Genomic DNA, 260,348 nt, shown 5'->3' on the forward strand with positions numbered 1-260,348 from the left:
AGACATAATAAATTCAGAAATGAGGTCACGTCGCTGCCAGCCTTTTTCTTCCTTCCAAGCGCCTGGTTGCTCTCAGCCCTGACCACAATGAAGTCCACGTTCGCTGCTGTTGCCCTCTTCGTCGCTGCTGCCCTCGCGCAGTCGACCCTCACCATCAACACCCCGTAAGTCTCGTCCCCAATGCTCGTCGTCGTGTTCTTATGATCCCCCCAACAAGTGCCAACGTGGTAGAGTGTGAACCGACTCTCATCACCTGGAGCGGTGGAACTCGTGAGTACTCGTCGCGTGTCTTCTCTAACTCTAACTCACTCGCGACAAAACTCAGCCCCTTACTTCCTGGTACGTCGTGGTGTATCCTACTCTTCAGCTGACTCGTCAACTACGCATGTCCCCTCGTACAGAGGTGAGTTTTAACCCATTACGTCACATATAGACGTTCCTCATTCGGTCACCCGAATAGCATTCTACCTGGTGCTACTCCGAACGGTGCCGCCCTCGAGAACCTTGGCCAACAGAACAGCACTTCCGTCACCTGGGTTGCAAACATTGCAGCTGGTTCGTGTTTGGACGGTCATTCTCTGAAATAAACATTGACCTTCTGTGACTAGGCACTTCGATTGGCCTTACCCTCCGCGACAATACTGGTCAGGTCGCCCAGTCCGCACCGTTCACCATTAACAGTGGTTGTGAGTACTCATCGAGTAATTCGTATTGCGACCCGGACTTAACTTGCCTCCAGCTTCTACGTCCTGCTTGAACACCACCTCCCGTGAGTAGAATTGGGTGAATGGTATTGCTTTTTTTTTGACTGTTGAATTCAGTTGCGGCTGGTCCTACCGCTGCTACGAGTGCCGCTAGTGGCAGCAGTCCCACAACTACCTCCCCCAGCTCTTCCAAAGCCTCTAGGTGAGTGGGGACGAGCACTCGATTGTTGATGACGTCATCTTACATATTCCAGCGCGAGCTGGTACATCTGCTGGCACCGCCGCAACGTCAACATCCACCACCAGCACTGGTGCGGCCATGGCCAACGCTGCTAACTTGGGTGTTGCCGGTGTTATTGGCGCCGCAGCGGTCGCCCTCTTGCTTTGAAATGAGTACCGTGGTATTAGTCACCATACAAAAGGATGATACCAGTTGATGGAACTTTGCATCGACATTTTTCGTCAGCATTTTATTTACTTGCACACAAGGCTACATCTATTTTACTTTAGGTGCTTCAGATACACGAGTATGGCTTGGAGGGTTGGTTCTGTAACCTTCTGCCCTGCTTCACTAACTGCGCTACATATCCCACTTTCTTTTTCTTCTTTTTTCGATGTCGTTCGTGCTTGCTGCCAGCTTCGGATATTAGGAGTTACTGTTGTCATCATAGCTCGTAACGCTTCTTACGATCCGAAATGACAGTGTTTTTTTGGTTTGGTGGTTATGCTAAAATGCTTGGTTCGTTCTTGGATTGCGGTAAGTTTTCTGTGGTCTCGGGATCGTAACTAGCCGTCTACCAGACCGGTTTGCTTTAGTAGCTCCGACACACGAGGTTGAACTACAGCCGTCCGACATTAGTAGAGGTTGAAGATGAGTGCAAGCACAATTTCGCCCGGTTTCCGTGTCATTGTCAATCATTGTGACGAGTAGAAAGCTTTCACTCCTCGAAAGGTCTTGTAACATAAAAGTGGTTCTCGTTAAACAAGGTGTAATCTAACTATCGCTGACAGATCCAACAACGGACTCGTCGCTGCCACTGTTCAAGAGAGGTGCGCGGGCGATCGTCCAGTGAACGGTGTCACCTTCCCTACACACGGTGTTCGATGATTGGCAAAGGTGGCCATGACTGTGACGATGGCTTGCCGCTGTGGTGTGCTCAGTGCGATGAGCCGGGTGACCCCACGTGCCTTCAGTTAGTTGATGACGAGTGAGTACGCGAGAGCGAGGGGATCTTCTTTAGCAATCCGCGAAAGACAGCGGACAAGGCGGCGTCGACGGTCTACGATACATCAGACAAAGACACTGCGTTCGTCAGTTGACCCCTGCAAATGACCCAGGAGCTCTCTCAGAGGTTCTGACGACGACGCGTCCGTTTCTGATGACTCTTTCGACGAGAAGCACCCCGATGCCATAAGTCTCTGTTCATCGTGCTTTGATTGTAAAATCCTGACTTCCCTTTCACAACCACTTGGTCTGCTGCAAAGACCCAATCAATCGATCAAGTTTTATCTGTTCAGAAGCAGGACAAGTGTCCTTGCTTCCTGGCATAAACACATAGTCTGACAGGGTTCGACTCGCAATGGTACGCACTCTTCCATCGACCTTAATTGGAGAAGTCTAGGTTAGCAGAAGTGGGCAGGGCGATGTATGCCGCATTCTCAATTGGCAGTACCACACAACGATGAATCAGACGTTGTGCTACGGTGTCCAATGATCTTTGGGTGGCCTTGATGGCGTGGGTCGCCCACGCGAGCTCGTGGAAAATGTTGTGTACCTCCGAAAACGCCAAAACGCATCAGAAAAACAGAAGCGCCCGTATAGCTTTATAAAGATCTACAGCTTGCTGATACTTCCTGTAGCAGCGAGTCGTTCAACATCAGATCGGATCCGCCTCTTCCTCGAAGAGTATTGCCTTCTGGTACGTGGAACAACAGCATAGTATCGGGGGTGCGGATAAAGGGTAGAAGCATGTGGACAGGAAAACCTGGAACATTTATCACCCTCGGTGGAGGTGCCATAACCTCGGTGCGTGATGTTTCTGATACCAGCTTCGCGCCAGGAAACTTAATCTCGAGGACACCAGAGGAGCTTCTTCGGACGAACCACGAAGCTGCTATGAGAGGATATTTGTTCGAAGCGATGCCTGTCAGCGTATACGTCTGCATTTCGGAACAATCGGCATTATAAAAAGTTATAGCGTGAAGGATAAGCGTCACAGGAACCTCAGAATGGGACTGAAGCGTGTTCGCCAGGCAGTGCGTTGCGCAGCATGAGTGGTAATCCTGTACTCATCTGTTACATTTAAGACGTTCGGGCTAGAAGACTGGTGGGCGGCTCCCCGGTTTTGAAATCTCTGTGACTTACTCGAGTAGTATACAGCGTGATTCTCTCTTATCAATCTCGAATCAGCTTACATTTTTTGCGTCTATCGGTAACGTCCCTATCGGCCGATCGTCATGTTGCGTGCGTTGACCGTCGTGTAGGTCAGTTCTGCGCTTTCTGTTCATCGAGACCCGAGATTTCTCTGCTTCATACTTGGTGTCTTTACCTGTGAGTTGTTTCGTGTCATTGAGTTCACCTCGCTGATTCGAGTAGCACTCTGACGTTTCAAGATCTTTTGAACTCTACTTCAATCTCGAGTTTAAAGATAATGTATGGCTTTAGTGTTCCTATTGTATACCGTAGCTAATTGTCCAATTCGCTCTACTAGCCGCACCACTTCCGCTGTGTTTATCATCCCAACATAGTGACGTTCGATGGATTCGACCAACGAGGTTTCGCGCGCGCGAGCAGAGTTACAACGCTGTCATCCTGGACATGAAGAGTGGGTCATCGTCGTTGACGACCTGGCGGGAGCCCTGCGTGACAGGTTCTTAGACGAGGGGAACATTAACGACCTGGATGAGGCAATCGCTCTGCAACGCGCCGTTTTAGAACTCCAATCACCTGCGAGTGATTACGACCGGTCCAACTCACTCCACGAACTTGCTCTCTGTCTCTCGAATAGGTATGACAATCTGGGGGTAGATGCCGACATAGAAGAAGCTGTCACACTCGGACGTGCGGCACTCGAGCTTACCCCACTGGGGCATCAGCACTGTGACACGACTCTCTACAATCTCGCCTGTGCCCTCCGGAAGAGGTTCCAGAAACAAGCTGTGGTGCAGGATTTAGAGGAGGCAATCGAGCTGCACCGTGCGGCACTCCAGCTACGTCCATCCGCACATCCTCGTCGGTCTTTATCCCTCCACGAACTTGCTCTCTGTCTCTCAGAGAGGTATGACAATCTGGGGGTAGGTGCCGACTTAGAAGAAGCTATCACACTCGGACGTGCGGCACTCGAGCTTACCCCACTGGGGCATCAACACCGTGACACGACTCTCTACAATCTCGCCTGTGACCTCTGGAAGAGGTTCCAGAAACAAGCTGTGGTGCAGGATTTAGAGGAGGCAATCGAGCTGCACCGTGCAGCATTGCAGCTACGTCCATCTGGACATCCTCGTCGGTCTTCACCGCTCCACGGACTTGCTCTCTGTCTCTCGAATAGGTATGACAATCTGGGGGTAGATGCCGACATAGAAGAAGCTGTCACACTCGGACGTGCGGCACTTGAGCTCACCCCACTGGGGCATCAGGACCGTGACACGACTCTCTACAATCTCGCCTGTGACCTCTGGAAGAGGTTCCAGAAACAAGCTGTGGTGCAGGATTTAGAGGAGGCAATCGAGCTGCACCGTGCAGCATTGCAGCTACGTCCATCTGGACATCCTCGTCGGTCTTCACCGCTCCACGGACTTGCTCTCTGTCTCTCGAATAGGTATGACAATCTGGGAGTAGATGCCGACATAGAAGAAGCTGTCACACTCGGACGTGCGGCACTTGAGCTCACCCCACTGGGGCATCAGGGCCGTGACACGACTCTCTACAATCTCGCCTGTGCCCTCCGGAAGAGGTTCCAGAAACAAGCTGTGGTGCAGGATTTAGAGGAGGCAATCGAGCTGCACCGTGCGGCACTCCAGCTACGTCCATCCGCACATCCTCGTCGGTCTTTATCCCTCCACGAACTTGCTTTCTGTCTCTCAGAGAGGTATGACAATCTGGGGGTAGGTGCCGACATAGAAGAAGCTGTCACACTCGAACGTGCAGCACTTGAGCTCACCCCACAGGGGCATCAGGACCGTGACACATCTCTCTACAATCTCGCCTGTGACCTCTGGAAGAGGTTCCAGAAACAAGCTGCGGTGCAGGATTTAGAGGAGGCGATCGAGCTGCACCGTGCAGCATTGCAGCTACGTCCATCTGGACATCCTCGTCGGTCTTCACCGCTCCACGAACTTGCTCTCTGTCTCTCGAATAGGTATGACAATCTGGGGGTAGGTGCCGACTTAGAAGAAGCTATCACACTCGGACGTGCGGCACTCGAGCTTACCCCACTGGGGCATCAGGACCGTGACACGACTCTCTACAATCTCGCCCGTGACCTCCGGAAGAGGTTCCAGAAACAAGCTGTGGTGCAGGATTTAGAGGAGGCAATCGAGCTGCACCGTGCGGCACTCCAGCTACGTCCATCCGCACATCCTCGTCGGTCTTCATCCCTCCACGAACTTGCTCTCTGTCTCTCAGAGAGGTATGACAATCTGGGGGTAGGTGCCGACTTAGAAGAAGCTATCACACTCGGACGTGCGGCACTCGAGCTTACCCCACTGGGGCATCAGCGACCGTGACACGACTCTCTACAATCTCGCCCGTGACCTCCGGAAGAGGTTCCAGAAACAAGCTGTGGTGCAGGATTTAGAGGAGGCAATCGAGCTGCACCGTGCGGCACTCCAGCTACGTCCATCCGCACATCCTCGTCGGTCTTCATCCCTCCACGAACTTGCTTTCTGTCTCTCAGAGAGGTATGACAATCTGGGGGTAGGTGCCGACTTAGAAGAAGCTGTCACACTCGGACGTGCGGCACTCGAGCTTACCCCACTGGGGCATCAGCACCGTGACACGACTCTCTACAATCTCGCCCGTGACCTCCGGAAGAGGTTCCAGAAACAAGCTGTGGTGCAGGATTTAGAGGAGGCAATCGAGCTGCATCGTGCAGCATTGCAGCTACATCCGTCTGAACATCCTCGTTGGTTTTCACCGCTCTACGAACTTTCTCTCTATTTCTCAGAGAGGTATAACAATCTGGGGGTAAGTGCTGACTTGGATGGAGCCGTCGCATTCGGGCGTGTGGCACTTGAGCTCTGCCCACCAGGGCATCGGGACCGTGACGTTATTCTGCACAATCTCGCTTGTGGCCTCCAGAGGAGGTCCTGGGAACAGGCTAGGATGGACGATTTGGATGAGGCGATTGGGCTGCACCGCGCAGCATTGCAACTACGCCCCTGCGGACATCCTGATCGGTCTTTATCGCTCCACGCACTTGCCCTCTGTCTCTCATATAGGTATGAACGTCGGGAGGTAGGTGCCGACTTGGAAGAAGCTGTCACACTCGGACGTGCGGCACTCGAGCTCCGCCCACCAGGGCATCCAGGTCGTTGTACAACTCTCTACAATCTTGTTTTTGACCTCAGGGAGCGGTTTCGGGTACAAGCTGCGATGCAGAATTTAGAGGAGGCAATACAGCTTTCCCGTGAAGCATTGGAACAACGCCCCTCCGGACATCCTGATCGGCCTTGGATCCTCAACGAGCTTGCTGCCTGTCTCGCCGAAAGGTTTAACCAGCAGAAGACGCCTGCTGACTTTGAAGAGGTTACGATGCTCAGGCATATGTTGCTCGATCTTCATCCAATAGATCACCGCGACCGTCGCAAGCATCTATATGATCTTGCTGTCCTTCTGTGGGCGAGGTGTCTGAGACACTTTGCATTGCTCAGCTCGGCGGAGGCACGATCTCTTTGTCAAACCATCGCGAGGGCCCATTCAGCAAATCACTCTGTCCCCACTTCGTCACTCTACAGCCTCTCATTACGCCTTCGGCACTCGGTTCACCCGCAACAGGCTGCAACAGTCGACTTAGCCGATGCTGTTTGTCTTGCGACTTCCGTTTTGCAGCTCCGACTACCAAATCGTCTCACAATCGCTCGCTCGCTTACCAGACCCACAACCCTTTTCGTTCACCAACAAACTCAAGCTCTTGCTCTGGTGGAACGGTTGGATGAATTTGCCGTTCTCGGGCGAGTGGTAGACTATCTACACATCCTCGCGAATTTCTTTAAGGAAAGGTTCTGCAGCCAACATATGATTGCCGACTTAAACGAGGCCATCGCGCTGCATCAGCTAGTAATTCGACTCCGTCCAGCCCGACTCCCTACCCGTGCATCATCCCTCCACGACCTCGCATTATGCCTAGTAGATAGGTTCCGCGAAAGTGCTGCAATGGCTGATTTGGACAAGGCCATCGAGCTTGAACAAGAAGCTACGGCGCTATTAATGCCTGGCGATCCGGGCTACGACGTGTCTAGGGACAGTCTTACGACGTACTTGCAGATAAAGATCAGTCCGCTCAGTGGGGTGATCACTTCTGGTTCCCCCTGCGTTAACGAAGTTGACATCCGGCAAGTCGTTAAGAATGTCGCATTTGAGATCCTGGAAACGGCTCCGACTAGACTGATATACACGCGTACTGGCACCTTGTGCGACCGGGACGCCCAGGTGTCACACTTTATGAACAGCGAGCAGTACAATCGTCTGCTGTCGTCCATCGCAACATGTGACCCCGATATCGTTCTCGAGTGCATTCGTCTTGACGTCTCGTCATACTTCCAGCTCGCTACCCTTTCTCATTGCTGGAGTGATAGCGAGCCGTTGTTGCGCGGCATCGAGAGCTCCTCTATTTATGATGTGGCATCAAAGCCAGGTCTTCGAAAGCTTCAAAATTTCTGTCTTGTCGCATTCAGCCGGGATTATCTGTGGGCTTGGAGCGACACGTGCTGTATAGACAAAGAGAGCAGCGCGGAGTTGCAGGAAGCGATAGGATCGATGTTCGCGTGGTATCGAAAGTCCAGTCTAACCGTCGTGTACCTTGCTGACGTTTCGGAGAACGATTCGCTTGTTAGTAGCAAATGGTTCCAGCGTGGATGGACCCTCCAGGAGTTGCTTGCTCCGAGCACCATACTGTTTTACACACAAAACTGGTCGCTCTACAAGAACCTTAACTCTCCGAATCACAAGATGGATGGCACCGTGCTGAAAGAGCTCGAAAGTGCAGCGGGAATAGCACCCCGGTTTTTGACAGACTTCTCTCCAAGCATGGATGATGCACGCTTGAGACTGCAGTGGGCATCGTCACGGCGTACCACCCGCCCTGAAGACATCGCCTATTCGCTTTTCGGGATCTTCAATCTCCATCTACCCGTTCTCTACGGCGAATCTGCAGAGGTGGCCCTTGGCCGTCTTCTCGCAGAAATCATGTCGCAGTCTGGCGAAATCTCTGTTCTGGATTGGGTGGGAGAGGCATCACGTTTTCACAGTTGCTTCCCGGCCGATATCACCTCCTACCAAGCGTTGCCGTTGTTACCCGTCTTCCAGCCCGATGCCGAAGAACATGTGTCGACAATCTGTCCCGCGGAGGGTATGTCAAATAAAGCACTACGAAAGCTTTACGGCTCTCTCGCTAAGTCACCCCTCCCCCGGTTTTCCAGTCGGCGCCTTATACTGCCATGCCTCTCCCACCGTGTTACAGCGGTTGAAGTGAAAAAGTCAAGTTCGCTCGTCGAATACGAAATTCAGGCCTCCGGCCTGAGACCCCTCCAGATTACGCTGTCATACGAGCTAGAAAATGTGGGAAGGATGCCAGGTGTCTTGCAGCTTGTTCGCCCTTGGAATTCAAAGCTACTTGGTCCATCGGCCAGGTTAGACCCCACCGCTGTACAACAGCTGCTGTTAACATTGGAGCGGCCCTTTAGCGCTCTTCTGTTGGTGGAGCTACCTCACAACGAGTATAAACGGATCGCGTCGTCCACCCACTTCATCGCTCAGCCCATAGGCCGCACCAGTATCCTACAAAGCAAGGTTAGGACTTTTACTATAGTGTAGCTAGTCATGCGTCACGATATCGAAAAGATTGGATTTTGTGCTATGCAAACCGTACGCATCTCGCACTAAGACACAGACTTCCCCCACAATGCAGTCCCTGTGGATCCTCGATATGTGTTTACGGACGGAAGTATATTGGGAGAAAACCTCCAAACATTTACCACTCACCGCGAAGGTACTAGAACACTGCTTGAAGGTTAACACCAACACCGTTTCTTCGCTTCGCACTTTGCCTTCGGGGAGAAGAGCAGCAACCGTGACATCTTGTCGAATCACTATTTGCCGAAGGCGATGCCACAGCGACACTTGGTCGTAATCCACAATGGTCTTGATTCCGGTGATCTTGGTGTAACCAGACGGGCGCGAAACAGAACGGAATGCTTCACACCCATTCTGCAACGGAAGTATCGGGGCTCGTTGCATATGAACACTTGGACAACCATGCAACATGCGATACCACGGATCAATGGAATGGAGGAGCCTGCGAAAACCTGTACAGATCCTTCTGTTTCGCGATGGGCCTTTCACATTTTCGAAGGCAGATGCTTAAGGTGTCAAGAACCCTGCGGGTTGTGAAGTATAACTCCCGAGAAGGCAGCACACGTGGCTCCTCTTATTGTCACCAGTAGTACATTAGATATTCCAATCAGGATCGGTGGAAGAGTGCGCACCTTTGGAAATTGAGTATTGTCAGAATGTGTTTATGCGAGGAAGGAAGGATACTACTAAACAGATTAGAATTAGTCTTAATACTGCACAAACACCCAAGCGCGTGTATCGCGTCACAACGATATATATGCCATTCGGTGCATGCACGCTTCTGGTTTCGCCGCGCAGTAAAATTGTCACAATTACACGTTCGTGTGAGCTGACCGCAATCACCTTCGGGCTTCAATATTCAGAGTACGCAGGAAAGGGGGGTGAGTCAATCCCAAGTATTTCCGTTCTGTTCTTTAGTCTGGATACCGGCTTCATAGACAGGCTGGTATCCCGGATATCTGTTCTTGTCTCTGAGGGATCGATGATAGAGGTCTGATACGAGCGGCTCCGTCGCGCAACAGATGGAATTAACGTGAAGGCGTTCTGCGGTGCAAGTCGTAAGCTGAGTGCGGCAAAAAAAGACATCTGCATACGGCTTCTCCGTCATATATTACCGCTCAATATATTGAGCAGGAACATGCTCCATGGTGGGCATACATTGAATTTTACCGTTAACTCAGAATACACAAACCGCACAATTCAGACGAAAATCCGTCAGTATCGTAAGTGGACACCACCTACGACCGGGCTTCAGCTTAGCCTTTGTTGATTGTTCTCGCCCCTAATCGTGTTAAGGTGTCCAACAAATATATCAGCCTTCCTACACATTTCATAGTGTCATATTTACCATGCGCTCGTATTATTATGAAGTTGATGTTGTGGTGTCCAAGTGATGTCCATTGCAATAAGAATTCGCGTAGTAGCAGGTTGAGTCATATCAGATAAAAAAAAGCCGGGGCCAATGATCTATGTCCGTTTTCAATCTCCGCTCAAGCTAAAGGCTGAACGCGAAATTCTGACTTTTCTTCTCTAACCGTTTACCTGACCACCTCACACACCTTGTGTCCTGCGTACCAGTTATTGGGCTCAAGCAACATGGAGGTTATCGAGGAATGGTCTAGAGGGAAAACACGGCCATCTTAATCGCTCTGCTCACGGATTCATACCACGCTGAGATGGAGTTTCATGCCTTGGCGACAGTCGACTGCTTACGACGGCTAACGAGCACCGGTCTGTTACGATACTTGTTTTACCTACCTGTCTCGTTCCCAATATACCGAAAAGTCGGAGTCTCGCTGCAATGATATCTCAGTGCAGAGTGAGTAATGATATCAAGACGGCAATGCCACCGAGAGGTCAGTATTGTCAGCGACGGGGGTTCTCTTCGGCGATTTAGGACGGGCAGGTCTTAGTCCAAGTACCAACGCGTTAACCGAAAGTTAAGAAGGCGTGATGCATCCATGTCCCCAGCGCTCTGATTTCTGAAGGAGGCTGGGGCATCACTAGGCTCCTGACTTCGGATGGGTATACAGTGCGATACGGGTACAAGATATTTGAGATTGGTGAGAAACTGCAAGACATGTCCTCTTCGATAGTGCCGCCCTTTGGCATAAACAGCAACGGTCAACAGTGTACGCTTGATTGCCCGAAACTTCCGATGTGCTGGTTCACTGCACTAACTGGTGAGCGACAAGTGCAGACATTAGGCATGACGGTATTCGTTGGAGCTGCAAAAAGTATGCTGATTCGGCGTTACAAACATTGCCGGTCCTCGGCAGTGCCCAGTCGTATTTGTCTGGTCTCGAAAAATCGTTTAGGTGGATTATCAGCCCCTGCCAATCCTCCCCAATCGTCTCGGGACCGCATCCATATCTTTCATAGGTGAGAGTCGCGTAGGGATACCTAGACCCTCCCCCTAGTTGGCTCAGTTCAGCTGAATCTGCATGGATATGCCACAAAATGATAGTATTTACCTGTGGAAGTGAGTCCCAGTCGAATGTCAACGGCTGAGAAGCAGGGAATAGATTAATCTTCCGCTTCTTCTTTTTCGGAGCTGGATCTACATCGTCGAGAACAGCATCGTCCTCTGTGTCTTCGTGATGCTGCGGTGGTTTATTAGGTTTGGTCTTCTTCGGTTTGGATACTGCCTCGGAGGCCGTCTCTGGCGGAGGGCGTTTTTTAGACCCATGCGTCGACTTGGGCTTCGAGCGTTCATCGTCAGATTGTTCACTTGGCGGCGGGTTGAATACGTCTTTTGCCTGTGCACGCTTCACTTCCTGACGTTTGCTCTTGCCCGTGAATTTGTCGGTTGCCTTCTTCTGCATCCTCGGTGGTTGTTTTGCCCTTGGTGTGTCGCTGTCATCTTCGGCATCAACGTCAATTACCCGTTGCTTTCCTTTAGCCTTCGAAGCAGGCTTTGGGGCAGCATCCGGAGCGGGGGAAGGAGATTGGATCTCAATGATCTCAATGTCCTCTGGAACATCCGGAATTGGACTTGGACGTTTAGCTGGTCGGCCGGGCTTTGGACGAGCCTTAGAAGATCCACCAGCCTTCGAGGATGATGGTTCGGCCACAGAAAGGGAAGGCGGTTTTTTAGACTTGGGTTTTCCCGAGGAAACGAGTCGCTCGCGGGTGACTACAATATCCGAGTCTGGCTCCTCGATCTCTGGGACGGACGGCGATGGCTTTCTGTTCTGAGAGATAGGCGATAGCGCTGGATTTTTAAAATACGATTCGAGCAGCGGGAAGGAGGAACGAGGGCACACCTGCGATTTGGCAGAAGCAAGTTGCGAGCGAATGTCGGCAAGTTCTAGCTCCAGGGCGTTGATTTGAGCGTTGGCAGTCGCCAACTGGGTCTCCGCTGCCTCCCTAGCGTTCGTTTGTTCGTTGGCTTCAGTCTGGGAGTATCCCCATTACCGTGGAAATGAGATCGTGGGCAGGGGGAAATGGAAGTAAAAGATTTACCTTCCATTCTTCAAGAACAACCTTCAGCTTATCGACTCTGCCTTTCTCCTTCTGCAGCCTAGCGTCCATAGCCTGGAATTCCTCCATGCGTACTCCGGTCTCATTGATGCGCTTGTTGGCCGCCATTAACTCAGTCTCCAGCTCGATTTTCTTTTGTTTCAGCGCATCAACTTCAGCATCTTTTCCCTTTTTTAAGCTTTGCCAGTTCGTCAGCTGAGTACGAAGTTCGTTGCTCTCGTCCTGGGCCACCTCTAGGGATTTTTGAAGGGAAGTGACCTGAGCTTGCAGCGCATCGCGCTGTGTCGTTATTCGAGTGAGCTTGGATGAGGATGTCGTCGTGGCAGCGGAAGCATCAGCAAGAGCTTCCCGTAACTCGCGGAGTTCCTCCTTCGGGTGTAATTTATGGGCATCATGACGACGCATAAGTATCATCATTCGACAGGGGATAACAATGCAAATCGTATAACACACCTCTACTTGTTCGCGTTGCTTTCGAGCAGATTGTATCTCTGCCGTCTTCGCGTTTACTTCGCCGAGGAGCACCGTGCATTTCGCTTTCCAACGCTTGTGATGTGGTTTCACATTGGACTCTCGCTGCCTCTGCACTGTCACGCAAGTCCTCTAGCTCGGCGATCCGTGCCTCTAGATCAGCTTCGCGTGCTTGAAACATGGTGATCTTGTAATCCCGTTGTAATCTCTGCAGCTGCTCTTTCCTCGCGTCATCTTGCATTCTGAGCGCAGTGACGCGTTCGTTGCCGAGTGCGCATCCCATGCGATATTGTTGAATTCGATGGCAAGCTTGCATAGTATCACATCCTTCTGCCCATACCTTTCTTTCCTCTAACCACTTCTGACGTTCACTAGCCCACGCCTTCCGGTCGGCTTCCCAGGTGCCGCGTTCCGATGCAAACGATACAGATTCAGCGGCGGCTCTCTCGAGCTGTTCTGTGAATTTCTCTATTTCGTTTTCGAGGGAACGTGTTTTTTGAACGAGCTCGTTTATATGCGTCTGTTGAGCGGCGACCATTGTCTCGTATGGGGTAGCTTTTGAGCCAGTCGCGGTGGATGTGGTGAGGATAGGCGTTGTTGCTCGGGTGACGGGGGTGCTCCGAAGTGTCGCCAATGCGCTCTTTGACGAGACATCCTTTACAGACCCTGTTTCGACTGAGATCTCTTGATCGGTGAGCGTGGAATCATCTCAACACCCTTTGTACACACTCGACTGGCCGTCTACACATTAGCCATGATTATGTCAGCAACACAGGGGTGCAAGTACAAACGGACAAGCTGTACCGTATCATGGTCGACACCATCAACGTATTAGGTTGGTGGCAACAGTCAGAGATCGCAAATGTACTCGCATCCTCCTGGCTAGTGTGGTGACCAAACCGTCTTTGATCGATGGCTTGCCTTGTAGACGTTTCTGGTTACCAGACTGCCTCCTTGCTACTTCGGCAGCATCAACAGTAGAGGGTCGCATCTCCCCGACCAATCGGAAGGAGGGCAACTCATGCCGCATGCCACACAGGTTCACATGGCGTCAACGGTACAGGTACTCCCGTGCTAGGGTGGGCGTCTGTAGTCTCCTATGCTCACACACTAGACGTTCAGCGACCGTTGGGCTGCTGGTGAGCTCCTGCTCAGTTCTTCATTTTCTACTGCTTGCTCAAGCAGCATACAGCTTGATTCCCTCTCCTGTTCTGTCTTTTTGCACTTTTTGCGCACATTGGTAAAGTGCGGATCGGTCTGTCGTCACGCTACATGTATTAAACACCGTGCAGATTGATCCAAGCCTTGTTCTTATCTCCCGCTCCACACTCTGTCTTTACCTGTGGGTTTTTTGCGCTGTATAATTAACCTCACTAATTTAACTATGTAGCATTCTGACGTCCAAGATTACTTGCTTCGTTTCTTGCTCATTTCCAAGGATAAGGCATGGTTTTGCTATTCCTGTTGTATTGCAACTGATTACCGAACCTGGCCTGAAGGCAGAACCATTTCCGCTGTGCACAACCTGCCAGAATAATCGCATTCGATGAATTCACCAGACTACGTTTTCCGCAAGAGAGCGGTGTCGGAATGCTTTCATCCAGGACATATTAACCAGGACATCGACGTTTCTCGGAAGCGAGCAGTGTCGGAACATGTTTATCCTGGGCATATTGGCCAGGATGTTGCCCTCACCAACTTGGCGAGGGCCCTCCATGACATATTCCAGCAACATGGGAGAGTCGATGACGTGGACAACGCGATCGCTTTGCTTCGTGTTACTTTGAAGCTCCGCCCCTCTGGACATCCTGACCGGTCTTCATTGCTCGACTTGCTTGCTGTATGTCTTTCCGATAGATACGGCAGTCAGCGGGTAGTCGCGGACTTGGAAGAAGCTATCACGCTTGGACGTGCGATGCTAGAGCTCCGTCCACCAGGCCATCCCGATCGTGACATACCTCTTTACCATCTCGCTTGTGACCTCTGGGAGAGGTTCCAGAAACAAACTGTGAAACATGACTTGGACGAGGCGACTGAGCTGCACCGGGCAGCATTGGAACTCCGTCCCTCTGGACATCCTGATCGGTCCTCATCACTCCACTTGCTTGCTCACTGCCTTTTGAATAGATACGAGAATCAGGGGGTAATAGCAGACTTGGAAGAAGCTATCACGCTTGGACGTGCAGCACTAGAACTCCGACCATCAGGACATCCTGATCATGGCATATCTCTTTACAGTCTCGCTTGCGACCTCTGGATAAGGTTCCAGAAACAAGCTGTGATACACGACTTGGACGAGGCTATTGAACTGCACCGGACAGCATTGGAACTCCGTCCCTCTGGACAGCCTGATCGGTCTTCATTGCTCCACTCGCTTGCCCTTTGTCTGTCGAGTAGATATGACACTCAGGGTCTAGTCACGGACCTAGAAGAGGCTGTCATGCTCGGACGTGCCGCATTAGAGCTCCACCCACCAGGGCATCCCCATCGTGGCGCATCTCTTCGCGTTCTCGCTTACCTCCTCATGAAAAAGTTTCAGAAACAATCTATGATGCCCGGGTCGGGTGCGGTAAAGCTTCTTCGCCGAGTTGCACTGGTACTCCGTCCGACAAGTTTCGCTGATGCCGCCTCTTCATTCCATGCACTCTCACTTCACCTTTGGGATAAGTTTCGACAGCAGGCTGCAATAGCAGACTTGGATGAAGCTATTTGTCTTGGCACGTACGTTTTGGAGCTCCGGCCGCCGAAACACCGTGATTACGCTGTCTGCCGAAAAACTCGCTTTATTCATCAGCGAGCGCATTCAGAGGCTGGTCCAAGGGACAAACTCGGATGAATCCGTCATGCCTGACCGTGTTGTAGCCAATCTACGTGCCGTTGGCCATTACCTCAAGGGCCGATTTCGAAATCGACATGCAATTGAGGACTTGAACCAAGCGATCATGTTGCACAAATATTTGCTGCAACTCTGCCCAACTGGGCATGCCAGTTATTCCTCGAACCTGCATGACCTTGCACTCCACTCCGACTAGACTGCTGAACACGCAAACAGGCGCCTTGTGTGACCGGGATGCGCAGATATTACATTTCACGAGTGGCCTGCAGTACAACCAGCTCTTGTCATCAGCCATGTCATATGACCCGGTGGAGCGAGTTGGCCGTATCCATACTGTTATCTCGAGATACTTCCGGTTTGTCATGCTCTCTCACCGCTGGAGAGAAGGCGAACCGTCTCTGCGCGATGTCCAAGGCCGCCCATTGTATGACATGACACCAATTGGGGGTGTCAAAAAACTCCAGAAGTTCTGTCTTACTGCTTTCAAGCGAGGTTACCTGTGGGGGTGGAGCGATACATGCTGCATTGATAAAAATAGCAGTGCTGAGTTGCAAGAGGCGATAGGATCGATGTTTGGATGGTATCGGCGTTCTGCTCTAACGATCGTGTATCTTGCAGATGTTCCCGAGACTGGGTCATTTGCTCCAAGCCAATGGTTCGGACGCGGATGGACCCTCCAAGAGCTACTGGCCTCCCACTCCATTCTGTTCTACACTCGAACCTGGTCGCTCTACAAAAATATCGAATCTTCCAATCATAAAGCAGATGGTGTTGTACTAGAAGAACTCGAAAGAGCAACTGGAATAGCATCTCGGTTCGCTGACTTCGCTCCAGGTATGGACGATGCACGCTCGAGACTCCAATGGGCATCGTCGCGTCGTACCACCCGCCCCGAGGACATTGCTTATTCGCTTTTTGGGATTTTCAACCTCTATCTACCTGTTCTTTACGGCGAATCTGCCGAATTTGCTTTGGGTCGCCTCCTAGCCGAAGTCATATCACAATCTGGGGATATCTCGATTCTGGATTGGGTCGGGAAGGCATCGACGTTTCATAGTTGTTTCCCGGCCAACATTACCGCGTACCGAACGTTGCCGTTGCTGTTGCCGTCGCCGTCCGTCCCACCATCCGGCGCAGAAGAGCAGTCATCCAGTATGAGTCAACAGCCTGCGTCGTCGAAGGCACTGCGAAAGCTGTATCGCTCGCTCACTAAGTTGCCCCTGCCACGATTTATGGACCGCCGCCTCACATTGCCATGTCTCTCCCATCGTGTCACAGCGATGCAGCTGAAGAATCTAGATCTGTACTTAGGGAGCTACACATACGGAATCCAGGCGTCTGGTTTGATGCCACTTGATATTACGCTTCCAGAAGAGCTAGAAAATGCGACGGGTACTCTGCAGCTCGTTCGCTCTTGGCATTCGAAGTCGCTTGGTGAATCTACTAAGCAAGACGCCGCTACTACAAAGCAGTTGCTTGTAACACGGAGACGACCATTTAACGCCTTTCTATTGACTCAACTGCCCTACAGCGAGTACAAAAGGATTGCATCTTCTACTCTTATCGTGGCTCAGCCCGTAGACTCGTCCAGCATCCTCCAAAGCAAAGTCAGGATACTTAACATCGTATAGGTTTTCATGGTGTTGTGATATCAGGATGAGTACTACACTACGACTACGCGGACTGGAGGTGCTGATGAATGATCTGTCTCCTTTCTTGTCATTTGTATTTTATCTCATTTTTTATCGTAAAATAATTTAAATTTTTGTTGGTTTTACACGACTACCGCGTGGATATCGATGTAGTTCAAGTGAGCCGTCAACTTCTCCAATACCCTAGCCAGGATGACAGAAAAACAACTGAATGCTTTGATTCCTGCCACATCTACAGAGGGCAAGTTATCGAGAACCTTTTGTCTGATCGGAACGACACATACACGTCTCGTTTGGAGTCAGTTCGAGGTACCCGCCCCCGGCTAATAAACGAGTGCTACTGCAACACACCAACGAGATCTTTCCGAGATCTTCAGACTTGTCATGCGGTGCGGTCACATCTTCAAATATCCCCCTTGACAACGAAGCATTACTTGTAAATGCGTCTTAACGGCTCACAGCCCCTGCCCAAAATTCAGGGCAATGGATACCCGTGCCATGTTAATACACCTCTTATAAGCCAACTCTTCCACACCGTCAGAGTGGGTGAGCAGCAGCTCAGAGATAGTTGATGCCAACCTTTTGTACTCACCGGTTGACAATCTGCTGCTGGAGAGCCTGGTACTTCATTGGCTTAAGCGAGGTGTCGTGTTATGTTATAACCCTGTCCCCTTCGGGACAAGAAAAATACTAAGTCACCTTCAGAGCGGGCGATTTATTCGCTGGACGTGAAGAAGCACCACATACCAAGGGGGGACCGCATTACCGCCCCGACGCCAATCATCTACTACCCCAGACGGAGTCCAGCGTGGGGAACATCTCAAGCTCCTCTTTTGCGGTACGACGAATTACAATGGTTTCTGCATTGAAACGAAGGGAGTAAGCTTGTTCGAGACTGCGTCGTTGTGAGCTCTGTTTTGCGAATATACGCTGTCCCACAAAAACAGTGTCTCAAAGACGCCATCCGCGTGTACACGAAACAACGCACCTTATTGCTCAACCTACGCACCTACGCTGCGACGCATAGCTATTACGCATGGAAGTGAGTCGATTGGTGTGCTTTTCAAGCAATCAATTCGCGGTAAGGGTATCCAATTACTAAGAGTAACATACAAGTACATATCTCAATGGCGGATAACATGAATGACCACTTCCCTGGCATCCTCTCAATCCCCAATAACACCCAAGACCTTGAAGACCTCGGCCTGTCTCTCTCTGAAGGACTTAATCTGCAGTATGCCCAGTCCTAACGCGTTGATCCGGTTAGTGAATACGACGGCTCTGCCTTCGATGCTCCTCCTATCACTCTCATCGTCTCCTTGGGCCTGATCGTAGCCAACGCCTCCCTCCAACATCTTCTTTACGCGCTCAAGTCTCGACTCCGGAAGCTCCTCGCCCCCCTGGAGACACTGCGCCGCAAACAGATCATCCTCTTCTGTCATTTGTCTTGCTGAGTGCCCAATAGATACGAGTTCAGCCATCAACGGCTTTAACTCGTGCGGGCATTCTTGCAGGGTCAACTCTCGCCCCAAGATGCCGACAATGGTGCCGTCAGGAGTAACCGCTGTTGATGCAACGTCGAGGATTGCAAATGCAGTAGAAGCAAAGTATGCACGAGGTGGGTCCCGCTTGAGGAGACGACGGAGGGAGGGCATACGTTCCAAGACATCAGCAAGAGCCGCATAAAGTGTCTCGCGAATAAACTCGATCGCTGGAGACTCTGGACTGAACAGTGTCGGTGAATGAGACCGCGATATGGCGGATTTCTTTGACGGAGACGATGAACCGGGGCCGTCATAAACGGGTGGGGGGACAAAGGAAGTTTTCACCTTGAGGCTCGAGCTCCCTCCGCCAGCGTCGAGCGCAGCCTGTAAATCGGAAGCGTAGCGGTCTTGGAAGGTACGTCTTTGCGAGATCTCTATTGCAACAGCGCGGAGGTCTGCGGCAATTCCTGAGAGAGACGGCTCGGTGGGCTTAATTAGTGGATCGAGGCCACAGATGATACGGGCCAGATCATGCTGAAAACTCGGGTCCAGTCCTTGTATCCTATGTACATTGGATGCCCAGACACGGAAAAAGGATAGGAAAGCGGGCGGACAGTTCGCTTCACTGAACTGACGTGGCGGAGCCGATTTTGACCCTCTGGGGAGAGGGACGGAAGGTGGAATAGTCGTACTCCTCAGAGCAGCGAAGTAGAGGCAAAGTGCTGGGCCTAGAAGTGGCGAGACATCCCTCAATGATTAACAACGGTCATCAAGCTTGCATGGGTGAAACTACCCTACCTGTGATCATAAGATCGGCCTCGGCACTAGCAAGGATCTCGGGTTCTAGGAGGTGCTCGATCTTCGCTTGCGTCAGGGATGATTTGAGATAGCTATGAAAGCTATCTTGGACATCAGTCTCAGATAGTTTCTCTTCTTCTTGGGGTGACATGGCGAGTTTGACGTCCTTGCGACGAGGATAGGTTGTATATGATGTTAGGAATGGGCTGTGCTCGCTGCAATGAAACAACCAACTCCCAAATGTAACTTGGTGCGAAAGCTAACTTTGCTGTGCAGGGTATCATGCATGACGCCAGACCTGTCATACATCTAGCCAGTGTTGTCGCTAGACTTCCTCTATGTCGACGCTGGCAGTCGACTCCGAGTATGCACGCCAACGCATTGTAGAACCCTAAGGACTTAGAGACGGGTTGAACCATACACCGAGTCAGGGTGTCACGTTCGCCGTTGTCAATGTAAGCTCCTTTCCATTGTTTGCTGTGGTCTCGGAACTCGGGAGGCTGCACGACGGAGCTTCTGGTGCACCGGCATGTATCGGTTTGTCTGTTGCTGAGCAAGACGCCAGTCCCAGTCCTTGGGACTTCTCAGTGAGGAGCCCTGCTTTGCAGTAGGATAGATTCCATCATTCGATATGGCGTGTCACTCGATCAATTATCATCAATGTAAGTCAGCTCATATGTACTACGTGAGTCGTGAAGATGTATACGAAAAGCAGAGTTGTAGGTATCGCAAGAAAGGTGGGGAGGGGGGTGTCGCATGCAAGTGCATTCAAAAAAAGATAAGCGTGCTAGGTGTCATCGTGGATGAAGGTTAGAAGCGCTTCGGCAGGGTATCCCAGACGCAACTTCAAAATCGACAAGGCAGCCCCATCAACGTGCTTGTCGATGGGTGTAATAGTCTAGGTCACCATCCCAAGGGAATTCCAGAGAACAAACGCCTGGCAAGTGAAGTGCTCGAAACAGTCTCAGGGACTAGCGGTGTGCGAGGACCACCCAAAACGATCTGTGGTTTACACCCTCAATCGGCCCATATCAAGATCCCCGAACCGAAGCCGGTCAACAAAGTCGCCTACGTCCTCAGTGGTAGTTTCTGCACCGCCACCTCCAGTTCCCGTGGTGCTAGTACCTGCGGTGACCGTGGTTCGCGTCATCTCCGTGTCATCGGATGTAGTCGTCGCCCCTGTACTCTGTATCGTCGGTGCGAGGACAGAACGTGCAGTGAAAGATGGCATCGGCCCTAGTACTGAAACGCGACTAAATCCACCGTTACCGTTATCCGAAGACGAAGGCATAGAATAATAGGCAGAACCGCGCGAGGTCGGAGATGGTAAGTTGTCCGTTGAATGTTGGCTACGTTCCCGCGCAAGGCCGAACGCCGAAACAGCTGGAGAAATAGGCAGACCACTCGTTCTGCTACGCAGTCGAGGAGATAGCGATCCTGAACTGGCCGTTTGAACTCCAGATTGCGCCGATGGGCGAGATGAAACGGAACCAGAATGCCCATAAGAATAGCCTGAGCCTCGCGCAGAACCTGATGCGGAAGAACGGGAAAGGGGACCAGCATAAGAACCCAAGGAGTGGAGCGAGCCTTGTTCAGAGAGCACTGCCTGGTGCTGGTGGACCAGTTGAGGCTGATGGCTTGTATGAGCTGAAAAATTCCAAACGTTCAAAACCGAAAGGACTTACCGTACCGAACGTTGTTCGTCTCTCACCAGTGTCAAACCCAGGGCCACGACCAATGTTTCGCCCGGCTTCAGCTATCGTCCGCCATCCTTCACCAGCAGCCGGTGGTTCAGCGTCAAGCACATCAATCGTAATACTTGCCTCATTTGAAGAACCCGTGATGACTGATAGTGATTCGCGCAGGGTTCGTGGTGGTGTGCCCCTGTTGGTGCGTCCGGAAGCAGCGAACTGGGACGCAGGCGTTGGAACTGGCAGGTCCAACACATCCAAACCTTGTGAGAACGGGAAACTGCCTCTGCTACCTAAAGAGCTGTATGGATCTTCCAGAGCATATGCAGGAGGGGAACCCAGAGGCATTGGAGGAACGTTCTGGCCCGAGGTAGCTCCATCCACCGGTCGCTGGTGTCATTGCACAGGGAAGGAATAGAGACGGGTGTGCCAAGACGAGAGACGGCATCGTGATACACGGTATTGCCTGAAACAGCACTCTTGGTGCTCAGAGTCGAGAGCGGACGATCGTCTCCGATAATTAAGCTAGGGCCACTACGACGGCGAGAGCGCGGTGCCTGAAGGAGAGATTGACTAGACTCGATATCATCGGGACGGCGGCCATTTGAAGAACGGGAACCGTTATGCGAGGAGCTGCCAAACCAGCTCAGACGAAGCTTTTGAAGCGAGCCAAAGCCAAAGCTGCTGTGCCAACCACTAGGACCTGCAACTGGGCTAGGTTCGGAATGACTGTGAGTTGAGGTCTCCGCACTTTCCAGCGAGCGAGGTCCAACGTCACGAAGCAGTACGCGACGGGCAGTGAACACCTCTGATGCCTCCATGTCACTTGCAGGATAGGACAAACTGCGGATAGATTTCTCCTTCTCGATCACTGAAGGCGTCTTACGAGTGGAATGCTTTTCGCTGTCAAACGGGGGTGGCGGAGGGAGTGGTGAAAGATGAGGAAGCAATGGATCGCTATCGTCCCCATGGGGAACACCATACATTCTCGGCGGGCTCTGAGGTTCCTCCTCGTCGTCGTCGATCCTAAGAAGTTCACCAGGGGGAATGATATGTCCAGTCATTTCACTGCTCGCCCTCGCAGCTGGGAAGTACGAGTCGCCATATGCTTGTCCAATTCTTCCACCATCAGGTAGCAAGACGCCATAGTCTGTAACAGCGGAAGAACTGGTGTGGCCCGAGTCGCCTGACGCGGTACTGCCAATCACTGGGGGAGCCGCACCCGGGGGAAGAGATGGAATATTGGAGGCATGGCGTTGTCCCCTACTGGCCCCGGTTTGGCTGCGCTGAAGGAAAGAGTCAACTTCGTCACCGGACCCACGTGGAGAACCGACACCAACTGGCCTGTCCCCGTCGGCGCTTCGGGGCGCCGTAGGATGTACGACTTCCCAATGCGTCCAAATCGGGGTTGCCCGGTAACCATCGCGTCTCCTCTGTCTCCGCCATCGGATTACACAAAGCAAGAGCAACAGTAGCAAAACGAATCCCGCTATAGCACCGAAAATGATACCGATCAGTGCGCCCTTGGAAAGCGTGGACACTGCGGAAGGTTGTGTAGTGGATGATGGCGATGCAGTGGTTGTGGTCGAGGCTGCAGTAGGCGTGGTGGACGAAGGCGTAACGCTAGAAGGAATTAAAGATGACGTAGAGGGGATGGACGTAGATGGAGATAAGGAAGATGATGTTGAAGAGGGTGTCGCTGTAGAAGAAGGGAGGGGTGTCGCTGTTGGGGAGGCTGTCGACGGAGACGATGAAGGAGGGTACAAGCCACCATAAGTCCATGCTCCGTCCGTTCCGAGAGGGATCTGGAAGTTAATCAGTCATCAAGTTCTGACCGGCCACTACCATTAGCCGCAACGAATCGGGTAACACGAAGAATGGAATAGCAAGCACTGCCCCTCTTCGAGCCACCTAACAAACACTTGCTCCGGAGAGCATAGAGCACCAAAGCTGTGGATTAGAGAGGAAGGGACCCACGCTTGGACCGTAGTAGGTGAGTGGCAACTGCAGGATTGTCGTGCTCGTTGTCACGGGTATACCCTCAGGGTTGGTTATCGTGGTTATCGACATCGTCATCCAGGATGGCAGCTGTTGTGTGCCTGCCATCTTTAACGTGCCAAAAAGTGGGTATAGAGAAGAAAAGGTTTATGCAGTGGGCAGATTATAGCACGGAGTAAATGTTGAAGAGATGAGTGTCGTTCAGTGAGTGAGTGTGAGGAGACACTGTGGAACAAGCAGTTATTTTGCGACTTCCATACCACGGAACGCACGAGACACCTACACAGCCGGTCTTTTTTCGTTAGTGAGTCGTGAAAGATGATCGAGGACAAGGAGAAGGGGGTGGCCACAACCGCGCACGTGGGTATTTTACACTCGGTTGACTTATCACGTGAGCTCAAAATCAAGAAAGATGTCTTCTCGATTGCAATAAAGTATTACACACATCGAGGATCTTCAACTCCAAGCCTGCTCCAACGTGTGAAGACAGGAATTTCATCTCCCCCTGCTGGTCTTTGCTAGACTCGCCAAATTCTCCCCCACAACCTTCATACCATCATTCATTATTTGCATGTCCCGGTCCAACTCTGCACGTCGGTCCGCCACAGCTTTCGAGAGGGCGGAATACGAAAACATTCTCCCGCTAAATCATTGTGGTATCTCCAATCAGCGACAACACAACAGTAGGGAGAAAGGTAAATAAAAAGACGCACGTGAAATGATCCTTCGCCTGTGTAGGATATTGCGCTGGAGCAATTATTATAAACCTAGTCTGCCTACAAGCACGCACCATGTCAAGCAGGTCCTGAAATTCCTTGGACAATTCTGCAATCCGTTTGGATAACCACCGCCGGCAGAGCGACGGTCATTTACGTACCTTCACCCCCCCTCACCCATTCTTCTGTGGTGCATTCCCTCCACCGTTTGCATTCTGCATCGAATTCCCTTTCGTTCACAAATTCGCCAAGATCCATAAACAGCGACTCAAGCGTTGTCAGTGAGTCACTCTGTAGAGGGGGGCCCGCTGGGAACGGAGTGGGCGGCATTTGTGGGCTTGAAAGCATTGTGTAGCCCTCCTTAGGAACATCAGGCCTCATCGTACCACCCGCCAGAAAATAGTACCTCATCTGTCCGGGCTCTTTTCTGAGGCCGGTGGTCTTCCTGGTACTGATCTGAAAACGCTCCGCCCTCCCTCCCGGGGCCAAGTCCGGGTACTGGGGGCACGGTCCTCCTTCCTTCAGCCATGGTACCAACATCTATGTTGCCAAGGTCCCCCGCGGCAACTGGCACCGAATATATCCTCTCGTTTACGCCGTTAACGTTGTCATTTACGTTCATGGCCCCCTCTATTTCGCCTGGGCAAAATTGTGCATACCCAGGCACAGGCGCAGCTATCGTTGGTGCAACGGCATTCTTACCAGTAGGGTTGGCATTACCCCCGACGGTAGCCCGTGCAAGCCCCGGTCCGGCCCCTAACAAGCGCATATATCCTGGTACAGTTTCACCTGCGTCTATATTACAACGGTTAGTGCCTGTTAATCATGCGTATCCTTACCAGCGGTGAAGCTGTTGCGGTTCTCCTCGCTGTCGCGCCTCTGTCTAGCGTTTCCTTCTTTAGTGGAGTCTTCTTCTATCTGTCCAGTTGCTGTACCCGTAGCTGAGGCAAAGGGTAAGTTCCTGAGGACCGAGCCGCCCACGAAGTCATTGGTGGGTGCCGCATCAGCTGGGTAAGGAACAAGTGAAATCGGCGCCATTTCTGGTCTACGAATTCCTTCGAAGCTTCGTCGAGGCTTCTGCATGTGTGATGTCGCCTCGCGTTCGGAATGGATGGGTATATGCGGGTTAGGAGATGACTTGGGTGTCCTCTTCCCAAGGAGCCCAACGAGTGAGCGGGCTTTCACACCGCTTCCGGTAGATGTAGAAGTACCAGCAGCACTTCCTGGACTCGCTCCATGACCCAGTCCGGACTCAGGTACACCGCCCCCTACCGATGAATGTGGGCGTGCCAGATTCGCCATGCCTGTAGATCGCGACTAGAGCGGAATCCCTACCACGACATTCGTCTGGTGTAGATTTGTCCATGAAGGATACAGAGGATTGAGGACGCTGCGGGACAAATGTTTGCCTTGCACTCATGAGTGGTTGCGATAGTAGTCCAAGTGAAGCGACGCGTCTGGCCATGTCACGGGAGCACGTGACCGACGCGTCCAACCAGCTCAAGTAACTTCTCAATTGCTTGTAAGCCAGAAAATCAACGTTTCAATGACCAGCTTCTACAATAGTAACAGTTAACGTTGCTCTGTGTCGTACCTTACATGCTCTTCGACAATAGGAAACATGATAGAAGTGGAGCTACCAGTTGATAATTCCCTCTTGTCGCTCATATCGCCAACTCCATGTCTAAGATCCTGCAAATCCTTGTCCGCCTTCGACAGCTCTACAGTGTTATTACGATTGATGCTTGTTTCAAATCGAACCCCAGTACCTTGTTCAATATCGGGTCGGGGTCCATTGCCACCCATCGAGCGCCGTGGGCTGACGAAGGAGCTCCCAGTACTGTATGGATGGCGCCGATGGATGTAGTCGTCACCCGAGACCCATATCGTTGCACAAAGGACACCAATGACGCTCACATAGCTGTTAGCGAGGAGGAGCACGGTGCCGACGTAGAACGAAGAATCGGTCGTGATGCAGATGATTTGCCCTATGTTAAATAAGACTGGAAATACGAAGTTGGCAGCCGAGATATAAAGTATTTGCCGTATCCTTCTTCCGATCCCGATCGTTTGAGGGAGCGAAAATGTAAACGAGTCTACATTATCGTATGCATCGACATAATAATGAAAGAGTTGGTTGCTCACCCAATGTCAATCTCAATGAAGTTGTCCCTGCGCATTGGATGTGCAGTTTGTAGAGGAAAAGCCCTGATGAGTAACTGCTTCAAGGTGAGAAGAAATCTCTTAGTGATGGAAGACCCCATACAGATTATCGAACATTTGCAAAGTCCATTCCGTAGTGACATAAGGGTTGCGAAACCATGTCACCTCTGCTTGCGTAGTGAGGGTCGTGACGTCTGGCGTTGATATGATATATTGGTGGACGTACAGCGACTGCCAATAGACCCGTCGAAAATCAAATGAATTCACGGGAACGAATGTAAATACATACCAGCACGACAAAACGACCGCATTTGACACACACGGGAAATGCAAGCACCCGCATTAGGGTGGATAAAGGGGTCCTTTCTATGGGGTATAATGCAAGGAGGCGTGTTAGTAGTATGGAGTCGTAAAAGATCGGCGGGAACATGGCAAATATAATGGTCGCTGTATACACCGATGCCGGAATAGGATCGAGTGGCCGTAGGATGGCGCTTCCGCTGACGACGAAGTTTAGGACCCCAAGTACTAAAGCAAAGCAGATAGCAATAACGTTTAGGCGGAAAATCAACCGCCTACGCGACTCTGCGGTCGAAAACACGAACAGCACAACCAGCAGTGGAATAAGACATGCACATAAGGATGTAACGACTGTTACGAAGGTGAACGGGGCACGTATGTTCCGGACGAAGTCTGTGATGATCACCTCTTGTGCTGTGGAATTGGTTGGCTGAGACATCGTGTACCGCTGTGGAAGAGTAACAAATTCCGTGGATGGTGGGTACCGAGGAATGTAGGCGAGGCCACCACTTTTGACATCTGACAAACTTTAACAGTTAGTTTTCCCACTTTGCAGGTACTTGAGTGTCCAGCGTCTCGAACATCTTTCCCATGGGACGGTTATCCTTCCCTGAAGGAACGACGTGCAGTGGGAAGATATCCGCGCTTGGGGAGCTTATCTACTGAAGGAAGGGGCATCACGAATCGCGCTATAGCCTACCCCTTATGACATTTTGCTTCGGAATTCTGGAACACTTACCCTGAGAAGAGAGACTTGTGGCGTCGATCGCCTCAATACAGCCACAATGAATCGTTTTCAGTATGTGTGCACCGGAAGAGTTGGAGGTATGTACCACCTTGATTTCTTGTGGCCACCCATCACTGCAGCACTCATGATGTGAATCTGGCAATTTCCCTCACCAATAAGGAAAGGTGTGACTCCGCTGAAATGATAAGTACGCACTAAGTAACCTGCTGGGCCCTTCGAAGAAGCTAAACAAGATCTTCTGTAATGCGATAACAAAAAAATGCGACAGACAATGCTATCATGTCTATCGCTCTCCAACTCGTTTAATCACTGTGCCTTTTATCTCCAGCCTCTCGTTCTTCCTCCAAAAATCACTCAGAATCTCTGCAAGACGCGTAGGATCATCCTGGCAACCGGTATCAGCAGTTTGGCCAAGGCGCATCGCCCAGACCACGGGCCGAAGATCGGCACTAACCTCGTGCACTAAGTGTCCAACTCCACGGTCACTCATGACCTCGAGCCAAAATTTACCCTGCATCTGACCGATCATAAGGGGCGTGTCGAGGCGTTCGGCGCCAGCGAGGACCAGCAGTCTCGCTGTTCGAATGGAAAGAAAGAGCGACGACAAGGAAGCAAACCATGCTGTAGAAAAGATGCATCAAGTTCGAAGAAACTGTTGGACACGGTACGGACATTCCCAATAGGGGGCAGTAGACCGAAGTGGTGTTCGCCATCTGTATTCAAACGACCCGTTTGCGCGTGTGCGTGGGAAAGACTTGAATCTCTGGGCACTAGAATGGAGGGTACTGAGATCCGGGCCGAGGTAGGATTGTTAATAGCGTGCGTGTTGACACTAGGCACAAAAACGAGTCCGATCAGTTATCGCCTAAAGTGCTATCTGTCAACCATCACAGGGTGCTTACTGCCATTCAATAGCTTCTTCAATACTGTCAAAGCCCTCGGGTCTAGTATTCAACAGTGCATGCATATGAGGAAGTGCTTCCATGGCAGTTCCTGTATGACGGCCCGTTAAGGGTTCATGTGGAGATACCCACAGCACAAAGTGGCGTACCCTCTACAACATCCAAAACTGCGACACCGGATATGACATACTTTAACTCCTGGAGCTTCGGAGAGGCATGAACGACGGCGGAGCCACCCATACTATGGCCTACTAACTAAATAGAACGGGTTCTAAATTTAAGTTTATGTGAGGTGCGATAACTTCATGACATACCATAAATACAGGCGAGGTGGACGGGTCAGGGAAAACCTTTTGAATGAAAGCGCATAAGTCATCGACAAGGACATTCATGGACAGGTCTTCATCCGATGCGATCGCAGTGGTCTTGCCTGCGAGAGACGATCAATGTAGGCGATTTCGTGAAAATGAAGATAAACCAAACCGTGTCTTCTTGCATCGAATGCAAGTACTCCAACTTCTCCTTTCATTAACTGTACGAGCTCTCTCGCAAGACACGCGAAGCTTGCGCCAGAGTACCCAGCGCCATGGTGCATCACAAACACGCCGCCACGCTCTGAACGTGGTGGTGTATAGTAAGCCCGGACGTCGATGTCCCGGTCAGGCAATGTCACTTGTAGAGCTTGTGCAAAGTATCCGGCCAGTGATATAGGGGCGTAAGCCGGGTTGGGCATCTTCTTCGCGCGATTCTGAGATAATCCTGATCTGTGACTGGCAATCACGTTCAAGAGGTTCGGATCGGCAAGATATGCTAGAGAATACCTACGACGGTAGGCCCATTACGGAGGGAAGAGATCCGAGAGAATCTTCCAGCTCATCATCATTTTCTCCTTCCTCTGCAGGTGGCTCTTGGAGTGTAGATAACCGTGAACTGATTGTAGATCGATAGAGTTGGGACATGTTGTGTGGGTGATACGTACAGGAACGGATTAGTGCAAGGTCGATGTGGTCATCAAGGAGACATGCCTAATCTGGAACGGGCACATTCATCAACTTCTGGTCCCTTTGAAAAATCTTTTTGCATTCCACCTTCTTTGGCTCGTAACGCCCAGACAGTTACGCGCGATGGGCCAAGTTGTTCCCTCGCCTTGATATTCTTGGCATTCACCGACAGGCAACCCTTGGTTCTTCGCCTCAACGGGCAAGCAGAGCTACTGAGTGAGTCGAAGAGCGCAAGAATCAATATCTTGCCGTCGTCCCATTTCCACAGGCATCATTTACTCCAGCATTTCCAAGTGCCATGTAAGTTAACAACTGGCGATGCAAAGGGGACTTGAGTAGGCCATTACATGTACACTACGTCAAGCTTATCTGTCTGTGCGTGCTGGATTGGGGCAGGCGGTGCAAGAGGTCAGTTGCATCGGATAGGTTAAAGGCTGATTGTTGCCAGGTGTAACAAGAAAACAACCAGGGTCGACCTTCCTCGGCTCCACGGGAAACGACGTCCATATAGCAAATCGAAAGTGTTCGTTGTGGATGCCAAAGTTTCCATTGCGAAACATGTGACAGTCAATCACTGCAGCTGGAAGACGAATGAGGGAGCATTATTCACCCCTGCCAGCCCTACTCTTGTTTCGGTGTCACGACCGGTCAACGTTCGTAAGCCACAGGTGCGTCTGATGTTGAACGTCTTTTGCACGACGAAAAGCTCCCAACGTGTATCAATCCACTTTACTGTAGACAGTCGTTGTGGATGTCCGATTTTCGGTGAGTCGCATCTCACCATCACCAGTTCTTGTCGCGAATAATGTAAAGCTAATGTGAATGACGAATAAATTCGGTGTGAGGAGGTTTGCTTGGCCAACCGAACCGCACGTTCCTTATTCAATATCCCCTTTGTTGCGGGGACCATCATGGTTCGTTCCCGTCTGTCACACGTCGTATCTATACACTCCTGTATCGAAGAGCCTTTGGTTACCGGGCACGATAAGAGTTGTTACCCTGTTGCAATGGAATAGGGGCTATTGCGTGCGAAAATGGCAATGTAACTTAACTTTGCTGTCCCCGACGCCCTTTCAATTGGATCGTAATAGCACCCATGTCTCCGCTACGTTGTTGGTCGTCGTCCTTATCAATTAACCATATCCAAAGAGTCTTTTTCCGCTCGATTGAAACGGCCGCTGCATCCGCATCTTCCACCGAGCCAAGAACCCACTTCAAAATCACTCTCCGTCGTTCTGCCATCGGTCTCGGCGAAAAGAAGAAAGAGACTCTTGTCTCCCTCGGTCTGCATAGACGTATGCAGACTGTCTACCATCCACACACCCCAGAGGCTGGAGGAAAGATATTGAAGGTGAAGGAGCTCGTCGAGGTGGAAAACGTCCCTGCGAGTGCCGTCCGCACTCAGGAGCAGCAGCGGCAGGAGCGGAAAGCACCCAGGGGGTATGCCGTTGCCGGTTCGAGAATGAGAGCATTTCAATGGGAGAGGACGAAATGGCAATGACAGATACCATGCAGTGGTGGGTTTGGTCGTTGTATCGTGCATGCCCCAGCAACGCTGAATCTTGCTCAAGGGAACCATAATCTTCGATCTCGACATTCGCTGTATCGTGCTGGAGCGTCTACTCTGTTCTTCCGCCTTGCTCGGTATTGGTATTGGTAGTGTCCTGTGTACTTTTTCAACTGAACAAGGTGCTACCATTGTAAAGATCTAGACTACCTCTTCCAAACGCCTCCCTTCCTCCCTAACCCTCACAGGCAGACCGGCAAATTTTGACCGCAATGCTTCGTACTTGCGCCTCTGGCTCAGTGACACGCTCGGTCCGACCTTACCAAGTGCCCCCGCAAAGTCTTCTTCCGTCACGACAACACAGTGGCTTTTCTTGATTCCCCTTTGGTTCCTTCTACCTCCTCGAGGGAACCCAACACTCGCCTCAGCGCAACAACACCGGCCTCACGTACAAGAGCTGCAATATCCGCTCCACTGTACCCTTCACACTGCTCCTGTATCAGTGTTTCTGTAGTGGGTTAACACCGTCTCATCCCGCAGCGGCACTCTGCGTACAAGAGTCCGTAAGATTTCGACGCGCTCCTCTGCGCTGGGAAGGTCGACATAGAGGAGCTTGTCCAATCGCCCAGGTCGGACCATCGCAGGATCAATCATATCTGGCCGGTTGGTGGCGGCAATGACATAGACCGACTTGCGAGCGTCGAGACCATCTAGCTCAGTGAGCAGGGTATTCACGACCCGCGCAGACTGAGTCAGACTGGACATTGCAATGCAGATAGAGTCAGCTACATTTCACGCGGTGAAAGTAATCACACACCAAACTATCGTCTCGCCGTGGGACTAAAGCATCCAGTTCGTCGAAGAAGATGACGCAGGGTGATGATGCTCGTGCGCGGGAAAAGACTTGTCTGACTGCCCTTTCACTCTCACCAACATACTGGAGCAAGCAATTTGAGGAAGTTCTCGCATCTACGTAAAGAAAATTAAAAGGAAAACATACTTTGTTTAGGAGCTCTGGACCTTTGACACTGATGAAATTTGCTCTCGATTCATTTGCCACTGCTTTTGCAAGCAATGTCTTTCCGCATCCAGGCGGACCCCATAGCAACACGCCGCACGCTGCTACGATGCCAACAGCACTAAATAATTCGGGTCGTCTAACGGGCTGGACGATGGCCATCTGGAGTTCTTCACGAATACCACGTAAGGCACCGACGTCAGCCCAAGTAACGTCTGGAACTGTTGCGAAGCCCTCCCGCTTTGATGAAGGTTGTACTTCCTGACAGTGCTGCACGAAAGTCCGATGACGTTATACACAAAGGAGCGAGTTGAGAAGGCGTGAGTGGCGACGGGTGAGCACTCAGAAAGTGAGCGATAGAACTCGAAGACAGTTGTGAAATCAGGGACGAAAACGGTGCTGAGTTAGAGCTTGCCTCCGCTGTGGGCGTCTGAGGATCTGAGTCAACGGTCATCGAAGTATCTCCACTTATTGCTTCTTGAATACCAGGTAATACGAGCGACCCGTCTTTCAACTGTTGGAATATCCGCTTGACTGCTATGATCCCTGCTGCTCCTGTCAGCGCTGACAAGTCTGCACCCACGTACCCCGGAGTGGCCTTTGCCAGCGCGGCAAAGTCAAAATCCCCTTCGAGTCGGAGCTTGGCGCATAAAACGCGCAAAATCCTACCATCCATACTGAATCAAGTCCGAAATTGTTCCCAAGATTTAACAACTAACTTCTGCCTGGCTTCCTCGTCTGGAACGCCCATACTGACTTCGTGGTCGAAGCGACCCGCTCGCCTGAGTGCAGCGTCGAGAGAATCTGGGCGATTCGTGGCTCCAATCACGATGACGGGTTTATTGTCATTTTTCTCCCAAGACATGTCTACCGATTAAACTCGTTAGTTAGAGCGAAACCAGCAGTGATTCAACTCGCCATCCATGCATGTCAGGAACTGAGCTACGATTCGACGCTCCATCTCTCTTTGAGCGCTTTCTCGTTTCGGAGTGATGGCATCTATTTCGTCAATAAACAGAAGACAAGGTGCAGCACGCTGTCGTGCCAAACATGAGACCGGTGCTCGGTAGCATATTGCTGAAGCGTACTTTAGCCTCCTCGAAGGTATCCCGTAGCGTTTTCTCCGATTCTCCTGACATCCCGGAGACGATGGACGGCGCGGAGATGTTAATGAAAGGCACACCAAGTTCCTACGCAGTCCCGGTCCATGTAAGTAACATCGCCAATTGATGATAGTACACTTACCCCAGCAATTGCATTCGCCAGTAACGTCTTTCCACACCCAGGAGGACCATGGAGAAGCACGCCACGAGGAGGCTGAACTCCAGTATGCAGGTATATTTCGGGATGGCACAACGGCATTGCGACAAGCTCAAGCATCTTTTCCACACACCCCTCAACACCGCCAAGATCAGATAGTCTAGTAGTCGGCGGCTCGTAGGTTTGCACGGGACCACCGCTGCTGCCGGCTTTGATCCGCTTGTTGCTTTGCTCAGTGGTGCAGCTCGTTCGTAGCCTACGCTTCGAAGATGGTCTGCCATCCGTGGAGGATGAACCCGAGGCCGTAGTATTAGGAGTAATGGTTGTAGCTGGTCCTAGTTCAACGGGGTCCTCGTTCTGATTCTTGTCCTGTGGCTGCGTGTCCGGGAGCTCATCTACGGAGAGCGGCGCGACAACGGTTGCCGGCTGGTTAGGGACGGGGGCCGCATTGAGGTTTAGCTTCGCTTTTCTATGGGTTGACCATAAACTCTGCATTGATCTATTGAGAGCATTTGAACCCTGCCTGAGATCATCAACGGAGCGCGTAATAAATTCGTGGGCGCAACTTACATCCATGGTATAGCATACAATCGAGTTTTCTATGTGTGACAACCGTATAGCACTCTCCTTTTATCAAGCACTGGCACCCAGCAGTGTTTGGGCTCTAAGAGATATGCCTATTGGCTCGTGGTGGGCTGCAACTTAAATCTTGCACAGCCACAGTATTGCAGCCCCAATGCGAAGTACGCCTTCTCGATCGCAGGCGTTTGTATGGGTGGTGCGGGGTGCAGGTACGATGTTCATTGAACACAACCAAGTTTGCTCAAAACTCCATGAGATACACATTTGCAGCCTTCAGGTTATCTCAAGGCTCCGTGAGCGTTATGAATCCACAATTCGATGTTGGAATCAGCTAGTATGATTATGATTCGAAGCGGTATCATTAGCATTACAGATCAATGCCTAATACATCTAATAAGTACTGGTCTGCCCTGACCTCACAGCCCCGCAGGAAGGACTACAGTTCACAACGTCGCGTTACCTTCTTCCTCTTCCGCCCACCGGTCGTGTCTGGATCCCCGGACTCCGGCGTCTCAACACCCAGCATCGCCATTAGCCGGCGCTTCTCTTCCACCTGCACGGGGTCCTCGTACGTCACACGCATGCTTTCGTCTGGTGGTCGCATGACTTCCAGCAAATTAATATTCTCGTAGCATGAGCTGTCGAACTCGAGATCTAGTCCGGGTCGGGGGTGAGAAGGTAAGCTATTGAGAGAATCCTTCCGTACGTTGGCCTGGAAGAGTCATGATAGATATCAGAATTCGAGTTCATCGACCTCTAGCAGCAGGATTGTTACCTTCAATGGCGGCGGCGGTCTTGGTCGCTTCCCTTTGCGAGATTGTGGCACGGAATCTTCGTCAGATGACCGTTTTCCAAGAAGAGTTGTGAGAGTCTTTTCAAGTGCTTTGGCAACATCACCTAGGCCCGGTCCATCTGTGGAGGGTGCCTCATCTGGTGCGGAGCTGGGTAGAAGTTTCATTGGGGATGGTGACTTCGACGAAGGTATTGTTTCTGCGCCCTGCGAGGACAGATCAATAGGCGAATGGTGGAATAATCCGCTGTCAAGTTGTCCAGGAGACGGTTCCGGGACTATGGGAGCAATATCCAGTGGGGGAGAGCTGCTCTGGGGTGGCGGTCGGGGTGGTGGGGAGGATCGCGGCGAAATGGACGCCGCACGCCAGCCATCTCCATTCAACAAACCAATCGGCCTGCCGAACCAAACCTGTCCTTCATCGATATTTGAGTGTTGCATCGTGCCTAGCGAAAGCGAAACCCGTTCGCCTGGTCTCTCTGCAGGAATCTGCCGACCCGAGGACACATCTTCGTTTGGCTGTAAGAATTGGCCTCCGCGGACAAAACCTCCCTTGCTACTGGTAACATCTCCCGTGAGAACGTCAACTTCCCTTCCCTTTCCTTTATCTACTTTGGGCCTCAGGGAGGCCTCAGCGCTTCCGGAGGGTGGGAGGGAAACCAGGTTGTTCTGGAGATTGCTGACGAGGTACCGACCAACGTCTGGAACAGATCCTTGGCGTGCCATAGAATCAAGCCACCCCATTGAAACGACTGGTATTCGCCACTCCAGGGCTTTGTCAAACTTTGCGCCCTTCGCGCTGGGACATAGTAGATGCGTGGAACGGTAGGAGAATGTCTGTGCGATAGTAATTCCTGAGTAATGTAAGCAATGACTCGATACGTCAATGTGATGGTACCAACCAAGCGCCCGGAGCAGTCGACGAATCCAACATAACTCAGACTGGTCAAGACCAGATAAACTCAAGAGGATCTTCTCCACGCCTAACAGGCAGTGAAAGTAACATGAGCTTCTCACCTAACCTGATCGGATGGCAAAAACAAACCGGGGATGGGAGTGGATATCGCCAGTGGTGTGAAAGAAACGTTGTCTTCTGGTGCACAGATCCGTTCGAAGAACACGGAGTGCTCGAGCCAGCATTCTGTGCGGTACTTCGTACGTTCCACCTCATCAGGTTCGTCGCGGTAAAGTTTACTCCCACTACATGTTCTGCGTAAGTAAGAGTTGAGGAAGCAGTCTTTGTCAAACAGTACCTGATAAGCCGAACAATGATGAAACTAACTTCCGCCGTGTCGTCGTCTGTAACCACTCCACCACCGTTCTCAATTGCTGAGCGGACATTCGGACACCGCGCCTCTCCAAGCAAACGAAAGGTGTAGGCCAGAAAAGAGAGTAGCTGCTGTAGTGTTTGTTTCCTGATTGACAGAATGCTTTGACCTGCTGCTACCTGCACTTTCTGGACCCTGGCCAGCAATGGAGGTGGATGGCCTGAATGGTTGTCGGAGCAGGGGTTCCTTCGTTATGGACGCGAACGAGTGCGCACGTTTAAATGTCGAAAGGACGCTTTCTTTAGTCTTGGCCTCGGTATTCAAAGAAGCCCGCGGAGGTGGCAAAGGAGTCGACAACGGTAGCGGCCGAGTTTGTGATTTTGATGGACTACGGACAAGTTTTCCCCCTTCTAGTTCAAAACCTCGGGGTTTAAGGAGACCCTGCCAGAGATGGAGAGTAACCGCAGGTGTGCGCTTGATAGCCGCATCCTCTTCTTCATCAAGGTCATTAGGAAGTTGGTCAATGGCCGTAAAAGTTGGTTGAGACGGCTGGCGTTCTGGAGCGATCTGCACTTGCGGAAGGTTTTCAGTAGGGTTACTATCCGACGAGTTGCGCGGATCCACATGGGCACCAGTGCCAGATTTGTCAGCCGGAATCGTAGACATTCGCTCTGAACCACGAGGTACACGATTCATCCACTCATTTCCGTGTAGCGACCGTCGTTCTGGCCTTGGTCGCTTCACGTGGTACTTCCTTTCATCGAATCTACCTTGAATGTGACTGTTGGACTTCTGCGAGACGGTCACCACAGAAACTTACCACCAAACTCAAGGCAATCCCAGAACCACTCCTCCCACACAAGGTGTATGCTTGCCTCGCCGCGTTGATTGAATCTCTCGGCGTAATGCATCTTGTCCGTCTCCACATCGCCTGAGCAGAGAAGATGCGTGACCTTAACCGGCCGTTCAATATTCTTGACATACACCCCTTGTTCAGCAGTGAACAGGCGGTTGATCTCAGCACAGCGGTCCACATCGCCTATGCCAGATAGCGACATGATGACTCCAGAAAATACGGGGAGACGGTATTTGGATACACTCTGGACAATATGTTAACACAATGCCACTAACGAGTGACAACCGAACCTCTCGAAAATCGACATCATCACCACGTAGCCAAATAGCATGAGATTCGTTTATCCATTCAGGAGTCATGATCGGGATCTTGCGTTCCAAGGCGCACTACACACTTGAACACTATGAAGAGACACAAGTGAAAGTCTGTCGGGCTTACCATGTACTTTGGTCCGCCGTGCGCGCTTGCTATCAGATGCGTAACTTTGTCGGTAAAGTCACTGTTTGACAATGCCCCAAGTTCAAATGCTTTCTTGAACAACGTAGGCTGCAATAACATGACTTCGTATCCTCATCTCCGCAAGCTGACCAGACGCCCGTACACACCTTGTCTACTTGACCGGTTGCACATACGGTGACACCTTTGAAGGGCCGTGGACACAAGTCCACCATGCTCGCATTCGGGGCCATCTCGGAATCGGAGCTGTTGTCTGGCCATGACGTGTCTCGATCGCAAGCATGGTATTCCGATGTTTGGGCCGGTCGTAGTTTGACGTTTGGAACCTGTTAGGTTAACTGGGACGTGAACGGGCCGGCAACAAGGCTGACAGCGTCAAGACCGACCTTGTGTGATTTGTTCCTGCGTCTCATCGCCAACTCATGTGAAGTCTATGGTCCATTTGTTTAACCGCGCCTATGACACGAATCACGTGATTGGATCAGGGCAGGCTTATACGCGCTTGGACTTCGACTGATCTGTCACTCCGCCCTCATGGACAACTGAGGATGGTTCGGTTTAAGGTGCGTGCTGTGCACAGACCTCAACAGGGGACGTCTTAACGGCGTAAACAGAATCGGTGGTTTCTAGTGGAATTCATTACTGTTTCTCCCGAATCGTCACAGCAGCCTTCCTTTGACAGCAAGCAGCTCTACTCTGCGGTGCGACAAAGTGTAGTATCCAACTTCGGAGACACGGGATGGGGTGCGGTTGGCATGTCGCTCACCAGTAAGTCTTTCTCTTTCCTTGACAAGTCTCTTCTCCGATCCGTGTAGTCAAATATTTCTCCCCGACAACAAATATATGCATCGTCCGTGTCGCACGAGACCAACATAAACTGGCTTGGGGCGCGATAACCTTACTCACCTCTGTCAATGGTGTGCGCATCATCCCAAACGTTGTCCATGTCTCAGGTGGGTGCCAGCCCCGGCTGTTACCCTTAACCCACCTTTCTCTGACGACCATGTCTTACTGATGCCTTCTAGGTACCATCAAACATACTCAGCTGGCTGCGATAAAGCATAACAGGGAGATTATCTCTCGTTTTCGGGCTCGAGCGAAGAATCCCGGTAAGAGAATTCGCCGGTTATGGCAAGCTCGGGATATATTTTCTGAACCTTTCCACAGCTGCATACCACGCACAGGATTCCTACGAGCCTTACTTGGTTCAGAGTACACGCGAAATTGAAGTATTGCAGGAGTAAGAGTTTCTCCAAGACTCAAGATTAAGATTCCAGGTGTACAATCCACCTCATGGGCGAAAACACTTCCCACAGCAGCATCGTATGTTTGGTGGAGTTGTTGTTTTGAGAACACTGTTCGTCCTGTGGAGATCTTGAAGCAGCCCGGGGCAGGTTATCTCCTCTCGACAAAGAATCATGTCGGTTTCCGTTGGTGTAGTTGGTCGAAGCAGCTTAGATGGGTGCGAGGCTTCACCGGTGGTCGACCACCTGTCCGTTACGATACAAGGAAACGAAGACTTAGTCCCGACTCATGGCTTCTATAAGTCTATTATCTCCCCTGAAACGGGTCATGCTCTTGGCACTACTAGCTATAGCTTCGACTCCATCCATGTTCTCACTCCAATTTCTGATGCCATTTGGTTCCACTCCTTCCTGTCACGTCGCGCATCCTCGATCCGGCGATGAGCCCAAGCGACGATGCCCTGTATCAATATCTCAACGTCTTCACGCGTATGCCCTGCCTGCAGGCATATACGAACACGCGACGTCTCCCGAGGAACGGTCGGTGGGAAGATAGGCTTTGTGTAAATAGCAACAGATGGCGGTGTATGATGGGAATTCGTATTTGAGTATTCGGACGGCGAGAATGCTAAGAGGAAAGTTGACAGCGAACGTGGCTCCGCAGTTAGGAGAGGTATGATTTGCGATGGAAATTGAAAGGGCTGGGATGATGGTGTCCCGGTTGATCTTTGTGTGAACTTGGCAGATTGTTTCCCGTCGCACTGTAAGGACTTCCCATTCGACCCTTCGGCTTCCCGATGAGAGTTATGCCCAGCTTCGCCACTCCGATGCCCGTGCTGCAACCTCGATGAGCACTCCTGGAGGTGATCTGGAAGTCTGAGAAGTGTAGGGGGTATGCTTTTAAGATGCACACGGATGCGATTCACGAAAAACGCGCAGAGCTCCATCAGGTGTGCAGCGAGCTACCGAGAAAGAACTCAACAGTCATTCCATGAGTTATCGGCGGAATGCCTACCACTTCTGTGGTTCCATCCTCGAGCATATCGAACGAGCATCCAGCTGCTATGACACTAGCGTTTGTAAGTGCAGTGGTATATATGAAGCTGCGCGCGTAGTTGAGAAGGTAATCTCTAACTAGCTCTGTTACCAATAGGACAGCTGGATGCTAATTGGGTTCAGTCTCTTCATGGACTGACCCAATGACTCACCTCCCGACGCAGCCAGAGACTTCCCAAAGGTGTGTAATCTAGCGAAGATCCTTTTTTCTAGACCAAGAGAGGTAACTAGTCCTCGCCCCTTAGGACCATAAATTCCCGTCGCATGAGCTTCATCCACGATCACGAATCCGTTACCTAGCGGCAGCATCTCTTCCACGCAATCCACGATCTCCGACAGGGGCGCAAACGTCCCATCCATACTATACAGACTCTCAACGGCCACGAAGATACTCGATTTGCCCGTCTTCAAATCTTCTCCATGGCTAAGGAGACGTCTAATGATGTGCTTGAGAGCGGGAACAGAGTTGTGTGCAAAAGAAATGAGGGAATCGCGGGATAAACGGGAAGTTCGCATGCCATCATGCACAGAGGCATGAATGAGCTCGTCGTATATGACTACATCACCTAGTTGGGGAACAGCTGAAAATAACCCAACGTTGGCGTCGAATCCGGAATTGAAGAGGATTGCGGCTTCGGCGTCAAAAAAACGGCAGAGGCGCGCCTCTAGAGCAGCGTGTGCAGGAGCAGGAACGAGTAAGCGTGAGCCACCCGATCCAAGGATATCTGGGGTGGAACTGAGAGCGTCAAGGACTGCCCTACGAAGGGTGGGCGATCGAGATAGTGAAAGGTAGTCATTGGAAGTGAAATCGATCACTGATTGTCCGGATGTCACTATCTGAGAAAATTCTGGAAGGCGGCGCCTGATAAGACGTTCGTCTCGGGATTTGAGGGCCGCCGAGAGTTTTTGGTCCAAAGAACGCATTTTATTTTTCGGATACTTAACGAAATGAAGTGGGGATGAGGCAGCTGGGGGGGATATAACTTCGATCTCGTCGACCTAAAAGCACTTACTCTAAGATACGACGTTCACTGTCAACTAGCTGTAAACTTGGACTCGGAGATAAATCGCTACTTACAGCCTGTTTTTTTTTCACAGCTGCCGGAAGTCCGTCTTCAGTAGCAAAAGCCTGGCTCAGTACTGTTCGTGATACGACGAGTCGCTTTTCAAAATCCTCGTGGTTGGCAAACTGTCGATCCAATATCAAATCAAATCAAGATCACACGCAATCACCCGACCTCCTTCTTTACGGTTTGGCATAGTTAAGCTTTCTTCATCTTTATAGAGTGGATCGAGGCTCGGCAACAATCCCTATTGCAGCCAATCATTGGATCCGATCGATGGACTGTTAACCCATTGTGAGCCTGAGTTCTTCAACCTTGACGCGGGTGCCAAGAGTCCGCTGAGACGGCGCACATAGGTACACCTGTGTAAATTTTCCGAGATAACCATACATAGCGTGCCTGAGTCGTGCTGGTAGGGTGATGATAGTAACCCTAGTAAGCTGAAAGCATCAGATAGCATCCCACTTTAGTTCATGTCCATCCTTGTTTTTATTTTCTGGTAGGTGTCTCGCTAAAAAGGCAACTGATCAAATTGATCAAATCAGCCCTTTGAAGTTGAGGCTTTCACAGGCTTTCTCCCGAAGTCCACCCTAGCCCACCCTTCAGTACAGTCATCCTCTGTTTGTCAAGCGGCGCCGATGTCGATGGGCCTCACCAGACAAAAGTTCCGAAGGTAATTCAAAAACAACAACAACTCAGTTCTACATATGTGCAGGTCAAGTGAACCTCTGTGAACCTCCAGGAAAAAAACACCTTGCTGCCAACGCATGAGAACTTACGGCATGAAATGGTCAGCCAAATGTACCACCGGAATCTAATTCAAAGGGGCCGAGTACCACAGGCGCAAAACGCAACGTGGCTTGAAGGTTGTGTCTCGGCGGGGCAATCGGTTAGAGCATGGATGACCGGGCAATCTCAAATTCCTTTTTCCTTAACGGATACAGAACCAAGATCCACTAGTGATCCACCCCAGATATAAGTATGGTTGTCTCGGAGAAAACCCCGGACTACTTGAGATTTCTCCCTCTCTCCCTCTACTTTTCCTTGTCTCCCAATGGGCCCTAATCCATTATACCTTCGTGTAAGTGTGGTCTTTCACTGAGAATGAGAATGCCTGGGCACTGACCCGCCTCCGCGTACTCTAAGTCAATCGACGGAAAGCCGGGTATTTTGATTGATTTCATCATTGTCGGCGGAGGAATCACAGGTTTGGCATGTGCTCTGGGACTGAGGAGAATTGGCCATCGTGCCATCGTGCTTGAGAAAATGGTCGTGGAAGATGTTTCTCGTGTATGTTCAAGGTCATTCTGCTGTACGCTGATTCATCCAACACTTGTTTATGCTCGCAGTTGGGGAATGGAGGTAGCAGGTTACCTCCCAACGCTTCCAAGATTTTGTTTCAGTGGGGTCTCGAGGCTGCCTTACGGGAGTTTGCAGTGTCATCTTCAGGGGTGGAAGTCATGAGATGTGGGTTCTTCGAGCGCTGAAATGGCAAGTTGAATCTGAGCTTTACGCGCAACAGATGAGACAGGTGACTCACTGGGCACTCATCCTTGGGAAGAGGAGATCCTCCGAGAAGCTGGTGGCGAATACCTGTTTTGCCATGTGACTACGCTCCCTTTTCCACTTGAAATACGTTTGCTAAGTGACTTAGCATGTGGACTTGTGGCAACTGTTGCTTCGGGCCGCAAAGGAAGCTGGCGTCGACGTCCGACTCGGCGCGAATGTCACTTCAATAGACGGAGACGATTGTAGCGTCAGATTGTCAGGGGGTGACGTGCTCCGTGCTGATGTTGTCATCTCCGCGGTTGGTATATCAAGTGACCTGCGGACAGTGGTGCCAGCGAATGATCATTGTCTATACGACTCGACCCCGGTGTTCTGCCGATTGTACAGGTGAAGAAAATGATTGTGTTCAAGGGCACATCGAGTAATATTATCGGTCAGCCTAATTGTCCCGTCGCAAGTTATGCTCCAAGACCATCTTCTTGCCCAGATGTATACCCGGCCTTCGGTATGTGCCGTCCTATCAACCAGATATCCATCCTCATGCCCCAGCTTAGCCACCCGCTTTTTTGTGGCTGGGACACCGTGCATCTGGACTCGCAAGTCGGGTGGTAAGTAATTGGAATGTTGTCAAGTACTACTTTCTTCATAGTCCCTTCTGAACAGGGAGGCGTGAACGGGTTTATGGTTCACATTTGGGTGTCTGACTACCCACGGTCGACTTCCAATGAAAGCGAATGGACTACTCAAGTCAACGAGGCAGACTGGAAATTCCTGATAAGTCATTGCGAGCCAAGGTCAGGTGACGTCTCCAGGTGGTGAATCCTTCGTGACAATTGTCTAGGTTGCAGAGACTAGTGCAATGGAGCCACGTTTCGAATGCACGAGCCTGTGAAAATTGTACCTCAGTTAGAAAACTGGGTGCATCCTAGTGGTCGTGTGCCAGTGGTTGGGGAGGCTGCTCATCCGCTGCCGGTATGTTGGTTAACACACGCGAATTGTTCGTCGATATACCAACGACCTTCACAGGCTGGTTCGGTGCAATTAACCGCCTCTCGGTATTGAAGACGCAGCGGTGTTCGCCAAGTTATTCTCGCATCTCACGTCCGAAGACCAAATACCTATGTTCCTACATGCTTTCCAGGATCTGCGGGAGGACCGTTGCAAGCGCGTCTTAGACTCTGAACTAGATAACTTGATTATCCCGTATGATGCCGAATAGTCCCGAACAAGAGGAACGGGACAACATCATGCGCGAGCGTCAAGCGCTAGGCTTAGGCGTTCTTGGTGCTGGTGGGGGGAAATTGCCGGATCAATGGGATCAACTAAAGGAGTTATTCGGGTACAATGCCGAAGACGAAGCCGATGATTGGTGGGTCAAGTGGGGTTTGCTGAGGGAGCGCGCGAAGCAGCGGTCGATCGAACTGGAGGAACGGATACATGTTCACCTTCAAGCAGTCAACATTAGTAACGAAGATGACGATGGCGAGTAAGTCTCCTTGTGCGCACATTAATGCCAGGTGCCGGCACTTTCATAGGTTTCCAATACTACTTCCAAATCGGCTCTCTCATTAATCACATTTTAATCCTCATTCATGGCCATATGATTTAACATATCACTACCACCGAATGTACTATAGCTTGCGAACAAATCTGGCAAACTCTAAGCCCTATCCTTGGTCAACGTGCAAAAAAGTCCACCTGTCGTTTTGTAATCTCGGAATTCTTACTCAAGAGCATCCCGCCATCTGCCTTCGAATGCAAGTTGATGCGTCCATGAAGGAACCTGGGTATAGCACAATCACAGACAACAAAGGAAAAAGATGTTAAATATCCCAGATATTCGAATCTAACGCAAACCGACTGAGTCGAGCTATGTGCGCTATCGGCAACTATAACTAGTGAGGGGCAATGAGATCCGAGCTCTCAAAAACTAGAGGTCAGCATCGGAGAAAGATCTCCCTTCGCTTTTCTTCCTCGCTAAAATACTCCTGAGATCCCTGTACCAAGGGAGGGCACTAAAAATCAACGTACCGGTATTCAAACATCAGTTGCACCCCGACAAAAAGACAGCAACACGCAGTGACTAAAAATCGGAAACCTTACAAAAATTAAGTCGACAGGGAGCAAAAGGCATACAGGTAACATTACCTTCAAGGCTGCCCGTGATCTGTCTTGACAAGTAGAGCACCCCCTCTGTTCCGACCACGAACCCGACAAGGTTAGCGGTCATCATCATAACAATATTGAAAACGGCGCCGATGGCACAGACATGTCGATACCACGAATAATGTCCATACTGTTGCCAGCGCTTGGTGAGGAACATTGCTACCATTGTGTAAAAACGCACCTTCGATTGTGGAAGAAGGTGGGCAGCTAACATCTCTGGCACGATGAACAAGCTGACAAGCCAGCCCCATGCAAGTAAACGGAACGACAGATCATGCCAAAGGGCAACAAATGTGAATATAAGTAATGTGGCCACTGCAACGTGTTTCGTTCCGCCCAGGGGAATATATATGTATCTGGCCACCGATTAACTTTCGGCTCCGGATGAAGATGGAGGTCTTACCGCACCACCCAAAGATTGTAGGAACGATGCCAGCTTCTCCAAAAACCCGTCGTGGAATAGTTGTTGGCCATACAGCGAACCATGTTCTCTGGAGGATCGATGCCACTGGCCAGCGACCACAACCGGAAGAAACGCCAGGGAAGGAGAAGCTAAGGGTCAGGAAAAATAAAATGTGAACCCACGAATGAAGTCCATAAAAAGAGATAGCAAAACCTTTAACCATACGATTATCAAGTTCCAAAATCCGATCATGCTCAGTTCAAGGGGGGTGTCGCCTATCCAAGCCTTTGTATCCTTGATTGCTACCACGTACATCGTATGGAGGATGAACTCCATTGTGATTAGGCAGATAAGAAAGCGTATGAAGTAGCTCATAACGGAGAGGCGTGAAATCTCCTGCGGCCGGCGTAACTGCGATTCGTCAGCTGAGCATTTATTCGTGCCAGAGAATTGACAAGAGAACCTGCCACAGGAAATCGTTATATGTCAAGATGGGACCAGCTATATAAAGCGGAGGAAACAGAATATAGGCCAAGTAATTTGCATATGTGTAAAACTCGAGTGGATGGGGTGTACTGGTCCTTTCTTTCTGAGTTGTCTTTGCGTCGCGCTGTCGAGGTGTATCATTTCTGGCCCATGTAGAATCAATCCTATTGAACCTACATCTTCTGGATTCCGCGACTTGCAAGCCCAATAGTAGTCCATGTTGAACGACACCAGCCTCAACATGGTTATGTTGAAACTGATATGCCAGCGGGGGTAGAGGCCTTCGAAAATGTCCTATCAAGGGTATCCGTCAACAATGGCATTCACTTCTCACTGTCGCCTCACCAATGCTGCCAACGAGGGATGCAAGCTCGAGAAGCGATAGCCCTCATTCCACTCATTTGCAAACAAAACGGAAGCGTTGAAAATCCATGTCATTAATGGACCGATTCGAGAACCTCGTAGGCCCTTTCCTATGTAATAGTTGACTGTGAGGATGATCAAGATTTTGATGGTACTTGTGCCATGGAGGCCAATGAGGTATAAAGCAGCAAAGAAGACGACATAGGGTACAAGATGAATGTTGTCCTTGGGTATTGCCGAAGTTGAGCCAATCGCTGAACGAACGTATATCCACTGCAGGGTAAGATAGACTAAAGCAAGGAGAGAAAGGGCAGGGATGTTATCTCGAAAGGCGCGGTATTGACGGTCGCTGTTATCCTACGAACAATAATGCAAGCGAGAATCAGTAGTGGACGTTGGATGAGGCGCACGATATTGGCTTACAACTTCGCGACCAAACAACCAACCAGGTTTAAGTTGATGACGAAAAAATGGGTAATTCGCATTTGTCGCTATGCATGGTGCGAAGAACGTCAAGGTAGATCCGCCCGCTTGAAATGCGGTCTGACATACGTGAACTTAAACGAATTGGTACCCAAGCCATAAGAGGGACCACGACGACGAATACGATGTAATAGAAGATAAACTCGGGTGTCTTCCAGCGTGGAGGCGACGATGGCCCATCTGGTTGTCTATTCTTTCGCGAGGATGGGATGCCAACTGTGAGGGACGCGATGCCCCGAGTTGTGTCCAGGGGGGCCATGTCTGCTGGTCCAAAGTGGTGGACAGCAACCTTCGGATTGTGAGTGTCAGTAAGAGGCATGTCAATCACAACGTCGTCCGGCATGCCAAAAGACAGCAACTGTCCAATCAGGCGATTCTGACCGAGGTCATAGAATGGTAGATGTGTCAGTGTATGTTGTGTAACGCATCCGTCGGACGTGAGAATGCCATCAAGCTGCCTTCACTCGTGCAGGAAACTCTAACTTCCTACGCACCACAAGTCAGTTCAAAAGCAAGTGTCTCTGAGCACGTTGCTGATACGATGCTCGGTCGTACAGTGGAAGACGTCTCCAGTGGATCCGATTCTGACTACTCTAAGTGAGTGCTGTCAACATTACTGGGCTGGATCAGCAGCTCACGAGGCTCTTCAGCTCAGTGAGCTACTCGGGTAGAAAATCATAAACATATGTCGATGTGACTTTTTCTACAGTGGATCTCCTGGTTTCTATCCTCCAAAGGCAATGAATATTTCTGTGAAGTCGACGAAGATTATATCTTAGATAGGTTCAACTTGACCGGGCTCAACAACGAAGTCAGCAACTATGGCCAAGCCTTAGACTTAATTACTGACAATCTTGGTTCGTATCAGAAGGGCTTTTCAGATGTTTTTCTGAGCTTTTACTTTTCAGACGATGATATACAAGACGAACTGCGTGGCGCTCTGGATGTACAGGCCCGCTTACTATACGGTCTCATCCATGCGCGGTGGATCGTAACCGCACGCGGACTTGCAAAGATGGTGTGGCAATCGCCTAACTTTTCGTACCTTGAACTAACTTTTGATCAGCTTGAAAAGTACAAGAGGGTGGAATTTGGTCGCTGCCCTCGTGTTCTCTGCCAGTCACAACCCCTCTTACCGGTGGGACTGAGCGACATTCCGTATGAGAAATCTGTCAAACTGTACTGCGGCCGCTGTGAAGATGTTTACTCTCCCAAATCATCACGACATGGTTCCATCGATGGCGCGTATTTCGGCACATCCTTCCCGCACCTCTTCTTCATGGTTTATCCTAACCTTATCCCACCAAAAGTTGGCCCGATTGAAATCCCCCCTACTCGTCCTCATGAATCCGAGGTTAATAAGAGGAACAGGCGGACACGGGAAGAGCCAGAAATCCCTGAGAATGTCACTGAGCCAGGGAGTACTGCTGCAGCTGCACTAAAGGCCGATCGGTATCGTCCACGGATCTATGGTTTTCAGGTGCACGAGATTGCTAAGTTGCAGAGATGGCAAGAGGCAGTCAGAGATAGGTAAAGATAATTTCTTCCGCTTGTTCATGTTATGCCTAATTTTTCGATCAGACAAGTGAGCAGGCTGGAAGCGCTGGAGGACCTCTCTTGACTTGTTGTACGACTGTGCGTTCTTTTATGTCGCCAATATTGGTCAGCCAGATAAACCACATATTAGATCGGAGCACTGCTCTGCTGTGAGGGATCGCGATCCATTCATGCGGCTTGGATGAGCAGCTTTCCCTTCTACATACTTCAATGTACATATGCGTACATATATCACTTTCAGTCGTAAGTAGTTGGTAGATACGCGATGGCCGACTCAATTCTTTCGCTTGCTCTTTGTCTTTCTATGTGGTCGCTAACCGAATGCTAAAGCGATTTGTCTTGAGAAAGGTGCACCGCTCGCAGAATGACGCTCATTTTTCGGGGAAGGAAATCTAAATGAAGTCGTCGTAGTCGGGGAGCTGGGTGGCACCATAGGAATTGAAATAACCTTCCGGAGCCACGTGGAGGGAGCGTGGAGTTGTATTGCGATTTGTTTCGGTGCACATTGATTCACCCCAGTGTTGAAATACGCCATGAACAGAATCATCGCAACGTTCACCGAGGACTCCTAGACTAGATTACACACGTCGACATATCGGTGAGATTTTTGTTGCATGTTTCGGTAGCGTACGTCTCAGTCATCAGTGAGAAAGACCCACCGCACTGAACCACGCGACCTTTGTAAGCTTGTATGATGCGGAGAACGGACCGGAGGCCCTGCACACACCGGCTACGGCTACGACTGACAGTCAGTAAAGTAATAGTATAGGTATATCTCTCAGGACTTCCTCTTCTTGGAGCGTTAGAGTGAACGATTGGCTCGTGGACAGATCTGTCTGACCCCGACGGTGTTCGTAACTCGAGGCTTCGGAAATGGAGCCCAATCCCGCAGCCCCAGGGTCTTGTTAGATTGACATGCCTTCGTAAGGCGCTTCATGGAGGGCTTCACAGCATTGCACATGGACTCTTGACTCGAGGGCTTCCCAACATACGCCTCCAGTGCGTCATGTTGTGTCGTACACGTGAGAAACACAAGGTGTCATCCGGGATGTGAAACAGACTCGCCGAGAGGCATGCTCCCAAACCGCGTGTGGTCGATAAAGAAAATGGGATGTAAATAGTATGGTGCAGTTAGAGAGAGAGTACATGATAGGCTTGCTGCAACCAAATGCATGCAAAGGACGACATACAATGGCAGAAGTAAAAACGAGCATGAAGTCACAGCCAAAATTACAGCATAGCTAGAAAGGGTAAATGGATATCGTCGGGAGCTGCAACTCCAATACAGCTGGCTGACGAGAAAGCTTCAAACCATTCTGTTGGGACAATTCCTGTTGCGATGGTCAAACATAGTGTTCTTGCGGGTGAAGTCCTGGTCGCAGGTAGGACATGGCCAACGCCACAGGAGGTGTTGTTCCCTTAGGTGGCGGATTAAGCAATCCCTGTTGAAATCCCGCTCCCGACAGCCTTCCCAGCGGCATCTATGCTGCGATGAGTGTGCCCCGGTCACCCCGTGACTGTCCCTGAGATGATGAGAGAAATTTTTGCCTTGCACCCATGCATTGCAAGATATGCCATTGTCAAGAATCCAGCGGCAAGTGCTGAATTTTTGAAAATGTCCGTTCTCAATCAATGACACATCATCCTACGAAGATTTCTATATAAGATCAGTTTGCACAGACGCGAAGTCTTCCAGCTCACCTCTACACTCCAGCTGCTGTTAAGATGTGCAGAAGGCATGGTAAGACTTGTGTGACGTTGGCAGTCGTTCAGAAACTTTGGAGGGCCTCACTGTCCGGTCTGAAGTGTTCCAGCCTGTAATATATACGTGTTCAAAGCCGCTGAAACCTTGCGGACATATGACCTTGCCAACGAAATGCATTGGCAAGGTGCGCAGGGGTCATGTCATCTGCTCGACCACTGAACAAACACCGGCAGATACTTGGTACCGTTAAGAGAAGCAGTCACCAACAGTACACGGCTCAGTGGACTTGCCCTGCGAGTCCATCGGACATAAGTCTGCCATGGCGGAAGAAGGGACCAAAATCCAACAATCTCCACGCTCATAGGAAGCATGGCATGTCCCTTCTCGGAAATCGAGGCCAGCAGGACGTGGCACATTTGACTGCGCTAGGGCGCTTGTTGGAGAGTTGTTTATCCTTCGGACAAGAGAAAATTGGCCGTTGCCGATCATTAATGGGCGTTTCGTGCTCTCTTGTGGTGACCAGCAATAAAGGAATGAAGGCATCAGTGTCCAAGCTCTTCCACATGCACGGTAGTTTCTGACTGCCGAAACCATGCGTTCCTTCCGATGCACCGCAGCATCAAGGAATCTCCAACGAACGCTCCTCTAACATGCTGGAGGAATAGAACGTGCAAACCAAACATGAGACAGGGGAACAGATGGAAAGGCGTAGGAATACAATAGAACGAGTAACTTGGGTGCCGCAGGGCCAGAATGCAGCCTTGCACGATTCGGGGATCGGATTTGATGGGACCGGAATCAACGGAAAACAAAGGCCCCAAACCTAGCCAGGATATCTCTGACCACGTATAATTATGTTCCTCATGAGTGTGACCCAGAATGCGTGTACCCCCCACACGAGAGAGAGGAGTGTACGATGTCACAAGTTATTGAATGAGGTTCTGTGAAAATTTTAACGGAGCGGTCAAACTAGACGTCAGCCCGCCTAGTATGATATCCCAGCGCGGGGCTAACCCAGGGTGTAATGGACAGCCCTATCGAATAGAAGACAGAAATCGGATAAGTGCATGATGACAATCGTGACCAGAAAGGCCATAGCAGACTGCCAGTATCACGCCAGGATAGCCTTGCCACGGGCCACTCCCCGCCAGAGCGGATAGACCTATGTTTACCGGGCAGAGTTGCGCAATCGTTCCCAAGTGGCTATTGCTGACCGAGAGACAGGCGGCGCTTGTTGGCAGTTGTGCTGTGCTGTTTTATAGCAAAGTTAATGACATGATCATGAGCTATCATATATCACTTACGGACCTCGTTGTAACAACGCCATATGCATTCGAGATCCTTGCACATAAAACGCAGCTTCTGATGTGTATCCTCAGAAGGAATGCATCCTTGCCAACTCCCCAACCTCTCTTGGCATCTTCCAATGTCATCGAATGAAAAAGTCCGCCGTGTGCGTACCTGCACATTGTTGTGACCGTCTTGATCACAAATCGGTTCTGTTTCGATTATGATTCGCGAGACATTGGGGAAAGAGCTCTGGAGTGCACTTGATCTGGTGGACCTAGACGTCCAGATTTGGATGTCGAAGTGTAGATTGACGCTTGATGGCTTGCAAATCTCGTGGTGTGTGACCCTCCGCTATCAACCGACCGCGATGTTTAAGTTTCATGGACGTCTTGTGTCCCTTACATCAAAGACATGTGGTAAATAGGCAAGCAATAACGATAAAGTATGTAGGAAACCGCAACATACCTCAGCTACCAAGTGCGTCCCATCATCCGTCTCCGTGATGGCTGTATCGTGGTCGCAAGTCCTGAATAGTCATTAACATATGATCTTGCGCTGTCATTAAAGAGAAAGGGAATGATGCAACTAAATGCGAATTATAAAGATAGTAGAAGTGCTCTGTCTTCGTCATTAAGCACAGAGGTACATAATTCATCTTGGAGCGTCCTTGGTTGAAATCATTTGACGTGGCGTGCCAATTCTAAACATCAACGAACCCTGGAGCAAGGTTATGAGGTCCTGCTTTGGTCCAATAGCTAAGAAAACATTGGGTGAAACCGTGACTGTGGGAACGTCTACATGATTACCGTACGACGCTCATTTTTAGGTTCGGACGGCAGTCACTCGCAGGTCGCATAGTTTCCGACTGATGGCGGACCAGATATCTCCAGGACAAAATCTTTCACTCGGTGCATTGAAAACCCCTGCCACGCCAAAAGTTCACCAATCACCAGGACACATAAGACACCCCCACGGCCAGAGCACCAAGGCACCTCGCTCCAATCACTGGTATCCAGCAGTGAACATAGGATCGAGCTTCTGACTCTGCAAAAATAAACCTGCGTTTGGTCAAAACTTGGAGGCCATCGATCTGCAAGTTCTCCTCGGCGTACAGACACCTTGCCCCTACGGTCATTTTATTCAGGCTCTACTAAGATTGACTTCGGTCCTCGTGGCACCTGGGTTAACCACGAACACCAGATTGCTTGTGTAAGCGTAAAATTGCGTGCGTTTCCAACGTGTGGCTGGACAAGCACGCTATCACAGGCTCCCACGTTGGTTGGAGCGAAAACTGAGAGTCACGGTTTGGAGGATCAGCACGCAAGACACCCTGGAGATAGGCGTCAGAATAGCGGGCTACTGAGAGATTGAATGTAGTACATACCAGATTATCGCCTGTAACTGCGATGAATGCTCTCATTAGAAGTCCAAAAAATCCCAACCGCATCCAATAACGAGCTGGTCCTTGCACGCTGTTGACTTCAACACCTTCACCAAATCGCAAGGAGTATTCGATCATCAACAAGCGAGTTTGGGATGGCTTCACAACCAACACAAGAATCACCTCTGGCACTGGAAGCTTCGCACTTGCTGGCATCACTTCTGCTTCAAATTCTGCCGTACAGCAACCTTGACGACAATATCGACGGAGGACACATCGTCGTCCGTACTGGCTATTCTGCAATACGCCGAGCAACACTGCGCCAATCAAATAGAGCAATAGCAGTGAAGACATCCAAGACAGACGCGACTGCAGTCAAGGTCGATGCCTTTAAAAACGCTCGTATAGCCATACTCACTGGCACACAGCGAACTTTCCATGAAATACACATCTGGTCCCAGCTTCAGCACGAAAACATTATTCCGTTGCTTGGAATAACAACCAAGTTCGACCGTACGGTATCAATGGTGACAGAGTGGATGGAACGAGGCAATGCACATCAATACGTGCAAGACATCGCCGTGGATCCCCATCCATTGGTATGCCAACGTTAATATCAACCATGCTTGATGATAGCACGTACTGCAGCTCTTGGATATCGCCTGCGGAATGAATTATCTGCATAGTCATGGGATAGCCCATGGCGATTTGAAAGGGGTCGGTACTAGTCGTGCTAGCGTATGTATTGAGTGACGAGTGTGATGCTCTGCAGGAGAACGTGTTGATTTCTGGAGGTGGGCGAGCTCTCATAACCGACTTTGGGTTCTCGTGCCTGCTCAACCTGCCACCTATCCTTGACGTCGACCCACCCCGAGGTGGCACCCTGTGGTGGATGGCTCCAGAGAAACTAGATACTTGCGCCATCACCCAAGAGGCAGACATCTGGGCGTTCGGAATGACAACGCTGGTAAGCACCCTTCCACTCTACGTGGAGCTTTTCACACTCACATTTACCATACATTATTTGGTGCAGGAATTATTTTCGCGAAGGAATCCCTTTCATGAAGTATGCACGGAATTGCGTATTGCATGTTGTATTTCGCGAGGGCCACCAATTCGTCTGAGCAACGAATCAACCTGCTATCGTTTGTGCTTGGAATGGTGGGACATGTGCTTGGAATGTTGGAAACAGGACCTGTCGGCATGCCAAACGATGAACGATATCGTTGCCAAGGTCGAGCAGTTGAATGAGGAAACGTTTGGAGGGAGGAGAGCAATGGGAGGAGACAGTGGTAGGGCAGAGAAGACGGGAGGCGAGAGGGAGGGAGGAGGGCTGTGGGTGAGGCTGTGACGGCTTATGTATTTACGGATTTGAAGGAGGGGTTGACAACCTTTGGAGGTCTTTGCAAATTGAGTAAAAAGAATTATTGTTTTATCATCTGTCTTGTACTCATGTCTGAACACAATATATCATATAGTATACTCCCTTTCCTTCGGCTGCAGCAGGAAAGCTCACTGCTGTGGAGGTCGGGGACGACTCTGACTAATGGGTACTGCTGAATTTCCTTGTGTATTTCTGTGTGCTTCTTTAGTGCATTGGGAGGGCCGGACCCTGAGGCCTGAGGTCCCGGGACTTGGAGGGCTCTTACTCGACCCACCCTGGGGCTGTGTTGGAGGGCTCCCACCCCAATTGGGAAACCGGACCCAGGCTGTGGGGAGGGCTCAAACCCAAATTGAGTAAAAAGAATTATTGTAGAAAGAAAATCTATTATCTTCTGTCTTGTACTCATGTCCGAACACAGTATATTATGTCAGTTTATCTCGGAAAATTGGCAGGTGGCGGTGCGTGGGACCTGCAAATTTTGGATCGGCCTCCCAGCCACAGCGGCTCGCCCTCGGCGGCGGGGACGGCCGTTCGGAGTGTCTGACGCCTCGTGACGGCACCGGCATCGTCGATCGTGGCGTGGGAGGTGCGCTAGGGTGCGCTAGGGAGCGCTCGGGACACGGAAGCAACACGTGGTGGGGGACTTACGTGTCAGGCACGTTATCATCAGGGTCCGCGCACGGAGAGTGGGACGTCCCCGCGCGACGCTGATCGCTTAAGAGACTGGACAGCTGGACCTCCCGTCCATCGTGTATGATAACTGTGTGATTCGGATTCGGAGGGGGTGCAGATGCGGGACCTCCATCGTTAAATTTATATCAATAATCGATCACTTCTGCGATCAGCAGCTAGTATTTGGCCTTCGGGCATTCTCATGAGTTCGGTGCGGGGGAAGTTTTGTGTGCTACTGTGCCGTGCTGACAGCTGTCATTACTCATTGATGGACTTGGCGACGTGTCTCGATAGTTTTCGGCTAAACTTGTTCTTGGCTAGTATACTGAGCTCAGAGCTGTCTAATACATTGTATAGTACAGTGTATTCGTGTTCGTCAAGTTGGTTCAAATCGGACTGCTGGCTCCACCGTGTTTGTCGTACAATACATATGTCACCTTCGGGTGCTGAAGCTGAAGAGACTTGAAGCGCTGAGTGCTGCATACTGAGTGTCCGTGTATTAGTCGTGCGTGCAACACCCCTTGCCCTGCTACCATAATACCGTAATGGCTACGTGTCGCAGCGCCTGGCACACAGGACCTCGATGGCGACCTCAAGCGTCTTTCCCAATCGGTGCGTTTGCATTTTCTACCGGCTCATCTGCCAATCTGGCCAGCCCAGTTGCGAATGTGCGTGCCAATTTCCCCTTGTAAAGTGACTTTACACCACTTTATAATTACTTCCAGTACTTTACTGCTCAAACCGGCTTGTCGCCTCGAGGCATCAACACCACACTGACATAAGCGGTAAGGGCAGGTTTGGGTTACCGCATCTCCCCGCTCTGTGTAGGCTGGCAGGAGCCTTCCCTTCCCTCCAAAGCCCGTTCGAGTCATCCCCCGACATCTCCCACTCTTTGTTGCCACATCAGTGGCCATTTGTGGTGAGTACCTGCCAGCAAGCGTTTCAGCGTTTTACATCCAACAGTTCACAGCGCTATCGAGCTCGATTCCCTGGCCAAGCACGCTCACTCGCTGGAGCGCACCCCCAAGATCTGACTTGATCCATCCCTTGGTGAGCTCTTTCATCAGCCACCAGCGCCTCCACTGATGGTTTCAAAACATAGATTGCCCGTATCGAGTACATCCATTCTCGCACCATGGTCCTGGCACTCTGGCCGGTGGCCAATCTCGTATTTGTCAGCTGGGCGTCGGCCTACGCCTGCATCAACTGGCTTTGTCTCATTCTCCCCCTGTCGACAATCCTCCTAACTAGTCCTCGGAGTCCGCCACACATGAGGGTCTCTGAATTATGGCCTGTGAGTATTTCCTCTCTTCTGCCGTTTTGTTAGCGTGTTATACTGACCATACATAGCTCCTTGCACCTGCAGCATGGCCTTACACGCTCGGCCAGCTGGCTGCTGAAACATTTGACCCATCCGGCGATGACGGAGGTGTTTGATTGCTTACTGTGGGATTCAATGCTAGGTCAGCACTATCGTCCATGGTCTATTTCGTCCGTCGCAGATGACACATCACCCAGTGCATGGATGCATTCACTAATCAACGTGTTTTCATGGCGTCAAGCTGGTACAGGACAATCGCACGAAATGGATATTATCTTTTGTCGTCTTTCCGCTATCTCTCGCATGTTGCTTCACCCTTACTTCGTCTTTGATGGGCCAGACTGTCCCCAACTCAAGAGGGGAAAAGACGTCGTAGGTTCGACCTTCCCGCGCCTCCTTGTGCAGCGCTTTCAAGAATTACTGACAGCATTCGGCTTCAACTGGCACATGGTAAGTTGCTTGCTATGTATGCTATGTCATATCTCAACAGGTGCTAACACAACTCATCAGGCCCCAGGAGAGGCAGACGCGGAGCTCGCAAATCTTCAATCCTACGGACTAATCGAGGCTGTGGTGACACCGTACAACGATGCGCTACTATTTGGCGTGACCTGCATTATACGCAGGTGAGTTGTTCATTCAAATATTGGTGCAACCAACCAACTCTAGAGACAGCGGCACCCCTTACTCTACCAGGTACAAAGACGTTCTAGTTTACTCCTCCAAAGACATAGAAAATGTCGTCAGTCTCGAATTGGGGGACCTCTATCTGATTTTGTTGATGAGCAGTGTGGACGCTGAGGTACGTGCCATCCCTAGCACCAAGGTGCCATCCAGTCTCATTTGATTCGTAGACAGGTAATCGGTGGTGCAGCGTGGACGTTGCCCGTCGGCTGGCAAAAATACGGCTTTGGAAGGAGTCTCTTGCGAGCCGCCGCTGCACTCCAGTTTGCCGAGTTCATGAGCTTCGTTTCCAAGTGGCGTGACAGCGTCTGTGAGGTGCTAAGAACGGATCCTCGACAGTTCCTTGGACGTAGACACTACGAACTTGCCCGCATCATCGTGGAGGAGCGCATTGAGTTCCCTGACCCCGCTGTCCTGGCAATGTATCTTTTACCTCTTACCTCGTGGTCGGACAACGGCCGCCCTCCTATTACCGTTGTGACGTCTCGCCAGCCTGATCTCACGTCCCTGGTGGAATTTTGTTCGCAGTACCTTGACTGGCCACCGGACATCATTCAGTCCAGATTGGTGGACGCTCGTGCTGGTGCCGCTGTATGTGCACTTCTACAGGTAAGTTCTGCGATTATAAACACGTCCACCCCGCATCATCATCCACCATACCCAGCTGCCAGGCAATGTCAACGGCGAGAGACTGCGACGTGATCTTCGAGTCACAGGCTACTTCGACGAGTCGCTGTCCTCACCCACATACAAGCTCTCTGTTCCAATCCAACCCCTTGCAACATCGGGCGAGAAGAGCGATGGTGATCCTTTCTATGACATGGAGATTGCGGCGGTCGTGTTGGAATACTCGAGGCCTGACTTAGCGCTGGGCTCTGTCTGTCCATCTTCCCCATCGCCTTGTGTGGAGTTTGCAGATGAGAATGCAGACGTTAAGGATACATCGTGTCTCGAAGCTGGAATTGATGATCCCATGAACGAGGGCTAGTCAGGCTTACTACACACTTTTTGTAGCATCGTATCAGCTCGTGAGTGGCATGCTACGTGCACTTTTCAATCCATCCCTTACAACGCACGGGTAGAGATGGCTTCAACTTTGCTCGTGACTATAGTCTGGTTGTTATGGTTAACATGTGATATACACAAGAGAGCTCGGAGGAAGACAACATCCTATGGATAGCTGTTCAATTTTTCAGGCAGCAGAGTGTAAAAGGCAAGCGTACACTGTGAGACCATTCGGCTTCCTCCATCGATATTAAGCCTCATGATATCTGTCCTGACTTAGCCAGTATCCTGTATTGTCGAAGACGAAGATGTTCGCGTTCGCGCCACCTGCCATTTGATTAACAGCTTTCGGCTCTCCGTGTTGGCCAAAACCGTGTCCGCATCGTCTTAGCTCCCAATGGAGCATGTATGCACCCTATCATCGAAGATGTCCGCGTTCACATTTGCTTCGCATTCACGTTTGCAACACAGTAAACAACTTTCGACTTTCCGCATCAGCCAAAACTATATCCACGTCATCTTAGCTGGGGTACTCCCTGATGGAACACGGTCCACCCTATCGTCGAAGACGACGTCACCCGCGTTTAGTAAGTAAATTCCAGCTCTCCTTGCTAGCCCAAAACCGTGTCCGCATCGTCTTAGCCAGGGTACTCCTTGATGGAGCACCTACATACCTTATCGTCAATGACGAAGTTTCGTTCGCGTTTGCGTCACCCGCCATTTGATCAGCAATTTTCAGCTCTCTATGCCAACCAAAAATCGTGTTCACATCATCTTAGCCAGGGTATCCCTTGATGGAGCATGTACATACCCTATCGTCAAAGACGATGATGTTTGTGTTTGCGTCACCCGCCATTTGGTGAATAATTTTCAGCTTTCCACATCAGCCAAAACCATGTTTACATCGTCTTAGCTGGGGCACCTCTTAATGGAGCACGTACATTTTGCCAATATTAGAATTGTTTCCGTCCGCCCCAATGACACCCACGGTATTCACCTATGTCACTTTCCCTCTCACCGATGTCACTATGGTACAGTCCACAGTCGCCCTCCTTCGGTCCCACATCTCTGCGGTATTTACCAACTAGTCCACCCTTTTAGCCCCTTGTCTGCTAACTACGACGCAGCAAAGCGGCCGCATCACCGACAAATGTCACCCGCCCTCGATCGAATTCACCAACCAGCCTGTGGTATTTATTCATCCATGTCGCCGCCTTCCTTCTCATTGACATCTCGAACGGTACGTCCGCAATCGCCTTCCTCCGTCCCACACCTCCGCGGTATTCACCAACTAGTCTATCCATTGAGCCCCACGTCCCCTAACTACAACAGCAGCAGAGCGACTACATCACTGACATACTCCCCAATGTCACCCACAACCAGTCCGCGGTATTCACCTATGTCACCTTCCCTCTCACCGATGTCACTGCAGTACAGTCCGCAACCGCTTTCCTTCAGTCTGATATCTACGTGATACTCACTAACTAGTCCGTCCTTTAGTCCTGCCTCTCCTAGATGTAAGTCACGTTTGTCCGTCAGCGAACCAGTCACTAACTTCGCAAGATCCACCCAGCACAACTTTTCATTCGCTTTGCCAACCATCCCTTTCTCGTGCTATCCTCACTGCAGCTTGTAAGTAATTTATCTCGCTTGCATAGTTACATTACTCACGGCTCTGCAACCCCTGCACAAATGTCACTCCTGTCTTCAAAATACTCGCCCACGTCACCAGTGTCACCCCCTCCGCTCAACCAAATATTCTCCACAGCTCCTGCCTATTGCAAGTGTAGCCTCTGTCCCCCCCGCGTACAACTCAACATCTCCACGATGGCCACCTTCTAGCCCTACCCATGTGATACAATGTATCATCGAAAACGAAGATATTCGCGGTTTGCGTCACCCGCCGTTTGGTAAACAAATGTTGGCTCTGGAATGGGTCGTCAACACTGTCGATGGATGAGGTGCCATGGTTGACTTTAAGGGCGAAACCTAATTAAACTTGCATGTATTTTCACTAGTATCACAAATCCTCGTTCATTACACTCGGCGGTATGCATGTACCTCGATCAGATTTATTTATTGTACCCTTCTAGCGAGATTTGTGGCGAGTGGGTCATGGGGTGGCAAAACTGATTTCATGGACGACTACACCAATACTCAAGATAAGTCTGATAAAAAAAGGGCGTTGATGTGCTACATTTTCTATCAGCAATCTAGCTAGCCATGACCTCCCTAGATCGCTTTGCTTTTCACGAGTTCTGTTATTGTCCATCGTCAGAGGTAATCTGTGAGGAACTCGCAATGCGATCGACTTACACTCAAGCTCCGCCACGGCGTTGGCCAATATCTCCTCCTGCATCTTCTCGTCCCTGAGATCGGATGTAATCCTTGCAATGATAGTTTTTGCAAGCTCAACCTGCTCGCTCTCCTTCAGCCATTGCTCATAGCGCACCCAGCTGTCTGGGACGGTCTTGAGCTCGGATGCCAGTGCAACCTTTTGATGCTGGATAAACGCTTCTGCCTCCAACCAGGCAGTTTCCTATATACATCATATCACGTTAGATCTAAAATACTAAAAGACCACGCCCCGACCTTCGAAATGGGAAAGAGCCCCTGCAGTCAGCGACATGACATCCTTTATCTGTTTGACAGAGCAGATGCAGTCTTTTACAGCCTTGAGTATGCTCGGCACGCGAGTTTTCCAAAGCGGTCTTGACACGTTCGATAGCGACACAACGTCCCTCATCTGTTTAACAGAGTTGATGTGGTCTTTTACAGCCTGAGTATGTTTGGCACGCGAGTTTTCCAAGGCAGTCTTGACACGCTCGATAGCGACACGACGTCCCCTGTTTAACAGAGTTGATGCGGTCTTTTACAGCCTGAGTATGTTCGGCATGCGAGTTTTCCAAGGCGGTCTTGACACGTTCGATGTGGCCATTGACCTAGTCACAGTCGGGCCCACTGATAAGCTAGGCACATGATTATGAGTGTATGTAACAGCGTATTAACAGAACCACATACCTTAGCAATGTAAGCAGGGAGGACAAATGTCCCTGCTGCGACCACAGTTTCCTCATTCACAACATAGACTTCTTGAGAGATGGCCATAGCAGGAACACCAGTACCGAGGATTGCAGTGCCAGCCTCGATGATGAGGTTTGGCGAGGACGGGAGGGGATTTACGATTTATGAAGCATGCTCAGAAGGAGGGATATGATGGGTGGACGAACGATGCTTGCGATTAATGATGTTTGTGTTGTGCGTTGCGTACATATGACAAGTCGTAGGCTACATATGTACGCAACGCACAACACAAACATCGTTAATCGCAAGCATCGTTTGTCCACCCATCATATCCTACAAGTCGTATGTACGCAATGCACAACACAAACATCGTTAATCGCAAGCATCGTTCGTCCACCCATCATATCCTGAGCGTGCGCGTGCGCACGCAATGGTTACCATTATGTGTTTGTTCTACCTAACTCACACGTCCGTTCGAGAGTGGTCCTATCCTACACCGCCGTACATAACTGCTTTCGACCCCGCGGAAGCTTCGGGAGTCCTCGATCGCGAGATGTGATCACTGTGACACTGACATAAGCTGAACCTAAACGAGGGGAACGAGGGGCAGGGCGCCCAAACAACGGCACGCGACGGCATGCCGAGCCTACCGGCAGTGGCGCCGAGGTGGCTGAGGCCCGTGACGTCACGGATTCCCGGCCTCTGCGGTCACGTGCGTGCGCCCGCCGCAGTTTGGCAGGTGCCCTTCACCGCCACTGCCAATTTCTCGAACTAAGTTCCCTATCAGGTACTGCTAAGTATGGTAGGCTTTCCAGTAGCGTGAAACCGGGCCACCGGTGGTGTTGGGAGGGCTGCCATCAAGCCCTCCAGGACATCTCTGAAATTAACTGACATGTGCCCACTTACGGTTTGGTGCTTGGAGGGCTTGATGGCACAGTATCCTATATAAGGAAAGGGCATGTAGCGTGAAACCCAATTGGGGCCAAATTTGAAACTGTAAGTCGGCAGTAAGTGGGCACGTGTCAGTTAATTTCAGAGATGTCCTGGAGGGCTTGATGGCAGCCCTCCCAACACCACCGGTGGCCCGGTTTCACGCTACTGGAAAGCCTACCATACTTAGCAGTACCTGATAGGGAACATAATATACTGTGTTCGGACATGAGTACAAGACAGAAGATAATAGATTTTCTTTCTACAATAATTCTTTTTACTCAATTTGGGTTTGAGCCCTCCCCACAGCCTGGGTCCGGTTTCCCAATTGGGGTGGGAGCCCTCCAACACAGCCCCAGGGTGGGTCGAGTAAGAGCCCTCCAAGTCCCGGGACCTCAGGCCTCAGGGTCCGGCCCTCCCAATGCACTAAAGAAGCACACAGAAATACACAAGGAAATTCAGCAGTACCCATTAGTCAGAGTCGTCCCCGACCTCCACAGCAGTGAGCTTTCCTGCTGCAGCCGAAGGAAAGGGAGTATACTATATGATATATTGTGTTCAGACATGAGTACAAGACAGATGATAAAACAATAATTCTTTTTACTCAATTTGCAAAGACCTCCAAAGGTTGTCAACCCCTCCTTCAAATCCGTAAATACATAAGCCGTCACAGCCTCACCCACAGCCCTCCTCCCTCCCTCTCGCCTCCCGTCTTCTCTGCCCTACCACTGTCTCCTCCCATTGCTCTCCTCCCTCCAAACGTTTCCTCATTCAACTGCTCGACCTTGGCAACGATATCGTTCATCGTTTGGCATGCCGACAGGTCCTGTTTCCAACATTCCAAGCACATGTCCCACCATTCCAAGCACAAACGATAGCAGGTTGATTCGTTGCTCAGACGAATTGGTGGCCCTCGCGAAATACAACATGCAATACGCAATTCCGTGCATACTTCATGAAAGGGATTCCTTCGCGAAAATAATTCCTGCACCAAATAATGTATGGTAAATGTGAGTGTGAAAAGCTCCACGTAGAGTGGAAGGGTGCTTACCAGCGTTGTCATTCCGAACGCCCAGATGTCTGCCTCTTGGGTGATGGCGCAAGTATCTAGTTTCTCTGGAGCCATCCACCACAGGGTGCCACCTCGGGGTGGGTCGACGTCAAGGATAGGTGGCAGGTTGAGCAGGCACGAGAACCCAAAGTCGGTTATGAGAGCTCGCCCACCTCCAGAAATCAACACGTTCTCCTGCAGAGCATCACACTCGTCACTCAATACATACGCTAGCACGACTAGTACCGACCCCTTTCAAATCGCCATGGGCTATCCCATGACTATGCAGATAATTCATTCCGCAGGCGATATCCAAGAGCTGCAGTACGTGCTATCATCAAGCATGGTTGATATTAACGTTGGCATACCAATGGATGGGGATCCACGGCGATGTCTTGCACGTATTGATGTGCATTGCCTCGTTCCATCCACTCTGTCACCATTGATACCGTACGGTCGAACTTGGTTGTTATTCCAAGCAACGGAATAATGTTTTCGTGCTGAAGCTGGGACCAGATGTGTATTTCATGGAAAGTTCGCTGTGTGCCAGTGAGTATGGCTATACGAGCGTTTTTAAAGGCATCGACCTTGACTGCAGTCGCGTCTGTCTTGGATGTCTTCACTGCTATTGCTCTATTTGATTGGCGCAGTGTTGCTCGGCGTATTGCAGAATAGCCAGTACGGACGACGATGTGTCCTCCGTCGATATTGTCGTCAAGGTTGCTGTACGGCAGAATTTGAAGCAGAAGTGATGCCAGCAAGTGCGAAGCTTCCAGTGCCAGAGGTGATTCTTGTGTTGGTTGTGAAGCCATCCCAAACTCGCTTGTTGATGATCGAATACTCCTTGCGATTTGGTGAAGGTGTTGAAGTCAACAGCGTGCAAGGACCAGCTCGTTATTGGATGCGGTTGGGATTTTTTGGACTTCTAATGAGAGCATTCATCGCAGTTACAGGCGATAATCTGGTATGTACTACATTCAATCTCTCAGTAGCCCGCTATTCTGACGCCTATCTCCAGGGTGTCTTGCGTGCTGATCCTCCAAACCGTGACTCTCAGTTTTCGCTCCAACCAACGTGGGAGCCTGTGATAGCGTGCTTGTCCAGCCACACGTTGGAAACGCACGCAATTTTACGCTTACACAAGCAATCTGGTGTTCGTGGTTAACCCAGGTGCCACGAGGACCGAAGTCAATCTTAGTAGAGCCTGAATAAAATGACCGTAGGGGCAAGGTGTCTGTACGCCGAGGAGAACTTGCAGATCGATGGCCTCCAAGTTTTGACCAAACGCAGGTTTATTTTTGCAGAGTCAGAAGCTCGATCCTATGTTCACTGCTGGATACCAGTGATTGGAGCGAGGTGCCTTGGTGCTCTGGCCGTGGGGGTGTCTTATGTGTCCTGGTGATTGGTGAACTTTTGGCGTGGCAGGGGTTTTCAATGCACCGAGTGAAAGATTTTGTCCTGGAGATATCTGGTCCGCCATCAGTTGGAGACTATGCAAGGGACCCGGTGGAATTCTCGCCGATACTTGAATGCGACGTACGAGTGACTGCCGTCCGCACCTGTGCAAAAATGAGTGTTGTATGGTAATTATGTAGACGTTTCCACCGTCATGATTTCACTTTGTCAATTGCTACCGCGATTGGCCTTGAGGCCTTGAGGTTCTCCGTTTCACTGTCATGGCTGCTCGTGTTGGCGCAGCACCAACCTGAAGCTTGAAGAGAACATCGAAAATATGGTAGTTTTGTTTGTGCCCATCAAATCCGAGTGTAGGCTTACCCATTCAGCCCACAACATTGGCCTGCGACACCCGGTTGTTAGGCGGCGAGTCTCAGCACTTCGACAAGGCAGCGCAGCATACTGAATAAATTATAGAAGCATTTACACTGAGTCTTTTGTTTGCCATCGGCCTCCCAGGAGAACCACTCAAGCGACCATCAAGTCCTCACTTTACCATCTATCAGCCATAATCAACGTGACTTTCCTCCATAGCTAACCGTGCCACTGGTAGTGCCCTTAGCACATGTGAGTTGGTAGTTTGAGCAGATCAGAGTGTTATTCATGTGGTAATCAGTGCTCTACGGTTTCCCTTCGACCTGCCTCTTTGTACCTGGCACGTTTGATAGCACGCATATCATCAAGCTCATTGCAAGGCTACCTGAGTATGTGAAGTGCATTGGTAAATTCACCTTGAATGCACCTTCCGCCTTCAACTCTTTAGATGGTCTCCGACATCTTTGCATGGGACACGGGAAAGGGTATGCCTTTTTAACATCATTTTGTTCTTTTTTTCGATGGGCTAACATTCACCGAGTCTTGACTTTGAAGTCGGCATATGGGGCGGATTGTGAAGCACTTGGTGCCACAGCTTTTTTAACGATTGCTCTGTTTTGATGTAAAACATTGGTTTTGCTCTATGGCCACCCCAAATGCCACACAAAGTCGGCTAAACACTGCTCAAGCGCCCTGCAAATCGGCAAGTGTTATATATGTTTGTTCCTCTTAATCCAACCCTTCTAATCGTGTTTCTCATGTCAAACGCGAGAATTGAGAAGGAATTGGTCTACCCCTCATCGCCAGAAGCCATAAAGCATCACGCCTCGCTCTTTTTGCAGGATATCGTAGCAAAGGAGGGCCTGAGAAAGCATCAATTTAGTCAATGCACCGTTCGTAGTGATGGCGCTCTCTAGGTTTGGTTGCATGCAGGGGAGCCCCGAAACTTTCAGGAAGGAACGTATGAATGTCAGAATACGCACCATGAGTCGAGCATTCTACGATCTTACTGCTGTCAGGCCAATGAACGACAGCGTGCGACGTGCCTTAAATACTTCGTTAAATGCCTTTCGACAAATGCCGCGACATCCTGCATTAGTCCTCTGATGCTTTCCGACCCCACTTGTCCGTCGCAAGATGAAATCCAACATCTCGGGTTTCCAGAGCGTCAACCAGGTTAGTCAGTTCAGCCGAAAATTTTACGCCGTAACACCTCAATCACTGCGCAGATTGACTCAGTAATTTCCCCCTCGATCTCTGACCTGTGACGCGCCCTTCCTTCGTCGATAAGCCTATGCCGCTCTCCGTGGCAGGCCAAATTGGTTAAATACGCACCGTCTTGCCCCCGTCGATTATTCTCAGGGGTTAAATCCTCCAAGTTGGTCTGACCGAGCGTTCAGCGATGCTAGTAGCATCTAATCATGCGTCATACATACCTGCTTCGGTTGATGCCAACCTGCACTGGCAAGATGACTGCCTGTGAGCATATTTCATTGCTAGATGCAGCGGCATATTCCCTAGGGACATGAATGGGGTGCAATCACACGACGGATTATTATCCTCATTTTAGAACTAACTACTTACTGACACGATCGCCAGTGTTTAATCTTGGCTTAGATATCGCCAGCCTTGAAGCGGATCAAGCAGGAGGGAGCTAAATTCTGTGGACCCGGTCATGGTTCCACTGTGACATCTCATTCTCCATCAATGTTTGGTACACAGAATCTGTGGCATTTTCACCGGCAGAGGTAGTTGATTTGCTTTAACCTAATCCACATAGAGTGGCAGTGTTGGATGGGTGCTTATCGGCACTGTCATTCCAAATGCCCAGACGTCTGCCTCTCGAGTCATGGCATGTGTATTTGGTTTCTCTGGAGTCATCATGGCAGGGTGCCACCACGGGGTGGGTCGATGTCAAGTATAGGCAGCGGGTTGAGCATGCATGAGAATCAAAAGTCGGCTATGATGGCACCCGCAAGGTATGCGGAAGCCTGTGGTACGTTCATCAGCTAGGGACTGATTCAAGGATCAAAATGGTATTTCATACAGACCTGTCCTATTATGCAGACATTGCGCTCTGGTCTCGTGAAATATATTTATCGGAATGGGGTCCCCTGATGGGGCCGTGGGACGCTTTCTGTCTTGGCGATCGGTGGACTTTCGGCGTGCCATGGAAGGATATCCTGTGTCCCTGTGCATCATTGTGCCCACGAAAAGATTTTGTCTCCGAGAGGTCTGGCATGAGTCCCATACTATCGCATGGTAAGGACTAGAGGAATATTTGACATTACGTATTGGGAAGTCTTGTAGTATGACCTGCATGCGTTACGTATCGCGAGGTACACCTTGCTCCAATGCCCACAACGTGTAAGTCTTTCGGGATGATATCTACCATCAGACAGAGATGACATCCACAAAGATTTCACGCCAAGGGATGTACTTGAATAAAACAGATGAAATCAAGTATGGGTATACTGTCACCATTTAAGCTTCAAGTCTGGCATTCTGATAGGCATGTCATATCTTTATCTATGAGGTGGTAGTAAGGTAGAGTTCCGACGGGGTCAAACGCCGGGAGGCATACAGGAGCGATCTAGAGGATAAAAGCATATACCACAGCACATGTTATCACAGAAAAAAAAAAGTTTAAAAGGAAACAGAAAGGAATGCGAAGGGGTACGACCACATAAATAAATGACCCAAAAAGTTTTGTCAGGCTAAAACATCCAACCTGACGTTGAAACAGGAATGAAGTGACACGACTACCACGCTAGCTCCGTGCTGACCCGTAGACAACAGAAAGACGGGATGATCGAGGAGTTCTTTCCCCCCCGTTATTCCGGTCCATCGTCATTGGACTACGTGTCCGCTGCAGGTCCAGCAAATAAAAATAGTAGTAATCCATTCGTCTGGGCTCGTACAGTAGTAAAGTAGTTGGGGGGAGGGGCGAGGCGAGAAAATCACGACGATATGTCACATTATGTACAAAAACAAACATCCACGTGGCTGTTCCGTGATGCACGAGCCTTCAATATATTCCGAAGCAGTCCGGTCCGGTGGCGGCCATCGAAGGTCGTCCTGCATGAGCTTCTTCCAATAAATAATAAACTCCAGCGCACGAAGGCCGTCCCTCTGGCGATCGCATTAGGCCTCGCTCTTTGCGGCAGTAGGTTTTTCCTGTGCAGCTTCCTGCGAGTGATGCAAAACGGCGATAGCCTCCTCGGAATCTCTCTGGGATTTGCGCCTATCATGACCAACTATGATTACGCCCCGAAGGAAGAGAGCGGCCAGGGCTCATCTGCACAGTTTTTCGTTTCTGCAGTGAGTGCTCTGTCTTCGTCGTCGAGCACAGAGGTACATTAATTGGGCAGGGTTCGTCGAGCAGCTATACTCGACCGATGCTGAGTACACTTTGACACCAAACCAAATTGTATGTAATACCCAGTACACAGTGTATTCAGTGCAAATCACAGTACAACTTAGCCGTTCGCCTACACCACAACTTATGGAATGAATGGCAATCTTTCGGAATGTTGCAACGAGGTGGGCAGCATCGATTTTGTCGTGCCTGGGCTGACCTCTCTTCCTGGTTGGCATTCCGATCGTCGGATTCAACATCGTCCCGACACGTCCTGCACACCTGGTAGTAACATTATGGGTGTAGCGACAGGATTGGCTAAAGTGCGTGACGTACAGGCTTAGGCATGTTACCGTTGCCCAAATACATTAGAGGTGAGCAACGAAACATTCCAAACGAAGTCCAGACCAGGGCCTCAACAGAAAGTAAGCAACATTCGCTTTATTTACAATCGTGACGTGTTGCTCACGCCACGTGTCCATGTAGTTTTGTATTGATAAGTATATCAACTGCCTGCCAAAGTAATGCCTCTATCTTGGTCAAGATGAAAATGCTGTTTGCGAGAGGTCACCTATGCCACGGTTGCAGACCATTTTATCGTTCACGGAATAACGAAGAAGTCCCGTGATGTGGTAATTCCCTGCCAGTGGGAAGGATGCTCCGCAGAACTTGCGCGATACAATTTTGTTCGCCATATTCGCGAAAAAACACCTAGGGAATCTGCGGTTCACCCCTCCGAGAAAGAACGCAGACAACGCACTTTCAGCGCCTAATTAATTGGGGTGGAGATGTCCCGTTGATCGAGGTATCAATCTGGGCGTGAATACATCTTCAGCAGGCGACACTTCGAGTCTGTAGTTCTCGCAGAATTTCATCTTGGAGCGCCCTTGGAAAACATTCGAAATCAAGAGGTCACCGAGCCCTGGGGTAAGGTTAGGTCTTGCTTTGATCCAATAGCTGGACCAGTTTATTTCCCGGTGCGAAGTCACTTTACATGCTTTGCAATTGATTTTGCACTTCACATCACACTCGCGGTACAAATTTCCCGCTTTTTGCTAGCTAAGAGTGTAGATAAACATAGGTAGGACGTGAACAGAGTTCCTCAACACCCTCCCAAGTCATCCTGCCTGAATCATGACCTTGTGATGCCTGGCTGGGCCTGATTTCTCGTGCTCAGTTCATGAGTGATGAATGCTGTACAGTGTTTGCAGCAAACATTGCATATTCTGTATAAGCAAAGGTCTATGTTGTCGGGAAGGAGTCGGGGACCTGGCTCCCTGAGTTCCCAGCTACAAAACTATATCCCACCCCTCCATGTCATCCACTACACTGACGGCATGGTTTGTACGGTCCCATGCCTTTGGATGCTGTAGTACTTTGTGTTTTGCACTGCCACGCATGGCGAGCTTCCTCCGAATTCACAAGGATTAGTATGGCATGTAATTATACTACAGGAGAGGGTGGTCGGAGACAGCAGGCACATGGCTCTCAGAATCAAACGGGTACAGTTGACTCCCTCCTAATCCATTCCTTAGACAACCCATACATTTTTCCATTTTCCAAGTTCCCATACTCCCCCCAAATAGCTCTCAGATATCCCGTACTCTCCTCATACCCCATACCCTATGACCTATCCTGAATGGGTATGGGTTATAAGGGAGTTGACTGTAAATACCTCGCACGTAGCCCGGGGCCGAAGGGGGACACGCAGGAAGCCCGTAGTGAGAGACTATGCGAGGAGAGGGGCGACAGTGACGATACCATACCAAATACTAAATGCTACTACTGCATGATTACATTATTCAGACCCCAGAGAAATAGGCAGGCGTGACGGGGGAAGGCGCCGTGCACGTGTGTAACCGCCCGCCTCTCGCACTTGCATCCTACACGTGTTCACGACTTCGCAAATGGCGCGAACACCGTCTACCTTCAGAGCTACACGGAATGCTGTTGGGGGGCATGCTACCTTTTTGCGGCGCCTCTGACACAACTTGTATATTTTACGGGATAACCGTACTTATGTGCACAGATGTAGATCAGTGGGTCCGTGATCAGATGTGGATCAGTAGGTCCATGATCAGGCGAAACAGAATGTCGGCAAAATGAAATTTCGGGCTTGTAACAGGTTCGTAATGGCCCAAATTTCGTTTTTGTTGCGTTGACTGTGAAGCCCAATCCTACTATGCTCACTGCCAGAGACGAACAATTTGCAGGGTTACCAGGGCACCCGGAAGTTCTCGCCGTGTAATACATCGGAACGGGGTATCCTGGTGGGGCCGTGGGATGCTTTCTCTGTCTTGGTGATCGGTGGAGTTTCGGCGTGACATGGAAGAATATCCTGTGTCCCTGCGCAGCGTGCACTGTCTTCAGCATTGCGCCTGCTAAAAGATTTTGTCTCGGAGATCTATGGCATGAGTCGGATACTATCACATGGTAGGGACTAGGGGGACATTTGACATTATGTATTGGGAAGTCCCGTAGTACTACGACCTGCATGCATTACGTATCGCAAGGTACACCTCGCTCCAGTGCCCACAACGTGTAAGGCTTTCGGGATGACATCTATCGTTGGACAGAGAATATGACATTCTCAAAGATTTCACGCTATTGAGGGATGCACTTGAGCAAAAGAAATAAAATCAAGTGTGGGTGTACTGTCACTATTAAAACTTCAAGTCTGGCATTCTAACGTGTACTCAGAAAACAGGCATATCATATCTGTATCTATGAGGTGGTAGTAAGGTAAAGTCTCCACAGGGTCCAACGCTGGAAGGCATACAGGAACGATCTAAAGGATAAAAGCATATACCACAGCATATGTAATCACAGAAAAAAAGGTTAAGAGGAAACAAAGGAATGCGAAGGGATACAACTATATAAATGATCGGAAGAGTCTTGTCGGGTTAAAAGATCCAACCTGACGTTGAAACAGGAGTGACGCGACTACCACGCTGGCTCCGTGCTGACCCGTAGACAACAGAAAGACGGGATGATCGAGGAGTTCTTTTCCCCCCATTGTTCCTGTCCATCGTCATTAGACTACGTGTCCGCTGCAGGTCCAACAAATAAAAATAGTAGTAGTCCGTTCGTCTGGGCTCGTGTAGTAGTAAAGTAGTGGGGGGAAGGGGCGAGGCGAGAAAATCACGACGGCATGTCACATCATGTGCAAAACAAACATCCACGTGGCTGCTCCATGATGCAAGACCCTTCAATATATTCGCAGTCCGGTCCGGCGGCGGCCATCGAAGGTCCTGCATGAGTTTCTTCCAATAAATAATAAAGTCCAGGGTGCACGACTCCAGCGCACGAAGGTCGTCCCTCCAGCGATTGCATTAAGCCTCGCTCTTTGCAGCAGTAGGTTTTTCCCGTGCACCCTCCCGTGCGGTTTCCTGCGAGTGATGCAAAACGGCGATGGTCTCTTCGGAATCTCTCTGGGATTTGCGCCTGTCGTGACCAACTATGCCTACGCCCCGAAGGAAGAGAGCGGCCAGAATTGAGGCTACATAAACCCGCATGAGCACATGAGAACATCAATTGTGAAGCGGTGGACTCACCAAAGAGAGCGAATGCCGCGGACGTCCACTGGGCAGACCTGTACCCCTTTAAGTCTGCAGCAAGTGGTGCATTCGACCCCTCGAAATTCAATGTTACACCCATTTTTGCGCTTTCAGAATTGACGACACGGTCGAACACGATTGTCGTAATTGTTAGACCAAACGCTGTGCCAATCTGTTGTAATACCAGGGTCATTGAGGATGAAGCAATTGTTTAGGGTTATTCCAGCATCATGTTTGACCACATGTTTGAAAGGGAAAAGAGGGTTTTGGTGAGATTTGAAACAGGTATATTAAGAAATGCTGTAACCCACGCACCTGCGTCATGGTCTGGAATAAGGCTCCCACGACACTGTGCTCTCCATGGTTTGCGATTTTGGCAAGGAAGATGGTTCCAGCGGAGTACACAAAGTCAGCACCAAACACGATGAGTACAGTCGATGGGAACCCAAAGGCCCAGTACGTCGCTGATGGGTTAATGAGCGCAAAAAGCATTGCCGCGCCTCCTGTAATCAGCGTGCCGGAGACTGTGGGCCCGGTGCGCATTAAGCATGCGGATGAGTGCGGAAATACAACCACACTTACCAACGAAGATCACGAGGGGCAGTCTGGAAACTACGAGCGCAACGAAGAAGTTGCACAGGATTCCGGTAATAAACATGGGAATGAATCGAACCATTGTGTGGATCGCCGTGAGCTGGAGGTAGTTTTGGTAATACAACTACAAAAGCGAGCGTTAACGAGTGCGTATGGCCTCACGGCTGAAGATGAATAAGCGAGAACGTACCTGAGCCCAAAGTGACCAACTCAAAAAACCGGCCCAGTTGAGGAATGCTATGGCAAGGACTACTGCCACGCGCCCATTGGCGCGTGCCCAAAGAGACAGTTTCATGAGGGGCGGGGGTGTCCATATGGATTTGGGACGATTAGGATCGTCAAGTGCCTTTTCCAGGTGATGTTCCCAAGCAAGGAAGGCTGCAACGAGCAACACTCCAATGATAAGGCTGGCGATGATATCTGACAGAGTAGAAAGTTAGTCCACTGGCAAAGAAAGGGATGTCCAAACATACATGGAGTCCTCCAGCGCTGTGGTGCAATTTCACCTTGCCCAAGGACGAAGACGATCAAAACCAGACCCGCGGTGACTAATGCAGCACCAATCCAGTCGACGCGTCTGTCCGCCTCAAGGTCCACCTTATCTGGAGGCATGGTTAAGGCACCGCCACAGAGGGTGAGTGCAGAGAGTCCGGCGGCCAGGAAGAAAGTCCCCCTCCAATGTTCACTAAAAACACGATGTTAACGTGATTCACATTGCAGGAGGGAAGGCACGCACTCGGCAAGCTGTGTCACGACGCCACCGATAATGATACCGAACGCACCTCCGACGGGAGCGCCGGCAGCGAAGGTGGAGAATGCCAACGTACGCGCCCGAGACGGAGGGAATGAGTGTGCCAAGCAACCAAGCTGTGATGACATCAGACACTGAAACAAGTCGCCGGAAGTAGTTGAGCGGGCTCACTGCGGAGGGTATTGCAGCGGCCGCACCCAGCCCCTGAAACCCACGAAGGACGTCCAGAGTGATCCCACCTAATTGGCAAATGGTTTTAGAACGGACGGAAGGAGTGAGGGGAGCCGCCTACTTTTTGCGAAACCGCAACCCAGCGCGAAGACCAGCTGTGTCAACATGCCAATGATAAAAGCCTTCTTCCTGCCGTGCAAGTCTGCAAGACGCCCGAAGAACAGCAAAAGACAACCCTAGAAGCGCCATAGTTACATTTTCGGGAACACACATAATAACCGGATCGGTTCCACATACAGATGATAAGGCGTACGCCGACAAGAGCCATTGTAACTGATCTTCTGGGATACTTATGTCTCGACCGATCATTGGGAGAGAAATAGATATTGCGGTCGAGTTGGACACCTGGGGATGGTCAGGAGCCGAATGGGACACTAGGAAAGAAACGACGGACATTAACGACCATGGCAGTGGTACATGTTGCAACGAGAGCAATCGCGCGCGCGCGACTGAGCGGCGGAGGAGCGGGCGCGCGAGGACGAACAGGAGGGAGTGCACTTTCGGATGCCTTTGCGTGTAAACTATGAGAGGGAGTGATGGCTGGGGTCGCATGCCTGGTGGACGCCATGGTCGGGGGGGACGAGTTGAGAACCCGTGCCGTTAAGGGAGAGGCAAGGAAAGAGGAGAGGCGGATGGTTAGGAGGCCCTGACATGGCCGGTTTAAATACGTTCGCTATTCGGAGGCGATGATGACAGGCGAGCCGTTGAACTGGATTACCATATGCCTTATTTCATTCCGGACCACTGGCCCACCAGAATCCCATTCGGACAGTTTGGGGGCCAAATTCATATTCCCAACGCTGCTCCTCGTCATCGGAGGGCTCGAGGGGTTACAAATGAAAAAGCAGCCTTGGCGTGGAGAGGTGACTACTACTAATCAGTCTGACGGTTCCAGCCGCGTTAAACTCGCTTTGCGGTGTTCGCCCACTAAGGCGGCGACCCAGATCAAGCATGGCCTCGGTTGCATTGCGGCTTTGCTGTAATAGCCTCTAATCATCAACCGCAGGTCTTGGTCACCATAAACAGACGGTCGAGGACTCTTCCGCCACGATGCATCAGGGAAAAACACTTCATGCAAGGCACACTTTCATAATTGCACACACCTTGCGGGCATCGTGATTTGCTGCATGTATCGAGAATCCACACTTCTTTTCACTTACTTACGGGTCCCTGAGATTCAGTCGTGCCAGGCCAGGTACACGTATTATTGAGTGGGGATGCATGGTGATGGATTGCAAGGAATAAAAAAAGTGTGCAAGTATCAATGTATTAGATTAGTAACGTCAACCGTGCTCTCCCCTCAAACTACTCAAAGAACCCCGTGCTGCATTCACTCCTGTATTTTGGCAAGAATCTCCGCGTCCTTAAACAAGTAGAATTCCTGGACACGCGTTAGTTCCACCGCATCTCACTTATGAACCAACGACATCAAACCATACCTCTTCTCCCACTTTGATAGAGTTTCCTCCCCAGCCAGGAAGCAGCACGCGATCACCAGGCTTGACCGTAGTGGGGACAATCTGACCATCCTTGTTAGGCGCCCCTGGGCCTACCGCGATAACAGTTGCTTCCGGCAAAGGCGTGTTCGTTGCAGACGTCGGAAGGAAGATGCCAGATGCCGTTTTCTGGAATATTAAAACCGTGAATGAGATTATTTCCCAGCATATGCCGTGAAAACCAACGCACAGTCTCGGGCTTGAAACGTTGCACCAAGACGCGGTCCAGCAGAGGAACTAGAGACCTGATGGATTTGAACGTAGCCTGGGCAGCCTGTCATTTATGCGCCCATACGCAACCCCGGTCAGCATTCGCGCAACGCGTCTTACGAAAGCTTACCATGAGTACGTGCAAGCGGTTGAGAACAGCAGGTGGTCTTCGTGAGCAAAGAACAAAGAAGAGAGCAGTTCGCTGGCAACTTCGGCGAGAAACTTTTTTCTGCTGGACCCGCCTTATATTGTTTGGTTTATGCAAACAACTCCCATGTACATGCTCACGTGATGAATGTCAGGCGCGAACCGCGTCCTCCGCACCACGTAGCCTCTAGAATATTCGTACTATCCACAGAGTACTGGGAATTGCCAATGGAATTGTGCCACACCGATCCCCAAAGCATTATGCGCGATGATCGATGGGGTGTATACGGGACCATCCTGGTACTTATCCAGTGAAACAGGCCAACCGAAGTCATTTCCAAAAATAACGGGTTGCACGAAGGGGAAAACATTTGAGCTGTTATATTATAAATCAATTACCGTCGGAAAGAAAGAAGAAAAAAGACATTGTGGCTATGAGACATGTACTAGGTACTGTGGACGTTGCGAAGCAGCAGGCACTAGGTAGACCAGGAGGGGGTGCTGTGTACTCAAGAGATTGTAGTAGTCGTGAATGATAACCCCGCTCACATCGGAGGGGGCTCGTTGTTAAATGGTTAGTCCATGAGAAAACAGACAAAGGGTAATTGCACTATGCAGGTATGGTAAGCAATGATCGTTGGGTTGCGGGGTGCGTGATGGAAGAGGAGGTGTGGTGTCCACGAATAGAGCCAAGTAGCTTGTGTTTCAAGTCGTCAATGGGGGTAAAATCAGAGTGCGTCATGTATCAGGGACGTAATGAAGGCGATAGTGGTTAGTAAGAAATTTCGATCACCCGAGGACCATGTCGCTGTCGCCCTGAGCTGACGCCTCCCATATCATATTGTCCATCCGAGCATGACGCTGAGGAGTGCCGGTATTATTTTCGCGCTCATCCATGTCTCGGCTGCGTCTGTCCGCAAGCCAAGTGACTTCATGCCGGTACACAGGGCGACCGTTCTGTGTCATACCAATAACCGTCGTCGCTCCAGAAACAGTCTCCGCCCTTCTGCGGCGCTGCATCTGCACATACGTATTCGGCGAGGGTGGGCCTGCCGTCGGAGGAAGCGCCGAGACGCGCTGCCGCGTACCCTGAGCAGCGGCGGTTGCCACGACCGGTGGATGCAGAGGTACAGTTGGCGCCAGCGGGTACAAAGCGACGTTTCTCGAGTCTCGAGCAGCCCGTTCGGGTCTGACTCTCTCCCTCTCAGATCGTACGGATGGAATCCCATCGCCCGAAGAACCATCACCTCCTAGTCCTCTGCTGTGGCTGTGTTCCGAAGGAACGGCTTCCTCATTATCTTCGCCCTCTTTCGCACTGCACCAGAACCGATGACCTTCACTCCAGGCTGTGCTTTGGCACTCCTTCCCGCAATACTTTGCTTTGCGACAACGTCTGCATTTGGCAAATTCGCGGGGATAGGTTTCCCATTTTCCACAGAGCACTATACGAGGATCAATCATTGAGGGAGAAGTGAAGAACACCTTGAGGAGCTCACTATTTGCGCATTGACGGATACCACCTCTACTGTCATCTTTTCGGCAAGCATTGCGCATGATAACACCTGCCCAATACTGGACTTCAGGGGGAAGTTTCGGGGGTGGGTTGGGCAAATCGCCCTCCGACGAGCTAGGCCGAAACGTGAAGCGTTCGACGAGAGAAAAAACGTTGGTCATCCGCGACCCAGTAGTGCTGGCCAAATTATTTGCAGCCGCAGAGGCTTTCTCCTTCTCCTTGCCCCTGGCTGTGGCAGATGCAAGTGCGCGAAAAAGCCCATTACCTTCTTTACTTGGCTGGCTATCCGCATTGCGCACGCTACTTGGGCCAGCTATAGACTGTTGGGCCACACGAGCGACGCCGATAGTAACAGTTGCTGGGTGAAACGAAACTCGTTGCTTGTAGAATGCTTGCCGAACATGGGGATATTTACTAAGGTATGCCAAAAGTTGCAGACTGAGCAATACATCTTCGTCCTTGTATGGTCCGGAATCTGTGTCGCGGTGGCTGTGCGTATGGTTGGGACTTCGCCCCACACCGGTGGGAAGAGGCGCAGCAAGGTTGGGTTCTCCGCGGCCGTGTGCGAGGACGCCAGGACGCACACTTCCATTAGGCACTGCATCTGTGCCCACGGTAGACTGTGGTAGAGGCATCACCGCCGCCCGAGGTGTGGCGTCAGCGTTTCGGGGACGTCGCTCGAGTGCAGGTGGATCCACTTCCGGCAAGTTTCGGGTCTCGTCCATGGCCCCAGGAGCACCGGGTGGTGCACCCATAGCGAAGTCATCATTAGGCTCCAGAGAGACGATCCCATCCTCCACGCTAACAACTCCTACGCTGTCACCATCGACGACTGTGCCCTGACCATCGTTGATGATGATATGTGCGTCGACATTGACTTCTGAAGGGGCAGCTGCTGGCTCCTCGGAAATGCTACCTACCGTACGTCGCGGACGCTGAGTTACAGTCCGAGCAGGGGGGCGATGAGTACGAGAGACGGGTATGTGAGTGGTGGGAGTAGCATCATCGGTGTCGTGTGACTGATCCATGTCGACATCTGGATCGCCATCGTCTTCAGTTTCTGTTTCCGGACGAGAGTTGTCGGTGGATTCATCTGGGGATGCGGTTATGGATGTACGGTTCCGGCTCTGCCGGGACCGGAGTGTGGCATTTGCTGCTGTCACTGGGGGTTCTTCCCACACAGCACGGGCAATGATTGTGCCACTACGGCCGCGAACGCGCGCGATGGTGGAATCCGTTTGAGAGCCAGCCACAAGAGTCGTAGAAGTATCGGAGGTATCTGCAGGTGTTCTCCTTGACGACGAACGGCGCGCATACAACGGGCGATCGGCGGGTGGCACAGAGGCCAACAAAGACTCAGATGACACATTGGCTTGAACCTCAACATCTGATGTATGATCCACGCTTATTCCGGTTATCGATGCATCCTACAGCACAATCAGGCGCCCGCAACGAGAAAGGGGGTGAAAGAACAGGTACCTCGTCGATCAACGTATCTACACCACGACCTTGCCTTATAAGATCTTCTGTGACTATTTGTCTTTGCAACGCCCGCGTCAATTCTGCGGCTGCCGGCACTGCTTCCCTGTATCGCTGCTCTGCCAGGGCTTGTCGTCTTGCCATCCGCTGCTCCCTAGTTTCTCTGGGTATACCGGAGGCGCTGGAGCTTGGACCTACTGCAAACCCCCTGTTCGCTAGCCACGCTTCGAGAATACATCCGACGACGTCGAGCGTCCCGGCCTGCACTACGCGGCTCCGAATAGGCTCACTCCCTCTCACGCCGATATTCACCACACACTGGAAGGCAAGAGAGAAACGATATGCGGCATGCTTGTCGAAGTTTGGAGGGTTCAACGTTGGGAGAAGTTTCTGAGGTCGGGCGTTGGGAGGAGAGAGGCCATATATGAAATTGGGGTTCTCGGGAGGAGGCGGACACATGCAGAAGTCATGCAAGATCCGGACGAGGCGCTCCAAACCACCATCCATCGTCATAATTTCGCGTATCCTCGGGGACGTGGATGTCAGGTATGTGAGATGGTGGAGCGAGTTGAACAAAGGGAGGGGCGAGGTTGTGTCAAGAGCTTGAAAGAACGGATATCCGAGTGAACGATGGGACAAAAAAATCGGGGCAAGTTATAAACGAAATACCTCTTCTATCATACAACTGAGATGAAATGCATACGCACGCCCTGTTTTGGGCAGGAAATGCAAAGTTTGACTCTCGCATGGGGGTGGGTACTGGTAGTGATCACGGGTGGCAAGATGGCGGGCGAGTCGTCGATACAACCTTTTGCTCAAGAGCACGGGTCCTCTCTTGCTCGATACAAATGGACTCGAATACGACTTTCAGGATGACAAGATAGTAGAAAGAGGTAAGAAAAAACAGATGGCTTGGCTACTGGCAGAGGGCTTGGGTTGGTTGATAGGACAGGATGACTGAGATGGTATTTGTATATGTTTGGTCACTGTGGCACTCTTGACCATAAGCTGTACCTTGGCTAGCCCAGGCCATACAATGGAGAGAACTGCAACTCCTGACACTACTCTATTTTACCGTCCCCTCAGCGATCGAGCGGGGGAAAAAAAGGTCAGTCGATGGAACCGCCTGGACCAGAGTGAGTGATGCGCGGTGTGCAAATACAAATATTTCTCCCATCTTCGCTTTGACGTGGCAACGGGAGACGTGGAGTCAATGGAGCACCTATCATGATGACACCCATCACTCTGGGTATTACATTCCAATTACCAACGGCGCTGCGAAACTTGTGCTACTTGATGCGGAGGGTTTCGGACACGTAAATGATGTGGCAAGTGCCACCTTGCTTCGAGGGAACTTTACGCCTTGACGATCTTCGAATCCCCAAAATCTTAGTCCGAGCCTAGTTAAGTCACGGTACGACAGCAGAAAACTGAAATCCTTTCCTGCCGATCCAGGAAAGATTTTTTTACCACGGCGTCTTTGAATGTCCGCCATTATCATGTTCACGAAGCATAATGCGGTGATCCTAAACAATGCCCTTGGCATTCTGCGGTGCCACTGACCTTGTTGCCCGTACAGCCCATCGGCATTTCGCCATTACACTGTTACCCTCGGTCTTGGTGTCGCGTTCGTAGGCCCGGAAAAGAATCACATGAAAGTTGTTTAGGGTATCGAAGCCACCAAGCCTACATAATAATACACTTGTCTTTCGCCTTCTTCGTTTTCCGACTCTCACCATCGCCAATCGGATTCGCCTGACTTCTCTGCCGCTCCGCACGTTGTCGTTCTCTTTGTAGGTAAAGCTGCCGTGCGCGTGCATCTTCCTCTGCCTGAAGCCGTCTTGCTAATTCATGACTATAATACCAAGGGCAGCAACGTCAATGTGAACCGGAAATCATCGACATGGTAAGTGTAAGAACGTACTCTGCTGGGTCTCCGACTCCGGCTGCAACTTCGTAGGCTCTGGCTGCAGCTTCCGCAGTCTGGCCAGCAAAGTCACCTCCCGCTGGTGACGACTTGACAAAATCGCAGTCGACGAACGTCGACCATCCACCATCGACGTCTTCCAGACGCTCCCACACTACCGACGATTCGTGGAGAAAGACGTTATCCGTGACGAGCGTGTATAGAGCAGAATCCTCGCCTTCGGGCTTGTGCAGCACCGAGAGGTGTGAGTTTCGAAATAGCGCAACGAGCGAACCTGGCTCGACAGCTGTGGCGAGTTGGAACAGTCCATAGTAAGTCAGCTGAGACTGGGTCGAGTCCAAAAATCCCTGTGCAACAAGAGCTAGACAAACGACGCAAGAAAAATCAGCACGAATATATGTACCGACAGGAACTGACTAACCAGATTCGATCTTCTGTCGGTCTTGTTCGGAATACGCTTCGCTCGGACTGCGCGGTTCGAACTGGAATTGATTGCTTGGCTCTGTGCTTGACTGACTATTTGCGCCTGCTGCTAACGAGCTGGGTCCGGCCGTGTTGCTGGGCAGGGTATCACTGCGACTCGGTCCAGGCTCGTTTGAGTCGTCAAACACGTCCGAATGCAAGAGTTTTCCCTTGGTAATGTGATCGGCATCTGCTATGAGCGTGACTGCGCTGTCATAGTCGCTGACGCGAGAAAGGACCGATGCTGCGGGACTCTCGGGATCCACGACCCAGCCATGAAGGAGTCTGATACCAGCTTTGGAGAATAGCTGGAGCTCGCCACCGCCTTCGCCTGGTCTAAATGAATCGACGGCAGTAAATTGTGGGTTTAGATCAAGACCCTCTGTCGAGAGGTATAGGCATACGAGGGGTTTGTGAGAGAAGGGACGAAGGAAAGCGGAGAGACGTTACTTGTAGTAGTGGGCATGACAGAGAGAGCTGCGGATATGTCGATGTCGGGATCTGTACAACTCAAGAGAAGATATTCTCCAACGAGCTGCGATAGAAATTCGTAGGATACACTGGTGCGTTCATACGGCTGGATCTGTATGTCGCCTCGGAGGATGAGTATATTGCCTATACACGCGTCAGTTGACTCTGGACACGTCGGGTAGTCTCAGATCATACATACATATTGCGATGAACGAGCATGGGCTGAAAACAACAACGGCGTGAGCTCCAGAAATTCGCGTCTTGCTGTCGCGTTGTTACTTACCCGTTGAAGTTTTGCGTTATGATCTTGACTTTGCGCCTCCGTTCACCCGTACCGAAGGTGATTTCCTTGAGGTCCCACACGTCTGCACGCGATGACCGTAGGCTCGATGCCTCGACTCGTTCTGACATGGGGTCGTAATACTTGACAGCGGAACAGGACGACGCCGGGGTATTATATGTACCAGAGTCCACGTGGGGGTGGCGGTACGGCTGATTCTACGAGCGCCCCCGCAGTTTGTACCTGCCCGCCACCCGCAGCGCTGCCAGACCACAATTCCTGCAAACCTTGGCATCATGTGCTTGCGTTAATTGTACCACTGGGACGCGGGTATATTTCACCAAGTAAGTACTGCTAATTTGCGGGATCGTGATTTTAGCACTATCAAAACCACCACCCTTGCTGATTGGAGTATCGAACTCAGTACTCATGGTTCTGAACTTGGCAAGAATTCCAACAAACGGGTTCCCTGATTTGCCAACGATGTGCTAAACGTGTGCCGTTGCGCAGCGCCCTGCGACTCTACAACTGCGTACAAGATAGCATATCCACCCAAGAGTTCTTTTAGATCGGATGTTCGAACCGGGTTTATCGAGTTCGTCCACCGTAATACTCGATTTAACGCCTATTTTGAGGCAGCAGCGGGGCTCGTGTGTAACAAGGCGTCTTCGCGACGTGCCTATCATTGGACACACTTCTGCGTTTGGACTCGATATTTAAATTAAGAGATGAGGGTGATCACACGACGGTCTTCGGTGTTGAGATGGCTCAAGGTTATCACCATATCGAGGTCCGTGGCATGCGGAAACCTCGAACTCTACTTCACCGGAAGTGACGGTGGAAGGTATCAACTGCCTCGATACCGATATTTGGCGCCTTTGTAAAGGGCCTTGTTGTGAAAGAGTCGGAGTTCTGAACTTGCGCCATGATGAGGCTGCCAGCTGAGAAGCAGAAAGGAGGAGGAAGCATGCCTGTGGTACGATTGTGCCCATACAGACATGTTCACATCAAAATGGAATTGAGAAGAACCCTCCGTTGGCGGTGCACGGGAGTGTGATCTTGGAGCCTCTTCTCTTTTTCCAAGAGAACTTAACGGGTTACTAACGCATCCGGTCTGTGATTGGGTGGGAAGTGAGTGTGCTAGTTGGGGGGGGGGGGGGGTCTTGCTGTAGTATGCCCTCCTGGTCGGATTCTGTCAGTGCTATTATGATCCGAAGCGTGCAACGCTGTTGTTCGGTGGTGGAGTGGAGCAGAGTTGTCTTATCACGACCAGGGGATTTCCTTCCGTGCCTTGATCGAGTACAATTCGGCAGTGAAAGTTGCCAATCCAGGGCTCGGATTCCATCGGTGAATCTGTCAGCGCGGAGGGTTTTCCTCACATAGACTTCATTTATGGATCGAGCGTCGAGCTTCCTTTCATTTGATCTGCGGCATTGGAACGCTCGCGTAAGTTCACATATGTATGTATGTATCCGGACCTCCTCCAGGGCTGCCAATTTATAAAAGTCCACCAACCCAACCTCGAACACCTGCTTGCCCCTTCCCCCCCTCCTCAGTCCGACTCAGGCATTACTCCTGAGAGCGCGTATCGATCCCTCAGTGCCGCCTCCGCCTCCTCGCGGCTATCCAGTGATGCTCCGTCGTCCCCTCCTCGAAGCGATCGACCACCAGGACGTTCCTGGAATGCTGCTCTTGCGTCCCGATCCACCCCTTGCTGCGCGTCCTGCATCTCCCCACTCAGGTCTGTACCCGTCGTACTCTGCTGGATTGCAGTTGTAGCAGGATGAGTGCTCGCAGAGTTGTCTGAATCAGCGAACACATCAACGCCGCGCTGTATTCTGGGCGAGAACGTGTTCGATGCACCATAACCTCCCGACGATGTGGCTAAGTGAGTCTTTGTGAATGAAAAGACACCGAAACAACACAGGTTACTCACTGTCCCCTTGCGGAGGGTAGTTTCCTGTGCGTGACGTATTCGCCGAGGCTGCGGTTGAAGATTAGCTATTTCACCCGAGGACCGAAACGCGTCTTGGCGTACGTCGCATTTTGTCGTCGGTGTACTTGTCACTCATGCTTGCTACATGTTGTCGCGTTGGACGCGGAATATATATCTGGTGTGTGCGTTGAATGACGTCGAAGGAGCGCGTGATGTCATGGGGTGGACGCGGATCACGTGCCTGGTCCGTGCGTGGTGACGCCATTGTTTACTGGTGGCTGTGCAGGGCAGAGTGTGGGAATCAGGCTGTCTCCCGCGTCGAGTCCGACGGTGACACGCAACTGGGAAGACCCGTCGACGCCGGTATTCAATTCGCTTGTCGATCAGCCACTGACAGTCCCGCTCCAAAGATCTAAGCGTAAGTAGGACACTTCTACTTTGTGGTGTGTGTGTGCTGCTACTGCTGCTGCTGTGGGTGTGGCATTCGCACTAACACCACCCTGGTGACTGCTGTATGTGGACGTGCGTGTGCTAATCATTTTTCTTTCCCGTTCCTCCTTCCCTATTCCAGTCTCACCGTGACCTCATCCCACCCACCGCCTGCAAGTTTCCGATCAGTTGCACCCAACTGCCTGGCGATCGAGCAATCCTCGCACAGACTTGTCTGAGACAGAGAGTCTGGGACGCCGCCCACACTCCCACGTCTCCATGGCTGCTGCTGCAGTCTCCCTTTCCTGTCCCCCCCGTCGCTCTCTTCCAGGCTCGCACATGCTCACGCGGCTCACAATCATCCGTCGCCCCCTCCGCTTCGCCAAGCGAGTCACCACCTCAAATCCCATCGTCAGCACAGACCTCGTATCCCCGCTCCTGTCGCCGACTCGGAACCCGACCCAGACTCCTCGTCCTCTGACCCAGAGAACGAACTTACCCCTCGCGCTCTCCGTGCCCTCAAGCGACAGCGCCTCGCTCTCGACCTCGACAGCCTCTCCATTTCCCCTCGTGGTCGACCTAGAAAGAGGCGCAAGGAGAACTTTGCTCATGCCAACTCCGTTGCAGCCGCTTCATCTAGGAAGGAAACTCCTCAGGTAGGTTGCCTCTTGGCTCCCTCTCGGACGCCACGCCCCCTTACACGTTGACAGTCCTTTAAGCGCCCATCGTCACCGCCGCCCTCGCCACTGACACCTAAACGTATCTTTGGCACAGACAGGCAAGTCTCATGCCTTCTTGTTTGCAACCTTCGGTAACGGTTATGCTAGAATCCCGTCCTGTGAAAATGCCGCTCACATACCATCCATACCTGAGTGTCCAGTGAACTTTGTCAATGGGACTGCCTCTTCCGTCCCGATATCGTCGAATGATGGAGAACCCTCATCCACCTCTTACTTGGGCCCTGCCCCTTGTGACAGCTTCGCTGATCAGTCGTCGATCTTGATGCTCACGGATGATTCAAATTCCTCGCCCTCTGTAGACAACAAAGCCACCGATGTGTCTGCACCCTCGGTTCCGCCAATATCTACCGATGCTACGATTGCACCCCTCCCCCTGTCGCCGCCGCTCGTGCCCTGTGCTCCATCGTCGCCAGAGTCAGAACCTTTGACACCGTTGACACCTCTTACTCCGTCCCCTTCGCCCTCGCCCTCAGGTCATGACCGACATACGTCATCAGGTCCTCCCTCACCGCTAACTGAACCATTACCTCTTCTTGTATCCATCGAGCCCGTCTCTCTGCCTTCAGATTCCCTTTCTCCCTCGACACCACATCCCCCACCATTGTCTGCGGAAGGCTGTACATCCGCACAACCAGCGGTGTTGTCGCCACATCCCTCTCATCTCTCGCTTGACCCGCCGCTGGACAATCTCATTTCCTTTGACGGCCTTCCACCCAATTTCGATTCTGGAATGTCACTTCATCTCGATGCGCACCACTGCAATCCGCACGAAGATTCTCACCCTCATCCGCATGTGCCGCAGCTCCCGGTCCCTTCTCTAATCCACCACCAACTGAGCCCCACCCACCGCAACTGCAGTACGTCCGCCCACCTTTCACGCAGATACCTGGCCGAGATCGTGAGGTCAATATATGGAAGTTAGCGTGTCAGGAACGGGTGGAATACCTGTACGTGTTGTTCGTTCTTTTGATATAATGGGATATCGCTAATCATGCGATCTGGTGTATATAGGGCTCGGCGTTTTGGTTTCGAAACGATCAAGGCTGTCGTCGCGTCCGAGGCAAGTTCTGTTGTGAATGCGATTTCCCATGTATCGCCCAGCACTACGACAACTTCCTCTCCCGAATTCCCCACGCAAGAAGACTCGGCTCATGCCACACAACCACCCCAAACACGCTTCAGGTTATACACTCCTGCGAGTTACACGTGGAGCTCCCGGTCTGTTTTGGGCGTTGGCTCCGTTCCAGGGAAGCGATCGTCGAACGATAGTCCCCAGGAAGCGGAAGCAGAGATTGAGAGGGAAGCTCTGTGGGCCGAATCAGATGTGGATGTGGACGTCGATATGGATATAGATGCGGATATGGACGACGACGACGACGATTACGAGGATGAAGATGAACTTGGGGAGCTCGAAGGGGATGCGGATGGGGAAAACCGTGTGGACTTGGATATGGAGGGAACAAATGGGAAAAGTGGTGCAGCGATGCAGCAACTGCTAGGGGAGAACCTGAAGGTAATGGATGCAAAGGGCGAGGACACGATGATGGATGTCGATTGCATGGGACAGTCGCAGAGAGGGCCTGTTGACCTGGCGGATAAGGAAAATCATGCATCAGCAAGCGCGGCGCATTCGTCTTCTCTTTTTACAACATCGGACGAGTCGCAAATGACGGTGTCAGCGGGACTCGCGACAATGCCTAGTCCTTCGACCAGTCTGGCGCTCCCTCTTCGCCATCAGTTTCCTCCGCTCTCATCATTACACGTGCCCCTCCTCTCGGAACCGCCTCGTGCGTTTATGGGTCGTGGGACGCCTCCGGATCGACGAAGGCTCATGGAGTGGAGCATATCAGACCGCTACCCGGGGTGTCAGACTCAAGCCATCGGCGTTGGGCTTTTCGTTTCTCCTACACGCAATCCGGGCATTAATACCGTGCCTATGTCCATGGTTTCGATGCATCATCCCGCAGCAGATGACGTTCATCAAGGAGGGGGTGATGATCGATCACAGCCACATCACCATGCCGGCGAATGGACGTCGTTTTTATATGCGATGCTGGAAGGTGATGGTATAAATAATTGTCAAGTGGACACGAATGTTCCCTCCACCGTATGCCGGACCAGTAATAATACCCCAGGGAACATGAGTGTTGGCGCTGTGGCTACCACCACTGGTTCCACGACGGACGTGACAGGATGGTATGAGCTGGGACTGGCCTCCATGCATATGGGTGGTAGTGTTACTCCTGGCGTTCCGGCAGACATGTCGCTTTCGCACCATCCCCATGTTGTACACGTCTCACCGATAGAACACCCAGGCGATGAGGCGAGCTCGAGCACGTTGCGCTTTGCTCTTGGTTAAACCCCGCAGAGTGTCCTGCCCTTTTGGTTTATTTATGGAGATAATTATGGTTGGTGGGGCTCCCTCTTCCTCGTTCCTCTTGCCGATACATATCCCCCCTGCCCTAGTCCATGCTGTGGGAGCACCACCTGGCGCGCCTGCCAACACGATGGCACTATCCAACCTTGCGAAAGCAAAATCTGTACAAGTTTTACAGCGTAGGAAGACCATTTAAACTTCCTTCGTACGCCCTCATCGCCTCTATTCCTCACGCGAACAAACCACCGTCCATTCCATGCCTATGTAGCGTTACGTGTTTCAACATCGCCTGTTGCACGCCTTCCTCCTCCCCACCCCGTCTCAAGGCGGTTTTTGCCTTGATAATACGCAATTTGCCGTTCTGGGTCTGGCTATCTGGAACGCTTGCATACACAGCTTGGCAGTGTGTGGAGGTATCAGTGGCCTCCGTGCATTATGACCATATATGACGCACGCACCTCCACCGACTCCCGTCATTGCATCTGTCAACTAACCCACTCGATCTAAAGGTGATACATATGCGATTTTTTTTGGCTTTACATACATAAATCCCAAGAGGTGTCACTCCAATCTAAATTGTTTTGAAACGGAACAGGAAACTCGGAAAATGAAAATACCCCTTGCAACTTGTCCGCATCTGCATGTCGTCGCTGTCTGCATATAACATTCCATCGTTGTCATTTGACGCTCTCCATACCACTGGACCCTGTTAAAGGCCAACCAAACTGCTGGCGAATTTTTCTCGAACCACCTCTTCCACTCGATATCATACCACGTTGGCCTTGGTTTATGTTGGGTGGTTTGACTACATACATACTTACAGCAATTTTTCATGTCTTTCTCGATCCTCGCCCTCTGCAATGCTTATATCGTTGATTCTTGTCCGATTCACTTTGGTTGTGTTTGGCACGCGGACTGGGTTACCAAATAAAAACAGGCCGGGTTTGTTGAAGACTTTCATTTTTTCTCTTCCATCTTCTTCAATGTCCAAAGATCCGTGCAATTCCAACGTGTCCGCCACGACGTTCGCATTTGCTGCTCTACAAGCTGAATCCATGCCGAGGTTCGACGAGTACAAAGTACTGCTCGCACCGTTATGTGTACAGACGCCGCCTTGATTTCTGGTGGCGGCTTCTGAAGTTTGGGGTGCAACATGAAACATTTTCACCTTATTGTCAAGGGTGGCAAGCTTTTATTCTGGGGCTTGTCCGCTCTTCCATAATAGCTCGAGGTGAACAGCTTTTTGCTAACTAGAATGTGGCCCGTTACATGTAACAACTAAAAGTACGGGGTATACCTGTGTATCCATGTAGACAAATTCAATGCAACTTGGTATCTCTGAGATTTCGAAACAGGACGAATGGCCTAGAGTACAATAGTGGTTCCAACGTCGAAGCATATTGTCAAACTCCGATGTGTATGAAGACGATCCGCTGGTCTAATGGCACGACATTCTTGTCGACTGTTTTTGAAGCTTTGTTCAAAGCTTTGGCCGCTTGCGTGGAGTCTGGTGCTTTGTCTCCGCTAAACATGTGCTTATAAAACTCCCTCACCATGTGTTGGGCCGTAGAATCATCCACAGCCCACATAGTCCCGATCACGCTCCTGAATCCAGCAAATTGCATCCCCGCAGCGAGGTGGATAACCTCGTCGGGTGTGTGCTCATCACCGACGGCAGTGTCACATGCCGAGAGAAATGCAAAGGCCGGGTTTTCCGGTTCTGCGCGGATGATATCGAGCAAGCTGATCGGACGATCCTTTAAGGAAAAAGCTGACGCAAACGGATCTCCTAGATCTTGCTTTCCGTGACACGCGAGATGTACCCACGCGTGTGTTCGCAAACCCTCGATCGCGGTGTCTGCTGTCCCCTCGTCGCCAGAGATCCGCTTGAATGAGAGGGATGATGACGGAATCAACGATTCGACGAGAGCAAGCTCCGCGCTGACAGACTGCAGTTCACTTTCTTGGCTCCCATTAATTGCTGAGTTTGATTGCCCGATGGCGAGGAAAGACGACGGTGGCGCGGACACAAGGTGGGATTTCTGGGACCTTGACCTGTTGAGGGCGGAAAGGCTGGGTGTGTACGAACAAATGTAGATATCAGGCAGATTTGGAAGACCCCTACGATAAGGACCAGCTGCATGGAGGGGTAGAGTAGTGAACTTGGAAGTCGGACAAAACCAGACCCGCGATCCTCGCGGTAGGAATTTCAATAGTTCGTTTACGATAGGCTCAACAACGACATCCCAGAGTTTTCGGAGAACAGGCACGAGTCGCCTTTCCCGCACCTTCCCTTCCCCTACGTAGCCTGTTTCTTTCAACACCCTGTAAATTGTCTCGCCCATCGTGACGAGCTCAGTGACTGACGTGCTTTGGAGGGGAATCAAGAGCGGTGGTCGATCCTTCGTGACGACGATGGCGTCACAGTGCTTCTCGTGTGCGTTCAGGAGGATTGCCGGTCCTCCGACAGCAGCTTCTTGCAATTCGTTGTACGCAAAAGCACGTAGGAAAGACTCAAAACCTTTTTTTTCCCGAACACGGTTTATAATCTCCACCCATTCACGGTGGCGTTGCTTATATAGACGAGTATCTTCTTCCGCAGTCAGACGAGACGCTTGCGCTGTCATCTCAGAAATAGAGCGCGAACTCCATCTCTCGAGCTGCGCAGAAACCCGTTCGAAATCAGAGGCGAGGGCCATGCCGTCCTCGCCGGCTTGGCGCAACGCGTCTAGCGGAGTACGTGTGTGGGCTAGCTGGTGCCAAATGAGTCCTCGACCCTGTTCCGAAAGTTCAACTGCCACTTCTAAAGACCTGCGTTCTATTGCACACGCCATTGCTTTAGATGGCAGCAGGTTGATATACTTGGCGTTTTTGCTCTGCGAAAGGTATTTGTGACGCGAGGAGACGGCCAGGGTGGAATGCGTGAACGTATCCAATGACGAGAGTGACACTCGGTATGCCTGAAGTTCCGAGGAGTGGTGTAGCCTCTCCGCTTGTTTTGCCCATTTTAATGAAACGGGAAGATCGCGACCTAATAATGGGCGCGCTGCAGCACTGGCGAAACAGCTGAAAGCTTCGTCCAGGAGAAGCGGATCTTCGTTGAGGGAGAACATATGCAGTAACAGGGATGCCGAGGAGAGATACACCGTTTTGAGGGCAGGATGCTCCTTAGGAATCAAATGCGAGAGGGCCCTGAGAGCATCTAGACTAGCTTGGAGCTGGTCATTGTCATGCTGGCGCATAGCAAGGCGCCTCTGCACGTCAACAAGGTGCGCAACAGTAAACGGAAAATAAGGATCACTTCGCCCTATCGAGATTGCGTCTCGAAGGTATTGGATGGCCAGTTCTAAGTGACGTACGTCATCCTCAGCCTTTGCCAACCTACATAGCGCCTGAGCAAAACAAACCAATAAGGTGGCTCGTTCAGGATGCGCTGGAGGAATTGTGGCAAAAGCAGATTCGAAATACTGGATGCATTGTTTCAAATCAGCGAGAACGTGGGTTTCCTTGTGTCGAGTACAGAGCATCGTACCCAGGTTAATGAGGACGGGGACTTTATCTTGGTAGGTGGGGACCTCAAGTGCCCTTGTCGTGTACTCGATGGCTGTGTCCAAGTCAGTGTGGTCGCCTCGCGAGGCGAATCGCTTATAGAAAGCCGACCCAAGGTTGACTAGACATGCGAAATAGTGGGTATTTCCAGGTCGCTTGGAAAGCAATTCATCTGCGTCCGCCATGCATACAATAGATTCATCCAAGTTGCCACCATTGCCGTGAAAGGTATATAGCAGAAGCAGGTTGATCCCCAGTTGCATAACCACGGCTGGGTAACTCGAATTTTTTCGAGCGCAACTCCGATGCGCGATGCGGCAGTGTTGAATGGCCGTATAAAGGTCCGCCTCGTCCCCTTTCGAGTTGAAGCGCACTTCAAGTGCGATGGCGAGGTGCAAGTGGACAGAAACGAACAACCCCTCTCCTTCAGGCAAACGACTCTCTATATCACGGAGAGAATCTATTGCAAGATTGAGATCTGCAGGGTTACTCTTACCCTCATGCTGGAACCTTTCAAGGAACGCGAAAGCGCGGTTTCCTTTGAATCGAGCAAATAGGGAATGGGTCGGTGGCAGAGCATTCAGGACATCGTCACACTGGTTGATCACAGCGTGCAAGTCGCTGATGTCTCTATATCGCCCAAAGCGAGCCAGTAATGCATCATTGAGGTGTAGAAGCGCAGGATACGAAGAGCGGGTGGGGAAGCCCAGCAAAGCCGCCTTGGATTGTGCAATAGCAAGATCGAGATCTCCAATATCGCCACCCTCTTTGAAACGTGCAAGGACCGCGTCACCATGTGCAGCAAGGATGAAGGGACGAAATTGGTGTGTCCTGCCGCAGAGTTGTAAGGCCACTTCGAGGCGGTCAACTGAGGTGTTAAGGTCTGCGAGATCACCGGTGATATTGAATCGCATTAGTAGGCTATTACCAAGATGGAGGAGGGTAACGGGCCGTTCAGTCGAGGATGTCGGCTGTAGTTCAAGTGATGTTGATAAGAGTTGTACCGAAAAGTTAAGATCCTCGATATCGCCCGTGTTCTGGTGGCGTAACTGGAGAGCATTGCCGAAGCAATCGAGCAGCCGTATGTGTTCTGATCCCACGCCAGAAGACGCAGAAAGAGCACTACGGTAGCAAGCTAAAGCCTTCTCTACTTGCTCCGCATCTCCCTGCACTTCAAAAGAAGAACACAGAGCAACACCAAGGCTGGTCAACAACGTGACATATCCACTCTGTCCTGCGGCACACGACTGCAGTGCGTCGTTGTAGCATGTGATTGCTTCCTCCAAATCAGACAAGTTTTGGTCCAAGGTAAATCTGAGCCGTAGTGCGTCGCCGATATTTGTGAGAAGGGAGGACCTCCTCATATGGCCAGGAGGACGTAGATTCAAGCAAATCCTGTAGTTCTCCAGAGCTGCCTCTAGGTCCGCTTGATCGCCGAACAGTTCGAACTTACTGCAAAGGGCGTTGGCATAGTTATTGAGGAGACTATCACGGGTAGGATTATCATCGGAGCACTTTGACAGAGCAGAAGAGTAAATTTCAATGGCTCTAGTCAGGTCTGCTGCATCCGACGTTTGGCGGTAACGAAGAGCCAGAGTGCTAGCGAGGTTTGTGGCAGAGAGTATGAAGTACGCGGAATCAGGACCGCAGCGATCCATCAGCATAGAAAGATATCCGATAGCCTTTTCTAAGTCCTCCAAGATCCCTCCCAATGTAAAACGATCCCGGAATGCCAGGCCGAGGTTACCCAGGGCTACCAGATGAATGGGATGATCCTGAGTGTATAGTGACAACAACATTTCGTCGCGTTCGATAAATTCATCGAGGTCGGAGAGGATCCCTGTACTTTTAAACCGATCGTACAAAGCATCTGTAAATTCATGCAGAGCCGAGGGATACCCTGGGTCTTCAGTGCTCAATGACTGTACCTTCTGCCTCACAAGCTCGACTGGATCACAGTTGTCCCCTTCGGAGGGTTTACTGTACCCGTAAAAGCAGCAACAGTTAGCGGGGTCAATAACACGATTGACCAGATGTAATACCTGTCTGTGGCCATCAAGCTAAGGGTAGCTTGAATTTCACCACTGGTTGTTGGAGTGCTTGCAAGGCTACCATATTTGGAAACGACCTCCATCTGAACCTAACATGACAAAACAAACCGCTGATTGGACAAGGAAAAATGATTATGTAAGCCGCAGTAGCGAACCTTGCAGCTTCAACGTTTCAACGGGGCACCATACATAAAAGTTGGAACGATACAGATGTGTGCTCGAGTATGAACTTCATGGATTGAGCTATGCTGGTTGTATCCGAATTCAACAGATGGCGCGCTTCCGCTGGATTTCTAAGCTCTATTCGCCGCCGCTTCTCGTTGCTGTCCATCGACCTTAAACTTCAAGCTTCACTGCCCAACCGAACGACTTCATTGCTTGAATAGGCTTGCACTTCTATCCACTATGGCTACACAGTCCCGCCCGCAGCCCATGAATGCTTCTGAACACCATTCCAAGGTCAAAGTCACGTTAACCCTCTCCGACCCCATATTCGTTGCTGGTCGTTGCATATCTGGGAAGATGGAAGTGGAGAGTCGTGCTGACTTGGATTCTTTACTGGGCATAGGAGCCATGACAGTGGAGTTATACGGTATTGAAGGTAGTTCTTTCAAGTCCTGTACCTATCCATCTGCTGATTACTTCGATTTGAAGAAATCATCTCCCAGGATCACAGTGCAACTTCTACCTTTATCCATTCTCGCAGAATATTTCAGGGCCCTGGACTCCCTCCATCAAATTCAGTATACCCTGACCATGTCCCAGCTGAGGGAGAGCCGCTGCTACCCGCACATCACTATGCCGCACGTCGTGGACTTACTACCTTCTTTTTCCGGTTTCCGCTCCCGCTTTCGTCTCCTGCATCCATACGATTCGGACCTGCCAGCATCAGATACGAGGTCCGCGCCAACGTCAGTGTAGCATGGCGGGGTGACAGGCGTCTTGTTACCGACACCCGTGAAGTTAGAGTTGTGGAAAGTTTGGATGCCATCGCTCAAGCAGAAATACCTCAGGCGGTATCAATTGCAGAGGGTGGTAAGATATGGGCATGCGCCAGCATAACTAGTGGGACTGTCGTTGGTGGGGAGGCTATCTGTATTGATTTACAGCTGAAAAACTACACATCTAGATGGGTAAGCTCCTGTTTGTTACTGTAAGTCCAACTCTTCGCATTCACACGATTCTTCGACCGAGCAGACTTGCGGTGTAACAGTTTTTCTAACGCGGTCCCTGCACCTATCCAATTCTCTAGTTGGAGCGAAGCCCCCTCCACATTTGGCTGACGTTGTCACCCAAGTTGATTTTCGTGGCCCCGAGTATTCACTTCCGCCTGGAATTGAGGGGTTAGCACGTCTTGTCATTGACGTACCACGTCATTTCCGTGGTGCTAAAGGAAGTTCGCGCCTGGACGACAGTGGGCGAACGACTGACAGCTTATTTGAGGTAAGTTGCGCTTTCGACGTACGTGTAGAGATGCCTCCCGGAAGGTGTGTCAAGTACGTTGTGGAGCCACGTTGATGTCTCATAAGCCACCTCAGCGAAGATGTATCGTTGATCTTGCCCATAACTGTCCACCACTCGCTTGCTCTACCTCAACCTCTGGCATCACCCTTCGCTATCCCCTCACCACCCCACTCACATGTATCCCCATCGAGTGCCGGATCCCCGCCTCTTCCCCTTCTGGAATTACAGCCTCATCGCAGTGGCGATTACAACCCCGTTTGGTCGTCCGGAGTGGCGCAGCCCGTTCATGAAATCCCGTCTTCTGCGACGAGTGTTGTTCATTCTTGGCAGCATTCCTTGGACCCTTACATCACACCACTGCAGCGTTCGACATCCGCAGGTCCGCAAGTGCCTGTACCATTTCATGACCCACCGACTAGCGAGTTCCTCTCTGCGGAACCACTTCGTTCTCCTATATTCGTACCCTATCCGAGTTATCTTCCTCTCTCCTCCCACAACGGTGCGAGTGCTACGAACTACACCGACTCCCCAGGGAGGGGGCCGCACGCATCTCGCATCTCGCACAACCTTCATCAATCTTCTCGGCATCGCTCAGCATCACCCTACTCCCGTCAATGCGCACAACTCGAAACTTCTATGATACCACGTGCACTTCCTTCTCCTCACGCCCAGTTTCGTTCCATTCCAGTACCTCTCCAGTGCAATTCCTACGGATTACAGGGTGGTATCTCCTGCCCTCGACCAATACCATCCCCTAAACATTCGTTATCAGGGTCAATTTCCAAAAGCGAGAACGTGTGTATGCTGGAGCGTATGGCAGATGAGGTTGGGATCCAGAACGGTGATCTTAGTGCTGACCTCCCGAGAGGCAATGCGGACGCAAACCTCTGCGTTCAGGGTCCGGCTCTTGTACCTGACGTTTTCGAGTCGCTTCCTAGCGCTTCTTTTCTTCTCGACAACAACAGAAACATCCATCAGCAAGTTCACGTCAGCGAGTCCCTTACCGAAGAAACCCCGACCAACCGCCCGTCTTCACAAGCATCTTCGGATATTCTTTGTGCACCCCCTATACCACCCATCGCTGCTATTACACCCATTAAATTTCCTCGTCTCCCGGCGGCAGAAAGTGGCGACTTAATTACGAATCCTGGAAACTTTACTGAAGAGAGTGGATTGGACGCGCTAGAGCGACGCCTCATAGCTGAGGTAGGGACTCGCTGCGCAGACACAGAGCAGCGTCCTGACGTGCGCAGCCTTGTGCGGCCAATAACTATTCCTACTCGGGATCTGGACCCCCCTGACGGTGTTAACGACAGTGCTATCTCGAGCTTAACGCTAGCTGATCGAGATGCAATAGTAAAGGGTTCGGCTCAAGACAAAGAGCAAGACCGCGATTCAGATGAGCGGACTCAGCACATAGAAAGCGGAGAGATTCCGTCTGAAGATGATGGAGATGCTCGCACTCAGAAAGGAAAGAGTGTCCGCGGGATTTGGCAAAATGGAAACGGTGGCGAGGGTCACGAAAGAATGGGGAGGCGACGGGAGAGAAAGAAAGGCAGAAATGAAGAATCACGGAAGTTCAGAAAAGAGGCACAGGGACGTGTTGCGGCATGGCTTGGAGGGATAGACACGACAGCACCGCCAGCCACGGACGACACCATCTCTCTCGCCTCGCCTTCGGAACCGCTAGCTAACAAGTTGCGGACGCGACTCCCCCAAGGAGACACAGTGGACGAAAGAGGGAGTGAGCGGTATTTTGCTTCAAAGGACACATCATCATCTCCAAATCCGCGCTCCTCTGGGTTTGCAACTATCTCATCACTGGACAAGAACCAGAGATCTGAGAACCCGACGTTCAGAAATTCCCCTCGCAGGCTGTTGGTAAACAATCCTCTTCAGCCACCGTCTCCTCAGATGGACAGTTTCCATCCTCCTGTGGCTTCTAAGCCCCTCGTTGCTGAGGGGGAAACACTGCCTGCATCTTCGTCGTCACGGCTACCTCCACGCGTGGCGGATATCGAAGGAAAGTACGGTGTACGTTCGGCCCGAGGGGGCAGAGGTGGAAAGGTGATGCGCGTAGCTTCCCTATGGGCTGCTAAGGCAACTGAAGTTAACATGAAGGGAGCTCCCTCGCCTCCTCCCCGAAAGGTGACCCCCAGTATTCCAAAATTCTCAGCCGCGAAGGCTTCTCCTTTTACCTCGCCCGTCGCAGGATCATCAGACGCAGAGTTCAGACACAACATTAACCGCCAGGCTAACCCAGCGAAAGCTACGACGGTTCCAGCAGTGATATCATCTTCACATGCTGTACCTATGCTCTCATCTACTGCATCTCTCGCTCTCCCGCAAGCCACTAATAAGCCCAGGACTACTAGCCTGGCCCCTACGATTTCCGAGGCGGTATCGGACATCAAAAGTGCAAGTAAGAACGCAGCCCCAAGATCAAGAGGGGAACTTGCTTTTGGAAAAGCAAGGCTGAAAGCCCTTATCCAGAAATACCAAGGGTGACGTGTAGTTCTTCATTATTTTTTTGGCGTGTATTTCCCTGTCGCCTTGTAGTTGTTAGAACTACTGTAACCTGTGCTTCGTGCTTGTTAGCTACCTTGTTTTCACCAGCTCTTTTTTGTGTGTAAGAGGCACCTAATACTAGCGGAGTTCTTTGGTTACTATTACTTGTGACATCACTGACATTCCCTCGACGCCGACTGTCTCGACATTCAGCCTCGAGTTGCTTCTCGTGATGCCTTTACAATACATACTCTGCCAGTCATGTCTTGTTTTCTATCAGAAACCTGCATGTAGTCGGATGCTCGACTCTGCCCGCCTACATAGACCACCGGGCTCCATCGTCAGACCAAGAACGGGATCTCCACACGCAAAAAAGCTACGGCGATTCATTCAAGAGGGGGTGGCACTAAGTCAGTTTATAGCGCCTCTAGAACGTGGCGGAGTAGATTAAGTCAACGGAGCCAACACAAAATAACCTAAGACTCTGTGACAAAGGCCCAAACCAATTTGAATGGCCGGTATGGTTCTGGAACAAGACCCGAAGCAACTGCGCCCCTCGTCAGCCAAGCATCCGCAGCCCGATTTCCCCAGAGCCCCAACCAACTCAAGATCCATAACCGCCCCCCAAGGCCCGAAGGAAGTCGGCCACTCATAGACCTCCATGTAGATTCCATGACAACCCCAACTCCCATCATAAAGAAAAACCCAAATATTGCAACAAAGTCAGATCCTCTTCCCACAGCTCTTAAACCAAGGTCGTGCATGAGGCCAGAGATGGTGAATGCACCCAGAACTCCTGCTGCTCGCCCGAAAATGCGAGACACCGGCTTGGCTCCTAGTGCAACCATATAGCTGCGGTTCAGGTGGTGCCATCTGTCGCCCCAGAGTTCCGTCAACGAGGTGGCCTTCCAGGGGTCAAAAAACAACGGAGGCCATTGCGAGGGTGATTGTCGAAGAATCAATATGGCAAGTACGCTGAAAGCATCGTAGACTGTGCGAGTAGTCACGTAGATCAGCGTGCCGAAAAGAAAGGTCATTGTAGTCGATCTGAGGTATCTCCACGAAGCGGGAAAAGAAGGGTCAAATACGGACCCTCCCCCTGGAGTGCTAAGCTCGGGCGAGAACGATTGCAACGCAAATAGTAGCGCATCACCCAGAATGAGATGTAAGATCACGGAAAGAATTCTACCCCTTAAAAAAGGGAGCCTTTGCTGAGACGGAGGGACCTGGAGAAGAGTTCTTGGTTTGGATGGGCCCTGCCAACTCAATTCGCGGAAACCCAATGCCAGATCGCACGCATTCTGCAGGGCAGCCCTCAACGACGCCCGCTTCACGTTCGCATCCGCAGTGGTACCTGGTATGGGCCGAACTTGGTCGCTATAGACTGCCCATACAATGCAGCGCATCACGATCATGAAGGTGAAAAGCTGAGATACTACATTAATGCTCCTTGCACCTTGTAATTGGCACAGTCACTCACAGCATGCGATTGGTTCGCCTGTGCCTTGATGGGGTCTCCGCCAGAGACGTCCAAGCAAGCACCCACGCGGAGCCCAAACCAAAGCGTGAAAGGTAGAAGAGATCGTCGCCAGACAACCGTTCCAGGAAAGATCACCAGGAACGCAGTAACGAAATACACTGCGAGCAGCGGAAAAACCATGCCCACGAGGCTTGAAACATTCAGGGGGATTTTAACAGACGGATCGACCATCTTCGACCGTGAACCTACGGAGTGAACAGTTGGACTTTGTCAACATAGGGCAGTGCAGAAGATATCAACTGGGCGCCTACAGTGCCGTGTTGGGAAGAACTCGCCATTTTCCAAGCCTCCAGGTCACCTTACTCGTTTGTTTTTCGTGCACTTGTACAAGCGGGGGTTGGAACGTTGGTATACGAATGGTCCTAGGTAATCTGTCTACGATTGCTACACTCAAGCTACACTGTTGAGTTCCCTCAATACACCCGCCGAGCTCAAAGCCCAAGACAAGGGCCTCGCGGGGAAGAACGCTGACCTCGCGATCAAACCTCCCTGCGCCCATGAATCTACCAAGAGATGCCCCCAGAGGCACTGCCAAATCCATACCCATAAGCAGCCGAGACATCCGCCTACTTGCCTCCCAGTCAACTGCCTCCATAGCCTTTCCAGTCCCACCCCAGCACCTTGCGTGACAAAGTAGCTCACTATACGCAAGGTATCCTCATGACCCATTCCACGCATCCCAATGTCGTGAAAAGCACCTGAGACGAGGAACGCACCGATGACAGCGTATTGCCCCAAGATGCCTTCCAAGGGTTTGTATCCGATTGCCACGAAGCTCTCCCGGAAGAGCTGATGCCAGCCTCGATTCCAGAACTTAGCAAGTGAGGTAGCAAACCATGGCTTATCGAAAAGAGGTGGCCACTGCGACGGGTGCTGTTGGAAGAGTACGACGCAAATAACGGCGCTGAGACAATAATACATCTCTATCACCGAAATTCCACCAAAGCCAACCAGTAGAGTGATTGTCGTTGATTGCAAGTATCGTCGTATGGGCGGCAATGTCGGGTCAAAAATCGACCATCCTGTCGAACCCTGCGGTGCCAACACTCTGACACACAGATCCGTGGCATCACAGATGGACATGTAGAAAAAGGAACGGCCGAGCATCAATGCTGCAAAGACGAGTCTTGAGTCGGTTTTGAACGTTGGAGAACGAACGTATATTCCTTTGGACCAGTTCCACCCCAGACCCCGTAGATTGTTACATAAATCAGAAGCATTCAACATTACAGAACGAATGTTGTTCGGGCTGGTCGTGAATGACCCAGAGTTGGCCTTGTTGGCGATTCCATTTGAGAATCTAGCTTTGTCGTGACCTATGATCTTGACGTATGGCTCGTTGACCAGCGTCCAAGTTGTGGCGCGCATTGCCAAGTTGAACATAACAAGCTAAGTTCAGCCACAACTGGGAGGTAAGCTACAAACATACTGAACGGATTGAAAACTCACCGCTAACGCTTTGTTGAGATATGCATATTCCGGTTGCTTTCCAGAGAAATCCAACGACATTCCTGCTCTGAGGGCCAACCAGAGTACTAACGGAAGTAATGCCACTCTATACAGTTTTGTCCTCGGGAGCTGGACGAGGACCGCCATGACGTGGTAGCTGAGGATTACTGGAGCAAGGAATGCCGCCAAGTTGGGCCCTGTGGGGGTGACCCTTTGTTTGCTGAGGAGTAGCAAATCCTGAATGGTGGGCCTGCCAAAATGTCGTCAGATATCGAGAAAAATGAAGCACGAGTCTGACCACGATCCCATAGTTGACCGCTGCTAGAATACTGACGTGGATCAACACTGGCGAGGTATTTTTGCATCTCGTCATTTAATTACGGACTAAGCGATAGGCGCCCAGACATGTGTCGTGATCATGGCAGTTGCTGAAAGATCCTTACATAAGCTATCACTGAGAGTCAAGCCGGAGTTGCAAAATCCAAACACAGTGCTCTCAGGACTACACTAAGAATCACATGAACAGATCGAGTGTTATGCCAATCATGAATAGAGAAACTTCTGATAGAGAGGAAATTAATACGCAAGGTATATTACCAGCCGCCAGAGAGATTGGTACTTCATCGATCAGATACCTTACATTGAAGCTGGGAACTGATGTAGTATCTGAAGGGTCCCCTCGGAATAAACTGACTTTGCATGTTATCTAGTGCGATTTGATTTCAGCATTTTGCAACGCCAGCCCAATGATAGTAACCCACTACAACATCTATGCATGAACCCCCTTCTTCATGGTATCCCGAATGTACCCTCTCCCGGGAACATCGGCATGACCCCAACCTCCCGGATACCCCAATGCGTAGCCCATACCCTTCCCACGCAAACTTGCTGGAGGCTTCCAGTAGGCTGGAGTTGTTCTCTCGTGGGCTACCTTCCACCGGCGTCGGCGTCTCGAGCTGCGAGCCATGGCTGTGCCACTAGTAGGAATGGTTTGAGCAGGCAAGATTGAAACGCAAGTCGTTTTGAGCTCATGTGGAGATGACGCTGGTACATAGGAGGAGACGGCTTTTCGGTGGCCATTTCTTGGCCGAGAACACGTGGACATACGACTCTTTTCTATCACTCCAACAGATGGCAGTGAAGCTGGAAATTGGTCACCAGACAGACGGAGCCTTTCAACGGTACAGAGCTGACCGCGACGAAGAATAAGCACGTCTATAACAATGGATCGTGTGTTCATTTTTGCAATCACCTTATCTTGAGTAGGTCCCCACACGCACCACTGATCATCGTATTTTACTGCGATGGACTCGGCACGTTGCCTCCTCTCCTCCGCTTTGCTTGCGGTGTCCTCCCATTCCGGTTCCTGAGTCCTAGTGATACGTCAGTAAGGCGGTAGTTGCAAAGATATGTAGATGTACTGTATGGGCGGTGGTGGCTTCGGTTTCAAGGAAATGAGTTGGGGACCATTTGTACTAGACAGCAGGCGGAACACTGTGGTGTGAAACTCGTCACTGCGTGTCGGAATTGTGCAACTGGGATGCCTGCATAGTTCTCCCTGCCCGTCCAACCTGTCCATCTCCGTCTTTCTACGTTTTTCGGTCTTGCGTGGGTGAGTATCACCAGCGACATCATCCCATGTCGCGTGAAGCAACTGGTCCAGTTTGCGTTTCAGGGAGTCGGTTTCTTCATCTTGCACGGGTTCAGCGAGAACACTGGAATGCTTGATATGCTCGGCGCGCGAAGTAAGCTCGTAGTGCCGAGCGAACAGATGTGGATTGTAAGACTTGGGAATGATGGCGTGGTTCATGTCGAGTTGGGTCTGTTTGTCAGTCGCGCTGTACTGTGTTCCATACCAGCTGGACACTTTTACAAGACGGGTGCATCATGACGTCCGCGACGCTATTAAAGCAAAAGAAAGCAGACATGGACGCTAAAGAAGTCGACGAAAACTATCTGTTCGGCTTTTCTACGGACGAGGATTCTTCTGACGACGAGGATGTCTCACTGGAGGAGGGTGTAGACATATCCAGGCTTCCGACGATCGCGAAAGACGACGCAACCGTCCAGAGGAAACTCGAAAAAGCCAAGCGGCAACCTGTAAGTGCTTTTGGCCATTCTTACGACCCCCTTCGTTGTAACACCGGGAAAATAACAGACTGAGCATCGGGGCGTGTTATGCATCAGCCGACTGCCTCACGGATTCTACGAGGATCAGCTCAGAGGTTATTTCTCTCAGTTCGGGGAAATAACCAGGCTGCGCCTTTCACGGAATAAAAAGGTTCGTTTTAGCATCTCTGCTCCTCTACTATTGAGCTGAAGGCTACCCTATCCCTTTCTATACACCTAGACTGGAAAGTCAAAACACTACGCTTTCCTCGAGTTTGAGTCTGCTTCCGTGTCCCAGATTGTTGCAGAGACGATGGACAGCTATCTTTTAATGGGTCACATCCTTCAGTGCAAAATTATACCTAAAGACGAAGTCCATCCTGAATTGTGGGTGGGCGCTAACCGCAAGTGGAGAAAGGTACCCCAGGACAGGATCGTTAGAGTACAACATCACAAGGTAAGCGGTTCTCATCGTTTGGTTGCAGTGATAAACATGGAGCGTGCACGCGTAGCCCCGGAGTGAAGATAGCATACATAAAGCGGAGAAGCGGTTGATGAGGCGTCAAAGAGAACGTAAACGGAAGTTGGAAGAAGCTGGTATCAAGTATGACTTGGATGCGGTTTCTTATGTGGGTTTCGTTTATTTTCTTACCTCTCCCTCATCAGGTGCCAACTCTATTTAATAGAAAAAAAAATCGACGTCATGAACATTGTACGAGCAGATTCGACAGCATGCGGGATGGTGTTTGCTTCCTACAAAGAATGTTCTATTGAAGGAAATGTTGACAGTTCTTCCCTGACCAAATCACTTACATTAGTGCGTCCCAAGTGCCTTGCGGTCTCACGCTCAGGCTTGTGCGGCCTTTCTGATTTCACAATGAGGCATTTGACAATTACGTGGTGGCCTAGCTTGCACGTCAGCCACAGCAGTCATTTGCCTTACTCATCTTCCGGCGATAACTGTGCGGCAAGCTCGCCGTTGCATGATGCCGCGCAGGTGAGTGTGAGCCCGGAATTCTCTAGGTCTCGGCTTTTGCAGGGTGAAATGATTCCTGCGTTGGGCTGAAAGCTACGGCCGATGGCGCTTGGGTCAGGCGATAGAATGTGCAAAGCACTTCCACTTCCAAAAACACGATGCGCGTATGCACAGACGTCTTAATCGGCTGGAGCGCCTGAAACATCTTTTGGAATCGGCCGAAGCAGTGGCTCTATCAAAACCACGAGGGTGGTAATACGGCGGAGCTTTTTGCTCACCGGTCAGCCGACTCAGCCTCGGTGACTTCATTCTTGTTTTTCAAGCTGCCATGATGGTAAACCAATCACGTCACCCCCTCAGAAACGGTATCGGCCAACCCGATTGAGGCAGGTTGAGGGTGTTCACACGACCTGTGCTAAGGCGATGGACCCGGGGTGTGCACTGATATTATGCAAGTCCAGCCTTTAAACACCAACCCAATCGACTGGTCCAGATGCGGACCTTATTTGAAAAGCTCTCCTAACTATAGAAATAGTCGGTGGACTTCTCTGGACCTGCCACTCCACAAATCGAGGCGAACCGTGTAGCCACGAAGATTTTTCAAATATAGTGTATTGCTGTAGACTCCTACGACGGGTGGTCCACACGCGACACAGCAAATAGAATCGGGGATCTTTCGACGTCAGAACGTTTCCACACTAAGTCCTTAGTGGGTTTGAACTTCTAGAACCAATGTTACTTATGCACTTTTTTGCTGACATCATGAAAGGGACAGCCCTTCAGCTCGACACTCCATCCAAATATCGGACTTCGAGGACAATAACCATAAGGGCATCGGTAATAAGCACACAGCCACTTTCGGCACCACTTTCCTGTGCATCGATAAGCCGAGAAGACACACAGCATCTCCGCTGAGATATCTACGTGCCGAGCTGACTATTTAATGGACCCTTTGGATCTCCCATGAGTTCGCTAGAGCACAAGGATTTCCTCAGCGACCTTGGCAGATGACGAGCCAACGCTTCGTCTTTCTTCTTTTTTCATGACCTGCCCACGCACTCCCTCCCATACGATCCAATTCCGCACAGATTGTGGTATTCGGGTCTGACGATGCAGAGTTAGGATCGTAGGTTGACTGTTTCTGTGTATGGGAATGTCACCTTGCGAACCTGTCTCTGCATCCCAGACTCGAATCGCGTCCTTCCCGTGTAACTATCACGAATATTCCTAATATCTCTTTCTAGTACTTGTCTCTCCCAATTCGTCTGCGATGGTCCATGGACCCCAGGTAAGCCCGTATTGCCGGTTATGACCTGCATCGAGTTTCGGGCTCACCCGTAACCAGAACTTCGGCGGAGGCTCAAGCGTTGCGTTGCGACTGTCCTCTATTTTCCTACATTCGTGCACCTTGATCGGCGGCCTTACCTACCTACTAGATCCAACATTACGATCCATGTGCTGCGCGTGTAAATCAGGTTCCGGCTGCCAGTAGCGGCAGCCATAAACCGCACAACGTGTGGAGAGCCACGAAGGTACATTACAGAAAGCTTGTATTCCGCCTTGCCGCAGAAAATGTTCATGGAGTCGTGACCAGCAACGGCTATCATGAGTTGCGTGGCATGAGGTCCACGAGGGTGCACCACAGTAGAACAATTCAGACGCGGATTACCGACCTATTAATTCGTGTGTTTCCGGAGTTACTCTACTAGTGTTTCCCGCCCGCATCTTGTATCAAGGTTGCAAACAGGTATCATTAAGGGGATCGCAGTCCTGCAACGTTTCAACAGCCATTCGTCTGATTAGCGGCTGTAGTTTGACTGATCTTTCCCCTCAGCAACAGACGTTCCGGACTCTAACAAGGTCCAAATTGCAGAGCGTAATTAGTTTTGCATGATGATTTTTCCGCAGATTGTGCAGAGTTCTTCACTCATCAACATGCATGTGTGTATCTTCGCTAGCTTATCTCCCCCGACCGCTTCCGTTTACACGCTGTGATTGATATGCATAAGCAACAGAAGGTGGCACGTTTGTTAATGTGAACGAGCAGGAGGAATATACCAAGAAGTAGAAAGGGTGTACAGCTATTAACATAAATTGGATTTCCTATGAAGATTGAAGACCGTCCGAAGAGAGAGAGATCTATTTTACCATCCCTTACAGACGGTGAAACAGCTCCTAACAAAAAAAAGAGGGTGTTCAGGACGTCCCCGCAGTGCCTGCGTATGAAGAGGCAAACTCAGTGCACTCGCAACCATGGTTAACGAGTCAAGGACGTACCCGTAATGTACCCTCTCTGTTCTTCGTTCGACAGGTCTTCGAGCGTCTTCTGCTTGGTCTCGGGGATAAGCAAAGTCGAGAAGATGCCCGTCAACATGAAGAAAGCAAATATCTCCATGATGTGTTTCACGAATTTGTTTGTGCCGCCGATATTGACGAGCTGCCCGAATCCAAGTTGGGCGATGACAGCACCTAGTTTACCGGATGCGGCAGAGATACCGTGTGCGGTTGAACGGTAACGTGTCGGGAAAGCCTCTCCGGGGACAATGAAGGTGGTGGTGTTGGGGCCGAAGTTTTGGAAGAAATTAGTGAGGCAATAAAGGAAGACGAATGCCTTGGTGACTTGAGGGTTCTCCGTGAGCTTGTCATAAGCGAAGCCTGTAAAAGGAGTTACTTTTGGGTCATGCGAAGACCACGAGGAAGAACTTACCCATTATGACGAAGAGGATGGTAAGGACGGTGAAGCCCATCAATTGAATGGGCTTGCGACCCCACGTATCAATAAAAAGGAAAGTTACCCAGTATCCGGGAATGAGACCAGCGACGGAAAGGATGAGGTTTCCAACACAAATGTTTTTAAGGTTCTCCCAAACGTAAAGAGAAGTGTTCTTTGTCGTTGTGGGGTTTCCGAAGTTGATGGCCGTCAGGATGACGGAGTTATTGAGACCGAGGCCGTAGAAAGCGATCTGTGGGGCGTCAGTCTCGGAGGTGGACCAAGGGGAGGGGAGAGAGGACGGACATCAAGAGCGAACCACGAATAAGCAGTGCCGATGATGACTTTGAGGTTTCGCCAATGGGAGAAGTAAGCACGGAAGTCGGGCCAAGTAGCTCTGGGAGCCTTGACGCGTTGAATGGGAGCGTCCTCGTCGACGACGTATGTTCCGGTTGTGATAACGTTCTCGATGTCCTTGGAAGCCTGTATGACATTGCGCTCGATATCCATGGTGAAACGGGGTGTTTCGGGGATGGTAAGACGGAAATAGAGAGCAACGAGACCAGGAACGCAACCGAGACCGATAAGAATACGCCAACAGTAGTCGACTGGCTTGGCGGCGGGGTAGGCTGACTCGAGGATTTCGCTTTTGTAGGCTGAGACGACGACGAGACCGACGATAGCAGATGCTAGCGGAACGTATGAGCTTGGAGCTAAGAGAGGCATGAACGAGCACGTACCGAGTTGGCCCCAGCCTTGGAAGGCGAAGACGGCGGTCATAAGACGACCACGACTGTGAATGGCGGCAAACTCGGAAGAGATGATGGCACTGAGTGGGTAGTCACCACCAATACCGACACCCATCTAGGAAAGTGTTTCAGTAGCGACGAGGGGACGAGGACGGGTTACGCGTACGATGAACCGCCATACGATGAGGGCACCAATGATGCCTACAGCTGGGGCTTGACCCGAGAGAGCCTGACCAAAGGTCGCGATGATCATAATCATGAGCTCGACACCATCTGCAAGAAAGCGTGGGCCTCCAGGGAGGTGCAGAAAGACAAATGAAGCTGAACGTACACATGCGCTTACGACCGAGGCGATCTGCAAGCCAACCGAACACGACCTGACCGACGAGGTTTCCTACGGGAGTTGCAGCCTTGACACCGGTACTTTGCCATGTAGACAAGGCCCCTACGGGGGTGTGAGTGTAAGAGGGTGAGTGAAAATAGGGGAGTACGAACCGTTTTTGCCATAGACATAACCGAGCATTGTTGCAGCGATGTTAATAGCGAAGATATCATATCTGCGCCCGAGATAATTAAGCGAGGTCACAAACTGATATGTGAAGAGAACGCACGCATCCGTAAAAAAGCCGACGCCGGCCACGAGGCATACTTTGATGTGGAACCACCTGGCGAATGAGATTAGGTGTTGCCAGCACACTGATTAGATACCAAGAATATAATACTCGCGAGAAGGGGGCATTATCGATCTCGGCGAGGGCCGCGCGACGACGCTCGTCAAGGACGGCGGCATTCGACTGGGACTTCTCCTGGTATGCCGACCCGTGCTCTGAGGCGATTTTGTCGACGGAGGCCATCGCGACGCGTGTTGTGGATGAGGAGGCCCTCATAGTCTGAGTGGTTTATAAGGACTCCTTCAGGCTAGCACGTTTGATGGTGTCGTCCAATCAGAATCGCTGTCTCTGTTGAGGCACACCGCCCTGTCATCGTGGGAACATAGCCCGATCCATAATAGGAAGTCCGCATCTCCAGATCTGCTCAACCTTAAACCACTCTCGGCCGATTACGGAACTAAACTAATACATAGTGCCATTGCTATTGTCGCCGCTACTTCCACTTGGGTACATCCGTCTCAGATGTCTGTACTTGCGCAGCGAATACAGCGCCAGCGTTTCTGCACCTCACGCTCAGCCAAGCCCACATGTGGCAGGCACGCGAACAGCTCACCGTTCTTGATATACTCCCCAAACTGGATAGCCTTTTCTATCTCACCCTCGTCTGTCAGATGTCGATTCTCTGTCACGCCATCATATCATGGACCATGGTTACACCGGCAACAAAAAGGCTCAGCCAATTCTCCGCGTGGGACGGCCCGAAGAACATCGCTCACTTTCGTAAAGTCGCCTCAACTTGCCATGGAAATCGTATCTGTTCCCACGCATCATCCAACGATCCCATGACCGCACCGTACAAGGTCACTCACGATGGCTCGAATTCTCGTCCAAGGCGATGGAGTTCTTTGTACAATGCAAGCGCGCGCAGTCGCTGCGAGGATGCCATGGACTGTGCTGCCAGCCAATCCCCGGGCACAAAGAAAACACAATCAGGAAACCTCGTTTGGCGCGACGACTGCTATGTGTCGACTACTCAAGAGGGTGTGAGACCACTGCAGTTGCCCAGACGCCCGTCGGCGATGGCAATGTGAACAGAGGCGGCGTGCGAATTCGCTACTATAAAAGGCGGCGTACTATCACACCCGTGGGGCAGGTAAACTTTCACCGGCTCCAGACGTGCCTTTAGCGAAGTCTACGGCCTTCGCGAGAAGCCGAGGTACGCGTACACGTGTGCATTGTAACTTTGGTGCAATGCCCCAAGATTCGCCACAGGTCGACTTATCGAAAAGCCTCCGGACTCGCTCTTTGAACTGGCACATGACTAGATCCCTGTGGCGTCCGATCACCTTATAATAGGAGGTACATCCGATGTGGGAAAGTTGAAAACATTCACCAGGGGGTTTCCAAGCGCAAACGAACACACGTTCGGTGGGAGAGGTGGCGCTCTTTGCATGACGGGCGAATACTTATTCGTTCGTTATAAGTATATACTGACTGCAGCTGTCAAATACGACAGGACTAGTGACAGAGGCGTAATTGCATAACTGTCGCAAGAACGAACGTGGTGAGTGTTTTGCACAACCCATTATGGCGGTGAAGCCCCGGGCTGCCTTCCGGTTTGCCTTTTCCATGGATAGGAACTCAGGTTGATCATCTCCAGAACAAGTTAGACGGTCAGTCACGGGTGACGGATTAAATTTCTGCCCAGTACTGGTTAGCACGGTGAAAATCATTATCCGGCATTTTCAACACGGGCGTGATTTTGCCTTCTGGTCACGGCTGTTTTTTATATCCCTATAAACAAATGTGATCCGACTTGAAACACCAGATAGATGATGTGTGGTAAGATAAAGAAAGCTGTGATAGAGGATCTGGGCTTTCTACAGTGGGAGGTGACCAACTCGACACCAGTCTGGTCGTGACTTCCGCAAAGTACTGTCGGCTAATGGCAATGACGTAGGCTCATCGGTCCGCCGGTGGCTTTCAATTGGCATCTAGGACGACACAGGATGACACCTGGCGACACCCAGTATTACAAGTTAATATAATACTAATGGTACTTGTATATCGGAAAGCATGAACGTGCGATCGCAGCCTTTGAGGCGTTCGAACGTTCATGAGTGCACGCTTCGATCCCTCAACAACCCCGCCTCCTCCCGTTGATATTGCGATTGCTCACGCGCTAATAGGGTGCAGGGACGTCACGCGATCATGCCAGTGGTTCCGGCTATGACCGTCATATGCCCATGTCTGCAGAAAACACTCTTGGCTGAGCTTCTTCTTGGCAAGTACAAGCTCTCCGACCGTTTTGTCTCCCCGTGAACCCGACCCCGGCGTTACTACATCCAAGTTCCCCTTTTAGGGAAAGCCGGCGCCATGCATTATAATATGTCCCGCATCGGTTTCTTCAAGTCGGAAGCGGGAAGGTCACACGATCGAGTCACATCATGGCATTAATACTGTATGAGTTTATTCACTACGTCAGACTATACCCTTGTAGTACTGGGTCCGGATGTAATAATACTGTACCAAGGCACAGTCATTATGTCATGGAGATGCGACCACAGGGGGTAATCGTACATGCCACTTACTGTTACATGTGGTATTTTCGATACAGGAACGCTACAGGAACCACCCAACAATATTGAATCGATGAGCCGCCGTATCACGTGTGCCCAGCTATGGGGAGTCTTGGGTCTTGTCACTCCTAAGTAAAAACACTCACGTTGGCATCAGCCTGTCAAGCCAATATGCCAATCATCTGTATCCCTAGCTAGTGGCATTCACACACACCCGAATTCCCTGCCAGACAGTTTGATTACATACTGGGATCCCTCGTTGGCATGGTAGCCCAACAGATCTCGTCCTGCCTCGTCCTGCGGATTTAGTACTTGCCAACTTGGGTGCAACATTGATGCCCTTTCGAGGAGAGGCTGCCCAACATGCCAAGGTCCCAAGCAAGGAGAGTGTCAGCTCATAGCCTTGTAATAGGTCACCCCAGATGTCTGCTTTTGGCTCCCTTTCGGTTTCTGCCGTGGTACCTCAGTAACCTTCAAGAACGAGGGCCTCGCGTAAAGGTCACGTTACTTATGTGCGTACCTCGACATTTAAGTTCGGGTTTGATTTCCATGCCGTTTCGGACCGCCGGTGAATGCTCTTCATAGGTGAGTTGCAAGGCCGAGCAATATTGAGGTGTGACCAAGAGACGCGGTATACAAGACCGGGCGCCGCCGGCGGTCGTCATGGACGAGTATCTGGCCTGTGCAGTAATCATTAATATTGGTCAGGGCAGTGCACTCGTAGCTTGCAACCCAGCCGCCGGGGAAACAAGATTTTTTGCGGCACAGGTTATCGGTGTAAGATCAGAAGATGGAAGCATAAGCGCCTTGCGTACTATGCAGTTCAGGGTTCCTACTTACCCTCACAATGAACCATGTTGAATTAGTCTACCCCCAACCTGATTTTCCATGCTCAGATTATTTTTCGCCTCGGGGTCTACTTTAAGCGTGCTTCGAGTTCGCTCAAGATAGGATTAAAGTTGGGTTATTGTGACATGAAGATCCAGAAAGGAGGGCACAACTTAACGGCGTAATGTGGGGTACCTCGAGGAAATGGGAATCAAACGACGAAACAGGTACTAGTAGTTGTGCGGTTTGCCCGGGGCCGAACTGGGATGAGTGAACAGCTGAAGGTGAACGATGAGAATTGAGAGTTTGGACTTCATCGGGGAAGTGGAAAGGCAGAGACCAGCCCTGGATAGGGCTGGTATACTAAAACTAGTGTATGAGTTGAAACTTTCTGTTAAAAAACTAGCTTATGCAGTGAATAACAGTGGAAATCGGTTCGGAATCCGAAGAATACTCAGACATATTACGCGCTCTTTTACGTCGACTTAAATCCTCGTTTCCGCAGTGAGCGTAGGATTTGATTGCTCGAGTACAGTTTCCGTTTAGTTGGCAAGGCTTCCCGGTGACTAATGTCCCATCAGAAATGCCCTTGGCCTGGGGGGATAGCTCTCGCGACCGAGCACCGCCTGGTAATAATCTGCGCGGGCAAGGGAATGAGTATTTTGCCGCGCCTCTTTCGGACTACAAACGTCTTCGGCTTGGTCTCAGGAGTAAGCAACGGCGAGAAGGCGCCGATCAACACGAAGAAGACAAATATTATATTCCCTAACAAGTTCGGGCTGACCGAAACCAAGTGCGGCTAAGCGATGGGGTGTCGGGAAAGCTTCGACAGGGATGATGAACGTGGCCGTGTTGGGGCCATGGTTCTGAAGAAAATTGTAGAAGACAGGGAAGGACGTATCCATGACGACGAAGAGGATGGTGAGGATGATAAAGACCGCCAATTGAATGGGCTTGCGACCTACCGCACGTTTGCGTGGCCGGTGTCGCACTGCCAGTGAGCCAGGCCCCTAACGAAGGCCTAAACGTAAACTTGGACATGAGACCTTTCCGTGCCGGTTAAAGTTTGAGTTTGCACCATCACACGCATAAACTGCCAGACTTGGCCTCAATCGAGACTAACGCACTACCACAAGGCTATCTGTCTGACCCTCTCGCCTCCTCGCAACTCCACACCTTGGCTGACTGGCACTTGCGTTACCGCACCTCTTTGGTTCCCCATCCCTATTCGGAGGTGTTATCACTATCGTTTCCGTGCAGTATTCTCCGCCACGAGTCCCTTTCGCCGTTCTTTATCTCTGTTGCGAGCTCTTCGTCTTCCTGGGCTTTGTTCTTAACTGTACCTCCTACTGTACTCCGACATGCTGGAGCTACCATCGAGGTAGTAATGCTCGGGCTGTTAATTAGCATGGATGGCCAGACATAGTCAAACTCAAATCCGTGTAATGCACCAGAGAAGGGCCAAGCAACATATTGAGGTATGGTGGGCCCAGATATTCTTATACACTGCCGTCGTCATGGTAGTGTCTCCGGCCAAGAAAGCAGTCTTTGGCATATGGTTTCGTCTGGTTGGTATGGTTTCCAAGTAACTGGTGTCCCAAGATCCCGTCCGTGATCAAGCTGCACACTGTGCGGACTGTGGTTTTGTCGCGCGGGGACAGATTTTGCTCGCGCCGCTGGTCTTGAATTGGTACACCTAAGGCACCATGAATATGAACGCCTCAAGCTGCCTCAAGACAGGTACATAACGCAGAGAAGGATATTGATATTTCACCAGCTTTCATTCATCCATTCATGTTATCGTAATCTAATTTTGGCCAACAATTTTTCATAGCAAATGGCCCGCATTTACCGTCCCCAGAATCTGAGGTGGGTCTTTTTTTGTGGTGACGGGGGGGCCTATGAATGCTACGTTGGTAGGCACACTTGACTCTCTCGATATATTACACTGATAGAATGCCTCGTCATTTTTTCGCATCAATCAATATACTATTGACCTGATGGCTTGGTAAGGACCGTCCCTGTGTGGTGGGGGTCATCGCACCGGATGGCTCCTTCAATCAAACAGATCTCCAGTTGGGGACAACGGAGTTTACGGCCAGTAAACGCCTGATGCTTGTGGCGAGGACTGGGTCAGTCCGCGGTCAACAGGCGGGAATATCCCATGATGCGACAGCCAGCTTTATACAGCCAAAGCATGCGACCACACCTGCGTTGAGCTAACGGCGGCAGCGATGCGCCTCTATACCTAACAGGTCTCCCACATCAGCTGTCCGAGCCGTGAGTACTTGCCATTCCATCAAGCATCAACAACAATTCAAGTGTTCATGCTTGAGCCAAACATGCATTTGCCTGTCTTGGAGGTCCGTACCGCAACGACGAAAACTAAAAATCTTCTGTGCATCCTCACAGCTTATCCACACGGGATCAGCAAGGATCGGTGGAGGTGAGGGTCCAACACAAGAGTATTTCTGATCCATCCGCTGAGGGCAGGACCTCAACGGGTGGATCAGAGACTACTCAGGTGTCTGATCAGCGAAGATTACGTCCTCAGGCACTTGAAAAACGCCGAGGATGGATGTGGGGAGATGGCAAAGAGGAGGATGCTGGAGGGCAAGCGGAAGGTGCTCTGTCGATGCCATATCAGAGAGACAATCGAGGTGGGAAGAGGCGTTGACCGCGTACTTGACTTATTATATACCCCCACGGCTTCAACCGAGGCATACGTACGTGTGTAGAAACACACTTACTTTTTCTTGTTAAGCCCCCACGGCTTCAACCGAAACAGTATACGTACGCGTGCAGATACTTTTTCGTTATCATTAGGGTTGCCGCGAGGTGATCCGAATTGAATAGAATGGAAGAACATGCCAAATTGACCCACCTTCGACATCAACAAGGTGTGCAAGGACCACAGCTCCGAAGCCGCCATCGCGCCTCTACTCGAAAAGCTTTCGATCTGTACGACGTGCGTCTCTTCGACCAGATGTCACCAGTTAAGCATAATCTGCTGCTGCTGTAATATAAGCTAGGCTACGTTTGATTAGACCAACACATGTTCCATCCAGTTTGCTGGCCCTCAGGGGTACATATAGTTTCGCGTATGCCAGACTAAGTTTCGCGGGGTCAAATGCCCATGCTGACACATACTTTCCATTTCAAGCAGCAAATTACCTAATGAAACTTTCACCGCTTCGCCTACGCCGCACTGATCAGCCTGTGCCAAGGCTTGTGACTTGTCCTCCACGCCCGGATCCCCAACTCCAAGCTCCTAGAACGGTCTTCGCTCGTTCAGAACTTTTCAAAGTCTTAGGAAAGGAAGGAAAACTTCAATCGTCGTTGATTAGAAATGCCAAAGGTATTCGCGGATCATGTTTCTAGATCATAAGCACTGACTTCGTCGCTCGACTTCCACAGAATAAGGGAAAGGTGTGTCTGTGCAATAATTGGTCTACGTAGCTTGTAAACCCTTGCTTTTTTGATCAGGGTGGCAAAAACCGGAGGCGTGGAAAGAACGAGAACGACGATGACAAGCGCGAACTGATCTTCCGAGAAGATGGGCAAGAGTATGGCCAGGTCACCAAAATGTTGGGAAATGGTCGTTTGGAGGCTCAATGTTTCGACGGTGAAAAGAGATTAGCGCATATTCGGGGCAAGATGCGCAAGAAGGTGATTTCTTCCCAAGTGCGCTTGCTGTGGTTGTTGTTGACCCGTCTATGCTCAGGTTTGGATAAACCAAGGAGATATCGTTCTATTATCGCTCCGCGATTTCCAAGATAACAAAGCAGACGTCATCGTCAAATACACGGCCGACGAGGCTAGGAATTGTGTGTTATATTGCTCACCTGGATGTTTTATCTAAGCTGAATAAATATGTTGCAGTGAAGGCATATGGGGAATTACCTGAAAACGCTAAAATTAATGAGACTGACACCTTCCCCGAAGAGGATGGTGAATGCACATTCGAGTTCGGTGACGAAGGAGACATCGACATCGACGACATTTAGAGCTGTCCATGTATCTTTTATGATCAATTTGTGCCTGCCATAGTACGAATGTTATGATACGGCGTTGCCTATTGGACTTTTCTTTGACATTATGCCCCTTCTGTTACTCTAACATGAGCAGCGTATGGATGTCAGGTATGCACCCTTTTTCCCTGGTAAAATACTCGACGATATCCTGCGCCTTGCACTTCACCGCCGCCCTAACCATCTCAGGAGTAACAGATACCCTGTCTTCTAGCTTTCGCCTCTTGGCCCCAGCGGATCTCCCCTCCGGCCGGGTATTGGTCTTTTCTGACCTCTCCACCAACATTTTCACCATTGGAAGATCCTTGCGATATATGGCAATGAAAATGGCCAGATTGTTCTTCCAATCCGGAGTAGCACCGTGGCTGAGCAAGAACTGTATTAGCGGGACAAATCTGGTCTGGACAGCTTTTGTTAAGGCATATCCTTGGTGTGAATTTACGGCTGGTGGGGGAATATGGGGGCATGTGTACAGATATCGGAGGAATGGCACTGGGTGATCAAGTTCTGTCCACCGTAGGGCCCCGCCTTCGCTACGTCCGCGCCGCGGGGCAACACGAGAAACAGAAGGCGACCGCGAGGACTTTGAATCGGTGGCTAGCGTCCGGAAGAGGCGTCTGGGGAGTTCGGGCACCCACCGCTTCCACGAGTCGGCCTGGGAAGCGGTCATCCGAAAATACGCCTCCAGGACGTCCTCGTTGCAGATGGGGTACCTTAATATTTTGGTGATAATCGCGTCCTCTCGCGGACGTGATTGTTCGAGGCATGTGACAAGGTATTGTGCTCGATATGATGCAGGGGAAGCTTTGAAAATTGCGTTCAAATAACGGCACGTCTGAGGCAGCGTGGGCGAGGCTGCGTAGAGCCCAACCTCGTAAAGTAGCTGGGTGACGGTCAGATTAAGGCCAGAATTAGCTGGTTTCTCCGAACCTCGACAGGCAAGTCAAGCAAGACCATAATTTTTTAGGGCGATGTCAGTCATATGGGCATCGATCAAAGTCACTTGTTAATGAATTAGGCAATTGACATACACAACTTATCATCGAGAGCGTAGTGACGGCAGTCCTCATGACATCTTTCAATGACCTCGAGAGGAACAATGGTAGCACAACAAAATGACTGACGATCTTACATGGATACTAATTCTACCGCGATACCTCTTGAACTATCCAACGAATTCTGTAGCAAGGGACGAGCATCGATGCACCTGATAACGTCAGTACCAGCGTAGACTTGCTTCTCACGCCGTCTCCACAGGAGGGAAATAGAATGGAATGAGTTCCCTGACAACAACGGACTTGTGGATAAATTGCGGCGAAACCCACTACCATGGAAAACTTACTCGTACATGGAGCGGTCCACGTCTCTGAATACCACAAAAACAACACGCTTTATCTACATAACATACGGAAGTCATCCGAATAGTATTGGTGGATGTCGTAGACTAACCTTGTCTTCAACGTCGGAATCCACGAATTGTCGTACTTCATTCAACGCGATGTGCGTAGCGTCACGTAGAGGGTAACCATAGATGCCTGTGGAAATAGACGGAAATGCCTACAACCACACGACCAGGTTCAGGTCATCACAACATCCCAGGATCAGGGGTGCATATGTTAGAACTTACGACCGTCTCGCAGCCATTTTCCTTAGCAAGTCCTAGGCTAGTCGTATAACAGGATCGCAGTTGTTTCGCGCACATCTCCGTGTTGCACGCATCATATACCGGTCCTACAGCATGGATGACATGCTTCCTGTATTGCGCCGGGTAAGATCAGAAAGACACTTACACGAACTTTCGGAACGTGTATGAATAAGCTACTCACGCGGGCAAATCGTACCCTCCAGTGATTTTAGCGTCACCAGTTTTACACCCTCCCAACGTCCAACCTGCATGTGGTGGATTAGAAGAGTAGGTTTCTAGTGAACTCAACTTTCACTAACATTCTGCTAGAAGCTGGGACCCGGCAGCAGCGTGGATAGCGCCGTCCACTGTAATGTACATGTAGATCGTTCAAGCAGGGTGTAGTCGACTAGGATGTGCCTCACCTCCGCCTCCACCTTGTCAGGACAGAGCCGCACCAAGTTTAAATACAGACGGATGTATGGCGAGTCAGTATGACGAACCTAGAAGAGATGGATTGGCAGCGTTGACGATGGCGTCCGTCTGAAGAGTGGTGATATCTCCCTGGCTGTTGTGATGTGGTGCAAGAGGCCCCCCGCCGCGTGTGCTCTGAGTCAAAAAGGATTCGACGGGATGTGTTATCGTACTCACTACAATGACACCTTATTCAAGGCCCCCGCTTGGGATGGGTAGATGGGTTTCTGAACTGCACGCAACGCGCCTCTCCGAAAAAGTTCGTCGATCGTGCGGATATCGTGCAGTGCGACCACCATAGATTAAGACTTGAAGGAACTGGCAGACGATGTACTTGGACAACACAGGCGTCTCACAGAAATGTGACAAATCAGTTCGGGACCTCAGGGCGTTATTCCCTCAAACGTGTTCTATGAATCCTGTGCAATAGGCGCCATAGCGTGTCATCGGGTCCACGAGATTTTAGAATACATGCTGCAGCTACAAAAACGACGGTGCGTAATAATTGGTTTGTCATGTTGACGCCCAGACAACAAAATAGAAGGTATGCCAAAAGAACGAAGAGTATGCGTGTCCTGTGAAGAACCAAGCATGCAAGAGATACACATTAGGACGTTGCTAGATATTCATCAAGTCAGAAGGAGTGCCACAGACTACTCTGGCTACTTACTGTGCTATACTTGACATTATGGAAACAAGGTACGTTAAGAGATGCTGGCCAAAGGAAGATGCATAGGTTGGTGCCAGGTTGTGTCAGGCCCCGGCGAGCCAGCAAGGGAGCGCTCGGCCATGGTGGCCGTCGGTTGTAAAGTATGCGTCTGGGATTGAATAACAGACATAGGTTCAGAACCCGAGCTCCGAACGACGGTCGTGATAGGTTGATTGTGTGGATAGTAGGATCTGCGTTGCGAAGACGTAAAATCATACACGGTGAATCTAGATGGTGATAAGAACTCTGGAGTGTTTTCAGGCCGAGGAAACTTATTCACTGTTCTTCAAGCTGTCTAAGTTCTGGCTTCAGCTTCTCCAGATCAAGATTTGCCTTGCGTTTCGTGTGAGTAAGAGGTTTTTCTACCATGAGGAATTCATCGAGTTCGTGTGATACATCAAAGTTAGCCTTCCTCGTCTACAAATTCAGGAATTAGCGACGGCGCTAATTTGGGAAGAGGGGCGACAAACGTCGGGGACAAACGGTGGTTGCAACTGTTTCGAGGTCAACTTGGCCCAATCTATGCTTGACATCCAGGGATGGTTCTTTATGTCCTCGAAAGTATTGCCCCCAGGTTTACAACCAAGGCGTTCGCTCACGGTGCGTTCAAGGAGCTGCACCGATCCTCAGCAAACCAGTCAGTGATTCAGCCGCGCCAAAAGGACTTACACCTTGAACAAATCGAACAGCTGCGCTGCTGCATCTTAGGTTAGGGCCGTCTGGGAATTTGGGTGCATCTTTGAGTATAGAATTTGTCATCCTATCAGTCGTGCGTCCCTCAAAGGGGCGGCGGTTGAACAACAGTTCGTAGGTGGTGACACCTAAGCTCCACCAATCCGCGCACCACGTGTATCCCTTCCTTCCGATTACTTCAGGAGCCATGTATGCCATGCTACCCGCCACGCTGGTATGTAGCCGTCGCTCCGAATAGTGAATCGCAACGTTGAAGTCCGTTATATGAGCGTGACCATCGGAGTCAAGCAGGATGTTATCTGGCTTCAAGTCCCTGTATGTTGTTTAGTGGAGTGCATTTGTAAAACGATGCCTTGACTCACCGATGAACGATTCGACGCTTGTGAAGATACACCAAGGCAGAAGCCAGTTCTGCCACCCAAAAGCGTACGACTTCCTCGGACAAGTGTCCTTTGCGATCTAAGTGGACTATCGCGGAAACTTAGAACGACATAAAAGCGCAAAAAGCAAACTCACATCGAAGGTCACCGCCAAGCATGAGGTCTAGAACAAAAAAACAATTGTCGTCATCTTGGAAGGCATAGCGAAGATTGACGACAAAGGGATGATCGATCTGCATCACAGATGGGTACGTATGTCGGCGCCACGGGTGTGGCGGGACTAACCTCTTCCAGTAGTCGGCGTTCCTGTATGATGTTCGCTACCGCCTTTTGGCGGATACAGCGAGACTTGTCGATGTATTTAAGGGCATAGAGTTTCTTCGTTTTCTTGTGCTCGACAACTCTGACCTACGCGATATGGTCGTCAGAGACGAGTGTGGGATTACCATAAACTCGCTTGGCAGAGTTGATCGCACGCACTTTACCGAATGCACCTTTGCCCACAGCGCGGTGCAGATCAAAATGAAAGAGGTTAACTTCAGAGTTGAAATCAATGGGCTGGGATGAACAGCATCCCATGATTCATGAGAGAGACGAGGAAGAACTTGGGCGGACGGAACACTCGCACGACTTTAAGTCTTCCGAATAAAACAACAACAGATTCCCTTTTTGGCAACTGATCGCTCGGAGCGACACATTGTGCCCCATATGGACATCGGCGTTGATTATATAAGCAACACGCACATGGAACTATATTTGGAGCCGAGTTGGGCTGAACGGCGACCACGATGGACTTCGAGGAGCAGCCTGTGGGAGTAGCTCCTACCCAGGACTTCTTGGCTTCCATTAAGGTGTTTCCATTGATCCCGTATCTGAAGAAGGATGTCATAGTGAGTCGTCCGTTGGGTTTTGTTCCGCTTCAACCCCTGACCCGGGAGACCTGCCCAGAGTTCTATAGGTTTGTGAATTTGTCGTGCGGGTATTTAATTAGCACTGATTACCCATCAATCCAGATACACCTCTTAGTTGGGAGTAGGCTGTTCCCCACAACTCATCTCCTCGGGTTCTAAATATTTCACCCCAGCCAGCTCACAGCATCCGACATCAACTTCGCGGTGGTGCGGCCGCTAGTACTCAAGTATGCGAGGCTGTGCAACATGGCTGTCGTATACGCGTGTATGGTCGTGCGCTCGTACTTCCTCACACAGGCAGTATCGGATCTTGCGCATGCCAGTGTCTCGCATTCCCGTGCAACCCTTTGCGAGATCATGGCCTTGAAGCTCCTGAACCACTTTGCTGCTAGCAAAGTTCAGCTGGTGGCTGTGTTAACCACACCGTGGAACCCTCTCGCCGGAGCTCCCATGGACATTGTCCAAGAAGTGAAAGAAGTCATCGGAGAGGAAGAATGCAGGGGAAATTCTCAAAGCGCTATTGAGGTCGGCACTTTGCTTCCCCCCCTCTTCTTCCTATCACTCGGTATTAAGCTCCCTTCGCAGATGGCGATCGCCACCCAAGCGAAAGCATTTTTGTCCTCTCCTATCGTGCAAACTGTCGTAAATGATGTGTATACTGGACGTGTTATCTTCTCAATTGCGGCCATCAAGTCGGTAGTAGCGGATAATTACAAGCAACGCGCGATAGAAATCTACGATGTTCGCAAAGCGCCATTCCTTGACCATTACAGGCCAGTATGCATTTTCTCCCGTCAGTTGTCAATGCTCATTTCGACACAGGTTGAGAGTTCCTCGATATTCTGCCATACTGCATTTCATGAACATCGCAGTGCTCCTGCTCGTTTTTGTAATATTTCTTCAGTGTGCGCATTCTTCCGTTTGAGTTGGATATTTACTGACATAACAGCGCAGCCGAGGATACTGCATATATCTCCTTGTGGGAAGGGGTTTTTTTAGTATTCGCAGTCGCATTTACCCTGCAGGAATATACTGCCTCGAGAGAATATGGATGGCTCAGTAAGCCCACAATCTGAATCGCTCAGCATATTCTCATATTCACCGTGTCTGCAGTATACATGTCCAATGTAACACCCTTTCCTGGAGATGTGAAGGAAATCTCACTCCCAGTTCCCTATGCAGGTCTGGAATGCTTTTGACACTTCGTTTGTGGTCATCTTTCTTGTCTATCTCGGTTTGCGCATCAAGGGCCTCGTTACCAACGATGGTAAGTATTAGTGTCTATGCTCTACCGTGCTTCACCGACGCCCTTAGCCGATGCCTCCCAGCTTGCATTCGACATCTTAGCTTGCGCTGGCTGCATCCTCGTCCCGCGGTGTGTAATCCTTGGCTTTGTGCTGCCACAAGTTTTAATTATTTGTCCCCCTTCAGTCTCGCGTTCTACGCCATCACTAACAACGTAGTCATCTTGTAAGTCGGATGTTGCATGGCTCCTACACATCTGACCAGAACGTTGCAGAGCCCTGCGGGCAATGATTTCTGAGTTTGTGTTCTTCATCTGCATTGCAGCCACATGTTTCTCCGGCCTCCTATTGACTTTATATACGATCGGTGAGTTCGCCATGCTATGTCGCGAAGTACAGGATCATTGATAACCGATGCAAGCAAATGGGAAATGGACGATGAGCGGGATCGCGTGGCTCATAGTGCAGATTTGGTTTGGGAACACTTCTCTGAGCTTCAACCAAGCCAAGAGCTTCCACTCGGTACTCGGGCCTATATTGATGACTTGCTTTGCGGCCTTATCGAACACCCTCCTTTTGACGAGTGAGTAAAATATAATCTACCTGGAAGCATATGTTGATCCTCGTAGTTCTCATATCAATTCTTTCGAACACGGCTGCTCGAATTGACGCAGTGAGTGTATCTTTACGTGGTATCTCCCTCACCGAACTTATCCATGATAGAATGCCACCCAAGAGGTAGGAGACACCAAATCATTCTGATATAAGTCTGACAGTTTTAAGTATTTGTTCCAATATACGATCTCCACCATCGAAGGGTAGGCGAAACCGTTTGTTCCACATTTGCATGATTTGAAAATGGGTGTAGAGTAAAATCCGACGCCCTGTTTAGTTACCAGCCCCCTTTCAATCTTCTCGCGCTCTTGATCTTGAAGCCAGCGACCTACTTGCTGTCTCCACGACAACTCCATTCAGCAAATGTTTTTCTCATCAAACTCACCGTGCGTGTTATTGGTGATTTCGTGTCCTTCGCTGATCCGTTCGGCATTAGTCCTTCCCGATCTTGGTGGTCATTGCACTCTATGAGCGGTGGTTAGTTGCTCCGGAAATTGCAAAATATTCTCTCTATCGAGGTCATATCCGAAATATTCCCGTCGTCGACTATCTCTTTGGATCACGAGCTGCGGACCTCTATAGCGTTATTTTCCAGGCGGAGGACTCCCGAGACTTTGGTATCTTTGATGAGGCAGGAAATGAAGAGAGTTTACTTTCTCCGATGGCCCCGTCCACGTCCTGTCAGTTAGGGACATCTGACCACCCTGAAAACACACCTCGCAGACAGAGAGTGGTGAGCACGCTCACTCCACTGGAAGATACTTCGAGCAGTGCGAAGGTTTTATCACTGGACACAACGACACCTCTATCAAAGTTCTTCCGCCGGCTGAAGCCATCCCTCTCTCTTAAAGTCGACAACCTAGACGGGGGGCGTTTCGATAGTGAGAATGGGTTACAACGACTACAATCCTTGCTGGAAGAGTGCCGAGAGCTCCCCGTTACTCAACTTAAAGACGAGATTAGGGACCTACAGGTAAGTTTTTCGTTAGCACATTGATGAGCCCCCCAGGTAAACCCATATTTTTAGGACCGACAGGTGCGCATCGAGGGTCTGTTGTTGTCGTTGACGAGAGGAATCCGGAATGATACCGCCACTACTAGTGCCACGATGTCTTGAACGCGATTTATGATTCGTATGATTCAGTTTTGTGTCGGTTTGTCCTCTTTTACCGTGCCAAATATATGTTCGGAGTTGTTCCCATGTGCATGAATGCCGCCCAACTGTTTATAGGTGCAGTCTGCAGCTTGTTCGCTGGAGTTCGGAGATGTGGTGCTCCCCAACGCCTCACTTCGGTCCCATGCTAACAGGATGCCTATGTTCTCACTTCTTCCAGGTTCGGACAGGCATATGGCATAACATGTACAAGGTATAGCAGTATAGCAATGAACAACAGACCGGACTAATAACAAGGCTGATACCTCGGAATAATGTCCCCATTACCAAGCAGCAACATGATTTCAGCGTGACCGTTGTCGTACCATGAAAGAAGTGTGTGCTCAGTGCACAGAAAAGTTACCGGCCGTGTCCATTACGGTGGGGCCCAAACTGAACTGCCTAACTTACCTAACAATTCAAGGACTCCGTTCGTGTCGGTGTCGTAGACAACAGGGATGATATCGTGACAAGGAATCACGCAGTAAACGAGATGAAATACGACAAATTGAGGAGTTTTGAGGTGGCGAACGAACGGAGAATAGCTAGTGTTGAATCGACATTGCTCTACGGTACAGGCACGAACGGAAGTGACGGTGAAATGTAGAATACATCGATGGGGAAGTATTAGGTCCGCAAAGCGTGATATGCACGTGGATTGATTATAAGGCGTGTGTGTGGTGACGATATTGGTGATTTTGGGCGCTCTAACGAAATGGTGGGAATACGACGATTGACATTGGCAACGATCATTGGAAGGGGGGTAAAGGTGGGCACCAGGCCTGGAGGGGCATCATGACATCAAGTGCCTGAGTTCCGCAACATGGGTGTCCCGGCGCTTTACCAGGTCAGCATGCACTATGGACGACCGCAGTTCAAACTCGAGCTATCCGGTGATGGGGTTCAGTATGACGACACAATGGCACACACGAACAGGGGAGTTTACCTGAAGTAACTTGTCTGGCAACCACATTCGCATAGGTAAATTCTCCAGTGCAACGTATACAGCGGAGTTAGAATCGCACTGTAGCAGCTCTAGTTCGTTGCTTCGGAGTATGGCAAGTGCGATGCGAAATAGTACATCCAATCCGTCAACTAGAAAGACGTCCCATACTCTAAAGAGGGTCTACGCGATATTGAGCATGCATGCCACATGATACAAACGAAATCCTACCTCTATTGGGAGGCAATCCGTGAAGAGCGAAAGGAACCAAGAAAAGCAAATAGCAGGAAGGTCGACCCCAAGCGCTGATAGATGCGCAGACAACCTTGGAAGGAACTCCTGCACATAGTCCAAAAGGACTAGAGGGCATGCACGAGATGGTAAGAGCGACGGGGAGAAGAACTCTTCCGGGAGAATATGTTCTACGATCGCACAGAGAACCCAGAATGCTTCTTCCTCGTCAGCATGTACTAGTAATAGAGTGGATGCGACCAAATTCATGCCCTGGCAATAACCAACGAGAGGATTACGCCTATGAGGCACACAGATCAGTAGATGCGCAAGCTCGACCTTGCCGCGGAATTCACCTGCTGTATGCAGTCAAGACTCTGCGCAGTTTGTCGATACCAGCCCCGTCGCCTCCAAAGAATACATTCAGAGGCATGGTCCTTCCAATATCTTTCTCGATTTCCGTAACAGCAGGTTCGTAACCATCAGCCCGCGCTAGCAGGTCAGCAAACAAACCAGGCTCGCGCATCTCCAGACCTCCGCTGCACTCCAACCACAGCTTGGACCGATACGCAAGGGGTATACCACCTCGAACCAATCTATCAAATTCTTTCTTCTCATCTCTACTCGAAGAGAGACCAAGCTGGGCAAAGCCAATCAGACCCTCTGTATGCAACAATTCCTCTGCTTCATCCCGGGTACCAAGCCCTAACAAGGCAGCTGCGCCCCCAGTAGATGGTATAACGGCAGCCGAAGATTTCCCAACCAATACTCTTCTGCGGTGCTTCACGAAGGTATCCCATTCCTTCCTTTTAGTGTCTTGTCGTTGGTCATGAATCTTCGTCAACTCTTTCAGAAGGTAACGGATGGTCTTTGCGCAGGCATGGGGAGGGGTGTTAGAGGTAACCGAAAGTACAGACGCCCAAGAGTGCGTGGGCACCGACACGGGGGCTGGAGTCGTATGGCCCGAGGACACTGTACTCGAGCGCAGGCGGCTGCTAGGAGAAACAACGGATGGCTCCGTGGTTTCTCCAGTGGTCTGCACAAGACCCCCCGCTGGAAGGGAACGGGGAGTGGAATCGGCATTTCCGCCTTCCACTGCCTTGACGAATGGGGGCGAACCGGAACCGTCGCATTCACAATCCCCCTTGACAATATCGACCTGATTTCCGAGTGTCTCTTCTTCCTCATCAGGCCAAGAGCTGCATTCCGTTCGATCAGCAATCTTGACACCAGTCAGACAACCAGGTGCAGTGTTACTGCATTCTTTTGCCCGGATGAGCAAAAGGAGATCATACAGACAGACATCGTATATGAATCCGTAGCGGTCCGTAAGCGGTTGGTTGCTGTCCCTGTCAAGATACACATTGAAACGGGAAGCAGAGTTGGGAAGAGGTGCGGCAAAGTGAAAATCTGGGGTGGCCAGTGGCTTATGCCTTCGCGACAAGTATTGTGTTGGTGGTTTCGCTGTCGCAGGAATAATTGACTCCAGTGGGACCGATCCTGGCTTATTCGTCACAGGCTGCACGGATGCAGGAATTGGCTGTTGACGAGATACTGATGGAGACTGATCATGGATGTTCCTAGTGCTTCCATCTGACTCTGTAATGGCCTTGCGCTGTCCCTGGGATATCAGTGCGCCAAAGAGGGGCGAAGTGAATGAGCTGGTCATAAAGGTTGCTTTCTTAGACTTAGCCTTGCGAACCTCGCCTTGGGTGGCAAGTGCGCGTGTCAGTGATGCGGTGACATCCATACCCTCAACAGGGGCAAGCGTAGCACGTGCGACCACTTGCTGACTAACTTCGGCTCCTTTGCCTTTCCGCTCCCTCCTTTCACGAAATGAGAGACCTTCCTTCCTGGCGTGCTGGACGAGCTCAAATGCAAGCTTACGGATCAGCGGACCTACTTCACGGCCTTGATCAACCAGGATGCTGCCCGGGTCATTGGTCATGACCCGTATAGCGTGGGCAATAGCCTTTAAGGATGACCCCTGATGGAAATACTTCTCGTCCGCCAGAGACTGAGATCGCAAGGTTGATGTTTCAGTCGTGGGTTCGACGGGCTCAGGCGATGTGGCTAGTTGGGGAGCAGCAAGCGACGAGAAAGGCAGGGTAGCACCGATAGGGATTGAATAGGAAGATGGAACCTTGGAAATTCCCTCTGCAATAGGGGGAGAGGAAGAATCGGAGGTCTGCTCCACAACTGTGGACTGCTTGGGAGTAGAGGACGGAAGGGTGGGGTTGCGCACTGAAATTCCAAGTGCCTCAAACACACCTCGACTTGGTTTCCTGCGGGGACGTAGACGTGGGTCGGAAACCGAAGGATTCGTACCCGCTGTGACCGAGCCAGAAACCGCAGGTTCATCCTGCGAGGCATTCACAACCGATCCTTCCGCTCTCTTGACAGAAACGGTAGATACGCTACGCTGAGACTTTGGTCTGTTTCTTTGTAGCCATCCACCAACCCACTCCCCGATCGAGGCTCTCTCATACTTGGGTGGGAGGGCGTGAGTAGAAGTATCGTCCAAAGGAGTCATTAGGGCCGAGGTATTAGGCACAGATATTGGCGTATGTGCCATCAGAACTACACCTTCGCCAGCGCACGAGTTCTGTGACAAGAGTTCGGATGTTAATGGCATGGAAGATGCCACACCGTCGCCAGAGAGGCTCCGAGCCAGCGGAACTTCATCCTCCATTGCTTCTGTCAACGATGTCTTTAAAGACTAATCCAAGAGTGCGTTAAAACTATGTGTAGCACAAGAGGCAAAATACCCATACAGAAAGACTCCGTTGACGTTCCATGTGATGGTCGTGCTCGTAGTCATCCGCAAAGACAGACAGAATGACACGTCCTGCAACATCTCGTTCGGATGGCGGAAGTTCCCCCAGTAATGCTTCAGCGCGCTGCCTGCGGGCGCTTCTTTCCTCCTCCAAAACCCTGCGGCGTTCCTCTAATTCTAAGCAGGTACGAGACATATGGTGAAATGCCGAAGACAGCACACGTAATGCCGCGTGATATGGATGGTCGTCACCGTCAGAAGGTGATTCCATGACACTAAGATGGGAGATAGCGGACTGGATAACCTCGTCGGAATAGTTGTGCCAGGTATTGGAAAGCACCTGTGATGCAAATGACGATGACAACTCTGGTGGTGCTCCTTCAACAAGCAGGGGCTTTCCGCGGAAAGAAACTGGACTCGGGGGAAGGAAGTGGTTGTTGTCGTATGGAGGAGCGACCACAAAACACGGCCCCTTAACAGAACCGGGAGATTTAAATGATGCGACAGATGGACGCCGATGGAGCGCGTCGCGCTCTTCACCTGCTCCGCGTCGCTCTCCCCTTCCATGCCCCCGCACGCTGCCATCCCAATTTGGGCGAGAATAGCTAATGGTAACGACACCGCTGTCGGGTTTAGCATCTGACTCGCCGAGTCTCTCTGATTTTGCTTTCGAACTATGTAAGTTGCTCCGAGGTGTGTGGTTGTCTGTGGATGCATCGGGTGTTCCGCGCGACTTGCGCCCTCGTAGTAGAGTGTTATCTGAAGAGAGTGGGTGTAGATGGACTGGTGTAGATGGTTGCAAAGGTGAGTTCATCGATGGTAGTCTTCTGGCATAACCACCACTATGCAAGGTGCTGGTGAGCCCCCTGCATGAAACCCGAAATCTGGGCCGCCCAGCAGCCTGTGACATCATTGCCTTATTTGGGTATCCAACGCACCACATGCTTCACTTGCATTGATGCATCCATGACATCGTTGGGTTCATGGGCTGGTTCAGTAGTAAACCAGAACAAGCGTCCGCTGCCACCAGGCACGACAGACAGAGATGCTGGGAAAGCAGGGATCTATACTTTGATTGCCTTGACGGCGCCGGTGTTCTGAAAGCGGGCGACGAAGGCGACGTCTGCGCAAAGGAAAAGCGTTCATACGAGGCAAACTGTGCAAAGAGTTGGGTGTGCTCTGCTCCACTCACTTGGCCCGATTTTTCTTCACTAACCCATGCATGGTCGTCAGATCGACTACTTCAACAAACGGCGCATGTTGGCCGTACAGCAGAAAGATATGCTTGCGCAGGCACAGACTCAAGCACGGGGACCCAAGTAGAATTGTTCCCGACCAGTCATTTCGCCGAAACATGCTCCTACTAATTTAAACCTACCCCTCTCATATCGATTTTGCTACGCTACGCTATCTATTATAGGTTTCCGTTTAGCGTTGAAATCAGGTCCAAAACACAGTATCTGTGCATTGTTTTTCGACAGACACTCAGAGGAAGGCAGACTTTTCCGTGTGCCTGTAAACTCAGGGCAGCATATGCGCTGCAACGCGCACATGATGCTCGTTCAATGCTTCCAAATGAGGTGACGAGGCGTTACGCTGGGTGCAAGAATGTTTGTAACTTCATGATGTTATAAGTCCGTGCTGTCCAAAAAATGACAGTACCTACATATTCGTCGTAATGGTGCAAGACTTCACGAAGTTGCTTCCTCGATATTTCTGCGCGGTAAAGTATCTCATCATCTGTACTTTTGCCATCGAAATACTGGTTGATTCTAACAGGGAAGTGACTTAGAGTAGCCGAGATTTTGTTTTACCCAAACACACCTACCGTTCAAACCGTCTGGCAATATGCTCATCTTTACTTTCGGACATTGCAGCGAGCCATCTACGTTCTAAAGGAGATGCTGTTCCCGGATCGCTGATGAGAGACGGCCAGAGCGTGTCTTCTGGTGACCCCCAGGCTATGTTCTCATCGTCAGACTCATCCGTGATAACCTCTTCATCTTCTTCACCGACGTGCCGCAAGGAAGTCTCGCTTACTCTACTCGATTCCGACTCGGCAGATGGCATACGCCTGGAAAAACGATGGGCTCCCCGCGGCGGTAAGGGAAACCACGCGGAGCCTGGCCTTCTAGTGTTAACATCGTAGAAAGTAGGGTCTTGGTCACGAAGACGAAGGCTACTTCCTATCCTATCGTGGTGTCGCTGCCCCCTTGAGCGTTCTAACTTGTATTCGTGAGCTTGACGTACGCGAGCTTTGAGTTCGGTAGTAGCGACGATCCGAATGCGAAGATGAAGTGTGAACAACATGTCGCGCTTAAGCAACCAAATTACAACCTCGTGGTAAAGAGGGATCAGCTCCTTTGAGCGCACCACTACCGCGAAAAAGTGGTTGTCGCTCTGCCTAGAGCTCGCCTCAGAGATACTTGCTAAAAGAGAGGGAAGGGGAGGTATCTCGGGCTGAGGAAAGTCACGTTTGAATTCTGCAGAGAGCGTACATAACCTAACGCCGTGTTAGTTGGTGTTTGTCGGACAAGACCAGACACAAATACATACGGTGCAACAAACTTGGGTGGTATAGTGAATATAGTCTTTAGGTCCGCGTGGATGGTATCAACGACTTTTGCTCGTCGGTGGTGAACAAGCCACCGCACCGTCGGATAGATTTGTGTCTCCAAATTCCATCCCAATAGATCGGCCATATCCGAGAGGCTGGACTTGGCTGAATCATTGGATACTGCAAACAGAAAGGAATATACACACGAGAGTGTAACGGATGCTACTTCCAGAAACTTGACCAATCCTTCTGCATGGTCCCTCTCATCAGGGCTGACGTGTGGACCGCACAGGTTGATGTACGGATCCAGCTCCTGATCTCCCTCCAAAAGAAGTAGACTCTTCCAAGGTGCAAGACTCGGGAGACGCCAACCGAAGCTCAAATCACAACCCCACAGTCGCGCCTCATCTTCGTCTTCTTGTGGATCCACGAAATCAAGTTCGTACTCTTCTTCGCTGTGAAGGAGATGGTCTAAAAAGGGAGGAAGTTGTAGCTCAAGAGGAATATTGTTGAGAGTGATGTATGCCATGGTAGATGATTTGACGGCATCGAAGAGCGCCCTCATAACGGATGCAATGGAGGAGACCTCGAGAGCCTGTGACACGAATGCAGAAAACGGTTCCCCTTTGAAGAATATGTTAGCATCAGGTCCGAATGGTTGTAAAACACTAAACCTTTTGCGATGTACTCTGCTTCCAAAGACCCTAGGACATCACACTCCAGCTCAACGAAATTGGAGAGGACTTGTTCTTGGAACAGCACTGCGGTGATGGTAAACGCAATTTGCTTATACATGGTGTCGAAGTACTTCGACATATTTTCAGAGGCAGACGACGACGGATCAGGTAAGTCCAGAACAAGCACAAAATGAAACATGTGCAGCCACGAACTCTCGTTGTCTCTGGTAGGTGAATATGCACGAGTGGACGCCTCGGACTTGATGTCATCCATCGACTCACGGTTGATAGAGCTTCTTCCCCTGGAACCGGACGAGCTCTTCTCTCGTTTGAACTGCCAGCGACCATCGTCATTGACACAGACTGGGTGGCCTATGAACAGTAGGTCATCAATTACAAGGTCGAACTTCTGATGACAGAGAGAAGTCTTCGGGCACAGCATGCCAGCCAAGAATTGAGTAGAGTAATCAAAAATCCTGTGGTACTTTTCGTCTGTTGGATCTTCTGCGAGTTCGTCATCATCGAAAAGGCGCTCTTCAGATAATGCGTTAACTGCGGAGGTAGGGAGAGATGTGGTGCGGGGGAAAGATCTAGACCTGTCCCGGATGACAGAAGGGGATTTCCACTGATAGTCCTCTGCGGCTGTAGCCACTGCTTCGCCATTGCCTTCGACGGTGTTCGGGGGAGAGTCGTTGTGATTAGCAGCCCTCCATGGATTGTCCAGTTCAAGTCTATCCTCGGATGGGAGTGGACGGGAAAGGCGAGAAGTTGTCTCTGGGTTGGGTGGCCATCTGAAGACGAGATTGGGTCCTTTGGCGGATGAATTGACGAGAAGAAAGGCCAGGAGAGTCTGTGCCATGGAAGAGGAAGGTTGCCTGAGAGTAGTACCGGAGGAGAGCTATTTTCCTTGGCTTCGTCGACCTAAGAGAGGTTATTGTCTCAGATATGTAGCACTAGTATCAGGGATTGAGGTACCGTGATGTCCAGGTGTTAGAATAGGCGGTTCTGTCATGAAAAGACAGTGCGTCAGTGTGTACCCTGCACTGGGTCGATCATCGCCGCAGGGGCCAAGCAGGCGGAGACTACTACATGGTAACTGATGACCACCAAACGAGAACTGCTGCCACTGACTACCGGGGCCACCCTGGAAATCACAGTTGTAAATCCACCACCGGGAAGCCATTCAACCACGGCAGTGTTCTGCCTGCATCCGTGGTCATGGCTGGGTGGTTGCATGGATGATCCGTGAGCGTTCCTGCCTGACACGTCAAGTCACCAGCAACCTCAATTTCTGCAGTGTTATTCAATCTATCGTCAAACTGTTCGCTCGCCATGACTGTTATGTCGTGTATTTTAACTCTCGAGGGGTAGGCAAGTCCTCCGGATACCCTTCGTTCACTGGACGACAGGAGGGTGAAGATCTGCAAGCGCTGGTCCAGCAGTTCTTGCAAAAGGAGCCCCAAATTAACTCGGTCATTATCGTGGTATGTATGCTGCAGTCCTTTCCCCCACCCTTTCACTGTCACCTGGGTTCTTCATACTAGGGGTATTCTCATGGTTCGCTGATAGCAACACTGCATCCTGCACTAGCCTCGGTCAAGATGTCGTACGTCTTGCTCTCGTACCCGCTGAGTCCCAGAGGATTCCTCACTCTTTTCCACTCGAGAGTATACTCGACCGCCTTGGACAACTTACTTGGCCAATCCTGTGCGAACGTTCTCATTATCCACGGAGAACGAGATAACTTTACCAGCCGAAGCAAGTACGATGCGTGGGGAACGTCGCTTCGGAAAAGAAGCGAGGGTAAAGCTAGTAAGCTGGAGGTTGTGTCCGTGGCAGAAGCAGATCATTTCTGGCGGAGTAGTTCCGCTCGGACGACGTTGAAGCAGACGTTAGAGAACTGGCTCAGCACGGCGTAAATAATCCGCTTAGATTGTGGTCTCCTGGAGACAGAGTTGAGTCGGGTAATATTATAAGACATCAACGTGTTTTCAATTCTTACTTACATACTTTCATATTGTCCGCGCGGCGAACTGCCCTGCAATTGCACCATTTTCCCTCAGACTACGTATCTTACAAGGTTTTCAAAAGTTTGTTATCTGTCCGTTTCCTATTTCTCTAGCTTCCAGCAGAGAACGACATGTACGTTGGTCGTGAGCGTTGCAGCACCCAAGTACTTACCCTCGTTGCCTCTCTGCAGGCCTCTGCCAGACGAGAGGCCCCGTCAGAGCGTCGCCAACCTCATCGGTCGCTTTGAGCAGCAGAACAAACGGCAGTCGTTCCCATCGTCACTCAATCCCACTCCCCACCGCCGTCTACCCAGCGATTCCGTCAAGGAGGCCAAGGACAAGAAGGAAGTGTCACCCAGGCCCGTGATGGCCGCTGATGCCCAACCAGTGTTCTCTTCCGCTTCGCCATCGGCAGGCGAGGTCAAGTTGCCCCCTTCTAGTCCGCAGACCAGCCAAGTTGCCCCAGATGATGTAGCTTCCGGCTCTTCTGAGCCACCTAAATCACCGCCACCCAAGGACAAGTTGACCGCAGCTAGAAAGTCTACCCCGACGTCTGTTGGGACACGGGTAGCTTCGTCCCCTAGGAAGAGTCGACCTTCTACTGCGTCACATTCATCCGTCAAATCGTCTGTCAAACCGGCTCCTTCAAAGTCGTCGCTTCCGTCCACGTCCCAACCCCTCAAACCACAGCATACCGGCCAGTCAGTTGCATCGAACGCGTCTCTGTCTCGCACCCCGCGCCCTGCTTCCAAGTCTGTACCACTCACTCCCTCTCGTCCAAAGACCCCTGCTACGCAGCCTCGTGCCAGCACCACTCGGCCTAAGACTCCGGCAGGTGGCCTCTTTGCTCCCACTGCTGCTTCCCTGGCTCGTTCTCGGAACACGCAAATCCCTGTGCCTCTTCCTGTTAAACAGGTGACTTCGGGTGGCAATGCTTCAGAGAGGTTTACCAAGCCAACTGCTGCGTCGTTGTCCAAGGCGCGCACTCCTGTTTCGGTTGCTTCGACCCCCACACGCGTTACGAAGTCGACTTCGACCGGGGCTGTTCCACGATCCCTGATACCCAAGGCTGTACTGTCACCCGCTGGGGCAAAAGATGCTAAAGCTCAAGGAGCGGCGAAAGATAAGATCCTTCCGTCCTCCGAACCTCCCGCAAGTGAACCTACCCAGGGTGGGCGTGCTGGTGAAGACACTGTCCTGTCTAATGCACATGGTTCTGTCGATATCTCACAAGAAGGCGCTCATAACGACCAGGTTACTGAAGGATCTCAGGAGGACCCACCTGCCGCCTCCAAACTTCCGTACCCGCTGTCAGACGATAGTTCACTTCAAAATCCAGACCCTGAGCAGCTTCAACCCGTGGAGGACGAGGGGCGAGATGTGCAGGAAGAGGTGTGCGAAAAGCAATGGGTGGCGATTGTAACTGCCGAGCCACATGAAGATGACCTGCCCGCCGATCCCAACGGTCAACACACAGATATACCCTCTGCACCCTTCATTGGATACGAAATAGAGGATACGATGAACCCTCTGGAGGATTTATCAATTTCCAAGCCACGTCCCCAAAGCATGATCTCTATTCCAGACGAACATCTGGATACCTCAGATGAGTGCTAAGGGTTTCTCGGATTTTGTAGGTAATTTCGGGTTTCGTATATATCCATGTCCTTGGTTGGATGGTTCGTTGATATGCGCCTTGCATATTTGCTTTACTGAAGACCTGTTGCAGGATTGCTGGTGCAATTCCCTATTCCTCATTGCTACGTTCGTTTAGTTGCAAAACAGTTTCTGCCCTCTTTTCGTCTACGTCGTTATCTCTGATGCTATAACTACAACTCTCCTTCACGTGTTCGTCAAATCTCCACATTCCTACATTTTAACTTGGCTACTAAGCTTTACAAGGCAGCTCCGTTTGCCTTGTCCTAAGTGGGCCCAAAGTTGTACCTACGATAGTTTGCATCACAATTCTAGGCATTTTATACCTGACTCTCGCGCGTGAAATTCAGAGTACATACATACAGATTACAAACACATGTGTATTGCGAGAGCGAAACAACGAGAAAGCATATGACAGCAGAATAATTACTTCCTCTTTGCGATTTTCTGGAGCTTCTTGCTTGTGAGTAAGCGTCTAGTCGGTATAGATCCTACTCCCTCTTCATGGATGCGCTGTAGTTTGGTCAGGCGCCGTGCTGCCAAGGAAGGGCGGATAGACTCCTACCCGTAACTTGAAAGTACACATTTGATAACCCTTCTTGCCTCGGTTCATGTAAGCCTGGAAGATGACCATTACCAAACGAATGTATGCACGCGAGACTAATTCACACACACCTCATCCACTACGTAGAGTCCATCGTACCGGTACCTGTTCACACACACACAGAGAGAGAGTTAAGGAAGGAATGTGGAAGGAAAGCGAAGCTTCTATGTACCCTTCGGGAGGAGAGTAAAAGCTAGTCTCATTCTTCCCCCGAACGACTCTCACTGGACGTTTCGTCTCGTAAGAAAGCTGGGAGAAAACCATGAATGTGTCTTCACGAGTCCATAACGAACCTACCTGCAAGGCCCGGTTTGGAAGATGGTCGAAAGACTGGTCTGCAACTTGGATCTAACAGGACTAGCGTTAACCACGTAAGACAAAGCAACAAACCTCCTCACTCCGTCACGGTCTTGTCCACCTTAGTGTCCTGTGTTGGTCGTTGTTCGTCACCAAGAACGAGGGCAGGAACCCACCTGAACCGACATAAATGCTTTATGAAGTAGAAAGTATCAGACAGATGAATGACCAAGACGCGCACGGATCGTACATTGTGTCACCGTTATCTTTATTGTCTTCGTATCCCTCAGAGAGACAGATAGAAAACGCGCCGCCATTCTCGGATGTGTCCCCGTGAATACCAGCTTGCCTTTGGACGTGGACGCCAGCTCGCCATAGCTCTTCCCTGTTGAAATGGGGGGGTACAGAGTTAAAAGGGGGTCTTCGTTTATACTGCAACTCACTTCGTCTTGAAAGTGGAATATACTGGATAGCCGGGTATATGGCCATATACGCGTCCCCTGAGAACAGCTGTGGATTAGCTACGGTTGTTGCAATCGCAGACGACATACGTCGCGGCCTGAGCAGATGACATGTGTAATCCAAAGGATGAATAACGTGCGTGTGAAGGGAGACAATCAACGCCGGTCCATTTATGTACCTCGAGATCACCGAGTCACGGAGCGTACGACTATTACTATGTATTACTTGTCGTATATAGGTACCCCACCGCCACCGAACCGCATTTCTACCTCGCCGAAAACGTGCACAACCCGGACTGCCGAGAATTGAAGCTTCTCGAACAAAGAGATGCTTGGTCGATTATCCTGGGCGACTCTTGCGACCAGACTTTGTGGTGGTATGGGAAGCGGTTTTGGTGGCGGAGGAACTGACCGTGACAGTGGCGGACACATGAAGGCGCTGGGCAATCCGGTCGCATAGGTCAACATGAGTCGTAAAGCCTCAACTGCAAGCCCCTGCCTGCGGTAATCGCTTTCTATAGAGATGGGTCCATGAGCGGTTCTGACGCTAAGCAGCGTTTGAATGATGAGGACGTGCCTGCAATCATTATCTCGACTTCGGCTTCGAAGTCCTCGTCGCTTGGATGACCTTTTAAGAACAAATTCACGTCGCCAACCATTGGGTAATCCGATGGATCTCCTTTCCTTTCCACAGCCAGTATGATGAAAGTCAATTCTAGTGCCAGGGTAAGCCTGAATTGTAGGATGGTTGGAGGGAATACCAACTGTCAGGATCTTCTCTCCATTTCTCTGAAAGTCTATGTGGCCATGGGAGGCGATTGGAGCATGGCTGACTTACTCTGCATCTCGTACTCTTCCCCGAGTGTGAGAGGCTCGCTCGCGGTCAGCTTTAGTAACCTTGGATCAGACATCCATTGGTGGTATTTCTAGTCCGGGTTCGCGCTTCAGCGGTAGTTTCTGGGAAAGGAGAGCGAACCTCGACATGTTCATTTCTGTATGGTACCAGAACGACCTTGTCCCCTTCAATCACAGCGTCTGTGATCATGTTTGAGAGTCGCTTCTTCTGATCAGATCTCCCACGTGGCAACTTAGACTCCGGCACTGGACAAAGTTGCACCCGCCTCTCACCAGACCTGTTGCTGCAGCTATTAGTACTCCCCTTCATCATGGCACTGGGGAGATTGGTCCACTACGCTATAGATGCCGTCCTGGTGTCCACCGTACTTGCCGGCATACGACAGTCGAGCGGATTTGCGTAAGTCATTGACTAGTCGTGCACCATTGGTCACATTCACAATAGAGCCTTCGTGCACTGCTTCAGAGTCCACACGAGCACAATATCAGACCCAACCCTGCGTTCCCTCGCCGAACGCTACCTCGGTGTCGGCGAGACGATTTTCAGCATGACCCAGGCTTCTGCGATTAACAGCGAGTACTTCAGACAGGAGTCAAGAAGATGATGATTCGTGGGTGGGACATGATGTTTGGGTTGCTATCCCCTGTATAATTCATCCACCCAAGTCGCCTTGCTATGGATAGAATCGACGGCCGAGTACCCCGCAGGTCCTCGGTCACTTCTTTCTACATGACCCTATTATGTATGACAACTTCCGAATACTCCGAAGCAGGAACTCTGTATCGAACACCAGTCGTGGCTGTTGCAATTGTCAGCGTGTTCATTTGGCCCAGACATTCTGGCATTTCCCCCACACAATGACAAGTGGCAACCAAGCAGCATAGCTTCCAGTCGATGTCTTTTTGTGTGTCACCCACCAGATCTGCCTACGGAATGAGTCCTCCATTCTCCGCAGGGCCGTGAGCCTGGCATGTATTCCTCGCCAATCAGTGCCATGCCGCATCGTATTCAATTCCTCACGGAATTGATTGCACAGGCTCCAAGAGTAGTGGTCAGCTGCACATATTGAGAACGCCGAGGCCCTATATTTCCTACTGCACACGATCACGCCGCTGCCTGCGATTTCGACCTCGTTAGCATATGCGAATTACAATTTGAACCAAGGTACAGCCTGCAGCATCGCCCTGCGATATCTTCGGTGAAGAATTGTGACTGGTAGAGCTCAGGCTATGGGTGTGGGTGTGGGTGTGGATGCCTGCTGCCCCGGAACAGCTTTAATTTTAGAGTCGACGTCTCGTTACGTAAGCAACAATACAGTATCATGTAGTTGCTCCAACCAAGCTGATTGCAACAAGGCTCACCGCCTCGGGCACGGCCCAGTATTTCAAGAACGGGCAGAGGACCATACTCTGGTCCATAGAGGATGTCAGAACCACATCCGTCGTTACCTCCAACATCTGCAGCCTCTGCACGGTCAGTGCGTCAGGGTAGGAGCTCCCACTCACATACCACAATGAACAACCTCCTGACAGCCTCACTTAGGCCAAATACTATCTCGTCTTCAAGCGTTGTTTCCTGCATCACAGAATACAGCTACCACTGCTAACATTTCCCAGAACCAAGTCTCATTCCCGACCGCACGTCTCCCCTTGCCGAGAAAGCCCTCCAAGTTCATAAAAGTCAGAATACTGACATGGAACATGCATGACTCTTTACCCAAGGTACGTGTTCATTCGCTCTGCTTGTCGCCATTAATATGTGTCTTAGGGTAACTTGGAAGAGTTGCTGGGCACTGTTGCTTCATACGACGGCTGCAAAGAAGTTTCATTCGGTCCTTCGGCATTTCCCCAATTGAGCGCGGACCCTGGTCATCCCTATCACCTTGTTGTAATGTAAAGCGATATGACCCTTCTTTGGTTAAGATTCTCATCGTTGTCAAGTGCAGGGCAGGAATGTCCGAGCTCCTCTGGTGAATACATACTCATTGCCCGGTTCACTGCTCTAATGGAATCGGTGACCAGGCATTCCAATGGGTCTGGGTGCCGGTATCAAAATAGGCACGGCCGACAAGGATCGCGAGAAGGACAAGGAGAAAGACGACAAGGAACACAGGGACCATCAAGACAGACATCCCCATACCCTGAGTCAGAAACGCAAGGACAAGGAAAAGGACGAGAGTAATCGAAGTTGGAAGAGTTCTGATGACCTCTCAGAGCAAGTAGTCAGTTACAATCAGTCCGGTTGGACATCGATACTGGATCACTGGCTGTGCCATCGAACGCAAGCCAATCCCCAATTTAACGGTGACCCAGCATTGAAAGATATTGCTTCTTCGCCAAAGAGGCAGTCTTTACATCGCCGCGTGACTGTAAAGGAATCCGACAAGGGACCATACGTGCACTTGATCAAGGAGAGGATGATGGGTGTGTATCTATCGGTGTACATACATCGCGATTTGCGGCACCTGGTACAAGGTAAGTTTTCTGTTCATTCGATAGCTTCCTTTTTAACGTAGATCATAGGAACCTCAAAGTCTGCTGTAACCGCCGGTTTGATCGGTGGGCGAGTCGGAAACAAGGGCGGAGTTGGCATCAGTCTGAAGATCGATGGGTCCACATTTCTGTTCTTAAATGCCCATCTTGCCGGTATCGTATACAATATTACTTTTGGTAACTGAAAACCGATCAATTTAACAGCTCACGAAGGCAAAGTTCAACATCGCCTAGCAAATTTATCAAAGATCAAGGTTTGTTAACACAGGCAGCTATAACTGTTGCTGATGCGAACGACAGTCCGAGATTGCTGTGGATGACTTCTTGCCATCGGGTGACCCAAGAGCTATGGCGGAGGGTAAGTTGTCCCTCTTGCAACCATTCTCTGTGAAGTGAAATCATTTCGCTGGTAGATGTCACCGACAAATTTGACTTTACCTTTCTGTTCGGAGACCTCAATTTCCGCCTCGACATCACCAGGCTCCATGCAGATTGGCTGATATCGCGCCATGGTGAGTCCAAGTTGTGTGATCATTCAATTTGTCTGGACATGTTGCTTGCAGAGTACACCCAAGCTCTGGCCTTCGATCAGCTCAAGCAGCAGATGAATAGCCCAGCCTTTCGGGGGTTCCATGAGGCGTCAATCAACTTCCCGCCAACTTTCAAGTACGATGTTGTAAACAGATCAAAGACGAAGCGACTGCGCAGTAAGCGAACATTAGCGGATAGGGAGGCCGATAGCCACGAGACTGAAAAGGAGAATATGGATGAAGAAGAGAATATTGAGGATGGAGACTGCGAAGAAGCCCGCTCTCTTGCCTCGTCTGCTTGGACATCTCGCTCAAAAGGTGTTACTTCAACCTCCGATCCGGACGACGAAGACTATGCGGCAGCATTTACATCGGGGCCCACGGTGAATGACAGCAGCCGAACACCTTTCGTTGTGACGGCTGCACATAAAGCAAAGGCGAAGTGGAAAACCTTGCTCTCGCCATCTATCATAACTTCTCCAGTGACGTCTCCAGTGGCACGGTGGTTGCGCACCAAGAACGGTTTGCCTGAGTCGGGACCACCTCCGTCGCCTGTTATTTGCAAGCAACCACCGTCTTTGGATCCTTCGCTGGAAGACGTTCCTATTGGAGGAAGTGATCCGGTCCCGCGGCGGAATGGATTACTTCAGCTACCTCAGAAAGAGCACAGCAGCCGGCTGATATCACGAGGCATATCTGTGAAATCGCTCCCAGACCAACCGGACGAAGGGGACGACAGGGCAGTTTACGATTCTTCCCATAAGCAACGAGTCCCCAGCTGGTCAGTTTTGATTTATGCATACGTTTGGCTGCTCAAGAGTATACAGGTGTGATCGTATTCTGTGGAAGTCCACCGTTAAACCAGACGTTGGGGAAGCAGATGCAGACATGCACGAGGCAACGAAGGGCAGAAATCGTGTTGCTACCTTGATTCAGGCACTGCGCCCCAAAGTTCGGTTTGACTCTGTTGACTCGTCCAATTATGAAGACTCGTATCAAATACACGATCTTCCCACTCGGCCATCTGCCCCGGTGGCGAGGGCACAGGGAGAACATCCTCAGCCACGTCCCTTCAGCCTCAACCTCCCCAAATCCCCTCGCTCAATGCGACATTCCAGATCAGTCGAGGCTATTGACCGCGTGGATCAAGGTCTAAGCCTACCTGCTACGCAAGCCCAGGAGAGTCCGATTCGGCACTCTGTACCGAATGGGGTATTGACTGCCAACTACATGGATTCACCGAATCTCAACGCAGGTTTTCCGCCTGCTCACACTGCTGACGAACACACTGAGCCGTATCTTTACAAGGACCCTACGCCAACACCGCCTGCTTCCACTCGATGGCGATTCTTCCCATTCAGAAGAGACACCTCCCAGACTGTAGCTACACAAGCCACACAGGACAATTGGACTCCTCAGTTTGCTAGAGGGGAAGTTGTCTGCCTTAGTTACGATAGCCTCGATGACAGGGGCATGCGTCGTTTAGAAGCGCGCAGCGACCACCGACCGGTCATTGGATCTTATGCTGTCTACATGTAGCTGCTTTGTTTTCTTTACTGCCTTTCATTAGCTTTCATGTTCGCTGCTAATCTAATTCAGACTTAATATTTAGATGAGCGGCAGGACGGCTGGTTCTGAATATAACAACGAGTATGATCGTATGACTACATCGAAGCATTACCCAGATATCGTAACTTCAACTTCGACACCAGGTTCCAAGCTGATGGAGGTCTGTAAAGACAGTAAGCCATGTCGCAGTGGAGGTAACAAATTATTTTCAACATACGATCTGCTTGACAATTTCGCTGGAAGAGTGCAAATCGATCAGACGTTTGTGGACTTTGAGTTCGTAGCGGTCCCATGTCTTTGAACCTTCACCACAGGGCTGAGGACACGTCTATATGAGCGTCCAGGAGTGTAAACTGTACGAGGCACGCACGGATTTACGGGTCGTGATCTTCAATACTTTAGTAGGAAGGCGAACGGGACCTTTGACACGTAGATTCTTGTCCTTTGCCCGATTGATGAGTTCAGCTGAAACTGTGTCGGAGGGATGAATACCAGGTAACATAAACGTTTGAATAGGGAGGGACGTTTTTGTAAACTCACACTTCTCCAGGTTCTTGACATTGCTACTGGTCAAGGTGATACGGATTTTGTGGATTTTTGGAGCGGGCTCAGCTCCCGCGGCGTCGTATTCCTTCTCGCCCTTAGCGACGTAACTCATTCTGCCGTTGAGTGGAGAGAGGTTCGGGAGGGGAATGAGTCAGCGGTGACCTTCGTGCGTTGAAGAAACCTTTCCTCCTGTGTGGATGATGATGATGTCCGGGAAAATTAAGGTTCAGCTATTGCTCGGCTCTTCCCGCAGAGATTCATCACGTGATCTGACACACAGAGCAGACTACCAAACATACGCACACACACCCCACACTCACCGCTGTCAGCCTCTGTCTCGTCACAATGCAAGGCGAGTCCCGCCAAAGAAATGGACATCAGGAGCTCACGATGATTAGGATTCAATAAGTATTATCCTCCGGACTATGACGGTGAAAAACACAAGTCCTTGAATGCCTACAGGGGTAAAGTCTGGCGTTACCCCCTTGTCCGTTCGTTGTTCACGCACTTGCAGGCAAACACGCGTTGGGGGATAGGGCGCGGAAACTGGACAAAGGGATCTTGATAACGCGCTTCGAACTACCGTTCAACATTTGGTGGTAAGTTTATTACTAGGGCCTACACTATTTGAGACTCATTCCGTTTTGACACCAGCGGAACATGCAACAACCACATTGGTATGGGCGTTCGTTACAACGCTGAGAAGAAGAAAGTGGGAATGTACTATTCCACCCCTATCTACTCTTTCCGTTGCAAATGTCATCTATGCGATGGATGGTTTGAGATACAGACAGACCCAAAGGTAATGCATAAGCCAAGTGAACACAGCGTTCTTTTCCTAATCCTTCCTGAAAGAACACTCGTTACGTTGTGATTTCCGGTGCCAGACAGAAAGACGAGGAATGGAACCCGGAAGAGAACGGCGGATTCGCTATACACGGTATGGCATCTTCCGTGTGGCACACTGAATTGGTCTAAATGCAATATCTTTTGAGACACTGAGAATAACTCTGCAACGACGGACCCGCTCACTGCACTCGAAAAGTCAACTGATGCACAAAAGCACCTTACAAACGTACAGATACCCAGACTGGAGTCGCTTCAGAATTTGTCGGATCACTATAACGACGATCCCTATACACGTTCGGCCGCCGTGCGTAAACGCTTTCGTGCGGAGAAGAAGGTGGAAGCTGCGAAACGCGCAGACGACGACCGAATTAAGGGCCGTTATGGTTTACCTGAAACCCTAAAACTTCTGGAAGATAGCGATGAAGCAAGAAACGAAGCACGAGAAGAATGGGAGAGGGGTAGAAGGCAGCTGGAAGCGCAATCCAATATCAGAAAGGCTAGGTTGTCCAGTTCTGCAGGTCCTAATCCCGGCGCATCGTTACGGGAAAGGGTACTAGGGAGTATGTACAGTTCCAAGTCAGTCGAGAAGAGGGCGCGCAAACTAGGATTGAGGTAGCCACATTTGTAGCATGTTTTACCGTTCCATCAGTCATCGACCATCGACCACCTTCGATTAGATTTAATGCTTATCCATTAGTCTGGAGTGAGATATGCAGTAGCCAACAACACAAGATAGAAATACAGACGGGACAAATCAAGAAGCGGTACTCGTACTGATAACAGGGGGGGTCTGGATGGGGTGAGGATGCATATCTCCAGCATAAAAACCGAACTAGATAATAAATAACCGGAAGGTGTAGTCAGAGCGATCCTATGAAGTGAGCATTGCCCAAGGCTGTTCCGACGTCGGCATTGTGCCTTCCCATTTCCAATGATCGGACTGATAATGAGCTGCCTCTCCTCCGTCAATCTCCCTGAGGACTCCTAGCCGCAACAGGTCTATGTGATCTGACGAATCCTCGATTTTGGTTTTACCTGGCGACCCGGCCGACGCGTCAGCATCCGAACCTGACTCTGGGCTAGGGTTGGTTTCAGATGAAGGTACAAGCTCGGGAGTGGGAGCCTTAGAATCGCTCTCCTCGTCTTCCAGAGTATTGTAAGAGGAGAAGTCGAAGAACTCTCCAAACGCGTCAATGACAGGTCCCTGATGTGGAGAAAGAGCAGTCGGTGGCTGACCGAATTCCCTAGCAGTAGATAAGGCGGCAGCCGTGGCAGCGGCATCTTCAGGCTCCTGGGAAACACCTGCCAGAATCTCACTCAACGAGGCAGCAATATCGTTGTGAACCGAGCTATCGGCCCTCGCCGATATGGCCAGGAGCTCCCTCATTTGGTCGAAGAAGGCGATAGTATCCTCCTCCGTCTTGACATTCTTGATCTGCTGTTGTCTCTTCAGGAGCGCTTCACTTGGTTCACCTTCCCACTCCGTCCTGATTTTCTTCGGCGAGGGCGCCTGGCTGGGTCCAGGTTCAGATGGAGCCGGGTTCAGGATGGCGGCTGTGTCATCCTGAGGAGGTCGTTTCACTCCAACAACAGGAGTAGGTGCTACATCCGGAGTAGCAGCTCCTTTCGTAGACGTTGAAGGCTTGCGGACACGAGGAGGAACCTTTGGGCGTAGGGCGACCTTGGATTTAGGTGACTTCGGGTTTTGGGGAGAACCAGCAGGTTGTGCTTGAGGGGTGGCTGCGCTCGTCGCCGGCGTGGAGACCGAGGGAGGTGGGGTTGGCGACGTGGTATTGGTGATATGAGCGGGAGGATTGGGCGGGCTTGGAGAAGGTTGAGCGGGTTTTTTTGTAACTGGTGGTTGTGGGGGTTGTTGGGGTAGTGGTGACGGGTGAAGGGGTGCTGGAGAATTGGTAGTCATGGGAGCAGAAGTCGGTTGTGGAACAGTCGGAGGCGGCCCAGCAGGAGCTGGACGATTTACAGAAGCAGGGGGAGGGGGGTTTGAAGGCCCCGAGGTATTTGCAACTCTTGCATTTATCAGACGCCGCCTTTGTTCGCACTCCTCGATCAGTCTCTGGGTTTGGTCGACCATGTTGCGAAGTGTCGTGAAATTGATGACGAATTGGGATGAGGTTGAAAGAAGCTCCCTTTGTCGTCTTACGGTTACAATCTGACAAAGGACATTCTCAAAAAAAGATGCTCATGTATGGCAAACAAAGGCCACCTACAATGACAGCAAATCTGCGAATCGTCTCATCGTGGTTGATGATATTCCAGTACTCCGGCAGCTTATTGTCAAGGTCGTCAACCAGCTTACAGGCTCGCTCCAACAACTGATCATACTCAGGCCGCTGATCGTCAGTTACGACCTGGGGTTGCATTGTGTCCAGGCCTGTCGAAACGGTTAATATCTTGGTAAAGTAATCGGCGGGAACTTACCACGTAATATGATTACGTTCTGAAGCTTCGCAAGATATGCCCTGGCAGACTCTGGCGGCATAGGAGAGTTGAAGCTGGATGACGGAACCGATGGAAACTGCCCGTCGGGCTTGTGATCGCCAACTGAAACGGGCATCAGTTGTGGGGGTCGCTGAGCGCCACCCGCAACAGGAGGCTCTGGCCCACTTGGCACCTGGATCTGCGAATTGGCCATAGTCTGCTTCTCAGCTGCGGCTCGTCTTGTCAGCTCAGCTTGTCGCCACTGAGCCAATTGGGGACGGTACACCTCAATCATGTCGACGGTAGCCTGGGGCATACCTCTGGCACGCAAGTCCGCAGCACTAAGATTGGCGTACTGTAGTATGCGGGGATCGAAAGGGAGGTTAGGCTGCGTTTCGGTCGGCATAGCCACGGCGGATTGGCGACCATTAGCAGCAGTCATACCATTGGCTGGTTGTTGTTGCTGCTGTGGCTGCTGCTGCTGAGTCATTGATCGGTTACGCACTGTCATGATATAGGCGCTTTCGAATTGCGATAGATGTTCCTTGTACGTGTGTTGTAGCTGCTGAGCAATGCCTGGGCCACAACGCGGTGGGTCACCGGGAAATTGTATCCAGCCCATGCGTCCGCCAATAACGGACCACCATTCTCGCAGTGTCACCTACAGAGAGCACGTTGAGCGAACTGCGCAACGTAGCCCCAATGCATATTTACTCACCGACATGTAGCCGCCTTCCTGCAATACCTCAGCATGCAGCCTATGTAGATCGACTACGCGGTTCTCAGCAATCGTAACTTTCATGTTGGGAGTCATTCGTTGGCTGCGGCAGAACTGTGCATACGTCGACTCAAATCTTTGCGCGTCAAGCGGTTTGACACGTTGTGATTGGACGACCCCTTGGCCGTTAGCAGGTCGCACTCCAAACTGATTCGCATTTGCCACGTTTGGAGGTATGGAGTTGGTTGCTTGGCTAGGTAACTGGTGTGACCCTGGCACAGAACGCGCTGGGAAAGTATTTGGACGATTCATCTGTCCGGGCTGCGCGGAAATCTGCTGAGGAACACCTGCTGAATTCTGAGGAACGGCTGGCAGAGGAGAAGTGCCATTGCGAGGGGGGGTCATGGAAAACCCTTGCGAGGAAGTCGAATTGACCTGTGCAGGGAAGCTTTGCTGCGGCGCGACAGATCCTGGTGCTTGCTGAGGTGGTTGAGCAAGGGATGGGCCATTTAGATTCCTTCTCAACGCAGAGTCAACAACCCAGTTATAGCAACGGAAGAAAAACGCACAAGTGCGACATGTTAGCGGGCATAGTACCATTGTGCTTCTGTTGAGCCGCGACTTGTGAGAGATATGCATTGAGCATTTGAAATTGATGTCTCTTAGTGTTGAGTTCCATGCGCATCGCCGCAAGCCTTGAAGAAGCGGGTTCCGGAATATTCCCTGCACGAATGGCGGCTTCCGCTTCGGAGATTTTCTGCTCCACACGGGGGATGCCATTCCTCAATAATTGATACCTCTCCATGCAATCACCCAAAGTTAGCCTCTGACCATTCTGGACTTGAGCCTGAGTATTGGGCAGTGAGACCATTCGATGAGCAGACGAATGGGGTGATCCGTGCATTTGATCTGGATTAGGAGACATTACAAACACGTCCGTGGCTTGCTGAGCAGCTGGTTGGATACCGAAACCTGTTTGTTGGAGGCGAGCCATATCCACGCCGTTGGGCGCCTGCTGATTTTGGGATGCCATGAACTGGAGTTGACGGGATACATTTGGGTTGTTGATAGGTGCCTGTATCACCTGCCCTCTAACGAAGGGAGATTTCATTTGGGGGGTATTAGCGGGCATGTTTAAGAAATTGGACGGTATAAATGGTTGGGCCTGGTTGCCCTGAGAATCGTGAAAAGTAGCGCCCGGTGGGTTGAATCGTTGGGCATTAAGTCCGAATGGCTGTTGCTGCTGCTGAGCAAGAGCCTGTTGTCCTTGTCCTTGGGAATATGCTTGACCTCGAGCATAGTCCTGCATTAGAATGGGTAGGTCAGCAAGTCATGACGGAGAAGGCTCGCCCGGAGACATGCTATGGAGAACAGCACCGACACCCAATAAACAAGTACGCAGTGGCCATGTCCGAGCAATGCCACCGTGAACTTGGGCCTATCGGTTGCAACCAATTGCTTGTCTACTGGAGACAACCAGAGAGAGACGGAGGGAGAGGTACTTGCCTGTTGGTTCATTTGGGGGGCAGTCAGGTCGCCAGACGGTAGGGGCCGGTAAGAATTCTGCATCTGGGCCTGCATCTGGCTCTGCTGATTTTGCATTTGCTGCCACATGCGCCCTGCTTCGGGGTTAGAGAGACTTTGCATCATCTGAGGATCAGCAGGTTGCTGAGGCTGCTGGGACTGCTGCAACATCTGTTGCTGGGCCTGTTGCTGTACGGGTGTTTGCATGATGTTCTGTGAGAACATTGGGTGGTAAGACATGCGATCGGCCATAATCCGAAGTGGCCGGGGAAGGCTGAGAGGACTTTAACGCTGTACTTGCACAGCAAGAGCTGACCACAATACACCCCACGACGGGAAGAGGGGCGGCAGCGACGAGACTACTCAGAGGGCGAGGGGACAGCGCAGGACTGGGACTGAGTGGGTGTCGCAAGCACAGAGGGTGCTGGGTGGAATGGGAGCGCATGCAAAGCACAGACCATAACAAACCATATTCGGAGTTTGAAATCACCGCAACTTCCTTTTAGGTTCGCAATAAATGCCCCTCATCGGAAACACCCGCGCGAAGCACCGCCGGAAAAGGAAACAGACTACCACATCTACAGATGTCCATACATACATACATGTACATGCATACATACACCAAGTGCCTGGCAGCCTGCTGCTGTCACTAAACTGAGGGTCTCCATTCTTCTGTCGGCTTGAGCACGACAGCCGGGCCAGCCTCTAGAACGACGTCTTCATCCCCGCTGTCGTCAAACAGCGATATCGATGCTTCACTGCCCTCGTCGTCAGTGGGGTCGACGGCCTGTCGAATCGCCGTTTTCTTGACACGTGTTACTGGCGACACAGCCAGGACACGATCTCCATCTTCTGCCAGCAGCTCATCGGCTTCCTCGATATCTGCTGCCGATGCCACCTCCCGTTTAAAATAGGTTCGCAGCCCAACAGGTATCAACACGCCGACAACGACCGCTGATAATAAGAAAAAGTTCCTCCAGGAGATGAGATGGAAGTCGTCCGCCGACGTCATTTCGTTTAAGCCACGGCCGATCGTCGTGTGGATGACCGTGACACCAAACACGCCCAGCCAAGTGCTTATCCAGAACGGAACGAGCCCTATTCCGACGTGTGGACAGAGGACATTTATTACCCAATGCGGGGGCAGGGGTGCGATGCGGAGGACGATCAGGAAAGAGAAGATATTGTCTTTCTGAGATGCGAGCTTAACAGACCATTTGTCGAGGTGGGACTTCCACCTCGGGATTGTAAGGAGGGCGGGACCGAACGCAGCGCTAATGAGGTAGCAGAGGGAAGCACCCGTCGCAACACAAGTACATGCCAACGGAAGTGCACGTGGGACCCCCCATACTGCTCCACCGAGGATGGATAGATACATAGATCCGGGTAGCGAAAATGCTTGCAAACTTAGGGGCAAGGAATGAGTATAATGGGGGTAAAAGATAAGCGACGACTTACAATAAATACGTTGTGACATAACAGATTACGATACGGTAAGGATAGATGTCGCGGTACTTGTTCAGCAGGGCATTGAGTGCTTGGAGATCGTCAAATGACGTGGGTATGTGAAGCGACTCCCGGTCGTCACTGGAGAATCAGTGAGTGATGTGGTGTGCAAGACACTACTCACTCTTGGAGGGTGGGCAGGGCAATCCAGAGGACGCCGCCAAGGACAAGGGAACTGGCTACAAACACGACTGCCATCCTGATGGCAGCGCTGAAGAGCAGCTGCGAGGAGGTGGGCCGTTGATCGTGCGAAATGCTTGGGATGGCCCCATAGATATTGTTATCTGATGCTGTTGAGGGCAATAGGGGTGTCCTTGAGTCCTCTTCCTGCTCGTCGACACGCACGGAAGCCAGGGTGTACTCTGAAGCATTCGAGTGGTGCATGGCAGGCGGACGAGCTGTGCAGTGCGGCGCTGGTCCGTGCCGGTATTGGTGGTGTGGATGACTAATGAGACCGTGGGAATCACTCGGCAACTTCCACAAAGCAAGGCTGGATTAAGATTGGGGACGAGTAACGCGCTGAGCTCGTGCTGAGCACAACACCGCTGCTGTGCGTGTGTGCAGGCAGGGACTAGGAAGCTGATAGCTGGATAAACCAAAAAAAATGACACACATACTCCCTCCTCACACCGACCTCAACCTCTCACCGTCCCTACACTCCGCTTTGCAAATGGATCAGCAGCAACAGCACCTCCAGCAACCCCAGCCCCAACAGGCCCAGCAACAGGCGCCCCCTCCATCGAACAAGAAACGACGAAAGGCGGACGGAAGTGAGAACGGCATCAGCTCTCCTTCAGAACCGAGGCGTCTCAGACGCTCCCATGAGGCTTGCGCACGATGCAGGAGCAAGAAAATTAAGGCAAGTCCCGTCGGTAGTCACCGACCGCAAATTTCCGTTCGCCTGTGCTGAACTGACATTCTCACTTGAAGTGCGATTCAAAGCATCCAAAGTGTACCGCCTGTGCGACCGCAGGTGTTCCGTGCCAGCAGGAAGATCGGCACAGACAGACCCTCACTCTCCGGGGTCACACCGAGTACATAGAGCACCAGCTTGCCCTCTGCGACGCTCTCCTCAAGCGCCATATCCAGGGCTTCACCCTCTCCAACCTCAACGAGATATGTGCTCGCGACGGCGTCGACATCGACGGTGTACCACCCACTCCACCTGACTTTCAGAACGGCCAATCGTTCGCCCAACCCCACGCCGGCGCACCTGCCCCCGCCTCGTCTTATTTCCCTCCTATGGTTCCCCCCGGCTACCCACATCCCCTCCCTATCTACAGCCCCTATGGCCACATCTCCATGGGTCCCCCAGGCACTTATGGTCCTCACATGCATCCTGGCTTCCCTCCCCCTCATCCTCAACCCATACCTGGTCCTCCCCATCAAATTTCCCCGCCCTCTGCTCCCTCTCACCCACCACCTCCCATATCTAGTCAAGAGGTTAAGGGCCAAGATCCCCAGTCGCTGGACATGTCCAACACACGAGTACGTTTTCGCTATTTTTTTTCGACCTTCCTATTCTGATTTGTCCTTAAAAGGCTATCGCGAAAAGTTTCGGGGTGAACCCCCTGATTGTCAGCGAGAGTCAGCTCGCCAATGCAAACGACAAGGAAGATCTCGCGGTTGGCTCAGGGGGCCTCACATCCGGTCGTGATCAGGGCATCAATGAGGCATCTCCCCCTCGTGATCCTGCGAAATGGATCAAAAGAACCGCTCTTACCGTCCCAGTCGGGTCTCCCTCCGTGACATCGACGCTCGCTTTTTGGCTGCCCAAGGACCGTAAAATGGTCAACAGGATCGTCGAGGTGTATTTCACTCAGCTGAACACCCATCGCCCAGTATTCTTCCGTTCTGACTTTGAGACCCGTCTTAACGCGTTATATGATGACAAAAACGTTCAGCACGACCCTGGTTTCGTCTGCAGCACGTATCTAATCCTGGCGCTTGGCACGTTGAGCGACTTAAATCACAGAGTTAGTTTAATCGACAGTGGTACGAAGGCACCCGGCGACAGCCCTATTCTTGCTAAGAACCTGTTGTCGAGCGACTGGCCCGAGTATTACGAGTTCTTCGAGCGAGCCCTTGCTGTCAAGCCACATTTGCGTGTCACAATAAGCAGCCTCCAAGCGCTTATACTGCTCCAGTGGTATCTCTATACGGAGGTGCGTTATTCATATACATGATCACAAATCACGTGTTGATAAAGCGTCATTCATAGCGACAAGGTCGTTCCCTGTGGCGACTGGTAGGCAGTCTCGTCAGGCTCGCCATTGAACTGGGTTTGCATCATGATCCCACTTCACAGAGCCACACCTTTACCGATGAGGAGGCGCAATTGAGAATTCGTCTATGGGGTATTGTCATGGTGCACGATCGGGGTACCTCTATTCTTCTCGGTCGTCCACTAGCCATCTCTCCGTCCGATTCTAATACACCGCATCCCTCCCGCCCTGTGAAGGGGAACCCGAATGATTTCACTGAGCATTTCCTGCTCTCGCATCCCATCGCCGAGATTCAAGCAGATATTATCAATTCGCTTTATGCTCCAGCGAGCAAAAGCGTTGACACAATCATGCGTCACGCTACCCGGATCATCAAAAGCATGCTAGAGTTTCGACGACAGCTTCCAGAGAGTTACAAGCACTACTTCAGCGGGACTGATGATTGGCCACTGGAAAAGCGGCGGAAGCTTGTCCAAGACATCACTGAAGACCAGGGATTGACTTTACTCAAGTTCGGGATTTCAAGAATTTTGCTGTTGCGAGCCCTTTTTAGCTTGAAAGACCTGGATTACGCTCATCGGTCGAAGGCGCTGATAGATGGTGAGCCTGCCGCCTGACTATATTCTTCATCGGGATTGACATGTCGCATCAGCCATCGTAACCTCGCACAACATCATCGTTGTCCACAACCAGCTGATTCGGTTCCCAAACATTGCATTCTTCGTGTCGCCTATCCCACTCCACATCGCAGCCATGGTCATCCTCTATGGACACATGTCACATTGTGATCATCTCACAAGACAGGTCATGATCGAGGACGTCTGGATGGCACTGGACATGTTGCCCCGCCTCCGGTGGCGTTGGGAGCGCAAGGACCTCAATGGCGGACATCCACTTATCTCCAAACTCGCGGAAAAGGTACTTAATGTCAACCTTCGAAGCATTGGACCTACCAAAGATCCCGTCCTTATCCCGGAGTTGGATTGGGAGACGGATTGCCCAGGGGGGAGCATGCTCGGATCTCCATCTCTGATGTCTCACAGCCAGATGCACCTACAACAGAAGTCATCAGTGATGGCACATCCGCAGTACCAGAACGCCGGCCACGTGGGGCCCAGTGTGTATGGCCCCCAGCGAACGATTTCGCAAAACACGACACCTGTGAAAAGTGTAGGTAGTGGATCAAGTGGCACTTCCAGTCCCGAGAAGCTTGCGGAAGTACCCGCTGGACTATTCTATCCCTTTTACCCTGAAAATCCTATGGGTGGCAACCAGATGTCAGGCGCACCCGGTGAAGGCGGGCCTGCAAATGGTGATGGCAATAACGGAGACTACACCCATCTGTTGGCCGCTGCGGCTGCTCAACCCAATGGATCGTATGGATGCCAACCCTCTCAGGACTCGTACATGTTGGAAGAAATTTTGCCTTCGCACATCCCACACAATAATGGACATGCTGGCACAGCCTGGGGGAATATTGTGAGTGATCCACGGTTCCCGCGTTGTCCGCGCTGATGAACGGTATTGCGGGGACTCCGTAGGCGCAAAGAGGTAACCCTCAATACATGACAGGATCGCAATGAACTTTGTCTCTTCGTTGGTTGAGGCTGTGGCTGGTCTTCGATGACTACCCCTGTGGTCCTTATTCGTCATTATGTGACGTCTGCATTTTCTGATATTTTCGTGTACTTTATCCCTGCAGTTTGGCTTCACTTTCGTTCCCATCACTTGTGTGCTTTTGTCATTTCGTCTTCTCCTCGCTTCCGAAATTTCTCTAGGTTTCGTCAGTAGTCGTGTCATTGTACAAAATTGTGAACAAGCCAATTGTCTCGGTGATGTGAAACACAACGCCCACTTGAAGGGTCATTACAGTAATTTACAAAGGTGAGGCTAGGGGTAGGGATCCGGCTATGTCACATCCAATGCGGAAGCGAAAGTAAGAGCAAAAGATGATCTCATAATTTTATGCTAGTACCTGCTCCAGACGGGCAAGAACAAGATCGATACCCCTGATGAGGAGTGAGACTCTTCTTGGGAGCAATACCACTCTTCGGTTGTCTCGGTCGTGATTTGTTGGTTGCCGGTGGAGGCTCGCGTTACTTCGCTGCTCCTCGATAGCTTTTTCCAATGTGATCGGTAACGTAAGGGTGAGGCGGGTGAGTTGGATGGTGAGACGGGAGCGACTGGTTATGTCTAAGTATGGCAGTTGGCGGAGAGCGGATTGAAGTTCGAGGACACGGATGCATTCTGCGTGAAGGGCGACAACGCATGTGCGGCAAGCTGGGTCAACGGTGGCCAGGGACGATCAGTTGATTAATTATGACAGAGACCGATGAGAGCCTTACTTAACATGCTCTCGCGGACTCCGCGAAGAACGGAAAGTACGGAGTCGATGCTCTCATCGCTTAACTCGAGGGAAGGGCTCAGGTCACCGAGCGCTCCTGAGGGAAACTTAACGCAGTTGCCTAGGTGGGGGTGGTTGCCCACTCACGAAGTAACATATGTACCATCTCGAGGTTGCCGTCCAGAAAGTCGCATAAGACACTCCTGAGGACGTCCTTCAGAGTGTTGCCTGCGTAATCTGCAGAGTGAAAGGCGAACACGTCTACTTGAACGTGCGGGGGTTGGGAGTCATATTTTCGCTTAGATGATGGTTTGGAAAGGACGTCATAGGCGACAGCGACCTTTTGGAAGGCGTATGTTGCATCCGGGTCACCAGGGAATTTACTGGAGACGATTGAAATGGTACTGGTGAGTCGATAGAAGAGACTCGCACGTACTCTGGATGACAGGCCCTACTTCGCGAGAGATAAGCCTGTCGGAGGGCACGGCTGTCCACGCTCTGAGAGCGAGGAACACCAAGAATATGATAGAGGTCATTACTCGATATAATCTCACGGATTTCTGGAGAACCGTGCTTCTCGCCTTCCAACGATGATTGGTGGGAGGTCGAAGATTGCGGTAATGTGCTTAACAGTGCCGTTGGCTGGCTCATATTTTCAGGACAGAGTGTCATTGTTGTCTGGACTACCCCCGATCCAGCAAACCGCGAGGGCCACCAGAACGAGGGTGCTGCACGGTAACTGAGATCTACTAAGCATAGGGAGTGAGCCAACCACACCCACCTGACGAGAAAACGTAGGAAAACATCACGCCGCCCTGAGGAAACACATCGAAGCTATGAGTACATCAAGCGTGCCTTGTGATAATCCCAGTCACAACTCTAAACATGTCTACATACTTCCATCTAAGTACTTACCACTACATATGTATCACGTGGAACAAAATAATGTCCATCGGCAGGCAATTACACCACCATTGCCTGGAGCTCATCGCAGAATCTGCGCATGGACTTCCTGACTTCGCCACGCTCCCCCATTGCAGTTAATCTGATAATAGTACCGTCCATGTCCGACACGTCGACCTTTGTCAAATCGTATCGCCCGAAGGCCCAGTTCAGGATGTGCATCCCTCCTTGGAGGCATACAAGTCCTTTGACCCTCCACACTGATTCCTTGGGCACGCCTTCAAGCGCTGAGCGAAGGAAGGACTCCTCAACAGAGTCACTCGGGGACAACCCGTCCTGTGATATTTCTTCTGAAGACTCGGTGACGCTACAGCAACGGCAGCTTGATCCATGACTATGAGCCGTGCGCGGCAAGGCACACGAGAGTCCCTTGAAAATCGTGATAGTTTGCACTTCATTATGGTGATTCTCTACCAAGGGTTCGTCGGATTTGTCCTTGAATAATTTGCTGTCAATGCCGAAGATTAAATTTGGGTCAACACCGTCACGTCCATTGCATCGGACTTTCGGCGTCAAATCGTTGAGCGTGTTGAGATGATCTAGGACGAGATCAAGTGCACGGTCCTCCAAATGTTCCCATTTGTTCTGAAAACACAGTAGTGGTTACGAGAGTGACGAGATGCTCGGTCGTATGAGTACATACGATGAGGATGAGGTCCGAATAACTCGCTTGCATCCTGGCTGTGGGAGAAGTGTCTTCGTAACCGGTGAAGTTCTCTGCATCGATGACAGTAACGATTGCGTCTAGTTTAAAATCGCCGTTCGTTTCACGCTCTAGTTCTCGAATTTGGAATGCGAGGGTAGCAGGGAAGGCGGAGCCTCTGAGTTAGCAAGTAACTCCGACGTGACTGAGAGACGACGAAGCGACATGCAAAATACTTACGAGCACTCTATGATGATGCGATCTGGACGGAAGTTGTCTAATCCAAATCTCAAGTTTAGTCTGGATACTCCATACGTTGGCATTGATTCGTACCTCTGATATCCAGCAGAGCGTTCTTCATCTGTCCAACTAGAACACAGCACCTGCACGTAGTTATCTGAGTTCGGGAGTTCGGCCACTTCGCAACAGAATGCACAAACATGCAGCCATTCAAAATTTCATTCACGGCTGCCAGGTTGGATTCTTTCGCAAGCTGGCTGTCGACTGACCGAGGAAGTCACCAACTTTGAGGGGGACGGAGCAAACCCTGGGGACGCTACCTTGGGTATCTCCAAACTCATTCTTGAGGAGGACCGCCTTGTAGCCCTTTGGTAGTTTGGGTAATAAAGAAAGAATGATAGTCGTCTTTCCTGCTCCCAGATATCCTGTGAATACGGTGACGGGTATCATTTGAGACGTTCCCGGCGAGCGGATGCTGTTCGCGCCCTTTCCGATCGCGATCTCCCCAAGTCACGTGCCGGCAGGGTGTGTTGTGGTCTCCCCTAAGAAGACCGTAGTTCCCTGCCGAATCCGCATGCCCATAAGCCTATGGCCGGTCGCAACAAGAAACAACACTTTCAGCGATCTACTGGCCGTGACAGGCTGGTCATCGATGCCTCTTACTTCGCTGCCGTCCATACATACCTCGCACTTGTAGCGTTCGGTTCAGCTTTACTGTTGGGCTGCGCATTGCACTTCAAGAAAATCGTCAAGAACGGTGTTGCCGGATATCCTGACGAGTGGTTTCCATCCGTGTCCGCTACGTGAGTTTCAGTTTGGGAACGCTTCGCTTCGCGCTCATGCTTATGAATTGCTCAGCATTGGTGATTGGTACCCGGAACGCAACCTATTCCAGATCCTCATTGCAATTACCAGTGGTCCACGATTCTCCATCGTGTTTCTCCAGTACTTACTCCATCGTCAGCCCCAGTCGAGCTCGCCAAGATGGTTGTTTCTCTTTGGCATCATACGGACACTTTCTTGTGGTGGTTGGGTGTATATCACTTCAAACGACGATCATGACGTGCATGACGTGCTCATGATCTTGTATATCTTGTGTAATGTTCCCTGGATGCTGGGAGGCATTCATTGTACCCCGGCGGGCCACACAGAGTCTCGTAGAAAAAGGTACGTTTCGTTCCTTAGCTAGTCAGCCTCATTTAACCAACAACCCGCTTAGAAAACTCGTTTCCACACTGTATGTCGCCCCTCCTACCCTAATTTAGACGGCATAATCCCTGCCCTGCAGGTTTTTCGGGTCCATAATACCCATGGTCTATTTCTTCGTCCAGCATAAAGTGTACAAGATACCTGGAGGTTTGTGCCCTGCCGACTCTTCTTCTCTGACACCGTGATGACTATTTTCTTTCAATACGTAGCATATACTCGGTATTCCTTCTTTGAATGGGGCCTCATACTACTGGACATTCTTTATGACTCCATAACGGGAATTGATTTCGAACGCTCTAAATTACAGGCAAGTATCGCACTCTCTGACAAAGAATGTATAAGCTTACCGGGCGATATTAGATCATGCTAGGAAAGTCGTTGGACGCGGATGACAGGGGTGACTCGATGTACAGCCTGTGTTACTCTGTGTAATCTCGTCTGATCTTCTGAAAATAGACCGATACCTTCCACATCCAATCATTCTGAATCTTCGTCTATCGTGCGTCAAAATACTGAAGCAGAGCATCCCGCGCCTTCCAAGACCAATGCAATTGATGCTCCTGTGAAATTGAAGTCGGGTAGCCTTGTTCTCAACATGTTTGCTGCCACGCCCCAGTTTCGGAGCGTTCTAAGTTTCATGGCCGACGTGTATTTTTGTAGGTATATACGAAAACTCGCCATGAATTCAACTGACTTGCACATAGCCTACTTGTTCTGGTCCAATGTCACGTCCCTGCTCACTACGCTCTTCTACTTTTCTATTTGGGAGCTAGGCTTTTCCGGCTCAGAGGCTGCCCTATTCGTTTATCTTTCTCCTGTATTGTTGGGGATTGCCTCTTTGCGCCAGTGGGCAATTACCACGCAAGGCCGCGTGGCACTGCGCTTGCTTTCACTTGTTGGTCTCGTTGCATACAAGCTCGATGACCCAGTGACAAGGCTATTTGTAGTTGGAAGTGCTAACTTGGTCAGCCTAGTCAGTCATTGCAGTGACTGGATGGCGTGTCCAGACGCATACCAAGGGTTACGTGAGTTCTCTTCCGTTCAGTTTGTTTATATGCCATTATATTGTTTTCAGTCCTGGGAGTGGGCTTGATACTGTCGTCATTGTCGAAACATGCGAATCATTCCAACAATCCGGGTACGTACTATGTTGTCAGCTGGATTTATTTCCTCACCTTGCTTGGCTAGTTTGGCCAATGCTAAACGAAGAAATCGGAGGTTACAACAAGGTGGGAATAGCGTTGGCCCTTCTTGCACTCCTGGAGTTGGGCACGCGTTCCCCTGCACCCCGCCGCACCTCTATGCCACCTCAAAAGGGAGCGGGCGCGAGCTCCTTTCACAAGCATGACATTGCCAACCATTGGTTGGCACCGTCCATTGCTTTGGGTTCTTTGTTTTTTACGTTGCATTGCCTGCTCACAGACTCCAGCACCATAATAGCCTGGTCTTGGACAGGCTACGAGTCCCGCAAGCCGAGAGGACCTTTGCCACACTTATACGGCGCTGTCACAATTCTGGCACAGTCATTGGGACTGTTGATTCCAGTCGTCCTGCCATCCCATGTGGCGTCTGCATTACTCACTCACATTGCTTGGTTCGCGTACGGCTGCGCAAGCGCCTTCATCATGTACAGTTTCAGAAATTGGCTGGGCTTCGCTGGTGGCCTCAATTTTGCAGTCTTCTGCATGTCGATAACCCCCTCAGTTCTGTCGCAGGCCGCAATGGGTGGAGTTAACACTCCAGGTCGAACCTTGTTTCTGGCTTTCTTCTTCGTAGTTGTATTTTATGTCGCGAATGTGTTCACTGCGGCATACGCGTTTGTGCCGGGTGGTGTGTACTTCAGGGAAAGGACAGATTTGTAGGTCACTTCTTTGTCGTTTCTCCGGGAAACAGCTAATGTTGCAATAAAGGGTCCTTGTAGCACAACTCGCAGCGATGTCATTTGCATTTAGGTGGCCAAAGACAAAATTTAGGAAGCTTGGCCCTTCACTTCATATTTCTGGAGCAACCGCATCATACATTGCGACCCTCCTTGTCGTGATGTCGCTCACCTCGGTACTCGTCACTATCTTTCACTGGCCGATGATTGGGCCCAGCCCCTACAAACCTGGAACTGGGATACTTAATGCGGGAATATGGACCGTTCACTTCGGGTTTGACAACGCAGGGCGCGATAGTCAACGTCGGATGCGAGATGTCATTAGGTGGGTCCTAATTCGTGCATTGTAGTATACCCTGTTGAAGTGAATATCAGAGATATGCAATTGGATGTGGTGGGCTTGCTGGAAACGGACTTGCACGTGAGTATGCAGTATTTAGCCGGTAAAACATATGTTAATATATGTGGAAGCGCACGGTGTACGGGAACCGTGATTTGTGAGTGTCTACTTGATTATTCTCCTGACATAAAGTGTGAATTCTGTCTCGCCAACACAGGACCCGCGTTATAGCGGAGGAGTTGGGATATGTGAGTCTGTGTCCTGTTTCCAGGGGGCTATCTTACCGTTTCCTTGAGCAGTATGTGGATTTGGGTCCGGGACCCAACATGCACACTTGGGGAGCGGCCTTGCTGTCAAAAGTGAGGTTTCACAAAAATGATTTGACAAATAGGATGTGTTGGATATTAATTTTGCTAGTTCCCTATCATCAATTCTTCCCATCACCTACTACCTTCACCTCATGGCGAGCTTGCCCCAGCAATCGAGGCAACTTTGGATATATACGGAACCGAGGTGACAGTGGTCATTTCACACAATGGACAAGGCAGGCTTTTAAGTCTACTCCCGCATATGGCACCAACGATTTTGCAGAGGAAGATGCCTTAGATCGTGAATTGCAGAGCAGGGAGTTGGCACGTATCATGGCCAACTTATATCCCCGACCTGTCGTCTTCTTAGGATATGTGGTCACAAAACCACATGCACCCAGACGTACGTCTATCCAACATGGTCAGCAGTTCATAATGACGATGAAATCTAAGCTGCTCCATACGACTTCCTTGTAAATGATGGCTTGATGTACGACATCGATCCTCACGACATGGATAGATGGTCAGTCGTAACTCGTTCCACTGTCTCATTTGACGCGATTTACTCCCCCGAAATCTGCAGGTGTGAATATATTTTGTACAGAGGTCTCTATAGGACGGCATATGCACGAGTCTCCCGCGGCATCGTTACCGATACAGAACTACAGATCGGTCAATTTGTTGTTCCAAAGCACGGCTTCAACCTCGTCAATCAAACCGAAGAATCGCGATTATTGCGTGGCTGGAAAGAAGAGCTCCCAGAAGACCATGTCTGTAATTTAATTCTCCCTACCTCTCTAAAGTACTTACAGACTGTCAGTGGCTGCCAATGGAGTACTATGGTGATGAGCGGCAAGGAGGGGTGAACGGCCACTACTATCATGTCTTTGGCACAGTAAGTATCATCCAGTATCTTCCGTACCTTCTGCTTCGCTGAATTATATCATCCTAGCCTCTGTATTATAAACTCCCCGAGGATGCTCGTGTATAAGAGAATCAGCTTTCTTGTGATGAATTCCATCTTTCGGCCTCCTCTCCGCTTTTGTTTCCACTTTCTTCGCCGTCGTCGTCACTATCATCGTCCTCGCTATCGTTATGATTGTCTTCTTCTTTCCCACCTTCGCGTCTGTGTTCATCAGAGGTACTCTCTGGCTCGCTCTGTTCGCTATCGCTCGCGTAGAAGCTATCGAGGTCCTTCCATGTTTCCCTCGCAGTGTTGGTGGGTGTTGAGTTAGTAGGAGTAAGGACGATTGGTGTGATACCTGCTGTGCCCGCTGGGTGAGATGACGACACTGAGGCTATTGACCGTAAAGCCGGCGCAGTGGACGTATCCTCCTTATTTTCGCGTAGTGCCGGGTCGATCCCTGCTTCGAGCCACTCTGGTAGGAAACTATCGGCATGCATGTCTTTCCCGATAACTAGACTGAGAGTGCCGATAAGATAGTTGTGGCCTACTAGTAGTGATATAGGTGGCCAATCTCTGGTAAGGATGTTTGGATACGCACCAGTGAGTGAGGTATTATCCGCTGTTCCTGCCTTCCCCTCAAACAACACTTTCTTGACCTGCTCCCTGCGCAAGACGACCCCTTCCCCCATCGAATTTTCAGGTTGCGGTCCGTTTACTGATGGCAGTACGCCAGAGAGCAGCGAGGTGAGCATGCGGGTTCGATCCCGAACCTCATAACTCAAGTCGTATTTGCCCAACGAAAACACATAACGACACAAAAGCTCTAGCCTGTGGTCACTAGGACAGAGAACAAACAACTTGGCAGCAAGGGTCAAAGTCTGCGTTTTCACGATGGAATCCTAGTAAGATGGCTCTTAAGTCGGGGACAACGCAGACCATATATCAGGGCGTACTTCTGCAATGAATGACTTAGCTGCCTTTCTTAGTACGTCAGGCGCCCAATCAGCGATCCCATCGATAACAGTACCCCCTCCTCCTGAAGGACAATACTGGCCAGTTAACCAGAGTACACATGCCCGCGCCCGTGGGTGTTTAATATCGTCGATCCTCTGTGCTAATTGCGTAATGATCTTAAGAGGATCTTGTGAACGTGATTCTCTTTCTGAGGGGTTTTCATGGAGCTGGTTCTGGACGAGAAGCTTGAGGACTACGATGGCGTTGCTGATGATAGTGTCTAATGGCTTCTGTTAAATGGCAGGTGATCAAGGTTAAGGAGTGGAAAACGTGCCGTTCCGACTCCTTATCATAGCTAGGAGTGCCGAGATACACTGCCGAGCGCAAGTGGGTACGCGTTGTGCACATTGGCCGACAGCATGAATGGCATCACCGACCACGAGATCATCTGGATCATCGGCATAATCCTCAAACGACATGAAGGGAAAAAAAGACAACCAAAATTTTTGTAACTTACAATGAACTCACGCAGTAGCGCTTGGTGGTTCTCAGTGGTACAAAGATTCAGAAGAATCTTAATCTTATCTCTCTTCACCTGTTGTGGATCGTTGGTACAAACCAGAAGGCGAGCGTAGTGCGATGAAAAAAAATGCTGTAACAATGAATTTATCGCTTCTCTGAACAAGTAAACGCGGCCGATGGCTTACTGGATATTCGTGTACTATAGCTGAAATATAGGGAAGAACGATTCGCTCCGTCTCCTTCGAGATAAGCTGGATTCGGAGCAGAGGGTTGACAACTTTGCACAAGGATGACGGGCTGCCTATGTAATAAAACACACGGATAGTAGCAAGGACCACCTGTAAATATATTCAACTGCGATATTGCTGAGAAAGGGTCGCTACATACGGCTGGATTCCTGGAGTGAAACAATGGTTCTGCTGAGGACTGTAGCAACTGCAAGTCCTTATCGAGGTCTTCTGACTCTGAGCCGGCATCACCAGCGATGGTGGGTTTTGGAAGCATCGTACGCGCATATCTCAGCAAGAGATTGAGAAGATTGACTTGTCCCCACTCGTCTACATCCACAAGCATTCTGCATAGCCTCCTGTACTGTTGGTGCAAAAGATCCAACCGCGTTGGACACACCGACTCGAACGCAATGACTGCGCTGCCTATCGAAAGTGGGGAATGATCCTGAAGGAGTGACTGTATAACGGTGATGAGCGTGGGTTGCTGAGAGGGATCTAGCCTATGCAGAACTCTTAATGCGAGTCTGAACGAAAGTGGCGAAAATGGGCGTACCAGTGTGCCTTGGGAATGGCTAGAGCAGCAGCCTTGCGGACATGCGGACTGGGGTCTGCAGCACACTTCTTGATAGCAAGAATGACGATATGACCTATCATGGGGACTTTGATGCCACTCAAAACACGCAACGCCATCGCCCTGATGAGCGGGCTAGGGTCAGTCAAGTCCTTCTGGAAAGCGTTGATGGACAGCAATGCAAGATCGGGCTCGTGTTCAGCATAGCGGAGGAGATAAATATATACGAGTTTTCTAATCTCCAGGTCTTGAGAAGCGACATTCTTGACTACCTGAGGAAAGTAGTTCGACACATTCCGGCCTTTAGATGTGAGCTGGTAATAAATGGGAACATGAGAGGACGTCGTAACTCGCAAACCAACGAAGCAGACGCACCGCAATGAGACGCTTCATAGCCTCAAGCCTCTCGCGATCACTACCGAACTCAAGCTGCCGGCCGATGTTTTTGTCGTCGGGCATGTCGAATAGGGACGCTCCACCCCTTGCAATCGACAGATCGCGAGTGTGCTCGTGCAACGTCTCCTGTATGCGCATTCCAAGCCTCGCTGCATTTTCAGTGAGGGCGGCCAAGTTTACGCTGTCCATCATTCCGGGGCTCGCGAAGTTGGCCGTCGATGGGAGTTGTGAATTCAGCGACACAACGCCATCGACTCCCTCACGTGATCATGTGCTCACTGGATAACATGATAGACATTTGTAGACATCTGGTACTATTAAATGTTCCATCATGGTACAGTTAGACAGTATCAAGGCTCCAGCGAAGCAGGGAACGTTCCATTGTCTCTCTGCTCGTCCCACTTAGATGCCTGTAGCGAATGGTGTCAATCGCAAACATGCAATCGTCCGCTGAATGATACCATACCCATTCGTCTGTCAACGTTGTTAGGATATGAAGAATGTGGAGTCTGATTGAACTTACTAGGACAGAGGGAGTGGTAGGCCCGCTTGAACTGCTTGCAAGGTGCAAAATCTTCGCCTTTAGCCGCAACACACTTGAAATAATCGGTGTAATTTTGCCAACTGTAATAAACAGTATCATAAAATATGCAATGACGGACGCTCACAAGTACTTACCAATGGCGCGTCTGGTTGGTATTTGGGAAGCGGGCTAATAATATTGGTCTATACCTGCGGGCTTTGGTCACTCAATGGAAACTTACCGTCAAACCCAGCGGTCTGCAAAACGTATTTGCTGTATCAAATAATGAGACGGGACACAAAAGTCCATCAACCAAATACTTGCCTGGACAGATCACCGTCGGACATTTGTGATGGAGCGTCGCTGCGTTGTGACAAAGGTGGACAGGATGAAAACTCGGAATGCAGCGGGAAACGAAGGCGAACGAGGGATTGATTATGTAAGACAGTCCTGGGAACCTCCGTCATGCGATTGCTGTTTCCTAGCGTAACCTGCTCAGCCAGCTTTTGTTGTACCCCGTTGCAAGCAGCTTATCCATGGAAGCTTTGAAAGCCGAAATTGCTGTCAAACGAAAAACGGTGGAATCGGTCTCAAGTTCCAGGCCAACCAAATACATGCGAAGGGGAGACATCGAGCGGCTACAGGAGGAAGAACGTACATCCCGCAACGCAAAAGAACACACCGCCAAGGCTATCGTCCCGTCCCAGGAACCCCGGGTTTCCGAGTCTCCAAAGCCTGAATCCTCTTTTAACATTTCGAACGAAGAAACAATCCGGAGACTTCGTGCAAAGGGCCAGCCTATCCGTCTATTTGGTGAATCTGACAAGGATCGGAGGTTGCGCCTGCGCGCTCTTGAGCTACTCGAGGAGAAGGATCACGAGCGTCAAAGTGGCCAGAATGACTTCAAGAAAGCACTAGAAGATGTCGAAAATGTCGAGAGGGAACTTAGAAATAAGAACAAAGAGAAGAGGAAGGGTGACGCGGAGGTCGGGGTAATTGACCTGGACTTGATCAAGACGGATCCGGACAAACTATACCCACTCATTTATTATGCACTCAAACGGACACTCAAGGAATGGGAAGAGGCAATGGACGAGCGGCCAGGTATTTCTCTCCGACTACCTTTGGTTGGCTCCTCCAGCTGACTTAGTAGTACAGAGCATGTCAAGCGGTCAAATCAAGGCAAATTAGCTGCGGCAACTCAAGTGCAGTCTGCTGAATATCTGAAACCGCTTTTCAAAACATTGCGTTCGAGAGTACGTCGTCGCAATTTTTGGGATACTGTACCCGCCCTACTGAATCTGTTCTCGTGGCACAGTCATTGCCCTCAGATATGTTAGTCCGCATTGCCGAGATCGTACACTACATGCAAAAACGCCAGTACCAAAAGGCAAATGATTCTTACCTGAGGCTGTCAATAGGAAATGCGCCTTGGCCAATCGGCGTGACCATGGTTGGGTATGCATAGTACATTGGTTTGAAGAAGTTTTCAATCAATTACGCTCCAGCATTCACGAACGATCTGCCCGCGAGAAGATCTCGACAGATCAAGTTGCACACGTTCTCAACGATGAAGTCAGTCGAAAGTATATACAAAGCTTGAAACGGTTCGTCTTCTTCGGTTGGAGGTAGTGGTACACTGATTTGGCTCTGCAGTCTCTTGACATTTTCACAAACAAAGTATCCGCCAGAGGATGTCTCGCAATTGATGGGCTAATTTGATGTGTAAAGTTCATGGTGGTCTATGCTGTATACCAGTGTACTTCGATGTCGGCAAGAAGAATCCGCTATTATCTCTTGCTCTTTTTACCCCGTTTGTCATGTGGTTTATCCCCATCCAGTGGGGTTGTGAGAGCATGACCGGTTTCTCGAATGTGCGCGAAGAGTTTTGTCCTACTGCCAAAAGGTTGTTTGCAGACATTACACGTCTGACAATGAATTAGTAAAGTAACGGTGCTCAAGAATAACGACGGACCTGAGCAGGAGGAGGTTGCGCAGCCTTCCTCGCCTCCCTCAACTTCCTCATTTCTCTTTTAGACATGTCCGGCTTGATCGGAACCTCAGGTTGGTTATGCAGCGCATTATGATCAAGATCCGTGTTTGGTCGCTCCGACTCTTCGTCGGTCTTTGGCGTACTTGCATCCACTACGGAGACGTGGTCAGGTACCTGACTGTCCAATTCAGCAGTAACGCTCTCGTCCAGAGACGGGCTGGCTGCCGACCGTGGCGGAGGTGACACTTCTGCCATCACCCTCACTACCCCGTCGGACTGACCCATGTTATCACCAACTCCACCATCCACACCGTCAAGCCCCAACTCCGCATTTTCCCGCCTCATCTCTCGCTTCAGCTTCCCAACTTCTTTCATGTGCTTCTTACTTCGCTCGTGACTGTCCCACGCTGCCTCGCTCCTGAACGATTTTCCGCACGCGACACATTCCCACTCTTCCGAATCTTTCCCTTCAGCTACTGCCCAGTCTAAGTCATCGTCATCCATCATAGAAGGAGCAGTCTTCTGCCACTCCTGCTCAACATATACGTTTTGCACATTCCGGGCGACTTTAGAATTGCTAAGCGGCGTAGACAAGCCGGACGCCTTTCGTGATTCATTCAGCTCTGCCTGGTGACTGAGGTAAGTTCTGTACCGCGGATCGCGTTTGCGGATGAAAAGAGCAAGAGACTGTAATGTAAAGTTCACGTGATCAGCATAACTCGGGGAATAAACCGTAGATCCAAAACGCACCCGGATAGTTTCGTTGTATTCCCGCCTGGCATCGTCGCGTGCTTTCTTGTTCTCTTTTTCCATTAACCTTGGGTGTTAATCACTTTGTAAAGGTCCGTCACAAGATACATCCATACCACAAACCTTCGAATTCGTCGGTCAGGTGCCTCCGCAATATTGTACTTGTCCATCCACGTAAATTCTTTCATAGTCGAGAAGTTGATCCATGCATTATAAAAATGACGTGCTGCCTCGGAGGGCCTCTCACTTGATGACCATGTCCAGGTGGAGTATCCGAATGAAGGATAGTCGAGCGAGGCAATGTAATTTTCTTCTTGTGCTAACCTGGAAAAGAGATTGCGGTACAACGTGAAGAAACCCTTACAGGAGCAACGTCACTGGTTTATGAGATGAAAATGTAGGAAGGAGAGGACGCATTTACGTTTTCGCTATTGTCGAATGCAGACCACCGGGTCGCGTCAAAGAAGTGAGAAAGGTGTCGCACCGTCAGGCCACGGCCCCGGGTATGGGTGGCGGGGGCGCCTCTTCGTATGTTCTCGAACACAACATCCGAATCTGGTTCCGGACCCAAAGATGCCTTATGGGAATCGTACCACGCTCGTTCCTACTTGGGCAACTGGATGTTAGTCTACCTCTGTGCAGCAGCACCTATGCTAACAATTGCCATACTTGCTCGTCGCTCAACACCTGTCGGTGAGAGCCTTAGTAGATATCGCCGTGGGGAAAAGATAGCACACCTCATAAGCTTGCCGTATGGCCGCAAATCGCTTCGTAGCACCTTCGACATCGTCCTGATTCTTATCAGGGTGATGCGCGAGGGCAAGCTTCCGGAAAGATTTCTACAATAATCCAGTGCGAGGATGTTGATAACTATGGGAGTGCCCCAACTCGGCCCGATACGGACCTTAATGTCTTCAGTAGTAGCTGATTCCTCCACGCCGAGGATATCATAGTAGTCGGGTACAGCTGATCCCTGCGCTTCACCCCTGGCAGTCGACTCCTGCGCACCCATCAACGACGATGCCTGCGAAATTTGATGTGATAGATGACTTTTGACAACTTGGCTTCCCTCCTTTTAACTGCTGGTCAACGGACTGGAAGAACTGAGTTAGCTGATTCCGGTTGCTCCGTAGAGGCTGCCGGTGGTACTGTCATAAAAGGAAGGACACCTGGACTCAACTACAAACAATGGCCGGTACTTATATTTCTTATAATTGAAGGAAAACTATCTTCCTTCAAGCTACAAGGTTCACCCAGGGGAGACGAGCAACATCCGTGTCAACACCCCATCAACGTTGGTCAGAGAATTCGACAATATACTCTCGCCCAACATGCCCGATTTTTTCAAGACATCCTCGCACACCCAGGATTCCGCGCAAGGTGAACAGTTGTTCAAGTTCTCTTGCCGACCATTTGATTCACGCTTCGGATCGCAGGTACCAATGCGCGGAAGGAGGCGGTCATGAATTCTATTCGTTCAGAGCTCGCGCTCGTGAACGTGCAGGAGCTCATTAACGTACGTAGGGCTCTTTTACCCCGTCGCTGTCTAACTTGCGTTCGTGTCTCAACAGAAAGCTACTGAAAAATGTTTCACAAAGTGCGTACCGAAGCCCGGAACGTCACTTACGAGTTCAGACGAGGTATGTGTCCTCTTCTTTATGTGCGTCCTTGGTGAGCGAGAGAAAAGCTTCTATTCTGATAGGCTTGTCTTGCACGGTGCTTGGATCGTTACATGGAAGCATGTGAGCAATGTTATATTCCGCACAAAGGTCGCTTCCTAACGGCTACATTAGTCACTGTTGTTAGCAGGACTTATACTGCAAGGATTAGCAGGGAGAGCAGTCAGTTGCGGGGGGCTGCGGCGGAAATATAGGCACATAATTCTCAAGGATTGTGCGTCGTGGCATGATGTGCGTAACATAGCACAGTATTAAAGTACGGGCAAACAGGGTGGCTAATGTAAGCTAGTGGTTAATTATGGATTACGACGCTGTGGTACATCGTCAGCGTTGAATACAACACCTGGCATACCTGAAGCCAGAGACAATGGTGGGCGAGAGGCTCGCGCGTTTGGTACTATGCTCGACGGCCCCGCAGGGTAAAACGGGGTCGTCAAAAGTGGCGGAGAGGGACTAGCTAGCGGTGTATGCGCAATGCTGCCCGAGGGGGGTCGACCATCAGAAAGATAGGAAGAGACATGTGCGACGGCGGAGCCTCGGTAATCCGAAAAAATGGGAGGATTATTAGTCTGGATGGGCAGCCCAGAAGGATAGGAAGGGTATGTTGGACCGCAGTGTCCTTGGTGCGAATTTGAAAATGACGCGGGTGAGATATCGAAGGCCATGATGGACTGTGGCATTTCTGCGGGAGCAGGGGACGTATCCTGATTGAAATACGAGGGAGCGTGAAGGCGAATATCAGGGCTCGTTGTATGGGTATTAAGGTGTCGAAGGACGTGGGCTAACTGTACTGCCGAGCCGACTAGGTCATGTCTAAGCACCTTCGTTGCTTGCTGACCCTCTGTCCAGTCCGCACACTGCTTCCAATGTCGTACGGGTTCAGTACCTTGTGCGGGGACCGGGGGGGATAGAGTTTCGACATAAAAGGTTGGGGGGCGTGCGAGGAAAAATGAAGCCATGCCTGAGCCTGGAGCGGCGTTGGTGAATTCGGTGTCTGCTACAATATCGAAAGGGATCTCCATTTTGAAACCGTCGCCGGCAGAATGGATAAACCAGGTAAGGCAGCGTTTGGTGTCGCAGAGATAAGCAACGAGATCATGCTTGCCAACTGTGGTGGCGATGCGGCGCCATGTCCCGATGGAAAGGTCGGTACAAGGAATGATAGTGACAGCTAACGGTATGGACTGGTGATGAGGAGGTGATCGGCAAAGTGCTGGCGAAACTTACGTTCGTCTTCGTGCAGCATGTTGTGTAGCTCCGCTTCGTAACCCGTGGTGAGTTCAGGTGGAGTGTCAGGTGGGCTTTCAGCACTGTCACCGCGACCTTTCTTTCCGTCCTGAAGCTTCGCTTTGGCACGTCTGGGAGGAGGGTAGTGGGAGGTGGGGATGTGCGTACTAACACTGACCTATTCTGAAACCATATCTGAGTCTGGCGCTCTGGCATGCCTAACATGTCGCTAATTTCCTTTCTTCTTGCAGCAGTCGGACTTCTGTCCATGGCGAAAAATCGCTCGAGATGGACAAGCTGCTCTGGAGTGACACGCGACCGCTTTCTCTTCTCTCTCTCTTGCTTTGGTGCGATCGTCGCAGCCGACGACGATGATCCATCCCGCTGAGGTCCTGAGGCTGGCTCCTTGCTGGCGTCCATGGACTGGACTTGGAGAGAAGGAGAGAGAAAGAGAAAGAATAGACTTTTGTTGTCGGAGGTTGTTTCGTCGGAACAAATGATCTACCTGCCATCACAAAACAGAAACCGATCGCGGGTGAGGTAAAAGGGGAATCCGGCTGTTTACGTAATCCGGGTGTCAAACGACACATCACCCAGCACAGCCACTCGGCCCGACACATCGTCCAATCGCATCCTGCCAACTCACGGCCCAAATTCCACACCCAAAATAAAATAAAATACAGATATACTTACGCGCTTTTTCATGCCCTACTTACACACCCCATGCAATGCAGGCTAGGCAGCGAAGGGAATTATTAACAAAAAAAAAAGAAAAAAAAAAAAAGAGGGGGAAGAGTGGATCGAAAGAAAGCATGTCTCACCCAACCGCAACTAATACCGTGGTCGCTTGGCGTCGCGGTCGTCATACCCACCCGGTGCTTCGCGCTTGAGGTCACGACTGTAATACCCACCGCCAGGAGGACCATATCCTTGACTAGGTGGATTCCCACCGTACCCACCTGGTCCGGGACCATACCCATTGGCTTGGCCATCTCCGAAGCCTCCTTGATAGCCGATGCCCGCCCCGCGTCCTCCCCTGTAAGAGACTATCAGCAACGTCTCACTTCAATTTCACCATTCAACTTGCCTATACCCATCGTCGCGTCCGCCACGAAACCCTCCGCCACCTCGGAACCCTCCACCTCGATCGCCGAAGCCTCCACCTCGAAATCCGCCACCTCTACCACCCCTGAATCCTCCACGGTCGCCATATCCACGACCGCCACCACTAAACCCTCCACGGCCACCCTTATGTGATGAGAACGCTGGCACTTGTTCGACAGGTTTAGGTCGACCTCCTAACCCACCTCCCAGACGCCGCGGCTTCCAGCCTCTCACAGTTCGCCCTCGCTCGACATCGACGAGTATCCGCTTGCCCATTATATGAAGACCATCCGATTCCTTGTACGCGGCTATAATGCAGATCAGAAATGAGAAATCTTTCAAGTCCATAAACAGTTTACCTTTCATATCTCTTTCGCGTTCGTATACGATAAAAGCATATCCTCTGCTGCGTCCCTTTTTGTCACGTACGATTCTTACCCGTTCAATAGTACCAAAGCTTTCAAACTCGCGTCGCAAATCATTTTCCGTTGCTCCCTTGTGCTGTAACAAAGTACGTCAAAATCAACCACGCAAACGTCGAGTCGACGCGTACCAATCGAGATATGAACAATGTCTTGTACGGATCACCTATAGCTTGGGCATCGTCTGCAGGTTTGTCTGGTGACAAAGCGATACGTTAGAAAGTTGAACCTCAAACGAAGTCCGACCCACAAGTGTCTTTAGCAATTTTGAATTCTTCCTGCTTTCTTTTCTTGCGTTCCTCTCGCCTGATCTGTCGTTTGACTTCTTCGGCTAGGGTAAACGTGGGCTCCTCCCCTTCTTCCATTCCATCTCCATTGCCGTTGAGGTGAACTGCCGCTTCCTGTTTCAGCAGCTCGAGAATGTTTGCAACTCCAGCGACATTTTTTGACCGCACACGATCGATATCCTTGCCAACTGGACGCTGATACGGAAGAGGTGGTCGGGGTGCAAAGAGTTTTAGGAGGTTTTGTGGCAGCAGATGAGTCCCAGACATGACTTCACCAGAGTACACGTATAAAGCCGCCCGAACTGCAAACCAGACGAGCGGGAAACCTGAGTTCAAACTCCGAACCGGCCAATGGATTATATAAGCAATACTGGCTTGACCAACTTCGAATTGGCGGCGGACGATGGTAAGCAGGCTGCTCGTCGTGTCCCGAGATGATATTCACCTTTGATTTGAACGTTGTGTCGTAGCTTATATTAGGAATTTCGTCTGCGAGGACACCATGTAGTCGGTTTTTGGCCTACCGTGCATCCCGACCATTCGCCCGTGTGCAATATCATTCGGCCTGTTCTCTGAAGGGTTTTTCGTCCTTTTTCTTTCACAACGGTCTGTGGAAATCAGAGGCTGCGGTTGGTGGTAGTCACGGACAGTGTGCTGTTCGACATTCTACCCATACTTGTCCTGTGCGGTTCGCCGATTTTCGGGAAACCTCCCTGGACACTCCCAGGCAACTTCTGAATGTATACGGCCAGCTATCCAAGCTGCGTCTGACAATTCTGGTCATGCTTTCGGCGACTTCTGGTGTTGCCATGTCCCCTCTTCCAACTACTCTGCCCATCCTTCTATCTACCGCACTGGGAACGGCATTGTGCTCGGCCTCAGCCAACACTTTCAATCAGATACAGGAAGTTCCCTACGATGCCCAGATGGCTCGCACACGCCAACGGCCCCTAGTTCGTCGCGCCATCAGTCCTTTGCATGCGACCGTCTTCGGAGTCGTAACTGGTATCGCCGGTCCGGCTCTGTTGTGGACCATGACGAATCCCGTCACTGTAGTGCTTGGAGCCACCAACATTGGTCTCTACGCTGGTCTGTATACTTGGCTCAAAAGAAAAAGTGTTTTCAACACGTGGGTTGGCGCCGTTGTTGGCGGAATACCTCCGCTGATGGGCTGGACAGCTTGCGGTGGCAAGTTACTTCCTACAGCTGACCATCCTGTCCATTTCTTCTTGCCCTCGTTCCTTTCGGATGCACCGCTGGACCCGTCCATGGCCGATAATCCTCTTGGTGCCGTAGTTCTTTTCATTCTGTTGTATAGCTGGCAATTCCCCCACTTCAACTCGTTGTCACATCTCACGAGGGCCTCTTACGCTCAGGCGGGCTACAAGATGCTCTCGGTACTTTCGCCCAGGAAAAATGCTGTAGTTAGCTTGCGGCACACACTCTTACTACTTCCTCTCTGCTCATTGGTGTTCCCACTCTCTGGCCTCACGACCTGGGGCTTTGCCCTCACATCTTTTGTGCCGAATTTGGTGTGGATAAGGGCAGCACTTGCATTCTGGAGGACCTGCGGGGAAAAACAAGCCAGGAAAACGTTTCAACACAGCCTGTGGTACCTGCCGATGATTCTGGCATTAATGATGCTACACAAACAGGGCATGGATTGGACGGAGTGGATAAGAGGTGACACAACAATACTGCAGGTTGAACGCCAGAAAAGCCAGAGTGAAGCAAATTAGTATTGTCTATCCTCGACGTAATGTAAATTGCCTCACGTACAAGAACCAGAAGAGACGACCGTATACCGTTTGATATGTTTCTGACATCAAAGGGGTGCCGGTTTACTTCAGTTTCTCAGATTGTATTGCCGCGCGTTTTCGCCTAATGGCATCCAGGCGGTTTCTCATCGCTTTCACCCTCATATCAGCTTCTTCCTGCGCACGCTCCTCCTCAACCAGTCGATCCAGTATGAGCTCCCGTTCCTCGTGCTCCTTTCTCTGCCTTGATGTCTCGTCCGATCGAAAGGCTGTCTCGTCCTGCTGAGCCTGTACCTCGACAGACTGGGATCGCTTTGGGAAGCCTTCAGCCACGTCTGAGATAAGTTGGGGTTCTGAAACAACCGTTGCACGATCGTATGCTTCGCGGTGATCGGGAGTGTTAAGGACATCCTTCTGGAACCGGATCCACTCCTCGTCCAAAGCCGGATCTCGTGGGGATATAGGTTTGACAAGACCCAAGGGAATTGACTTCTCGCTATCATGGGAATTGCCAGGAGAGGGGTCGAGGACATACGGGGAATCCGAGAAAAAATCAGCAGGTAGGTTCTCGAGCAATGTTGACGCCGTAGCCGTGTCCGTGTCAGCTTCTGGACTTGTTTTCTGTCTCTTCTGCGATGCCCCGTTAGCCTCAACTGCCAGTTCCAGCTCGTCCGCCCTCCGTTTGGCTCTCTGGGATGTTTCCTCGCCAATCAGATCTTGTGGCTGCCCTTGTTGCTTCCCAACCCTGTCCCCTCGCATACGAGCTGCATTGACGCGGTGCGCCTTGCTCCCAACATGACCCTGCCAAGCAGCAGCATGTTTCACACTGGTCTCGCAAATAACACAACGGAGCTGACCGCTCGAAGTGTAGGCAGCTAAGGGGTGGTCGACGCGTGCTTCCTGTCGCTTAGCCTTGAGCAGTGATCGAACGTCTGACATGGGTTGTGCTAGTAATACTGCCAGCTGTTTAGTTTGGCAAGATGCATGCCACTGCCACATGGCTTATGTAATTTGTGGATGAACAAACACAACAATTTTGCTACAGCTGTCCCACAACATTTTTAGAGAAAACTGACTTCAGATTTGGAATCTACATGTGAGACAGAATATGTTGAAAAACAGTGTTTGTAAGTTGTTCCCATGCTTTTTTGGGACTGCTGAATTTTTGGCCAAACAAAGTGTGAAAGTTGTCACACATGTGACTCTTGGACTCAAGCCCAGTCCAGTCTGGACCCCTAGTCCCTATCTTTGGTCAAGTCTGGTCCTACTTTGGCCTAGGTAACTCAACTCTGGCCCTAAGTAACCCAACTCCAGTCCAGATAATTTGAGTCCAGTACTTTACCTCTATTTCCAGTCCACTCCAGCCTCTCAGCCATGTGCTGCTCCACCCTGATCCTCCCAAGTCCATGTCTGGGACACCTAGACATAACTCCAGTCTGTTTTCCTTTGTCTATGCTATATTTAGTCTAGTCCCCTTTTCTGATCTATCCAGGATGCATAGCAGTCCTGGTCTGTTTTCATCTTCTGTCACAGATGGTCATACCAGGCCATGGTCAGCAATACTGTAACTGTGTACAAAATTGAATTGACTTTTCAGTACATATTTGCTTTCTTTTTTTCAAAAAAAAAAAAAAAATGAAAGGCAGTTGCATTACAAGTGGGTGATGTCATTTAGGATTTCATTTCAGTCACTTTGTGTGCTAGGGGTTTCCATACTTCTTTCCCTGATGACCATGCTGCTTTAACAGTTGTCTGTGGTTATGCTGACCATTGACATGCATGCCAACCAGGATGGTGTGTTTTTAACTTACACTATTCTGTGGGAGAAGTTTGTTTTCATGGGCTTTGCGTATGACAGTGTACACCATCAGCCCTATTGTGGTGATAATGAGATGATGATTGCTGTTCCCACCTCCTTGAAGGAGTTCATTGAACAGTTTCAGTTTTTGTCTCATGTTGATTTGTTGGGCATCTGTGATTGGCATTGGATTGTTATTTCCTCCTCTGTACCCATCCAGGCATTGTGTGATGCTATTTATCTTCATGCATGTACTCCAGGGTGTTGTGCTGGTCACTTTCTTTTTTGGTAGCTGCAGCAACAATGACAGGCTTGTTTTCCTCTGCACACTACAGTACCTTTGCCAACAGAGGATTATGTTGTGTGACGAGACCTAACAACAGGGTTTGTTGTAGGCTTGCACCAAGAACCAAAAGAAGAACCAAAAGAAGAAGTAAGGAGAAGAAGGAGGGAAGTGACTTAGAAGCAGACAGCTTTAGATCTCATAGACCCAAATGAACTAGCTTGGAGCTAGTCTGGGGATTGAGCAGTGGTACTTATACTATAATACACATGGTAGAGGTGGGGCACACATGAGGTTCATGACATCATAGTGGAGCAGAATGTCCTAGAAAGGAGGCATGTGGTAACAGTGAGACAAGGTCCAGACCAGAGTCCAGGCTGAGTCCAAAGAGATAAGACAAGACAAGATATTTGATAAGATGAAAGGGGAAAAGAGAAAAGGAAAAGTGTATGTATTGTAACACTATCCCCTCCTTAGAAATCGACTTCCAGGTGATTAAAGGTAGGGACAATGTCAGTGAAGTTTTCAAGTGGTTGGAAGAGGGAGTCAAAAAGGGAGGAGTCCATGCCACAAAGTTTCTGAGGGGCAGAGGGGTGACAGTGGTAGAAGTCCTTAATGGCAGTGGGAGCAAACTTCAGGGCAGACTCAGGTTCTCAGGTGCAGTCCTCATTGTGGTACCCCTTCCAGTGAACCAAGAACTCGAGCCTGTTTCTTTTAAGGCAGGAGTCAGTGACAAAATCGACCTCAAACTCCTCATTGCCCTCATGGTCCACCACTGGTCCAGGGTGAGTGACCATCTGCCCCTCTAAAGGTCCCTTGTATGGTTTAACCCATGATACGTTCACTACTGGGTGGATCCTAAGGGTTTTTGGGAGTTTCAGTTCCACCACATTTGGTTCAAGTGAAACAACCTTGTAAGGGCCAATCCACTGTTCAGTGAGTTTTCAGGAAGGATGGCCAGAGAGCAATATCCTCAAGGTCTCCAACCAGACCATGTCCCCAACAGAGTAGACAGGTGCCTCTGACCAGTGGGACTCAGAGTTCACTCTCATTTGATCAGTGGTCTTTTCAAGGGCCCTCTTGGTATCCTCAAGGACCTTGGCAAAGTCAACTGCATGACCCATATCAGCCTCTGCATTCAAAAGGAAGGGTTCAACACCCATGCAAGGAAGATAGGAGCAGGTAACTGAAAAGGGGCTCCTGCCAGTAGACTCCTGCCACTTGTTATTGTAGGAGAACTGTGCTACATTTAGCCAAGAGGGCCAAGAGGTCTGTCTGTCATTCATGAAAAGTCTGAGGTACTGCTGAAGGTCCTGATTGAGATGTTTGGTCTAGCAATCAATCTGGGGGTGGAAAGTGGTGGAAAGCCTGGGTTTGACCCTAAGTGTTTTGAAAAGCTCACTAGTAAATGCACTAGTGAACTGAGGTCCACAATTGGAGATGACAGAAGAGGGGAGGCCATGCTGGGTCCACATGTGATCCCAAAAGAGCTCTGCAGTCTGAAGAGAGGAGACCTCCTTAGTGGTGGGTGCAAACACCACCTCCTTGGAGAACCTGTCAACCACCATCATGACATTGTTGAAGCCCTGGGCCTTGGGTAACTCCATGAAATCAACCAAGATATCAGTCCAGGGTTGTTCCAGAACAGGATTAGGAAGGAGTTTGCTGGCAGGGGGAAGCCTCAATCTCTTGGCCATCTGACAGTGATGGCAGGCAGCCACATACCCTTTCACAAAGGTAGTCATGCCAGGCCAGACATAGCTCCAAGAGACCAGGTCCAAGGTTTTCTTCCAACCTGGATGACCAGCAACTGGTGTATCATGATGTTTCTCCAGGCAATGGATGTGGATGGCAGGTGGGACATAGACCTTTCCTGCACAGATGTACAGTCCATCCTGAAGGGTGGAGCCTTCTGGTTGTGGGGTGACTGATGACACAGACTTCAAGGTGACTACCAGATCAATGTCCTCTCCAACTATCAGGGTGGAAGCAACCCTTGAAGGGTTGAGAAGAGTAACACCCTGATTGTCTGCCTTCACCCCCTATTCATGATCCTCCCTGCATGACAATGCATCTGCCTTAGCCATGGAGGAGCTGGGTTTATGTACCAGCTTGTAGTTGAACTGCAACAGGTACTGGGCCCACTGTTGTCACACACCAAAGGTGTTGTGGACATGGTTACAGCTGACTCTGCATAACTTGTCAATGAGTTGCATGCCCATGCCATGCATATGAAGACTAAAGCCCTCATGCATAGAAAGTCTGCTGGACATGAGCAGTCATCCTTCACACAAGAACAAGTCATCAGTGCTAAAGAGAAAAGAGGAAGCAAGTTAAGTGTGCATTAAAAGTTTTTAGTGCCCATGTATGGCATTCTGGTTTTTGTCATATCTCCACCATTTCCAAAGATATCAACTCCATTCTCACACTTGCTTAAAGTGCTCAGCCATGTGATTCTGCCTTCCAAATTTGGAGAGGATCCTCACACCCTATGCATTTCTACAGCACTCCATCCATCAGACACTCATTTTGCTAAGACCATCAGAAATGGCCACATGGTGTGCAACCAGTGCAATGAGCTCAAGGAGTGCTGCTGGTGGCCAGTCAAGGGTGAGACCAGTCAAGGGGCCAGTCCAGCTGCTGACAAGGGTAAGAGGAAGGCTGATGTCATCTGCCAAGATACTCAAGGGTGCAGGTGACAAGGAGGATGACATGGGTGAGGGGCCATCAACATTGAAGACTGGTGCAACCAAGATGACCAGTGAAGGGGTCAAGACTGACTTGGTCACCAGTGCTCAGATGGAGCACCTGATCAAGGCAGTTGAATGCATTGTGTTGGGGTACCTTGGCCCAGGCACAGGCAGTACAGGACCAGACATAGTCTTTGACAAATGTCCTTAGGCTGGGCCAAGTGTATTCATGCCAGATGAGCTCTAGGGTTCTATTCTGGCTGAAGTGGCTGGACAAGGGATGGTCATGCTTGAACCTCAAGACACAAAGACAAAGGTCATTTGAGTCTAGTACATAGATTCTTCCATCTAGGTGGAGGAAGCTGGTGTCATCAACTGACCACCAGGAATCTGATGTGTCTGAGATCCAGATTTGGGAAACTGGGTCTGAGGGTAAAGCCAAGAGGATATCACTGTGTAGTTTCTCCATGTCCATTAGTGCAACTGCACATAGGACTGGGTACTCAAGGTAGGTGGCATGCAGGGAAGTGGCTAGTTGTTCCTGCATGGAGACTGGTCTGAGGTTCTGTGGGTTGACCTGGGCATAGTTGCTATCCCCCTCTTTGGGGTAGACATCCTATCATCTAGTTAGGGCATCAGGCTTAGCACCAAGTTTACCAGGTCTGAACTGGATAATCCTATTGAACTGTGATAGAAACTCAGACAAACACACCTGGCACCAGGTCAGTACCTTTGAGGTGGAGAAGTACTCCAGGTTCTTGTGATCAGTGGCAACATCAACTGGTACAGCAGAGCCTTCCAAATAATGCCACCATGTCCAGAATGCCTTGAAGATTGCAAGCAATTCCTTGTCATGGGTGTCATAGTTTAACTCCAGGGCTGTCTGGGTGCAAGAGTAGAATGTGACTGGCTGGATCTGACCATCACCACCAGTGATGGACCAAATACTGGCAATAGCATAGTTGGACACATCAGTCTCAACAGTAATGAGTGCATCTGGAGAAAAGTGGGTGAGGATTGGGGCAGTGGTGAAGGCCTGCTTGAGCTTATTGAAAGTCCAGCAGCACTCCTCAGAAAAGTTCCAAGGGGCACCTTTGCATGTCAACTGGGTTAGAGGCACCACTATGTCCAAGTAATTAAAAATGAACTGGCAATAAAAGTTGGCAAAACCCAGGAAGAACTGAATGTCCTTTACCTTCTGGGGCTCAGGCCAGTCACAGATGGCTTTGACTTTTTCTGAGGACATAGTAAGGCTGGTCAGGGACAAGTGGTAACCCAGATATTCCACTGAGTCTGCACTTCAGGTAACTGTTTTTCATAAGCATTTAGGCTGAATAGTTTCTCCAAACCATCCAGCCTAATAGCCTCCCAGACCAAGGTCTGCCCAGGGACATCTGGTCATGTCCCAGGGCTATGCAGATTTTTAGGCACTGGGACAGATGGGATTTCCCACATAGCCATCCATTCAAATGCAATTATTTGGGATGTCCCAAGACTGCCTTGGGTGGCAGGGGTCCCTACTCCTGAAAGTGCAGCTTATATTAGCATTGAAATAGCTGCAGAAATCCTAGCCCCCTTGCTCCTCTGACAGATTTAATCCACAAAGTATCCTTCAACCTATACATCCCCTCCCATCCCACCATGCATAGTAGTATACAATAGTACTTTTCATGTACATCTTTGCAATGTGATTCTGCTGTATTGGGACATCTCACTAGTTGCCAGGGGGATGACCCACCTGGGCCTCCACATTTGCCATGAAAATTGCAATAATAAATTCAATCAATTTGTGTCTATACCTCAAGCAATTTGTACTGTATGAAGGAAGAAGTAAATGGTTTTTGAACACTTGTGTGACAAGCCAATATCTCAAAGTCCCCCACATAGAACATGGTGTTGGTCACCTTTGCAACACCATCTGCAGAGGGCAGAATGTCCCAGATGAGCCTCTGAGGTTGTCATGGGGCATTGTGCTGGTCTGCAAAGGTAACTTAGGAGGATGTGCCATCATAGCCCCCTGAGGCTGGGATGGGACATCCCACTGACTTTCATAAGGGGACTTGGGATGTCCCACAGCAGCCTATGAGGCTACTTTGGGACATCCCACCTGCCTTGCCAAAGGGGAGGGTGGGACATCCCAACATAGCCTTAGAGGCTGTTGTGGGACATCCCACTGGTTGGCAAAGGGGAGGGTGGGATGTCCCAAAGTAGCCTCATAGGCTGCTGTGGGACATCCCAAGTCCCCTTATGAAAGTCAGTGGGATGTCCCATCCCAGCCTCAGGGGGCTATGATGGCACATCCTCCTAAGTTACCTTTGCAGACCAGCACAATGCCCCATGACAACCTCAGAGGCTCATCTGGGACATTCTGCCCTCTGCAGATGGTGTTGCAAAGGTGACCAACACCATGTTCTATGTGGGGGACTTTGAGATATTGGCTTGTCACACAAGTGTTCAAAAACCATTTACTTCTTCCTTCATACAGTACAAATTGCTTGAGGTATAGACACAAATTGATTGAATTTATTATTGCAATTTTCATGGCAAATGTGGAGGCCCAGGTGGGTCATCCCCCTGGCAACTAGTGAGATGTCCCAATACAGCAGAATCACATTGCAAAGATGTACATGAAAAGTACTATTGTATACTACTATGCATGGTGGGATGGGAGGGGATGTATAGGTTGAAGGATACTTTGTGGATTAAATCTGTCAGAGGAGCAAGGGGGCTAGGATTTCTGCAGCTATTTCAATGCTAATATAAGCTGCACTTTCAGGAGTAGGGACCCCTGCCACCCAAGGCAGTCTTGGGACATCCCAAATAATTGCATTTGAATGGATGGCTATGTGGGAAATCCCATCTGTCCCAGTGCCTAAAAATCTGCATAGTCCTGGGACATGACCAGATGTCCCTGGGCAGACCTTGGTCTGGGAGGCTATTAGGCTGGATGGTTTGGAGAAACTATTCAGCCTAAATGCTTATGAAAAATAGTTACCTGAAGTGAATGTTTTGTCTCACCTCAGCATTGAAACTAGTTGCACTGTGGTGAAAATGCACTGGTTATGGGTGGGGGAAACAGCACAGGGATGACTGAAAGCATATTTTTTAAGGGTTTGATTGTGTTGGAGATATACCCTGATGACATTACTGTAGTGGGCACCAATATTTATGGGGATTACTCTGAGAAAATGGCCCAGATGGACCAGGAGGAAGGTTTCATGAGTTGGGGTAGAAGAGGGTGCCTTGATGGTCCCCATTCATTGTTTGGCATTGTTTGTATGATGACAAATCATCAAATAGACCATGTGATATACCATGTAAGCATTAGTAAGCACCTCACAGCATTTTAAATTTTGTTAAACTCAAAACTATGTAATCAAAACTTTAAGTCAAAAAACTATCCACATGACATGTCATTTTGAAATGGCTGCTATTCTATCAATTCCTATCCAAATCACTTGATTCATGGACCAATAGAAAGCCAAGAGTAAGTACCTTATTTCATACACTCATGGTTTAGGGCTAGGGTTAGGGGTTATTGCATTTAGTCATAACTAATGTAAAACATACAAACATGCAGACAGTTTTTTTAGCCACTGTAGTCCACTGGACTGGCTATGAGGGGACCAATGAAGAAACTACTTGGGTACTTGCTACTGAGCTTGACAATGCTTCTGAACTCATTCAAGAGTTCCACTCCTGCTACCCTGGTAAACCCAGCCCATACCAATGAGGACCAGTCTCAACTGGCCTCAGCTTTCTTCTCTGTTCTCTACCAGTATCTAGTTTCCTTTGATCTCTTACTTGTTTATCTTTTTTCTTGTTTCCCTTACTTTACTACATGAGACCAAAAACCAGACATCAGACCAGAAGTTGGCAAAAAGAAAGGTAACAAGCCCCCTACACTAAGTTACTACTCAGCCTCAGCCATGGTCTCATCCTCCCCTTTGGCCTTCCCCTCCTTGTCCTCACCATAGGTTTTCAACCAGTTGGCCTCCTCATGCAACTTGTCAGAATCAAGCTCAGATGAGCATGAGTCTGAGAGGGATACTGCCATCCCAAAACTGTATGATTCATTGAGCACTGCCTTGAGCATGTCAGCAATTCAGCCCAAGTTCTCAACCACAGTCTCATGGAGTTCGAAGAGGCTGGCCAGGTTATTGGCAATCAGCCCTGCTGTGTTGATAAGGCACTTGAGCTTGACTTCTAAGCCCAAGTACCTGTCCACACTGGCCTCCCTTGATCCACTCCTGCTGGCCTCAGGTTCATCAAGGTCCAAGACCTTGATTGGCCTTGCACTCATCTTCACCCATTTCTGCTTGCTGGGCCTGGCCTTGGTGTTCTCCTCATCAACCTTCCTCTTCTTGCCCTTATCGACCTTCCCACCAGCCTTTGGACTGGCCTTGACATCCTTTGAATCCCCAGGCCACTGGCAGTTCCCTTTGGAAAGGTTGCAGCACATGCAGGCAACCTGCTTCTTGTTGCCATCCACAAAAAACTCACAGATAGCCTTAGCCTGGGCACAGCAGGTACAACTAAAGAAAAAAAGAGATTAAAGGAACAACATGCCAGGTCATTGGAGGTACTCACCCAGGGTCCATGACCACCTTTTTCACCTTGCCAGCTCCAGCCCTGGCTTCATCACCTTTCCCAGCCTCAGCCTTGCATTTATGCTCAGCCTCTCATCTCTCCTCCTCTTTGCCACCCTCTTCTCCTTGGCCTCCTGCTCTGCCCTCTCAGCTGTGGCCCTCTCCCTCTCTACCCTCTCAGCCTCAGCCTTCTCCCTCTCCACCCTCTTGGCCTCAAGATGTGCCTGTTCTTCTCACCAGGCTTGTTCAGCCACCTTTCATCTCTTCCTTTCCTTCAACTTGGCCTTCATCTCCTCCTCCTCATTGTCAGTGTCATACTGGATGGTGTTGTCTGGTACCTGGGTCCAGTCAACATTGAATTGGCCCTCATTGTTGTTATTGGTTGTAGTGATCAGTCTCAAGTTGGACATGATGATTGAGATACAAATGAAAGATGCAAAGGGCTTAGCAGGCCACAAGTACCAGTTTTTCAAACTCAGCTACCACTCTCACAGGGGTCTCATGGGTTCAACCCCTAAGAGGGGGATATTGTCATGACTGTGCCTCAACCCCTGCTGGACTCAGCCTTGCACTCATCCAGTCCCTGGCCTTGGCCTTGGCAATCCATTACCCCCAGTAGGTCTAGTGCAGTAAGCACTGCTTTGCAGTGCATGTCATTTCAATTGAGCCCAACCTGGCTTGTCCCCAGTCCACCCTTGTCTCTGTCCTGGTCTCTGGTGATATTAGTCATACCTTATTAATACTACTCTTACCAATCACCTTAGCAATCTTTGTGAGACCAGCATTACCAGTCTCCATACTATAGTTACTTCCAGTATATAAACCCATAGATACTCGGCCTGTACTCGCTCAGTCTGAAATCAAATAAGTCCTATCTGAAATCTTCTGCCTTGGCCTCAGACTCAGACTGAAACCCATGCAAGGGAATAGCACTGCATCCTCAGTCACTAAGTCCAACCAGTCCTCCCCTCTGTACCTCTGTTCCCCATCTGACCTCAACCCTCTGGCCTCATGCCCACTTTGGTCTCCAGTCTGGTCTTGAACCTGGACTTCACAGACTTGACACAACCCAAGCAATCCAGAAGCATTCAGCAGTCACTTAAGCAGTCAGCTCAGTGCATAACTCATCATTGACAGTTGAGGCTCATTTGGAAGAGTCTATCTGTCATCATTCATATCCTTGGTAGTTGAGGCTCATTCAGAAGCATCTATCTACCATTATTCATCATCTGTAGTCTCATCCTCACTTAGTCAGTAACTTTCACTTAGTCATCCATTCACTCCTGTGTAATGCATCAATGACTTGTGCCAGGAGCATGTCCTATTAAAGCTTGTCACTCTACTCAGCATCCTCCAACTTTCCACACTTTGACTCACAGCACCTATGAACCCCTGGTCATGTACTTCAGCCTCTGCAACCCCCCTTCCATGTTCCAGAACATGATGAACAACATCTTTGGCAATATGGAGGATGTCCTGGTAGTTTACATTGATGATCTCATGATCTTCACCAGGATGGATGACAAAGCCAAGCATGACAGAATTGTCCTGGAGGTCTTAAGGAGGTTGGAAGGAAATGATCTGTTTGTAAAACCAGAGAAATGCTTCTTCAAACAGAAGCAGGTAGAGTTCTTGGATATGGTGGTGGGAACCAATGGGGTTAAAATGGACAAGAGTAAAGTCAAGGCTGTAACAGAATGGCCAGTACTGACAAAGGTTTGCTTGGTACAAGCCTTCTTAGGCCTGGCAAACTTTTACAGGTGCTTCATCAAGGACTTCACTCAAATGGCCCATCCCCTCAATGATCTCACAAGGAAGGATCAACTGTGGATGTGGGGTCCCAGAGAGCAGCAAGCCTTTGACACCTTGAAACTTTCATTCACAACTGCCCCTGTCCTTGCCTTTCCCAACCAAGATTGCAAGTTCTGCCTAGAAACCAATGCCTTGGATTTTGCTACCAGTGCTGTCCTCTCTGTGAAATGCAAAGATGACCTTTGGCAACCTGTTGCTTACTACTCCCACTCCATGTCCCCTCCCAAATGTAACTACCAGGTCTTCAATAAGGAAATGCTCACCATCATCCATGCCCTGGAAACCTGATGTCACTACCTGGAGGCTACTCCCTACCAGTTTGAGATCTGGACAGATCATTCTAACCTCCAGTATTTCATGAAAGCACAGAACTTGGACTGATGCCCAGTCAAAACCACAAAAACCTCCTTGACACTCATTGAGGCTGTGTGCATGGGAATTTTCCAAATATGCTCCTTGACACTGCATGACTTGTAATAGATAGTTCATTTTGCTTCACCATACTTTACATGTTTCACAACATGCAATGGCACTGTAAAGCCTGTGAAGCATGTGAAGCAGTCTTTCTTTCATGTGCTTCGCAGGCTTTACACTTGCTTGCTATTCTAGATACTTCACAAGACCATGACCATGGTATGTACAAGGTTGATTATACTATTGACAAGCATGATATAGCGATGATTGGATATCTTTCCAGCATGCCAACAGACCAGACCATGGCATAGAGCTCCCCCAACCTCTCAATAGTGATGAGGAGGCCCTTAGGGACCTCCACTTGAATGTCAAGCTCAATGATCTTTGCATAGCACTGTCATATATACTGGCAATGTGTACTGCCTCCCTCAACCATCCAACTGCATGTCTCAGTTCAGATGCACTCAACTGACTATGCAATCCACCACAGGAGCCAGCCACCTTTCATAATGACAAGGTACTCATATTGGCTATCAAACTGTACATTGGCCTCAACCACACAGATGGTGACTACAAGACAGCATGCAAGGTGTTCCAGGAACATGCTGGATTCGAAGAATTCTCTAGCCTACACCAGATCAAACAAATCACTGCTGAGCTTAGCAGGATTGAGGCAGTTGTCCATGATATGTGCATTAACTCCTGTGTTGCACTCACAGGCCCATTTTCAATGCAAGATACATGCCCAGAATGTGGGGAAGGACACTACAATCCAGCCATCCTTCAAGACACTCAAGGCTCTATTAAAAAAACCCATAAGCAGTTCAGTGTAATCCTGCTTGGACCACAACTGCAAGCACTCTACCAGGACCCTCAGAAGGCTATGGACATGTGATATTGTCAAGAGTACACTCACTCTGTGCTCAAACAGCTTGCACAGTCTGGCAGCATCCAAGATGTTTACAATGACTTTTTTGATGGCTCAGATTACCTTGAGGCAGTCCAAAATGGTTAAATCAAGGATGATGACATTGTTCTCATGACTCCAGTAGATGGAGTGCAATTATACCACAACAAGCAGTCTGATTGTTGGATTTCGATATGGGTTGTCCTTGACCACTCCCCTGAAACTCAATACCACAAGAAATACATGCTCCCAAGCATTGTCATACCTGGGCCAAACAAACCAAAGAACCTGGATTTATTCCTGTTTCTGAGCCTCTTCCATGTTGCAGCCCTTCAGAAAGAAGGTTTGCCAGTATTGGATGCATCTACCAATGAATATTGTTGCTCAAATTTATTTATTGCAATTGGTACTGCTGATGGCCCTGGTCTCGCATATCTGAATGGCTTAGTTGGACACCATGGAAAGAGTGGGTGCTGTCTTTACTGTGGGCTTCAAGGTTGACACAATGAGGGTGCATCACACTACTATCCAGCACTCAAGAAACCTCACAACTTTGACATTGTCAGGTCAAACCACCCAGATGTCGACCCACATCAGTTTGCCATGTGCTCAGCATCCAAGTACTGGGAAAACCTTATCTATGTCCATCACGACCATGCATTTGTCCTAGGTCCTCACTCACTCTGCACCCCTTTCTGCTGGTCATTCACTCACTCTGCACCAACTCCACCCATCCCCTGATGTTTATGAGTCATCTCTGCTCTGACTGCTGTCAGACTTGTACTGCTCTCCTACCGGACCACACAGGCCATTCTCTGAGGAGTCATGTGACTACCCTTCAGACTTCTCCCTGACAGCACATGATCAGGTACTCCACAGTGCATGCACCACATGGTCCAGCACCTGGACTGTTTCCTCTTTGGGATGTTCTGTGTTACCTGTTTGTGTGTCCTCTGTCTACCCTTCATTCATTGTCTGGGAAGTTTTACTTGAAATTTTATGAGTCTCCATATGTCAGTTCTGATTCTGATTACTGTACCTCCATAGTAGTATAAAAGCATGTATTGTACTCCACTGTTCTTCAGTATGAATATTGACTTAGTTCCTACTCCCTCTATCTCTGTCTTCTGCCCATCAGAGTTACCTCCAACTGTCCATCTGTACTCTCCCTCTGAAATACAAGGGCTGAGATCATGCAAGGGGGTAGTGCATGAGCTAAACCTGACACCCTCACTCTGCTCCACCTTTATCTCAGCAGACTTTGTTCCTGCCAACACTCTGCCAGTTGGAGTTCTGTTCTTTCTGTCAGACTTGCTTCCAAACCTCTCCCCAGACCTTGTCTAGCATCAGAGTTGGTCAGAGTAGGCCCAGACTTGACAATGTCTTACAGTCTCCCAATGAAACACAGTACACATGGTGATGACTGGAGACTGGTATATCAAAACCCAGCATATTCCTCAGATTCCATCCAAGCAGATCGTTTGGTGTCCCCAAGTGCTTTGGCTCTGACATCATGCACCTGCTGTCTCTCAACATACCTGACCTTCTCATCCCACTCTTGTGCAGTACATTTGAATGTCAATCTGGTGATAATAAGGCCACATGGGAATGGGCCTGCCTTTCAGACCCTCATCAATGGAAGGAACATGGTACCAAAGTAGTGGCAGCTACTACTGCTATTCCAGGCTCATTTGGACATCCACCTCACAACCCTGTGGAGAAAATTTCCAGTGGATACAAGGCTTGGGAGTTTCATCTCTACCTCTATGGCCTTGCACCAGTGCTTTTGCATGGTGTTCTCCCTGATCAATACTGGCACCATTTCTGCAAGCTCGTACACACTGTCCACTTGATCTCACAGCATAGCATCACCAGAGATGAACTTCTCATGGCCCATTGTCTCTTCATGGAGTTTGTACTCGAGTTTGAAGACTTATATTACCAGTGTAACCCCAAATGCCTTCACTTCATATGACAGAGCATTCATGCTCTCACTCACTATGTGCATGAAGTTGAGACCAAGGGTCCCCTCATGTGTGAATCACAATGGGTAATGGAATGCATGATTGGGAATCTAACTGAAGAGATGCATCAGCATGTTGAGCCATATGCCCATCTTACACAGATTGCCATCTGTCATGCCCATACCAATGCGCTCAAGTCAATCATCCCATGTCTTGATGAATACAAGGACAAATCACCAGTTCCCCACTGGTCTGAACCTGCAGGTGATGGGTATTACCTTCTCCCCCAGCTTGAACACACTTGTAATCAGACAACCAGATCAGAGATGCTTGTGATCTTGGACTATTTTGAGAAATATGATGGCACCAATTCCCCTGCACTACAGTTTACCACACAAAATGGCCTTGTCAAGGTCCACCAATGGGCATGCTTGCTTTTACCAAATGGCCAAAAGTGTTGATCAGTTTGGTGCAGTAGGGAGCACAAGCCAAATGCTCAAAGAGCTTGTAATGTCAACATAAGTCACTCCTCGCAGTGTTTTCTTGAGCTCTACTGACAATGTGCAGTTCACTGATGATGGACACATCAAATGCAGTCTCTTCCATTTTTTTTTCCAAGCACAAATGCAGCAGAATGCTCCCCCAACTGCACTTGCAATGGTCTCATGCTATTCCTCCCCAAGTCCCCAGCTCCTCCATGATTCAAGTGGCACCCTCTTCGTGTGTAAATATCTTGGCAATAGCATGCTCATGGTCATCAAGGTGGCTGATATTAAGCAGGTGGTAGCAATGGTACCTCACCAGATTGATGGAGATGACTGCTTTTTTATGTTTGAACAGCCAGGGTTGGATGTCACAAGCCTCAGAGGATTCTTGATTAGTGATGAGGATGACAAAGATGGGGACCCAACTGCAACTGGTTGAATTTCATTACACAAAAATACATGTACCTGCTGTGCTAGTAAAGAACTCCACAGCTCAATTTGAACTTCTTTTACTTCGCAACTGGGCACAGAACAGACCACGACCAACCAAACTTTGTTTTGAAGACATACATGTACATGCTCATGCTACTAAAACATATGGGAATACAAAAACGAATGTTGTTTTTTGTTGAACTTGGAATGTGAGTGGCAAAATGAAATTCAAAAGTGTAAAGTTGGAATGCAAGCACTGAAAAGTCCAATTGTGAAATGGAAAATGTGATCAAAAGTCCTGATGTGTGCAAGATGGAGAAACTAGAGCTCCTCGATGTTGAGTAGGCTCAACAACTTGTTGAGGGGGATTGTCTTGTTGTTGTTATTGTCATCACAAAAGCCCTTGTGAACAACAGCTGCTGGGATGGTTTTCAAAGCATCATATCCTGTGACAGAGGTACTGGCAGAAATCTTCTGGAGTGCTCAAGGACGAGGGGGGGGGCATGGCATGCCACTATCGAAAGCCTTGCACTTGCATGTGTATGCAATTTGATCCTTGGGGAATCCATGCAGTTCAACTGGGACAGCACCTACTGCTTTTGCTGGGGGTGTGCCAGCCTCAGACTGCAGAGCTAGTGTTACTGTGACTTTGGCATCATTGTTCATAATCATCACACCTGGACAATGGTCACAACTGAGAATATCAGTATGGGCTGTATGCATGCATACATACAGCGAATTCTGGTTGTCTTTGGATCATCAGAATCATCAGAATCAATCACAGTACATTTACAGGGTGTTTTCAAGTGAAGGATGAGTTTCTAAAAGCACAAGTAATCAGCAAAGCATGCAATAGAGAAGAAATATTGCATACCATTGGACCTGCCTTTTCAGGGGTGAAGTTGATGATATATGCAGGCCAGTTTTGGAGTATGTTGTCCACCTTGAGAATGATTACATTTTCAATGAGTTTCATGGTTGGAGGAGCTGCTGCTGACGTGGTGTTGGTATGGAGGAGAGAGTGCATATAGGCTATCTGGTGTGATACAAATAAGATGACTAAGCCCTGTCTTTGTGTAGGTTACCAGCCTCATACACCATTTCCTATTGCACTAGGCTCCATGCTCCCAACTCTGCCCAGCATCACACCTGTGACAACTGGTAAGGTACTTGGAAGGCATGCCTCAGCAGATTCCATTCACAGCAAACATGGCGATTCTGGGGACCAAAGCAACTTGCTTATCAGAGCAAGTACTAGTCAAGTGTGACATGAGTTTGGGCAGGACTTATCAAATGACTGGACTTTCTTTGCAAGTGTACCATCCCATACTAACATTAGGAAAATGACTGACACTGTTTTTTAGGAAGTGCCATCTCACAGTATCAGCAGTTCGTCACATATGCCCAGGTCCCTAGCTAGCTTGCATGGGCCTCCCTCAACACCATTATCTTCATCATCCCATCTTGAGCTTCAGCCAGAGAAGGATTCTGTAGAGTCAGAGAGCCAGGAACATTCTCTCCACCATGAACTAGTGACAACTAAGTAAGCAACTTGTGTGTATGTGACATTGTATGCTAATGCTCTTTGGATCTGACAGGGAGATATGCCAGCAATTACTTGAGTCCATAAATTCACTCAGCAATGTTTCTGGTGGGATGAATGTCAATGATCCATTCTTAATACTACTGCATCAAGTTCACCAGGACTACACAGTGCCTCACTATAGTGCCAATGAACTCCCAAATGTCAAGTACTTCTGGAAAGCAAATTTTCTCTGTGATCACCACAATGGCCATGGATACTTGAAAACTGTGTGAGACAATGATTCAGGCACCCTTGGTTTCCTCAAAGACATCAACAGTGTTGTTATGAGCAAAGATGAACAACAATGTTTCCATGACTATGCACATTCACTGCTCCACTGCTTACAGAAATTTGGGTATGCCCCTCCAACATGGGCCAAGGTATCCTCACCAGCACTCAAGTTCTTTGCACATTCTATGTGGATTAAGTTCAGTGCCTTCTGTTACTGCGCAGATAATTGGAAGGACAACATGTTCATGTCCATGTACTATCCTGGTTGGACTGGCCACTCCCATGATTCCGAAGGCATTGCTCTGGATATCAAGGAAGAGAGAAGTACTCCAATGTTGCCAAATGAAACAATTCTGCAAAAGCAACCACAATCAATTTCTCTACCTCTGACTCCACAGTTCACAAAGAAGAAAAAGGAAGTACAACTAGAAACCCCACTCTCAGGCTCCAGTGGCAGTTCTTCACATGTTGATCTTACTGTGGCAGACCAGAACAGTCCTGCCAATGTTGTCCAAGATGACAACCTCATTGATGATGCATACAAATGCATCAAGGTATGTAGATTTGCAATGGGCCTGGTCTATTGTCTAATGTTTTGTATCAGATTGTGCCCATGATCCCTCCCCCTCAAATAAATCCTGCTTTAGCATTTGAATGAGAGCCAGAACTAATGACTCAACCAGTAGGCTTGCAAGCATTGGTCCTCTGCCAACTTCTTGGAGGACTTAACTCAGCAAACTTGACAGAAATCAATGTGATTGCCACTGACCCAATGCTGGCACCTGCCACTCCAGTCTCACACCCTAACCCAATGCCAGCACATGCCACTCCAGTCTCACACCCTAGGCCTTTGTCAGTTTCAATGGCCATGGCAGTGAGTGATGCAGGTGCAAAGAAGAAGCACAGTGTGACAGACAGAAACTTGACAATGCATGCAAGTCAGACTTCCACAACACCCTGGTAAGTGAGCTCTCTGGGCTGACTCAATGTAGGACAAATCTGATATTCTTGTAATGCATTGTTTTTAGGAACTTATGTGCAATCAATTGGTGCAAGGAACACAAGGGCAGGACTGTTGGTGAGTTTGCAGATTACTGGGATACACTGGTGTGGAACAATCATCCATCAGTGGAGGTAAGGTATGCTCTTGTCTCTCAAAAGTTTGTATGGCATCTCCCATAGGAGTACAAGAGGAAAGCCACCATGGTGAAAGAAATGAAGAAGAATGCTATGCAGTCAATGTTGTCCTCAACTGTCTCAGTTCACATATCCAATGGCAGAAGGTCAAGCAACCCAGAAGCCTTGAATATTCCATCTGCCATCTTCAATGTTTAGATTTCTCCTGTCTGTGGCATGCCATGGCTTTGCATCCAACTATCATCACAGGTACAAGTACAATGCTTTGTCCAGCCTTTGCTTTGTTTGCTTTGCATACTCTTTCCTTCACCTACATACACCAGTTTTCTGAACATTCTGCATGCATATGCATCCATTTGTACATTCACACACACTGCATGTTCTCACAGAACCATGTGTGTAGTGCCACATTGTAATTGTCTGGACTACTGTACTAGTATAATGTCATGTGACATGTCATATAACATTGATGAGTGTCATTTTTGAAAATCTGTACTGCTAGAATATTCTCCTCAAGATTGTCAGATTCAACTTCGCAAAAACAAACTCCCTTGCAGCTGAGGAATTTCCCATGTTCTCACCAAACACAGTGTTCAATTGGTGTCAAGGAGTTTTTGTGGGTTTTGACTGGGACTGATGCCAGGCACAGTGTGAGTCAAAGTGTGGAAAGTTGGTGAAAACAAAACAAAACCAACACCAAAGACAAATAAAGAGCAAGTGGTGGTGTACCTCCACAGAACCTGGAGGGCAGAAGAATCTAATGTGGGGGGTGCACTGTGATACCAGGTACTCCTAGTGCAAGTCATTGATGAGTTACACAGGAGAAGATGAATGAATGATGAGAGGGTGAGGAATGCTGAACAGAGTGAAGGTATTCAGCCAAAAGTACTCCTGGCACAAGTCATCAACAAGTTATGCAGGAGTAGATGAATGAGGGATGACCATGAGTGGGATGCTGAGTAGAGTGACAAGCTTCAATAGGACATGCTCCTGGCACAAGTCATTGACAAGTTATGCAGGAGTGAATGGATGACTAAGCAAAGGTTGCTGACTAAGTGAGGATGAGACTACAGATGATGAACAATGGTAGATAGACCCTTCTGAATGAGCCTCAACTACCAAGGATATGAATGATGACAGATAGACTCTTCTGAATGAGCCTCAACTGTTAACAATGAGTTATGCACTGAACTGACTGCTTGAGTGACTGCTGAATGCTTCTGGATTGCTTGGGTTGTAGCTAAGTACATGGGGATTTATATACTGTGTGTGAAGTACTGGTTTACCCTTGGGTGACCAGACTTCAAGACTGGGTGACAGGGGCTAAGTCTGGTTGACCAGGGTCAAGGCCAGGAGACAGGGGCTAAGTCCAGTTGGACTGGAGTTAAGGCTGGAGGTCAGGGGTTAAGTCTGGAGGTCTGGACTTAAGACTGGGAGCATGGGAACAAGGCTGGTAGCATGGGAAACTGACTGGTCTTGGAGAACACACAGGGGAAAGCTGGTCCAGGGTTGGATCTACCTCCCTTGGTCTCAGCTTATGTGCTGTACCCTTATGCAAGCTGGGGAGAGGTCCAGGACAGGGGCTGGGGATAGCCTAAGGCTCAGCCTTAGCTATTGAGTAGACTTGAGGGGTAACATGGAGTTGAGGGTAATACTAAGTTGATATTCTGACTGGAGTGCCATGAAGTATGTGCAGGGGTTAAATACATGAGACCAGTCCAGAGTAATGAACATGAAGCTGGACTTGTTGATAAGCTATTATAAAGATGATTAGTGTCAAGTCTGGGCCTACTCTGACCAACTCCAACACTAAATAGAGTCTGGGGAGGGTTCAGAAGCAAGTCCAACACAGAAGGATAGAACTCTGACCAGCAGAGGGTCAGCAGGGATGAAGTCCATCAAGACAGAGGTGGAGTGGAGTGAGGGCATCAGGTTTAGCTCATGCACTACCCCCTTGCACAATCTCAGCCCTTGTATTTCAGAGGGAGAGAACAGACAGATAGTCAGAGGTAACTCTGACAGACAGAAGATGGAGACAGAGGGAGTAGGAACTAAGTTGATATTCATACTGAAAAACAGCAGAGTACAGTACATGCTTTTATACTCACTACAGAGGTACAATAATTGGAATCAGAACTGACATACAGAGACTTGTAAATTTTCAAGTAAAACTTCCTAGACAATGAATGAAGGGAAGGCAGAGGACATATGAACAGGTAACATAGAACAACTTGAAAAGGAAACAGTCCAGGTGCTGGACCATGTGGTGCACAAGTTGCAGAGTACCTGACTGCATGCTGTCAGGGAGAAGTCTGAAGGGAGGTCACATGACCACTCAGATAACAGCCCACATGGTCTGGTGGGAGACCAGTACAGGTCCAACAGCAGTCAGAGTGGAGATGGTTCATAAATGACAGAGGGCAGGCAGAGTTGGTGTGGAGTGAGTGAATGACTGGCAGAAAAGGGTGCAGAGTGAGTGAGGACTTAGGATGAATGCACAGTCATGACAATCAGCAAGAGAGGATAGCCACAGAGGCTGTGCTGAGACTAATAGTCAAAGTCTGGGTGACCAGCATAACCAGAGTTGGACACAGGTTTTGTACAGTAGCAAGGATCAGCAAAGGGGACTAAACTAAGTATAGTGCAAACATGGGAAAACAGACTGGAGTTATGTCTGGGTGACCCAGACATGGATCTGGGAGAACTGGGGTGGAGCAGCACAAGGCCAGGAGGCCAGAGTGGACTGGAGACAGGGGTAAAATACCAGACTTGAATTATTTAGGCTGGAGTTGGGTTTCTTAGGGCCAGAGTTAGGTTTTCTAGGCTGGACTAGGACCAGACTTGACCAGAGATAGGGGCTAGGGGTTCAGAGTGGACTGGGCTTGAGTCTGAGAGTCATGGATATGACACTGCAGGGGGAGCACAGCCTATGACAAACAAGGCACAAATGCTTGGTAAGTAATGAGTAAGGACTGTAAGCAATGAGTAAGTGAGAAATGAAAAGTAAGCAAGCAAAGAGGATTGGTAAGTATTGGCAATGAATGAGTCAAGGACAGTCAAAATATCACAGTATGAGTCAAAGAATGTCAGAATCTGAGTAAGTGCACTGATATCACATTAGGGGGCGGTGATGCAAGTCAGATCTCAGTGGAGACATCTCTAGATCCAAAGATGGCATGACAGATGGACAGTGTTTCCTGATAGGGAAGTATTAATTCCAGGACTGAAGGGCATGAGTCAGGCATCAAAGGGCTAGGGCATTGGGGGTCTGTGGGGCAATGGGAGCATAAGCAATCACATCTCCCACCCATTTGTCTTCTCAGCAAAGTTGACAAAAGCTTCATGAATGGAGCTCTGATGGAGGAGGAGAAGGGGGGATGTCTTCTGCTGAATCTTGCAGTAAAAAGGCAAGATGCATGTCATACTCATCATGGATGCAATCAGGGAGGCTGGAGAACAGTAGACCATGCTGCAGCTGTCACAATGTGGAGAATTATGGATGAGATTGGAATAAAGATGGTGCAGGGAGCAGGGAGGAATGATCCACATGCTTCATCAAGAGGGGAGACTGAAACAACCACATAAGACCTTTCTAACCAAGTGACAGACCTGAGGCAACCAAAGAATGTTCTTCTGGAAGTCATACTGACAAGGAGAACATGCTGACCAAGCCACACAGGATGGGACAGGGCTGATGATGATGGGATGAACCAGGGGGCTTCAGGATGGAAGCTGGTGGGAACACCTGGCAGATATGTGTATCCACTGTCTCTGGCAAATGAGACAAGCAAGATGATCAACAAAGAGGTGCCTCTTCTTGCTGTTGGTGCTGCACAGGTAGGTCATGTTGGTCTGGGTGCAACAAAGACAGCTGGTAGAGTGTTGGCCAAAAACACCAGTAATAATCCTAATAAGGCTCACTGAGGGCTCATCACCTCAACATTTGACCTTGCCCCAGTCACACCACCCACCAAAGCATCTGCTCACTGGCTCTCACCCACTCTTCTAGCCTCTTCAGCCTTTCACATGGCTGCTACCCTTTGCACCTCAGCCTCTTGGTGCACCTTTTCTTCCTTGAGCTGGGCCTGCTCTTGCCTCTCAGCCTTCAACCAGGCTTCCTCTTGGGCTTTTGCTTTGTGCCTCTTGCACTTGGCCAACTTGCCCCAGATGGCCTGTTTGTCATCACTGCCTACCTGCAGCTTGACACTCATCACCTGGGTCAGGTCAGGCAGGAGGTCTTGGTTGTATGGTGTTTGGGACTGGTGAATAGACATGTCAAAGTGGGGAACCAAACCAGAGGTTGACCAGTCTTAAGTCCACCAGTTTTCAAGGTCAGACACCAAAATTTTGTTCTCAGCATTGTCCTCATTGGAGCCTTGTGGGCTTGGCTCCAAGAGGGGGATACTGTCATGACCATGCCTGGACTACTCTAGACCAGTTCTACCCCAGTCTCAACTGGTCTTGTCCCACCTCTACCCTGGTCCTGGCCTTGACACTTCAACCCAGGAATATGTTAGCTCATGAGGCACTGCAAAGCAATGCCAAGTTGTTCACTCAGTTGAGCTGGACCAGTATAATACCTGGCCCACCACTAGTCCTGCCCCAGTTCCTGGTAAACCTTTGTTCATACTTTGCTTGATAATATTATTTGTAACATCATATTTACCAATCTGTTTACCAATCACCACTGTACCAGTGCAACTGGTCTCCAGTACTATGTTACACTTAGCTTACCTTTAGTATTTAAGCTGCAGGAACAATTGTTTAGCCTCAGTCTGAAATCAAACAAGTCTCATCTAGCCCAGTCTCCTCCTGCTTCTGCCTCTCAACTGGACTACAGCCCATACAAGGGAATAGAACTGCTCCTCAGTTGCTAAGTCCAGCTAGTCCAACCTTCTAGTATCTTGTATCCCCTCTGCCCCCCAACCAGACTCCAGACTGGCTTTGGACTGGCAATGAACCAGACTTAACAAATGCATGCATGAGAATATTGATCTCAGAGATCCTAAGTATTGTCATCTTGATCACTTGCATGAAATGCTCATGGAAGATGGTGACCTTAACCCAGAGTTTGATGAAATCAAAGGTTGATGATTGCAGCATGATGACCTTCCAGAAGATGAATGATTGATAATTCAAATGTTGAAGTTGCATGGCCACTGTGATGTTACCTGCACTCAGCATCAGTCAGATCTTGGCAGTGTACAATGTCTTCGATCACAACTGGATGATGAGCTGAGCATGCACAGTAGCATCATGACAGCAGCAAAAAAAAGAAAGTGACCTCATGGTTTTGATGACAACAACAACAATGTTGACACACATGTAGCTGGAATGGACAGTAGTGAACCATTGATGACTGTTTGTTCTGTTTCTGATGAGCAGTCACAAAAAACATGCAGAAGTGGATCTGAAATTATTAGTGATGTCCTCAATCATGCAAAGGAAGTCAAGAAAGATTGGAAGTTGTCAGACAACAAGGAGCAACAATGTGCTTTTAGTATTGTAGCCAATCATATGATATATGAGAGGAATGATCAATTGCTAATGTTTACCACTGGAATTGGTGGTTCTGGAAAAAGGCATGTCATCCATGCTATCAAGGATTTATTCAGTTGTAGTAACCATTCCCATGAACTTTCTTTGAGTGCACTGACAGGTAGTGCTGCAGCCATCATAGGTGGTTACACCATTCATGCATTGACATATATGCATGGATGCATGAGTCAACAGAAACAAGAGGAGTTACAACATCTGTGGTGAAGAATTAAATATCTCATCTTGGATGAAGTGTCTATGGTTTCCACTGAGCTACTTATGGAGATAGCTGAACAAATTGCATCTGTGAAAGTCAACAACCTGATGGGAAAGGATAAACTGTTCAGAGGGGTAAATATAATTTTCACAGGTAATATGGGACAGTTGCATCTGGTGAATGGAGCAGCATTGTATTCATGGAATCTGGTTCAAAATCTTGATAAACATACTTTCAAAACTGTGTGAAGTCAGCATAGGTTGTTTGGGGCTTACATTTGGTGTAATCTCAGTCATGTCATTCAACCACATAAGAACCAGCATGTGCAAGATGACCCCAACTTTGCTGACCTGCTTAATCATGTGCAAAGTGGTAATGCATCAACATGCTCCCAAGATGGTCAGTCAGATTACAAGGTTCTCATGAGTTGTCTGATGATGCACTTACATGTGGAAAAACCCAATGAGTTTGAGAGTTTCCAGGAGGCACCTGTTGTATTCAGGGAGCATCAATTGCAAGATCAATATAATGACAAGAAAGCAAGGTTGTATGCTTCTGATACAGGTCAGCCTTTTCAGTATTATTATGCCAAGCATTTTCACAAGGGGCAGTCCATGAGTGGAGAAGATAATGAGCATTTGTTGTGGGTATGTGTGAAGGATTCCAAGGAATCTTTAGGAAAGCTTCCACTTTTACCTGGTGTCACACACCAAAGGTGTTGTGGACATGGTTACAGCTGACTCTGCCTGACTTGTTGATGAGTTGTGTGCCATGCCCATGCCATGAATGTGGATGAAGACTAAAGCCCTCATGCATAGAAGGACTGCTGGATGTTAGCAGTCATCCTTCACACAAGAACAAGTCATCAGTGCTAAAGAGAAAAGAGGAAGCAAGTTAAGCACACATTAAAAGTTTTCAGTGCCCATGTACAGCACTCCAGTTTTCATCATATCTCCACCATTTCCAAAGATATTGACTCTGTGCTCACACTCACTTAAAGTGCTCAGCCACACAATTCTGCCTTCCAAATTTGGAGAGGGTCCTCACACCCTATGCATTTCTACAGCACTCCATCCATCAGATGCTCATTTTGCTAGGCCCATCAGAAATGGCCACCTCTTTGTCAATCATCTCACTTGTCTCCTTTGCAAGAGACAGTGGCTATGTACATCTGCCAGGCATTCCCACCAGCTTCTGTCCTGAAGCCCCCTGGTTCATTCCATCATTGTCAGCCCCATCTCATCCCATGCAGCTTGGTCAGTGTGTTCTCCTTGTCAGTATGACTTCCAGAAGGACATTCTTTGGTCACCTCTGGTCTGTCACATGGTTAGAAAGATCTTATGTGGTTGTTTTGGTCTCCCCTCTTGATGAAGCATACAGATCCATTCCTCCCTGCTCCCTGCACTGTCTTTATTCCAATCTTGTCCATCACTCTCCCCACATTGCAACAGCTGCAGCATAGTCTACTGTTCTCCAGCCTCCCTGATTGCATTCATGATGAGTATGACATACATCTTGCCTTCTTACTGCAAGATCCAGCAGAAGACATCCCCCCTTCTCCTCCTCCATCAGAGCCTCATTCATGATGTGTTTTGTTAACTTTGCTGAGAGGATGAATGGGTGGGAGGCATGGTCACTTATGCTCCCATTGCCACACAGACCCCCAATGCCCTAGCCCTTTGACACCTGACTCATGCCCTTCAATTCTGGAATTAATACTTCCCCATCTGGAAACACTGTCCATCTGTCATGCCATCTTTGGATCTAATGGTGTCTCCACCACAATCTGACTTCCACCACCACCCCCTAATGTGATATCAGCATGCTTACTCAGTTTCTGACATTCTTTGACTCATTCTGTGATATTTTGACTGTCCTTGACTTGTTTATTGCCAATACTTACCAATCCCCTTTGCTTGCTTACTTTTCATTTCTCACTTACTCATTGTGATTACTCATTGCTTACAGTCCTTACTCATTACTTACCAAGCATTTGTGCCTCATTTGGCATAGGCTGTGCTCCCTCCACAGTATATAAACCCCATGTACTTGGCTACAACCCAAGCAGTCCAGAAGCATTTAGCAGTCACTCAAGCAGTCAGTTCAGTGCATAACTTGTCATTGACAGTTGAGGCTCATTTGGAAGATTCTATCTGTCATCATTCATATCCTTGGTAGTTGAGGCTCATTTGGAAGGGTCTATCTACCATTATTCATCATCTGTAGTCTCATCCTTGCTTAGTCATCTATTCACTCCAGCATAACTCATCAATGACTTGTGCCAGGAGTACTTTTGGCTGAATACCAATACCTTCACTCTGTTCAGCATTCCTCACCCTCTCATCATTCATTCATCTTCTCCTGTGTAACTTGTCAATGACTTGTGCTAGGAGCACCTGCTATCATAGTTCCCCCCCCCCCCACATTAGATTCTGCTGCCCTCCAGGTTCCATGGAGGTACACCACCACTTGCTCTTTATTTGTCTTTGGTGTTGGTTTTATTTGGTTTTCACCAACTTTCCACCCTTTGACTCACACCAGAATGCCTGTTCAAATTACCGAAAATTTAGCATTGGTGTATAAGATCATTAACAGTGCACAAGGAGTTCTTTGTGACATCATATATGAAGAAATTAATGGAGTAAGAATCACTCAATGTGTGTATGTCAAAATTCTGACATCTGCTATCCACATTCCTAACAAGGCCAGTCACTTCATGCCCATCTTTCCATAGGCATGCACTATAACATATCATGGTGAAAACAATTTGCTTTTCAAAGTTACTCAGTGCCAATTGCCTATTGTTCTGGTGTGGGCTTTCACTGATTACAAGGTTCAGGGTGCTTCACTGACAAGAGTTATAGTAGATCTTGTGAGTGCTCATGGTATCCAACATGCATATGTTATGCTGTCTTGAGCCTCCACTCTGAGAAATGTTGCCATTCTTCATTTCTTCACACCTCATTGTCCTCTTGGATGGTTACAAGAAGATCTTCATCATGAGTTGTATTGTTCATCTTGCTTAGATGCAGACATAAAGCTTCATTTTGACCAAGGACAAGACTCATGAACTTTCCACATCAGTTTCATAGTGACCTGCAGTGCAATGTATTTCATGGTAGCCATCAATTGCTGACTTTTTCCTTTTTCTCATTCATTCTATCCTTTAATGCTTGGCAACAGCTATCTCTGTTGCCATACACTACAAAGCTGACCTGTGATTCCAAATTCCAACTGGAATTCCATGTTAAATTGCAATTCCATACCCCATCCCCTTTCCAACATGATGTCACTCCCATGTCATGCATGCCTTAGTTTGTATTGGTTTTGTCAAGTTCATGATGTCTGGGTTGAGGCTGGATCAGGGAGGAGGGGCAGAGATACAGGTGGTGGACTGATTGGACTTAGTGACTGAGATTACAGTGCTATCCCCTTGCATGGGTTTCAGTCCGAGTCTGAGGCTGAGAAATACAGATAGAACTTATTTGATTTCAGACTGGGGAGTACAGGCTGAGTATCTAAGAGCTTATATACTAGAAGTAGCTATAGTATGGAGACTGGTAATGCCAGTCTCACAAAGATTGCTAAGATGATTGGTAAGACAAGTATTAGTAAGGTATGACTAAGGTAATGGAGACCAGGACAGGGTGAACTGGGGACAAGACCAGGTCAGAATTCAACCAAAGTGACCCACAATGCAAAGCAGTGTGTACCATGCTAGACCATCTGGGGATAAGGGATTGGCAAGGCTGAGGCTGGACTGAGTGAATGTGAGGCTGAGTCTGGCTGGGGTTGAGACATGGCTATGACAGGTTTCTCTGCTCCAGCCAAATTCCTTAGCTGCTACCATCCACAGATTCCTCTGCACTCACCTTTTGTTTTCATGGCATTCATATGTTCCAGTGCTGATGACATTTCTAATGACCTGTGGCCTGATGAGAACAAGCATGCCATTTGGCTTTGTGTTGGGGGACAGAAACTGGCTAGTTGGGAATGCTTCCCCTCTTCTATGGAAGAAATGGCACTGTGGGCAACCATTGCCACCAACCCCAAAAATGCTAATCATAATCATAATAACATTCTCATCTATAAATCCCCCCCCTCAGAATTCCCTGGGAATACTTTACCCCATTTCTGTGTGTCTTTTTGGGTTTTTACAATCATTCCAAATAGGAATGCAGGGTAATTGGCAACAGTAATCATTTACAACAACATCATTGATGTTTTTGCTGACTCCTCTGTCAGCATTGATCATGGCAATTGACAGGCCACTGAAAAGTTGGTCTTGTCCTGTGGAGGAAGTATTTACAATCCTGCCTGGAAAAACCAGCTCAATTCACTCAATCTGGCAGACTGCTTTGCAAGTAAATGTCTGCAGATGCCTCTTGATTGTTGTTACAATTCAAATCATCTATTTCTGCAGTGTCAGATTTTCACCAATGGGGAAACATCTTTGATGTCAACTACCACAACCAGTATGTTTCTCAACAGTCAATCATCCCATGCAAATAACATCCAAACTGCCAATGATGAAGGCACTTTATTTCACATGGATGAATGTGGACACCTTTTGTTAAGTCTATGACTGGGTTGGGGGTCAAAGGCCAAAGGCCAAGCATCAGTGTGACAACCCTTGGTCTTAGCTTGGGCACTAGACCCTTGTGCAAGCCAGGTTGAAGTCAGAGGAAGATGAGGTGTGATTAGGAGCAAAAGCCAAGAGTCAACTTGGGCTTAAGCTAGGAGCTTAGGGGTAAACTAGGTTGATATTCAGACTGGGGAGCTAAGTACAACATACATAGAGTATATATACTGAAGACCAGCAACCCAAAGGCTGGGGTTACCAGTGAGGGACTAAATAGCAATGCCAGGGACTAACTAAAAGTCAAAGCAAGGGCAGTACAAAAGCTAATAGAAAAGTATAGTGAGGAACAGAGTTTGTTTTGGTGTTCAGTGTTGACTCAGTGTTCAGAATGTAAGACTGAGCTGTGGGTTTCTTGGCATATGACAGTATCCCCCCCCCTTAGGGTTGAGCCCTTGAGACCCACCCTAAGGTACATGAGGTCAGCAGTCACTGCATTGGTAGAACATGTGTCCCCCAGGGTTAGAAAGGTGTGCCTTAGTGAAGGTTGCTTTCTCCTAACCCTTCATCATGTCCTCTACTCATCAAGTCTCTCCACACAAATCTAATGACCCATCCAGCCTCCAAAGGGCCACCACACCTGAGCTCCAGATTACCAGCAATGATGAGGAAGCCAACATTCAGGCTAAGATGGCCAAGTGCAAGCAGCACAAGGCTGTGAGGGAAGAGGCTGCCCAGCTGGAGGCAGAGAGGCTTGAGAGGGAGCAACTAGAGGCAGAGCAGCATGAAAGGGAGTGGGTGGAGGCTGAAAAGTGGGAGCAGGAATGGTTGGAGGCTGAGAGGAAAGAGCAGGAGCAGTTGGAGGCCAAACACTGGGAACAGGAGGCCCAGGTGCAACTGAAAACAGGGGAGCTGAAAGGTGAGGCATGGGAGAAGGGTACTGGGTCATGTAAACAGTGCAAAAAGGGTCAGGTGCCATGCACCTTTAGTCACATGCAACAGAGTAAGTGCAAGAAGAGGACATGCAACCAGTGCACTGAGATGAAGGTCAGGTGCAAGCTGCCTGAGGGGGTAGAGCCTGAGGCCAAGGAGGCTGGGGTGAAGTCTGGGTCTGGGAAGAAGCAAGCACCAGAGGATGCTACATTGCTGAGGGCTGGGGAGAAGAGAAAGGTCACTCAAACTGTGTCTGGGGTGCCTGGTGAGTCAGAGGCCAGCCCCTCAGCCCACTGCCACTCCCTCCAACCCCTTGGTAGCAGTGGTAGTCAAGGGGTTCAAACTGATTGTGGCAGCCATGGACCAGCAGACAGTGGAGATGCAAGCCAGGAGAGAGACCCAGCACTGGTTCAACAGCTGGTTGGGTGACCTGTTGGGTGAGTTTGAGTTTGTCTTGTGCCTGACCCCCCTGGCATCTGAGTCCAGCGAGGAGCTGCACTCAGATGTGGCAGACCTGGAGCTTGAAAGTCTCTGATCAGATTGCAAGGGAGTGGGGATGGAGTTGGACAAGGGGATCATGCACTGGCCCAAAGACATGTGCATGAAGGGGTGGTGGTCCAGTTTGGAGAGTGGGGAAGAGCAAGAGCTCTGGATGAGCAAGGGGGAAGTGTTCAAGGGGGACTCCAAGTGAGTACACCAATCTGAGCTGAATGCTGATGTAAAATGTAAATACTGTGTACATATATTTTTTAACACATCAACTGTCCTGGTATAGTAAGAGAAGGCAAGTACAAGGAAAAAGAAGAGAAAATAAAAGGTAGACAGATGTTTTAGCTGGAGATTGATCCAGGTTCATTGGGATAACTGGCATGGAACATGGTGAGTAGGTCCTCAGCATTGCCCAGCTCAGTGGCTGGTAGCCAGGATGTTTCCTCATTGGTGCCCTCATAACCAGCCCAGTGTGCCAAGTACTATAGTTTGCACTTCTGTCATCAGTCTACCTTTGAGTTGAGGATCTCAGCAATCTTGTACTCTAGGTTGTTGTCCACCTTGACCAGAGGAGGTTGTCAAGTTTGTAATGTCTGGGTTGAGGCCAGACCAGAGACCAAAGCAGGTGTGAGGCCAAGGGGTCAGAATCAGGAGGAAAGACAAAGATATGAAGGGGTGGACTGATTGGACTTAGTGACTGAGGATGCAGTGCTATTCCCTTGCATGGGTTGCAGTCTGAGTCCAAGGCTGAGAGTTACAGATAGAACTTAATTGATTTCAGACTGGAGGGTACAGGCCAAGTATCTAAATGTTTATATATTAGAAGTAGCTATAGTACAGAGACCAGTAATGCCAGTCTCGCAAAGATTGCTAAGATGATTGGTAAGACAAGTATTAGTAAGGTATGACTAAGGTAATGGAGACTGGGACAGGGTGGACTGGGGACAGGACTGGGCAGAGTTCAACTGAAGTGACATGCACTGCAAAGCAGTGTTCACCATGCTAGGACATCTGGGGATAAGGGATTGGCAAGGCTGAGGCCAGACTGAATGAGTGCAAGGCCAAGTCTGGCTGGGGTTGAGACATGAGCATGACAGAGGTGGTGGCTAGGTTCAGTTCAGGATGGTATTGGGGTGTGCTGGTTCTAACTGAGACACATGGAACACCAGGTGTACCACACACATGGAGTCCAGAAGGTGAAGGGTGAATGGGTGGGTGCCAGGCTGGGCTATTACCAAGTAAAAGCCTAGGTTCTTGTCTGTGAGTTTCTGTGATGGTCTTGTGGTCTGGAAGTATTTGGCTTTGACATAGACCTGGTCGCCAAGGTTGATCTTGGGCACCAGTAGCCTTTTCACATCTGCTGGATCTGTCAAGTTTGGGCCTACTCTGACCAACTCCAACACTAGGTAGAGTCTGGGGAGGGTTCAGAAGCAAGTCTGACATGGAAGGATAGAACTCCAACTGGCAGAGGGTTGGCAGGGATGAAGTCTGCCAAGACAGAGGTGGAGCAGAGTGAGGGTGTTGGGTTTAGCTTGTGTGCTACCCCCTTGCACAATCTCAGCCCTCATATTTCAGAGGGAGAGAACAGATGGATAGTTGGAGGTAACTCTGACAGACAGAAGATGGAGACAGAGGGAGTAAGAACTAAGTCAATATTCATACTGAAGAACAGCAGAGTTTGATACATGCTTTTATATTATTACAGAGGTACAGTAATCAGAATCAGAACTGACATAAGGAGACCCATAAAATTTCAAGTAAACTTCCTAGACAATAAATGAAGGGAAGATGGAGAACATACAATGGGTAACATAGAACATCCTGAAAAGGAAACAGTCTAGGTGCTGGACCATGCAGTGCATGTGCTGCAGAGTACCTGACTGTGCACTGTCAGGGAGAAGTCCAAAAGGGAGTCACATGACCCCTCAGAGAACAGTCTGCACAGTCTGGTGGTAGACTAACACAAGTCCAACAGCAGTCAGAGTGGAGTAGGTTCATAACTGACAGAGGACAGTGGAGTTGGTGCAGAATGAGTGAATGACCAGCAGAGGAGAATGTGGAGTGAGTGAGGGCCTAGGATAAATGCATGGTCATGACAGTGCCCCCCCCTTAGGGCCTGAACCCCTGAAGGCCACTTGTTCAGAATGAGATCAACATGAGTTGATCATTTGAAATTGTTTTGATGCCTTGAGGACAATGGTTTAGCCATGGCAGAGCCCTGTTGGACTTTGAAGAACTGCTTAAAAACATGTGTTTAGGGCACAGAAACCCTATACCTTCTTCCCCCATCATCATGTCCTTCCAGTACAAGAACACAACCCCCCAGCCAACCCCAGGCCACTCCCATGACTACTCCCAAGTCACAGATGATGCATTGGTCATCCTCACCAATGACTCAACTGACACTGAGCATGAAAAGAATGCAGAGAAGGCTCATTGGCAGGAGGAGGTGGAGCAGAGAGGGAGGGAGTGCAAGGTGGAGCATAAGGCCAAATGAGAGGAGGCCAAATGACAAATGGCAGAGGAGGCATGACTGGAGGCAGAGCAGAGGCAGAGAGAGGAGGAGGAAGTGCAGAGAAGAAGGCAGCAGAGGAAGAGGTGGAGAGGCAGAGGCAGGAAGCAGTGGTGGAGGAGTCTGAGAGACAGCAGCAGAGAGCATTGGAGGAGAGGGCCCAGGCCAAGCAGAGAGAGGCCACACAAAGGTGAGTGATGGAGTGCTGTGAGGCAGGCAGAGCTGACTTCTATTTTCACCTTGTCAGGTTAAGTGGCATGGTGTATGATGTCAACACTGCCCAGAGGGTCCCTGGGACCTCTGTGGTGGCCACTGTGACCAGGAGAGCCCCCTGCACTTGCTGCATAGAGAGTCTGATGGTGGGTCAGTGTGAGCCAGGGCAGGGTAAGACCAGGGCCTGCATGCCCTGCCACAACAAAAAGAAGACATGTAGCTGGACATGGGAAGAGGCAGCAGTGGGGCCTTTGCAGAAGAGGGAAGGGACAGGAAGCTCCCAAGGGGAGAAAAAGAAGAGGCTGTGAGGGAAGGGGAAGGCAAGAGTGACAGAGATGGAAGAGGCAGATGACAAGCAGGAGGTAGGTGGAGAGGATGAGGAGGAGCCAGAAACACTGCATGAGGGACCCTCAGGAGTGGGAGTGGGAGTGGCAGCTGCAGGCTGCAGAGAGGTATGTGGAAGTGCATGAGAGGGCCACAACAGCCTTTGAGAAGATGGCAAGGGAAGCCAAGTAGATGGCAGAGGCTGCAGAGCAGACAGCCAACAAGTGGGGGCTGTACTGCACCTAGGTGGAATGGGCAGAGATGAGGAGGAGGGATGATGTGCACAAGGCCAGGATGGCAGAGTTCAAGTGCACAGGAGGAGGATGGAAGAGGCTGCAGTTGGAGGCAGCAGAGGACCAAAATGGGGAGGCAGATCAAGGTGCAGAGGGGGATAATAAGGAAGAGGAAGAAGTCAGAGGAGAACAGGAAGGTGGTGAAGGGCAGGAGGATGGCCAAGAATAACAGATGGAAGAGTAGGGTAGTTTTCTTTTCTTTTTTTTTTTTTTTGTCTTTCATTTTTAGTTTGTATTTTTGTACTACTATGGAATAGACCTGTGGTTTTACTTGTGGTTCTGAGAAATGAGATGGACAAGTGGAGAAAAATGTAAAGTACTTAAGGTAGTTCAGTAAGGGGTGGAGTTGGCTCATGGAGGAAGGTTATGTGGGTGGAGTATCATGGTGGAGGTTGGTATGGGCCAGGTTTGTGTGGATATCATTCATGGAAAGCAGAAACTATGTCAGAAGTGTGATCCAGCTCAGTTGCAAGCAACCAAGAGGTTTCTTCATTGGTGTTCTCATAACCAGCCCAGTGGACTAGGTATAAGAGCTGGCAGTGGTGGCAATGGCAGTCTACCTTAGAGTCAAGTATCTCCAACACTTCATACTCAAGGTCACCATCAATGTCCACTGGCAGAGGCAGAGGTTGTTGTCAGTTTGGGAAAGGGTTAGCCACTGCAGCTTCCAGTTGTGAGACATGGAAGACTGGATGTACTGAGTGCATATGGAGTGCATACCTGGCCTGGCAAAGATGGTGAATGGACATAAGTACTTTTTGGAGAGTTTTTCCGAAGGACAAGTGGAGCAGAAGTACTTTGCTTTGACATAGACCTGTTCTCCAACCTTGAACCCAGGCAGAGGTATGCATTTGGCATCTGCTGGACCCTGGTAGCACTGCTGAGCAGTGGACATTTTGGAGTGGAGGAAGTCATGAAGGGTGGAGAGCTCAATGACACAGTCATGAGCCCACAGAGAGGTGAAGTCCTGGTCAGGGACCACAGAGAGGTCTGGATGGTATCCCTTGTTAGTGAAAATGGGAGAAACTCCAGCAGTCACACTTGGTGTGTTGTTAAAAGCAAACTCCACTAGAGGTAACAGCTCAGCCCAGTTGTCTTGTTGGTAGTTACAGTAGACACAATGGTACTGCTTGAGGGTCTGGTTCATTGAAGGCATTGTGGAGGTTCGGTTCAGATTGCATGTATGGGGCAAGAGTTTGTGCATGGCAGCAGAGGTATATGAGGAAAGCATTGCTTGCCCAATGACCTTTCACTTTGATGATGTTGAAGGGGACATTTCTGAGAAGGTATTCTAGGGTTGATCCAATACATATGCCATGTCCCTTGAGGGGAGGGAGGTTGGCTGTCTTGAGGGCTGAGTCAGGGGTTTTTAGGAAGGTGTGCCTTGTGAGGGGGGAATGGCCATTCTTGGTGCAGTACATAAAGAGGTGCACTTGCACAGGTGGGTTGTTGATGGCAAAGTGCTTTGCTAGGGCTAGTTGGGGGTCTGTGGGACCATCTTGCTTGGCCCAGTTGACATCTTTACCTGATGGTGCAGATTTGGTTCAGGGAATGTGGAAGTTGGTAACTTCCAGTCCTTGTTGATTGCATTGGACACTTACATTCTGGGGAGTGATGTGTATGGTCAGGTTGAAAGCTTTGAGGCTGGGGACTGTGAATTCACCTGTGTGTACTGTGGCGAAGAAGATGGTGGTAAGGCATGCAAAGACAGCAGCATGAAGAGGGGTGTTGAGGTTTAGGCTGGTCTGTAGTTTGGTGATGATTGCAATGGGGAATGCCAACCCTATTGACACCCCCAGATGCTTGGAGGAGGGGGGGAAGGGATTTGGAGGCCTTGAGGAGAGCATTGGTTTCTGCATCATTGAGGGACCAGGATAGCCCATGAATGATGTGCCATGCTCATACCCCATTTAGGTAGTTGACAATGGTGGAGTTTGCATATAAGCTGGCCATGGTTGAGATGATGAAGGAGATGAGGTCTGGAGATGCTGGTGCATGTTGGTCCTCTGGGACTCCTTTGGCATCACAAAGGTATGAAAGGCAAGGAGGCCAGAGCCATAGGTCTCTCTGGTAGTGTCAGACCAGGTGTGTGTGATTACCTTGTATATGCACTGTGTGTCTGCACTTGTGAATGGGAGGGGTGGGGTTTGGTGATTGGTAGGTTTCCAGGCTGTTAGATGCTCTTTGGCTGGGCATGGGGGGTGAGCTTGCAAGCCTGCAGGAGGTGTCATGTTTGAGTTCATTGTTGAGTGGGGGTGGTGGAGGGGGATGGGGAAGGTGGAAGGGGGGGGGGGGGATGCTGGGGCAATGGTGGATGATAGATATATGGGTCAACTTGGATAGTGGGATGCATCAAGGGTTTTGGGGTTGGTTGGCATCAATGATGAGGTGTTGGATGTCTGGGGGGAGGAGACAAAGGGGGGGATGTATTCTGTGTGAAATAGGGTCAGCAGGGTTGCTGTTACTTGGTATGTATTGGACATGTAGGATGCATCCTGTGAGGCCCAGGGCATGATGTATGCACTTGAAAGTGTCATTGGTGGGTTGGTTGCAGCTCCTGGAAGCATCGCTGCATCCCTCAGGGGAGAAGTACCATGGTTTGATGTAGTCACAGGTGGCAAGCTTGTTGGTGGTGTATTGGAAAGGCCTATTGATGATGACACTGGGTGGCAGATGTCCAGCAGTGAAGTCATTCATTTGGGGTTTTTTGCACTCTGCTTCCCTGAAATCATACTTGGGCCCTTCAGCAGCCTGTCTGTGTGCAGTGTCCTCTGCTTCTCTGTGCTCATCCTCCAGATGCTGTGCTTTGTTGGCTTCAGCTTGTTGCCATGATGGCCTCATGAATATTGTGGAAAGCTGCTGACTTGAAGTTGGGGTGTTGTTTGTTGAGATAACCACAGACTGAGGCCACTTGTGCCCAGTGTAAGAGACTTGTATTCAAGGGAATACTACATGAGACATACCTTGTGCCCAGTGTAAGAGACTGAAGAAAACTTCACTGGGCACACAACAGTAAGTGCGCAAAAATGATAAACAAAGGTAAACAGTAAACAAAAGCAAACCAAGGACACTTAGAGCGAAGCTAAGTGTCCACTACATGTCTGTAGGGTTAGATAGAAATAACACAGAGGATAAATGCAGTCCTGAGGTGCACAGGCACCTAATATGAACACTCCCCCCTGAATGTGCACCTCTGCACTCAACTGCTCCCCCCTGATGCGCCAAGTCCTAGCATCTTGCAGAGACCGATGACCTTGGTGCGATGTAGCGGTTTGGTGAGAAGATCTGCAGCCTGGTCGACTGTAGGGACGAAAATAGGCGAAATCAGGTTCTGCTGAACTGCATCTCTTAGCCAGTAGTAGCAGAGGTCAAGTTGCTTCATCCTCCCATGATGTTCTGGGTTCTTGGCCACAGAGATCGCAGATTGGTTGTCAATGCGAAGGGTAGAAGCATCTGGGAGAGGTAAGCCAATTTCCTGCAACAGATTTCGCATCCACTTGATCTCCTTGCCTGCCTGGACTGCAGAAATATACTCTGCTTCAGTGGTGGACAAAGCGACCACTCCCTGTAGCTTGGAGGACCAGGAAACTGCACCAGTACCCATCTTGACCACATATCCACCAGTGGAGCGACCAGAATCCTTGCAACCACCATGATCAGCATCAGAGAAGGTTGTGAATGGCTCAGAGGTCGAAGGATCAGGAGCATAGGTGATGGAATAGTCCAGAGTGCCCTTCAGGTAGCGCATCAGGTGTTTTACAGCTTGCCAGTGAGCCCAGCCAGGGTTAGAGTTGAATCTGGCCAGTACTCCGACGGTATAGGCTATATCTGGTCGAGTTGTGGTGGCCAAGTACATCAGGGCACCCACAGCAGATAGATAGGGCACCTGGCGCATTTGTTCGACTTCCTGAGGGTTCTGAGGCGATTGCTGGCGAGATAGGCGAAGGTTGGGTTCCATAGGTGTGGAAATGGGCTTACAGTCTGCCATTCCAAACCTGCTCAAGACATCCAGGCAGTATTGTCGCTGGGAGATGGATATGGAGCGATTGGGGCGATCTCTGTCGATTTTGATCCCCAGGAGTTGAGTTGTAGGGCCCAGATCGCGGATTTTGAAGTGCTGGCTCAGTTGTGAGACAAAGGAGTCGATGGCAGTCTCAGATTTCGAGGCTAGAGTCATATCATCCACAAAGACAGGCAGAATGATGGTTACTCCATCCTTGGAGTAGATATAGATGCTAGCATCAGAATAAGTCTGTCTGAAGCCAAGGGACTCGAGCACAGAGCGCATCTTCTTGTTCCAGCGATTTCCACCCTGTTTGCTGCCATAGATCGCTTTCTGCAGCAGACACACCTGAGATTTTGGGTCTCCCTCCACAAATCCTTCTGGTTGGGTCATGTAGACCTCACAGTCCATCTCCCCATTGAGATAGGCATGAGAGACATCCACAGAGCGAAGATGAAGGTCCTGGAGAGCTGCGAGAGCCAGGATGACTCTAATCGATGAAAGGCGAGCTGTTGGAGCGAAAACCTCGAGATAATCGAATCCAGGGCGCTGGTTATACCCTTTGGCAACCAATCTCGCTTTGTAGCGATCTATAGAGCCATCTGCATTCCTCTTCACCTTGAATACCCATTTGGAGCCTATCACCTTGCTCCCAGCAGGTCTAGGGATGAGTTTCCAAGTCCCATTGCTCTGGTGAGCAGCCAACTCCTCCAGGGCTGCCTCTCTCCACTTATCTGCATCAGGGCGACGCATAGCCTCTGCAAATGTGAGTGGCTCATCAGGGATGGATGCAGACATGGCCAGTTCATCATCACTGTCATCTGGGTCATCCACATCCTCTAATTGCGCAGGAGAGAGTTTCCACCAGTCCCTGGGCTTCTGTCTGCGCCTAGCAGGCAGTCTGGCACCAATTCCAATGGGACTGGCAGGTCTAGGAGGTGCTGGAGGCGAGGGAGTGCGAGGAGGAGGATGTATGATCTCTGGAATTGCGACAGGATGCTGTATGGGGTCTGGATCAGCTGCCACAGGCTCAATCACTCCCCCTTGATCCAGATCATCATCAGTGTCACTATCTGTGTCCAGATCTGTGCTTGGATGGTAGTATTGCGCTGTAGGGGGTGGAATGGAGGGCATAGGAGCTACTGGCGCATTTTGGGTAGGATTGGAAGCCAGAGGCGCAGGTAGGGAAGGTGAGGAAGGGCGAGTGGACAGAGGGAAGTACCTCTCATCAAAATCAGCCCTTTCTGAGATGATTGTGCGCTTTGTGGTGGGATTGTAGAATTTCCAGCCTTTGTAGCCTTCAGGGTACCCTATAAAGACACATTTCTCCATGTGGGACTCCAGGGGTCGCCTCTTGTCCTTCTGGATGTGCACATAGGCAGTACACCCCCAAACTCGAAGGTGGGAGACATCTGGCTTTCTCCCATGCCATAGTTCATAGGGGGTCGCATTTTGGACTGCTTCAGTGGGGCATCTGTTCCAAACATGGACCAAGGAGGCTAGACACTCGCCCCAGAAGGCCTTAGGAAGGCCAGACTCGTCCAGCATTGCAGTAAGCCGCTCAGAGAGCAGTCTGTTGGCTCGCTCTGCCACTCCATTTTGCTGGGGTCGATTTCTGACTGTGTGCTGGCGCAGGATTCCGCATTTGGTGGTAAAATCGATGAAGGAGTTGCTCATATACTCCCCTCCCTTGTCATCTCGCAAAATCTTGATTTTTCGTTCGCTCTGGTTCTCAGCAAAGGCCTTGAAGGTCTTGAAGGCCTCAAAGACCTCAGATTTCGCTTTCAGAGGCAAAACAAAGCGATAGCGAGTGAAATCATCAATGAATGTGACCCAATACTTGTAGCCTGAGAAGGAGGCATGTCCTACATGGTGTACATCGCTGTGGACGAGTTCCAGAGGCCTAGAAGCGCGCCAGGAAGCAGGTGGGGAAGGGGTTTGCATGCATCTTTCCAGCCAGGCATGGTTCACAGATGGGGTCAGGGGAGGATTTGGAGTCTAGGGTCATCCCAGTGACCAGATTTCGCTCCAGCAGCGATTTGACACCAATCAGGTTGTGGTGAGCAAGTCTCCTGTGCCATAGGTCGAAATCCAGAGGCAGAGTGCTTGCTGCAGAGGCATACTCAGTGAGGGGAACAGTCTCCCCCTCAAGGAAGGCCGAGTTGTTGTCTGAAATTCGTGCAATGAAGAGGGAATGTTGGGAGCGAAGCCTAAATGCCATCTGCGAAGAATTGATGGTCACAGTAAAGCCCTTGTTGCGACAGAGATATAAGACAGATAATAGATTATTTCGAAGGTCTGGCACATGCAGGACATTGCTAAACTCCACAGGGCGACGCTTTCTACCTCCCACCACAGGCTCAAATACTACAGACCCAACCCCAGCTGAGTAGATCAATTTATTGTCTGCCAGCTTGATAGGGAACGCGTTTTTGGCTGTAATTTCGCAGCCAATGGCGATGGGGCGTCATATGAGCAGTGGCCCCCGAGTCTGCGATCCAAAGGACATCAGCATCGAGCTGCAGAGGGCAGAGGAGGGAAGAGGGGTCAGGGAAGCGAAGACTTGCATTTCCTGCAAATTCCACAGCTTGGGACGCGCTCTGATTTTGCCAGGAGGTAGAGGGCGATGAGCCAGAGGCCTGGGGCGAAGGGGACGAAGCAGATGCTTGATTTGCAGGTTTTTGGAGTCTTCTTTTCCTTCCTGTTCTTCTGAGAGCGATAGTAGGCTTTAGATCTCGCAATGTTAGGGCATTTGTGGATGCAGTGGCCTGAATATTCGCAGAACGAGCAAACCGACGAAGCTTAGGCACTTGCAATCGCCAGAGGAGGTTAAAAGCGCAGGTCTCTGATGTACTGGGATCAGGGCGACGCCTGCGCTGCGATTCTTCAGCCAGGAATGCCTCTTTAAGTTTCTCTTTGTCCAGAGAGTGGAATAGGAAGTAAGGAGGACGCAAAATGCGCATATTCTTCGCCTAGAGAGCGAATCATAGCCATGCAGACCAGCTCATTGTCCAAGTCCTTGATGGAGTAGGGAGTAGAGGGATCCCTAGGGCGCAATTCCTGGATTTTGGACATGGAATCTTCGATTCTAGCGATTAGGGAGGTCAGGGACTCATCTGGGGCCTTCCTGATTGAAAAGAAGTCATCCCAGGCATTAAAACGAGCTCCAGGGCGCTGCTGGAGGTGGATGGAGGCTAGAGTCGTACCAGATTTGGACAGGGTCATCCTGTACAGCATCTACATGGGTCCTCTGCTCACCTAGAAAGCGCTAGGTAGAGCTCTCCAGCTGCCCTGTCCGCTCTAAGGTCCCATTTGGCCTGAGCTTCGACTTTGGAGTCATCAGGGCGCTTTTCCAGACCACTAACAATGGTCCAGAGCCCTTTTGTGCGCAGGAAAGCCTTCATTTCACCTTTCCAGGTCGAGTAGTTGGAGGCAGTGAGTTTTGCGACAGCAGGCGACGAGTTGGCATGGTCCTCAGCCATGGTGGCGAATTTCGAGTCGAAAGGAGAAGGATAGGGGTGGATGGGGTGAGTCTGGAAGCTGGGAGCTCGAAGATTGAGCTGTAGCGAGCGAGTGTGTGGTTCGTTTGGGTCGAGGTTTTGCAGCAGAGGTGGATTACGTGGCGACCAACGAGTGCTGAGAATCCTAGAGCGCGGGGCTCATAACCTGTTGAGATAACCACAGACTGAGGCCACTTGTGCCCAGTGTAAGAGACTTGTATTCAAGGGAATACTACATGAGACATACCTTGTGCCCAGTGTAAGAGACTGAAGAAAACTTCACTGGGCACACAACAGTAAGTGCGCAAAAATGATAAACAAAGGTAAACAGTAAACAAAAGCAAACCAAGGACACTTAGAGCGAAGCTAAGTGTCCACTACATGTCTGTAGGGTTAGATAGAAATAACACAGAGGATAAATGCAGTCCTGAGGTGCACAGGCACCTAATATGAACATTGTTTGAGGTTGGGGTCAGCCATTGTTGAGAGTTGTGTGAGAGATGGGGAATGGGGACTTGTGCAGGGTCAAAGGAGCAGCAGTGATTTGGATGGCAGGAGTGTGTGGATGTGACAATGAGGAGTGGTGGATGAGGTGATGGCATGGGAGGAAGAGAGAAAGTGATGCTTACCTGCACTGGTCCAAAGACTCAGCTCTGTGACTTGCATGTGCCTTGCTGCATCACAGAGTCACACTGGTGGCACAGAGTACAGGTGCCATGAGGGTGGTGGTACAGAGAGACAATGCAAGTTGCTCCTGTGTAAACATAGGGCAGAGATTGTGAGGATTGACCTGTGCATAGTCCCTATCCCCCCCTTTAGGGTGGACATCCCAACATTGCATAAGTGCATCAGGCTTGGCTCCCAGGTGGCCAGGTCAGAAGCAGATGGAAAGGTTAAGCTGTGAAAGGTACTCCAACCAGCAGGCCTGTTAACAAGTGAGAACCGTAGAGGTGGAAAAATACTCAAGGTTTTTGTGGTCCATCACCATGTCAACAGGTAAGGCAGAACCTTCTAGGTAATGCCACCAATGGCAGAAGGCCTCAAAGATGGCCAACAGCTCCTTGTTGTGGGTATCATAGTTGAGTTCTGGCATGGTCATGGTGCAGGAGTAGAAAGCAACTGGTTGGAGTTCACCATTGGAGCAGGTGAGTGACAAAATGCTGGCAATGGCATAGTCAGGAGCATTGGTTTCAACTGTAAGTGGAGCATCAGGAACCCAGTGAGTGAGAATAGGAGTGGAGCTGAAGGCATCCTTCATGTGGAGGAAAGTGGAGTGACACTCCTTGGGAATGTTCCAAGGAGCACCCTTTTGTGTGAGGCAAGTGAGCAGAACAACAATGTCAGAGTAGTTATTAATGAATCATCTGTAGAAGTTTGTGAAGCCAAGGAAGGATTGGATGTCTCACACCTTCTGCAGCTCAGGCCAGTTGCAGTGTAGGGAATGAGTTTGAGTTCCCTAGGAGAAGCTGTCTCAGTCAGGAGTTTAGGGGTGGAGGGTTTCCTTTTGTTTTCTTTCTTTCTTTTGTTTTTCATGTTTGTACCACTGGACTTGGTGGCGAGCAGCCATGTTGCTGACTAAGCATGTGCACTGTGTTCATGTGAGTTCAGTTTACCAAAAACAAAAAATCCATGTCAGAGGCCCTCAGTAGTAGGGTGATTTCATCTTGCATTTTGGCAAGTTTTTGAGGTTAGAATTATTACTTTGGGGAGTACCCGAAGGGCCAGGAGGACTGACAATAGGTTTAGTATAGCAGGCAGCAGCCCAGAGCTAAGTTTTCTTTCCAGTTCGCATTTTTCACCTTTTTACTACACTTCTTTTCTCCAGTGAGAACCTCCCTTTTGGGTCAAGCACAATACTTTCCCATCACTAACATTTACTAATTCTAGGTACCATCAATTACCTATTCCTACAACTGGAGCCCACTGCAAGGGGCTCTGCTTAGCTTGGATCCCTTCCTCCTCCTCCTGCCTGGATTTCACTTTTTGGCCCTCTGGAGTTGTAGGTTGTTGCCTGTGTTCGCTTTTCACTCCTATCCAGCCGTTTTGAGCCGCTCGAACCCCCTGTCATATCGCTTTTAGGCATTTTGCCTTCAAAAGTCCCCTCAGGTTGCATTTTACCCTCTTGAAGTCATTTTTCCAGCGCGTTTTCAGACTCCTAGCATGCCGTTTCATCGCCTTCAATCGCCTATCTGCCAGTAGGCTCCCTGCCCAACCGTTTTCAGCGCTTCTGGCCACATTTGTGTGCCTTTGCCCCCCAGAGCCCTCTCCAGTCGCATTTTTGGCTGTTCGAAGCCATTTCTCTTTGTGTTTTTGTTTTTGGTCATACAAGGTCTTCTGCATCAACCTCACTCATTCCCCATCATTTTCGTCTGTCTTTTACCATTCTAGTCACCATTGAACCGCATTTTTCGCATTCGCGACCCCTTCGAGCCACTTGGACCATTGCTTCAGCTACCCTGGGCCTTTTCCCACCATTTTCAGCCGTCTTAAGCCATTTATCGTCGCCAGTGCTTGGTATCAGTCCATAGGAGTTGCCCACACCCATTTGAAGTTGCACAAGGTCGCTTTTTGGCACATTACCCCCAGAATCACCCTCTCCCCCTCCTGCTGCCAGAGTTTTACTCTTGGCAGTGTTTCTGGCTCATTTTTAGCATCTTAGTGCTGCACGTCACCACCCCCAGTCACCTGTCATTGTATTCTCTGCCCTTTGGCGCAGTTCTGAGCCACTCGAGTCCCCATTGAACCAGTTTTCTGTGTTCAGCTTTGAGAACCCCTCAGTCTTCCAGGGTTGTACCTCTGCTATTTGTGCTCTTGTTTTCACCTCCAGCAGTCATCTTTAGTTGTGCCAAAGCCCTCCCACTCATTTTTTGGTTTTTTTTCAGTCATTCTTGGTTGCCTCCAGCCATAGATTGGCTCTTCAGGGCTTTGGGTTCAAATCTATATCACTAGTATTCATGTCTTAGTGTTACTGGTTGAATTCTAGCCTTCAGGATTGTATCTGGGTAGTTGGTGCCCCTTGAGTGCTTGAGTTCGCATTTTGGCCCTTCAACTTGAGAATTTCCACTTCAAGCTCACATTTTCGCTGTTCACACTCACTGTCTGAGTAGTCAAAACCTTCAGGATTGCATCATAGACCTTTGAGCTCACTTCAAGTCCTTGGTACTTATGTGTGGCTGTATTTTCCCATCAGCAGGAAGGCCTGAATTCTCAGGAGACACACAGGACCTTCAAGACTACTTTGAGCAGGTAGTCAGGTACTGTGAGGAAAGGGGAGTCTTTGAAGACAAGGCAACCATCCAAGTTGCACTTCAGTTTGCACCTCCAAGCTCATTGAAGCTTTGGTTGCACTTCATTGAGCCTAGTAATGGTGAATGGGATCAATTCATAGGCCTGGTCATCCAGCAGTACCCTGAGCTTGAGCAGCCAGGAGATGATCTTGACCCCCTCAATGAGCTCCTTGCCATTCTCAAGAAGGCTCATACCTTTGAATTTGATTTGCTCTCATCCCTAGGGCAGTACCTTTGAAGTTTCCAGCAGCAGTTCCTGCATCTCATAAAGCAGGGAATTTTGGACATTGAGGCACAGTCGAGGCTCTTTGTTCAAGGCCTTTCATGATGGCTTGCAAAGAAGGTGGTGATGCCATTGAACCAACTGGTTGGTGATGGCACAGGGAAGTGGTAGAGTTCAGACCCCCCTCATCAAGTTGAGCCCCCTTCAGCTTTGAATAGCCAGTATCCTCTTTGAAGTGAACCTTCGACCTCGAGTAGACCCTCTCGCTGCTTCGAGTCAACTTTGAGTGGTCCCCCTCATCCAGTTTCGAGCCTGTGTGTCCCCATTCCTCAGCAAGGGCCTCCAAGTAGCATCCAACTTCGCTTCAAGTTGGTTTTGAATGATGCAAATTCTCATCCAGCCTTGAGTAAGCCCTCCCCACAGCCCAGTTCAACTTCAAAGAGTCCCCCTCGACTCAACCTTTGCTCAAATGACTCCCCTGTTCATCAGGGAGCCTTGAAGAAACCTGCCCTCGAGCAGTTCAGTTTCTGCTTCTTCTGTGGTTGAGAAGGTCATGTTTGAGCTCAGTGCAGTGTGTACACTTCATATCTCAGGCAGGTGTAGGATTATTCATGGCCAAGTTGTACCACCTACAGGTCAGGAGATCCCTTGAGAGGCTCAACTTCTGGGCCCTGGCTTGTGGTCATGGTAGTTCAAGTTCACAGGTAGCTCCCCCTGCTTCACCTCTGTCCTCTCCAGGACTCTCTCCCCCTCATCATGTTTGCACTGACACCCCAAATTCTGCTTGAAGTCAAGGTGCCCAAATGTTAAGTCTGGGTCTTTACCAGTCCAAAGCTGGTCCAGAGTCCAGTCAGGGGTCAGAGGATAATACAAGATACTAAGGGGGTTGGACTGTTGGACTTAGCGACTGAAGGCACAGTGCTATTCCCTTGCATGGGCTGTAGCCTGGTCAAGAGGCAGGAGACAGAGAACAGAGGGGACCAGGTTATGACAAGACTAAGTTGATTTCAGACTGAGGCTAAACAGATTATCCTACAGCTTAAATACTAGAAGTAACCTAAGTGTAACATAGCACCAGAGACCAGTCTATGCCAGTACAATGATGATTGGTAAACTGATTGGTAAGTAATGTTACAAAGAATATTATCAAGCAAAACTATGAACAAAGGTTTTACCAGGAACCAGGACAGGACCTGTGGCTGGACCAGGTGTTACATTGGCCTGGTACCAACTGAGCAGACAACTTGACTGGGCACTGCCTTGCAGTGCCTTACAAGCTAACACATTTCTGGGTCAAAGGGTTAAGGCTGGCACCAGGGCAAGGATTGGATGAGACTGGTCAAGACCAGGGTAGAGCCAGTCTAGAGTAGTCCAGACATGGTCATGACACTAAATCAAAGTAGCTGATCCAGGCTCAAGGTTCATCAAGCACCCCTCAACCTCTACTCACCATCTCTCCCCATGCCCTAGGGCCCCAGTGGCTCAGTCATTTTGACTTTGACCCCTCCTCCTGGCTTCAAATCATACTTGAGTTCAAAGAACTGACTTTGAACAACCTTGCCTGTCCCCTCTGCCCTTGGTTTGAGTTTGTAGCCCCTCTCTGGCTGAACCTTCTCCCAGCCATGATGTTGTTACTCACTCCTTTCACTATTCCATTATTCTGCCCAACTCAAATCCACTCCTTTGTCTCTTTTTCACTGATCCAAGCTCAGAATCCCTCTGGGTTGAACTAAACCCTTTTCTATCTACCCCCAGGGTAGACTTTAGCACAGCTTGGAGAGTCAAGTAAGTTGGAGATGAGCTGTTGCTATTAGTGCCTGTGCACCTCAGACTAATTGCCAGGTTCCCCACCTTCCATATTAATGATGTGTTCACTTATTTTCATCAGTTGTTCTTTGTTTGTTCAGTGTTTGCATTTTTACTGTGCACAGAGTATCTTGTTCTTTAGTTACTGACTCTGTGCACATAGGTGTGTAAAACTACATAGACAACAATTTAGTTACTGACTCTGTGCACATAGAGTGCTGAGTATTGGGATATCTTAACAGGTTATGAGCCCTGTGCCTTAGGACTCTCTGGACATGTCATTTGCCACATCATCCACTGCTGCGCATCTTTCCATACTTCCTGGACCTATCCCTCACTCTCTAGCCCTATATTTGTTGCCAGTAGCCCCAGAACTGTTGCAAGTGTAATACTCCAGCACTCAGCAACGCTAGTCCCTACTAGCACTTGGTGGTTAAACCACACCAAGTAAGCCTAGATACCTTGACCAAATAGCTCAGTGGTTAGAGCACCCGGTCGAAACCTGGGAGGTCCAGGGTTCAATCCCCTGTCTGGTCGCATTTATTGCAACATACCTTGCCACCACTACCCGCCCAGACATTGCCTATACTGTTGGAGTTCTGGCCAGATTCAACTCCAATCCTGGCTGGGCTCATTGGCAGGCTGTGAAGCACCTAATGCGCTATATCAAGGGTACTCTGGACTATTCCCTGACCTATTCTCCTGATCCTTCAACCTCTGAGCCCTTCACCACCTTCTCTGATGCAGATCATGGTGGCTGCAAGGATACTGGTCGCTCTACAGGTGGATATGTTGTCAAGATGGGTACTGGAGCAATCTCCTGGTGTTCCAAGCTTCAAAATGTCGTTGCTCTATCTACCACTGAGGCAGAATACATAGCAGCTGTCCAGGCAGGCAAGGAGATCAAGTGGCTTCGAAATTTACTCTCTGAAATCGCTTCTCCACTGTCTTCTCCCTCTGTGCTGCACATGGACAACCAATCTGCAATCTCTGTGGCCAAGAATCCTGAACACCATGGCAGAATGAAGCAACTTGAACTCTGCTTCTACTGGCTTAGAGATGCAGTCCAGGACAACCTCATTGCGCCCACTTTTGTCCCCACTGATGCCCAGGCTGCTGACCTGATGACCAAACCACTGTCCAAGGCCAAGGTGATGAACTTCTGTCAGATGCTAGGACTAGGTGCATCAAGTGGGAGTTCTTAATGTGCAGAGGTGCACAATCAGGGGGGAGTGTTGCTATTAGTGCCTGTGCACCTCAGACTAATTGCCAGGTTCCCCACCTTCCATATTAATGATGTGTGCACTTATTTTCTTCAGTTGTTCTTTGTTTGTTCAGTGTTCGCATTTTTACTGTGCACAGAGTATCTTGTTCTTTAGTTACTGACTCTGTGCACATAGGTGTGTAAAACTACATAGACAACAATTAAGTTACTGACTCTGTGCACATAGAGTGCTGAGTATTGGGATATCTTAACAGATGGATATGGAGCGATTGGGGCGGTCTCTGTCGATTTTGATGCCCAGGAGTTGAGTTGTAGGGCCCAGATTGCGGATTTTGAAGTGCTGGCTCAGTTGTGAGACAAAGGAGTCGATGGCAGTCTCAGATTTCGAAGCTAGAGTCATATCATCCACAAACACAGGCAGAATGATGGTTACTCCATCCTTGGAGTAGATATAGGTGCTAGCATCAGAATAGGTCTGTCTGAAGCCAAGGGACTCCAGTACAGAGCGCATCTTCTTGTTCCAGCGATTTCCGCCCTGTTTGCTGCCATAGATCGCTTTCTGCAGCAGACACACCTGAGATTTTGGGTCTCCCTCCACAAATCCTTCTGGTTGGGTCATGTAGACCTCACAGTCCATCTCCCCATTGAGATAGGCATGAGAGACATCCACAGAGCGAAGGTGAAGGTCCTGAAGAGCTGCCAGGGCCAGAATGACTCTAATCGATGAAAGGCGAGCTGTTGGAGCGAAGACTTCGAGATAATCAAATCCAGGGCGCTGGTTATACCCTTTGGCCACCAATCTCGCTTTGTAGCGATCTATAGAGCCATCTGCATTCCTCTTCACCTTGAATACCCATTTGGAGCCTATCACCTTGCTCCCAGCAGGTCTAGGGACAAGTTTCCAAGTCCCATTGCTCTGGTGAGCAGCTAACTCCTCCAGGGCTGCCTCTCTCCACTTATCTGCATCAGGGCGACGCATAGCCTCTGCAAATGTGAGTGGCTCATCAGGGATGGATGCAGACATGGCCAGTTCATCATCACTGTCATCAAGGTCATCCACATCCTCTAATTGCGCAGGAGACAGCTTCCACCAGTCTCTGGGCTTCTGTCTGCGCCTAGCAGGCAGTCTGGCACCAATTCCAATGGGACTGGCAGGTCTAGGAGGAGGTGGAGGCGAGGGAGTGCGAGGGGGAGGAGGTATGACCTCTGGAATTGCAACAGGAGGCTGTATGGGGTCTGGATCAGCTGCCACAGGCTCAATCTCTCCCCCTTGATCCAGATCATCATCAGTGTCACTATCTGTGTCCAGGTCTGTGCTTGGATGGTAGTACTTCGCTGTAGGGGGTGGAATGGAGGGTATAGGAGCTACTGGCGTGTTTTGGGTAGGTTTTGGAGGGAGAGGCGCAGGTAGGGAAGGTGTGGAAGGGCGAGTGGACAAAGGGAAGTACCTCTCATCAAAATCAGCCCTTTCTGAGATGAGTGTGCGCTTTGTGGTGGGATTGTAGAATTTCCAGCCTTTGTAGCCCTCTGGGTACCCAATAAACACACATTTCTCCATGTGGGACTCCAGGGGTCGCCTCTTGTCCTTCTGGATATGCACATAGGCAGTACACCCCCAAACTCGAAGGTGGGAGTGTTAAGATATCCCAATGCTCAGCACTATGTGCACAGAGTCAGTAACTTAATTGTTGTCTATGTAGTTTTACACACCTATGTGCACAGAGTCAGTAACTAAAGAACAAGATACTCTGTGCACAGTAAAAATGCGAACACTGAACAAACAAAGAACAACTGAAGAAAATAAGTGCACACATCATTAATATGGAAGGTGGGGAACCTGGCAATTAGTCTGAGGTGCACAGGCACTAATAGCAACACTCCCCCCTGATTGTGCACCTCTGCACATTAAGAACTCCCACTTGATGCACCTAGTCCTAGCATCTGACAGAAGTTCATCACCTTGGCCTTGGACAGTGGTTTGGTCATCAGGTCAGCAGCCTGGGCATCAGTGGGGACAAAAGTGGGCGCAATGAGGTTGTCCTGGACTGCATCTCTAAGCCAGTAGAAGCAGAGTTCAAGTTGCTTCATTCTGCCATGGTGTTCAGGATTCTTGGCCACAGAGATTGCAGATTGGTTGTCCATGTGCAGCACAGAGGGAGAAGACAGTGGAGAAGCGATTTCAGAGAGTAAATTTCGAAGCCACTTGATCTCCTTGCCTGCCTGGACAGCTGCTATGTATTCTGCCTCAGTGGTAGATAGAGCAACGACATTTTGAAGCTTGGAACACCAGGAGATTGCTCCAGTACCCATCTTGACAACATATCCACCTGTAGAGCGACCAGTATCCTTGCAGCCACCATGATCTGCATCAGAGAAGGTGGTGAAGGGCTCAGAGGTTGAAGGATCAGGAGAATAGGTCAGGGAATAGTCCAGAGTACCCTTGATATAGCGCATTAGGTGCTTCACAGCCTGCCAATGAACCCAGCCAGGATTGGAGTTGAATCTGGCCAGAACTCCAACAGTATAGGCAATGTCTGGGCGGGTAGTGGTGGCAAGGTACATCAGAGCACCTACAGCAGAGAGATAGGGTACTTGGCGCATTTTTTCGATTTCTGAGGCATCCTGGGGAGACTGGGAGCGAGAGAGGCGAAGATTTGGCTCCATGGGTGTAGATAGTGGCTTGCAGTCAGCCATGCCAAACCTTTCCAGTAAATCCAGGCAGTATTGGCGCTGGGAGAGCGAAATGGAGCGATTGGGGCGATCTCTGTCAATTTTGATGCCCAGAAGTTGGGTGGTAGGTCCTAGATCTCGCAGTTTGAAGTGCTGGCTGAGTTGGCAGATGAAGGAGTCTATGGCAGCTTCAGAAGACGAAGCCAGAGTCATATCATCCACAAAAACAGGCAAGATGATGGAGACACCATCCTTGGAGTAGATATAGATGCTGGCATCTGAATAGGTTTGTTTGAAGTGCAGGGACTCCAATACAGAGCGCATTTTCTTGTTCCAGCGATTGCCACCTTGTTTGCTGCCATAGATGGCTTTCTGGAGCAGGCAGACATGAGATTTCAAGTTTCCTTCCACAAATCCTTCAGGTTGTGCCATATAGACTTCACAGTCCATTTCCCCATTCAGGTAGGCATGGGAGATGTCCACAGAGCGCAGATGGAGGTCCTGGAGCGCTGCAAGAGCTAGAACCACTCTGACAGAGGCAAGGCGCACTGTAGGAGCAAAAACCTCGAGATAATCAAAGCCAGGGCGCTGATTATAGCCTTTTGCGACCAGTCTGGCCTTGTAGCGATCTATGGAGCCATCAGCATTCCTCTTGACCTTGAATACCCACTTGGAGCCAATGACTTTGCATCCAGGGGGTCTAGGGACAAGTTTCCAAGTCCCATTTGTCTGGTGAGCTGCCAACTCCTCCAGGGCTGCTTTGCGCCATTTTTCCGCATCAGGGCGACTCATGGCTTCTGCAAATGTAAGAGGTTCATCTGGCAGGGCTTCAGACATGGCCAACTCATCATCAGAGTCTTCTTCATCACCAGAGTCCTCCAATTGAGCAGGGGAGAGCTTCCACCACTCTCTGGGCTTCTGTCTTCGCCTTCTGGGCAGTCTGGCACCTATGCCAATAGGACTAGGTGCCCTTGGGGGTGGTGCAGGCGATGGAGTGTGAGGAGGTGGCGCATCATGAGCTGGGTGAGCAGGGATAGGCTGGATAGGCACTGGATCAGCTGCTGGAGCCTCCAGAGGCTCTATCTCCCCCCCATGATCCAGGGAATCTCCAGAGTCGCTTTCTGAGTCAGGATCTGGGTGAGGGTGGTAGTAAGATGGCTTGGAAGCTGGTGGTGCAGGTGGAGGTTGATTGGGTGGGTTTGAAGCGTCCAGAGAAGGTAAGGAAGGGTGCTTGGACAGGGGGAAGTACCTTTCATCAAAGTCAGCCCTTTCTGAGATTATGGTGCACTTGGAGGTGGGATTGTAGAATTTCCAGCCCTTGTACCCTTCTGGATAGCCAATAAAGACACATTTCTCTGTGTGGGACTCCAGAGGGCACCTCTTGTCTTTCTGGACATGTACATAGGCAGTACAGCCCCACACTCGAAGATGGGAGACATCTGGCTTCCTTCCATGCCATAGCTCATATGGGGTCGCATTTTGGAGAGATTCAGTGGGGCACCTGTTCCAGACATGGACCAGGGCAGCTAGGCACTCACCCCAGAATGTCTTGGAGAGCCCAGACTCGTCCAGCATCGCAGTGATGCGCTCAGATAGCACCCTATTTGCTCTCTCTGCAACTCCATTCTGCTGGGGGCGATTCCTGACAGTGTGTTGGCGCAAAATGCCGCATTTTGATGTGAAATCTTCAAAGGCCTTGCTCATATACTCCCCTCCTTTGTCATCGTGCAAAATCTTGATTTTTCGCTTAGATTGGTTCTCTGCAAATGCCTTGAACCTCTGGAAGGCATCAAAGACTTCAGATTTGGCCTTGAGAGGCAGGATAAAGCGAAAACGCGAATAGTCATCGATGAAAGTGACCCAATATCGATATCCTGAGAAGGAGAGATGGCCTACATCATGCACATCGCTGTGGACGAGGCTCATAACCTGTTGCAATAAATGCGACCAAATAGCTCAGTGGTTAGAGCACCCGGTCAAAACCTGGGAGGTCCAGGGTTCAATCCCCTGTCTGGTCGCATTTATTGCAACAGGGAGACATCTGGCTTTCTCCCATGCCACAGTTCAAAGGGAGTCGCATTTTGGACCACTTCAGTAGGGCATCTGTTCCAAACATGGACCAAGGAGGCTAGGCACTCTCCCCAGAAGGCCTTAGGAAGGCCAGACTCATCTAGCATTGCAGTGAGTCGCTCAGAGAGTAGTCTATTGGCTCGCTCTGCCACTCCATTTTGCTGGGGTCGATTTCTGACTGTGTGCTGGCGCAGAATTCCGCATTTGGTGGTGAAATCGATGAAGGCATTGCTCATATACTCCCCTCCCTTGTCATCCCGCAAAATCTTGATTTTTCGTTCGCTCTGGTTCTCAGCAAAGGCCTTGAAGGTCTTGAAGGCCTCAAAGACCTCAGATTTCGCTTTCAGAGGCAAAACAAAGCGAAAGCGAGAGAAATCGTCGATGAAGGTGACCCAATACTTGTAGCCAGTGAAGGAGGGGTGGCCTACATAGTGCACATCGCTGTGGACGAGTTCTAGGGGCCGAGAAGCACGCCAGGAAGAGCTGGGAAAGGGATTTGCATGCATCTTGCCAGCCAGGCAAGGTTCACAGATAGGATCAGGCACTGTGTTCGAGTCTAGTGTCATCCCAGTGACTAGATTTCGCTCCAGGAGGGACTTCACACCAGCCAGGTGGTGATGGGCAAGTCTCCTGTGCCATAGGTCGAAATCCAGGGGCAAAGTGGTTGCTGCAGAGGCATATTCACTGAGGGGAACAGTCTCACCCTCCAGGAATGCGGAGTTGTTGTCCAAAATTCTTGCAATGAAGAGGGTAGGGCCAGGACGCTGCCTGAAGGACATGTGCGAAGAATCGATGCTGACAGTGAAGCCCTTGTTGCGACAGAGATATATCACAGATAGTAGATTATTTCGCAGGTCAGGGACATGTAGGACATGTTCATATTAGGTGCCTGTGCACCTCAGGACTGCATTTATCTTCTGTGTTATTTCTATCTAACCCTACAGACATGTAGTGGACACTTAGCTTCGCTCTAAGTGTCCTTGGTTTGCTTTTGTTTATTGTTTACATTTGTTTATCATTTTTGCGCACTTACTGTTGTGTGCCCAGTGAAGTTTTCTTCAGTCTCTTACACTGGGCACAAGGTATGTCTTATGTAGTATTCCCTTGAATAATAGTCTCTTACACTGGGCACAAGTGGCCTCAGTTTGTGGTTATCTCAACAGGACATTGGTAAATTCGACAGCACAACGCTTCTGACCCCCCACTACAGGCTCAAACACTACTGACCCCACCCCAGCTGAGTAGACAATTTTGTTGTCTGCTAGGCGCACTGGAACACGCTTTTGGCTGTAATTTCGCAGCCAGTGTCGATGAGCTGTCATATGAGAAGTGGCACCTGTATCTGCGTTCCAATGCACATCAGCATCGAGCTGGAGGGGGCAGAGAGGAGAGGAGGGGTCAAGGGAACGAAAACTTGCATTTCCAGCGAATTCTACCGCTTGGGAAGCGCTCTGGTTCGATGAGGAGGCTGTTGGTGCTGTCCCAGTTGCTGGGGAGGAAGCAGATGAGGTAGAGGCTTGATTTGCGGTATTGGCACCCTTCCTGTCCTTCTTATTCTTCCTAGAGCGATAATAAGCCTTTGATCTTTCCAGGTTTGGACACTTGTGGACACAGTGGCCTGAATACTCGCAGAACTCGCAAGGCGACGAAGGTGAGCACTTGCAAATTGCGGAGGAGCTCACTAGTGCGGTCGCCGATGTCCCTGCATCAGGGCGGCGCTTGCGCTGCGATTCTTCCGCCAGAAATGCTTCTTTGAGGTTGTCCTTGTCCAGAGATTGGAAGAGAAGGAGAGAAGAAGCAAAATGAGAGTAATCTTCGCCTAGAGAGCACACCATAGCCATACAGACAAGTTCATTGTCCATATCCTTGATGGAGTATGGAGTAGTAGAGTCCTTGGGGCGCAATTCTTGAATTCTGGACATGGAATCTTCGATTCTAGCGATTAAGGAAGACAGGGACTCATCTGGGGCCTTCCTGATCGAAAAGAAGTCATCCCAGGCATTAAAATGAGCTCCAGGGCGCTGCTGGAGGTGGATGGAGGCTAGAGTCAACCAGATTTGGATAGGGTCATCCTGTACAGCATCTACATGGGTCCTCTGCTCACTAGAAAGCGCCAGATAGAGCTCTCCAGCTGCCCTGTCTGCTCTAAGGTCCCACTTGGCCTGAGCTTCGACTTTGGAGTCATCAGGGCGCTTTTCCAGACCACTAACAATGGTCCAGAGCCCTTTTGTGCGCAGGAAAGCCTTCATTTCGCCTTTCCAGGTCGAGTAGTTGGAGGCAGTGAGTTTTGCGACAGCGGGCGATGAGTTGGTATGGTCCTCAGCCATGGTGGCGAATTTCGAGTCGAAAGGAGAAGGATGGGGTGGATGGGGTGAGTCTGGAAGCTGGGAGCTCAAAGAATGAGCTGTAGCGAGCGTGTGTGTGGTTCTTTTGGGTCGAGGTTTTGCGCAGAGGTGGATTACGTGGCGACCAACGAGTGCTGAGAATCCTAGAGCGCAGGGCTCATAACCTGTTCTGATAACCACAGACTGAGGCCACTGGTGCCCAGTGTAAGAGACTATTATTGAGTAAAGTAATACAGGACTGTACCTGGTGCCCAGTGTAAGAGACTGAAGAAAATTTCACTGGGCACAGAGCAGTAAGTGCGCAAAAATGATAAACAAATGTAAATAATAAATAAAAGCAAACCAAGGACACTTAGAGCGAAGCTAAGTGTCCACTACATGTCTGTAGGGTTAGACAGAGATAAAACAAAGGGCAAATGCGGTCTGAGGTGCACAGGCACCTAATATGAACAGACTGTTCCCTTTTTGGGATGTTCAATGTTACCCATTCATATGTCCTCTGTCTACCCTTCATTCATTGTCTAGGAAGTTTTACTTGAAATTTTATGAGTCTCCATATGTCAGTTCTGATTCTGATTACTGTACCTCCATAGTAGTATAAAAGCACTTCAGGCAACCATTTTTCATAAGTGTTTAGGCTGAATAGACTATCGAGGACTAATAAAATCATGAAAAAAGATCACTATCCACTGCTGCTCATCTCTGACCTACTTGACTCTCCAAGCCACACTAAATTCTGTTGAGATAACCACAGACTGAGGCCACTTGTGCCCAGTGTAAGAGACTGGTATTCAAGGGAATACTACATAAGACATACCTGTTAAGATATCCACAAACTGAGGCCACTTGTGCCCAGTGTAAGAGACTGAAGAAAATTTCACTGGGCACACAACAGTAAGTGCGCAAAAATGATAAACAAAGGTAAACAATAAACAAAAGCAAACCAAGGACACTTAGAGCGAAGCTAAGTGTCCACTACATGTCTGTAGGGTTAGGTAGAAATAACACAGAGGAGAAATGCAGTCCTGAGGTGCACAGGCACCTAATATGAACAATACCTTGTGCCCAGTGTAAGAGACTGAAGAAAACTTCACTGGGCACACAACAGTACGTGCGCAAAAATGATAAACAAAGGTAAACAATAAACAAATGCAAACCAAGGACACTTAGAGCGAAGCTAAGTGTCCACTATGTTCATATTAGGTGCCTGTGCACCTCAGACCGCATTTGCCCTTTGTTTTATCTCTGTCTAACCCTACAGACATGTAGTGGACACTTAGCTTCGCTCTAAGTGTCCTTGGTTTGTGTTTATTTATTATTTACAGTTGTTTATCATTTTTGCGCACTTACTGCTCTGTGCCCAGTGAAATTTTCTTCAGTCTCTTACACTGGGCACCAGGTACAGTCCTGTATTACTTTACTCAATAATAGTCTCTTACACTGGGCACCAGTGGCCTCAGTCTGTGGTTATCTCAACAGGTTATGAGCCCCGCGCTCTAGGATTCTCAGCACTCTTTGGTCGCCACGTAATCCACCTCTGCGCAAAACCTCGACCCAAACGAACCACACACTCGCTCGCTACAGCTCACTCTTCGAGCTCCCAGCTTCCAGACTCACCCCATCCACCCCATCCTTCTCCTTTTGACTCGAAATTCGCCACCATGGCTGAGAAGCATGCCAACTCGTCGCCCTCTGTCGCAAAACTCACTGCCTCCAACTACTCAACCTGGAAAGGCGAAATGAAGGCTTTCCTGCGCACAAAAGGGCTCTGGACCATTGTTAGTGGTCTGGAAAAGCGCCCTGATGACTCCAAAGTCGAAGCTCAGGCCAAATGGGACCTTAGAGCGGACAGGGCAGCTGGAGAACACTACCTGGCGCTTTCTAGTGAGCAGAGGACCCATGTAGATGCTGTGCAGGATGATCCTGTACAGATCTGGAACACCCTGGCCTCCATCCACCTCCAGCAGCGCCCTGGAGCTCGTTTTAATGCCTGGGATGACTTCTTCTCGATCAGGAAGGCCCCAGATGAGTCCCTGACCTCCCTAATCGCTAGAATCGAAGATTCCATGTCCAAAATCCAGGAATTGCGCCCTAGGGATCCCTCTACCCCCTACTCCATCAAGGACTTGGACAATGAACTTGTCTGCATGGCTATGGTTCGCTCTCTAGGCGAAGAATATGCGCATTTTGCGTCCTCCTTACTCCTATTCCACTCTCTGGACAAAGAGAAACTAAAAGAGGCATTCTTGGCTGAAGAATCGCAGCGCAGGCGTCGCCCTGATCCCAGTACATCAGAGACCGCACTTTTAACCTCCTCTGGCGATTGCAAGTGCCTAGCTTCGTCGGTTTGCTCGTTCTGCGAATATTCAGGGCACTGCATCCACAAATGCCCTAACATTGCGAGATCTAAAGCCTACTATCGCTCTCAGAAGAACAGGAAGGAAAAGAAGACTCCAAAATCCGCAAATCAAGCATCTGCTTCGTCCCCTTCGCCCCAGACCTCTGGTTCATCGCCCTCTACCTCCTGGCAAAATCAGAGCGCTTCCCAAGCTGTGGAATTTGCAGGAAATGCAAGTCTTCGCTTCCCTGACCCCTCCTCCCTCCTCTGTCCTCTGCAGCTCGATGCTGACGTCCTTTGGATCGCAGACTCGGGGGCCACTGCTCATATGACACCCCATCGCCATTGGCTGCGAAATTACAGCCAAAAACGCGTCCCGATCAAGCTGGCAGACAATATGTTGATCTACTCAGCTGGGGTTGGGTCTGTAGTGTTTGAGCCTGTGGTGGGAGGTAGAAAGCGTCGCCCTGTGCAGTTTAGCAATGTCCTGCATGTGCCAGACCTTCGAAATAATCTATTATCTGTCTTATATCTCTGTCGCAACAAGGGCTTCACTGTGACCATCAATTCTTCGCAGATGGCATTTAGGCTGCGCTCCCAACATTCCCTCTTCATTGCACGAATTTCAGACAACAACTCGGCCTTCCTTGAGGGGGAGACTGTTCCCCTCACTGAGTATGCCTCTGCAGCAAGCACTCTGCCTCTGGATTTTGACCTATGGCACAGGAGACTTGCTCACCACAACCTGATTGGTGTCAAATCGCTGCTGGAGCGAAATCTGGTCACTGGGATGACCCTAGACTCCAAATCCTCCCCTGACCCCATCTGTGAACCATGCCTGGCTGGAAAGATGCATGCAAACCCCTTCCCCACCGCTTCCTGGCGTGCTTCTAGGCCGCTGGAACTTGTCCACAGCGATGTACACCAAGTAGGGCATGCCTCCTTTACTGGCTACAAGTATTGGGTCACATTCATTGATGATTTCACTTGCTATCGCTTTGTTTTGCCTCTGAAAGCGAAATCTGAGGTCTTTGAGGCTTTCAAGACCTTCAAGGCCTTTGCTGAGAACCAGAGCGAACGAAAAATCAAGATTTTGCGAGATGACAAGGGAGGGGAGTATATGAGCAACTCCTTCATCGATTTTACCACCAAATGCGGAATCCTGCGCCAGCACACAGTCAGAAATCGACCCCAGCAAAATGGAGTGGCAGAGCGAGCCAATAGACTGCTCTCTGAGTGACTTCCTGCAATGCTAGATGAGTCTGGCCTTCCTAAGGCCTTCTGGGGCGAGTGCCTAGCCTCCTTGGTCCATGTTTGGAACAGATGCCCTACTGAAGCGGTCCAAAATGTGACTCCCTTTGAACTGTGGCATGGGAGAAAGCCAGATATCTCCCACCTTCGAGTTTGGGGGTGTACTGCCTATGTGCATATCCAGAAGGACAAGAGGCGCCCTCTGGAGTCCCACATGGAGAAATGTGTCTTTATAGGGTACCCTGAAGGCTAAAAAGGCTGGAAATTCTACAATCCCACCACAAAGCGCACAATCATCTCAGAAAGGGCTGATTTCGATGAAAGGTACTTCCCTCTGTCCACTCGCCCTTCCTCACCTTCCCTACCTGCGCCTCTTGCTCCCAAACCTACCCAAAATGCGCCAGTAGCTCCTATACCCTCCATTCCACCCCCTACAGCGCAATACTACCATCCAAGCACAGATCTGGAAACTGATAGCGAAACTGATGATGATCTGGATCAGGGGGGAGAGATTGAGCCTGTGGCAGCTGATCCAGACCCCATACAGCCTCCTGTCGCAATTCCAGAGGTCATACCTCCTCCTCCTCGCACTCCCTCGCCCCCAGCAGCTCCTAGACCTGCAAGTCCCATTGGAATTGGTGCCAGACTGCCTGCTAGGCACAGACAGAAGCCCAGAGACTGGTGGAAGCTGTCTCCTGCGCAATTAGAGGATGTGGATGACCCTGATGACAGTGATGATGAACTGGCCATGTCTGCATCCATCCCTGATGAGCCACTCACATTTGCAGAGGCAATGCGTCGCCCTGATGCAGATAAGTGGAGAGAGGCAGCCCTGGAGGAGTTAGTGTTCATATGTGGTGCCTGTGCACCTCATTTCGCAGTTTGTCCTTTATTATGTTCTGTTCTCACTCTACAGACTTGCAGTGGGCACTTAGCTTCGCTCTAAGTGTCCTTGGTTTACATTTGTTTATTATTTACATCTGTTTATCATTTTTGCGCACTTACTGCTCTGTGCCCAGTGATATTTTCTTCAGTCTCTTACACTGGGCACAAGGTATGTTTCCTGTAGTATTTACTTAAATATTAGTCTCTTACACTGGGCACAAGGCCTTAAGACTGGGTGATTTTATCAGTTAGCTGCTCACCAGAGCAATAACCAGCGCCCTGGATTCGATTATCTCGAGGTTTTCGCTCCAACAGCTCGCCTTTCATCAATTAGAGTCATCCTGGCTCTTGCAGCTCTCCAGGACCTTCATCTTCGCTCTGTGGATGTCTCTCATGCCTATCTCAATGGGGAGATGGACTGTGAGGTCTACATGACCCAACCAGAAGGATTTGTGGAGGGAGACCCAAAATCCCAGGTGTGTCTGCTGCAGAAAGCGATCTATGGCAGCAAACAGGGCGGAAATTGCTGGAACAAGAAGATGCGCTCTGTACTCGAGTCCCTTGGCTTCAGACAGACCTATTCTGATGCTAGCATCTATATCTACTCCAAGGATGGAGTAACCATCATCCTGCCTGTGTTTGTGGATGATATGACTCTAGCTTCGAAATCTGAGACTGCCATAGACTCCTTTGTCTCACAACTGAGCCAGCACTTCAAAATTCGCGATCTGGGCCCTACAACTCAACTCCTGGGGATCAAAATCGACAGAGATCGCCCCAATCGCTCCATATCCATCTCCCAGCGACAATACCGCCTGGATGTCTTGACCAGATTTGGAATGGCAGACTGTAAGCCCATTTCCACACCTATGGAACCCAATCTTCGCCTATCTCACCAGCAATCACCTCAGAACCCTCAGGACATCGAACAAATGCGCCAGGTGCCCTATCTATCTGCTGTGGGTGCTCTGATGTACTTGGCCACCACAACTCGACCAGATATAGCCTATACTGTCGGAGTTCTGGCCAGATTCAACTCTAACCCAGGCTGGGCCCACTGGCAAGCTGTAAAACACCTGATGCGCTACCTGAAGGGCACTCTGGACTATTCCATCACCTATGCTCCTGATCCTTCGACCTCTGAGCCATTTACAACCTTCTCTGATGCTGATCATGGTGGTTGCAAGGATTCTGGTCGCTCTACTGGTGGATATGTGGTCAAGATGGGTACTGGTGCAGTATCCTGGTCTTCCAAGCTTCAAGGAGTGGTCGCTTTGTCCACCACTGAAGCAGAGTATATTTCTGCAGTCCAGGCAGGCAAGGAGATCAAATGGATGCGAAATCTGTTGCAGGAAATTGGCCTCCCTCTCCCAGATGCTTCTACCCTTCGCATTGACAACCAATCTGCGATTTCTGTGGCCAAGAACCCAGAACATCATGGGAGGATGAAGCAACTTGATCTCTGCTACTACTGGCTAAGAGATGCAGTTCAGCAGAACCTGATTTCGCCTATTTTTGTCCCTACAGTCGACCAGGCTGCAGATCTTCTCAGCAAACTGCTACATCGCACCACGGTCATCGGTTTCTGCAAGATGCTAGGACTTGGCACATCAGGGGGGAGCAGTTGAGTGCAGAGGTGCACATTCAGGGGGGAGTGTTCATATTAGGTGCCTGTGCACCTCAGGACTGCATTTATCTTCTGTGTTATTTCTATCTAACCCTACAGACATGTAGTGGACACTTAGCTTTGCTCTAAGTGTCCTTGGTTTGCTTTTGTTTATTGTTTACCTTTGTTTATCATTTTTGCGCACTTACTGTTGTGTGCCCAGTGAAATTTTCTTCAGTCTCTTACACTGGGCACAAGGTATGTCTTATGTAGTATTCCCTTGAATACAGTCTCTTACACTGGGCACAAGTGGCCTCAGTCTGTGGTTATCTCAACAATTCCTGTACTACACCAGCTTCCAATGATCAAGGTACACCAACACCAGCTGGTAGTTGACCTCCCACTCCCTTCAGTAACCCCAGAGGTGATGGCAACAATAACCCAGATGACTCTGACCATCACTCCAGTGGTGGCAACTATGACAACAATGATGATCCTTTCAGGCCTAATCCTGAGGAAGGTGAAAACAAGGAAACTGGAGAAAACCTCCAAACCATGAGGGTCTTGGGCAGTCTTACCAGGGCTGTACAGTCTCTTGCCCAGTCTTCCCACTGAGACACCACAGGAAGCTCAGGATCAGCCAAGGTCCAGGAGCCAGACACCTTCAATGGCACCAACCCAAAGAAGCTCCAGCAGTTCCTCATCCACTGTGAGCTGACTTTCCAGAACAAACCCTGAACCTTCCATGACAACCGCCAACAGGTAACCTTCACTCAATCCTACCTCAAGGGAATGGCACTCAAATGGTTTGAGCCAGACCTTCTCCTCACCAGTGAACCTGAGGACCCACCCCTGTGGATGGACAACTGGTGCAAGTTTGTCATTGACCTCCAGTTGACCTTCAGCCCCCATGACCCAGTAGCAGAAGCCAAGAACCAGCTTGATCACCTAACCATGAAAGAAACCCACCACATTAACAAATACATGGTCATGTTCAACAGGACAGCTACCCAGGTCCAGGGTTATGGCAATGGGGCTCTCCACCATTTCTTCTATGCTGGTCTTCCCAACTGAATCAAAGACAAGATAAGCTGGGTAGGCAAACCCTGCACCCTTGAAGACCTTTGCCATCTAGCCCAAGACATAGATGCCCACTACTGGGAACAATGCAAGGAGGTCCAATGCCAGAACTGGTCTTCCAGTAACCAGAACTTGTCAAAGACTGGCAATATAGACTTGAACACCAACAAAGAGAAAGCCTCAGCATCCAACACCTCCAAGTCCCCTGTTTCCCTGAAGACTGGCAGTACCAATGCTGGGTCTTCCAAAGCCTGAGCCAGAAACAAGCTTGGAAAGGATGGAAGGTTAATGGCTGCCAAGTGAAAGTGATGTTTCAACCTAAAGCTCTGCATGTTCTGTGGAGGAGAGGGTCATGTAGCCAAGGAATGCCCCAGGAAGGTGGTCAAGGCTAGAGCAGCTGTGGCAGCTCCAGAAGCCACACCAGAGGCCTCCACTGAGGCAAACAAATGGTCAGCAGTCCTCAGGACCTTGCAAACCCCAAGGACTGCATTGACACTGGTGGTGTGCTCTCAGAGGTTAAGCTCAATGTGTCTGCTCTTTGCAACCCAAATAGCCTTATGCCTACTATTTCTTTAGCATCCTATGACAAGCCAGCATTGCTGGTACTCATCAACTCTGGATCTATGCACTGTTTCATAGATACAAAATTTGCAAATAAGATCACTGTTCCCCTTTACTCCATCCTGCCAATCCAGCTTCAGCTGTTCAATGGCACATCCAACTCAGTCATCACCCAGGCAGCAGACCTTGTCTTCATTTTTCCCTCTGGTGATGCAACCCTGGTCACCCACTATGCAACCCCACTGGACTCTGAATGCAAGGCAGTCTTAGGATACAACTGGCTCACCCAACACAATCTGTCAATTGACTGGGTCTTGAGCAGTATTAGATTCCAGGCACCTGCACAATGAGTGCCAGACCCCCCAACATCACCCCCTGACCCCAAGCCTACAGCTCCCAGACCAACCACCTTCAGCTCTAATGAGCATCTGACCCTGCAATTAGAGAAACTGGTTGCACTGGGCTTGACTTGCCCACCCATCACCTTCATCAATGCCATGGCCTATGTCTGGGCATGTAAACTTGAAGGGTCTTCTCAGTTCAGCCTCCAGCTCCATCCCTCAGCTCTCACCTCCCTTCAGTCTTCAAAGGTGGAAGACACACTGAACCTCTCTGGCATTCCACCAGAGTACCATGAGTACACTGACATGTTCAGTAAATCCAAAGCCACTACTCTGGCACCCCACCAAGAACATGATCTTAAGATCAAGCTGAAGGAGACACACCACTGCCCCTCAGCCCTGTCTACTCTCTGTCACTGGTAGAGCTTGAAGCTCTCCAAGCCTTCCTAGACAAGCATCTTGCTACCAGGTTCATCTGACCTACCTCTTCCCCCCACAGAGCACCAGTCCTCTTTGTCAAGAAGAAGGACAGCTCCCTTCAGCTTTGTGTTGACTTCCAGGGCTTGAACAAGATCACCCAAAAGGACCGATAACCACTTCCCCTCATCACTGACCTCCTTGACTCACCATCCCAGGCCAAGGCAAAATTGACCTCAGGCATGCATATCACCTGGTCTGGATCACCAATGGTGATGAATGGAAAACCACTGTGAGTTGAAGTGTGGAAAGCTGGTGAAAACCAAACAAATCCAACACCAAAGACAAATGTGAGCAAGTGGTGGTTTGCTGCTGCAGAACCTGGAGTGCAGAACAATCTAAAGTAGGGGAGTTTCAATGGCAGGTGCTCCTAGCACAAGTCAATGACAAGTTACATGGGGACAGATGAGTGAGTGATGACTAGACAGGGGATGCTGAATGCAATGAAGGTATTCAGCTGAAAGGACTCCTAGCACAAGTTGATGACAAGTTACACAGGAGGGGATGGATGGATGATGACTGGGAGAGGGATGCTGAGTAGAGTGATGAGCTTCAATAGGACATGCTCCTGGCACAAGTCATTCACAAGTTACACAGGAGAAGATGAATGACTAAGTGAAAGTTGCTGAATAAGCACTGATGATACTGATGAAGGCAGATAGACTCCTCTGTGGAGCCTCAACTACCAATGATATGAATGAAGACAGATAGACTCTTCTGAATGAGCCTCAACTGTCAACAATGAGTTATGCCTGAGGGAGAGCTGAACTGACTGCTGACTGACTTCTGACTGACTTCTGGATTGCTTGGGGTTGTAGCTAAGTACATGGGGGTTTATATACTGTGGGGGGAGCACAGCCTATGAAAAATGAGGCACAAACACTTGGTAAGTAATGAGTAAGGACTGAGTAATCATGATGAGTAAGCAAGCAAAGAGGATTGGTAAGTATTGGCAATAAATGAGACAAGGATAGTCAAAATATCACAGAATGGGTCAGAAACTGAGTAAGCACACTGATATCACATTAGGGGGTGGTGATGCAAGTCAGATCTCAGTGGAGACATCTCTAGATCCAAAGATGGCATGACAGATGGACAGTGTTTCCAGATAGGGAAGTATTAATTCCAGAATTGAAGGGCATGAGTCAGGCATCAAAGGGCTAGGGTGTTGGGGGTCTGTGGGGCAATGGGAGCATACTTGATTGCATCTCCCACCCTTTCATCCTCTCAGCAAAGTTATCAAAAGCTTCATGAATGGGGCTCTGATGGTGGAGGAGGAGAAGGGGGGACATCTTCTGCTGGATCTTGCAGTAAGAAGGCAAGATGCATGTCATACTCATGGATGCAATCAGGGAGGCTGGAGAACAGTAGATTATGCTGCAGCTGTCACATTGTGGGGAGAATGATGGATGAGATTGGAATAAAGACAGTGCAGGGAGCAGGGAGGAACAATCCATATGCTTCATCAAGAGGGGAGACTGAAATGACCACATAAGACCTTTCTAACTGAGTGACAGACCTGAGGTAACCAAAGAACTTCCTTCTGGAAGTCATACTGACAAGGAGAACATGCTGACCAAGTTGCATGGGATGAGATGGCGCTGACAATGATGGGATGAACCAGGGGGATTCAGGATGGAAGCTGGTGGGAATGCCTGGCAGATATACATAGCCACTGTCTCTGGCAAATGAGACAAGTGAGATGATTGATGAAGAGGCAACCATTTCTGATGGGCTTAGCAAAATGAGCATCTGATGGATGGAGTGCTGTAGAAATGCATAGGGTGTGAGGATCCTCTCCAAATTTGGAAGGCAGAATTGCATGGCTGAGCACTTTAAGCAAGTGTGAGAATGGAGTTGATATCTTTGGAAATGGTGGAGATACAATGAAAACTGGAATGCTGTACACAGGTGCTAAAAACTTTTAATGTGTGCTTAAATCACTTCCTCTTTTCTCTTTAGCACTGATGACTCATTCTTGTGTGAAGGATGACTGCTCATGTCCAGCAGTCTTTCTACACATGAGGACTTTAGTCTTCATCTGCATTCATGGACATTGTGTGCAACTTGTTGACAAGTTAGGCAGAGTCAGCTGTAACCATGTCCACAACACCTTTGATGTGTGACACTGCATTCTGCACTTGGTATGGGTCCTTTGAATGGCTTGTCATGCCTTTTGGTCTGTCCAATGCCCTGGCAGCATTCTAATGCTTCATCAAAACAGTGTTTACCAACCTCCTAGATGTTGCATCATGGTCTACCTGGACAACATACTCATCCACTCCAACAATGAGGACTTGCATTGGCAACATGTCAAAGAGGTTTTGCACCGACTCCAGAAGCATGGCTTGTTGCAGGTGTAGTACTCCAGCACTCAGCAACGCTAGTCCCTACTAGCACTTGGTGGTTAAACCACACCAAGTAAGCCTAGATACCTTGACCAAATAGCTCAGTGGTTAGAGCACCCGGTCGAAACCTGGGAGGTCCAGGGTTCAATCCCCTGTCTGGTCGCATTTATTGCAACATGGCTTGTATGCTAAACCAGAAAAATGCAAGTTCCACTCTGAGTTGGTAGAATACCTAGGCTACTGTCTTTTTCCAACTGGCCTCAGCATGTCTGGCAAAAAGATCAAAGCCATCTCCAACTGGCCCAAACCCTGGAAGGACAAAGACATCCAGTCCTTCCTAGGCTTCACCAACTTCTACTGACATTTCATCTACAACTACTCAGACATTGTCATCCCCCTGACCTGCCTCACATGAAAAAACATACCCTGGAACTTCTCCAAGGAATGCCAATTGGCCTTCAATACCCTCAAAGAAGCTTTCACCACAGCTCCTATCCTCACTCAATTTTTTTCCAGTGCTCAACTCACAGTGGAAACTGATGCTTCAGACTATGCCATCACTGGCATACTGTCCATTACTGGTGAAGACAACCAACTTTGCCTGGTCACCTTTTACTCCTGGACACTGTCTGTGTTAAGATATCCCAATACTCAGCACTCTATGTGCACAGAGTCAGTAACTAAATTGTTGTCTATGTAGTTTTACACACCTATGTGCACAGAGTCAGTAACTAAAGAACAAGATACTCTGTGCACAGTAAAAATGCAAACACTGAACAAACAAAGAACAACTGATGAAAACAAGTGCACACATCATTAATATGGAAGGTGGGGAACCTGGGAATTAGTCTGAGGTGCACAGGCACTAATAGCAACACTCCCCCCTGATTGTGCACCTCTGCACATTAAGAACTCCCACTTGATGCACCTAGTCCTAGCATCTGACAGAAGGTGATCACCTTGGCCTTGGACAGTGGTTTGGTCATCAGATCAGCAGCCTGGGCATCAGTAGGGACAAAATGTTGAGATAACCACAGACTGAGGCCACTTGTGCCCAGTGTAAGAGACTGTATTCAAGGGAATACTACATAAGACATACCTTGTGCCCAGTGTAAGAGACTGAAGAAAATTTCACTGGGCACACAACAGTAAGTGCGCAAAAATGATAAACAAAGGTAAACAATAAACAAAAGCAAACCAAGGACACTTAGAGCAAAGCTAAGTGTCCACTACATGTCTGTAGGGTTAGATAGAAATAACACAGAAGATAAATGCAGTCCTGAGGTGCACAGGCACCTAATATGAACAGGAATGACAGGCTGAAAACCCTTGGAACTGCTGCATGATCACAGAAGTCTTGCAGTGACTGGCGAGGGAACTGAGGGCTGACTGGTGGTGAGGGTCATCTGAGGTTTCTGGTTGAGTTGGTCTTGAGGCAGAGGTGGACCCCAGGGCATGGTCTGCTCAAGCTTGGGTGTGGGTTCTAGTCATGGGTGGTGAGTGACTTGCACAAGTGGCAGTCTGAATATACTGTTAAGTCCATGACTGGGTCAGGGGTTGAAGGCTGAGTGCCAGTGTGACAACCCTTGGTCTTAGCTCATGTGCTAGACCCTTGTACAAGCCAGGTTGAAGTCAGAGGAAGCCAAGGGGGGATTAGGAGCAAAAGCTGAGAGTTGACTTGGGCTTAAGCTAGGAGCTTAGGGGTGAACTGGGTTGATATTCACTGGGGAGCTAAGTACAATGTACATAGAGTATATATACTGAAGACCAGCAACCTGAAGGCCAGGGTTACTGGTGAGGGACTAAATAGTGATGCCAGGAACTAACTAAAAGTCAAGTGAGGAGGCAGGGGTTGGAGAGCCAAAGACAGACACTCCCTTGGCACAAGCAAGGGCAGTACAAAAGCTAACTAGAAAAGTATAGTGAGGAACAGAGTTCATTTCAGTGTTCAGTGTTGACTTGGCATTCAGAATGTAAGACCAAGCTGTGGGTTTCTTGGCATATGACACCTTTCCTCATTATCCAAAGATTATCTGAAGATCATCTAAATCATGGAGATTTCATTGAAGTCAACACTGAATTTGACCTCATCATTGCATGAGACAATGTTGGTCATACATCACTGAAATTGTATCTCTCCTTTAAGGATATCATATCATCCATTTATTTCCTGCCAGCAATCCCTTTGTAATGCAATTTGTTCTATCTCACCATCTCCTTCATTAACACATCAACAGCTGTCCCTTGCTATTAGATGAAAGTGAAATGGAATTGAACTTCAGTCCTCTCTGTCTATCAAATGCATGCAAACTGGAACTTCCATAGAAAACATGAATAACAATGTGTCACCTCTCAAATCATATCCCACCAAAAAGTCATAAGTTGGATAACTTTTCACAGATGTATTTTGGGTCATTGATCATGAAGCACAGCAATGAGCATTCTAGCAGAAGATAATGATGTTCAACTTATAAAATCTGCATGATTTGCTATGATGATGTCTGCTTGAATCTTCCCATCTCCAGTATGTGATGTTGTGAATTCTGTCATAAAATGTACACATCCCATCTACCACCATCTATGCTTGCAATGAAGTATTTTGAAACCCTGAACTCCTCCTACACAGTGTTGCTTTGCAAGGAAGTGATCCTTGACAAACCCATACTCTGCATTCTGTTGTCATGACTGTGCATTTATCTTAAGTCCTCACTCACTCTGCACCCCTCTCTGCTGGTCATTCACTTGTTCTGCACCAACTCCACCCATCCTCTGTCAGACTTGTGCTGGTCTACCATTGGACCAAGCAGACCATTCTCTGAGGGGTCATGTGACCTCCCTTCAGACTTCTCCCTGACAGTGCATGGTCAGGTACCCCACAGTGTGTGCACTGCATGGTCCAGCACCTGGACTGTTTCCTTTTCAGGTTGTTCTATTTTACCCATTGTATGTTCTCCATCTTCCCCTTCATTCATTGTCTAGAAAGTTTTACTTGAAATTTTATAAGTCTCCATATGTCAGTTCTGATTCCAATTACTGTACTTCCATAGTAGTATAAAAGCATGTATCATACTCCACTGTTCTCCAGTACAAATATCAACTTAGTTCCTACTCCCTCTCTCTCTGTCTTCTGTCTGTCAGAGTTACCTCCAACTATCTGTCTGGTCTCTACCTCTGAAATATGAGGGCTGAGATCATGCAAGGGGGTATCACATGAGCTAAACCCAATGCCCTCACTCTGCTCCACCTCTGTCTTGGCAGACTTCATTCTTGCCAATTCCCCACTAGTTGGAGTTCCTTCCTTCTGTGTCAGACTTGCTTCCATACCCCTCCCCAGACCTTGTCTAGCATTGGAGTTGGTCGGAGTAGGCCCAGACTTGACATCTGTAACAGCAAATCTCCACAGTGAAATTGGGAAAAGGAAAGGGGTTCAAACATGTGAAGTAGAGTATGATAATGAAGGTATGTCAAAATTTGAAAACCTTGTGAGCCCATATTTCACACCATGATTCATTGTCAAGATTATGACCACCAATAAACATCATTTCTTACTCTCCTCTGTAAGTTTTTGCTGTACATATAAACCCTTCTTGAGCTTCTTTAGGGCCCCTGACCAGCTTTTGGCAATGCAATTTCTGAATGCCACCTAAACATGACCACTCTGTCCATGGTGAAGTATCATTGTCTCCTCCAAAGTGAATGTGGTATGCCTGCCATCCATTAAACTGCACTTCAAACTTCTGATCATGCACACCTCCCCCCTCCCCTCAAAGAAGGCAAGATGACTCCTCCAGATCATCCACTGCTATGTTAACTGAGTCCCATCCCAAACCTACTGAGATGTCTTCTGCAGCAATTCCTCCCACCTCTGAATGCCTTCCTTCCCCAAATATAGAAAAGATAAGGTGTCTCCATTGGATGTAGTCACTGTAAAAAGTGTTATCAAGGGACCATCATTGCCCCCCATGGACAACAATGAAATTGACAGTTACCCAAACACACTCAAGGGGTAAATACATACATCTTATGTACAGTATGTCCTTCCAACACACATCTTATGTTTTGCAATGCAGTCATCTTGAAAGAATAATGACATTTGAGAATCATTGATCTAACATATATTCCCTTGTGACTCTCCCACCCAATGCTACATGGGGACAGAACAATCCTTACTCAGATTGCAGCAAGATGGTATGTGATCCCATTTCCAATGAACCTCTGCTCATATGGATGGTTGGGCACATTTCTGCTACATATGTGGTTTTTATGCAATGGTTATCCAGATCATCAATGCTCTGTGACCATTGTTCCAGTATTGAAGGGTCTATGCAACTGGGCCCTTCAGCTACTTTCCAGTTTCTCTTGGCCTCCTTTGGGTCTTTCCTATCTCTTTAACATTTCCTTTCTCACCTTTGTTATTGATAATCTTTCCTAGTGTCTGCCAACACACCTTCTTGTGTCATATGTGCTTCCCAATGGCAAAGCTCAAAGCATGGAGATACAGTGCATCCTAACTTTGGGTCCCTCACCTTGTCTCATTTTTCCTCCTCTGACAATAACTACATGTGAAGTCTTCCATGCCAAAAGTGAGATGGACCTTTATCCAGTGACTGATTTAAAAAAGAAAGATCTAGTGTTGCTGGAAGTAAAACTGATCCATTATTTTGTGAGAGATGATGATGGTTGGTATACTCATCATTGTGCCCAGTTTGAATTACAGTCAGTGTCCCTTCTTCATACTGCTGACATGTACAATTCTGATGATTCTACTAACCATGATATCAGGAATTTGTGTATCTAGTTCAACAAAATATACTACTGCTGAATTGATGCTGTCCTCAGCCTGGAGTACAATGATGTCAATTTCCTTACCTCTTAAATTTAATGCATCTAATAGCTTGTGGTAGGTGAACTCAAGATTTGTACATAAATGTTTGGCAGCAAATACTGTAGAGACCATGACAGTAATACAACATGGAAGTGTTGGAATGCTAATCTGCAATGCAAAGTGAAAAAGAGAAAACCAGTGCTGAAAAACAAGAAAAAGAGGGTGCTCTTACAATTTGTGAACATATGGAACCACTACTCATTTTCTCTTTTCATACCTCATTCCCCCCAGCTTCCATAACACTGTCCTCACCTCAGAGTGAAAACCTGCAATGGATCCTAGCCATTGGGTGGTAACATCGAAGTTTAACCACAGGCAGAGATTGTCATGCACATTTTGAGCAATTGAAATGCTGTCATTGTAGTCACCATCAGAACTTGAACAACCCAAGTATGAAAACCCCCTTTGCTGATACTTTCAAATGTTACTGTGAGCATTTTGTTAGGTCATTTGACATCAATGAGGTGATGGGGATTAATAAGAGCTGTTCCCTGCAAAGTATAGGAAGGATATGTGCTGAAGAGATGTGTGGTGGTTATGAAATTCATAGTGATAGCATGACAGGCATTGAATATGGGGGTGATGGCACACCATGAGCAAGTGACAAACACCACCAGCAGAGTGTGAGAGTTCTCCAATATCTCTATACTTTGAATATGTGAAGTCATGCAAGGTGAATTCTGGCAATCATCAAAAGAACTCTGTCAAAATCCCATTTTCCAGATGCTTTCACTGAAAGCATGTGCTTCATCCCTCCCAACAAACACATCCAAACTTCTCAGTGACCAATCTTCACTATGAGCCCCAAGCATTAACTGCAAGGCCACAGAACCACCAAGAACTGTGTTATGCATATCAAGCATTTGAAGAAATGAGTCAGGACAATGAAAATATCAAATATTCATGTGATGAAGGCACAGTGAATTTTGGATGATTTTCTTTGTGTAAGGAAGCACTTTCATCAAATTGAGCCAACCATCTAAATTGATGTATTTGATGATTGAATACAGAACATCAACTGGCATAGATGTGATTGGTGGTGCTTTAGTGTGCTTTTTGGAGAAGGTAAATAAATGTTGTTAGCCAACTGCAATTAATACTTTCCTAACTCACCTTCATCAAACAGTATTCATTGCAATCACATCAACATGTCACATGATGGAGACCTCTTTGAGTTACAGTCTGGTGTTGCATCATCAACATCATCAACATCAATATCTTATTTCCATTGTTCTCCAGCTCTTCCTTGTAGTATCAAACAGGTGATGTCAACTTTCATCTACATTACAATGTCATTGCTTTAGTTTGATTCTATGACAGCCAACTTATGTCACCACCATTGATGGGCACCATGCTGCTCTTTTTTCAAATACCCATTATGTGTCTTCCAGTGATCTCTGGTTGAAAAGAATGATTTTTGCCCCAAGAACACCTCACTTAGCCCCCCTCCCCCTCCCAGGAAAAAGATGGGGAATGCCCTGTATCTATGTCAAGCAGTAATCTTGGGGTTGATGCCACTTCACTTTCTGTTAGCTGAAAAGGAAACAATGTGGACTCCTCACAACCTTGACATCTATGTTGTGCAGAGAAACATTGAATTCCTTCTAGCAGCATTAAAAATACAACGTTATTGTATGATCCACATCAACACAGCAAATGCCATATGCTACTACAATTCACACATAGCCTCAGTGTTCTGCCTTACACACAATGACCACAAAAGTGATGTCATCATTTCTTCTTCTCCCACTGCCATCTCCCCCATCTTCTGCTATCACAGCATGGCACTGATGAACTTCATTTCCCATGGTTCCATCTTCTGTGCTTATCCATGATTTAACTCTTTGACAATGCTCTTACATTAATCCCTTCATCATTTTCAGTCAGGCATTAAAATGGTCAACTATGGAAGCCTTCATAAAATATCATGAAAGAGGAATTCATTACTTGAAATGCATTGCATTCAAGTCCACCAAGACCATTGTTGTTGTTGTCACACACCAAAGGTGTTGTGGACATGGTTACAGCTGACTCTGCCTAACTTGTCAATGAGTTGTGCACAATGCCCATGTTAAGCACACATTAAAGGTTTTTAGCACCTGTGTATGGCATTCTGGTTTTTGTCATATCTCCACCATTTCCAAAGATATCGACTCCATTCTCACACTCGCTTAAAGTGCTCAGCCACATGGTTCTGCCTTCCAAATGGATCCTTGCACCCTGCAGGTTTCTACAGCACTCCATCCATCAGACACTCATTTTGCTAAGTCCATCAATTATGGCCACCTCTTCGTCAATTGTCTCACTTGTCTCATTTTCCAGAGACAGTGGCTATGTATATCTGCCAGGCATTCCCACCAGCTTCCATCCTGAAGCCCCCTGGTTTATCCCATCATTGTCAGCCCTGTCTCATCCCATGCAGCTTGGTCAACATGTTCTCCTTGTCAGTATGACTTCCAGAAGGACATTCTTTGGTTGCCTCAGGTCTGTCACTTGGTTAGAAAGGTCTTATGTGGTCATTTTGGTCTCCCCTCTTGATGAAGCATATGGATCATTCCTCCCTGCTCCCTGCACCATCTTTATTCCAATCTTGTCCATCATTCTCCCCACAATGTGACAGCTGCAGCATAATCTACTGTTCTCCAGCCTCCCTGATTGCATCCATGATGAGTATGACATGCATCTTGCCTTCTTACTGCAAGATCCAGCAGAAGATGTCCCCCCTTCTCCTCCTCCTCTGTCAGAGCCCCATTCATGAAGCTTCTGTTAACTTCACTGAGAGGATGAAAGGGTGGGAGACATAATCACTTATGCTCCCATTGCCCCACAGACCCCCAATTCCCTAGCCCCTTTGATGCCTGACTCATGCCCTTCAATTCTGGAATTAATACTTCCCTATCTGGAAACACCATCCATCTGTCATGCCATCTTTGGGTCTAGAGATGTCTCTGCCAAGATCTGACTTGCATCGCCACCCCCTAATGTGATATCAGTGCACTTACTCAGTTTCTGACTCCATTTGACTCATTCTGTGATGTTTTGACTGTCCTTGACTCATTTGTTGCCAATACTTACCAATCTTCTTTGCTTGCTTACTTTTCATTTCTTGCTTACTCATCATGATTACTCAGTCCTTACTCATTACTTACCAAGTGTTTGTGCCTTGTTTGTCATAGGCTGTGCTCCCCCCACAGTATATAAACCCCCACATACTTAGCTACACCCCCAGTGAACCAGAAGCCATTCACTCAGCAGTCAGTTCAGCTCAGCTCAGCATAACTCATTGTTGACAGTTGAGGCTCATTTGGAAGAGTCTATCTGTCTTCATTCATATCATTTGTAGTTGAGGCTCTACAAAGGGGTCTATCTACCTCCATCATTATCTGAAGCTTCATCCACACTTAGACAGCAAGTCTGCTTAGTCATCCATCCACTCCTGCATAACTCATCATTGACTTGTGCCAGGAGCATATTCTATCAAAGTCCATTACTCCCAAGTACTTTTGGCTGAACACCTTCACTCTGTTCAGCATCCCCTTCTCAATCAGCATTCATTCATCTTCTCCTGCATAACTCATTGTCAACTTGTGCTAGGAGCACCTGCCATCAAAATTTCCCCCACTTTAGGTTTCTCTGCCCTCCAGGTTCCACAGAGGTAAACCACCACTCATTCATATTAATCTTTGGTGTTGGCTTTGGTTGGTTTTCACCACCTTTCCACACTTTGACTCACATTGTAAAGATGATTTTCAAAGTATTCATGACCATTCATGCATGTGGATGCAACTACATCCATCATTGTCTTCCATCTCCACAACAGAATGCCATGTATGGCAAGTAGGCATTTCAAATTTAAAGTGGATCTAGGAGGATATGATTGTCAGAAAATGCCTCCATTTGTGTCCTCCATCACAGCAAGCATTTTACAATTTTCTTTGCACAAACATGCAAAAAAAATTCTTTTAAAAGATACTCTATTTTATCACATACTCTCTGCTTGAACAAGTGGAAATAATCTTATGTATTGAATGGCTTTTCTGACAGAAAACATGGCACAGTAGATTTCCAATGTTTTGCTGGTGAAAAACAATTACTATGACCCACCACCAAAAACCAAAAACAATCATCAAAAAAAATATAAGTACTGTTTTCTGCATGTTATGTAATTGATTAATCAAATGTTGTAACATGAAATAATTTAAACACATTAGTCATTAGAGAATGTGTGATGTTACATAGAACATCACAAGTAAATGATCAATGTTTTGTATGTGATAATTCTAATAAACCTTAACCAAGTCTCTCAATGTTGACCCACAAAACATCAGATTATTGGCTCAATGTTTACTTCATAAACATGACATTTAAAACAATATTTGTTATGTGCAAAAACATGCTACTGAGATTCCATATTAACATGCTAAATATTTTCAATCAAATCACACTGTTTTGTCTCCCAGAGAACATGATAGATAAAGAGTGTATTAAAGTGTCCTGTTGTACCACAGAACATGATAAGTGGCATCTGTAACCATCAATGCTATCACTGCTTGTCCTTGCTCAACCACCCCATCACATGCCATCACATGATCTTATCTCATGGAATAACCCTTGTAGATAGACCTCAGTATGCTGACAAGCTACTGAGGGACTAAGTGCACAGCAAAGCAGAACAGCAAGAGGCCTGATGATGCAGCTAGGGCAGAGATGCTGGAAGGAAGTGGTCAGCTTGTCACCTATAAAACAATGTCAAAGAGAGACAAACTTGGATCTGTGCACAAGGCAGTCATGCCCACAAATGAACATAAACAGCTCAGAACCTTCACAACACCTCTACATATAACATGCCTACTTCACCGATATTCTGTGGTAGAACAGGATATTTTAATACATTATTTATTTATCATGTTTTCTGGGAGATAAGATACTGTAATTTGACCTAGAACATTTGACATGCTCTCAGTACCATGTTCTTGTACATAAAAATTGTAGTTTAGCATGTCATGTTTTTAGAGAAAACATTGAACTGCTGTTCTGTTTTTTTTTTTCAGGTGAACATTAAAAGACTTGGCCAAATGTTTTTATTATTATCACATACAAAACATACATCATTTACTTTTGATGTTCTATGTAACATTACATGTTCTTCAATGATCAGTGTGTTTAAATCATTTTGTGGTAAAGTATTTGATTAATGTATTGCATAACATGTAGAAAACAGTACTAATAATTTTTTTGATGATTGTTTTTGGTTTTTGGTGGTGGGTCATGGTAATTGTATTTCACCCATAAAACATTGGAAATCCACTGTGTCATGTTTTCTGTCAGAAAAACCTTTCAAAATTCAACATTATTGCCAGTTGTTTCAGCAGAGAACATGAGATAAAACAAAGTATCTTTTCAAAGATTTTTTTCCCTATGTTTGTATAAAGAAAATTGTAAAATGCTTGCCATGCATGATTCTCATCATCTAGTAAGTTCTACCAGTGAACACTATTTCCTGCCTCACAGGCTTGATTATATTTTGAGACTGAAATTTGGGTACTGATGACATCCCTGGTTGCAGTTAATCACTCTCCATAGTCTAGTAAGTTCTACCAATAAACACTGCTTTTCATCTGACCACCTTGATCATACTTCAAGACCAAAATCCTGATGTCACTTCATCATTTCTTCCAAGCCCAACCATTGAGATTTTGGTTCTGAGTTAATCCCTCTGTGTAGTCTGTCACACATTGCTAATGAACTTATTGTACAAATATTGTTGCTCACCTTGTCCACTGAATTTGCTTCTAACTGCTACAAATTTCATGTTATTTGAATTATGACATGCAACAATGGTGGGGTATATGACATCACTTTTTTGTCATAGGTTTGCAAAACACCCCACATGCCTTTCTTACTGCTCCACTGTCTACTCCACATAATATTCACCCTGCATTAATGAAGCCTTCTTGTCCATCCCCCCCCTTTGGTAGACAATGTCCAACTTATGAAAGGTTAGCACTATGCTCCTGCTTTCCACTACTTTCAATGCCCTTTGACATTGAAGACACAGAAGTTCTACTGAAAAAATCTGATTGATGCTTTGTACTTTTTCCCATTCAATATCCAAAAGTACAGTGCTCCCTGTAAAATTTCCCTACATCACCAAACCCATCTTTCAGATTTGGAGTATGCATAAGATAGCTGAAAGTACTTTCTGGATGACAGAAGACATACCACTTGATGGAGACCTTCTTCACTGGAAACAGCACTTAAATGACCTGCAATGTTTCTTCATAATTTGCAGGCTCACATTTCTTGCTAGATCAAATGACATTGTCAATCCTGAACCTGCAAAGCAATTCTGCTGCAAAGTACAAATCATGGAAGCACTCAGCTTCTATGGCTTTCCAACAATGATTCAGAACATTCACTCCAAAACTTACTCTCTCCTTATCAAAACCTTTCCAGAAAGTTTCATGGCACAAGAAACAGCATTAGGAAAACCAAATGGGCCCAGTGGCATCTCTCTCCTGACCATTCTACATTTGCTGAGTGACTTGTTGCATTCACTGCAGTGAATCACTGCAGAAATGAGTTTCTGTCTAGAGACATTTTAGATTGTGCCAGACTAGCTACCTGTACTAAAAACATACCTAGCTAGATGCCCATATGAAATCTGCAGTTTGGAAATATCTGAGGATCTTCCTGTACTAAATCCAGACTATGAGAACTCTTGGAGAACCTTGAGGAATATCTAGACATATGATTTCATGGCACATCATGTGTCCATACCAAATCTGTAAGCCAAACAGATTGACATGTCATCTGTTTGTACCCTGCTGACTTCTTACTTGCCCACATGCTAATTGCCTCCAGACAGACTGATGCAATCATTTCTTGATGTTGGGACACACTTTCACCCACCTGCCTATACATCATGACACATTCCAGACAGCTCATCAACACTTTGTGAAAAATTTCTCCAAGGCTCTCACCAACCCATACCATGGCCAACCTGATATCACTCCAGCTTCCTATCACACACCCTGGAACCTATCATGTCAGCTTCACACCACCAACATCTGGCATTTTGGTATGTGATTTGCCCAATGATATCTATGATAGAGACTCATTTTTATTTTCTAAGACTCTTGAGATAATGACTGTACTTCCTGTCCAATGCAAAGGTGCTCAAGTACAAACTGATCCCATGTTAGATGTCAAGCAGGATGCAGGTGAGCTCACCACCAATAGCATTTGTTATTTTTACTACAATCTAGCCAATATTTCTGACACAAGCTCCAGAACTCTCCGAGATCTTCAAGTCTTGGGATCACAGTGAACTTGAACCCATATGCACCTCTGACTGTGGCAAGAAATCTCTCACCTCATCACTCTTCAATACCCTGGTGAAAGCTACATCAAATGACAGGGCTGGTAGGTCTAACAGTGATGCCTGTCTCAAGGTGCTGATGTTCATTCCACCAGGTGTTGATGACAGCATTACCAAGCCAGAGAGCAAGAATGAGAATATCAAGACTGCTTTTGCCCATGTTCAGTTTTTCATTCTCTCTGTCTGCTCATCCACCAACAGATTAACACAGGGCAATGGCCTCGCAATGTTCCACCACCAATTACTATCATCACAGCAATTGTTGTGCTCGCAAGAATCAGTTAGCACCTTTGTTCTCATGAGGTGTATAGAAGCACTATATGGAGATTTGCTGCCTGAGTCCACCCAGCTTGATACCCATTCCAAGCATCTGCATTCCCCCACTCCACTTGCATCAAAAACACCCAAATGGCTCAAGGGTGAAGAGAATTAATTGCATGCACTCATTTGTTGTAGATAAACAGAACAAATACTTGAATTTAGTTTGCTGTAACCCAACAGATATTTTGTGACCTATAAGGTACATATATGCATTGATGCCTGGCCACTGACTTATGGTACACACATCTCTCTAACCATCCCCAGCTTGGAGCCATGCCCAAGGTTTTTCTGTGCAACTGCAAGAGTCACAACTGCAAGGGCAAACTAGTTGACTATGATATGAGACATACACATGAACATGCAGACCAGTGGGAGAGGACATGCACTTCACAGACCATCCATCATGGTTTGATTGTCCCCCATGTTCCAAGCAACCCACCCTCTCTCATCTGGCCTTATCCAACGAGGGGTGCTATTTTATCCCCCATATCACATTTTCCAGATCCCCCCCCCCCCAAGCTCCACCTCAGCTGTTGAGCAGGAAACACTTGACCACAGTATGCTTACTCAAGAAGATATTGATATACAGGTCTATGGCAGTGAGCTACCAAACCTAGGGCCCAACTTCCATTCTCCACAATCCCTCCTTGCTGCTGCTGACTATTATGAGGCATATAATGGAGTCATGGTTGCAGGTGCTCAGCCCCTGACTGCATATCATGCACATCACCTACTGCCTGACCCTGAGGGATGTGCCCTCAAGCATGTGATGGATAATGCATTTGCAGAGATCCAGCAGCAGGTGCCATCAGAAGACCCACCCTCCCAGGGGCAATTGGCAGAGTTGGATGATGAGATCCTGGACATCAAATTCAAATTAGATGACAATGCAGATTTTGAACTCCACATACTCCATGACCTCCTTGCCAATGTAGGTGACTGTTTTACTGCAATTAACATTACTTTCATTGACATTTCTAGTTTGAAATTCCAAGTTCCTGTGGAAAGCTTCCTGTGGACATAGGTGCACCAGCTGGTGGCTCTTTGACCGCTGACCAGTGGTTACTACTTGCAACTGTGTATGGCCCAATTGCAGTAAGTCATCCACCAATGTAGGGTGTATGTGTAATCTAACAAAAGCAGATACCACAGCTATGGACCATTGGCCTGGCAAATGCACAACAAGATGGCTCTCTTGCTGACTGTGTGGCACTGATTGCCAAACAGGAATCCAAGAAAAAATCCAAGGAGGTGAAGAAACAGTCAGATGCTCAGGCACTCAAAGACATGTGTTCTCAAGGAAGAGAGGCTGTTGCTGCTGAGAAGGCTTGCATAACCACAGAGAAAGCCACTGCCAATGAGGCCAAAAAGATGGAGAAGGTTAGACTCACAGCAGAGAAGAATGCCAAAAAGGCTCAAGATGCTGAGCTCAGGCAGGTGAGTGAGGTTCCTTTTTTTTTTTGCTGTTTTCTAGTCACAACGTGTGGGATTACAGCTTGCAAAATTGAAAGCAAACACAAGTCACATCCCTGGGGAGTGCATCATGGACACAACCATGGCAGATGTGCCAGATGAAAACCAACAAGATGACATAGACAGCAAATGCATTCTTCACCCTGATGATCCCCCCAATTTCCTCAAGCTATGTGCTGCCATCTGCCTCTTAATTGGGAACTTGATCAGTGATCAGGAGATTTCAGCCACAGATGCACATCTGCAAGAGTATTGTATGGAGCTCATCCAAGTAAGTTTTTGTGTCATGGCAGATGTTCACTGCTGACATTTGACTAGCTGTATGGCTTGGGGTGCTTGAAACCAAACCATCACTATGCAATGCACATGGCTCAATACATTCATAACTTTGGTCCACTAAGCAGGTTTTGGACATTTCTTTTTGAGTGCCTTAACAAGATCCTCAAATCATTCAAAACAAACAATCATGGTGACAGAGAATTGGAGACCACATTTTTCAATGAGTTTCATAGGATGTGCCAGTTGAGCTGATTGGTAAGAAGCAGCTCATATATTTGATTTTTGAATGCTTTGTGCAGGTATACTCTCTCCAACAAAGACCTGAGGGTTCTTTGGGATGCAAAGTATCTGAAATTATGCTGAAGGCCTCTGTTGAGGAGCAGGGAACTGTCACAGCACTGGCTGCACTTTCAAATGACCTTAATGAAGCACATGGTGAAGGTACATATACAGTGATACTTTCAATTTCTACTTGCCTCACAAGTCTGCAGATATGGTGATGGCACTCTGTGCCACTTCTTCTACACCAGTCTCTCTGACTGTATCAAAGATGGGGTCTGCTGGGTTTGCAAACCTAGAACCCTGCCTGAGCTTTGCCACTTAGCCCAGGACATTGATGCATGCTACTGGGAATGCAAAGAGGAGGTTCAGTGGTCCAGTAAGCACCAGGGGTCGTCCTCTGGTAACAAGTCAACTCCCAACCCTGGTTACAACAACCAGTCTAAGCCTGGTCAAGAGAAATCCAAGACTGGCAATAGCTCTGGAAATGGCAACTCTGGTAACCAGTCTTCAGCTAAAATCTGCCTCAACTGGTCAGATTGGCTCTAACACACCCAAGCTGGACTCAAGCAAGTTGGGCAAAGATGGCAAGTTGACACTGGAGGAGCACAAACACCATAGAGATAACAACCTCTGCATGTTCTGTGGGGAGACTGGACATTTTGCAGATAAGTGCCCAAAGAAAGCTGGGAAAGCCAAAGCTCACACTGTGGCCACCTCTGAGGCAGCACTGGCCTCAACCTCAGGCTCTGCCCCCAAGGCAAAAAAATAGGTAGCAGCTCTCAGGACTCCACACAGACTGAGAGTTGCATTGACTCCAGCTGTGCACTCACAGAGGCTCATCTCAACATGTCCACTCTTTCTAATCCAAATTCATTAACTCCCTACATTTCTATTGTCAGTCATGATTTGCCCCAGCTCCATACTCTAGTGGACTCTGGTTCCACACATAGTTTTATAGATAAAGAATTTGCCAATCAACACTCTGTTGCAATAAATGCGACCAGACAGGGGATTGAACCCTGGACCTCCCAGGTGTCAACTGGGTGCTCTAACCACAGAGCTATTTGGTCAAGGTATCTAGGCTTACTTGGTGTGGTTTAACCACCAAGTGCTAGTAGGGACTAGCGTTGCTGAGTGCTGGAGTACTACACTTGCAACACTTGGTGCATCAGGGGGAAGTACTTGACTTCAGAGTTGCACAATCAGGGGGAAGTGTTCATATGTGGTGCCTGTGCACCTCATTTCGCAGTTTGTCCTTTATTATGTTCTGTTCTCACTCTACAGACTTGCAGTGGGCACTTAGCTTCGCTCTAAGTGTCCTTGGTTTACATTTGTTTATTATTTACATTTGTTTATCATTTTTGCACACTTACTGCTCTCTGCCCAGTGATATTTTCTTCAGTCTCTTACACTGGGCACAAGGCCAAACAGTTGGGTTATTTGAACACCTGGGTCCAAATGGGGCTTTCCCCAGTTAGTTAATGGACCTATTTCCTGGGTATCCTGGGGGATTCCCCAGCCTAAATCAACCTGTTCCCTGGACATCCTGGGGGATTCCCCAGTCTAAATGGACCTGTGCCCTGGGCATCCTGGGGGAATCTCCAGCCTAAATAGACCTGTTCCCAATGCATCCTGGGAGTTTCCCCAACCTGAATGGACCTGTTCCCAGGGCAGCCAGCCCAAACAGACCTATTCCAAGATGATCATGGGAACATACAGGGTGGATGTGAAGACAAAGGCAGTGATCCAGTGATGGTGTTTGGAAAAGAACATACCTTGAACTGCAGTCTATACCCTCAACCATTCAGGAAGCTTTCAAGTGCTTCACACCACACAGTTGTGTTTGGGGTTAGCCAGACAAAGAGCTTCTTTATAAACTCCAGTACATGAAGGTCAACTGCCAGAGTGTTCATATTAGGTGCCTGTACACCTCAGACTGTATTTTCCCTTTATTTTATCTCTGTCTAACCCTACAGATGTGTAGTGGACACTTAGCTTCGCTCTAAGTGTCCTTGGTTTGCTTTTATTTGTTATTTACATTTGTTTATCATTTTTGTGCACCTACTGCTCTGTGCCCAGTGAAATTTTCTTCAGTCTCCTACACTGGGCACCAGGTACAGTCCTGTATTACTTTACTCAATAATAGTCTCTTACACTGGGCACCAGTGGCCTCAGTTTGTGGTTATCATAACACAGAGTAGGTACCACAGGAGATGATGCAAATAACCCATCATATAGGAGCTGGGGTGCATGCACAGTAGCTTATCCCAACATCCTCCAAACCTGGGTATACATGAGCATCACAAGAGCAAACAACAAACAGATCACATATGGTCAGAGAAGAGACAGCAAACAGTGAGTTGATACACTGTGCAAGTGCAACATCAATGGATGACTGGGGGGTCTACCACCATGTGGAGGGATTGGGATGCCTTGAGATAGCACATGTAGGGCTTGAGAAGTGCTGGAATGATATCTTGTGACCACTGTCACCATTGGTTCTTGCGCTTCCATGAACCACTTGGACATGAATGCAAGCCATCCTCACTGAGTTTGAGCTCATTCACAGCATTGAAGACATCAACCAGTCCCTGGGCCATCAATGAATGTGACCCAATACTTGTAGCCAGAGAAGGTGGGATGGCCTACATGGTGTACATCACTGTGGACGAGTTCCAGAGGCCTAGAAGCATGCCAGGAAGCAGTGGGGAAGGGGTTTGCATGCATCTTTCCAGCCAGGCATGGTTCTGTTCATATTAGGTGCCTGTGCACCTCAGACTGCATTTCCCCTTTGGTTTATCTCTGTCTAACCCTACAGACATGTAGTGGACACTTAGCTTCGCTCTAAGTGTCCTTGGTTTGCTATTATTTATTATTTACATTTGTTTATCATTTTTGCGCACTTACTGCTCTGTGCCCAGTGAAATCTTCTTCAGTCTCTTACACTGGGCACCAGGTACAGTCCTGTATTACTTTACTCAATATCAGTCTCTTACACTGGGCACCAGTGGCCTCGATTTGTGGGTATCTCAACAGGTTATGAGCCCCGCACTCTAGGATTCTCAGCACTGGTTGGTTGCGACATAATCCACCTCTGCGCAAACCTCGAACCAAAGGAACCACACACTCACTTGCTACAGCTCAATCTTTGAGTGCCCAGCTTCCAGACTCACCCCATCCACCCTGTCCTTCTCCTTTTGACTTGAAAATTGCCACCATGGCTGAGGACCATACCAACTTGTTGCCCTCTGTTGCTAAACTCACTGCCTCCAACTACTCGACCTGGAAAGGCGAAATGAAGGCTTTCCTGCACACAACAGGGCTCTGGACCATTGTTAGTGTTAAGGATATCCCAATACTCAGCACTCTATGTGCACAGAGTCAGTAACTAAAGAACAAGAGACTCTGTGCACAGTAAAAATGCAAACACTGAACAGACAAAGAACAACTGATGAAAATAAGTGAACACATCATTAATATGGAAGGTGGGGAACCTGGCAATTAGTCTGAGGTGCACAGGCACTAATAGCAACACTCCCCCCTGATTGTGCACCTCTGCACATTAAGAACTCCCACTTGATGCACCTAGTCCTAGCATCTGACAGAAGTTGATCACCTTGGCCTTGGACAGTGGTTTGGTCATCAGATCAGCAGCCTGGGCATCAGTGGGGACAACAGTGGTCACAATGAGGTTGTCCTGGACTGCATCTCTAAGCCAGTAGAAGCAGAGTTCAAGTTGCTTCATTCTGCCATGGTGTTCAGGATTCTTGGCCACAGAGATGGCAGATTGGTTGTCCATGTGCAGCACAGAGGGAGAAGACAGTGGAGAAGCGATTTCAGAGAGTAAATTTCGAAGCCACTTGATCTCCTTGCCTGCCTGGACAGCTGCTATGTATTCTGCCTCAGTGGTAGATAGAGCAACGACGTTTTAAAGCTTGGAACACCAGGAGATTGCACCAGTGCCCATCTTGACAACATATCCACCTGTAGAGCAACCAGTATCCTTGCAGCCACCATGATCTGCATCAGAGAAGGTGGTGAAGGGCTCAGAGGTTGAAGGATCAGGAGAATAGGTCAGAGAATAGTCCAGAGTACCCTTGATATAGCACATTAGGTGCTTCACAGCCTGCCAATGAGCCCAGCCAGGATTGGAGTTGAATCTGGCCAGAACTCCAACAGTATAGGCAATGTCTGGGCAGGTAGTGGTGGCAAGGTACATCAGAGCACCTACAGCAGAGAGATAGGGTACTTGGCGCATTTGCTTGATTTCTGAGGCATCCTGGGGAGACTGGGGGCGAGAGAGGCGAAGATTTGGCTCCATGGGTGTAGATAGTGGCTTGCAGTCAGCCATGCCAAACCTTTCCAGTAAATACAGGCAGTATTGCTGCTGGGAAAGCGAAATCGAGCGATTGGGGCGATCTCTGTCAATTTTGATGCCCAGGAGTTGGGTGGTAGGTCCTAGATCTTGCAGTTTGAAGTGCTGGCTGAGTTTGGAGATGATGGAGTCAATGGCAGCCTCAGAAGATGAAGCAAGAGTCATATCATCCACAAAAATAGGCAAGATGATGGAGACACCATCCTTGGAGTAGATATAGATGCTGGCATCAGAATCGGTTTGTTTGAAGTGCAGGGACTCCAATACAGAGCGCATTGTCTTGTTCCAGCGATTGCCACCTTGTTTGCTGCCATAGATGGCTTTCTGGAGCAGGCAGACATGAGATTTCGAGTTTCCTTCCACAAATCCTTCAGGTTGTGCCATATAGACTTCACAGTCCATTTCCCCATTCAGGTAGGCATGGCAGATGTCCACAGAGTGCAGGTGGAGGTCCTGGAGAGCTGCAAGAGCTAGAACCACTCTGACAGAGGCAAGGCGCACTGTAGGAGCAAAGACCTCGAGATAATCAAAGCCAGGGCGCTGATTGTAGCCTTTTGTGACCAGTCTGGCCTTGTAGCAATCTATGGAGCCATCAGCATTCCTCTTGACCTTGAATACCCACTTGGAGCCAATGACTTTGCATCCAGGGGGTCTAGGGACTGGATCAGCTGCTGGAGGCTCCAGAGGCTCTATCTCCCCCCCATGATCCAGGGAATCTCCAGAGTCACTTTCTGAGTCAGAATCTGGGTGAGGGTGGTAGTAAGATGGTTTGGAAGCTGGAGGTGCAGGTGGAGGTTGATTGGGTGGGTTTGAAGTGTCCAGAGTGTTGCTATTAGTGCCTGTGCACCTCAGACTAATTGCCAGGTTCCCCACCTTCCATATTAATGATGTGTTCACTTATTTTCATCAGTTGTTCTTTGTTTGTTCAGTGTTCGCATTTTTACTGTGCACAGAGTATCTTGTTCTTTAGTTACTGACTCTGTGCACATAGGTGTGTAAAACTACATAGACAACAATTAAGTTACTGACTCTGTGCACATAGAGTGCTGAGTATTGGGATAGCTTAACACAGAGAAGGTAAGGAAGGGCGCTTGGACAGGGGGAAGTACCTTTCATCAAAGTCAGCCCTTTCTGAGATTATGGTGCACTTGGAGGTGGGATTGTAGAATTTCCAGCCCTTGTACCCTTCTGGGTAGCCAATAAAGACACATTTCTCTGTGTGGGACTCCAGAGGGTGCCTCTTGTCTTTCTGGACATGTACATAGGCAGTACAGCCCCACACTCGAAGATGGGAGACATCTGGCTTCCTTCCATGCCATAGCTCATATGGGGTCACATTTTGGAGGGATTCAGTGGGGCACCTGTTCCAGACATGGACCAGGGCAGCTAGGCACTCACCCCAGAATGCCTTGGAGAGCCCAGACTCGTCCAGCATTGCTGTGATGCACTCAGATAGCACCCTATTTGCTCTCTCTGCAACTCCATTCTGCTGGGGGCGATTCCTGACAGTGTGCTGGCGCAAAATGCCGCATTTTGATGTGAAATCTTCAAAGGCCTTGCTCATATACTCCCTATCACCTTGCTCCCAGCAGGTCTAGGGACAAGTTTCCAAGTCCCATTGCTCTGGTGAGCAGCTAACTCCTCCAGGGCTGCCTCTCTCCACTTATCTGCATCAGGGCGATGCATTGCCTCTGCAAATGAGAGTGGCTCATCAGGGATGGATGCAGACATGGCCAGTTCATCATCATCACTGTCATCTGCATCATCCACATCTTCTAATTGTGCAGGAGAGAGCTTCCACCAGTCTCTGGGCTTCTGTCTGCGCCTAGCAGGCAGTCTGGCACCGATTCCAATGGGACTGGCAGGTCTAGGAGGTAGTGGAGGCGAGGGAGTGTGAGGAGGAGGAGGTATGACTTCTGGAATTGCAACAGGAGGCTGTATGGGGTCTGGATTAGCTGCCACAGGCTCAATCTCTCCCCCCTGATCCAGATCATCATCAGTTTCGCTGTCAGTGTCCAGATCTGTGCTTGGATGGTAGTATTGCGCTGTAGGGGGTGGAATGGAGAGTATAGGAGCTACTGGCGCATTTTGGGTAGGTTTGGAAGCCAGAGGCGCAGGTAGGGAAGGTGAGGAAGGGCGAGTGGACAGAGGGAAGTACCTTTCATCGAAATCAGCCCTTTCTGAGATGATTGTGTGCTTTGTGGTGGGAATGTAGAATTTCCAGCCTTTGTAGCCTTCAGGGTAACCTATAAAGACACATTTCTCCATGTGGGACTCCAGAGGGCGCCTCTTGTCCTTCTGGATATGCACATAGGCAGTACACCCCCAAACTCGAAGGTGGTAGACATCTGGCTTTCTCCCATGCCACAGTTCAAAGGGAGTCGCATTTTGGATCGCTTCAGTAGGGCATCTGTTCCAAACATGGACCAAGGAGGCTAGGCACTCTCCCCAGAAGGCCTTAGGAAGGCCAGACTCATCTAGCATTGCAGGAAGTCACTCAGAGAGCAGTCTATTGGCTCGCTCTGCCACTCCATTTTGCTGTGGTCGATTTCTGACTGTGTGCTGGCGCAGGATTCCGCATTTGGTGGTAAAATCAATGAAGGAGTTGCTCATATACTCCCCTCCCTTGTCATCCCACAAAATCTTGATTTTTTGTTCGCTCTGGTTCTCAGCAAAGGCCTTGAAGGTCTTGAAGGCCTCAAAGACCTTAGATTTCGCTTTCAGAGGCAAAACAAAGCGAAAGCGAGAGAAATCATTGATGAAGGAGACCCAATACTTGTAGCCAGTGAAGGAGGGGTGGCCTACATAGTGCACATCACTGTGGATGAGATCTAGGGGCCCAGAAGCACACCAGGAAGAGCTGGGAAAGGGATTTGCATGCATCTTGCCTGCCAGGCAAGGTTCACAGATAGGATCAGGCACTGTGGTCGAGTCTAGTGTCATCCCAATGACTAGATTGTGCTCCAGGAGGGACTTCACACCAGCCAGGTGGTGATGGGCAAGTCTCCTGTGCCATAGGTCGAAATCCAGGGGCAAAGTGTGTTGCAATAAATGCGACCAGACAGGGGATTGAACCCTGGACCTCCCAGGTTTCGACCAGGTGCTCTAACCACTGAGCTATTTGGTCAAGGTATCTAGGCTTACTTGGTGTGGTTTAACCACCAAGTGCTAGTAGGGACTAGCATTGCTGAGTGCTGGAGTACTACACTTGCAACAAAGTGGTTGCTGCAGAGGCATATTCTGTTGAGATAACCACAGACTGAGGCCACTTGTGCCCAGTGTAAGAGACTAATATTCAAGGGAATACTACATAAGACATACCTTGTGCCCAGTGTAAGAGACTGAAGAAAATTTCACTGGGCACACAGCAGTAAGTGCGCAAAAATGATAAACAAAGGTAAACAATAAACAAAAGCAAACCAAGGACACTTAGAGCGAAGCTAAGTGTCCACTACATGTCTGTAGGGTTAGATAGAGATAAAACAAAAGGAAAATGTGGTCTGAGGTGCACAGGCACCTAATATGAACATATTCACTGAGGGGAACAGTCTCACCCTCCAGGAATGTGGAGTTGTTGTCCAAAATTCTTGCAATGAAGAGGGTAGGGCCAGGGCGCTGCCTGAAGGACATCTGCGAAGAATCGATGCTGACAGTGAAGCCCTTGTTGCGACAGAGATATATCACCTGTTCATATTAGGTGCCTGTGCACCTCAGACCACATTTTCCCTTTATTTTATCTCTGTCTAACCCTACAGACATGTAGTGGACACTTAGCTTCGCTCTAAGTGTCCTTGGTTTGCTTTTATTTATTATTTACATTTGTTTATCATTTTTGCGCACTTACTGCTCTGTGCCCAGTGAAATTTTCTTCAGTCTCTTACACTGGGCACCAGGTACAGCTGTGTTGACTCCAGATGTGCACTCATGGAGGCTCATCTCAACATGTCTGCTCTTTCTAATCCCAATTCATTGACTCCCAATGTTTCTATTATCAGTCACAATTTGCCCTGGCTTCATACACTAGTGGTTCCATGCATAGCTTCATAGATAAAGAATTTGTTAATCAACACTTGTTTGCCCCTTACTCTGTGTCCCCTATCCAACTCTGGCTCTTTGATGGGTCATCAAGTTTCATTATCACTCAAGCAGTAGATCTTTCAGTTCAATTTGTGACTGGTGATGTCACCCCAGTAACCCTGTTTTTAGCCCTGTTGGGTTCTGGGTGTGAGATAGTCCTTGGACATGACTGGCTCACCTGCTACAATCTGCTGATTGATTGGGTATTGAGCAGTCTAACTTCCTGGACATCTACAGGAGGAATTCCAACCCCATTGACACCCCCTGCAATACCAGTCCTAACCAGTCTTCCCAATCCCAGTCTACCTGACCAACCCAACCCTGGCCCTGTGCCATCTGTACTGTCTGTCGACTCACCAATTCACACCCCCCTGAAAGCTCCCCCTATCACCCTGATCAATGCAGCTGTGTATGTATGTGCTTGCAAGCTAGAGGGATCTACCCAATTCCAGCTTCACCTACACCCACTGGACTCAGTCCTAGCCTGGTCTGCCTCTACCAGCCCTCCACCAGACTTGGCTGGTGTACCAGAGGACTACCATGACTTTGCTGACATCTTTAGCAAAGCCAAGGCATCTACTCTCCCTCCACACTGGGAGTATGACCTCAAGATTGAACTGGAAGAAGGTACTACACCACCCATTGGAACTATCTACTTGCTATCCCTGGTCAAGCTGCAAGCTCTCCAGGCTTTCATTGATGAAAACCTGATTACCAGATTCATCTGGCCCACTTCTTCCCCCTATGCTGCACTGGTCCTTTTTGTAAAGAAGGACAGCCCACTCTGGTTATGTGTTGACTTCCAGGGCCTTAACAAGCTCACCAAGAAAGACCAGTACCCCCTACCACTAATATCTGATCTCCTTGACTCCCCTAGTCATGCCAAAATATACACTAAAATTGATCTGAGGCATGCATACCACCTTGTCTGGATTGCCCCTGGTGATGAGTGGAAAACAGCCTTCAGAATGTGCTATGGGTCATATGAGTGGTTGGTGATGCCTTTTGGTCTTACCAATGCCCCAGCCACCTTCCAGCAGTTTGTCAATTCAATCTTTGCAGATATGCTAGATGTCTGCATTGTTGTCTACCTTGACAACATCCTGATCTACTCCAGATATGAGTCTTCTCACAAGCAGCATGTCTGGGAGGTTCTTTGCCAGCTCCAGTTGCATGGCCTGTTTGCCAAACCAGAGAAGTGCAAGTTTCACTTGGACTCTGTGGAATATCTGGGCTACCACTTGTCCCTGACTGGCCTTACCATGTCCTCAGAAAAGGTCAAAGCCATTTGTGACTGACCTGAGCCCCAGAAGGTAATGGACATTCAGTCCCTCCTGGGCTTTGCCAATTTCTATTGCCAGTTCATTTTTAACTACTCAGACTTAGTGGTACCTCTAACCTGGTTGACACACAAATGTGCTCCCTGGAATTTTTCTGAGGAGTGCCACTGGACATTCAATAAACTCAAGCAGGCCTTCACCTCTGCCCTGGTCCTCACTCATTTTTCCCTGGATGCTCCTGTTACTGTCAAGACTGATGCTTCTGACTATGCAATTGCTGGTATTTGTCCATCTGTGAAGTATGGGTTTACCCTCAGGTGACTGGGCTTCAAGACTGGGTGACAGGGGCTAAGTCTGGCTGACCAAAGTCAAGGCTGGGAGACAGGGGCTAAGTCCAGAGGACTGGAGTTAAGGCCAGAGGTCAGGGGCTAAGTCCAGAGGACTGGAGTTAAGGCCAGAGGTCAGGGGCTAAGTCCAGAGGACTGGACTTAAGGCTGGGAGTGTGGGAATAAGACTGGGACCATGGGAAACTGGCCAGTCTTGGAGTGTGCACAGGGGGAAGCTGGTCTGGGGTTGGATCTACCTCCCTTGGTCTCAGCTTATGTGCTGTACCCTTATGCAAGCTGGGGAGAGGTCCAGGACAGGGGCTGGGGATAGCTTAAGGCTCAGCCTTAGCTATAGAGTAGACTTGAGGGGTAATATGGAGTTGAGGGTAATACTAAATTGATATTCTGACTGAGGGTGCTACAAAGTATGTACAGGGGTTAAATACATGAGGCCAGTCTGGGATAATGAACATAGAGCCAGACTTGTTAATAAGCTATTAGCAAGAAGATTAGCAGGAGTGTGGACAGCCATGGAGGCTGTGCCAAGACTAATAGTTAAAGTCTGGGTGACCAGCATAACTGGAGTTGGACACAGGATTTGTACAGTAAGCAGAGTCAGACAAAGGGGACTAGACTAAATATAGTACAAACATGGGAAAACAGACCGGAGTTATGTCCAGGTGACCCAGACATGGACCTGGGAGGACTGGGGTGGAGCAGCACAAGGCTGGGAGGCTGGAATGGACTGGAGATAGGGGTAAAACACTGGACTTGAGTTATTCAGGCTGGAGTTGGGTTATCTAGGGCTGGAGTTGAGTTTTCTAGGCTGGACTAGGACTGGACTTGACCAGAGATAGGAGCTAGGGGTCCAGACTGAACCAGGATCAAGTCTGAGAGTCATGGATATGACACCATCACTGGTGGTGATGGCCAAATCTGGCTGGTCACATTCTACTCTCATTCACTGACAGCCCTGGAGCTAAATTATGACACACATGATAAGGAATTACTTGCAATCTCTGAGGCATTCTGGACATGGTGGCACTACTTGGATGGATCTGCAGTACTTGTCACCAATCACAAGAACCTGGAGTACTTCTCCACCTCAAAGGTACTGACCTGGTTTCATATCCATGACTCTTGGACTCAATCCTGGTCCAGTCCAGACCCCTAGCCCCTATCTCCGGTCAAGCCCAGTCCTAGTCTGGCCTAGATAACCCAACTCCAGCCTAAATAACTCAAGTCTGGTGTTTTACCCCTATCTCTGGTCCATTCCAGCCTCCCAGCCTCATGCTGC

The 260,348-nt window shown here is 49.4% G+C and overlaps 77 protein-coding genes and 5 non-coding genes across 82 annotated transcripts; 38 read left to right on the plus strand and 44 right to left on the minus strand.

The window, feature by feature from the left end:
* The first annotated feature begins 23 nt into the window (after positions 1-23).
* On the plus strand, positions 24-1,116 carry F5J12DRAFT_809975 (uncharacterized protein). Its single transcript, XM_051744758.1, has 6 exons — positions 24-164; positions 218-270; positions 326-339; positions 459-555; positions 609-686; positions 740-1,116. The coding sequence occupies exons 1-6, from the start codon at positions 88-90 to the stop codon at positions 775-777; spliced, it is 357 nt and encodes a 118-aa protein (XP_051603034.1). The 5' UTR covers positions 24-87; the 3' UTR covers positions 778-1,116.
* A 5,181-nt stretch (positions 1,117-6,297) lies between these two features.
* Positions 6,298-9,086, plus strand: F5J12DRAFT_810010 (uncharacterized protein; the record flags this gene model as incomplete). The annotated part of the gene is made up of 2 exons (XM_051744759.1): positions 6,298-8,736; positions 8,905-9,086. The coding sequence occupies one exon, from the start codon at positions 6,298-6,300 to the stop codon at positions 8,734-8,736; it is 2,439 nt and encodes an 812-aa protein (XP_051603035.1). The 3' UTR covers positions 8,905-9,086.
* A 2,015-nt stretch (positions 9,087-11,101) lies between these two features.
* F5J12DRAFT_889623 (uncharacterized protein) lies at positions 11,102-13,267 on the minus strand (the record flags this gene model as incomplete). The annotated part of the gene is made up of 5 exons (XM_051747353.1): positions 11,102-11,191; positions 11,250-12,173; positions 12,241-12,627; positions 12,712-12,794; positions 12,847-13,267. The coding sequence occupies 5 exons, from the start codon at positions 13,265-13,267 to the stop codon at positions 11,102-11,104; spliced, it is 1,905 nt and encodes a 634-aa protein (XP_051603036.1).
* A 1,128-nt stretch (positions 13,268-14,395) lies between these two features.
* F5J12DRAFT_706367 (uncharacterized protein) lies at positions 14,396-15,746 on the plus strand (the record flags this gene model as incomplete). Its single annotated transcript, XM_051740570.1, has 2 exons — positions 14,396-15,482; positions 15,592-15,746. Coding segments are annotated over 2 exons (1,242 nt in total), but the record flags the coding sequence as incomplete, so codon positions are not given.
* Positions 15,747-15,858: 112 nt separating this feature from the next.
* On the plus strand, positions 15,859-16,611 carry F5J12DRAFT_716052 (uncharacterized protein; the record flags this gene model as incomplete). The annotated part of the gene is made up of 1 exon (XM_051740987.1): positions 15,859-16,611. A coding segment is annotated over one exon (753 nt), but the record flags the coding sequence as incomplete, so codon positions are not given.
* A 1,385-nt stretch (positions 16,612-17,996) lies between these two features.
* On the minus strand, positions 17,997-20,105 carry F5J12DRAFT_445782 (uncharacterized protein). The gene is made up of 3 exons (XM_051739461.1): positions 19,500-20,105; positions 18,206-19,429; positions 17,997-18,147 (listed from the first exon to the last, which is right to left on the minus strand). The coding sequence occupies exons 1-2, from the start codon at positions 19,648-19,650 to the stop codon at positions 18,384-18,386; spliced, it is 1,197 nt and encodes a 398-aa protein (XP_051603039.1). The 5' UTR covers positions 19,651-20,105; the 3' UTR covers positions 17,997-18,147; positions 18,206-18,383.
* Positions 20,106-20,131: 26 nt separating this feature from the next.
* On the minus strand, positions 20,132-23,531 carry F5J12DRAFT_810039 (uncharacterized protein). The gene is made up of 4 exons (XM_051744760.1): positions 23,168-23,531; positions 21,613-22,995; positions 21,185-21,580; positions 20,132-21,129 (listed from the first exon to the last, which is right to left on the minus strand). Exons 1-4 carry the CDS (start codon positions 23,294-23,296, stop codon positions 20,509-20,511), a joined length of 2,529 nt encoding a protein of 842 aa, XP_051603040.1. The 5' UTR covers positions 23,297-23,531; the 3' UTR covers positions 20,132-20,508.
* A 1,810-nt stretch (positions 23,532-25,341) lies between these two features.
* F5J12DRAFT_445898 (uncharacterized protein) lies at positions 25,342-27,072 on the minus strand. Its single transcript, XM_051739462.1, has 4 exons — positions 26,357-27,072; positions 26,171-26,298; positions 26,050-26,123; positions 25,342-26,000 (listed from the first exon to the last, which is right to left on the minus strand). The coding sequence occupies exons 1-4, from the start codon at positions 26,804-26,806 to the stop codon at positions 25,477-25,479; spliced, it is 1,176 nt and encodes a 391-aa protein (XP_051603041.1). The 5' UTR covers positions 26,807-27,072; the 3' UTR covers positions 25,342-25,476.
* Positions 27,073-27,398: 326 nt separating this feature from the next.
* Positions 27,399-28,976, minus strand: F5J12DRAFT_715997 (Alpha/Beta hydrolase protein; the record flags this gene model as incomplete). Its single annotated transcript, XM_051740985.1, is given in 9 exon segments — positions 27,399-27,500; positions 27,570-27,736; positions 27,788-27,869; positions 27,887-27,947; positions 28,018-28,108; positions 28,167-28,272; positions 28,332-28,442; positions 28,496-28,781; positions 28,846-28,976. The coding sequence occupies 9 exon segments, from the start codon at positions 28,974-28,976 to the stop codon at positions 27,399-27,401; spliced, it is 1,137 nt and encodes a 378-aa protein (XP_051603042.1).
* A 1,108-nt stretch (positions 28,977-30,084) lies between these two features.
* Positions 30,085-30,845, plus strand: F5J12DRAFT_446043 (uncharacterized protein). The gene is made up of 3 exons (XM_051739463.1): positions 30,085-30,535; positions 30,590-30,707; positions 30,774-30,845. The coding sequence occupies exon 1, from the start codon at positions 30,115-30,117 to the stop codon at positions 30,517-30,519; it is 405 nt and encodes a 134-aa protein (XP_051603043.1). The 5' UTR covers positions 30,085-30,114; the 3' UTR covers positions 30,520-30,535; positions 30,590-30,707; positions 30,774-30,845.
* On the minus strand, positions 30,727-33,506 carry F5J12DRAFT_919543 (P-loop containing nucleoside triphosphate hydrolase protein; the record flags this gene model as incomplete). Its single annotated transcript, XM_051749247.1, is given in 11 exon segments — positions 30,727-30,843; positions 30,888-31,019; positions 31,051-31,272; positions 31,343-31,462; positions 31,526-31,800; positions 31,820-32,208; positions 32,263-32,410; positions 32,462-32,579; positions 32,632-32,733; positions 32,789-33,322; positions 33,374-33,506. The coding sequence occupies 11 exon segments, from the start codon at positions 33,377-33,379 to the stop codon at positions 30,727-30,729; spliced, it is 2,163 nt and encodes a 720-aa protein (XP_051603044.1). The 5' UTR covers positions 33,380-33,506.
* On the minus strand, positions 33,507-37,180 carry F5J12DRAFT_810070 (uncharacterized protein). The gene is made up of 11 exons (XM_051744761.1): positions 37,142-37,180; positions 36,905-37,081; positions 36,738-36,845; positions 36,590-36,685; positions 36,264-36,543; positions 35,600-36,213; positions 35,429-35,571; positions 35,221-35,375; positions 35,078-35,158; positions 34,161-35,029; positions 33,507-34,097 (listed from the first exon to the last, which is right to left on the minus strand). The coding sequence occupies exons 1-11, from the start codon at positions 37,166-37,168 to the stop codon at positions 33,822-33,824; spliced, it is 2,826 nt and encodes a 941-aa protein (XP_051603045.1). The 5' UTR covers positions 37,169-37,180; the 3' UTR covers positions 33,507-33,821.
* A 123-nt stretch (positions 37,181-37,303) lies between these two features.
* F5J12DRAFT_780551 (uncharacterized protein) lies at positions 37,304-37,999 on the plus strand (the record flags this gene model as incomplete). Its single annotated transcript, XM_051742487.1, has 5 exons — positions 37,304-37,318; positions 37,370-37,523; positions 37,571-37,708; positions 37,781-37,864; positions 37,923-37,999. The coding sequence occupies 5 exons, from the start codon at positions 37,304-37,306 to the stop codon at positions 37,997-37,999; spliced, it is 468 nt and encodes a 155-aa protein (XP_051603046.1).
* A 79-nt stretch (positions 38,000-38,078) lies between these two features.
* On the minus strand, positions 38,079-39,979 carry F5J12DRAFT_964633 (pyridoxal phosphate-dependent transferase; the record flags this gene model as incomplete). Its single annotated transcript, XM_051749984.1, has 4 exons — positions 38,079-38,725; positions 38,855-38,961; positions 39,015-39,157; positions 39,208-39,979. The coding sequence occupies 4 exons, from the start codon at positions 39,977-39,979 to the stop codon at positions 38,347-38,349; spliced, it is 1,401 nt and encodes a 466-aa protein (XP_051603047.1). The 3' UTR covers positions 38,079-38,346.
* A 1,194-nt stretch (positions 39,980-41,173) lies between these two features.
* Positions 41,174-43,118, plus strand: F5J12DRAFT_903881 (uncharacterized protein; the record flags this gene model as incomplete). Its single annotated transcript, XM_051748463.1, has 9 exons — positions 41,174-41,200; positions 41,266-41,388; positions 41,421-41,586; positions 41,642-41,724; positions 41,774-41,975; positions 42,278-42,406; positions 42,494-42,604; positions 42,693-42,796; positions 42,861-43,118. 9 exons carry the CDS (start codon positions 41,174-41,176, stop codon positions 43,116-43,118), a joined length of 1,203 nt encoding a protein of 400 aa, XP_051603048.1.
* Positions 43,119-43,565: 447 nt separating this feature from the next.
* On the minus strand, positions 43,566-45,872 carry F5J12DRAFT_715441 (MBOAT, membrane-bound O-acyltransferase family-domain-containing protein; the record flags this gene model as incomplete). The annotated part of the gene is made up of 11 exons (XM_051740955.1): positions 43,566-43,605; positions 43,660-43,726; positions 43,777-43,924; positions 43,976-44,150; positions 44,198-44,346; positions 44,411-44,608; positions 44,661-44,847; positions 44,880-44,977; positions 45,029-45,403; positions 45,470-45,537; positions 45,599-45,872. The coding sequence occupies 11 exons, from the start codon at positions 45,870-45,872 to the stop codon at positions 43,566-43,568; spliced, it is 1,779 nt and encodes a 592-aa protein (XP_051603049.1).
* A 96-nt stretch (positions 45,873-45,968) lies between these two features.
* F5J12DRAFT_810116 (casein kinase II, regulatory subunit) lies at positions 45,969-47,349 on the plus strand. The gene is made up of 6 exons (XM_051744762.1): positions 45,969-46,126; positions 46,180-46,183; positions 46,239-46,386; positions 46,438-46,547; positions 46,596-47,059; positions 47,111-47,349. Exons 1-6 carry the CDS (start codon positions 46,071-46,073, stop codon positions 47,148-47,150), a joined length of 822 nt encoding a protein of 273 aa, XP_051603050.1. The 5' UTR covers positions 45,969-46,070; the 3' UTR covers positions 47,151-47,349.
* A 4,562-nt stretch (positions 47,350-51,911) lies between these two features.
* Positions 51,912-52,699, plus strand: F5J12DRAFT_706667 (kinase-like domain-containing protein; the record flags this gene model as incomplete). The annotated part of the gene is made up of 4 exons (XM_051740572.1): positions 51,912-52,061; positions 52,111-52,179; positions 52,235-52,429; positions 52,496-52,699. Coding segments are annotated over 4 exons (618 nt in total), but the record flags the coding sequence as incomplete, so codon positions are not given.
* Positions 52,700-54,167: 1,468 nt separating this feature from the next.
* On the plus strand, positions 54,168-55,215 carry F5J12DRAFT_810127 (uncharacterized protein). Its single transcript, XM_051744763.1, has 5 exons — positions 54,168-54,186; positions 54,244-54,437; positions 54,489-54,568; positions 54,621-54,812; positions 54,869-55,215. The coding sequence occupies exons 4-5, from the start codon at positions 54,654-54,656 to the stop codon at positions 54,953-54,955; spliced, it is 246 nt and encodes an 81-aa protein (XP_051603052.1). The 5' UTR covers positions 54,168-54,186; positions 54,244-54,437; positions 54,489-54,568; positions 54,621-54,653; the 3' UTR covers positions 54,956-55,215.
* On the plus strand, positions 54,975-56,225 carry F5J12DRAFT_715984 (PIN domain-like protein; the record flags this gene model as incomplete). The annotated part of the gene is made up of 4 exons (XM_051740984.1): positions 54,975-55,289; positions 55,350-55,465; positions 55,515-55,641; positions 55,698-56,225. 4 exons carry the CDS (start codon positions 54,975-54,977, stop codon positions 56,223-56,225), a joined length of 1,086 nt encoding a protein of 361 aa, XP_051603053.1.
* An 879-nt stretch (positions 56,226-57,104) lies between these two features.
* On the plus strand, positions 57,105-58,532 carry F5J12DRAFT_446473 (uncharacterized protein). Its single transcript, XM_051739465.1, has 6 exons — positions 57,105-57,387; positions 57,442-57,601; positions 57,656-57,964; positions 58,029-58,045; positions 58,092-58,160; positions 58,261-58,532. Exons 1-6 carry the CDS (start codon positions 57,274-57,276, stop codon positions 58,486-58,488), a joined length of 897 nt encoding a protein of 298 aa, XP_051603054.1. The 5' UTR covers positions 57,105-57,273; the 3' UTR covers positions 58,489-58,532.
* A 313-nt stretch (positions 58,533-58,845) lies between these two features.
* F5J12DRAFT_706316 (ATP synthase) lies at positions 58,846-59,714 on the minus strand (the record flags this gene model as incomplete). Its single annotated transcript, XM_051740569.1, has 4 exons — positions 58,846-59,067; positions 59,121-59,141; positions 59,248-59,397; positions 59,550-59,714. Coding segments are annotated over 4 exons (558 nt in total), but the record flags the coding sequence as incomplete, so codon positions are not given.
* Positions 59,715-61,263: 1,549 nt separating this feature from the next.
* On the minus strand, positions 61,264-62,051 carry F5J12DRAFT_700401 (kinase-like domain-containing protein; the record flags this gene model as incomplete). Its single annotated transcript, XM_051740499.1, has 4 exons — positions 61,264-61,467; positions 61,534-61,728; positions 61,784-61,852; positions 61,902-62,051. Coding segments are annotated over 4 exons (618 nt in total), but the record flags the coding sequence as incomplete, so codon positions are not given.
* A 788-nt stretch (positions 62,052-62,839) lies between these two features.
* Positions 62,840-63,593, minus strand: F5J12DRAFT_780559 (uncharacterized protein; the record flags this gene model as incomplete). The annotated part of the gene is made up of 4 exons (XM_051742488.1): positions 62,840-62,991; positions 63,074-63,092; positions 63,310-63,390; positions 63,528-63,593. The coding sequence occupies 4 exons, from the start codon at positions 63,591-63,593 to the stop codon at positions 62,840-62,842; spliced, it is 318 nt and encodes a 105-aa protein (XP_051603057.1).
* Positions 63,594-65,800: 2,207 nt separating this feature from the next.
* On the minus strand, positions 65,801-66,286 carry F5J12DRAFT_810155 (uncharacterized protein). Its single transcript, XM_051744764.1, has 3 exons — positions 66,090-66,286; positions 66,062-66,065; positions 65,801-66,034 (listed from the first exon to the last, which is right to left on the minus strand). The coding sequence occupies exons 1-3, from the start codon at positions 66,206-66,208 to the stop codon at positions 65,897-65,899; spliced, it is 261 nt and encodes an 86-aa protein (XP_051603058.1). The 5' UTR covers positions 66,209-66,286; the 3' UTR covers positions 65,801-65,896.
* Positions 66,287-66,320: 34 nt separating this feature from the next.
* F5J12DRAFT_925630 (uncharacterized protein) lies at positions 66,321-67,434 on the plus strand (the record flags this gene model as incomplete). Its single annotated transcript, XM_051749367.1, has 6 exons — positions 66,321-66,469; positions 66,519-66,624; positions 66,656-66,733; positions 66,756-66,846; positions 67,000-67,035; positions 67,250-67,434. Exons 2-6 carry the CDS (start codon positions 66,553-66,555, stop codon positions 67,432-67,434), a joined length of 462 nt encoding a protein of 153 aa, XP_051603059.1. The 5' UTR covers positions 66,321-66,469; positions 66,519-66,552.
* A 440-nt stretch (positions 67,435-67,874) lies between these two features.
* On the plus strand, positions 67,875-68,424 carry F5J12DRAFT_810167 (uncharacterized protein). The gene has a single exon (XM_051744765.1). The coding sequence runs from the start codon at positions 68,016-68,018 to the stop codon at positions 68,298-68,300; it is 285 nt and encodes a 94-aa protein (XP_051603060.1). The 5' UTR covers positions 67,875-68,015; the 3' UTR covers positions 68,301-68,424.
* A 1,272-nt stretch (positions 68,425-69,696) lies between these two features.
* Positions 69,697-72,457, minus strand: F5J12DRAFT_446661 (efflux transporter). Its single transcript, XM_051739466.1, has 11 exons — positions 72,189-72,457; positions 72,032-72,139; positions 71,856-71,970; positions 71,735-71,802; positions 71,549-71,679; positions 71,286-71,497; positions 71,003-71,232; positions 70,801-70,936; positions 70,534-70,742; positions 70,216-70,390; positions 69,697-70,160 (listed from the first exon to the last, which is right to left on the minus strand). Exons 1-11 carry the CDS (start codon positions 72,360-72,362, stop codon positions 69,994-69,996), a joined length of 1,725 nt encoding a protein of 574 aa, XP_051603061.1. The 5' UTR covers positions 72,363-72,457; the 3' UTR covers positions 69,697-69,993.
* A 534-nt stretch (positions 72,458-72,991) lies between these two features.
* Positions 72,992-73,735, minus strand: F5J12DRAFT_810178 (hsp10-like protein). The gene is made up of 4 exons (XM_051744766.1): positions 73,631-73,735; positions 73,481-73,564; positions 73,234-73,419; positions 72,992-73,175 (listed from the first exon to the last, which is right to left on the minus strand). The coding sequence occupies exons 1-4, from the start codon at positions 73,631-73,633 to the stop codon at positions 73,125-73,127; spliced, it is 324 nt and encodes a 107-aa protein (XP_051603062.1). The 5' UTR covers positions 73,634-73,735; the 3' UTR covers positions 72,992-73,124.
* A 701-nt stretch (positions 73,736-74,436) lies between these two features.
* F5J12DRAFT_780563 (uncharacterized protein) lies at positions 74,437-77,152 on the minus strand (the record flags this gene model as incomplete). The annotated part of the gene is made up of 2 exons (XM_051742489.1): positions 74,437-76,587; positions 76,640-77,152. 2 exons carry the CDS (start codon positions 77,150-77,152, stop codon positions 74,437-74,439), a joined length of 2,664 nt encoding a protein of 887 aa, XP_051603063.1.
* A 965-nt stretch (positions 77,153-78,117) lies between these two features.
* F5J12DRAFT_446687 (uncharacterized protein) lies at positions 78,118-79,979 on the minus strand. The gene is made up of 6 exons (XM_051739467.1): positions 79,783-79,979; positions 79,699-79,721; positions 79,479-79,643; positions 78,988-79,410; positions 78,564-78,927; positions 78,118-78,494 (listed from the first exon to the last, which is right to left on the minus strand). Exons 1-6 carry the CDS (start codon positions 79,908-79,910, stop codon positions 78,326-78,328), a joined length of 1,272 nt encoding a protein of 423 aa, XP_051603064.1. The 5' UTR covers positions 79,911-79,979; the 3' UTR covers positions 78,118-78,325.
* Positions 79,980-81,181: 1,202 nt separating this feature from the next.
* Positions 81,182-81,939, minus strand: F5J12DRAFT_810192 (uncharacterized protein). Its single transcript, XM_051744767.1, has 3 exons — positions 81,818-81,939; positions 81,716-81,763; positions 81,182-81,663 (listed from the first exon to the last, which is right to left on the minus strand). Exons 1-3 carry the CDS (start codon positions 81,849-81,851, stop codon positions 81,332-81,334), a joined length of 414 nt encoding a protein of 137 aa, XP_051603065.1. The 5' UTR covers positions 81,852-81,939; the 3' UTR covers positions 81,182-81,331.
* Positions 81,940-82,423: 484 nt separating this feature from the next.
* On the plus strand, positions 82,424-85,243 carry F5J12DRAFT_889643 (uncharacterized protein; the record flags this gene model as incomplete). The annotated part of the gene is made up of 5 exons (XM_051747354.1): positions 82,424-82,534; positions 82,561-82,800; positions 82,919-83,692; positions 83,743-83,831; positions 83,896-85,243. The coding sequence occupies 5 exons, from the start codon at positions 82,424-82,426 to the stop codon at positions 85,241-85,243; spliced, it is 2,562 nt and encodes an 853-aa protein (XP_051603066.1).
* A 957-nt stretch (positions 85,244-86,200) lies between these two features.
* Positions 86,201-90,907, minus strand: F5J12DRAFT_810203 (CHAT domain-containing protein). The gene has a single exon (XM_051744768.1). It carries the CDS (start codon positions 90,607-90,609, stop codon positions 86,665-86,667), a length of 3,945 nt encoding a protein of 1,314 aa, XP_051603067.1. The 5' UTR covers positions 90,610-90,907; the 3' UTR covers positions 86,201-86,664.
* Positions 90,908-91,009: 102 nt separating this feature from the next.
* F5J12DRAFT_810206 (uncharacterized protein) lies at positions 91,010-95,122 on the plus strand. The gene is made up of 4 exons (XM_051744769.1): positions 91,010-91,462; positions 91,516-91,994; positions 92,059-92,348; positions 92,400-95,122. The coding sequence occupies exons 1-4, from the start codon at positions 91,267-91,269 to the stop codon at positions 94,831-94,833; spliced, it is 3,399 nt and encodes a 1,132-aa protein (XP_051603068.1). The 5' UTR covers positions 91,010-91,266; the 3' UTR covers positions 94,834-95,122.
* Positions 95,123-95,199: 77 nt separating this feature from the next.
* Positions 95,200-96,613, minus strand: F5J12DRAFT_810209 (membrane bound O-acyl transferase family-domain-containing protein). Its single transcript, XM_051744770.1, has 2 exons — positions 96,314-96,613; positions 95,200-96,260 (listed from the first exon to the last, which is right to left on the minus strand). Exons 1-2 carry the CDS (start codon positions 96,542-96,544, stop codon positions 95,310-95,312), a joined length of 1,182 nt encoding a protein of 393 aa, XP_051603069.1. The 5' UTR covers positions 96,545-96,613; the 3' UTR covers positions 95,200-95,309.
* Positions 96,614-98,319: 1,706 nt separating this feature from the next.
* F5J12DRAFT_810219 (uncharacterized protein) lies at positions 98,320-99,641 on the minus strand. Its single transcript, XM_051744771.1, has 4 exons — positions 99,244-99,641; positions 99,075-99,195; positions 98,930-99,011; positions 98,320-98,866 (listed from the first exon to the last, which is right to left on the minus strand). Exons 1-4 carry the CDS (start codon positions 99,630-99,632, stop codon positions 98,592-98,594), a joined length of 867 nt encoding a protein of 288 aa, XP_051603070.1. The 5' UTR covers positions 99,633-99,641; the 3' UTR covers positions 98,320-98,591.
* F5J12DRAFT_810222 (uncharacterized protein) lies at positions 99,642-101,021 on the plus strand. The gene is made up of 5 exons (XM_051744772.1): positions 99,642-99,922; positions 99,981-100,103; positions 100,173-100,388; positions 100,444-100,560; positions 100,618-101,021. Exons 1-5 carry the CDS (start codon positions 99,710-99,712, stop codon positions 100,636-100,638), a joined length of 690 nt encoding a protein of 229 aa, XP_051603071.1. The 5' UTR covers positions 99,642-99,709; the 3' UTR covers positions 100,639-101,021.
* Positions 101,022-102,664: 1,643 nt separating this feature from the next.
* On the minus strand, positions 102,665-105,290 carry F5J12DRAFT_446934 (major facilitator superfamily domain-containing protein). The gene is made up of 10 exons (XM_051739468.1): positions 105,093-105,290; positions 104,978-105,031; positions 104,862-104,923; positions 104,698-104,811; positions 104,533-104,639; positions 104,358-104,481; positions 103,924-104,306; positions 103,615-103,870; positions 103,185-103,562; positions 102,665-103,123 (listed from the first exon to the last, which is right to left on the minus strand). Exons 1-10 carry the CDS (start codon positions 105,251-105,253, stop codon positions 103,104-103,106), a joined length of 1,659 nt encoding a protein of 552 aa, XP_051603072.1. The 5' UTR covers positions 105,254-105,290; the 3' UTR covers positions 102,665-103,103.
* Positions 105,291-105,363: 73 nt separating this feature from the next.
* On the minus strand, positions 105,364-106,303 carry F5J12DRAFT_447047 (uncharacterized protein). The gene is made up of 4 exons (XM_051739469.1): positions 105,847-106,303; positions 105,754-105,791; positions 105,591-105,659; positions 105,364-105,537 (listed from the first exon to the last, which is right to left on the minus strand). Exons 1-4 carry the CDS (start codon positions 105,921-105,923, stop codon positions 105,440-105,442), a joined length of 282 nt encoding a protein of 93 aa, XP_051603073.1. The 5' UTR covers positions 105,924-106,303; the 3' UTR covers positions 105,364-105,439.
* Positions 106,304-111,576: 5,273 nt separating this feature from the next.
* On the plus strand, positions 111,577-112,467 carry F5J12DRAFT_810240 (eukaryotic translation initiation factor 1A). Its single transcript, XM_051744773.1, has 5 exons — positions 111,577-111,742; positions 111,802-111,813; positions 111,871-112,053; positions 112,109-112,211; positions 112,267-112,467. Exons 1-5 carry the CDS (start codon positions 111,734-111,736, stop codon positions 112,389-112,391), a joined length of 432 nt encoding a protein of 143 aa, XP_051603074.1. The 5' UTR covers positions 111,577-111,733; the 3' UTR covers positions 112,392-112,467.
* Positions 112,468-113,419, minus strand: F5J12DRAFT_764291 (uncharacterized protein). The gene is made up of 3 exons (XM_051742167.1): positions 113,346-113,419; positions 113,000-113,298; positions 112,468-112,948 (listed from the first exon to the last, which is right to left on the minus strand). Exons 1-3 carry the CDS (start codon positions 113,370-113,372, stop codon positions 112,495-112,497), a joined length of 780 nt encoding a protein of 259 aa, XP_051603075.1. The 5' UTR covers positions 113,373-113,419; the 3' UTR covers positions 112,468-112,494.
* Positions 113,403-114,892, minus strand: F5J12DRAFT_810246 (A1pp-domain-containing protein). Its single transcript, XM_051744774.1, has 9 exons — positions 114,691-114,892; positions 114,543-114,607; positions 114,465-114,476; positions 114,360-114,407; positions 114,242-114,305; positions 114,043-114,169; positions 113,865-113,972; positions 113,758-113,810; positions 113,403-113,698 (listed from the first exon to the last, which is right to left on the minus strand). The coding sequence occupies exons 1-9, from the start codon at positions 114,810-114,812 to the stop codon at positions 113,656-113,658; spliced, it is 642 nt and encodes a 213-aa protein (XP_051603076.1). The 5' UTR covers positions 114,813-114,892; the 3' UTR covers positions 113,403-113,655.
* Positions 114,893-116,932, minus strand: F5J12DRAFT_810254 (kinase-like domain-containing protein). The gene is made up of 8 exons (XM_051744775.1): positions 116,776-116,932; positions 116,581-116,703; positions 116,432-116,528; positions 116,278-116,383; positions 115,892-116,228; positions 115,693-115,836; positions 115,503-115,639; positions 114,893-115,449 (listed from the first exon to the last, which is right to left on the minus strand). The coding sequence occupies exons 1-8, from the start codon at positions 116,872-116,874 to the stop codon at positions 115,218-115,220; spliced, it is 1,275 nt and encodes a 424-aa protein (XP_051603077.1). The 5' UTR covers positions 116,875-116,932; the 3' UTR covers positions 114,893-115,217.
* Positions 116,933-117,061: 129 nt separating this feature from the next.
* On the plus strand, positions 117,062-120,265 carry F5J12DRAFT_810259 (uncharacterized protein). Its single transcript, XM_051744776.1, has 19 exons — positions 117,062-117,185; positions 117,244-117,253; positions 117,309-117,327; positions 117,380-117,731; positions 117,792-117,979; positions 118,029-118,111; positions 118,161-118,265; positions 118,320-118,333; positions 118,389-118,473; positions 118,521-118,581; positions 118,638-118,676; positions 118,726-118,817; positions 118,872-119,033; positions 119,080-119,123; positions 119,174-119,188; positions 119,234-119,268; positions 119,319-119,451; positions 119,502-120,038; positions 120,093-120,265. The coding sequence occupies exons 1-19, from the start codon at positions 117,084-117,086 to the stop codon at positions 120,180-120,182; spliced, it is 2,166 nt and encodes a 721-aa protein (XP_051603078.1). The 5' UTR covers positions 117,062-117,083; the 3' UTR covers positions 120,183-120,265.
* A 746-nt stretch (positions 120,266-121,011) lies between these two features.
* On the minus strand, positions 121,012-124,982 carry F5J12DRAFT_889653 (rab-GTPase-TBC domain-containing protein; the record flags this gene model as incomplete). Its single annotated transcript, XM_051747355.1, has 5 exons — positions 121,012-121,104; positions 121,165-121,344; positions 121,393-121,693; positions 121,749-124,111; positions 124,167-124,982. 5 exons carry the CDS (start codon positions 124,980-124,982, stop codon positions 121,012-121,014), a joined length of 3,753 nt encoding a protein of 1,250 aa, XP_051603079.1.
* A 169-nt stretch (positions 124,983-125,151) lies between these two features.
* On the plus strand, positions 125,152-125,491 carry F5J12DRAFT_903896 (cytochrome oxidase c subunit VIb-domain-containing protein; the record flags this gene model as incomplete). Its single annotated transcript, XM_051748464.1, has 2 exons — positions 125,152-125,340; positions 125,402-125,491. The coding sequence occupies 2 exons, from the start codon at positions 125,152-125,154 to the stop codon at positions 125,489-125,491; spliced, it is 279 nt and encodes a 92-aa protein (XP_051603080.1).
* A 150-nt stretch (positions 125,492-125,641) lies between these two features.
* On the minus strand, positions 125,642-128,434 carry F5J12DRAFT_447581 (nitrogen permease regulator of amino acid transport activity 3-domain-containing protein). Its single transcript, XM_051739471.1, has 7 exons — positions 128,378-128,434; positions 127,400-128,323; positions 126,932-127,349; positions 126,725-126,880; positions 125,997-126,671; positions 125,835-125,940; positions 125,642-125,786 (listed from the first exon to the last, which is right to left on the minus strand). Exons 2-7 carry the CDS (start codon positions 128,259-128,261, stop codon positions 125,760-125,762), a joined length of 2,244 nt encoding a protein of 747 aa, XP_051603081.1. The 5' UTR covers positions 128,262-128,323; positions 128,378-128,434; the 3' UTR covers positions 125,642-125,759.
* F5J12DRAFT_447613 (Alpha/Beta hydrolase protein) lies at positions 128,378-129,432 on the plus strand. The gene is made up of 3 exons (XM_051739472.1): positions 128,378-128,647; positions 128,700-128,886; positions 128,947-129,432. Exons 1-3 carry the CDS (start codon positions 128,502-128,504, stop codon positions 129,319-129,321), a joined length of 708 nt encoding a protein of 235 aa, XP_051603082.1. The 5' UTR covers positions 128,378-128,501; the 3' UTR covers positions 129,322-129,432.
* A 1,828-nt stretch (positions 129,433-131,260) lies between these two features.
* F5J12DRAFT_447324 (SRA-YDG) lies at positions 131,261-132,859 on the minus strand. Its single transcript, XM_051739470.1, has 10 exons — positions 132,520-132,859; positions 132,412-132,468; positions 132,219-132,353; positions 132,145-132,161; positions 132,070-132,089; positions 131,969-132,019; positions 131,844-131,920; positions 131,743-131,776; positions 131,633-131,686; positions 131,261-131,580 (listed from the first exon to the last, which is right to left on the minus strand). Exons 1-10 carry the CDS (start codon positions 132,540-132,542, stop codon positions 131,494-131,496), a joined length of 555 nt encoding a protein of 184 aa, XP_051603083.1. The 5' UTR covers positions 132,543-132,859; the 3' UTR covers positions 131,261-131,493.
* Positions 132,652-133,474, minus strand: F5J12DRAFT_715592 (GNAT domain-containing protein; the record flags this gene model as incomplete). The annotated part of the gene is made up of 5 exons (XM_051740964.1): positions 132,652-132,940; positions 133,003-133,144; positions 133,195-133,218; positions 133,268-133,355; positions 133,406-133,474. The coding sequence occupies 5 exons, from the start codon at positions 133,472-133,474 to the stop codon at positions 132,652-132,654; spliced, it is 612 nt and encodes a 203-aa protein (XP_051603084.1).
* Positions 133,475-133,595: 121 nt separating this feature from the next.
* F5J12DRAFT_715495 (DUF1748-domain-containing protein) lies at positions 133,596-133,889 on the plus strand (the record flags this gene model as incomplete). The annotated part of the gene is made up of 2 exons (XM_051740958.1): positions 133,596-133,684; positions 133,751-133,889. The coding sequence occupies 2 exons, from the start codon at positions 133,596-133,598 to the stop codon at positions 133,887-133,889; spliced, it is 228 nt and encodes a 75-aa protein (XP_051603085.1).
* Positions 133,890-134,708: 819 nt separating this feature from the next.
* F5J12DRAFT_889658 (uncharacterized protein) lies at positions 134,709-137,846 on the plus strand (the record flags this gene model as incomplete). Its single annotated transcript, XM_051747356.1, has 11 exons — positions 134,709-134,772; positions 134,828-135,006; positions 135,053-135,177; positions 135,226-135,254; positions 135,307-135,759; positions 135,808-135,930; positions 135,982-136,031; positions 136,078-136,135; positions 136,191-136,289; positions 136,341-137,088; positions 137,135-137,846. The coding sequence occupies 11 exons, from the start codon at positions 134,709-134,711 to the stop codon at positions 137,844-137,846; spliced, it is 2,640 nt and encodes an 879-aa protein (XP_051603086.1).
* Positions 137,563-138,635, minus strand: F5J12DRAFT_447779 (ribosomal protein S10p/S20e-domain-containing protein). The gene is made up of 4 exons (XM_051739473.1): positions 138,417-138,635; positions 138,247-138,347; positions 138,094-138,192; positions 137,563-138,038 (listed from the first exon to the last, which is right to left on the minus strand). The coding sequence occupies exons 1-4, from the start codon at positions 138,532-138,534 to the stop codon at positions 137,985-137,987; spliced, it is 372 nt and encodes a 123-aa protein (XP_051603087.1). The 5' UTR covers positions 138,535-138,635; the 3' UTR covers positions 137,563-137,984.
* Positions 138,636-138,731: 96 nt separating this feature from the next.
* Positions 138,732-139,956, plus strand: F5J12DRAFT_810317 (DUF572-domain-containing protein). Its single transcript, XM_051744777.1, has 6 exons — positions 138,732-138,774; positions 138,821-138,886; positions 138,937-139,021; positions 139,077-139,224; positions 139,278-139,362; positions 139,418-139,956. Exons 1-6 carry the CDS (start codon positions 138,768-138,770, stop codon positions 139,885-139,887), a joined length of 861 nt encoding a protein of 286 aa, XP_051603088.1. The 5' UTR covers positions 138,732-138,767; the 3' UTR covers positions 139,888-139,956.
* On the minus strand, positions 139,957-144,410 carry F5J12DRAFT_810324 (uncharacterized protein). Its single transcript, XM_051744778.1, has 6 exons — positions 143,935-144,410; positions 142,998-143,731; positions 142,429-142,945; positions 141,711-142,371; positions 141,500-141,663; positions 139,957-141,441 (listed from the first exon to the last, which is right to left on the minus strand). Exons 1-6 carry the CDS (start codon positions 144,202-144,204, stop codon positions 140,143-140,145), a joined length of 3,645 nt encoding a protein of 1,214 aa, XP_051603089.1. The 5' UTR covers positions 144,205-144,410; the 3' UTR covers positions 139,957-140,142.
* A 31-nt stretch (positions 144,411-144,441) lies between these two features.
* Positions 144,442-146,317, minus strand: F5J12DRAFT_447938 (uncharacterized protein). The gene is made up of 3 exons (XM_051739475.1): positions 145,583-146,317; positions 145,411-145,539; positions 144,442-145,358 (listed from the first exon to the last, which is right to left on the minus strand). Exons 1-3 carry the CDS (start codon positions 145,840-145,842, stop codon positions 144,602-144,604), a joined length of 1,146 nt encoding a protein of 381 aa, XP_051603090.1. The 5' UTR covers positions 145,843-146,317; the 3' UTR covers positions 144,442-144,601.
* On the plus strand, positions 146,063-149,198 carry F5J12DRAFT_715381 (fungal-specific transcription factor domain-containing protein; the record flags this gene model as incomplete). The annotated part of the gene is made up of 5 exons (XM_051740948.1): positions 146,063-146,326; positions 146,389-146,946; positions 147,000-147,623; positions 147,680-148,283; positions 148,336-149,198. The coding sequence occupies 5 exons, from the start codon at positions 146,063-146,065 to the stop codon at positions 149,196-149,198; spliced, it is 2,913 nt and encodes a 970-aa protein (XP_051603091.1).
* Positions 149,199-149,422: 224 nt separating this feature from the next.
* On the minus strand, positions 149,423-150,986 carry F5J12DRAFT_447896 (uncharacterized protein). Its single transcript, XM_051739474.1, has 5 exons — positions 150,809-150,986; positions 150,464-150,755; positions 150,175-150,410; positions 150,029-150,124; positions 149,423-149,963 (listed from the first exon to the last, which is right to left on the minus strand). The coding sequence occupies exons 1-5, from the start codon at positions 150,831-150,833 to the stop codon at positions 149,647-149,649; spliced, it is 966 nt and encodes a 321-aa protein (XP_051603092.1). The 5' UTR covers positions 150,834-150,986; the 3' UTR covers positions 149,423-149,646.
* Positions 150,875-152,335, minus strand: F5J12DRAFT_810338 (CobW/HypB/UreG, nucleotide-binding domain-containing protein). Its single transcript, XM_051744779.1, has 6 exons — positions 152,194-152,335; positions 152,074-152,137; positions 151,967-152,016; positions 151,874-151,910; positions 151,634-151,811; positions 150,875-151,575 (listed from the first exon to the last, which is right to left on the minus strand). The coding sequence occupies exons 1-6, from the start codon at positions 152,321-152,323 to the stop codon at positions 150,991-150,993; spliced, it is 1,044 nt and encodes a 347-aa protein (XP_051603093.1). The 5' UTR covers positions 152,324-152,335; the 3' UTR covers positions 150,875-150,990.
* Positions 152,336-152,461: 126 nt separating this feature from the next.
* On the plus strand, positions 152,462-156,475 carry F5J12DRAFT_715474 (Frag1/DRAM/Sfk1 family-domain-containing protein; the record flags this gene model as incomplete). The annotated part of the gene is made up of 17 exons (XM_051740957.1): positions 152,462-152,676; positions 152,732-153,040; positions 153,162-153,229; positions 153,292-153,393; positions 153,453-153,459; positions 153,743-154,068; positions 154,158-154,220; positions 154,271-154,940; positions 154,993-155,286; positions 155,337-155,382; positions 155,433-155,458; positions 155,519-155,549; positions 155,601-155,660; positions 155,719-155,857; positions 155,893-156,012; positions 156,063-156,132; positions 156,193-156,475. 17 exons carry the CDS (start codon positions 152,462-152,464, stop codon positions 156,473-156,475), a joined length of 2,829 nt encoding a protein of 942 aa, XP_051603094.1.
* Positions 156,381-159,735, minus strand: F5J12DRAFT_810355 (adaptin N terminal region-domain-containing protein). The gene is made up of 9 exons (XM_051744780.1): positions 159,169-159,735; positions 158,776-159,107; positions 158,380-158,722; positions 158,178-158,330; positions 157,988-158,122; positions 157,805-157,937; positions 157,470-157,750; positions 157,115-157,415; positions 156,381-157,063 (listed from the first exon to the last, which is right to left on the minus strand). Exons 1-9 carry the CDS (start codon positions 159,379-159,381, stop codon positions 156,606-156,608), a joined length of 2,349 nt encoding a protein of 782 aa, XP_051603095.1. The 5' UTR covers positions 159,382-159,735; the 3' UTR covers positions 156,381-156,605.
* F5J12DRAFT_447988 (cytochrome c oxidase subunit VIb) lies at positions 159,433-160,132 on the minus strand. Its single transcript, XM_051739476.1, has 6 exons — positions 160,037-160,132; positions 159,954-159,985; positions 159,868-159,901; positions 159,713-159,813; positions 159,656-159,663; positions 159,433-159,599 (listed from the first exon to the last, which is right to left on the minus strand). The coding sequence occupies exons 1-6, from the start codon at positions 160,057-160,059 to the stop codon at positions 159,540-159,542; spliced, it is 258 nt and encodes an 85-aa protein (XP_051603096.1). The 5' UTR covers positions 160,060-160,132; the 3' UTR covers positions 159,433-159,539.
* A 38-nt stretch (positions 160,133-160,170) lies between these two features.
* F5J12DRAFT_810369 (Prp18 domain-containing protein) lies at positions 160,171-161,390 on the plus strand. The gene is made up of 4 exons (XM_051744781.1): positions 160,171-160,816; positions 160,871-160,968; positions 161,031-161,319; positions 161,369-161,390. The coding sequence occupies exons 1-3, from the start codon at positions 160,249-160,251 to the stop codon at positions 161,178-161,180; spliced, it is 816 nt and encodes a 271-aa protein (XP_051603097.1). The 5' UTR covers positions 160,171-160,248; the 3' UTR covers positions 161,181-161,319; positions 161,369-161,390.
* On the minus strand, positions 161,344-163,467 carry F5J12DRAFT_964769 (DnaJ-domain-containing protein; the record flags this gene model as incomplete). The annotated part of the gene is made up of 8 exons (XM_051749985.1): positions 161,344-161,640; positions 161,688-162,392; positions 162,456-162,522; positions 162,579-162,814; positions 162,877-163,059; positions 163,125-163,142; positions 163,193-163,294; positions 163,360-163,467. 8 exons carry the CDS (start codon positions 163,465-163,467, stop codon positions 161,503-161,505), a joined length of 1,557 nt encoding a protein of 518 aa, XP_051603098.1. The 3' UTR covers positions 161,344-161,502.
* A 319-nt stretch (positions 163,468-163,786) lies between these two features.
* F5J12DRAFT_889671 (Tim10/DDP family zinc finger-domain-containing protein) lies at positions 163,787-164,328 on the plus strand (the record flags this gene model as incomplete). The annotated part of the gene is made up of 5 exons (XM_051747357.1): positions 163,787-163,835; positions 163,892-163,971; positions 164,027-164,095; positions 164,158-164,197; positions 164,249-164,328. 5 exons carry the CDS (start codon positions 163,787-163,789, stop codon positions 164,326-164,328), a joined length of 318 nt encoding a protein of 105 aa, XP_051603099.1.
* A 102-nt stretch (positions 164,329-164,430) lies between these two features.
* F5J12DRAFT_715686 (uncharacterized protein) lies at positions 164,431-165,781 on the minus strand (the record flags this gene model as incomplete). Its single annotated transcript, XM_051740973.1, has 3 exons — positions 164,431-165,305; positions 165,362-165,492; positions 165,540-165,781. The coding sequence occupies 3 exons, from the start codon at positions 165,779-165,781 to the stop codon at positions 164,431-164,433; spliced, it is 1,248 nt and encodes a 415-aa protein (XP_051603100.1).
* A 401-nt stretch (positions 165,782-166,182) lies between these two features.
* Positions 166,183-167,516, minus strand: F5J12DRAFT_810402 (uncharacterized protein). The gene is made up of 3 exons (XM_051744782.1): positions 167,138-167,516; positions 167,019-167,083; positions 166,183-166,966 (listed from the first exon to the last, which is right to left on the minus strand). The coding sequence occupies exons 1-3, from the start codon at positions 167,439-167,441 to the stop codon at positions 166,433-166,435; spliced, it is 903 nt and encodes a 300-aa protein (XP_051603101.1). The 5' UTR covers positions 167,442-167,516; the 3' UTR covers positions 166,183-166,432.
* A 15-nt stretch (positions 167,517-167,531) lies between these two features.
* Positions 167,532-168,964, plus strand: F5J12DRAFT_448217 (protoheme IX farnesyltransferase). The gene is made up of 2 exons (XM_051739477.1): positions 167,532-167,580; positions 167,645-168,964. Exons 1-2 carry the CDS (start codon positions 167,578-167,580, stop codon positions 168,911-168,913), a joined length of 1,272 nt encoding a protein of 423 aa, XP_051603102.1. The 5' UTR covers positions 167,532-167,577; the 3' UTR covers positions 168,914-168,964.
* Positions 168,965-169,015: 51 nt separating this feature from the next.
* Positions 169,016-169,870, minus strand: F5J12DRAFT_715772 (uncharacterized protein; the record flags this gene model as incomplete). Its single annotated transcript, XM_051740979.1, has 1 exon — positions 169,016-169,870. The coding sequence occupies one exon, from the start codon at positions 169,868-169,870 to the stop codon at positions 169,016-169,018; it is 855 nt and encodes a 284-aa protein (XP_051603103.1).
* A 15,490-nt stretch (positions 169,871-185,360) lies between these two features.
* F5J12DRAFT_780591 (uncharacterized protein) lies at positions 185,361-187,456 on the plus strand (the record flags this gene model as incomplete). The annotated part of the gene is made up of 9 exons (XM_051742490.1): positions 185,361-185,471; positions 185,670-185,848; positions 185,904-186,117; positions 186,238-186,675; positions 186,783-186,973; positions 187,009-187,081; positions 187,150-187,199; positions 187,251-187,260; positions 187,304-187,456. 9 exons carry the CDS (start codon positions 185,361-185,363, stop codon positions 187,454-187,456), a joined length of 1,419 nt encoding a protein of 472 aa, XP_051603104.1.
* Positions 187,457-198,162: 10,706 nt separating this feature from the next.
* On the plus strand, positions 198,163-199,216 carry F5J12DRAFT_780592 (uncharacterized protein; the record flags this gene model as incomplete). Its single annotated transcript, XM_051742491.1, has 3 exons — positions 198,163-198,790; positions 198,846-198,962; positions 199,065-199,216. The coding sequence occupies 3 exons, from the start codon at positions 198,163-198,165 to the stop codon at positions 199,214-199,216; spliced, it is 897 nt and encodes a 298-aa protein (XP_051603105.1).
* A 4,246-nt stretch (positions 199,217-203,462) lies between these two features.
* F5J12DRAFT_903915 (uncharacterized protein) lies at positions 203,463-204,587 on the minus strand (the record flags this gene model as incomplete). The annotated part of the gene is made up of 4 exons (XM_051748465.1): positions 203,463-203,881; positions 203,954-204,158; positions 204,262-204,360; positions 204,384-204,587. The coding sequence occupies 4 exons, from the start codon at positions 204,585-204,587 to the stop codon at positions 203,463-203,465; spliced, it is 927 nt and encodes a 308-aa protein (XP_051603106.1).
* Positions 204,588-213,024: 8,437 nt separating this feature from the next.
* F5J12DRAFT_780593 (uncharacterized protein) lies at positions 213,025-213,384 on the plus strand (the record flags this gene model as incomplete). The annotated part of the gene is made up of 1 exon (XM_051742492.1): positions 213,025-213,384. The coding sequence occupies one exon, from the start codon at positions 213,025-213,027 to the stop codon at positions 213,382-213,384; it is 360 nt and encodes a 119-aa protein (XP_051603107.1).
* A 2,255-nt stretch (positions 213,385-215,639) lies between these two features.
* Positions 215,640-215,712, plus strand: F5J12DRAFT_t61. Its single transcript has one exon. It is a non-coding gene; the product is annotated as a tRNA-Phe (tRNA).
* Positions 215,713-221,015: 5,303 nt separating this feature from the next.
* On the plus strand, positions 221,016-221,088 carry F5J12DRAFT_t62. The gene has a single exon. It is a non-coding gene; the product is annotated as a tRNA-Phe (tRNA).
* Positions 221,089-234,462: 13,374 nt separating this feature from the next.
* F5J12DRAFT_t63 lies at positions 234,463-234,535 on the plus strand. The gene has a single exon. It is a non-coding gene; the product is annotated as a tRNA-Phe (tRNA).
* Positions 234,536-245,344: 10,809 nt separating this feature from the next.
* On the plus strand, positions 245,345-245,706 carry F5J12DRAFT_700071 (ribonucleotide reductase small subunit; the record flags this gene model as incomplete). Its single annotated transcript, XM_051740488.1, has 2 exons — positions 245,345-245,374; positions 245,425-245,706. Coding segments are annotated over 2 exons (312 nt in total), but the record flags the coding sequence as incomplete, so codon positions are not given.
* A 545-nt stretch (positions 245,707-246,251) lies between these two features.
* F5J12DRAFT_780594 (uncharacterized protein) lies at positions 246,252-247,071 on the plus strand (the record flags this gene model as incomplete). Its single annotated transcript, XM_051742493.1, has 4 exons — positions 246,252-246,338; positions 246,393-246,480; positions 246,545-246,682; positions 246,734-247,071. The coding sequence occupies 4 exons, from the start codon at positions 246,252-246,254 to the stop codon at positions 247,069-247,071; spliced, it is 651 nt and encodes a 216-aa protein (XP_051603109.1).
* Positions 247,072-247,380: 309 nt separating this feature from the next.
* Positions 247,381-248,746, plus strand: F5J12DRAFT_780595 (uncharacterized protein; the record flags this gene model as incomplete). Its single annotated transcript, XM_051742494.1, has 5 exons — positions 247,381-247,890; positions 247,941-248,054; positions 248,112-248,396; positions 248,455-248,703; positions 248,726-248,746. The coding sequence occupies 5 exons, from the start codon at positions 247,381-247,383 to the stop codon at positions 248,744-248,746; spliced, it is 1,179 nt and encodes a 392-aa protein (XP_051603110.1).
* Positions 248,747-249,990: 1,244 nt separating this feature from the next.
* Positions 249,991-250,063, minus strand: F5J12DRAFT_t66. The gene has a single exon. It is a non-coding gene; the product is annotated as a tRNA-Val (tRNA).
* Positions 250,064-256,422: 6,359 nt separating this feature from the next.
* F5J12DRAFT_t65 lies at positions 256,423-256,495 on the minus strand. The gene has a single exon. It is a non-coding gene; the product is annotated as a tRNA-Phe (tRNA).
* Positions 256,496-260,348: the final 3,853 nt, after the last annotated feature.

The sequence above is a fragment of the Pisolithus orientalis genome (genome assembly GCF_024613125.1).
Source record: "Pisolithus orientalis strain OTSU chromosome Unknown F5J12scaffold_5, whole genome shotgun sequence".
NCBI classification, from domain to species: Eukaryota; Fungi; Basidiomycota; class Agaricomycetes; order Boletales; family Pisolithaceae; genus Pisolithus; species Pisolithus orientalis.

Coding starts and splice junctions, on each gene's coding strand:
- F5J12DRAFT_809975 (XM_051744758.1), top strand. CDS start 88: ATGAAGTCCACGTTCGCTGCTGTTGCCCTCTTCGTCGCTGCTGCCCTC. Junction 165..217: donor ACCCTCACCATCAACACCCC/GTAAGTCTCGTC, acceptor CCCCCCAACAAG/TGCCAACGTGGTAGAGTGTG. Junction 687..739: donor GTTCACCATTAACAGTGGTT/GTGAGTACTCAT, acceptor ACTTGCCTCCAG/CTTCTACGTCCTGCTTGAAC.
- F5J12DRAFT_445782 (XM_051739461.1), bottom strand. CDS start 19,650: ATGTCACCCCAAGAAGAAGAGAAACTATCTGAGACTGATGTCCAAGAT. Junction 19,430..19,499: donor GGCCGATCTTATGATCACAG/GTAGGGTAGTTT, acceptor CGCCACTTCTAG/GCCCAGCACTTTGCCTCTAC.
- F5J12DRAFT_810039 (XM_051744760.1), bottom strand. CDS start 23,296: ATGGCAGGCACACAACAGCTGCCATCCTGGATGACGATGTCGATAACC. Junction 22,996..23,167: donor TCACCTACTACGGTCCAAGC/GTGGGTCCCTTC, acceptor ATTAACTTCCAG/ATCCCTCTCGGAACGGACGG. Junction 21,130..21,184: donor GACGAACAACGTTCGGTACG/GTAAGTCCTTTC, acceptor ACAAGCCATCAG/CCTCAACTGGTCCACCAGCA.
- F5J12DRAFT_445898 (XM_051739462.1), bottom strand. CDS start 26,806: ATGTCTCAGCCAACCAATTCCACAGCACAAGAGGTGATCATCACAGAC. Junction 26,124..26,170: donor TTGCAAATGTTCGATAATCT/GTATGGGGTCTT, acceptor ACCTTGAAGCAG/TTACTCATCAGGGCTTTTCC. Junction 26,001..26,049: donor TTCATTGAGATTGACATTGG/GTGAGCAACCAA, acceptor ACGATAATGTAG/ACTCGTTTACATTTTCGCTC.
- F5J12DRAFT_446043 (XM_051739463.1), top strand. CDS start 30,115: ATGTCTCCGCTACGTTGTTGGTCGTCGTCCTTATCAATTAACCATATC.
- F5J12DRAFT_810070 (XM_051744761.1), bottom strand. CDS start 37,168: ATGAGACGCAGGAACAAATCACACAAG. Junction 35,376..35,428: donor ATCATTGTTCGGCTTATCAG/GTACTGTTTGAC, acceptor CAGAACATGTAG/TGGGAGTAAACTTTACCGCG. Junction 34,098..34,160: donor GACCGCCGCCGCCATTGAAG/GTAACAATCCTG, acceptor TGACTCTTCCAG/GCCAACGTACGGAAGGATTC.
- F5J12DRAFT_810116 (XM_051744762.1), top strand. CDS start 46,071: ATGCTCGGTCGTACAGTGGAAGACGTCTCCAGTGGATCCGATTCTGAC. Junction 46,548..46,595: donor CACGCGGACTTGCAAAGATG/GTGTGGCAATCG, acceptor ACTTTTGATCAG/CTTGAAAAGTACAAGAGGGT. Junction 47,060..47,110: donor CAAGAGGCAGTCAGAGATAG/GTAAAGATAATT, acceptor TTTTTCGATCAG/ACAAGTGAGCAGGCTGGAAG.
- F5J12DRAFT_810127 (XM_051744763.1), top strand. CDS start 54,654: ATGGTCCTGGCACTCTGGCCGGTGGCCAATCTCGTATTTGTCAGCTGG. Junction 54,813..54,868: donor GGGTCTCTGAATTATGGCCT/GTGAGTATTTCC, acceptor GACCATACATAG/CTCCTTGCACCTGCAGCATG.
- F5J12DRAFT_446473 (XM_051739465.1), top strand. CDS start 57,274: ATGCCAACCAAAAATCGTGTTCACATCATCTTAGCCAGGGTATCCCTT. Junction 57,388..57,441: donor TTTGCGTCACCCGCCATTTG/GTGAATAATTTT, acceptor ACATCGTCTTAG/CTGGGGCACCTCTTAATGGA. Junction 57,602..57,655: donor TTCGGTCCCACATCTCTGCG/GTATTTACCAAC, acceptor ACTACGACGCAG/CAAAGCGGCCGCATCACCGA.
- F5J12DRAFT_810155 (XM_051744764.1), bottom strand. CDS start 66,208: ATGGATTACTACTATTTTTATTTGCTGGACCTGCAGCGGACACGTAGT.
- F5J12DRAFT_810167 (XM_051744765.1), top strand. CDS start 68,016: ATGCCTTTGGATGCTGTAGTACTTTGTGTTTTGCACTGCCACGCATGG.
- F5J12DRAFT_446661 (XM_051739466.1), bottom strand. CDS start 72,362: ATGGCGTCCACCAGGCATGCGACCCCAGCCATCACTCCCTCTCATAGT. Junction 71,803..71,855: donor GGGTTGCGGTTTCGCAAAAA/GTAGGCGGCTCC, acceptor TTTGCCAATTAG/GTGGGATCACTCTGGACGTC. Junction 71,233..71,285: donor ACAGCGCTGGAGGACTCCAT/GTATGTTTGGAC, acceptor CTACTCTGTCAG/ATATCATCGCCAGCCTTATC.
- F5J12DRAFT_810178 (XM_051744766.1), bottom strand. Junction 73,420..73,480: donor AACGTTTCAAGCCCGAGACT/GTGCGTTGGTTT, acceptor TTAATATTCCAG/AAAACGGCATCTGGCATCTT. Junction 73,176..73,233: donor CTATCAAAGTGGGAGAAGAG/GTATGGTTTGAT, acceptor ACGCGTGTCCAG/GAATTCTACTTGTTTAAGGA.
- F5J12DRAFT_446687 (XM_051739467.1), bottom strand. CDS start 79,910: ATGTCAGAACGAGTCGAGGCATCGAGCCTACGGTCATCGCGTGCAGAC. Junction 79,644..79,698: donor ATGCTCGTTCATCGCAATAT/GTATGTATGATC, acceptor ACGCGTGTATAG/GCAATATACTCATCCTCCGA. Junction 79,411..79,478: donor TGTCATGCCCACTACTACAA/GTAACGTCTCTC, acceptor ACCTCTCGACAG/AGGGTCTTGATCTAAACCCA.
- F5J12DRAFT_810192 (XM_051744767.1), bottom strand. CDS start 81,851: ATGAGTGACAAGTACACCGACGACAAAATGCGAC. Junction 81,764..81,817: donor CACCGACGACAAAATGCGAC/GTACGCCAAGAC, acceptor CTTCAACCGCAG/CCTCGGCGAATACGTCACGC. Junction 81,664..81,715: donor CTACCCTCCGCAAGGGGACA/GTGAGTAACCTG, acceptor AGACTCACTTAG/CCACATCGTCGGGAGGTTAT.
- F5J12DRAFT_810203 (XM_051744768.1), bottom strand. CDS start 90,609: ATGTTGTTGTCACTATACACTCAGGATCATCCCATTCATCTGGTAGCC.
- F5J12DRAFT_810206 (XM_051744769.1), top strand. CDS start 91,267: ATGGCTACACAGTCCCGCCCGCAGCCCATGAATGCTTCTGAACACCAT. Junction 91,463..91,515: donor GGAGTTATACGGTATTGAAG/GTAGTTCTTTCA, acceptor TTCGATTTGAAG/AAATCATCTCCCAGGATCAC. Junction 92,349..92,399: donor GTAGAGATGCCTCCCGGAAG/GTGTGTCAAGTA, acceptor AAGCCACCTCAG/CGAAGATGTATCGTTGATCT.
- F5J12DRAFT_810209 (XM_051744770.1), bottom strand. CDS start 96,544: ATGGTCGATCCGTCTGTTAAAATCCCCCTGAATGTTTCAAGCCTCGTG. Junction 96,261..96,313: donor AGGCGAACCAATCGCATGCT/GTGAGTGACTGT, acceptor GTAGTATCTCAG/CTTTTCACCTTCATGATCGT.
- F5J12DRAFT_810219 (XM_051744771.1), bottom strand. CDS start 99,632: ATGAACCACGCCATCATTCCCAAGTCTTACAATCCACATCTGTTCGCT. Junction 99,196..99,243: donor AAGCCACCACCGCCCATACA/GTACATCTACAT, acceptor ACGTATCACTAG/GACTCAGGAACCGGAATGGG. Junction 99,012..99,074: donor GGGGACCTACTCAAGATAAG/GTGATTGCAAAA, acceptor CGTCGCGGTCAG/CTCTGTACCGTTGAAAGGCT.
- F5J12DRAFT_810222 (XM_051744772.1), top strand. CDS start 99,710: ATGACGTCCGCGACGCTATTAAAGCAAAAGAAAGCAGACATGGACGCT. Junction 100,389..100,443: donor TTAGAGTACAACATCACAAG/GTAAGCGGTTCT, acceptor GTGCACGCGTAG/CCCCGGAGTGAAGATAGCAT. Junction 100,561..100,617: donor ACTTGGATGCGGTTTCTTAT/GTGGGTTTCGTT, acceptor TCTATTTAATAG/AAAAAAAAATCGACGTCATG.
- F5J12DRAFT_446934 (XM_051739468.1), bottom strand. CDS start 105,253: ATGAGGGCCTCCTCATCCACAACACGCGTCGCGATGGCCTCCGTCGAC. Junction 104,482..104,532: donor TCATCGTATGGCGGTTCATC/GTACGCGTAACC, acceptor ACACTTTCCTAG/ATGGGTGTCGGTATTGGTGG. Junction 103,124..103,184: donor ACAGAGAGGGTACATTACGG/GTACGTCCTTGA, acceptor CTTCATACGCAG/GCACTGCGGGGACGTCCTGA.
- F5J12DRAFT_447047 (XM_051739469.1), bottom strand. CDS start 105,923: ATGGCATCCTCGCAGCGACTGCGCGCGCTTGCATTGTACAAAGAACTC. Junction 105,792..105,846: donor GGACGAGAATTCGAGCCATC/GTGAGTGACCTT, acceptor GCGTGGGAACAG/ATACGATTTCCATGGCAAGT. Junction 105,538..105,590: donor TGGGGAGTATATCAAGAACG/GTGAGCTGTTCG, acceptor CGTGAGGTGCAG/AAACGCTGGCGCTGTATTCG.
- F5J12DRAFT_810240 (XM_051744773.1), top strand. Junction 112,054..112,108: donor GGGGCAAGATGCGCAAGAAG/GTGATTTCTTCC, acceptor GTCTATGCTCAG/GTTTGGATAAACCAAGGAGA. Junction 112,212..112,266: donor GGCCGACGAGGCTAGGAATT/GTGTGTTATATT, acceptor AATATGTTGCAG/TGAAGGCATATGGGGAATTA.
- F5J12DRAFT_764291 (XM_051742167.1), bottom strand. CDS start 113,372: ATGGTCTTGCTTGACTTGCCTGTCGAG. Junction 113,299..113,345: donor TGCTTGACTTGCCTGTCGAG/GTTCGGAGAAAC, acceptor ACCGTCACCCAG/CTACTTTACGAGGTTGGGCT. Junction 112,949..112,999: donor ACGCTAGCCACCGATTCAAA/GTCCTCGCGGTC, acceptor GCGCGGACGTAG/CGAAGGCGGGGCCCTACGGT.
- F5J12DRAFT_810246 (XM_051744774.1), bottom strand. CDS start 114,812: ATGGTGGTCGCACTGCACGATATCCGCACGATCGACGAACTTTTTCGG. Junction 113,811..113,864: donor ATTCCGACGTTGAAGACAAG/GTTAGTCTACGA, acceptor TATGTTATGTAG/ATAAAGCGTGTTGTTTTTGT. Junction 113,699..113,757: donor GTGGACCGCTCCATGTACGA/GTAAGTTTTCCA, acceptor CGTTGTTGTCAG/GGAACTCATTCCATTCTATT.
- F5J12DRAFT_810254 (XM_051744775.1), bottom strand. CDS start 116,874: ATGGGATGCTGTTCATCCCAGCCCATTGATTTCAACTCTGAAGTTAAC. Junction 115,640..115,692: donor AACCACCGTTTGTCCCCGAC/GTTTGTCGCCCC, acceptor CTGAATTTGTAG/ACGAGGAAGGCTAACTTTGA. Junction 115,450..115,502: donor CTTAGACAGCTTGAAGAACA/GTGAATAAGTTT, acceptor ATCACCATCTAG/ATTCACCGTGTATGATTTTA.
- F5J12DRAFT_810259 (XM_051744776.1), top strand. CDS start 117,084: ATGGACTTCGAGGAGCAGCCTGTGGGAGTAGCTCCTACCCAGGACTTC. Junction 117,980..118,028: donor CCATTCCTTGACCATTACAG/GCCAGTATGCAT, acceptor ATTTCGACACAG/GTTGAGAGTTCCTCGATATT. Junction 118,818..118,871: donor ATTGACTTTATATACGATCG/GTGAGTTCGCCA, acceptor AACCGATGCAAG/CAAATGGGAAATGGACGATG.
- F5J12DRAFT_447581 (XM_051739471.1), bottom strand. CDS start 128,261: ATGGCACAGACTCTCCTGGCCTTTCTTCTCGTCAATTCATCCGCCAAA. Junction 125,941..125,996: donor ATTGCCAGACGGTTTGAACG/GTAGGTGTGTTT, acceptor CTTCCCTGTTAG/AATCAACCAGTATTTCGATG. Junction 125,787..125,834: donor TGCACCATTACGACGAATAT/GTAGGTACTGTC, acceptor AACATCATGAAG/TTACAAACATTCTTGCACCC.
- F5J12DRAFT_447613 (XM_051739472.1), top strand. CDS start 128,502: ATGACCACCAAACGAGAACTGCTGCCACTGACTACCGGGGCCACCCTG. Junction 128,648..128,699: donor GGTGGTTGCATGGATGATCC/GTGAGCGTTCCT, acceptor CAATTTCTGCAG/TGTTATTCAATCTATCGTCA. Junction 128,887..128,946: donor TTAACTCGGTCATTATCGTG/GTATGTATGCTG, acceptor TCTTCATACTAG/GGGTATTCTCATGGTTCGCT.
- F5J12DRAFT_447324 (XM_051739470.1), bottom strand. CDS start 132,542: ATGTCATCTGCTCAGGCCGCGAC. Junction 131,777..131,843: donor TTTTACTCTCCTCCCGAAGG/GTACATAGAAGC, acceptor GTGTGTGAACAG/GTACCGGTACGATGGACTCT. Junction 131,687..131,742: donor GACTCTACGTAGTGGATGAG/GTGTGTGTGAAT, acceptor GTCATCTTCCAG/GCTTACATGAACCGAGGCAA.
- F5J12DRAFT_447779 (XM_051739473.1), bottom strand. CDS start 138,534: ATGAGTTACGTCGCTAAGGGCGAGAAGGAATACGACGCCGCGGGAGCT. Junction 138,348..138,416: donor TGTCAAGAACCTGGAGAAGT/GTGAGTTTACAA, acceptor CCTCCGACACAG/TTTCAGCTGAACTCATCAAT. Junction 138,193..138,246: donor AGATCACGACCCGTAAATCC/GTGCGTGCCTCG, acceptor ACGTGTCCTCAG/CCCTGTGGTGAAGGTTCAAA.
- F5J12DRAFT_810317 (XM_051744777.1), top strand. Junction 139,022..139,076: donor CTACCGTTCAACATTTGGTG/GTAAGTTTATTA, acceptor TTTTGACACCAG/CGGAACATGCAACAACCACA. Junction 139,363..139,417: donor CGGCGGATTCGCTATACACG/GTATGGCATCTT, acceptor ATATCTTTTGAG/ACACTGAGAATAACTCTGCA.
- F5J12DRAFT_810324 (XM_051744778.1), bottom strand. CDS start 144,204: ATGGCCGATCGCATGTCTTACCACCCAATGTTCTCACAGAACATCATG. Junction 143,732..143,934: donor CCCCCCAAATGAACCAACAG/GCAAGTACCTCT, acceptor ATTCTAATGCAG/GACTATGCTCGAGGTCAAGC. Junction 142,946..142,997: donor CCCGCTAACATGTCGCACTT/GTGCGTTTTTCT, acceptor TGCGTTGAGAAG/GAATCTAAATGGCCCATCCC.
- F5J12DRAFT_447938 (XM_051739475.1), bottom strand. CDS start 145,842: ATGCACCACTCGAATGCTTCAGAGTACACCCTGGCTTCCGTGCGTGTC. Junction 145,540..145,582: donor GCCCTGCCCACCCTCCAAGA/GTGAGTAGTGTC, acceptor CTGATTCTCCAG/TGACGACCGGGAGTCGCTTC. Junction 145,359..145,410: donor TATGTCACAACGTATTTATT/GTAAGTCGTCGC, acceptor CTTGCCCCTAAG/TTTGCAAGCATTTTCGCTAC.
- F5J12DRAFT_447896 (XM_051739474.1), bottom strand. CDS start 150,833: ATGTTTTCCTACGTTTTCTCGTCAG. Junction 150,411..150,463: donor AGTAGGGCCTGTCATCCAGA/GTACGTGCGAGT, acceptor AATCGTCTCCAG/TAAATTCCCTGGTGACCCGG. Junction 149,964..150,028: donor AGTCCGCGAGAGCATGTTAA/GTAAGGCTCTCA, acceptor CCGTTGACCCAG/CTTGCCGCACATGCGTTGTC.
- F5J12DRAFT_810338 (XM_051744779.1), bottom strand. CDS start 152,323: ATGATACCCGTCACCGTATTCACAGGATATCTGGGAGCAGGAAAGACG. Junction 152,138..152,193: donor TGAGTTTGGAGATACCCAAG/GTAGCGTCCCCA, acceptor TTCCTCGGTCAG/TCGACAGCCAGCTTGCGAAA. Junction 151,911..151,966: donor CGCTCTGCTGGATATCAGAG/GTACGAATCAAT, acceptor GATTTGGATTAG/ACAACTTCCGTCCAGATCGC.
- F5J12DRAFT_810355 (XM_051744780.1), bottom strand. CDS start 159,381: ATGATGGACAGCGTAAACTTGGCCGCCCTCACTGAAAATGCAGCGAGG. Junction 158,723..158,775: donor GCCATTCCCAAGGCACACTG/GTACGCCCATTT, acceptor AGTTCTGCATAG/GCTAGATCCCTCTCAGCAAC. Junction 157,938..157,987: donor CGCTACTGCGTGAGTTCATT/GTAAGTTACAAA, acceptor ATGTCGTTTGAG/GATTATGCCGATGATCCAGA.
- F5J12DRAFT_447988 (XM_051739476.1), bottom strand. CDS start 160,059: ATGTCCGACGGTGATCTGTCCAG. Junction 159,986..160,036: donor TCCGACGGTGATCTGTCCAG/GCAAGTATTTGG, acceptor TATTTGATACAG/CAAATACGTTTTGCAGACCG. Junction 159,814..159,867: donor ACCAACCAGACGCGCCATTG/GTAAGTACTTGT, acceptor TGTTTATTACAG/TTGGCAAAATTACACCGATT.
- F5J12DRAFT_810369 (XM_051744781.1), top strand. CDS start 160,249: ATGGAAGCTTTGAAAGCCGAAATTGCTGTCAAACGAAAAACGGTGGAA. Junction 160,817..160,870: donor GGCAATGGACGAGCGGCCAG/GTATTTCTCTCC, acceptor TTAGTAGTACAG/AGCATGTCAAGCGGTCAAAT. Junction 160,969..161,030: donor TCAAAACATTGCGTTCGAGA/GTACGTCGTCGC, acceptor CTCGTGGCACAG/TCATTGCCCTCAGATATGTT.
- F5J12DRAFT_810402 (XM_051744782.1), bottom strand. CDS start 167,441: ATGTCTGGGACTCATCTGCTGCCACAAAACCTCCTAAAACTCTTTGCA. Junction 167,084..167,137: donor CAAAATTGCTAAAGACACTT/GTGGGTCGGACT, acceptor CTTTGTCACCAG/ACAAACCTGCAGACGATGCC. Junction 166,967..167,018: donor CATTGTTCATATCTCGATTG/GTACGCGTCGAC, acceptor ACTTTGTTACAG/CACAAGGGAGCAACGGAAAA.